The sequence below is a fragment of the Magnolia sinica genome, chromosome 1 (genome assembly GCF_029962835.1).
Source record: "Magnolia sinica isolate HGM2019 chromosome 1, MsV1, whole genome shotgun sequence".
Lineage (NCBI taxonomy): Eukaryota > Viridiplantae > Streptophyta > Magnoliopsida > Magnoliales > Magnoliaceae > Magnolia > Magnolia sinica.
The window spans coordinates 55,412,003-55,700,360 of record NC_080573.1 but is presented as its reverse complement, the minus strand read 5'-3'; the positions used below and the strand labels follow the sequence as shown (position 1 = coordinate 55,700,360).

The window sequence follows — 288,358 nt, the reverse complement described above, 5'->3', positions numbered from 1 at the left end:
GGGCGAAGCCGTAAATTCTGCTTATTATATAATTAACTGTGTTTATACTAGAAAATTAAATAGTAAAATATCTTATAAAATGCGGTTTGATAAGAAGCCTACTATCAAATACTTTCGAGTTTTCGGCAGCAAGTGCTACATCTTGTGTAACCGAGAAAATCTGGGTAAATTTAACACCAAAAGTGATAAAGGGATATTTTTAGGGTATGCTCTGAATAGTCGAGCATATCAAGTTCTTAACAAGAGGACTGGTGTAATTCAAGAGTCCATTAATGTGGTTATAGATGATCACTTGAATACACTTGTCTCAAGTTCAGAAAATGATGAAGTCCTTTCATTTGATAAACCAGACTCTTCATCTAGTCAAAATAACATTGAACTACGGACAGTTAAAGACCATCCATCTAATTAAATCCTTGGAAACCCTCTCACTGGTGTGCACACTCATAAACAACTAGAAGATATGTGCAACTACGTGTGCTTTACATCTTAGATAGAACCGGCTAACATAAAAGAAGCCCTTACTGACGAAAACTGGATTGTAGCAATGTAAGAAGAGCTCAATCAGTTTGTTAGAAATGATGTTTGGTACTTAGTTCCAAGACCAAAAGATAAACATATTATCAAAAAAAATTGATTTTCAAAAATAAGTCTGATGAACTTGGTAATATTGAAAAGGCCTAGCTATATGTCCTAGAGGGGGGGTGAATAGGACAATGCCAAATAAAACTTATAACAGCGGAATTAAAAAGAATATGATAGCTAAAATAAATCACAATGCAAGAAAGTAAAATAACCTCAAAATTCAGATCTTGAGAGGTTGATACAAATGTTGTTCTAAGGACAACCTTACACCAAAAACCAGAGTTTATAGTAGGACAACCTTATTTCTAGAAAGATCTTTGTATCAAATCTCAAACCGAAGAGGAATATAGAAATAAATACAAACTGAATTGAAATAAATTGTAATCACAAATGTATTGTTCTAGGGACAGCCATACACCATAAAAATGGCAGGGCAACCTTGCTAGAACAACCTTTAAAGGAAATTGAATATCAAGCTGATAAAGGAATAGCAGAAAATAAATTCTAAACTATTACAAAATTCTCACAATGCTTGAATTAAATGATTACAACATTCACCACCATACATACATCCCACAAAAGAATAATTAAAGATCAGAAGTATAAATCATTCAACCACAACACAAGGGATTATAGTGGTTCACCTGTGTGTTCACCAACTGTTAAACAACAGCTACACAGAATGCTACTCCACTCCTAATATCCTCACACAGGGGATAGTAGCGTTCACTAACAAAATAGGTTTTCCCAGGTTCACCCAAAACCTTTACAATTATGTCTTTGTCTGTGGGCTTACACAATTAAAAAAACCCCACTTCTGAGTTTTCCTGGCTCTCCTCAGATAACCAATACAACAAGATTTTTCTGGCAATTCTTGAAAGAAACTAAAACAGAAAGGAATTTACAATTAAATGTAAAATACCTGATTATCTCCTTCGTTGTAGCAGCCCGGTAGAACCAAATCAGAGTAGATGATTGAATGTCCAAGTTCAATGTCCAGTACTCAATTACAATGGTTCTAATTCTAATAGATTTTAAATTAAACCAAATAGGGCTTGCCTTAATTAATTTTGATTCCAAAGAAAGGGAATAACAATTCCTCTTATCAAATTAGATTGGAATAGCAGAAACAAAATCAATTAAATAAAGTTAAGGAAAGAGAATATTAAATAAGCACACGTAGCTTAGATAGAGCACAGAATTATCTCTCAGAAGTTCGACGAAGATTGGCTTGAATGGATTAATTAAATCGATGATTTCTTCTAAGATTCGTGCACTATTTATAGGTGAGCAGATCGCGTTTTCGACTGGTCTAGGGAGCTCTTCGACTAGTCAAAGCAATAACAGATATTTGAAAAATCAGGCGCGATAAGCTTTGACCGTTCTACGACTGGTCGAAGGTCTCCTTCGACTGGTCATAGGTCACCTTCGACTGGTTGAAGATCTCCTTCGACTGGTCGAAGAACCTGAAAAACATCGCTAGATTTTGAGTCGAAGATTTACGACTGGTCGAAGATGCAGTCGACACTGTTCCTTCGACTGGTCGAACAGATTCCTGAACTAGTCGAAGCCTAACAGATTTTATCCAAAATTTGTAACAAACTCACGACTGATTGAGAAATTTCTTAGACTGGTCGAAGCAACTCTAGGACTAGTCGAAGAAGGCCTAGGACTAGTCGAAGAACAGACCAAACTTATGTAAAATAACATTCAACTTATGTATCCAAAATGACTTACTTCTAAGGTCAACCTAAGGTCAGTCAAACCTCAACCATGAAGTAAGGACATTGAAACATTAGGAACTAGTGACCTTGAAGTATGAGCCTTGAAGTCTTGATGTAGTTGAAATCTTGATGTAGCTCAATCTTGAAAGTGTCTTGAGTTCTTTACAAACTGCCTTGTACTCTTCTTGAAGTCTTGCAGCTTGAGTCTTGTCTGGTGAGCAGTTCTTGCATTCAAGATTGATCCTTGTACTTGTGAGCTTTGCTTGTTGTGAGCTTAGCTTGTTCATGAATGTTGATCCTTGAGAGAGCTTCACTTATGCAAGTTATATATAACAGTGATTTTGGCACCACAAATTTGACAACAGACAGGGATATAAACTATAACACTTACAAATATTATTAGAAACAAGGATATGCTAGTTATACAAGGGTACACTCAAATTGAATGCATTGATTATGATGAGACCTTTGCCCCAATAGCTCATCTTGAATCAATCAGACTATTTATATCCATTGTGTGCTTTAAAAAATCAAAATACATCAAATAAATGTAAAGAGTGCGTTCTTAAATGACGATTTGCATGAAGAAGTGTACATTGAACAACCAGAGGGTTTTGAAGACCCTACGCATGCTAATCATTTCTATCGCCTGAAAAAGGCACTCTATGGTTTGAAACAGGCTCCCAAGGCATGGTACGAGAAATTGACTAAATTCTTGTTAAGTCATTACTTTGTTATGGGGAGTGTAGATAAAACATCATTTGTTAAGAAACATAATGATCATATACTAATAGTACAAATCTATGTTGATGACATCATCTATGGATCTACCCGTGCTAACACATCTGTTGGGTTTGCAGATCTTATAAAATCTAAATTTGAAATGATCATGGTTGGAGAACTAAACTACTTCCTAGGGTTACAAGTCAAATAGCTCCCTGATAGTTTCTTTATCTCTCAAACCAAATATGCTCTGAACTTAGTTAAAATGTTTGGATTTAAGAGTGGAAAAATTTTGATACTCCAATGAGTACTACTCTAAAATTCTTTAAGGATTCAGCAGGTAAGAGTGTGGATCCTAAGTTGCATCACAGTATGATAGGTAGTTTACTTTATTTAACTGCGAGCTGACCTAATATTGCTTTTAGCGTAAGAACTTGTCCTAGATATCAATCGGACCCTAAAGAGTCACACCTGATTGTTGTTGAGCGCATTTTGCGATATGTCACTAGTTCAGGGAATCTTGATCTTTGGTATCCACATAATACTAGTGTGCAATTAGTTTGTTAGACGGATGTTGATTGGGCTGGTAACATCGATGATCGTAAATCGACCAGCGGTGGTTGTTTTTATGACATAAACTATTTAGTTTCTTGGCTAAGTAAGAAATAAAGTTCCGTATCGGTCTCCACGGCTGAAGCTGAATATATTGTTGTTGGTAATGCATGTACTCAGCTTGTGTCGATGAAGAGTATGCTAAGTGATTATGGAATTGCGCAAGAATCTATGGTTTTATATTGTGACAATTCAAGCGCAATTAATATTTTAAAAAATTCAATTCAACATTCACGAACCAAGCATATTGGCATCAGATATTATTATAATCGTGAATTGGTGGAAGACAAGATAATTTCATTGGAATATATTAAGACCAAAAATCAACTTACAAACATATTCACAAAATCGCTCGACGAAAACAGGTTTACAAAATTGAAATTTAATCTTGGTATGTGCAATATAAACTAATGATTTGTTCCTATTTGTATCATAATCTATATATTTATTATTTTGAATTTCTTTTTCAAATTTAAATAGATGCAAATTTATAAATTTTCAGTGGTGCACGACCAGTTGAGTACACACTCGACCAGTCGTGGCTCGACTAGTCGAGTATGTACACGACCAGTCGTGGATCTCGGGTTTTGCCTTTTATTTTGAGAAAAATACATTTTTCTTCACTTGGTTCTTCTTCTTCAACAAGCCCTACCATGATCGGTCGAACCCATCTTCGATTCCTCTTTGGTTAGTGCTTTATTTTCAATTTTCTTGAAGATTTAAATTCTTTGATCTTCCATTTCCTTGATTTTGTTGTTTATTTCAAGGTTTATGGTGGTTTGTTGGGTTTTCTAGCTAAAAATCTAATTTTTTTTAACCCTTCTTTCCTCTCTTGTATTCCTTGTATTCCTTGTTTTTCTTGCTGCAATGGAGAGTAGAAATAAGAAGAAAGGATCTCGTGGTCCCTCTTTTCTCGTTCCGTTCCTATCATGGTGTACCAATTTTGGTCACCCAAAGAAGATCTCGAGTATGTGCAGGATATTCGCTTACGCAACGTGATAGTTAAATGGATAGTTAACACTAGTTATTCAGCACATTTTATCATTGTTCCTCTCCTTTAATCTGTAGGATGGGATAACATTTTAATTGGGGCGGTCCGGCATACCGTTCCATTGCGCAGGCCATGTATGCTTGTATAACTGACTTCTCTTCTGAAAATCTAACATTTACAATTACAACTAGAGAAGGTCCAATTGATGTGGACTGTCACTTAATTTCTGGATTGATGGATCTTCCAGTTAATGATGACGGTATTCCCATTAATATTTTTGTAGCAAAACTGTCTGAATCTGAGAAAAGATTGCTCACTAGAGTTTTGTGCAACATGAATATGGAATGGAGTTCTGGGAATGTGTTCACGTCCAAGTTTATGTTACCTAAATATAGGGTTCTCCATCATATATTCATTTCTAATGTTTATCCTAGATCTGGTAACAAAACTAAGCTCACTACTTTCATGGTCCGTATTCTTCACTCTATTGTTACTGATGTCTCTGTGTGTCTTCCATCACTTATCTATTATATCATGATTCGGTTCCGTCTCCATTCAGGTCATAGTGATATACCATTTGCCTATCTTATGACTGTATTAGTCACCCATAGTCTTGTGTCTATGCTTGTTGGAGAAGCTCCCATTAATCATCTTCCCTTTAACAACTCGAACATTAATAAGATGAATTTAAGGTTAGCTCCAGGCCAAGTTGATATGGGTGCTAGAGGAGCAGCTGAAGCAAATGAAGAGGATGTTTTGCCTCCAGATGATGTCAATATGGATGACATATTTGATGAGATTGAATCTGACTCTGCAGCTGATCCTGATTTTCTGCCATCTGATTTTGACGAACATTTGCGTTCCCTTGAGGAAAAGGTAGAGGGTATGCATGTGTCCCAAGAAAATCAATTTAAATACATGCACAAATATCCTAGGCGCATTAACAAGGGACTACATCACATAAATCGTTCCATACCTGCTCCTTCCTCTGGTTCAAATTAGTGTTGAATCTCTTATTTGTAATAACTTTTATACTTGGATTTCTCTTAACTCTAAATGCTTGGACATATTTTCTTCTTATTGTGGATATGTTTGAATGGTTATCTTGACAATATTTATGTTATCGTGAACTTACTTCTTACTCTCATTACTCATTGCTCTTATCACTTCCATCATCATTTCTAAGTTCTTTCCTTTGTCATATTATGACAAAAGGGGGAGAATTTGTGTGGGTATGTCACAAATTTAATAATGATATTATATTCTATGGAGTGGATGTTAAGATGTGGAGAAGTGGTTCGCATTTCACATATTTCTTTAATTTCTTCTCTTCTCTTGGATTCTATGGAGTAATGTCTTAAGGGGGAGTATTGGTTTGCTGATTTTTGCTGACCAGTTTTTAACTAGTGCATGATTCTTTATTGTACAAGTATGATGCATGATTCTTTACTACGCATATTATATATAACATTATTTATTTGGTTTTGTCACATAGTTGACAAAGGAGGAGATTGTAAATGCTATCTTATCTAGCTCCTAGATTTGTCAAATTTTGTAGTGCCAAAACCTCTTGCAATCTGTATCTTGTGTAGTTGTTACTGTAAGATCAACTTCATGTCATCCTTGCCTACATTCAAGTACAAGATCAAGAAGTTCAAATAAAAGTTCAAGAAGTTCAAATTCAAGTTCAAGAAGTTCAAGTACAAGATTAAGAGACTCAAGAACAACATCAAGAAGTTCAAGTACTAGATCAAGTCTTCAAGCTTCAACTACATCAAGAGAATGATATGTGATAATTCCATCTCACAAATAAGGTTTGTTTGACCCTAGATTAACCTTAGGATAGGTCATACAATTTGTATTTATATCATAGGTCATTTGATAATTTTATAGGTCATTTTTTGACTAGTCCTAGTCATAGTTCGACTAGTCCAGCCACTGGTTCAACCAGTCTAAGAATTTTCTCAACCAGTCCAAGGTTTGTTGTGAACCTTGGAAAACCTATTTCATAGTGAAAGCCAATATCCAGTGGGTGAGGATATTGGGAGTAGAGTAGTTGTGTGGCTATTTTCTAACAGTTGGTGTACACACAAGCGAACCACTATAATTGCTGGAGTTGTGGCGAATGTTAATTTTTGTGCATTTGTAGTGAATGATTGTAATTTATTTTCTGCACGTGTGGTGAATGTTGTAATAACAGTAGATATTTATTTCTATTTTATTCTTTATTCCTATGTACTGGTTTGGGTTTTTGATATACAGACCATTCTAGAAATCAAGTTGTCCTACCATAAGTCATTGGTTTTTGGTGTAAGGTTGTCCTTAGAACAACATCTGTATCAACCTCTCAATACTTGTGCATTTGAGGTTGCTATTTATTTCTGCTATTTGGGATTGATAAGTGCTATCTTTTTCTAGTTCTTTCTTAATTTGCATTTAAATTTTTATTTGGCATAGTCCTATTCACCCCCCCCTCTAGGACTTTTAGCTCGGCCTTTTCGCATTTAACAGTAATGAGATGAGATTCTTTTGGATCAGACTGATATCTAGCACAGATTCTAATGCTAAAAGTAATATCTAGTCTACTAACAGTTAAGTATAAGAGACTATCAATCATGCTTCAATATAAGCAATAGTCTATACTTTTACCTATTTCATCCTTTGAAAGTTTGAGAGTAGTACTCATAGGAGTATCAAACTTTTTACTGTTCTCGAATCCAAATTTAAAGCATAGTTGGTTTGAGAAATGAAAATACCATCTTCCTATTGTTTTACTTGTAAACTAAGAAAGTATTTCAATTCTCCAATTATACTCATTTCAAACTTAGATTTCATAAGCTCTGCAAACTCAATGGACAAGTTAGTGCTTGTAGATCCATAAATAATATCATCAACGTAGATCTGTACAATCAATATGTGTTCATTATATTTTTTGACAAATAATGTTTTATCAACACTTTCCATAATAAAGTTGTGACTGAGTAAGAACTTAATCAACTTTTCATACCATGCCCTGGGAGCTTGTTTTAGACCATAAAGTGCATTTTTAAGACGATATACATGATTTGAAAATTTAGGGTATTCAAAACCCATAGATTGTTCAACATAAAGTTCTTCATGTAGATCACCATTTAAAAATGCACTTTTGACATTTATTTGATATATTTTAAATTTTTTATAACAAACAATAGAAATAAATAATCTAATGGACTCAAGGCACGTAACTGGTGCGAAGGTTTCATCATAGTCAATTCTTTCTATCTAAGTGTAGCCTTGTACAACCAGTCGTACCTTATTTCTAATGATATTTCCTATTTCATCAGATTTATTCTTAAAAATCAATTTGGTTCCAATTATATGTTTATCAGATGGTCTAGGAACCAAATACCAAACATAATTTCTTACAAATTGATTTAACTCTTCTTATATGGCCATTATCCAATTTTCATCGGCAAATGCTTCTTTTACATTAGCCAATTCAATTTGAGAAGTGAAGCAAACATAGTTACAGATATTCTCTAACTATTTTCTTGTTTGAACACCAGTAAGAGGGTTACCTAATATCTGATCAGTCGGATGGTCTTTGACTGATCTCAGTTCAGCATTATCTGGATTAGATGAAGAGTTAGGTTTCTCGATAAAGTTGACTTCATCATCATCTAAACTTAGTATGGGTGTGATCAGGTGATCATCAATTACAACGTTAATAGATTCCTTGATTACTCATGTTCTTTTATTAAGAATACGATATGCTCGACTATTTAAAGCATAACCCAAGAATATTCCCTCATCACTCTTGGCTTCAAACTTCCCTAAATTTTCCCAGTCACATATATGAAATACTTGCTTCCAAAATTTTAAAAGTATTTGACAGTTGGTTTCTTATTGAACCATAACTCATAAGCTATTTTATCTTTTAATTTTCTAATGTACACACGATTTATAATGTAGCATGTGGTATTAACAACTTCATCCCATAAGTTTATTGGGAAATTCATGTTATTTACATAACATTGGCCATTTCTTGTAACAATGTTCTTTCTTTCAACAACCCCATTCTACTGAGGTGTTTTAGGAGCAGAGAACTCATGTGATATACCATGATTTGTACAATACTTCTCAAAAATGCTATTTTCAAACTCAGTACCATGATTACTTCTGATCTTGATAACATTTACTTCTTTTAAGTCTGAATTTGTCCCAAAATTCTTTTGACTTCATCAAAAGTCTCAGATTTCTCTCTTAAGAAAGTTACCCATGTATATCTGGTAAAATCATCAACGATAACCAAAAAATACTTCTTTCTACCTCTACTCTTCATTCTTGTTGGTCCAACTAAAACCATATGGAGAAGTTCAAGAGGTTTGGTTATCACTAAGGAGTTCAATTTCTTGTGACCACTTCTAGTTTGCTTGCCAATCTGGCATGTGCCACATATCTTTTCTACCTTTTTTAATTTGGGTAGGCCACGAATAAGATCTCTTTTGATCAATCTATAAAGATTTTGGTAGTTAACATGTCCGAGACGTTTATGCCATAGTTCTATTTCATCTGTTTGGACCATGTAACATGAAAAGTTAGAAGAGCATGAGTCATTAATAATATAGCAATTCTCAGAAGTTCTACGACCATTTAATATCATACTCCCCTTCTCATTTGATATCTCACATCCGTGATTTGAAAATTTCACATTATGTTTGTTATCGCAAATTTGAGATATACTTAGAAGGTTATGTTTTCGACCTTCAAAATACAGTACATTCTCAAAGGGAGTGAGATTAGAGAGTTGAACAGTACCTTGTCCTATAATTTTACAGTTGCTTCCATCACCAAAAGTAACTAAACTGTTGTTTATTTCTCTGAAGTTGGCGAATATTTCTTTATCACCTGTCATATATCTTGAACATCCACTGTCTAGGTACCATTTTGAATAGCTAGTGGCTTTGAAGGCTGTGTGGGCAACAAGACATGTAACTTTTGAAACCCATTTCATTATGGTTTTGGGTTTAGGAGTTCCATTAGTTTTTCTCTGTTTTTAGGAGTTGGAATTTCTCTACTGTCTATTAACTCTGATTCATTTGAGTTAAATTCTAAAAGCTCTTTAAGTAAGTCCACTATTTTTTTAGCTAAAGGATGTTTTTTATATCTTTGATTTCTATAGCTGATGGCATTAGAATTAATCTTAGAAGCTTGAAAAGATTTTGAATTTTTTAAATCATTTTGACTATAGTTTCTCAAATTCTTACCTTTTGAATTTGAGGATTCACCTTTTACAAATATAGGAGATGCATTTTTATTTTCAGTGAACTATCTTTGATATAGCCCAGACCCGATTTATCGCTACATTTTCTGAATGCTGTTAATATTTTTTCCAGCTTAGGGTCTCCATGGGCATATCTCCAAGTATCCTTAGAACTCAAAAGAGAAGAAACTTCAAGTTTTAGATTCTCATTTTCAATTTTGAGTTTTTCTAACTCTGAGGTTTTGAAATTTAAATCAAGTTTTGTTTTCTCAAAACAATCAGAAAGATGAGATTTTTTCAAAATATTATTTTCAAGTTCTTCTTTTAGTTTAAGATATTTTTCCTTTTGAATTTTTAGTTTGACAGTAATTTTGCAACTTTCCCTGTATAGGGTATTATAGGCGTCTTGAAGATCATCTTTGTAAGTGCTATAGTTTATATCCCTGTTTGTTGTCAAATTTGTGGTGACAAAATCTCTGTTATGTTTTATATAACCTGCTTAAGTGAAGCTCTCTCAAGGATCAACATTCATGACTTCATGAACAAACTAAGCTCACATCAAGCAAAGCTCTCAAGTACAAGACTCAAGATCTTGAATGAAAGAACTGATCATAAGACAAGACTCTTGAATGCAAGAACTGCTCACAAGACTCAAGCTGAAAAGAAAAAGAAAGTACAAGGTAAGACTCAAGCTGAACTCAAGACTCAAGTTGAAAGTCAAGCTGAACTCAAGACTCAAGCTGAAACTCAAGCCACTTTCATGATTGAGCTACTTCAAGGTTTAGTCTACATCAAGACTTCAAGGCTCATTCTTCATGGTCTCTTGTTTCAATGTCCATACTTCATGATTGAGGTTTGTTTGACCATAGGATGACCTTAGAAGTAGGTCATTTCGGATACATAAGTCGAATGTTATTTTACATGTGATTGGTCTGTTTCGACGAACAGTCTTAGGTCTGCTTCGACTAGTCCTAGACTTGCTTCGACCGGTCTAAGAATCCTCGATCACTCGTAAGTTTGTTACAAATTCGGATAAAATCTGTTAGGCTTCGACAGTCCTGGAGACTTCGACCAGTCGTAGGAACAGTGTTTCTGCATCTTCGACCAGTCGTAGAATCTACGACTCGAAGTCCAGCGAACCTTTGCAGGACCTACGACCAGTCGAAGGAAACCTACGACCAGTCGTAGGAGAGCTTCGACCAATCGTAGAACGGTCAAAGCAAATCCCGCCGGATTTTTCAAATATCTGTTAGAGCTTCGACTAGTCGTAGAGCACTCTAGACCAGTCGAAGACAAGATCTTTTCACCTATAAATAGTGCACGAATCTCAGAAGAAATCATCGATTTAATTATAGTATTCAAGCCAATCTTCGTCGAACTTCTGAGAGATAATTTTGTGCTCCATCTAAGCTAAGTGTGCTTATTTAATATCTTCTTTCCTTAGCTTTATTTTAATTGATTTTGTTTCTGCTATTCCAATCTGATTTGAAAAGAGGAATTGTTATTCCCTTTCTTTGGAATCAAAATCAATTAAGGCAAGCCCTGTTTGGTTTAATTTAAAATCAATTAGATCTAGAACCATTGTAATCGAGTACTGGACATTGAACTTGGACATTCAATCATCTACTTTGATTTGGTTCTACCGGGCTGCTACAACGAAGAAGATATTCAGGTATTTTACATATTGTAAATTCCTTTCTATTATTTTGGTTTCTTTCAAGATTTGCCAGAAAAATCTTGTTATATTGGTTATCTGAGGAAAGCCAGGAAAACTCAGAAGTGGGGGTTTTTTAATTGTGTAAGCCCACATACAAAGACACAATTGTAAGGGTTTTGGGTGAACCTGGGAAAACCTATCTTTAGTGAACGCTAATATCCCCTGTGTGAGGATATTAGGAGTGGAGTAGCTTTTTGTGTGGCTGTTGGATAACAGTTGGTGAACACACAGGCGAACCACTATAATCCCTTGAGTTGTGGTTGATTGATTTATTCTTTTAATCTTTTAATTAATTTTTGTGGGATGTATGTATGGTGGTGAATGTTGTAATTATTTCAAGCTTTGTGAGAATGTTGTAATAGCTTAGAATTTACTTTCTGCTATTCCTTTATAAGCTTGATTTTCAATTTCATTTTGAAAGTTGTTCCAGCAAGGTTGCCCTGCCATTTTTATGGTGTATGGCTGTCCCTAGAACAATACATCTTTAATTACAAGTTATTTCAATTCAGTTCATATTTGTTTTTGTATTCCTCTTTGATTTGAGACTTGATACAAAGACCTTTCTAGAAATAAGGTTGTCCTACCATAAACTCTGTTTTTGGTGTAAGCTTGTCCTTAGAACAACGTTTGTATCAACCTCTCAAGATCTGAATTTTGAGGTTGTTTTTCTTTCCTGCATTATTATTTAATTTGGCTATCATTTTCTTTATTATTCCGCTGTTATAAGTTTTTATTTGGCATTGTCCTATTCACCCCCCCTCTAGGACATATAGCTTGGCCTTTTCAAGTGGTATCAGAGCCTAATAGCTCGTTTTTTTTTGGATTTAATTCCTGAGCTAACGATTTAAGCTATTCAGATGTCAAATTTTGATAGCCTTTCAGTCACTAGGCCTCCACCCTTTGATGGCTCCAACTATGCTTATTGGAAAGCCAGAATGAGGATCTTCCTCAAATCAATGGATGAAAATGTATGGCAAGCCACAGTGACTGAATGGAATCCTCCTATCATGGAAGTTACTGGGGTTGATGGTTCAAAGTCTATGAAAACCACACCATATTACCAATGGACCACCCTTCAGAAAAGTGAGAGTAGTGCAAATGCTAAAGCACTAATTGCATTTTCTTGTGCTTTATCAGCGGATGAGTTCAAAATAATCATCTGTTGTGATTCTGCAAAGTATGCTTGGGATATATTATAAATGACACACGAGGGTACTACAATTGTCAAAAAATCTAAAGTCCAACTCCTCACAACCAGATTTAAAGAAATTCATATGGAGGAAAATGAGATGTTTATGGACTTTTACACTAGATTGAATGACATTGTAAACTCAATGTGGAGTCTTGGCGATAAAATCCCAGAAAGTAAAGTATGTGCAAAAATACTACGCTCACTTGAACGGTTCAATTCTAAAGTAACCGCAATCCAGGAACTTCGTGATACGGATAATATGAGGGTTGAAGAACTAGTTGGTTCTCTACAAACCTACGAGTTAAACTTTAAAGCTCCTAAAGGTAAATCTATCGCTCTAAAATCATCTAAATGTAATTCAGAAGAAAATTCTGATTCAGAAGATGATATGGCTCTTTTAGCTAAAAAATTTTACAAAATTTTCAAAAGTAAGAAAAGAGTTGATTTTCAAAAATCAAATGATAAAAAGAAGTTTAGACCCAAATCTAGAAAATCTTTAAAAGATAGTCAATGTTACAACTGTCAAGAATATGGGCACTTAGCAAATAGATGTCCTAAAAGGGACAAACCCAAGAAGAAGGGTATGTTGGCTACATGGGATGAATCATCTGATTCTGAAGGTTCTTCTGAATCAGAAGATTCTGAAACCAAGTCGGGCAATGAGGTCAAAGCTCTTATGACTCTAGCCAAATTCACATTTTCAGATAATGACTCTACAAGTGAAGAAAATCTGAATAGTGAATGTGAAAATGAAGATGATCTTCAAGACGCTTACAATGCCCTATATAAGGAAAGTTGTAAAATTGTTGTCAAACTTAAACTTCAAAAAGAAAAGTTTTCTAAACTCAAAAATTGTTTTGATTCACTTGTCTTAGAAAAATCACAAATTTCAGATAGTTTTGAAAAATCAAAATGTGATTTGGAATTCAAAAACTCACTAATTGTTGATTTAAAATCTGAAATTGAGAATCTTAAAACTGAAGTATCTTCTCTTCTAAGTTTAAAGGACACATGGAAATATGCCCAAGGTGATCCAAAGTTAGAAAAACTTTCATCCGGATCAAGAAAATGTGGCGATCGATCCGGGTTGGGCTATGATAAAGATCAACCTCCTAAACAAAAGTATACTCCTCCTATGTTTGTTAAAGGAGAGTCCTCAAACTCAAAAGGGAAAAATACTTATCAAGATTTTTCTAAAAATTCAAAAACTTTTCAAAAACCTAGAAATAGCCATGTCAACTTTAATCAGAATCGAAATCCACTAGCTGAAAAGATAGTTGATTTACTCAAGGAGCTATTAAAATCTAACTCTATAGGTCATTCCTACAAATATACACAAAAGAAGACCAACTATGTTCCTAAACCCAAAACAGTTATGAAATGGGTTCCTAAAGTCACCTGCTTGGTTGCTCACACCGCTTTCAAAGCAACAAGTCATTCAAAGTGGTACCTAGACAGTGGATGCTCCAGGCATATGACAGGTGACAAAGCCTTATTTACCGATCTGAAAGATATGACTGATGGTTCAGTCACATTTGGTGATGGTAGCAACTGCAAGATTATAGGCCAAGGTACGGTTCAACTTTTTAATCTTCCGGTGTTTAAAAATATTTTATACGTTGAAGGTCTAAAGCACAACTTGCTTAGTATATCACAAATATGTGATAATAACCATAATGTTCGGTTTTCTAATCAAAGCTGTGAGATATTAAATAATAAGGGTTCTGTAATATTAACTGGACGTAGAACGTCTGAAAATTGCTATATTATTAGTGAATCCAGCTCATCTAATCAAACATGTTACATGGTCCATACAGACGAGACTGATTTATGGCACAAACGTCTTGGACATGTACATTATCGAAATTTATATCGATTGAGCAAACGAGAACTTGTAAGAGGTTTACCCAAACTTAAAAAATTAGATAAAATTGTGGTGAGTGCCCGATAGGCAAACAAACAAAGAACTCACACAAAAAGGTGAATTCAAATACCACATCAAGACCACTCGAACTTCTCCACATGGATCCGATAGGACCTACCAGAACAGAAAGTCATGGTGGGAAAAAGTATATCCTGGTAATAGTTGATGACTTTACCAGATTCACTTGGGTAGTCTTCTTAAGGGATAAATCTGAAACCCTTGAAGAAGTGAGAAAAGTTCTCAAAAGGATTCAAACTGAAAAATCTTCTCAAATCAATAAAATTCGTAGTGATCATGGATCTGAATTTGAGAATAGCAATTTTGAGAAGTTCTGTATCGACCAAGGAATATTACATGAATTCTCTGCTCCCAAAACTCTACAACAAAATGGAATTGTTGAAAGAAAGAATAGGGTGCTTCAAGAAATGGCTAATGTCATGTTGAATAGCATGAAGCTCTCTAAAAATCTTTGGGCTGAAGCATCAACACAGCTTGCTATATTATTAACCGAGTCTACACAAAAAAGATAATAATAAGACGGCTTACGAATTGTGGTTCAATAAAAAGCCTACTGTTAAATACTTTCGATCAGTCGAAGTGCTATATTTTACGTGATCGTGAAAATTTGGAAAAATTCGATACGAAGAGTGATGAAGGTATTTTTCTAGGATATTCCTTCAACAGTCGAGCTTATCAGGTTCTGAACAAAAGGACTGGTGTGATTCAAGAATCCATTAATGTTGTCATTAATGATCACTTAAACACGCCAATTTCTAATTCAGATAATGATGAAGTACTAATCATTGATAAACTCGATATTTCATTGAATCAAACTGATTCTGAGTTGAGGACCGTTAAAGATCATCCAACCACACAAATTCTTGGAAACCCTCTCACCAGTGTTCGCACCCACAGACAACTTGAGGATATATGTAATTATGTATGTTTTACATCCAAAATAGAACCATCTAACGTAAAAGAAGCTCTTGCTAATGAGAACTGGATTGTTGTGATGCAAGAAGAACTCAACCAATTCGTAAGAAATGATGTTTGGTATCTCGTACCAAGACCTAAAGATAAACACATCATTGGAACAAAATGGATTTTTTAAAATAAGTCTGACGAGTGTGGAAATATAATTAGAAACAAGGCTAGACTAGTGGTACAAGGTTATACTTAAATTGAAGGGATTGATTTCGATGAAACCTTTGCACCAGTAGCACGTCTTGAATCTATCAGACTATTTATATCCATTGCATGTTTTAAAAAGATAAAGATCTATCAGATGGATGTGAAAAGTGCTTTTCTAAATGGCGATTTTCATGAAGAAGTCTATGTTGAATAGCCAATGGGATTTGAAGATTCCAAAAATACTGATCATGTATATCGGCTTAAAAAGGCACTTTATGGATTAAAACAAGCACCTAGGGCATGGTATGAGAAACTAACGAAATTTCTTTTAAGTCATAATTTTCAAATGGGATCTATTGATAAAACTCTGTTTGTTAAGAAACATAATGATCATATCTTAATGGTGCAGATTTATGTTGATGATATTATTTATGGATCAACTTGTACTAACTTGACTACTGAGTTTGCAGATTTGATGAAATCACAGTTTGAAATGAGCATGGTTGGGGAATTGACTTATTTCCTTGGATTGCAAGTAAAGCAACAATTTAAAGGAATATTCATTTCTCAATCTAAGTATGCCTTGAATCTAATCAAGAGATTTGGATTTAAGAATGGCAAGAATTTCGATACTCCTATGAGTACTACCCTAAAACTATCAAAAGACTCTAATGGTAAAAATGTTGACTCAAAACTTTATCGGAGTATGATTGGTAGTTTGTTATATCTAAGCTAGTAGACCGATATTTCTCTAAGTGTTGGTATTTGCGCAAGATATCAATCGATCCAAAAGAATCTCACTTGATTCAGCGAATTATTAGATATGTCGCAAATCGTAAATCTCGGTCTCTGGTATCCTCATGAAACCAATGTTCAATTAGTTGGGTACTCGACTGGGCCGGTAATCTAGATGATAGAAAATCAACCGGTGGTGGTTGTTTTTTATTGGAAATTGTCTAGTTTCTGGTTTAGTAAGAAACAAAATTCTATTTCACTTTCAACAACTGAAGCGGGATTGAGCTACACTTGTTTGGATGCAACGAATGCTAAATGATTATGGAATTAAACAGATTCTATGTTATTACATTGTGATAATTCCAGTGCGATAAATATTTCAAAAAATCCTATTCAGCATTCTCGTACTAAGCACATTGACATTAGATTTCATTATATAAGGGAATTAGTAGAAGAAAAAGTTATATCTCTAGAATATATTCCTACTGAAGATCAACGTGCTGATATTTTCACAAAACCTCTTGATAAAAGCAGGTTCAAAAAGATGAAATTTGATCTTGGCATGTGCATTTTAAACTGATAATTTATGCCTTCTTGTATATTATTGTATATATTTGCTAGATTAAATTTCAATTTTTGTGTATATTGCAAGATATTGGATTTTTGGGGTTTGTACGACCAGTCGTGAGTATACACGACCAGTCATGGAGCACGGATTTCACTTCATATTGGGGATTTTTCACTTTCTTCCTCATTTCTTCTTTCTTCTCCTTGGAGCCGAACTTCTACTCGTCGAACCCATCCTTCAAGTTCTTCAAGGTTAGTGTTCCAAATCCATTTTTTTTGCATATTTGTGTCAAGATTGCTTCCTTTTCTCTCTTGAAGCTTTCTATCTTGAAAATCATTGAGATTTGGGGTTGATATTTTGAAAAATCTGTTTTGAGCAAACCCTCTTCTCAATCCTTTGCAACCTCTTTATTCCTTTAATTCCTTGTTGCAAATGGCTTCTAGAGGAAGAAAAACTACTTCACGTGGTCCTTCTTCTTCCTCCAGATCTACCCCTATATCTAAACGTCATCTTCTTGTTCCCAATGATGATCCATCATTTGTTAAGGACATTAGATCTCGTAAGGTTATCATTGAACATCCTGTTGATGTCAATCATATTGCTCCATTTGACATCCTTCCTATGCTTGAAGCTGTAGGTTGGACTAACTTATTGCATTGGGGTGGGCCTGCATACCGGTCCATTGCCCAATCCATGTTTTCATGTATTAGTGCATTTTCACAGGATAATTTAACTTTTCAAATTTCTACTAGAGAAGGGCAATTTGACGTTGATCGTCATTTAATTTCAGCCCTTATGGAAATTCCTGTGAATGATGAGGGTATTCCAATTCATAACTTAACTGATAAACCCTCAATGGCTGAAAAACGCATGCTCACTAGAGACTTGTGTAATATGGATGTTTAATGGACTCAAAAAGGGAATGCGCTCCCAAGGTATTTGTTACCCAAATACGGAATTCTTCAGAATCTTTGTGTCTAATCGTATCCTCGATCGGGTAATAAATCCGATTTAACTTCATTTATGGTTCGTGTTATCCATGCTATCTCAAATGGTACTCGTTTGTTTGCCTTCCTTAATCTGTCATTTCATTCTTCAGTTTCGACTCCATCCTGGTCATAGTGACATTCCATTTGCATACTTTATGACTGTATTGGCTACTCATATGTTAGTCGATATGCCTGTTGATGAAGCATCTATCCATCATCTGATCTTCAACAATACAAATATTAATAAGATGAAGTTGGATCTGCTTCCTGAACAAGGTGGTGGAGGTGGTGGTGGTCCTGAAGAAGCTGGTGTTGATATTAATATGGATGATATTTTTGAGGAACTGGATTCTGACTCAGCTAATGATCCAGATTTTGTACCATCTGATGTTGATGCACGTCTGAGTGCATTAGAAGGTAGAGTTGAGAATATTAATGTTAAGTTGGAGAACATGTCTGTTGCTCATGATTTGCAATTCAAATACATGCGCAAATACCTAAGGCGCTTGAACAAAGGCATGCACCAACTTGATCCTTCTATTCCTGCTCCATCTTCAAGTTCTAATTCTGACTAGTTTCTATGAGACTTTTGGTATGTAATAACTTTATTACTTTGCTCTTGTTTGATTGAGTTTGAGTTGGATTCTATGCTGGATATTTGTTTTTCATGTAAAATTTATGCTGGATATCTGTGATGCTATCTTGAGTATCTCTATGACTCTTTTGCTATACTCTATTTCCTCCTCATGTTTACTCTCATTCCTTTATTTAGTTCTCCTTTGTCATATTGTGACAAAAAGGGGGAGAATGGTTTGTTGTTAATGTGATTGTGAGAGGAGTAGCATTGGTTATGTTACTCAGGGGGAGTGGGGTGTCAAGAAGAATATATGTTTGATCTTGTTTGATCTTGTTTCTTGTTGAATGTTGAAACTGGTTGAATGTTAAATATTGATTATTGATTTGCATGTATTAACCAGTTGTTTTACTTTTGTTTGGTTATGTGTTTTGTCACTAATTTGACAAAGGGGGAGATTGTAAGTGTTATAGTTTATATCCCTGTTTGTTGTCAAATTTGTGGTGACAAAATCTCTGTTATGTTTTATATAACCTGCTTAAGTGAAGCTCTCTCAAGGATCAACATTCATGACTTCATGAACAAACTAAGCTCACATCAAGCAAAGCTCTCAAGTACAAGACTCAAGATCTTGAATGAAAGAACTGATCACAAGACAAGACTCTTGAATGCAAGAACTGCTCACAAGACTCAAGCTGAAAAGAAAAAGAAAGTACAAGGTAAGACTCAAGCTGAACTCAAGACTCAAGTTGAAAGTCAAGCTGAACTCAAGACTCAAGCTGAAACTCAAGCCACTTTCATGATTGAGCTACTTCAAGGTTTAGTCTACATCAAGACTTCAAGGCTCATTCTTCATGGTCTCTTGTTTCAATGTCCATACTTCATGATTGAGGTTTGTTTGACCATAGGATGACCTTAGAAGTAGGTCATTTCGGATACATAAGTCGAATGTTATTTTACATGTGATTGGTCTGTTTCGACTACCAGTCTTAGGTCTGCTTCGACTAGTCCTAGACTTGCTTCGACCATCTAAGCATTTCCTGGATCGATCGTAAGTTTGTTACAAATTAGGATAAAATCATTAGCCTTCGACTAGTCACGGAATGCTTCGACCAGTCGTAGGAACAGTGTTTCTGCATCTTCGACCAGTCGTAGAATCTACGACTCGAAGTCCAGCGAACCTTTGCAGGACCTACGACCAGTCGTAGGTGACCTACGACCAGTCGTAGGAGAGCTTCGACCAATCGTAGAACGGTCAAAGCAAATCCCGCCGGATTTTTCAAATATCTGTTAGAGCTTCGACTAGTCGTAGAGCACTCTAGACCAGTCGAAGACAAGATCTTTTCACCTATAAATAGTGCACGAATCTCAGAAGAAATCATCGATTTAATTATAGTATTCAAGCCAATCTTCGTCGAACTTCTGAGAGATAATTTTGTGCTCCATCTAAGCTAAGTGTGCTTATTTAATATCTTCTTTCCTTAGCTTTATTTTAATTGATTTTGTTTCTGCTATTCCAATCTGATTTGAAAAGAGGAATTGTTATTCCCTTTCTTTGGAATCAAAATCAATTAAGGCAAGCCCTGTTTGGTTTAATTTAAAATCAATTAGATCTAGAACCATTGTAATCGAGTACTGGACATTGAACTTGGACATTCAATCATCTACTTTGATTTGGTTCTACCGGCCGCTACAACGAAGAAGATATTCGGTATTTTATATATTGTAAATTCCTTTCTAATTATTTTGGTTTCTTTCAAGATTTGCCGGAAAAATCTTGTTATATTGGTTATCCGAGGAAAGCCAGGAAAACTCGAAGTGGGGTTTTTAATTGTGTAAGCCCACATACAAAGACACAATTGTAAGGGTTTTGGGTGAACTGGGAAAACCTATTCTTTAGTGAACGCTAATATCCCTGTGTGAGGATATTAGGAGTGGAGTAGCTTTTTGTGTGGTTATTGGATAACAGTTGGTGAACACACAGGCGAACCACTATAATCCCTTGAGTTGTGGTTGATTGATTTATTCTTTTAATCTTTTAATTAATTTTTGTGGGATGTATGTATGGTGGTGAATGTTGTAATTATTTCAAGCTTTGTGAGAATGTTGTAATAGCTTAGAATTTACTTTCTGCTATTCCTTTATAAGCTTGATTTTCAATTTCATTTTGAAAGTTGTTCCAGCAAGGTTGCCCTGCCATTTTTATGGTGTATGGCTGTCCCTAGAACAATACATCTTTAATTACAAGTTATTTCAATTCAGTTCATATTTGTTTTTGTATTCCTCTTTGATTTGAGACTTGATACAAAGACCTTTCTAGAAATAAGGTTGTCCTACCATAAACTCTGTTTTTGGTGTAAGCTTGTCCTTAGAACAACGTTTGTATCAACCTCTCAAGATCTGAATTTTGAGGTTGTTTTTCTTTCCTGCATTATTATTTAATTTGGCTATCATTTTCTTTATTATTCCGCTGTTATAAGTTTTTATTTGGCATTGTCCTATTCACCCCCCCTCTAGGACATATAGCTTGGCCTTTTCAATCTTTATTCTCATTTTCAGGGTCACTCTTGGGATTATCATGATCAGATAAGTTAAAGCTATTTGAGGAGGTGACTCTGGCTATAGTCATCAGGGCTTTTACTTCATTTAAATTTTCTTGTTCTGATTCATCCGACTTGGAAAAACTTTCAAAGCCGGATGATTCATCCCAAGTAGCTATCATGCCCTTTCCTTTTTATCTATCCCTTTTAGGACATTTATTCGCCAAATGCCCATATTCATGGCAGTTGAAACGTTGACTGTCTTTTATAGCTTTTCAAGAGTTAGATTTTCCTTTTCTTTTGTTAGATGGTTTTTGAAAATCAATTCTTTTCTTATTTTTTGAAAATTCTGTAAAATTTCTTAGCAAGTAAAACCATATCATCTTTTGTATCTTCAACATCAGAATTAAGACAGTTATCTTTTGAAACAGATTTAGATTTAAGAGCAATGGACTTACCTTTAGGAGTTTTAAAATTTAACTCATACTTTTGGAGAGAACCAACTAACTCCTCAACCTTCATTAGATTAGTGTCTCTTAATTCTTGAATGGCAATTACTTTGGAATTGAATCTCTAAGGAAGAGATCACGGTATTTTAGCACAAACCTTGTTTTCTGGGATTCCATCTCCTAGACCCCACATGGAATTTACTATATCATTTAATTTTGTATAAAAGTCCATGGATGTTTCATTTTCTTCCATACGAATTTCCTCAAATTTTGTAATGAGGATTTGAACTTTAGATTTCTTAACTATAGTAGTTCCTTCATGTGTCATTTCAAGAATATCTCGGGCTTATTTAGTTGTATCACATGAATTGATTCTTTTGAATTCATCAGGTGATAAAGCACAAGTTATGGCATTTAAGGCCTTAGCATTTACACTGCTTTCGCTTTTCTAAAGTGTAGTCCATAAATAAAATGGAGTTTCTTTCAAAGATTTAATTTTATCACTGCTAAGAACTTCAGACATAGGTGGTTTCCATTTGGTTACAGTGGCTTGTCACACGCTTTCATCTAAGAATTTTAAGAAAATCCTCATTCTGGCTTTCCAGTATGCATAGTTGGAGTCATCAAGAGGTAGTGGCCTAGTAATAGACAAGCTATCGAAATTTGACATAATGAAAGCTCCAGATCTTTAAACTCAAGGAACTTAATCCAAAAATATGAGCAACTTAGCTTTGATACCACTTGAAAAGGGTAAGCTTAACAGTCCTGGAGGGGGTTGAATAGGACTATGCCAAATAAAAATTTAAAGTACTAAAATCATAAATAAATCAAAATAAATCAAAAATCTTAATAGAATTAGTATTGAAAAATTAATTCAAACTTAGTTCGTAGGACAACCTTAACCCAAAAACAAAGTTTTAGGCAGGACAACCTAATTTCACGAATGTTTGTAAGGATCAAGATCTCAAACTAAGCAAGAGACAAGAGAGATATCTATCATAAGGATTCACCACATTTACATAAATAAATTACAATCATTATCACATATATAAAAAACTAAACATCCACCACAAACACCAAGAGTTATAATGGTTCGGCATGTACACCAACTGTAAGACCCAACCCGAGTTCATGTGTGTGCATGTGTGTGTAGGTATGCATTTCGTTTCTCCTGATCCCACGGTCCTACCAGTCGAATCCTAGTGACCCGCGACCCTCAGATAGTGTTTGCGGTCATCCTTAAGTTCGGTCATGTAGACCCGACTCGGATCAAGCCAAAACCTATGCCATCTTTTTCGCATCATCGTTGCGGTTCTGATGACGCTCTTGTGCATCCATCCGATGTATAGATCATAAGTTATGTGCATTTCATTTTATAACCCTTGATCATGATCATGTGGCCCACCTAGGGGTGGTGCACACATTTTTCTAGGAGGTCCCATCCCTTGGCATAATTTCAACACACACTACCCACACACTACCCAAAACCCCATCTCCTACACCACCCATCTCCCAAACACCACCCACCCCCTAGCCTATAGCCTCCATTAGGTTTTCTTTTGCTAGCCCATCATTAGTCCTCTATCCCAAGCACCATTTTTCAAGAGAAAATCTGAAATTTTCTCTTCCCAAGCCATTTTACAATCATTCCTTCTTATAAACATCTCTCTCTCTCTCTCTCTCTCTCTCTCTCTCTCTCTCTCTCTCTCTCTCTCTCTCTCTCTCTCATGTTTCCCTTTTCTTTTTCTTCTTTCTTGTTAGAAGGTGGGACATCCCCACCTCTCCCTCTCCATTTTCCAGCCACATTCTTCTCCTCTCTCTCCTAATCTCTCCATTAAAAGCTCATCTCACCCATCAATCCCCCTTCCTTAAAGCTAGAGGAGCTAGAAGATATAGATTTTGTGGAGAATCCAAGGTGGGTGCTCCCCATTTCATGTACATTCCTTCTTCATTGTGTAGATCCCTTTTTTTCTCTCATTTGGGATGTGTAGGACCCACCAATCAATGGTGGAGATCCTACACAACCTCCTAGATGTGGCAAATGGGCCCATCTTGTGCATGCATGTCCATGCATGGGGATTTCCTTGATGGACCCCTTTCATGGTGGATTTCTTCTAATTCTTTAGGCATGATGGGTCATCTAGACCCTTGCATCATGGTTGGGATGGGATCCCAACCATTGATCTTAAACCTAGACCATACATGATGAAATCCATGTTGTACATTGTATATGTATAGTATATGTGGTTGTGATTGTGTTAGGGAAGGCTCAATAATGGCGGAGCCTTCTCCTTATGGCCGGATGTCCTTCCTCCTCTCTCTCTCTCTTTTCTTGTATTGCTGATGATGATATGTATGGTCCACTTAGTGGGCCTGGATTGTCCAGGGAGCCCAGCTAGGGTGGGACGCCCATGCCCACCTACTCCATGGCTTGGGTGTCTCATTTACCACCCTAAACATTGCATGCAAGTGTAGAAATTTTAGGTATAGATCTGGACATTTGTGGGGACCACTAGGGTGGGCTCTGGCACCTAATTGTTGGGGTAATCATTTGTTTTATAACTCATATATTTAATTTAATCCTAATATATGTTGATGTCCAGAATTTTCTGGTGGTTTTTGGGCCTGAATTTAGGACTATTTGGGGGACTTTTAGTACCTATCAAATATATTTTTCTAAAAGGTGGGTATCCCATCTAGATGTCCCCCAAATTTCGGTCACATCTGACCTTGATTGAGGTCCCAAAGGTGTGCCCAAGTGAGGTGGACAGTCTGGATTTTCTGGACTGTTTCGAGCAACATGTTAGTTTGGAATTTCTTAAATATAAAATAATTTTTCCACTGGTGGGCCACATCTATGGACCCCACCTTGTGGAACACATATGAGGGGACATAAAAAAACTATTTTTCCCACTTTTTTTGAGGCTATTAATCCACACCATTGGAAGCTCAGATCAGCGCTTATCAAAAATCTGCACTAAACAGATTTTCTGGATAGTTAGTTTTCTTTAAATTAAATAAAATACTTCTTCTATTCCAAAAATTCTGAAATTTTACAGAGGGGTGTCTCACCCATGGTAGGACCCACCTGCCAAGTTTTGGGGTCAACAAACCCCTGTGCTGACCGTGGTGTGGGATGGACCAGCCCACCAGACTGGGACACCTAGGCTAGGGCGTCCAGCCATGGCTGGCCATCCACCCTCCTAATGGGCCCACCTTGATGTATTTGTTATCCCCACCATCCATCCAATTATGGTCCATGTGGGACATGACCATCTCCCTCAGTGACATCCATTTTTAGCACCCATTTGGTTGTGTCTCTGGGCTAATTGCCTAGGCCCATAGGACCGTCCACCTTGGGACGCCCAGGCCCATTGGGCTGCTGCTGGACGTCCAGTCCAGCAGCATGGCCCACCTAATTTATGTGTATTATCCATTGCTTTTACCTGGTGGGATCCACAGAGATGTGTGTGGGTCACTAGTGAGAAAATACTTAGTATATATTTATTATTGCTGGACTCCAGCAAGCCTAGAAACAGGTGGGATGGAAATTCAGCAATAGGCCCAAACTGGCTGCCCTTAGTAGCATGTTTCGAGGCAGCAAGGCCTACCAAATTTATGGATGTTTATAGACATAATCTTCCCATTTCCTTATGTGCCTTTGGGCTTAATTAGTGCACATTTAAGGCTAAAAAAGGCCAAGCTATATGTCCTAGAGGAGGGGGGGGGGTGAATAGGACTATGCCAAATTAAAACTTTAACAGCGGAATTTAAATGAATAAAGGAAAGATAGCACATTAAGCATTTCACAATATGGAAATGTAAAGCAACCTCAAAATTCAAGACTTGAGAGGTTGATACAAATGTTGTTCTAAGGACAACCTTACACCCATAAAAACAAGGGTTTATGGCAGGACAACCTTACTAGAACGGTTTAAGTATCAATATCTCAAATTGGAGAGGAATAAAAAGTATAAACTATTACAACATTCCCCACAATGCTTGAAATGTAAATATTACAACATTCACATTCACACATACATCCCACAAACTCGAATAATTAAAGATATAGAAAATAAATCACACATCCATAAAACACAAAGAGTTATAGTGGCTCGCCTGTATGTACACCAACTGTTAAACAACAGCCACACAGCTTGTTACTCCACTCCTAATATCCTCACACAGGGGATATTAGTGTTCACTTTGAAAATAAGTTTTTCTCAGGTTCACCTAAAACTCTCACAATTGTGTCTTTCAAATGAGCTTACACAATTCAAAAACCGCACACTCTGAGTTTTCTAACTCTCCTCAGATAACCAACACTTGGAGATTTTTCTGGCTTAATCTCAAAGAAACCAAAAACAAAGAAGATTTACACAAATGCAAAATACCTGGATTTCTCCTTTTGTAGCAGCCCGGAAGAACTAAATCGGAGTAGAAGTTCAAATAGAGAAGTTCAATGTCCAATACTCACTTTAAAATGGTTCTAAGTTCTAATTGATTTTAAATTAAATCAAGTTGGGCTAGCTCTATTTGATTTTGAATCCAAGAAGTGGAATATCACAATTGCTCTTTCAAATCATATTGGAATGTAGAAACAAAATCAAATATAAAAAGCTAATAAAAGAGAACATTAAATATGCACAATGTAACTTAAAAAGAACACAAACTTTTCTCTCAGAGTGACGCTTTGATTTTACTTGAATTGGATATCAAACTCTAAAAAGCGTGTTATATTTGTAGTTGTAGAAATCACATCTTTGACTTGTCCTGTGGACATTACGACTAGTCATAGGACCAACAACATTTTGAAATTTTGAGCAAGATTGGATAAAACCGTTCCACGACTGGTCGTGACTTGCCCACGACTGGTTGTGAGGAGCTAAGAATAGTTACTGGTGTTTGAGTCATAGCTAATGGACTGGTCTTGAACGAGTCGACACTGTTCTCACGACCAGTCGAGCAGACTCCAGGACTGGTCGTAGCTCAACCAAAAAAGTTCAAAATTTTGTAACAACTTAGGACTAGTCTTGGAATTTCATAGACTGGTTGAGCCAGTTCTAGGACTAATCGAACAGAGTCCAGGACTAGTCTAAGAACAGACCAAACACTTATAAAATGATTTAATTTAAATTATGTATACAAAATGACCTACCCTAAGGTCAATCTAAGGTCATTCATACCTGAATTGTGAAGTATGGACATTGAACCTTCATTTCTTCAGATGATGGATGATCTTTGAAGTTCATGAGACTTGAAATCTCGACACATGATGAAGTTTGAACTTGAGATCTTTGAAACCTTGAACTTGAAGTTCTTAAGTTGTATTTCACCTTGAGTCTTAAACAAGATCTCGTAGCTTTTAAACTCTGAAGCTTTAGAGAAGAGAACAATGTAGTTGACCTTGCATTACTTGAAGTAGATCATTATTCTTGACTTGAAGCATTATCCTTGTACATGTGATGCATTGCCTTGAACAGATATATCAATGTGCTACACAAGACACAGATTGTGGTTTTAGCACAACAAAATTTGACAATCAAGGTAACAAATAACCATTGCACTTACAATCTCCCCCTTTGTCAAATTTATGACAAAACACACTCCATTAAGAATAAGAGTAAGAGTAGCATCACATGTTCAATAAAGAATCATGCTCTTATAAAAGAAAACCAGTTACAGCCTGGTTAAAGAATCATGCACCAGTTATCATCAACTAGCATACATCATCATGAAATAGGCAAAACTCCTCCTTACTTACTCCTCCTGAATAGCACACGTAAATCCATAAAAATTATGCTACTACCCCACATCCATATCCATTCCATATCCATAAAAATTCAATCCAAAGAAATATTCTCCCCCTTTTTGTCACAATATGACAAAGGAAGCAAAGAAGAAATGAAAGAGGAAGACTTAACAAGAGAGTAATAAAGGAGTTAATTAGGCAAGATATGAAAGATATATAAGCAAATTCAAAGTTTATATATCATTAACCAACATATGCCAAAGTCAACCAAATCCAGTCTCACAAACTGAAAGAAAGCAAAGTAGTATAAGAGTTATCACAGACCATAGGATACAAACACCTAATCAGATCCTAAAGGAGTAGCTATGGTAGGATCAAGTTGATGAAGGCCCTTGTTTAAGCACCTAAGATACTTGAGCATATATTTAAATTGTAAATCATGGGTAACATTCATGTTCTCTACCTTCTCCTCAAGTGCATGAAGACAAGCATCAAAATCAAACGGCTCATAATCAAGATCATTTGTATAGTCTGATTCAATTTCATCAAAAATGTCATCCATATTGATATCATCAGGAGGAAGATCACCACCTTCTACTACATTCCCTGCTTCAGCTCCACCACCACCCATATCCACTTGTCTAGGAGTCAATTCCAATTTCATCTTGTTTATATTTGAATTGTTGAAAATAAGATGATGAATAGGAGCCTCACCAACAGGCATAGCAACTAGCATGTGAGTAGCTAACACAGTCATAAGATAGGCAAATGGATATCATTATGTCCAGGATGAGGATGAAATTGAATGATAGAATGACAGATCAAAGATGGAAGACAAACTTGAGTACCAGAGACGATGGAATGCAAAACCCGAACCATAAAGGAAGTCAGTTCTGTTTTGTTATCAGAACGTGGATACAGATTTGAAATAAAGATTTTGTGAAGAACCCTGTATCTGGGTAACAAGTACTTGGAAGTAAGCGCATTCCCCTTATGAGTCCGTTGTACATCTATGTTGCATAATGCTCTAGTGAGCATGCGTTTATCCTATTCCGAAAGGTTTCTCAACTAGAGTGTGAATAGGAATACCCTCGTCATTAATAGGTATGTCCATTAGAGCCGAAATCAGTTGACGATCAATTTCAAATGAACCTTCTCTAGTCGTTATTGTAAACATTAAATTCTCAGTCGAAAAATTACAAATGCAAGCAAACATAACCTGCGCAATAGATTGGTATGCTGGCCCACCCCAATGTAGGATGTTATCCCAACCTACAGATTGGAGAAGTGGAAGGAGACCAAAAGGAGCAACGTGTTCAATATGCACAGGTCGCTCAACAATAACATTGTGTAATCGTAAATCTCACACATGTGAGGGATCATCTTCGGGTGACCGAAGATGGCGCCTTGTTAAAGGAGAAAATCTAGATGAGGAAGCACCACGGGAAGTTTTCATTTTCCCTTTAGCATCCATTTGTAACAAGAAAAATCAAAGAAGCAAGGAGTTGCAAAAGATGTGGAATGAATCTTCTCAAAAATAGATTTGGGTGAAGAAAACCCTAAAATCTTCAAGGAAACTTGAAATCAAGCACTCCAAGGAAGAAAATGAAGTGATATGCATTTAAATCTAGAAGGAAAATGAAAATAATGGACTAACCTTCAAGAATCAAGAAGTTGGGTACGACTAGTCGTGCTACGGCCCCTTGGAGAAGAAAGAGAAAATGAGGAAAAAAGGATTTTTCACCAAATTAAAAGGTCCAGTGCGTTACATGACTAGTCATGGGTCGTCCTTGACCGGTCGTGCCACGACTGGTCGAGTACGTCCTTAACTGGTCGTGCAAAGACAAAAATATACATTTTCACATAATTCTAAAATTTAAAATTATAATTTTAAAAATATATAAACTATAATATAGAAATGTATGAATAATTAATTTAAATTGTACATACCAAGATCAAATTTCAATTTATTAAACTTACTTTTGTCGAGCGGTTTATTGAAAATGTCAACAAGTTGAGTCTCGGTTGGAATGTAATCCAAAGAAATTATTTTTTCTTCCACTAATTCACAAATTTAATGATATCTAATGTCAATGTGCTTAGCTTGTGAATGCTGGATTAATTTTTTTGATATATTTATCGCACTGGAATTATCACAATATAAAACCATTGAATCTTGTACAATTCCGTAATCACTTAACATTTTATCATCCATACAAGCTGAGTACATGCATTTCCAGCTGCGATGTATTCAGCCTCAGTAGTTAAGAGTGATACAGAACTTTACTTCTTGCTAAACCAAGAAACTAAACAATTTCTGATATAGAAACAACCACCACTGGTTGATTTCCTATCATCGATATTTCCAGCCCAATCAGCATCAATGTACCCTGCCAACTAAACACTAGTATCATATGGATACCAGAGACTCAAATTAGCTAAACTTGCGACATATCACATAATCTGCTTAACAGAAGTTAGATGAGACTCTTTAGGATCAGATTGATATCTAGCACAAATATTAACACCAAAAGCAATATCAGGTCTACTTGCAGTTAAATAAAGTAAACTGCTAATCATACTTCGATATAATTTAAGATTCACATTTTTACATGTTGAGTCTTTTGAGAGTTTTAAAGTTGCACTCATAGGAGTATTAAATTTTTTTCCATTCTCAAATTCAAACTTTTTAATTAAGTTCAGAGCATATTTGGTTTGAGAAATAAAAATACCATCAGGTTGTTGTTTTACTTGCAACCCTAGGAAATAATTTAATTCCCCAACCATGCTCATTTCGAACTTAGATTTCATTAAATCTGCAAACTGAACAGTCATGTTAGTACAAGTAGATCTATAAATAATATCACCAACATAGATTTACACTATTAAGATATGATCGTTATGTTTCTTAACAAAAAGAGTCTTATCAACACTTCCCATTAGAAAATTATGACTTAGTAGAAACTTAGTCAATTTTTCGTACCATGCCCTAGAAGCTTGTTTCAAACTGTAGAGAGCCTTTTTTAGGCGATAGACGTGATTAGCATTCTTAGGGTCTTCAAAACCCGTTGGTTATTCAACATAAACTTCTTCATGTAGATCGCCATTTAAGAAGGCACTCTTTACATCCATTTGATAAATTTTGAATTTCTAAAGCAAGCAATGGATATAAATAGTCTGATTGATTCAAGACGAGCTACTGGGGCAAAGGTTTCATCATAATTGATGCCTTCAATTTGAGTGTACCCTTGTACAACCAGTCTAGCCTTGTTTCGAATTATATTACCAAGTTCATCGAACTTATTTTTAAAAATCCACTTAGTTCGGATAATATGTTTATTTTTAGGTCTAGGAACAAGATACCAAACATCATTTCTCACAAATTAGTTAAGCTCTTTTTGCATCGCTACTATCCTATTTTTTTTAGTAAGAGCTTCTTTTACGTTAACCGGTTCTATCTAGGATGTAAAGCACACGTAATTACATATATCTTCTAGTTGTCTACGAGTGCACACACCAGTGAGAGGGTTTCTAAGAATCTAAGTGGTTGGATGATCTTTGACAGTCCTCAGTTCAGAGTTATTTTGACTTGATGAAGTATATGGTTTGTCAATTAAAAGAACTACATCATTATCTGAACTTGTGGCAGGTGTATTCAAGTGATCATCAATGACCACATTAATGGACTCTTGAATAACATCGTTCCTCTTATTCAGTACTCGATATGCTCGACTGTTTAAAGAATATCATAAAAAGATCCCTTCATCACTTTTAGTGTCAAACTTGCCTAGATTTTCACGGTCACATAAAATATAGCACTTACTGTCAAAAACTCAAAAGTATTTGACAGTAGGCTTCTTATCGAACCACATTTCATAAGCCATTTTATTATAAGCTTTAGTTATATAAACTCGGTTGATTATATACCATGCAGTATTTACAGCTTCAGCCCAAAGATTATTAGGGAGCTTCAGACTATTCAACATTACATTTGTCATTTCTTAAAGCACTCTATTTTTTCTTTCAACAATTCTATTTTGTTGTGGAGTTTTGGGTGCAGAGAATTTATGTGATATTCCCTGATCGCAATAGAATTTCTCAAAACTGCTATTCTCAAATTCTGATCCATGATCACTACGGATCTTACAGACTTGAGAACCTTTTTCCATTTGGATTCATTTGAGAACTCTTTTCACTTCATCAAGGGTTTCTGATTTACCCCTTAAGAAGGTTACCCAAGTGAATCTGGTAAGGTCATCCACAATTACCAATATATATTTTTTGCCACCTCAACTCTCCATTCTAGTTGATCCTATAAGATCCATATGGAAAAGCTCGAGCAGTTTTGATGTGGCATTGGAGTTCACTTTTTTGTGAGTACTCCTAGTTTGTTTGCCAATCTGGCATTCGCCACATATTTTGTCTACTTTCTGTAATTTAGGTAGACCTCTTATCAGTTCTCTTTTGCTTAATTTATATAGATTGTGGTGGTGTACATGTCCAAGACGTTTATACCATAACTCAGTCTCATCGGTATGGACAATGTAACACGATTGATTAGATGAGCTAGAATCACTAACAATATAGCAATTTTTAGAAGTTCTACAACTAGTTATTACAGAACCCTTTTTGTTTAAAATTTCATAACCTTGGTTAGTAAATTTTACGCTATGATTTTTATCACATATTTGAGATATGCTTAACAGATTGTGTTTTAACCCTTCAACATATAACACATTCTTAAATAAGGAAAGGTTAAAGAGTTGAACCGTACCTTGGCCAATAATCCTGCAGTTGTTACCATCACCAAATGTGACTAAACCATCAGCCATATCTTTAAGATCGGTGAATAGACCTTTATCACCGGTCATATGCCTTGAGCATCCACTGTCTAAGTACCACTTTGAGTGACTTATAGCTTTAAAAGCCATGTGGGCAACCAAGCAAGTAACCTTATGAACCTATTTCATAACTATTTTGGATTTAGGAGTATAGTTGGTCTTCTTATGTTTGTAGTTGTTGTAAGAATGACCCACTAAATTAGATTTTAAGAGCTCCTTAAGCAAATCAACTATTTTTTTAGCTAAAGGGTTTCGGTTCTGATTATTATAGTTGATATGGTTACTTTTATGTTTGAAAGATTGAAATGTTTTGGTATTTTTAGAAAACTTTTGATTAGAACTTTTCTCTTTTAAGTTTGAGGACTCTCCTTTTACAAACTTAGGAGGAGTATTCTTCTGTTTAAGAGGAATATCTCTATCGTAGCCCAAACCGGATCGGTCGCCACATTTTCTTGATCCAGATAAAAGTTTTTCTAATTTTGGATTACCTTGGGCATACTTCCATGTATCCTTTAAACTCAAAAGTGAAGAAACTTCAAGTTTAAGTTTTTCATTTTCAGATTTCAGATTTTCAATCTGGGAGGTTTTGAATTCTAAATCGCATTTGCATTTTTCAAAACAATCTGAAATATGGGATTTTTCTAAAATAAGAGAATCAAAATTTTCTTTAAGCTTTGAAAACTTTTCTTTTTGAAGTTTTAATTTAACAGCAATTTTAGAACTTTCCTTGTAAAGGGCATTATAAGCATCTTGAAGATCTTCTTCATTTTCATGATCACTATTCAAATTTTCTTCACTAGTTAAATCATCGTTATTTGAAAAAGTGAACTTGGCTAGAGTTATAAGGGCTTTGACTTCATTACCTGACGCGGTTTCAGAATCTTCTGATTCAGAAGAAGCTTCAGTACCAGAAGATTCATCCCAAGTAGCCAACATACTCTTCTTTTTGGGTTTGTCCTTTTTAGGGCACTTGTTTGCTAAATACCCATATTCTTGGCAGGTGTAACATTGACTGTCTTTTAATGATTTCCAAGTTTTAGATCTTTTCTTATCATTAGCTTTTTCAAAATCAACCTTATTTTTACTTTTGAAAATTTTGTAAAACTTTTTCGCTAGAAGGGCCATATTATCTTCTGAGTTTTCTAAATCAGAATTGCTATTGTTTTCTTGAGAAATATTTTTAGAAGATTAAGGCAATAGATTTACCTTTAGGAGCTTTAAAATTTAACATATAGGTTTGTAAAGACCCAACTAATTCTTCTACCCTCATATTATCTGTATCATGAAGTTGCTAGCTCGCAGTTACCTTAGAATTGAACCGTTCAAGAAGTGAGCGCAGTATCTTTGTACATACTTTACTTTTAGGGATTTTGTCACCAAGACCCCACATAGAGTTCACAATGTCATTTAATCTAGAATAGAAGTCCACAAACATTTCATTTTCTTCTATATGTATTTCCTCAAATTTAGTTGTGAGGATTTGGACTTTAGATTTCTTGACAATTGATGTTCCCTCGTGTGTCATTTCTAAAATATCTCAGGCTTGCTTTGCAGAATCACAGGATATAATTCTTTTAAATTCATCTGGTGATAGTGCGCAAGTGATTGCATTTAGTGCTTTTGCATTTGCACTACTCTCACTTTTCTAAAGTGTGGTCCAAAAAAAATAAGGTGTTACTCTCATTGATTTTGATCCATCGATACCAATTACTTTAGTAGTAAGAGGGGTCCATTCAGTCACTGTGGCTTGTCACACACTTTCATCCATCGATTTTAAGAAAATTCTCATCCTGGCTTTCCAATAGGCATAATTGGAGCCATCAAATGGGGGAGGCCTAGTGACTGAAAGGCTATGAAAATTTGACATCTTATAAATAGCTTAGATCGATTAGCTCAGGAAATAAATCCAAAAAATATAACAGTTAAGGTGAGCTATTAGGCTTTGATACCACTTGAAAAGGCCAAGCTATATGTCCTAAAGGGGGGGTGAATAGGACTATGCCAAATTAAAACTTTAACAGCAGAATTAAATGAATAAAGGAAAGACATCACTTTAAGCATTTCACAATACGAAAATATAAAGCAACCTCAAAATTCAAGTCTTGAGAGGTTAATACAAAGGTTGTTCTAAGGACAACCTTACACCATAAAAACCAAGGGTTTATGGTAGGACAATCTTACTAGAACAGTTTAAGTATCAATATCTCAAACTGAAGAGGAATAAAAAGTAAATAGCAAGAATGGAAGTCTAAACTATTACAACATTCCCCACAATGCTTGAAATGTAAATATTACAACATTCACATTCACACATACATCCCACAAACTCGAATAATTAAAGATATAGAAAATAAATCACACATCCACAAAACACAAAGAGTTATAGTGGTTCACCTGTGTGTACACCAACTGTTAAATAATAGCCACACAGCTTGCTACTCCACTCCTAATATCCTCACACAGTGGATATTAGCGTTCACTATGAAAATAGGCTTTTCTCAAGTTCACCTAAAACCCTCACAATTGTGTCTTTTAAATGGGCTTACACAGTTCAAAAACCCCACACTGAGTTTTCTGGTTCTCCTCAGATAACCAACACTTAGAGATTTTTCTGACTTAATCTCAAAGGAACCAAAAACATAGAAGATTTACACAAATGTAAAATACCTGGATTTCTCCTTTTGTAGCAGCCCAGAAGAACTAAATCTGAGTAGAAGTTCGAATAGAGAAGTTCAATGTCTAATACTCACTTTGAAATGGTTCTAAGTTCTAATTAATTTTAAATTAAATCAAGTTGAGTTAGCTGTATTTGATTTTGATTCCAAGAAGTGGAATATCACAATTCCTCTTTCAAATCATATTGGAATGCAGAAACAAAATCAAATATAAAAAGCTAACAAAAGAGAATATTAAATATGCACAATGTAGCTTTAAAAGAACACAAACTTATCTCTCAGAGTGATACTTTGATTTTACTTGAATTAGATATCAAACTCTGAAAATCGTGCTCTATTTATAGTTGTAGAAATCATATCTTCAACTGGTCCTGTGGACACTATGAATGGTCATAGGACCAACAACATTTTAAAATTTTGAGCACGATCGGATAAAATCGTTCCACGACTACTCGTAGGCACTTCACGACTAGTCGTGAGTCCTCCACGACTAGTCATGACTTGCCCACGACTAGTTGTGAGGAGCCAGGAATAGTTGCTAGAGTTTGAGTCGTAGCTGCTAGACTGGTCTTGAACGAGTTGACACTGTTCACACGACCGGTCGAGCAGACTCTAGGACTAGTCGTACCTCAACCAAAAAATTTTAAAAATTTGTAACAACTTAGGACTGATCTTGGAATTTCTTGGATTGGTTGAGCTAATTCTAAGACTAGTCGAATAGAGTCCAAGACTAGTATAAGAACAGACCAAATACTTATAAAATGATTCAATTTAAATTATGTATACAAAATGACCTACCCTAAGGTCAATCTAAGGTCATTCATACCTGAAATGTGAAATATGTACATTGAACCTTCATTTCTTCAGATGATGGATGATCTTTGAAGTTCATGAGAATTGAGATCTCGACACCTGATGAAGCTTGAACTTGAGATCTTTGAAACCTTGAACTTGTAGTTCTTGAGTTGTATTTCACCTTAAGTCTTGAACAAGATCTCGTAGCTTTAAAACTCTGAAGCATTAAAGAAGAGAACAATGTACTTGACCTTGCATTAATTGAAGTAGATCATTGTTCTTGACTTGAAGCATTGTCCTTGTACATGTGATGCATTGCCTTGAACAGATATATCAATGTGCTACACAAGACATAGATTGTGTTTTTGGCACTACAAAATTTGACAATCAAGGTAACAAATAACCATTGCACTTACAGAGGCCCACCTCAGTTGGGTTTTATTGGATCAATGTTCATAGCTATATATTGGATCTTCTAGGCCCAATTGGGCTGGAACTTTTTAGATAGATCCATTGGACCTTTGGGCTTATATTTCACTACATATTATGATGGGTTTATAGGACAAAGTACACAAGTAGTTGGGCCCTTGGTTGCCCACCAAATCAACCTTGTATTTGGGCCAAGATGTAGGGCCCAATTCACTTGATTTAAACATGAGGATTTGCCCATATGCCTTGAGTAATGGGCTGCCCATTAGGCCCACCATAATATGTGGGTTTATGACCTTTATGCCTACACCCAACCTTGCCTATGGGCCCATGATATTGTTTATGAGTTAAGCTTTGTATGATTGCCCACTAGGCCCATGATTGGTTTAGGCCTTGGGCCTTGATTTGTATTTGGTTAGAGGTAGGCTACCTCTTAGGAACCATTTAAGGTTGGATGTCCTCCTAGGTGATCTTAAGGTAGGCCCGTGGGTTCCTCTATGGGTGGTTAAAGGCCCACCATAGATCCTGGGCCATTTATTTGAGGCACTACATGAATGTATGTGTAGCCTACCTTAACGTATGTTTGGTCCAGGCCGTCCAAGCCTTGGATCGCCCGATCATGGAGGCACTCTTTGCCTTGGGTTGCTGCTGGACTCGCAGTCTAGTAGCAGGCCCACTTGATCTTTTATGATATATACACTCTCCATCTGGTGAGGCCCCCTGTCAGTATTGTTGGCCTTCATGAGATTATTTCCACATAGTTTGGCTAATTTCTGGGCCTTGGCAAGCCCAGGAAGTTGAGTGGGCCAAAAGGTTTATCAAGGGGCCTTGAATGTACATTGTTATGGCTGAAACTTTATTGGACGTGGGGCCCACCATATTGAGAAACTTGTGTACATGTTGTATGCTTATATTTTGCCTAGAATCTTTGGGCTTAATTAGTGCATTCTTTTGGGTCACCTTTAGTGATCATATGAGGATCCCATTTTAGATCAAATTTTTAGGACATCCAGTGGGTCCAGAGTGGGCAAGGACGTACCATCTTGGCCCAGCCATACGTTGGGCTGACTTCCACCATTTTAATGGACTTGTGGGCTGAGATATGGATGGTATTGGGCCATTGGGTTGCCCACTTAAATTGCTAGTTATTGGGCTGATGTAGTGGGGCCCATTTTATCCAAACTTAAACTTATTTTTGAGTCATACATTGTGTACGCAAGCTGCCCGCTAAGTCCAACTTAATGTATGAAATTCTATGGCCATGGGAATTGAGCCTTGGGCCTTAATTCCCCTCTTGAGGCCCATGTTGTTAAATGTAGCATTAGACCCTTATTCTTATGACCGATTATGAGGGATATATATGTGTGTGTGTGTGTGTGTGTGTGTGTGACCACCTATTTTTGATCTTGAATATGGGCTTTAGGCCTTCTATCCATATGGTTCATGGTTCTTATGCCTTTTGGGGAATGGTGATTAAATGTCCCCATTATAGACCCCTCTAGGCCTGGTTGTATCTAAGTGTGATTGAGTGCTCATCTTAGACTCTTGCTAGGATCCTTCTGTATTACTTAGACCCGTAGCTTGTATGCTTAGTCTCGTGGGCTACCCTAGGTAAATGGGCCCCCAGTAGAGGTTGGATTCCTTATGAATACTGTCTAAGTACCTAGTCTTGGTTTCCTCTTGGATAGGAGGAGTGTAATACATTATATATCGCCACATAGCGTGTTTAGATTCATCCTTATGACCCATGTACATCATTGCATGCTTGGTTGACACTTTGTGTGTGTGGTCATGGTTGTGTCATTGGGCATTGCATATTACCTTCTCTGAGGGACGTAGTATCCCCTCTTAAGCACGTTGAATGCTTGAAAATTATGCATGTTGATTGTGTGATTCATGTATCTAGCATTGCATAGTATGTGGATTTTTGTCCTTGCTTCATGAGGGCCATATCCTCCACAGATACATCATGGATGGCCATGATTGGACACCAGAAGTGTACCTAAGCATATGGGGTGCATAGGATGCCCTTGGGTGAAAATCCTAAAACTCCATAGTACCAAGGATCTGCCCCATCGCCATGACCGAGTGAAAACTATGAGCGCATGAGGGCCTTATAACGTTAAGCCGTGACTCCCATTGTCGTGTAGTCGGTTAGGATAGGGTGTGGCCTTACCCACCTAAGGGAAAGAGGGCAATAGTTAGGCTGAGTTTGACCAGTTCATGAATGGGTCCGCTACTGTCGAGCCTTGCTGGTGATTGGCTGACCACGGGCGGGTAGTGAGGTCTCTTACGCTCGTTTGACTGTGCAGGTCCTAAGAGCGGTAGTCATACTGCAGTGTACTTGACCCTAGTAAATCCCTTATGATGGAACAGTACTGGTATGTGGTTTAGATATGAGGACTGGCATCACTTTGCATTGCATTTACATCGGCGGTATAAGCCTTATATTGCATCGCCTTGGCATGGCGCCCAGTACTCATCATATTATATAGCCTTGATATGGCTTCTTGGATTATTGTACTACCTTGGTATAGCTTCTTGTGTTCATTGCAGCCTTGTTTCCGCTTATTCTGATGATGTATGATTTATGGGCTTTATTGTATACTTGACACTTACTTTACACACACTTTCACTACCCTCTAAGCTTTCTATAAGCTTATGCACAATTGATGCGTGTAGGAGATCCTAGGTCAGCGTTGTAGTAGCGGAGCTTGGATAGGAGTTGAACCGAGGATCCCAGTGTTGCAGATCTTTCCTTCTTTCTTCTGTTATCATATGTATTTCCTTTACCCATGTATCTAAAGTTCAAATTTATAGTGGATCTTGTAATGTGCCCCTTTGTTATTTCTGAGATTTACTTGTTGTGATCTTGGGTATACACATATTAGAATAGATATATGATTATGAAAATCCTCCTTGTAGGATCCCAGGATCGAAACCTGCCTCATGAGCCTAGAATGGGGTACTATGGAGGCTGTTACGGCCAGAACTAGCTATCGGGTTCCTTGTGAGTCCGGTTACCAAATCAGGGGCATAACACCAACTATTCTCAAACAGCCACACCTATTCCACTCCCAATAATCACAACTCACATGATAATGGCGTTTACTAAAAATAAGGTTTTCACAAGTTCATCTTAAAACCTTATACAGTTGTGATTTTAGAAGAGCTTTCACAAAAAAAAATCCCACGCTAAGATTTTCTGGCAATCTCAGTCAAAACTAACACATGAGATTTTCTGGCTACCTCAAAGAAACCAAAAATACAGAATACAGAAATGTACTTATCTTGTTCTTAAAGATGAATCTCTTGAAGTAGCCTATAAAACCACTTTGCCTGAAGTAGAATGTTCAATGAATAAAACACAAACAAGGGTTCTAGGTTCTATATTTTAAATTAATTCAAACCAAAGACTACTTATTTGAATTCCTCAAGATCTCAAAGAAGAGTGATTACTCTCTTTTAAAAAGTAAGATTCATAAAAAGAGATCAAGAAATCAAAATAAAAGGCTATATAAACAAAATATTAAAATACCGTGCAATAGCTTAAAGATAGTGGGGACTTCTCTCTTTCTTGGTGAAGCTTTTTCTTAGTTTACATGATTAATTTTGGATTGAGAGAAGGCCTATATTTATAGGGTAAAAAGTTGTTGCTTTGGCTCGTTTAAGGTCAGCTTCGACTCGTCTAAGATCTAACCAAATTTTAAATTTTGGTCGCGATCGAAAAAAACTGTTCTTCGACTAGTCAAAGGCCTTGCTCGACTGGTCGAGCATGAGCTTCGACTAGTCGAGGGTGCCATATTTTAGTTGCTGGACTTCGAGTCGAGCAACATTCGACTGGTCGAAGGTCCCTCTTCAACTAGTTGAGCAGTCTGCTCGATTTGTCGAGAAACCACCAGAAATATCGTTTTTGGATTTCAAACTTAGATTGGTCGAAGATTATCTTAGATTGGTCGAGCCACAGCTTAGACTAGTTGAACCAAGGATTAGACTAGTCAAACTAAAGCCTAATCAAGGTATTGATAAAATAAAAAATAAATAAATAAATAAAACCCATATAAGTTTATCTTTTGAAAGCACCTAAGTCTGAGGTCTTTCTTGGGTCAATTATACCTAACAAGACTGGACATTGAAGTTTAATGCTTGTTCTTCTTCTTAAATCTTTAATAGAGCATACTAGATCTTTAATTTGAAGTGTGTTGAAGGTGGAGTTTGATTTTCTACTTGAAGTGTAGTAGAACTTGAACTCATTCTAGCTCGAACTTTTCAACTTCATAACTAGTACTTTCCAACTTCATGACTTATACTTAAGCTTGGTCTCCATAGTAGATGTTGAACTTGAATGACTTGAGACCAGAACTTTCCATCTTGATCCACATTAGACGGACTATAACTCAAGCTATTTTGTCTAAACGAAATTTGACAAACAACGGTGTGCTTTATACAATATAGTACTTACAGGACGACCAAGGATGACAGGGATATGAGTGCTCATATCTACGATGGGTTGAGTATCAACGACGATAAAATCTACTAGATAGTAGAATTTATCAACCTGGACCAATACATCCTTGATTATCCCTCTCGGTACACAGACTAAACAATCAGCGAGTTGTAATGTGGTCTGGTGAGTTTTAATTCACCTAGACCCAATTGTTCGTATACTGAAAAAGGAATCAAATTAACGCTTGCTCCCAAGTTGAGAAGCGTGTGCTCTATCTGGTGATTCCCAATTATACAGGTGATAGTTGGGCTATCAGGATCTTTATATTTTTATGGCACATCTTACTTGAGGATGACACTCACCTTTTTAGTCAGAAAAATTCTCTGTTGAATAGTCTGCCATCTCTTGATTATACATAAATCTTTCAAAAATTTGGCGTAAGAGGGAATTTGTTTCATAGCGTCCAACAGAGGAATGCTGACTTTCACTTGTTTTAACACCTCTAGAATATCATGTGAGTTAGCTAGAGGTTTCGGTGCAATCAATCGTTAAGGGAATGATGTAATCGTCCTACTTTGGGGTTCTGCTTCTAACACATGTGGGGCAATACTAGGTCTATCATTTGTATCTTCTTCTGGATCCTTAGACTTTTACGCCCTTATCGGAATGGATTTATCAATTATCTTTTTGCTCTTAAGAGTGGTGATAGGCTTAGCCTGCTCTATTTAATTTGAAGAGCTTGGGTCATTAATTTCATATTGCGGTTTTGGATTTGGTAAAGGTTAGGCTGGAAGAGTCCCTTTCTCTCCAATCGTTATGTGTGACTCAATCTATTGAATGACCTTGGTAAGGTCTTGAAAGGCTTGTAATGTGCCTTGATTTAAAGCTCTTGGTTTTGAGATGTGTTTTAAAACCGAATCCTCTTGAGGCCTCTTTTGATTTAAGAGTTGAGTCAGGGCCTCTTGAGGGTTAATCGTTTGTCCATTCCTCCAACTGAAATTTGGATGGTTCCTCCAACTAGAATTGTATGTATTTGAAGTAGGTCCACTGAAAGGTCTTTGGTAGTTGTTCACGACATTCGATTGCTCTTTCAATATTTCTTAAAAAGTAGGTATTATTAGACAATTTTCAATTGTATGTATGTTGTAAGCACAAATACCACAAACAACTTCCTTGGCCTTATCCTTCTTAAGTTTCATTGCCTCAATTTTCCTTGTGAGATTGGCCACTTTAGCATTTATATCATCTTCCTCTTTCAAAATATATATTCCTCCCCTCTTCTTTAACTGAGTAAGCTTAGAAGTAGTGTTAGTTCTTAGGGAGATGTCCCATGATTATGTGTTTTCAGCAAGTTTGTCAAAGTAATCCCACACACCATTGACATCTTTATTCATGAATTCCCCATTGCACATCATCTCAATCAATTGGTGCATGGAAGATGTCAGTCCATCATAGAAGAAATTTGTTATGCACCACGTTTCAAAGCCATGTTGTGGGCATGAACTGATAAGATCCTTGAACCGCTCCCAATATTGGAAGAATGTCTCATCTTCCTTTTGGGGGAAGTTCATGATCGACTTCCTGATGGTGTTCATCTTATGGTATAGGAAGAATTTCTTTATGAACTCTCTTATCATGTCGTTCCATCTACCAATTGATCATGGTCGTAGTGAATGCAACCAAGTCTTAGTCTTTTCTTTTAAGGAGAAGGGAAAGAATTTCAACCTAATCATGTCTTCAGACACATTAGGAAAGTGTAAAGTGGTTATTATCTCATCAAACTCTTTCATGTGTAGATATGAACTTTCATATTCAAGTCCATGGAACTTCAGAAGGAGTTCGATCACCCCAGGTTTAATATTTATATTTACTACGGTGTTTAGAAAAATCATGCAGGAAGGTGTGCTCACCCCCACTAGTTGTAAATAATCTCGTAGAGTACGAGGCAGGGTGCATGAAGCACCTCATTCTCATCCTGGGCTTCCTCAACTGGATGTTGAGGTTAATATGCAACCATCACTTAATTGAAAGGACCTTAAGTGGTGTCTAATCCAGTGATGGATAGGCAACCCTTCGACTAATCCTCCTTTACTCAAGAGACAGAAGGTGTTGTCACGAACCCACTTGGGCATGAAACACTCTCAGCCCTCAAGTAACTAAATAATTAAACCTAAAAAGAAAACTAGAAAAACTAAAACAAATAAGATATCTAGAAAAGATAAGAGAGAGTGTTGGAATAAAATTACCGAATAAGAGTTGGTATGTAAGGATCCTACAAAACAGAAAACAATGTTAGTTTCTAAAATAAAATAAAATAAAATAAAAATTTTAACCTAAAAACAAAGAAAAAAATTAACCATGATCTTAACCTAATTCCAATACCAATTAATTCTAAAAAAATGTAACCGTAGTCCCCGATAACAAAGACAAAAACTTGTTCACAACCCCAAGTGTAGGGTCGTGATGTAGTAATAACTCGTTAAAACTGATGTCGAATCCGCAAGGACTAAACTTATACGTATTCTGAAAATAACTAGAACTAGAACTAAAAAAAATCTAAATTGAAATCTGAATAATTGAGAGTAATGGTGGATAATGTTGATTAAAACTTATGAATTTAAAGGTGGGAACTAGGGTGCCAAGGATCCACTTGCATTTATCAAGATGCTACCTTACTTAATTCAAAGAACATAATTGGAATTGAAGTCCTATCCTATCCAATTTGAAGATAAAGCAATTTAAATCAAATTTGAACTTTTCATTGACCTAATTCTCAATAGAGGAGAATTGTGATGATTGGAAGAAATTTCATCACCCTACCATGCCTAGGAGACAATGGTGAACAACAGGATTTACCAATCTCATAATCTCAAAATAGGAAAAGAAGCTATCCAAAGTTATCACAGCATTTATTTTAATTTGAGTCATAATAAATCATAGAAAACTGAAAATATTCCTTTAATATCAAAGTAGAAATCAATGAGGTTAAATAAAAACAAGAATCAAAGAGAGATAATCATCCAAACACGCTACAAGCTTCACCTCTTAGCCCTAGCTAAGAGGTTTAGCCAACCATAGACATGATTGAAACTAAATCCCTTAAACAAAGCATGAAAAATAAACTAGGAAAGAAAAAAAACTCTTTGGCAGCTGCTCCACACTTGTGTATGATCCTTGAGACCTTTCCAAACCTTAGAAGATGCTTTGGAGCATCCTAGGGAATCTTATTTATAGTTGTGGAACTCCAACTTTCGCATTGAGTTGAAAAAATCTAGAAACCACCTCAATTTTATGCACTTTGCCCAGTTTTCCAAAATAGACTTAGAGTTTAAACCGCCACAAATTTATGCACTCTGCACATTTCCCAAAATAGACTTAGAGTTTCAGAATATGCTTTTTCGGGACAATTTCATAAATATGTTTATTTTTAGGACAATTTCAAGATTCCTTTTCTTCACTTCGAATCTTTGATTCTCTTCATTCCTTACTTAGTTTTCTTGGATCTTAAGCATGTGAATTCTTCATTAATAACTTCCAAATCTCCAAATCTTTATTTAGTAATCTTTTGAGTATAAATCTTCCTTTTGGCATCAATTTCACCTTAAGCTCTCGAAATCAACTCTCACATGAAAACATGCATAATTAACTCGATTAAACACTATCATGTTTATAAAACTAAGGTATAAATAAGCGGAAATATGCAATATTTCACACTCAATATGTCTTCGATTCCAGTTGTATGATTGTTGAGGGTCAAATATTGCATATTAGACCCCATTTATTACTTATACTTAAAGCATAATTAGGATTGTTAAATTTCGTAGTCCTGAATGGATCACAAGTACTCATGAAGATGTTCTTCGAAAACTCATGAAGACTTCATAAAGAATGGATCAACAACTCAAAGAAAGACTCAACATCTGAAGCTTTAAATATGCATGGTTCAAACTTTGAAGCATTCTGTATGTGTCAACCATCAAGTGGTATAACCTTAGAATAACCCTAGGTTAGGTGTATTTCACATAGTGACATGATAAACATAATTTGAAGTAAAATACACTGAAGTTAGGCCAGCCCGACTTCTAGTTCATCTAACCTAACTATCTTCGACCAACTCAACATAGTTCGGGCGACTATACAGTAAGACATGATTTTTTCGTGTCAAGTTTAGCCAGCCCAACCTGTTAGTTCGACCAACCCAAATGTATTCGATCAAGTTTCCAGCAACATTAGATTTTTGCATCTCAGAAAAATTTGACTAGCCAAATTTTGGCTTAGGCCAGCTGAATTTTTGAAAACTCTTATCCCATGAAATCCAAGTGTCATTGGAAAGATATCTTCGAAATTTGGCTAGTTAAACCGAAAATCAAGCCAGCTGAATTTCTAAGACCTTTGGCTATAAATAAAAGGCTTCACTCATTCATTTGAAGCACGAAAAATTGTGAACAATATACTCAAGCAAGGAGAGAAAGTCAGGGCCTTCTTAAGTTATTTGTGCGATAAATCTGATGTTTAATTTAGCTTATTCTATTCTCTTTCTTAAGATAGTTTTAATTATTTTTAATAGAGTAATTCATACTCTACTTGAGAATTAGAAAACTGAATTTACATCATTAGAATTTTTGTGTATTACTTGAAAATACATTAGATCCCTACATTCTTTTTGGGTTGAACACATATACGTCTTCATCAATATCCCAAGAAAAAATATTGCTGCAATCAAAGCTATAGTTATCTCTTTGACTCAGCTTCTGAAGATAAGCACTGTATTCATTTTTATTTCATTTGGTTTTCTAAGGTAGTCCGAGAATCTCATAAAGTCATTTTTCGGTGAGTGTGTAACAATCATAAATTGGGTTTTGGTGTGATAGACTGTGAAAATCACAAGAACTATATAAGGTTGTTAAGGTGAAGTTGTGAAAACCTTGAAATAGTGAAAGCCAAAATTACGAGGGTAGTAATTTTGAGAGTGGAGTATGTGTGGGGTTAAGCACCGAACCACTATAACTCCTTAAGTAGTGGTGGTGAATTTTTATTTATTTATTGTTTTCCTTGTGATTGATTGTCTTTTGCTAAGTTTGATATTTTGATCTCAAAGACGTCGTGAAATAAGGTTGTCCTGCCTAAATCTTTTATGTGAAAGTTGTCCTACGAACTATTTGGAATCAAGATTTTAATACTCTAAGGAATTAGGAGTATTCATTTTATTATTCCGCATTATATCAAAAGATTTTTATTATCCTATTCACCCCCTCCCCTCTAAGACATCTATATCTCGTCCTTTCAAAAAGTAAATCAACAAGATAATTTGAAAGATAGATTTAGTTTGTTTAGGTTGGTGTGTGTGCCCTCTTTTTTTTCATATTGTTTTGCTTTGTTATTTATAACTTTGATCCAGCCATTCTGGACTCTTCCCACAACCAGATGGTTGCCGTAATTGTTATCCCTTGTCTAGATGATTCCCATGTCTCACTTCCTTTGCTTCTCCTCTTGTCACCTGTCATATAACCGTTTAAGCATGATCACTTCCTTGTCTGTCGCTTTATTAGTATACCACACTACCTAATACATCTTAACTCCACTTATTAAGAAAGCTCATCCATACATTTCTGTAGATCTCTGAACCTACCATGCATATCCATATAGATCACACATAACGTTTTCTAATTAGTCATGACATGGAATGGCTTTAGTGGGAATGAATATGTGTGATTGAACCTCCACTCGGTGCGACCGAAGAATAACCGTTATAGATCTGTTAGAGTTTTTTTCTTATAAATATATCAACCAAATCTTTATGGAGATGATGTATTTTAGATTTCTAGAGACCCTAGTATAACCTAAACCCTGCCGAACCTCTTAGGCCTTATCCCAATGAGACCAATGCTCTCTTCTTAGTTATTCTTCACTCTGATGAGCATTCCAAGCTCCTTTATAAGATGATCATGATCTCAAGCCCTCTCTAGAGTTTTAACACCATCCTTCTTGGAAAATATAGGTGTCTATCAACCTCTAAAGTGTCCATTAAGTAGAATCACTGAGGCTATACCACTTCCAATTAGTTGTAGTAGATTCTACCCAACCTCCCATCACCTTGGTCATCGCATTAGAGCATCACATATAATGTGTTTGATATTTGAGCTGAAGCCTTGACAAAGCATTAGCATTATGATCAAGGGAGCAAAGGGGAGTTGATTCAAGCACTAGAGAGCATCAAATAAGCAACCCGAGAAGGTGCTACAAAAGGGGCTCAATCCAAAAAGTAAGTTGTCATGTGTGAGAATTTGTATACATTCCTTCCTTATGTAAGATTGAGTGTATGAGTTTGAATTACCAAACTCGACTAGGTTCTTGTGTAGGATGGTGACTCTTATGTAGGGCCTAAAACAAAGTCCTTGTGTAAGCAATCGGACATGGGTTCGTACGTATTAGTCTTCATGGGAGCCTCTAATGGGAGTTAAAGTACATCTTTGAATTAGGATCAAGGTTGTTGGTTAGCCTAAAGAAAACCAATTAAAGTCTCTTGCGGAAGCCTCCAGTGGGAGTGTACGTTAGTAGGTTCTTGTGTGGGACCGAGGTTCATGGCGAACCTATATAAAACCACCTATAGTCTGTTGCGGGAGTTATTCCTTGTGTAGGATTATAAAGGTTAGAGGTGAACCTAATTTAAAACCTCTGATAGTGAAATCCGGCACACTCATGGGTTAAGTGTATCCATCAAGAGTGGAGTAGGAAAACTGAAACACTATACATACTTTGTTTAGGATTGTTATTTGAGCACTTGTTTAGTTATGCTTATATGGTGAATGTTTAAGTATCCATGATTGGATAGATGCTAAGTGTTGATAGTTAGTACATTCCACACACACATGTACACTATCATGTTCATAGACTAGTTGTGTAATTACCACATCCCTTGTATTATATATGATTGGACCCTCTTAAGGCTTTAAAGTTTTAGAATTAATTGCATTACTTAGTTTAAGTAGACAATTATGTTTAAATTGGCTAAAATTTTAATTGGTCTTAATGACCCCCCCTCTAGGACATAGCCATAATTGCTTAGCTCTGCCAAGATTTTGCACATGGCCCATGGGCCCACCATGCGCAATTTCAATTGGTATTAGAGAAGGTTGCTCTTGAAGAGCTTAATGGCCTTTACTTGATCCAAAATGCTTAAGAATGATGTCTATCCAAGAGGGGTGTGCCGTCAAACAACCACCATATTTAACAGGTCTAACTATGCCTATTGGAAGGCTATGATGAGGGTCTTTTTACGATCCGTTGACCTTATGATTTGGGTTATTGTTGAAAAAGGATAGACGACGCCCATGGAACAAGTTATGGCTAATAGCAGAACCATTAGCACTACCAAAGATAAATCCAAATGGAGTACTGATGAGAGAGAGGCATACCTATGATGCCAAAGCTCTCGATGATATTTACTGTGCAGTTTCCTCGATGAATTTAAACATATATACACATGTGACATGAGGAAGGAAGCATGGGACAATTGGAAGTCTCCCACAAGGGAACTAGCATAGTAAAAAAGATTAAAGTTTCAACTCTTAATGACCCAATTCAAAAATATTAGAATGGAAGAGTCTGAAACATTCATGGAATTCTACTCAAAATTGAAAGATATTTGTAATTCCACATGGGGTTTAGGAAAGAAGATTCTAAAAGGGCGTATATATAGAAAAATACTTAGATCCCTATCGGATAGGTTTAGTCTCAAGATAACATCGATAGAAGAGTATAGAAACATACTCGATAAAAGAGTGTAGAAACATAATTGAAGTGAAAGTAGAAGAACTCTTAGGTTCCCTACAAACATATGAACTACACTTTAAGACCCCTTCTAGAGGAAAGAAATTTATCATCCTCAAAATATCTTATAGGAATTCATATAAGTTTAAGACAATTAAATTTGAAAGTGATAGTGATGATGAGGATGAGGATTTTAAAAGAAAATTTAAGAAATTCCTCAAAATGAATAGATTGAAGAATTATGACAAGAGCGACAAAATAGTTGAGAAACGAAAGGGAAAATCTGTTAAACAACATAAGCCAATACAATGTTACAACTGTGAGGGTTATACACATCTTACCCCCAATTGCACTAGCAAAACAAGATATAAAGGCAAGCCTATGGAGGCAACATGGGATGATACGGAGGAGTTTGATCCACTTCAAAAGACTCCTCTAGTGTTGAAGACCTTAATCACTTACGTGTCTTATTGGCCTACACCATAGTATCCCTTCCTGGAGATTTGGGAGACTATAATACCTCAAGAATGTGACCTTAAAAGGTTCATTTGTGCTTTATAGTTAAATCAAATGATTTCAGTCTCATTTATGAGCATAATTTAAAATCAGAAGATTTCAGCCTTATCTTGGTGCTCAATAGCTAAACCTGAGGATTTTAGCCTCATTTGTGAGCCTAATTGAAAATTTAAGGATTTCAACCTCTATAGTAAGCACATAGAAAAATCAGAGGATTTTAGCCTCATATTATGCTTATTGGTAAATATAAGGATTAAGCCTCATTTATCTTGATAATTTAAGCTTCAAAGTTGTTGAACTTTGATATCATAAGTTTTTAGCTTAGACTATCATTGGTCATTCTTATTTTAATTGATATATCTTTTAAATGACCATAATTAGCATGCTCTATGTTTTTAACGATCATTTGCACCCTTTAACTCCTATTATTATATGCCTTATAATTGGTAAATGTATGACTGATAGAGTTATTTCATACTATGGTTTTATTGGCATATTTATTAGAACTAACTCTTTGTCAAATACGGACAAAATGGATGAGAAAGATCAAGTCCTACCAAAATCATAATTTCTATTTTTGGGAGATTTGTTGGTTCTATGTAGGGATTGATGAAGAGAGAGTGAGCAATTATGGCGGAGCATTGCAAGTGTTACATGTATTGTTTATATCGAGTTGTAAATCATTTGTAATTTAACATGTAATATTTTATGTTGTTTCATTATGTCATTGGTATGGACCGTGACATTGACTTAAGTTAGGGTTTTGTCATATAATTGACAAAGGGAGACTTTTTAGTGCACTAATTTATGCATCGTGTTTGTCAATCAAGTGAGTCCTTATGTCATGTAGTCAATTGAGCCCTTGGAAGTTGAAGACCGAAAACACATGTGAAGGTGGAGCATCAAGGAGCAAAGAACAAGTAAAACGTGGTGCCTTGGCGACCCTAACCCTTGACCCAAAACAGCCTAAACCTCTAGATGACATTAAACCCAATAAGAAAATTCTTTATTGATAATCCTTTAAGACATATGAGCCTAAATTGACCATCCTTAGATTGGCTTTAGAGGTCTCATATTGTTAGAAAATTTGCACAATTTCGGCAACCTTTGTTCCCACCGAATCCACATTCAGTCCAACTGAAAATGGCTAAAACAGAACAACAAGTTGAGGCAGAATTTCGAGTAATTCGGTTGTAACCGAGTTTCACCTTTAATCCCACTGAAGACCATGTTCTGTTCAACTAAAGACCACTTCGGTGCCACTAAAAGGGTTGAAATTTGTCTTGTAGCTTTCTTGTCTAATTTGGTTCTACTAAACTTCAAATTCGGTGTGATCGAACATGATCAGGTGCGGTTAGACATCCACTCGATGTGACTGAAGACTAGCCATTATAGATCTGTTAGAGTTTTTTCTTATAAATTTAGCAGCTGGATCTTTGTGGAGATGGTAGATTTTGACATTCTAGAGACCCTAGTGCAACCCATGTCACGCCCCAAACCCGAAAATCGGATTCACAGGAATCCCGATCGCCGAATCTGGTGCGACAGCCTCCATAGTACCCCATTCTCGGCTCCTAGCGTTCATACGCCAGATTCCGATCCTGGGATCCTACAAGGAGGATTTTTTTTTTACATTTAACTCATAATAAGCATAACCACAAGATTACCCAATTCACAAAGGCAACATCATCATCACATATCCACTAATAATCATTTGAGTACAATACTAAAAGGAAAATACATAAATAAAAAAAATCAAGCTCCAGAGGACTGCTACACGCTCCAAGCTCAACACTACTGCAACCTATCATCATCTGCACGCATCTATCGTGCATAAGCTTATAGAAAGCTTAGAGGGTGGTGTAAGTGTGTGCACAAGGTAAGTGCTAAGTATTCAATACAATGCCATTATCATATAAACTGGAAATACCGGTAATCCATAAATCGTACAATATCGGAATAAGCTAAAATACTAGCAAGATTATGAATTATCTGAATAAGCAGAAATACTGACAAGGGCAGGAATTATCAGAGTAAACAGAAATACTCACAAGATCATAGATCATACGATAACAGAGTAAGCGGAAATACGAATAAGTTCATGAGCCAATCAATATCAGAATACGCAATATATAACAACTATGCAAACGAGGAGTCATAAAGAGCCAAATATCAAATGCCGAGAATGCAATGGGGTATATAATTCCTTATGTGTTCACAAATACGTCAGCCATATCTAGACCATATAAATGCAGAACCACAGTAACCCAAGATGTCGTATGCCGCGGATGTAATGCAATATGTGGTGCGAATGGAACGAACATGCTGGAGTGTGAAGTCGGGATGGTAGTACGTAGTATCGCAGGCTATGGGGTCCATCACAAGGGACTTCTATCCAAACCAGTCCCATACCTAAATTTGGATAGTCAGACTCAATGTGGTAAACTCCTGATCTCAGGTTAGTCGCGCGCCCCAACCGAAATCCTGGCCATTGCGAAGGCACACGTAACAACTAGTTGTGTACCACCAACCCGAGTAGATAGTGAATGAATGAATGCATGAATGAGTATGCAACTCCTGCTCACTAAATCCACATATCAGTACAGTTCATCTCTGGGATCGTCACCGGGGTTTAGTACACTCCAAATGGCACTGCCGCTCTCCCAGCCACACAGTCCAAGTGAGTATAAGAAACCTCACTATCCACCTTGCCAATAGTCTGCCAATACCTATCCGGCACGTCGATAGCGGACCCATTCACTAGCTAGTCAAACTCAGCCTAGTATTGCCCCCTACCCTCGGGCGAGTAAGGCCACACCCCCTCCCAACCGACCACGACACAGTAGGAGACGCGGCCTCCTGGTATTCGGCACTCGGGTGCTCATGCATTCACTCGGTCTCGACGTTGGGGCGTCTCTTGGCCACGGAGGTTTAGGGATTTTCACCCAGGGACATCTATGGCGCCCGTATGCTAGAACAAAATATTTTCAGTGTCCCATTTGGCCATCCACAATACGCCTGTGGAGGCTACAGCCCTGGTGTCGCTAGGGTGTACAGTAATCATAATGCGAGATGCATGAGTCATACAATCTAGTCATGCATCAATCTTGTACATACTGCGTGCTCAAGTAAGATAACCTCCGCCTATCAGGGAGTCTCATAACAACATGTTCAATGACATATGCAATGATCAACCACATCTCATAACAAACATGCAGATGATGCGTATGGGCATGTATCATGATGCTATGCTGTCACATACTCATAATCGGTATCAGCAACCGGCATCGACAATCGACCCCGACAATGTGGACATTTAACCGACATTGCCCCCCAAGGAATAACCCTCATGGATCCTAACATATAGTGGACCCATGACCTCACACAAGGACCAAATATAGAACACCATGGGCCTTACTCAAGAGCTTAATACATAACACGATGAGCCTTTCACATGGGCCTAACATACATCACAATGGCTCCATAACCTAGCCCTCAAACACACCACAATGGGCTTCGTACAATCATAATGAGCCGCGTCACATGGGGCTAATACGCATCACATGGGCTACACATACATCACAATGGCCCACGTCCATGGGCCTTTATACATCATAGTGGGCCTCAACCTACGGGCAAAATATACATCACAATCGGAATCCACAATCGGCCACGATGATTGGCCTTGATCGATAATCGGCCAATCGACCACAACAATCATAATCGACAGTCGATAATCAGAATCGGTAAATCAGTCACGTTAATCAGAATCGGTCAATAATCAGCCTCGTTGATTGGTCGAACATGGCCTATGGGAAGGTCACAATATGAACATTCAACCATCATCGCCCATCAAAGTGGACATTTAACCAACATTGCTCCAAAGTAGTGGCCCATGTAAAGTCAAACATAAGGTGGGCCCAAATATCCGATAGGTGGCCTCAAATAGTCATCACAGGTGGGCCTTACACACGCAGCACGTGGGCTTACGCATCACCGTGGGTCGATACACTGGACCGCACCATTAGCCTAATATGCACATCATGGTGGGTCGCATCATTGGGCCACATCAATGAGCCAGAAATACATCTCGATGGGCCTCATCACATGAGTAGGAATATTTCACAATGGCCTCACTAAATGGGTCGGAAACACATCTCAATGGGCCACGACGTATGGGCCGAGTATACACCACAATGGGCCACGACCCATGGGCCGCAACCCGTGGGCCTCAAATATAAGTGGGCCACATTAATGGGGCCTATATATAAACCTCAGGTGGGCCCTACTCATGGGCTTCAAATACATAATATGTGGGCCCTACCCATGGGTCTTATACGCATCAAATGGGTCACGCGTCATGGGCCCAATACATGTCACAATAGGCCTTGCATCAATGGGCCGCACTAATGGGCCTCGTACACATCAAGTGGGTTGTATCAAATAGGCAGCACTAATGGGCCTCGACCCATGAGCCCTGATATATATCATTATGGGGTGCCTACCCTGGATGGCGTGGATAAAAATACATCAAAGTGGGCCTGACAAATGGGCCACAACATACATCAAAGTAGGCCTCATAACATGGTCATACATACATCAAATGGGCCACACCAATGGGCCCCATGTATATCAAATGGGCCACACTCAAATATAAGTGGTGATAATGATTTTCACTACTAAAATTTTCAAGGCCCGCCATTGTATTTTTTTCCCTTTTTGTCGCATTGTACTAAAAAGTTTTTGATCATAGTAGATTTTGTGGTCGTGTTCTTGTGCTTATTGTTTGTGGGTTATGCTTTTGTTATGCTCATTATGAATCAGACTGATGATTTGAAACCCTCCTTGTAGTATCCCAAGATCGAAACCTAGTGAATGGGTGCCGAGATCCGAGAATGGGGTTCTATGGAGGCTGTCGGCGCCGGATTCGGCGATTGAGAATTTTGTGAGCCCGGTTTCCGAGTTCGGGGCGTGACAACCCAAGCCCTACCAAATCTCTTAGGCTATATCCCAATAAGATCAATGATCTCTTATTAATGATTCTTCACTCTAATGAGCATTCCAAACTCCTCTACAAGAAGACAGACCATATTCTCAAGTCCTCTCTAGAGTTTTGACACCATCTTTCTTGGAAAATACAAGTGTCGATCATCCTTTAAAGTGTCCATCAAGTAGAATCTCCAAGGATTTACAACTTTCTTTTAGTTGTACAGATTCTACACAACCTTCCATCACCTCAGTCATCACATCGGAGCATCACATGTAAGGTGTTTGATCTTTATACTGAAACCTTAGCAAAGGATCGGCATCATGATCGAAGGAGCAAATAGGAGCTAATTGAAGCACATGAGAACATCAATCAAGCAACTCGAGAAGGCACTACAAAATGGGCTCAGTCCAACAAGTAAGTTATCATGTGTAAGAGTCCGTATACACTCCTTCCTTATGTAGGATTGAGTATAAGAGTTTGAATTACCAAACTGGATTAGGTTCTTGTGTAGGACATTGGCTCTTATATAGAGCCTAAATCAAAGTCCTTGTGTAGGTTATAGGACACAGGTACGTACATGTTAGTCTCCGTGAGAGCCTCCAATGGGAGTAAATGTACGTCCTTGGATTAGGTTTGAGGTTGTTGGTTAGCCTAAAGAAAACCAATTAAAATATCTTGGGGAGCCTCCAGCGGGACTGTACGTTAGTAGATTCTTATGTAGGGCCTAAGTCAAAGTCCTTGTGTATGCTACAGGATACAAGTACGTACATGTTAGTCTCCGTGGGAGCCTCCAATGAGAGTAAATGTAGGTCCTTGAATTATGATTGCGGTTGTTGGTTAGCTTAAAGAAAACTAATTAAAATATCTTGGGGAGCCTCCAGTGGAACTGTACGTTAGTAGATTCTTATGTAGGACCGAGGTTCGCGGCTAACCTATATAAAACCACCTATAGTCTCTTGCGAGAGTGTAGACACTGCAAAATCGGCGCCCACTCTGATTTGTATGTTATGTATTTGTGATAGTAAGGGTGATTAGGCTGATTTATGAATGTTGGAGTCACCACTAGCCAATTAATTTCAGAATCCCGCAGTCGGCTAGAACCTAAGAAAAACGTAAGGTTGGAGAATTCTGAAGATTTTCCCACCTTAAATTGACTCCTGGTCTGTGATTCGGGATTCCGGGTAAGGGACCTCGGCTACAAAGAGGGAAGTTGTTAGGCACCCGCTCTGCCCATTGTACAGTCTCTACTTAGTGTGGTAAGAAATCTCAAGAGATGAATGATGTGATCGAGATAGGACTAGGCACATATGTGGATTTCTGATGCGGCAAGATCTGAGATTTTGGCAAGCCACAGAGCATATGTCCAACGGTATGTCTAGAAGGTGGATGTGATGATGCTTGTGCAAAGAGGTAAGAAAAATGGACTAGATCACTAGGAATTTCTAATGTGACAGGATCCGGTGTACGGCAAGTCACAGAGCATACGTTCACTAGAGATCTAGAGAAGCAGGGGGGTTGAGAAGGGAATAGATGTCATGACGAATGCTTGTATGTAAAATGAATGGATCTTTGGCTAGAACTTGAATAGACCAAGACATGGGTTGCACTATGACCAAACCGGGCTAGACTTGGGATTGAGAAGCTTAGGAGGAGGCTAAGAGATGGCTAAAAAAATCTGAACTTGGTGGCTTGGAAGCTCTCCCTCACCCTCACTCTCTCCCTTTTTTTTCTCTCCCTCTCACTTAGGCTTGGAAATGAGTAGTTGATGTGAAATGTTAAGAGGAGAAGGCTATTTATAGCCTTCTCCTATGGCAATGTGGTAATTTCTGGGTTTGAAAGGGGTAAATGTTAATGTGGCAAGTGGTGAATGGTTGAGGGAAGAAAGACGCCATGTGGCGCACTCTCATTGGCTATTGGGATTGGTAAAATGGTAAATAAGGTTGGATAGGGGGTAATTTCCAAAGAAAGTTGACTTTTGAACGCTGGGACAGCTGTCCCCAGAAGTTCACACGCAGGCCACGAGCGACAGCACCCTAAGTACCGCCGATGGTAGTTGGACTACCGCCCGGTAAGGGCTCGGGCTGGGCTCAAGCGTGTGGGCTTGTTTGTAAACTAGGCTGTTAGCCGCTGGATCGTGCGACGATCGATTGATGTTGCTCCTTCTGGGCACTTCTGATGCTTGAGGTATTCCTTGATGTCTGTGTATCATGGCCGATCATTCGAGGGAGTTTCAGCTTCATTTATCTGTAAGCAAAATGCGGGTTCCCCTTGAAGCTCGACGGTAAGTTCCCATTCAACAACTCCTTTCGGGACTTCCAGCATTATGGCAAGAGTTGCCAAGGCGTCCACAAATTGATTCTTAGCTCGAGGTATGTAAGAGAATGTGATCTCTTCGAACTCCTTGGTTAGATTCTCCAGATAGACGTAATAAGGGATTAGTTTTTCATCGTTAGTTCTACAGTCGCCATTTGTTTGATTGATAATGAGCTGTGAATCACCGAAGACTCGTAACTTTTTTACGTTGAGGACGATGGCTTCTCTTAAACCAATAATACATGCTTTATATTCAGCTACGTTGTTCGTGCATTAGAACGCCAATCGCGGAGAGTAGAGTATGGCACCTACTCCACTCCCTTTTGAATTTGCGGCTCCATCGAAGAAGAGTGTCCACACTCCTGCCTTCCTTTCTTCTTCTTCCTCAATCAAGAGGATATCCTCGTCAGGGAAGAAGGTCTTCAATGGTTGATAATCAAGTAGAGAGTGTGCTGCTAGGTGATCGGCTAGTGCTTGCCCCTTGATTACCTTCTGAGTGACATATGTGATGTCAAACTCTGAAAGTAGTAGTTGCCATTTTGCAATCGTGCCTGTTAGTACTGGTTTCTCGAACAAGTATTTCAACGGGCCCATGCGAGTGAGCAGAAGGATTGGGTGAGCGATCATATATTGTCACAATCGTTGTGTCGCCCAAACCAGGGCAAGACACATTTTCTCTAAGCTGGAGTACTTAGCTTCATAGCTTGTGAAACATCTGCTTAGGTAGTAGATTGCTTGCTCCTTTCTTCCTGTGTCATTGCGTTGGCCGAGGACGCATCCGATGGCTTCTGTTACAACCGAGATATATAGCATTAATAGTCTACCCAGAGCAGGTGGCATGAGCACTAGAGGATTTAGTAAGTACTTCTTAATCCTGTCGAAGGCTGCTTGGCAATCATCATTCCATTCCTTTGGCAAGTTCTTCCGTAGCAACTTGAATATGGGCTCACAGACTAGAGTGAGTTGTGTTATGAATCGACTGATATACTAGATCTGTCCAAGAAAACCCCAAATTTCCTTTTCAGTCTTGGGTAGTAGCATTTCGATGATTGCCTTAATCTTAGTTTCGTCCACCCAGATACCATCTTCGCTGACGATGAAGCCTAACAGCTTGCCTCCGGTTGCACCGAAGACACATTTTTGCGGGTTGAGGCAGAGCTTAAATTTGTCCAGCCTATCGAAGAGCTTCTTAAGGTCTTCGAAATGTCATTTGATCGTGCGAGATTTGACAATCATATCGTCTACATAGATCTCCATTTCCTTGTTTATCATGTCGTGGAACAAGGCGGTCATGTCTCGCTAATATGTAGCTCGTGTGTTCTTTAATCCGAAGGGCATAACCCGATAGTAGAAAGTTCCCCATGGTGTGATAAAGGAAGTCTTTTCTCAATCTTCAATGGCCATCTTGATCTGATTGTAACCGAAGAAACCATCCATGAAGGAGAAGATCTTGTGTCCCACAATATTATCCACCAGCGTATCGATATGAGGCAGAGGGAAATCGTCTTTAGGACTTGCTTTGTTGAGGTCCATAAATTCAATGCACATTCTGACTTTGCCATCCTTTTTTAGAACTGGTACGATGTTTGCAAGCCATTCTGGGAATCCCGCATTGTATTCCTTAATGACTTCATCATGGACCTTCAGGGCCCATTCTGACTTCATTCTTCGTAGCTTCTACTTAATAGGCTTCATGTCTGGCTTTGTTGGCAAATGGTATACCAACAAGTCTTCATCGAGCCCTAGCATGTCTTCATAAGAGAAGGCAAAGTTGGATAACCTCGGTCTCAGGAATTTCATCATCTTCTACTTGTACTCCGAGGATAGTGATCTACTGATGCGCACTTCTCTAGGGAATTCCGTTGATCCCAAGTTTACAACTTCGAAATCATCTGCCACAACGTTGGCCTTTGTTTCGAACCTTTCGAGAGAGTCCTTGAGTTCAAGAGAGGTATCATCATTTCCCTCATCTAGGGTTTCATCTAAACCCATGAGTTTGAAATCCAACTCTAGATCGAAATCATATGAGTCGACCTTGAACTCTGGCATTATGTGTGAAATGTTTGGCATGGTGATTTTTGAAAGTTTTTCTATTATTTTTTAATTTTGAAGATTTTCTGATGTTTTGTGATTTTGAGGAATATTTGATTTTTTTGTACTTTTTGGAATATGTGATGTTTTTGTGTTTTGAAAATTTTCTAATTTTTTTGTGTCACCAAGGGGTCCCGAACAGGACGGTGTTGTGAACCATGATTGGTCCTGTCCTAATTCAGGGTACCAAATACTATTTACATTAGAGTTTTTTTTAGGTTGGCATCCGTGGATGGTTTACTAGCTGACTCGATCGTTAGGGGGATAGCTGTCCATCCTAGTTCTTTCTCCCTTTTGATCCTGTTGTTCTGCTCCGTATGTTCCTATGGATCATTTGCATTGATGACCATGATATCTGCGGGACTGGGCTCGGGTCGGAATCTGATTCGATTTCTTCGCCCAGAAGTTGGAGCTCTTCTGGTTCCTCAGGTTCATCTTGCGATGGGACCTTAATGTCTGTCCAATCTAGGGAGGGTCACTTCCCTTTGTCTATCCAATGAATAAGCTACTTTGGCCCTTTATGCTGCTGAGCTATTAATGGGAGTGTTATTCCCTGATTGTGGGTGGAAGTGGGTGTCTCCCCACTCTTGCCTGTATCCTTTGAAAGGGACCCCTCCGATCTTAGATCCTCTGTAGGTGGCCCTGCTTCCATGTCTCTAGCCTCATGCGATGGATCTGGGGATTCTGCCCCTAGCATAGATGTGCTCTTGATGTCCTGAGGATCTTGTCTCACCTTATTGGTGGCCAAATGGACTCCTGGCTAGAATGTTCTATGAGTTTAAGCCGCTGGAGGTGGTCCTCAAGAGGGATCATAGTGTCCCTACAAACTGTCCCAGCCCTGACGAACTTAATGGGTGTGCATTTGAATGGTTGCCTCTTTTTCGACCTTTCAGCCTAATCTTTTGGTGACGATTGATATCCCAGCCCTTGCCTTTATACGTTGGCACGTGCTGGCTTTACTACCATACCTCTCTCATGGAATTCGGTTTGGTAGTTCAAAATTAATCGCTCTGTGGGAGGGATGACATATTTAGCAGCGAGAGGGTATGGGTTGGCGATTGAGTTCACAATTTTGAACTCAAAACTATGATATGATATGTCATCCTCTGCGTGCTAAACGTCAATCACTGAGATTTCAGTTTCTAAGATGTTAACTATTACCGGTAGAATGATTTCTGGCTCGGCCAGCACTGAGATGATTCGATTTCCCGAAGGGAATTTAACCATTTGATGGAGAGTGGATGGGATGGCTCCAGCAGCGTGGAGCCATGGCCGCCCCAACAGAAGTTTTGAATAAAGTAGGGATATTAATGACCTGGAATGTGACAAGTGTCATGTCTGGTCCAATCTATCTCTCAATGTTGATTTCTACCTCGACATGTGTTCGGGAGTTATCGAAGGCTCGGACGCTCATAGCACTAGGTCGAAAGGAAGATGGTTTTATCCCTAAACATTCGGTAGTCCTCAAAGGGCAGACATTTAAGCTTGATCTGTTATCTATGAGTATGAGTGGGACCTTGAAATTTTCATAACGGATAGCTATGTTTAATGAGCGCCCATATTTTCACCCTTCAAGGGGCAACTCATCATCAGAGAAAGTGATGGCTCGTAGTGTGAGGAGTTGTCTGATCATACTTGCTACCATTTCGAGAGGTACATTAGGGGAGATATGTGCATCATTCAATGTTTTCGCAAAGATTTCTCGATGTGATCTCGACATACAAAAAAGTTCCCAGATGGAAATTTGTGTGGGAATAGATTTGAGTTGAGCTGTTATGTCATAAGCAGCATCGATTTTGTGGGTGGTTCCCAAAAAATTCCTCGGGTTTCTTTTAGGTTATGGTTATCTCTCCTGAAATACCTTCCATTGTTGCCCACCTCGGCGCATTCCGATTAATGCCATGGGACTGCTTTTGGGTTGTAGGAGGGAACCGTTCTTCCTTCCAAGTATATCATTGGTTCTTAAGGCTGAGAGATTGTAGCTGGAACTATTTGTGATGGACTTGATGATTTCTCTTGAGGTGCTACCAAGTCTTGGCCGATTTTAGCAATGGAGTTTTCTTCCTCCCTTTAATGTGTGGGAGGGATCGTCCGGGCATGTGCCAGTTGGTGAGGCATTAAGAAACTTGGTGTTTGGACTAGGGGTGCCTCTTGCAAGGTTAACAGGGCTAGATCCGGGAGGCCTATTGGAAGAATGAGGGGTTCGGAGTCCGACCTGTTTGGATTTGCTGAGGTTGGGGCTGAATGTGCCCCTTGGGGAGTGCAGTATTGAGGATGTGACCTGATGGGTGCTAGGGATGCCCCTTAAAAGATGGGAGAGTGCTACCTATTGGGTGCTACCTCGAGGCAGATGAGAGGTTATACCGTTGGTGCTGTTTAAAGGATGAGAGGCTGCGTTATTGGTGTTGCTTCAAGGAGAATGAGTGGTTGTGCTGTCGGTGCTGCTTCAAGGAATACCTGTGCCCCATGCGGTGGCGCCTGTTGGTATCCTCATGTCCGAATTGTTGTATCGGGCATGATTGCTTGTATGGAATGATTTGGAGAGGAGTATGCAAGATGCCCTCCCTCAATGTGATTAATGGTAGAGGTGCTAGATGTGCTGGGTCCTGCTTGATGCAATTGCAGGGAATTTTGGAGAATGTTGGCTTGAGTTGTATTGTTAGCATGCGGGGTGATTGCGATTTTCTGTCTTTCGATTAAATCTTGGACCGCATGTTTCAAAGAGAAACAACGATCCGTTAGATGACCAGAAGCCTGGTGATATGCGCAATACTGATTTTCATTGTATCCTAGTGGTAGGGGATTGGGTGAAAGTCGAGGCTGGAGTGAAATTTTAAGTTTCTTTTACTTTAACATCATCAAAACCTGACTATATGTTTGTGCTAAAGGGGCGAACTTCCTACCTAACACCGTCTATTTGTATTGCACATTTCCCCTAGGCTATTGGTGTTGTTGAGGTAGATGTGCCTGATGTCCCTACTGGGCTTGCTGTGGTTGGTATTTTTAGTTCGATGGCTAGTACTGCCTATTTTGTTGTGTCTCCAGTTGCGGAGTGTACTGGTTGGCTTGAGCGTTTGCGACGATATTGTTGACCTCTGTGGTGCATTGTGCAGGAGCAGTACTATTTCCATTTCCATATCTGACAGGTTTTCCCTCAACTTTGTTTCTTTTGATTGAGGGGGCCTAGTGCGGCCATGGAGAAATGGTTCCAGCTCTGATCCCGGCTTCCACCTGTTCTCCGGCTCAGATGAGCTGAGAGAAGTTTACGTATGGATACCAGATTAGATATCCTAAAATGTTGGGATTCGCCGAATATACGATCATAGATATCTGCTCTTCGTTGTTGATGGGGTTTCTCATTCGGACCGCCATAGCCCGCCACCGCCCTACGTATACTGATATGGACTCATCGCTTTTTTGTCTAAGGGTAGCCAGATTAGACCTTCTCCAAGCCATATTCAAGTTATACGAGAACCTGTCAATGAATGCTTGAGAGAGTCTTTCCCAGGTTCTAATTTGATGGCTGTCCAGCGAGGTGTACCAATCCAAAGCATCACCCTTAAGGGATTTCTGGAAGAGCCGTATCAAGGCTCCATCATTCTCTGCTATCGCATTGAGTTCCCCACAAAATACTTTTAGATATGCTGTGGGGCACCCGCTACCGTCATATCTTTTAAATTTGGGTACCTCGAAGTTTAGAGGTATCCGGGCGTCCGGGAAGGGACACAGATCCCTGAACTTAGTGGATGGGCGGTCTACTCCTTGCTTCCTTTGGAGCTAATTTTGCATCATTTGTAATTGTTCTCGCAGTTCTTCGATTTCTGACTTGCCTTGCCACGGATACCTTGCCCCATGCTGTAGGGCTTGTGCTGCTTCCTCTTCATATGGATCAAGAATGAGGGATTATTGGAAAGAAGATGGACTCCGGGTGGCGGGAGGTAGCTGGAATTGAACGGTGCTCCCTTTCGGAGGAGAGTGTGATGTTCGAAAATGGCTCCTGCCTGGGGTATCTGCCAATTTCAGAATGTTACTCCCATTGGGAGGAGTGAGTTGGACTCGAAACTAGCCTCCTTCGTGGGCATCCGCCAATTCTTGTCTGTGGTCCCCGTTAGGGGGAACTTGTGTTGTAACCTGATTATTATGATGTGTTGAGTAAAGATGTGTGGGAGGGTTGCTCCCATTTGCTAGTTGTTGTTGATCCTGTGCTGACTCTTCTGGGAGAGAGAGAACAGGATTTGCTGGAGGAATGAGGGAAAAGGAGAAAGGGGTTTGAGGGATTGAGTTATTCTGTACACTAGGCTGGGCTGCCATGTGTTTAGTACTACGCTCGATACCAGGCGAAGTAGAAACTCTTGTAATGCTTTGAAGTTCTGGGACATTTCATTCAGGGCCGCTGTGACAGGAAAATCCGTTTATACCACTAGCACTAGCGTGGGCATATGGATTGATTTTGACCTCGATGGTTCAGAAGCTAGCGGAGCCACTGGTTCCTATCATGGGTAGCCTGAGAAGTTATGGCTGCCCGAGATCGAGTGGTCATAGCTTGAATAAACAAGTGTAGTCAAAGATGTGTTTTTTTTTATTTTTTTGTATAAATGCAATGATGATGTCCCTTGAGATTAAAGTACCACACACTTTCGAGTCGGATCTCAGCTAGTGCGAGCTAGCAATTCCCCGGTGAAGTCACCATTCTGTAGACACTGGAAATCGGCGCCCACTCTAATTTGTATATTATGTATTTGTGAGAATAGGGGTGATTAAGCTAATTTGTGGATGTTGGAGTCGCCACTAGCCAATTAATTTCAGAATCTCGCAGTCGGCTAGAACCTACGGAAAACATAAGGTTGGAGAATTTCAAAGATTTTCCCACCTTAAATTGACTCCTGGTCTGTGATCCGGGATTCCAGGTAAGAGACCTCAGTTACAAAGAGGTAAGGTGTTAGGCACCCTCTCTGCCCGTACAAATGTACGGTCTCTACTTATTGTGGTAAGAAATCTCAAGGGATGAATGATGTGGTCGGATAAGACTAGGCACATACGTGGATTTCTGATGCAGCAAGATTCGAGATTTCGGCAAGCCACAGAGCATACGTCCAACGGTGTGTCTAGAAGGCAGATGTGACGATGCTTGTGCAAAGAGGTAAGAAAAATAGACTAGATCATTAGGAATTTCTGATGTGACAAGATCCAGTGTACGACAAGTCACAGAGCATACGTTCACTAGAGATCTAGAGAAGCAGGGGAGTTGAGAAGGGAATAGATGTCATGACGAATGCTTGTATGTAAAATGAATGGATCTTTGGCTAGAACTTGAATAGGCTAAGACATGGGCTGCACTATGAGCACATAGGGCTAGACTTGGGATTGAGAAGGTTAGGAGGAGGCTAAAAGATAGATAGAAAATCTAAACTTGGTGGCTTGGAAGCTCTCCCTCACCCTCACTCTCTCCCTTTCTTTTTCTCTCCCTCTCACTTAGGCTTGGAAATGAGTAGTTGATGTGAAATGTGAAGAGGAGGAGGATATTTATAGCCTTCTCCAATGGCAATGTGGCAATTTCTGGGTTTGAAAGGGGTAAATGCTGATGTGGTAAGTGGTGAATGGTTGAGGGAAGAGAGATGCCACATGGCGCACTCTTATTGGCTATTGGGATTGGTAAAATGGTAAATAAGGTCGGATAGGGGGTTAATTTCCGAAGAAAGTTGACTTTCGAATACTGGGACAGCTGTTCCCAGAAGTTCACACGCGAGCCGTGAGCGGCGACACCCCAAATACCACCGACGGTAGTTGGACTACCGCCCGGTAAGGGCTCGGGCCGGGCTCAAGCGTGTAGGCTTGTTTGGTATACTGGTTTGCCCGATGGTCCCCTTTTGGGAGTTTTGAGGTTCAGATAAATGGACTCAGGTTTGGGTAAAGGGTTCTGGGCAGGGTATAGGGCATAGACGAGAGCTGTATGTCGATTGAACGGTTTGGATTAGGGTTTCAGGTTGCGGATTGGAAGTTTGAGATTTGGGTCAAGGTTTTGGGTTAGGTTTAAGTTGGGATTAGGGTTTAGGATTAATCATGATTTCTGGATTATCTTAGCCTTCTCAAGATGTTTGCCTGGGTGAGGTGTCTACAAAGAGCTAGTCCTTGTGTAGGATTATAAAGGTTAGAGGTGAACCTGATTTAAAACCTTCAGTAATGAAATCCGGTACACTCATGGGTTGAGTGCGTCCATCGGGAGTGGAGTAGGGAAATCGAAACACTATATGCTTATGTTTAGGATTGTTATTTGAGCACTTGTTTAGTTATACTTATATGGTGAATGTTTAATTCTATGTATCCATGATTAGATGGATGCTAGGTGTTGATACTTAGCACATCCCACACACACATGTACACTATCATGTTCATATACTAGTTTCTTAATCGTCACATCCCTTGTATTATATATGACTGGACCTTCTAATGGCTTGGAAGCTTTAGAGTTAATTATCTTACTTAGTTTAATATGAATATTAGTTTAAGTAGGTAATTGTGTTTTAATTGGCTAAAATTTTAATTGATCCTAATCACCCTCCCTCCCCCCAATACATAGCCATCATTGCTTAGCTCTGCCAAACTCTACACATAGCCCGTGGGCCCACCATGCACAATTTTAGTATAGGTTATTATAGATTTATTAAGATTTTAGCTAATAGTGGCTCCAAACACATCATCATCCCTCCGCACACCTAGAGTTGGACACGAGTCGAGTTAGCTCGGTCAGCTCGCTTGATTTGACTGGGAAAAGCTTGACTCGCCTTCACTCGAAATTTGATTCGGACCAAGTTGAGCTAGTTTTTGGAGCTTAAAAAAATTTTAAGCTAAGTTCGAGCTTGCCTGAGCTCAACTCAAGTCGGATCGAACCTCAACTCGAACTAACTCGGATCGAATCAGCTCGGTGACTCGGTTATTTTGATATGAATGGTGTTCGACGAGTGTTTGATGAAATGACTCAACAAAGTGTTGGTGAGAAAGGAATGGATACGTCGGCTGTTTGATTTTGATGCTTCTCGCCCAAATGTTTGATTTTAATGTTGCTCTTTAGGTGTTTGATGAAATACCTGTGAAATATTGTTACTGTTTTACATTTTGTGAGAAATTGAAGATGCATTCTACTTGTTTGAGAAAATGCCGAACAAGCTCGAACTCGGCTCGAACTGGCCCAAGGTACTGACCGAACCGAGCCGAGCTAGCAAGACAAGCTCGATGACCTGACCAAGCCGAGTCAAGTTCGAGCTGGGGTTAGCTACTAGCCGAGTTGTGCCAAGCTCGACTCGGTTCAACTCGTGTACAACACTACACACACCCATCCATTCTACGGACACACAATCGCCATACCAACGTTCCCCACTTAGATCTTTGTTCAAAAAATAGTTATTGCAAATACACATTTTCGGTTATTTTTTTCCTAATGGTCATTAACTTTTTGGGCATATTTTGAAAAATGGTGAAACAACCCTTATTCTAAAGTTGAAGCCTCTCTCTCTCTCTCTCTCTCTCTCTCTCTCTCTCTCTCTCTCCACAACTCAAAAACTCCTCATTACAATAATTCTGTGGTATGTTTTATATGGAGGAGAATTAAAGGATTTATATTCTTAAGGATGGGAATTTTATAGTATTTTTCATATGTGCATTTTTGACTATTTTTAATAGTTTCTTATGGAAGGTATTAAAAACTAAAGAATGATGGTATTTGCAATAAGAACGAATTATCAATATGATTATTTTCAAACTATATAATTTAAGAGAAATACTCGGCTGTGCTTGAGCATTATTAGTTACAGCGCTCCTAGTTGCATCTGTTCAATTAGACAATCCAATCAATTGATATGAACTCATCGGTAAGTCTAGGGCGTGTATCTAAGGCTATCATGCAAAAATCATCCTTGTCTGACTATCCAATCCATTTTTCATTTGGCCTTATTTTCATAGTCATCCTTTTTCCAAGCCATCAGATGAGCTACAATTGCCAACAAAAAGGAATTCTTTAGAATGAAACTCTGTCTATGATGGTATCTAACAAATGGATGAATAAAACTGTTGCGTTGATTTTACCTAATGTTGTGCAAATGCTTTTAAGTGCCCAAATAAATGTTACAGACTGAGTGTTTAATATTTGTTAGATTGTTAGCTTTAGACCAGTTGAAACGTCTAATCAATGGATTAGATAGTCCAAGTGTTCCAATGCAACTTAATGTAACCCGGAGCCCACTGAGGTGATGGGTTGAATGCCTGTATGTGGTAGCGTCTGAGTGTGTGTGCGTTGCAGGTCAAAAATAAATAAATGCTATCATTTATCATATTTTTACATAGGTATTTGCAATATGCTCTTACTAACATGGGAATTTACAAAACTTCCAAACTTCATCCATCCATCTGCACCATTAGGGCCTGTTTGGGCGGTGGGATTAGAAGGGATTAGGTGGGATGGGATTCAAAAAAACATAATTATTATCCATGGCAGGAATGTCCCCCCTGTTCCCATGGGATAAGTTTAATTCCATGCTTTGTTGATGATACGGTGGTACATTGAATGGATATACCCACTATCATTTGAAATTATTGAGAATAACACACGTGTTATATCTAAACCGTTTATTTGTTTTGTAACCTCATTTTATAGCATGGGCCTAAAAACGAGGTAAATTGAAAACTTATGTGGCCCCAAAGAAGTTTTCAACGGTAAGTATTCAATCCCTGTTGCTTTCTATGGTGGGTTCCACTTGAGCTTTAGATTTACCTGATTTTTTGGCCCGTGTTCTAAAATAATTTCGATAAATGGGTGGACGGTGTGGATATAGCCCACACATCATGGTGGGACCTACACAACTTGCTAACAATGAGTGAAATTGGCACGTGACCCAATGCAATTCCATTTAACGTAATTCCAGGCTTTTCCATTTCTTCCCAAACATGGAGTGGAATTGGCACGAACCAGATGAATCCCATCCCACCTAATCCCTTCTAATCCCACCCCCCAAACAGGCAAAATGATTAAGTCTTTTTTAATAAATTCAGGTACTTTCAGGATTATTTTTTTTTTACCAAAATCCTTTTTCCCTTTGAAAATTAGAAATTGCATTCACGGCATATGAATTAACCCGTACAAATACTGAGATCAATTTAGATATATTATGAATTGTAACATATGTATATTTGATAATTTGACCATCGAATGAATGGGCATTTACAAGACTGGTTAAAAGTAAAAATATCCAAAGAACTTTCTTTAGAGGAAATGTGTCCTTCTTCTTCTTCCGCTTCTTCTTCTTTTTATTTATTTATTTATGCCTGCCTGCCAAAGCAACATTGGATTCAATGATTCCATCAGTTTAATCTGAATTAATGCATGCAACTTGTCTTGTATAATTTTTAAGTGCTTGAATATCAATCGTCCTGTACTGCTGGAGTATCATATAATTCTTTAGAACAAATCTTAAATGTCGAGGTGGCTGTGTAATAAAATAGAGGACTTAAATTAAAAGGGCCATATGGTCCAAAGTCATTGTGCAGAATCAAATGATTAAAAGCATACAATCAATCGGCCTTTGCTCTATCCAGAATGGACCCGTGATGGGGACATTGGATCACCCCATTTGTATGCGACAAGGGCAGTTTAGCCGAGGAGCAAGCTCAATTAGCCCATGCTGGACCCAGCTTAGCTAGTGACGCTGCCAGTAGCCAGATGGCTATTGGTCGGTGCTCTATGGGGCCACTATTATATATATGTTTTATCCAGTACATTTATTTTTCTTTGCTTTATCTTAAAAATGGGGCAGATCTAAAGTGTACCCTACCAAAACATTAGTTATTGAATGTTCACCATTAAAAACCTCCTAAGGCTTATTTTAGCCCACTATAATGTTTATTTGACATCGAAACTGTTGATTATGTCTAGAGTTGGGCATAATCTAACCGATCCTATTTGACCCGATCCAACCTGATTTGATCCGAACCAAAGGTCAGAATCGGGTCGGATCGAGTAGGCCCACTCAGATCCAACCGCACATCGGATTGAACTCGGATCAGTGGCCAATCCGGACCGAACCAATCCGTGATCCGATCCAATTGGATCTGATCTGGACCGAACCGATTCGATCCGTTCATGTCTTTTAACAGATGATTTTAGGGCTTTTTCCCAAAAATAGTGTATCCAATCCTCAAGTGGAGCACACCACCGAAACGGTGTGAATTAAACATCTACCGTTGAAAATTTATAAGGGGCAAAGAAGTTTTAGATCAAGCTGATATTTGTTTTTTCCTTTCATTTATGTCTTTATGATCTTATGAACACGTTGGATGACAAATAAACATCATTGAGGCCTTACAAAGTTTTCAACGATGGAAATCAATACTTTTACTTTTTTCTGTGGTATGGTCCACTTGAGCTTCTGATATGCATCAATTTTGAGTTCAACCCCTAAATGATCTGGAAAAACGATTAGACGGTGTGGATAAACCATGTACATTCATGGTGGGCCCACACAGAGTTTAGTCCACACGATAAAAGTTCACTAAGGCAATCCGATTTTGTGTGCTACAAGCCTACATGCTAGGCGCCAGCTATACACAGCTAGTGCAAATATGTGTCGCGCAAAGACTCACGCAAACGTGCCTCAAGCAGCGAGTTCTACTAACGAGTTAAATGAGATCAAAGTTACATGGCCCCACCATAACATTTATTTTCCATCTAAACTGTTAATAAGGTAAAAATTTCATGGATGAACAGGAAAAACAAATTTCGTAATGATCCAAAACTTCTTTAATCTCCAAAATGGTTTCAATGGTAAACGTTCAATCCCCTACTTTTTTTTTGCAGTGTGATTCAGCTGATCTTTATATCTGTCTTATTTTTTGGCTCAAGCCTTAATACGAGCTCTCCAAATGGATGGACGGTTTGGATATAACACATATCTCATAATTTGACCCTTAGAGCCTGTTGACGTCAATACATCACAATACAATCCACTTCGCAACCGTGACCTATACTCTGCATCTCCACCCATTTCCACGATAATCCCACCCTTCCCTGCGAAGTAGGTCCCGATCCGAATCATGCCCAAACCCGATTCAACTCGGTTTTCCTGACCAAATCGGACTTGGTCGAATCAACTTAGGTGACCCAAATTCAGTCCCAGATCGGATCGAGTTCGGATCAATTTCTTGAAAAATCGAATCAAGTCGAGTTGGGCTTAATCCGGTCCAACTCGACTCAATGCCTACCTCTAATTAGGTCATATAAATCCGAATGAAAAGGAAAAAAATGAAAATCACCTTGATCCAAAACTTTCATAGCCCTCAAGATTAATTGCAGGCACTCAATCAATATGGTTTTTAGTGATCAAGTCCACTTGAGATTTGAATCTATCTCATTTTTTTGCTCATACCATAAAATGATATGGAAAATGAATGAATGGTGTGGATGAAACGCATACACTACTAGAAAACTAGGCAAAGGCTACGGATAAAAACTGTATCTAAAGGTCTATGGCTACAGTTAAAGTCCGTACACGACCGTAGCCATTGGTGCCGTAGCCATAGGTCTAAAAGCTATGGCTACAGATTAATCCGTAGCTATATAATAATGGATACGGATTAAATCCGTAGTCTTTGCTTTTGTAGCGCTAAAGTATTTACAGCTACGGATTATATCTGTAGCTAAAAGTTGAGTAAGAACCGTAGCAATAGGCTTAAATTAGCAACAGCTATGGTTTTCAGATAAAAGGCTACGGTTAATAGCCGTAGCTATTAAACTATAGGTACAGATTAAATCTGTGGCAATATTTTCTGTAGCTTAAAATTATATACAGCTATAGATTATATCTGTAGCTAAAAGTAGAATGAGAACCGTAGTAAAAAAGCTGACATTAGCAAGAGCTGCGGTTTTTAACAAAGGGCTACGGTTAATAGCCGTAGCTAATGCCTCTTGTTAATAAAAAATTTAAATAGTAATGGCAGCTCTTACCATTGTAGTACACTCTGATAACTCATATAAGCTAATATAGATAAATACTTCATGGCTAAATCATTCATTCATTCAATCAAAGATAATCGTTCATTTCCATTCACAAAAGTACAATGCCAACATAATAGTTATATGTCTATTTAAAGTTCTCATTAACAGCAAGATCCAATGCCTTCTCGTAGCCAAATAGCTTCTCAACAATCACAAGTGAAAACTCAATGGATGTGCATCTACTGGTTATCAATTTGTCATCAACTAACACCCTATTCTCAGCTTCACTTTGATCTGAAAGCTTACTGCACATGGATGATCATATACCTGTTTGATCTGAAGGAGAATCAATGTTATACGCTGCCAGTCGTTCTTTCAGCTCGAGCACCTCATCATCTTCCTCTTCACTATCAACGGCAGTTGGCATTTTCTACTGAAAGACTCAAACCAAAAAGGCAATGAGAAGTCCACAAAAATAGGGAGATACTTGGGAAATAAGAAGTTTTAGGATTTGCAAGCACACCTTTCTAGCAGGAGCTTTCTTCGGAGCTCCCTTGCCTTTGGGTTTTGCCCCCTTGGAAACATGTCCTACAGAGAGTTATAGGAGAGAAAAAGATAACATGCATTGAGAATGAATTCTTCAAGATGGGAAAAAAAATGGTAACTGATAATTCACCCATTTTGGGTTTCAATTTCTGTGCTGCCGATTGGCGTGTACGTCCAAACACGCCAATCGGGTTTCAATTTTTGTGCTGTCGGTTGGTATGTGAAAAAATGGGGGGCCTAGATCAAAGTTTACCTTTCTCTTTACATAGAACTCAAGTATTAAATGAAAGAATTCTTCAAGAACTGTAAGAAAAGAAGGCACGGTGATGAGAAAGCATATATAGATTTAAGAAATTCATAGCAAGTACATAGAATAAGCAAACTTACTTTGTTCAGGACTGTCATATTTCTTGATGACACTTCTCGCGTCAAATGAGCATATCAATGATCTTACTGAGACTGAACATGATGAGCATATCAATGATCTTACCGAGACTGAACATGGCCATCCCAAGACCAGCATTTGACAAGATTGTGACAGAATTTTCCATGATTTGAGGCTTCTTAACACCCCATCTACAGTAAGAAAGATGTTAGAAGAAAATCAGATTCACATGGAAAGAGCAACACATCTAAAATTCAAATCTCTGTCGGAAAAAAAAAAAAAAAAAAAGAAGAAGAAGAAAACTATAATTCCAAATACCCACTTCCAGTTCATGAAGAAAGACTAAAGATCACATCGAAATTAGTATAATGGTGGTAGATGAATGATGAAAACAATGAGACACTGGACCCTCTTAAATTCCCAACTTCAGCCCTAATCTCAACTGAAGGGATCAAATGTTATTTTATTTTTGATCATTTTCATCAATGAATGATAGTGCCATGGATAACACCCCCTCAACTCTAGCTGTTGAACAATCCATCCAAAGAACATAGAGGAAATCAATTAAATTATAGAGCCACCCTATAAAGCCCTTCCCCAATGATTCTAGAATTTCTCTAAAAAAAACCCTCACATTATTCCATGGCCAAATAATTGAGTCTTGGGATTGGAAAGGATGTCATGTCCATCTAGCAATGACATGGAAAATGGACACATTTAAGACCCCAAAACAGCTTACAACCCATGAAGGCAGGCCCAACCCCATTTAAGACATTCCCCATGGATTTGGATTTGGCAAAAAATTCCCCACCACAAACTATGGAGTTTGTTTCTCCAAAGAAGGTATTATTTTGCAAATCAACCAAACCCCTTCTAAACTCTAACTTTTGATCATTGAGGAAATCAATTGAATTACAGATCCAATTTACAAAGTCTTTCCCTCAAGGATTCTAGAATTTCTCTCCATAACCCCCACATTATACCATAAGGAAGAATTTGCCAAATAATTGATACTTCGGATTGGAAAGGACTGCGTGTCCATACAACAAAATGACATGGAAAAAGAACCAATTTAAGATCCACAAACCCTTTACATGCACAACCCCAACCCCATTTAAGAATCTCTCCATGGATTTGGCAAATTCCCAACTCCACAAATCCATGGATTCAAAGCCAAAAATTTTCCTCCAGGAAAAAAAGAAGAAGAAGCTTATTGCACTAATTCTCTATATGCAATTGAATCCCAAGCACTGAATGCCAACACCATGGATAACCCCCTCAACTCTAGCTTTTGAACAACCCACTAAAAGATCATAGATTTTTTTTAAAGGTAAATGCATTTTTATTGAAGAAGTGCCAAAAGGCGAAACATTACCACAAACGCCCAACCATCTCAAAACTAAACACTATAGTTGGATGGACGGCATTAATGTATGCTACATCAATCAAGGGATCCACAGAAGCCGCACCCCTTTTTCTAGCCCTGAAGAGGATTTTACTTTTTAATGGTGGACATTCAGTTACCACTCTTTCCTGTCGTGTGGTCCACACATGATTTGGATCAGATTTCCATTTTGGGTTCATACCCCATATTCATATGAAAAAAAAAAATGGATGAACGTTGTAGATATAACATGAACATAATGGGGAAAGTGAGTATGTGATTGCAAATAGAAATCAGCAAGGAAACACCTCAGTAGGCATTACCCTCAACTTTACATTCCTGCTTCGGGTATTGTACACAAGTCCAAGGAAGATAACTAATCAAAATCAATTTATGGAGAATTACTACTGAGTTAAGAAGAATGTTCTTCTCAATATTACCTATAATTGGGTTCCTTATACACATGAGGATCATTACTCTGCCTCATTAACATCCATGCCATTCAAATCCTTGAGTAGGGAGGTCCGCAGAGATGGGAAGCTGACGTTCTTCACCCTGCCAACAGAGACCAACCTCAAACTGGAAATCCTTCCAGCTACCTGACTCTGATTCGCTTGCTATAACGAAGATCCGAACCAGATGGAAGTCGCAGAGACGGATGCCATTGATGCAAGGACTAACGAGAGAGGGAGGGAGAGGATTTTCACGAAAAATGAAGGGCGAAAAGAGAGCCATTAAAACATCTATATCATTCATAAGAGAAAAAAAAACCTAAAAAAAAATATAAAAAAAAAAACCCAATCCAATTCCATTAAAAAAAAGACAACAATATAAATATTCAAAAGAGAGAAAAAGAAGAAGAAGAAGAAAATCATTCTTGCATACCTAAAATGGACGCAGATTATGGCATCAGAGAGGGAAGTCTTGATGAGTTTCAGAGAGAGAGGATGGTTAGGGAGAGAAGAGGGGTTCGTGAGAGGGAAGATCGAGAGAGAGAGAGAGAGAGAGAGAGAGAGAGAGAGAGAGAGAGATGGATGCAAAATGGGTTTGGAGTGGAGGGAGATGAAGGGTTTCGTGCAAGGGGGGAAAAGAAAAAGGGCAGCGCTGGGTTTCTGCATTTTTACCTGCTACGCCCTGGCTACGGTTTTAATCTGTAGCTAAAATCCATGGTCCGTGGCCATTTACCTCACATCCGCTACAGTTTTGACGGTCATGGACGAACAGCTCTCTTAAGGGCCGCTTTGTGGGATCGATCATGATACATTTCATATATCCACTCCATCCATTAATTTTTTAATTGTTTTAATAAGGATTGACCCCTAAATATAGGAAATTCGAAGGTCAACTTGAACCACACTATTGATCAATGGTAGGTATTTAATCTCCACTGTTTCCTACTATGTGGTCCACTTGAGCCTTCAAACTACTTCCTTTTTTGGGCTCTTGCCCAAAAAGATCCACAAACCCTTTACATGCACAACCCCAACCCCATTTAAGAATCTCTCCATGGATTTGGGGCCATCTAAGGTTGTAGGCATGAGTGGTGGTGTTAGCTTTTAAATACGGTTCGATTATTTTTCGTTACGGATTTAAACCGTAACAATATATCGGCGGTCTATATCCGTAGCAAAAAACTATCATAGTCCGTAGCCTTTGATCATTTTTTTGGTAGTGATATATCATGGTGAGGCCAAGAGAGCACTCACTTAGCGTCACTACTGGCCAATCCGTATCCACCGACTATACTCATTTAAAACGTTGAAAAATGTTTCAGTCTACATTGTTGAAAAAAGGACAAATGATTAAGATTGCTTCGCCCCTCAGTTGCTAGTACTCCATCCTCATTGCTAGATTTCAGCTATACGATTATTGGCCAATGGCTGGTTGGATTAGTGATTCCAACGGTTAATATGTGATTTTTTAAAAAATAATTATTGTTACAACCTTAGTTCAAAGGAAACCAAAGTAGTAATCACATGCAATTTTGTGCGATCCGGTCTTGCATTTCCATTTTTCATTTGTAAAGTAATTTCAATGGATATAATACCATCAATATGTGCTATATCACATCGTACATCTTCTTTGCAAAATAATTTTAGACCATATCCTTTAAATTGAGCTTGATCCGATACCTTTATAATCCCACGGAGGTTTCAATGGTTGGCGTTGAATCCCATGCAAGCCATTTTGTGGCGCATACCTTCTTTGGACTTTCCTATTTTTTATCTCATTTTATTAAATGATCATGCGAGAGGGATATAAGATGTGGAGATACACATCCATCGGTCTGTGTCGTGGGTGATTTTTAAAGATTACTGTGATTTGACATGTCATTAACCTGCCCGGAAGCGGATTGGCTGGTGTACCACACACCCGCTATATGGCTGTACTACACACCCGCCGTACGGCTCGTGTATTGCCGTGAGTAAGTTCTGTGGTCCCATCACGAGGTATGTGTTATATTTAAACCGTCCATCAATTCTGTGAGGTCGTCTTAAGGCTTGAATTGAAAAATAAAATTAATGTAAAGATAGACAATGAAAAAGCAGTAGGGGATTAATCATTTACCATAAAACCTTTCGGGGATGAATATGAAATTTGTCTTTCCAATACATTTATATATTTTTGACTTTGTTAACCGGTTAGATGGAAAATAAACATTACGGTGAGCCCTATGAATTTTTTACCGGTGAAAATCATTATCCTCACTGCTATTTTTGGTGGGGTCCATTTGATCTTTGGATACGATTATTTTTTGTTCACTGCTCTAAAATGATATCGAAAAATAGATAAACGGTGTGGATATAATAAATACATCATTGTGGGGTGGCCATGTAACGTTCGTACGACTTGGAGGTCGAGGAGCGTCGGCGGTCGTCTTCGGACGACACGTATCTACACCAGCTATATACCTGGTGTGTTGTACACCAGCCAATCCGCTTCCAACCTGCCCACCGTAGCCCTGTGAACAATCCATGATCTGTACCGTCCATGTCATGGATTCCATGATAAATGATCGACCTCAATAAAATTACTCTAAAAGGATTAGTCCAACTAGCAGTCCATGTAGAGGATCACCCACAACGTGCGCCACACCGGGCATCGTTACAGAGTCAGCACGCTCAATCACCCCGCGCTACCGACTCTCATTTACATGCTAAGGACATTTTGGCCAGAATGCAGACTAATTTTTCAATCCAAGATGATGAAAAAAAAAAAAAATTAAAATAATAATCGAGAAAGACCGGATGGACCTCACCATGGATAGCAGTTGCCTCAAAAACCGACATTTACATTTTGAAGTGGAAGCCATCGAATCCTAACCTTACTTTTACTAATGATCAATCTTTCCTATTTGACGATCCAACCATCTAATCTTTGGCCCTTATTTTATTATTCACCTTACTTTAATTCCCGGGGATTCTGGAATTCCACATCCATTGCATCAACGGTCTTGCTCACCAACCCAGGGGCCGCTATTGCACGAATTTGAGAACACTGCCTGAACTTACAGTTTCTCCAAATTTTAATTCACACACAAAATTCCAAAGAAAACAAGAATAAAAATTCGGTAATCTATAAATCTCCAATCTATCTCATAAAGTATATGAATTTTTCTCCTTTCCTATCCTATAATTTACAAATCAAAATAAAAAAGAAAAAACGAAGAGAGATGAAAAGACCGAATTCTCTCTTCTTCTTCTTCTTCTTCTTCTTCTTCTTCTTCTTTTTTCACATTGATACGTTCAAATCTATCCGCAGTTTCTTCGGTACCGGTACCGGTACCGGCACGACCGTTCTGCATCTCGGGCATCTCGGGTTCGCCTTCGATATCAGAACGTAAAGAAGGCAACCGGGACACCCAGCCGCGAAAACCAACGGGGAAGATTTCATCTCCTTCTCTCCTTCCGTCTCTCCCTCTTCATCCCCTCCCTTGATAGACATCGACGATTGCGATGATGGAGATGATAACGACGAGTGCACTCTCGACGATGATCTTTCGCTGCTACCGTACGTCGCGACGGAACGTTTCTTGGTGGACTCCCGCTGGGCTCTCTCCAGTGCGGATTTAACCTTGTCGAGGGTACAAACGCTTTGGGATTCGATGGATGGGACCAGCTTCAGATCTAAGCTGGTGTCTTCTAGAAGATTTGGGGGGTAATTCAGATCTTGAAATCCAGCCGTCGATCTTTTATCTGACGGTGAGATCGGAGAATCGCACCGCTGCAAGTAGATCTTTCCTGACTGCAGAGACAGAAATAGAAGGTCAGGGTTTGATGCCAGGGACATGATATGAATTCTGGTAAGAGATAAAAATAAAAATAAAAATAAAAATAAAAATAAAAAAGAACGAAAGAAATAAAGAAGGAGAACGGTGCTCCGTGGGACTATCGAAAATACAGGCACACAGTGGGAGCGAAACTCGTGGATCATGTAAGAAGATCCTAAAAGGTTAGGATCGACAGATTCCAGTACTGAAAAATAGGAGGCCAAGAAGCCCACATCTGCGGAGGCCCTGAGGACTAAAATTTCAGATAGACCGGAGGCTACTGAAACATTCTATTTTTCTTATGACAAAAAACGGCGAAAATGAAAAACCAAAAGAGAACAAACCAAATCCAAGAAAATTGTAAAAGCTTAAACAATTTTTTTATTCTTTTTTTTTTTTTCTAAAGAATAGAAGAAAAAGGTGGTGTTCTTGTTCACAAACCTTAAGATCAAGGCGTTTCTCCCAACCGTTGGGAACCTGCAAATCCAGATCCAATTCCTTAGATCCGATCACGGAGCATCCACCCAGCAAATCTCGAGTAATTAGGACCGTTGATTCTCCTCCTCCTTGCATCTGCTGTTGATGCTGCTCTTCTTTGTATCCGTTTAAGATGCGAACGAGAGAACTTACGTCGGCTGCCATTATGATTCAAACACAAAACAGAAGGAAAAAAACTGCGAACAGAAGCAGAGATATAATGCCGATTTTGAAGATTAATGCTTATTAAATACAAAGAGAGAGAAAGAAAGTCGTTTTTAAGGGGAGGAAGAGCAAAAACTTGGATACTCTGGCAAATGTGAAGTTCCGTACGGATGATGCACTCGATCGCCTGCACACCTGGCATCTACGAACTTCAATCCAAACTGTCAAAATGATGGGACGCGCTTTAATCATTCAAAGCCCAAAATAAAACCCTGCTGACGATCTGATGATTGGTGGACGTCTGAAAGATGGGCACGAAGGATTCACAATCAATGGTCAAAATTCAACTCTATTATCGAGAGTGGAAAGCATCCAGTCAATTTTAGATTTGGGTAGAAACTTCATCTAGACTGGGTACTGCTATTGAACAGTTTGGATTCAACTAGAGGGCGTCTCACGTGTGAGATAGCTGGAGGGCGTGCACATGCATAGTCATGTTCCGGAAGACAAACTTCGGTGAGGGAAAGATTGCGAGTGAGGGGGTGGGGTTGTCAGTAATGGCGGCATTAAATGCGAAGAAAAGTACCAGCTACGAGGGGGGTTGGCCGTAGCTTCTCCCAGTAAAAGATAAATGCGAAAAGGAAATCCGAGTAAATAAATTAGTTGGTTTGTTTGGTGTCAGCGGCACTATCCATTGGTTGTGGACACTTTGGGCCCACTTGTTGGTCTGCCTGGCTATAAATTCACGAGTTCGTGCACCATTAAATACTGGGTCGAAGCAATTGTAGGGCCCTGATTCGTCACAACGTTGTTAGGTTTGTATTGATACATCGGTCTGTGTGAATGGGCCCCGTCGTTGCCGTTTCTCTCGAGTGGGTATTCCTCCAGGAGAAAAGACCTTAGACTGGAATCCTCTCCAACACCTGTTGCTTTATTTTATATTTGTTGGGCTTAAAATATTTTATATTCGTAGGGCATCGCGCTAAATTGTTGTACCATATTTTCAACCCCGAGGGCCTCTTTGGGCGGTGGGATTAGTAAGGATTGGGTGGGATGGGATTAAAAAAACATAATTATTACCCATGGAAGGCATTGTCCCATATTGCCATGTCATGCTTTGTTGGTAATACCGTGGTACATTGAATGGATATACCCACCATCGTTTGAAATTACCAAGAATAACACACGTGTTATATCTAAACTGTTCATTTGTTTTGTAACCTCATTTTATGGCATAGGCCTAAAAATGAGGTAGATCCAAAACTTGTGCGGGCCCAGAAAAGTTTTCAACTGTAAGTATTCAATCCTCGTTGCTTTCTATGGTGGGGTCCACTTGAGCTTTAGATTTACATGATTTTTTGGCCCATGCTATAAAATAATCTCCAAAATATGGGTGGACGGTGTGGATATAGCCCACACATCATGGTGGGACCTACACAACTTGCTAACATTGAGTGAAATTGGCAAGGACCTAATGCAATTCCATCTAATCTAATTCCAAGCTTTTCCATTCTTCCCAAACATGGTGTGGAATTGGCACCGGACTAGATGAATCTCATCCCACCTAATCCCTTCTAATCCCACTGCCCAAACACGCCCTTACATAGAAAGTCGATACAAAGGATACAAGTGGTACATGAGAGATATGAGATTGATGAAAAAGAAAAATTGAAATATTTGGAGCAAATATATATTTAATGCTGCACCTGGTGACTCTGAGAGTTGTGCAGCCAAGACATTTAGAGGTGGAACAAGCTCTAAGAGTAAACTATAACATAAGTAAAGAGGAACATTCAAGATCAAAAACATAATAAGAAAATGATACAAATGGCAACAATTGCATTGCTTTAACTATCTAATAAAGAGAAAAAACATTTGAAGAATAGCTAAGAAGGAATCTATAAATAGTAAGAAAAATAGTAGATGAACAGCAACAATCAAATCAAACGAACAAATCAAATCTATCAATTTATCTTAGCTCAACCTACCTTAAGAATAATGATAATTTCTTAGTTGTAATCTAAGTTTATGCTCATATGATAGACTTGATCCTTATCCATATCAGCAGTTCTTTCAAGAAACGCATTCTTACATTCACTCCTAATGATCGATTGTGAGTTTTTTATTTTTTGATTACATTGGTTTACTGAAAAAGTCATTTCTAATGAAAGGCAAAATGCAACCCATCTTCGGAAGAAGAACCCCATCCTCCAATTATCATCATATCATTACAAATATTTTGCAATGGCTCAGTAGGCAACCGATCTCCTCATATTTGGTTATAAACTATCAAGTTTGACGTATCTGTCTATTTTGCCGATTAGGGTCAAAGTTGATTGGTTTGAATCAAACTACAATATCGATTTTAGCACGCTATCACTCATTGTGTGTGATAAAAAATCAACCAAGTGCAAATAATTTTTATCATGGCCGGTGAGACTCAAACAACTACTTGGTTGTTAAATATTCATTTTGCATTGGCATATAAAAAAAGAACAATCTTTTGCACCGCACACCCAGTGGGACACTAATTATACTTACCAGTGCAAAAGTTCTATAGAATTATGAGCCAAAGATGTGATTGAAATGCTTCTGTAGCTACTAATGCTATAGCTAATGAACCTCATTCTCTAGAAGAAGAGTTGCAGGTTCAGCAGGTACTTGAGCAAGTGAATCCACCACCTGAAGTGCTCTTCCAAATCCAGATAGAGCATCAACATCTTAGGTGAAACCCCTTAAGATTATGTCAGTCGGAATGGTTTATATATAAAGGGGAATTCAGCACATTGTAGAATTGTCACATATTCGAGTTAAATAGTCGCGGGTTCAGACTGAAGCCTTTAATAGATGGATGGCTAGCTACACTGAGAGGATGAATTGGTTGATGGCTATGTTTATTGAAAGGACACCTTAGCAACAGGTTGATGTTAGTTCTGTTGTATAAGGCACATATCCTAAACCGTACCATTCCTTAGACTTTCACGATCCTCCCTATCGAATTTCGGCAACCCGCGACCTGTAATTGACGTTTGTGCACGATCCTAAGTCGTATCTCGTAGATCTGAGTCGACTCGACCCGAGACTTATACTATTGCGATCGCACCATCGCCGCGTTTCTAACGCCACGTCTTGCGCACCAATGCGATACCCAGACCAGGAGTTGTGGGCACGCGTTTAATTAGAGGAAACGTCGCGTGTTGTAAATCCCGAGAGAATCTATATAACCCATCCCATCAATCAAGTCAACTCAAGTACGCATCCCATCTCTAGCCCTTGCTTTCTTCCTCCCCAAGACAAGCAACCCACCTAAGTCAACTCTCATGTCACTCACACTCATCACTCTCACCTATCACTCCACCCATCACACATCACCTCTCTCTTACAACCACCCTCTCTTTCTCATTCTCTACCCATTTCCAAAGCAACCCCAAGAGTGTGGTCGTCCAAGGATATTCCAAGGAGAGAAAATAGGCAATGTGTGTGGCCTACTTCCTACCCCCTCATCTCACCATCCAACCCTTCAAACTTCATCATCCACCCTTAAAGAGTTAACGTAGGAGCCATGGAGTCCAAGAAGCTAGAGAAGAAGACCATCGGTGGGTGTTTTATAGGCTTAGATTTGTGTTTTGATGATGGACCAAGTGGGGCCTACCGATTAATGGTATGGATCTCACTTTGGACCCTAAGTGTGGCTGATGGCTCACCATGATTCATATGTTCATCCCATGAGAGGGCCATTCTCCATGGATCCCATCATGATGTTTGTTTTTCTAGTGTAAAAAGGCCAACTAGACCTTGCATTTTGGTAGAGAAGGGATCTCCACCGTTGATTTTGATTGAAGGGCCCACATGTAATGGGACCCACTTGATGTATACTTTATAATGCATGGTAGGGAGGGCTCATAGTGGCGGAGCCCTACATTGCACGTTTCTCTCTCTCTCTCTCTCTCTCTCTCTCTCTCTCTCTCTCTCTCTCTCTCTCTCTCTCCCATATTTCATAGCCCACCTTAATGTATGATCCACGCCGTCCATTCGTGAGGGCCACCTTGCTGCCTGTCTAACGAGTAGGTTTGCTGCCCATCCGTTGGGACAGGCCTAACTGAAAGAAAATACAACATTAGCTTGATTCATAGCAGTGGGCCATGTGTACGTGGGACCCACATGCTGTATGTATTAGATTCACACCGTCCGTCCATTGGACGTGACCCACTTGAGGTATGGATTTCATCCGTGTCGTCCGTCCATCTGTGTTAAATCCAGACCGTCCATCTGTGGACGAGCATCACATTGGCTGTTGTATTGACGTTAGCAAGTTCTGTGGCATGATATATGTGTTATATCTAAACCGTCCATCTGTGGACGAGTAGCACGTTAGCTGTTGTGTTAACATCAGCAGGTTGTGGGTCTGATCATGAGGCTGAGTTATATCTCAACCGTCCACCAGTAGCCGCAGTATATAGCTGTTGTTTGAAGCAGCAAGTTCTGTAGCCCTGATGATGAGGTTTATGTTATATCCAAACCGTCCATCTGATGGACGGTGGGCCAGCAGCCTACTGGGTTAACGTCAATAAGTTGGTTTGATCATGAGTTATGTGTTAGATCCAAACCATCCATCCACTGTGTGAGCACGTCTTAAGGGCTGAGAAGAAAAATAAGACAGATCTGTCTATCAGGTGGACCACACTGCAAAAATCAGTAGAGGATTAAACATCTACCATTAAAACTGTTTAAGGGTCACATAAGTTCTGGATCAATATGAGATTTGTTTTTCCTTTTAATTCAGGTCTTTGTGACCTTATGAACAGATTGGATGGAAAATAAATGTTAAGGTGGCCCCTGTGAATTGTTGATGGTGAAAATCATTATCTCCACTGCTATTTGTGGAATGGTCCAAATGATCTTTCGATATGATTCATTTTTAGGTAACGCTCTAAAATGATCTCTAAAAATAGATGAATGGTGTAGATAGCCAGTTAGGACAGTGGGTCCCACTCGATGTATATGAGCCCATTGTTGTGGCCCATGTGATGTAGCCCACTTGATGTATATGAGGCCCATTGTTGAGGCCCATGTGATGCGGCCCCCTTAATGTATATAAGGCCCATGTGATGCGGCCCACTTGATGTATATGAGGCCCATGTGATGTAGCCCACTTGATGTATATGAGGCCCATGTGATACAGCCAATTTAATGTATATGAAGCCCATTGTTGTGGCCCATTGTGATGTATATGAGGCCTATGAGATATGGCGCACTGTGATGTATATTAGGCCCGTGTGAGAGGCCCATTGTGATGTATATTAGGCCCATGTGAGAGGCCCATTGTGATGTATATTAGGCCCATTTGAGAGGCCCATTGTGATGTATATTAGACCCATGTGACGAGGCCCTTTGTGATTGTTTACGAGGCCCATTAGGAATGTGTTAGGCCCTCCATGATGTATGCACACCGTCTATCCATTTCCTTTAAGCCATGGGCCCCGCCGCCTTATGCAGGCCCACCATGTATGAGTAATGGGCACGTGCTATCCATCCATTTCCTAGATAGTCGGAGGGCTGAGGGCCTCATTATGATTCCGATTTCGATTTCCAAACGGACCGCACCTTAGCACAATAATGGTTAAATGTCCACCATTGTAAGCTTCCTAGGGCCCATTGTTAAGCCCGTGTCCACCCTTAACCTAGTGGGCTAACCCAAACTATTGGATCCCCACTTATATCAGTAATACCAATTGGGATAACCCAAACTGTTGGGCCCCCATTGATGATGATACTTTCCACCATCCTTGTAGGGGACCCTACTTTAGGATATACGATATGCTAGTACCTTGAATAGGTTATGATAGTCTAACATGGACCATTCCATATAGACTTCTATATGTCTAGCGGGGCGTATCGTTCAACCCTTTTGTAAGTAGCACACCGGTTAAGGTCGATCATCGCCTGCTATATCTGATAATCATGCTAGTATACTTAGCGTAATAGAATACACTAAGAATATGCTTAGTATAGCATCATGATACATGCTCATACGCATCATTTATATGCCTTTTATGAGGATTGTTATATCATAGCATACGTCGTTGGGCTGAGACCTTCATAGGACTCCTTATGAGACGGAATGCCTCACATGATCGCGCGGTACGCGTAGGACTGATGTATGACTGGATGGTATGACTCATGCTTCTCGCATTTATGTGACATGATCACTGTATGCCTTACCAACATCAGGGCCGTAGCCTCCAGAGGCACATTGTGGATGGCTAGATTAGATATCAAAAATATTGGCTCTAGCATTATGGGCACATAGGATGTCCTTGAGTGAAAGTCCTAGAACCTTTTAGTACTAGGGGATGCTCCAACGTCTAGATCAAGTGGAAACATGAGTGCAAGAGTGCCGAATATCAGTAGGCCACATCTCCCACTGTGTCGTGGTCGGTTGGAAGGGGGTGTGGCCTTATCCGTCCAAGTGAGGGGGTTGTAAACTAGGCTGAGTTTGACCAGCTCGCAAATGGGTCCGTTATCGATGAGTCAGGTAGGTATTGGCAAACTACTGGTCAGGCGGATAGTGTGGTCTCTTCCATTCGCTGGGCTATACGACTAGGGAGGTGGCAGCCGGTGTGGAGTATACTAGACCCCGGTGATATCTCATAGAAAAACTGTACTATTATATGTACTTGATGAGGACTGGCATGCTTGCGTTGCATCTCGCATATAACATTTGGCTACATAAGCCTTGCATCTCATGGCCTTGGTATGGCTGATAGCATTCATGCCTTGCATTGCATAGCCTTGGTTCGACTGATAGTATTCATGGACTTACCAGCATATTTCCGTATTACTCTGATATTGCATACTTTTCACTTGCTTTGCGCACAGACTTACATCACCCTCTAAGCTTTTCGTAAGCTTATGCACGACTGTTGCGTGTAGGTGGCGTCGGATCACAGTAGCGCTAAGGCGGGAGCGTGTGGCAGATTATTTTGGAGCTTTTTAATCATCTTGTATTTCCCTTTCCACATTGTACTCAAATGTTTCATTATAGTGGATATGTGGTGATGTTATTTTGTGACTTGGTTATGCTTGTGGTTATGCTCCATTAAAAAAATTCATATTGAAAATCCTCCTTGTAGGATCACAGGATCAGAATTTGGCATATGGGTACCGGGAGCCAAGAATGGGGCACTACGAAAGCTGTCGACGCCGGATTCGGCGATCGGGAATTCTTTAAGGCTGGTTTATGAGTTTGGGGTGTGACAGAAGTTAGTATCAGAGCATAACTTGGGAATACTTGAGAATCACATCACATATCTGCTATGAACTTAGAATGAATGTGTTGTATTCCAGCATCGTCCACTGAATGGGGCCCAGCACGTGTGATGCATCCACACCGTCCAAACCTAAGATGGTGGACCCACATGACGTCAGCACATGGGTCTAACCATGTGGTATGTTATATCAACCGTCCATCTAAGTTGTGTGGCCTGCCGTGATGTATGTGTTTCATACACACCATCCGTTGTGGGACGCACCCCACACATGTTGCACGTGTGGAGGTGGGGCACACAGATGTATGCATTGTATTTTATCACACCGTCCATTTCTGGATGGTGATTGGTGGGAGCGCACCGTGATGTATTGTTCATCCAGGTCGTTTGTCCAGCTCACATGGACGCTAGATCAAATATATATATATATATATAATAAATATATTATATATATGATATATATATATATGTATAATATATGTAGATGTGGTGGGCCCCACGTGGGACCCACCTACTGTATAACGGATTGGCTGGTGAGTCTCACACCAACTATATTAATAATATAATATTATATTATACATATACATCTTATGTATATATGGTGGGCCCCACGTGGGACCGACCTTCTTGGAAACGGATTGGCTGGTGAGTCTCACACCAACTATATAGCTGCTGTATTGACTTCCCAAGTTTCGTGGGATTCATCCACACTGTCCAGTTTGCTGGACGGTGGGACCCACCTGATGTATAGACTCTAAATCCACACCATCCATCTAGACAGGTGGTGTGAGGCCACACTAGTGTATGTGTTATGTCCAAACCGTCCATCCAAACAGTGAACTCGTTGTAAGGCTTGAGACAAAAATAAAAATAAAAAAATAAAAAAATGAGGCAGATCTACCGGTGGACCACACTGTAGAAAACAGTGGAGAATTAAACGCCTACCATTGAAATTCTTTAGGGATCACAAAAGTTCTAGATCAATATTGTAAGACCCGTATCATAGTCCGTACCATTCCATAGATTCCCGCGATCCTCCCTGTCGAATTTCGGCAACCGTCGACCTATATCCGACATTTGCACGCGACCCTAAGATGCACACCGTCAACCAGAGTCGGCTCAACTCAAGACTTGTACCCTAGGGACCGCACCATCGCCATGGTTCTAATGCCACGTCTCGTACGCCGATGCGATACTCAGACCAAAAGATGTGGGCCCATGTTCAGTTCGAGGAAAATATTGTGTGTTGCAAAACCCATGGGAACCTCTATAACATGTCGCCTCAATCAATCAATCAATCCCATCAAGGGTCAAGTATATGTCAAGTACACCATCACCTCACACCCATCCCCAAGTAACCCCATAAGTCAAAAAGTTCTTACACACCCCATACCCTTCTTACACCATCTACCCCTAAAGTCAACAAAGTTCTTACACATCCATCACTCACCACATCCATCACTCCATCACCCATCTCTCTCTCTCTCTCTCTCTCTCTCTCTCTCTCTCTCTCTCTTTTTACAACCCTCTCTCTCTCATTTCTCAAACTCATTTCCAAGCTACCAAAGAGCCACACGTCCAAGCTCTCCCAAAGCTCTCATGGAGGAGCTTTAGTGTGGCCCACTTCCTACCCTCTCATCTCCCATCTCAACCATCAAAACTCCATCTCTTCCATTAGGATCGAAGCTAAGGAGCAAAGGAAGCTAAGGGAGCAAGAAGAAGTGGACGGTGGGTGATCTTAGACCCACATTTTTATTCTTTTGTAATAGTCTTTTGAGATCTAAGGGCCCACATATGGTGGGACCCACTTTGATGTATGCTTGTATCCAAGAGAGGCCCATAGTGGTGGGGCCCCTCTGTTATCTCTGATCTCTCTTCCTCTCTCTCTCTATCTCTCTCTCTCTCTCTCCCTTTCTATAATCATGGCCCACCTATGATGTGTGTATTTTACCCATGCCATCCAACTAGTGGGCCATCTTGATCCCTATTTGGGGCCTCATTGACCGGATGGTCACACAGGCCCGGATGAAGGGAAACACAAATATTAGGTTGATCCAAATCAGATAGGTCACGTCCATGTGGGACCCACCATGATGCCTGTGTTGTATCCCACTGTCCAGTGTCCAGGGACGCTGGACGTGGTAGCAGTGAAGTGTGGACTGAAGTGTGGATGACATGGGGTGTGGTAGCAATGAAGTGTGGACTGACAGTGGGTGTGCTAACCATGAAGTGTGTGCTGATGGTGGGGTCCATGGGACCCATCCACGTCGTCCATCCTTTTTGATGGGCCACACCATAGTGTATGTGTTTTATCCAAACCGTCCACCGTCCTTGGATAGTGGGACACACCCCACGTGTGGGGCCCTCCTTGATGTATGTGACCGTCCAGGCCATCCAAGGGGTTGGACGTTACATGGATATAATATATATATATATATATATATATATATATATATATATATATATATATATATATTATATGATATGTGAGGGTGGGCCCTATGTGGGACCCATCCAAAATAGGTGGGCCGTCTACAAATGGGTTGCACGTTAGTGAGCTCAGCAGGCTCCCATTGGGATGTATGTGCTTTATCTACACGGTCTGTTGTTTGGGTGGTGGGACCCACCATGATGCATGTGTTGTATCCATGTCGTTCAACCATTTGTAAGATCACTTTACAGCATGGGAAAAAGAATGAATCAAATCTAAAGTTCAAGTGGACCCACCATTTAAATAGTGGATAGTGATATCCACCGTTCAAACTCCTAAGGGCCACAAGTAGTTTCCAATTAAGTTGATATTTGTTTTCACTTCATCTATCTCCATGTTAACTTATGAATAGATCGGATCTCAAATACATAAGGGTGGGCCCAATTTGATATACATTTGGTCCATTAGTGCGGCCCGATTTGATATACATTTGGCCCATTTGACTTGGCCCATTTGACTCGGCCCATTTGACTCGGCCAATTGATTTGGCCCATTTGATTCGGTCCATTTGACTCAGCCAATTGATTTGGCCAATTCGATTTGACCCACTTGAATCGGCCCATTCGATTCAGTCATTTGATTCGGCCCATTTGAATCGGCCTATTTGAATTGGCCCATTCGATTCGGCCCATTTGAATCAGCCCATTTAATTGGCCCATTCGATCGGCCCATTTGATGTATAAGAGGCCCAATGACACGTATGTGAAGTCTTTATGTCAGCCGAATGTGATGTATATGAGGCCCATTGCGATGTGAGATTCTACCATGATGTTTTTGGCGGTCATGCCTGGGAGCAATGATTGTTTGACGTCCACATTGTAGAGCAATGATGGTTAAATGTCCGCATTGAAACTCTCCCGAGGGCCTATTGTTAGGCCCATACTTGTAGTGTGTAAGCTATCTAGGCCCATCTTAGTTACGAACAAGGATTCGTCGCCATATAACATTTTTAGTACAATTCCATGATTCATGATCATATGCATCATTTGTATGCTTGATGTGACAAGTGACTGATCATAGCATATATCTTTGGGCAGATTGTTTATAGGCTCCTAGATAGGCGGTGTTGCCCTACATGAGCACACGATACGCATAGGATTACTGCATGACTGGATAGTGTGAATCATGAATTTCACATTGTGTGACATAGTTACTGTACGCCCTAGCGACATCAGGGCCGTAGCCTCCACAGGCGTATCATGGTTGGTACGATTGGATACCGAAAATCTTGTTCTACATGGGGTGCTACAGATATCCCTGGGTGAAAGTCTCTAAACTCTTATAGTACCAAGAGGTTGCTCCAACGTCTAGACCGAGTGGGTGCATGAGCACCGAGTGCCGATTACTAGAAGGTCGCACTTTCCACTGTGTCGTGGTCGATTGGAAGGGGGCGCGGCCTTAGCCGCCCGAGAGGAGGGGGCAAAGCTAGGCTGAGTATGACCAGCTTGAGAAATAGGTCCGCTATCGATGAGCCGAGTCTAATATTGGTAGGCGGATAGTGAGGTCTTTTCCAGTCACCTTATTGCCCGCAATGGGGTAGCAATCTGGTTGGAGTGTACTAGACCCCGGTGATATTCCAGAGTTGAGTTGTTTTGATATGTGGACTTAGATGAGGATTTGTATGATTGAGTTGCATCTTGCATCGTATGGCCTTGGTACGGCCAATAGTATTCATGGATTCATCAGCATATTCCACATTACTCTGATACTGCATAATTACTACATTGCGCACACACTTTCACCACCCTCTAAGCTTTTCATATGCTTATGCATGACCGTTGGGTGTAGGTCACATTGGATCGCAACAGCACTGAGGCAGGAGTGCGTAGAAGATCATTTTGGAGCTTTTGTCTATCATCATTGTATTTCCCTTTATGTGCACTGTACTTATAAATTTTTTATTATAGTGGAAATGTGAATGTGATGGAGTTTTTTGTTGTTTTTTATGGGTTATTATGCTTATTATGAATCAAACTGACATTGAAAATCCTCCTCGTAGCATCCTAAGATCGAAACCTGGCTAATGGGTGCTGAGAGCCGAGAATGGGATACTACAAAAGCTGTCGGCGCCAGATTCGGCAATCGGGAATTTTGTGAGCCCGGTTTCTGAGTTTAAGGCATGACAAAAGTTGGTATCAGAGCATAACTTGGGAAAAACTAAGAACAACATTACATGTCTGCTATGAATGATTAAGTCTTAAGTTCGGATAGCCTAACAATCTTTTATTACAGACCCTTAACGTGCGTGCCTTCGAAAGTTTTCAAACTTGATAGGCGCCTTTGCTCTTTCCTGTAGGACATGACCAGGAGAGTGACCCAATCGACTCCCGTTCCACCACCTGAAACTCTCACTCCACCACCTGCAACTCCCGCCCTACTACCTGCAACTCCTGCCCTACCACCTACGATCCCCACTCCACCACTAGAGATTCCTACTACCCAACCTGAAGATGTCGCTCCCCTACCAGAGACCGGTATGGATCCGACAGGACCCGTGAGTGCCTCCCAGTTACAGCAGATGTTGCAGGCTGTGACAGTCGACCTTTAGGGATAGGGCAGGCACCCCGTTGTTTCTCCAGCCCAGGCAGAGTAGGAACGCACAAGCGCCCTTCTTCGAGAGTTTCAGCAGCTCGATCCTCCATGTTTTCAGGGTGAGCCAGACCCAACAGTAGTTGAGAGATGGTGCTCTGATGTGGAGAAGATATTTGATATGATAGGATGTACGACCTAGCGACGAGTCCGATTAGCAGGGTGAGGCTGAGCAATGGTGGACATCAGTCTCCTGAGTAGCAGGCACAAATTTTGAGTGAACTTAGGAGGACTTTGTTGATCGATTTGACCGACAGTATTTTCCTGATCACATCCGATGACAGCGAGCATTGGAGTTTAAGGCCCTAGTGCAGGGCGATATGACGGTAGCTCAGTATGCGGCTCATTTTGTAGCACTGTCTAGATTTGCACCATATCTGGTAGATTATGAGGAGTAGAGATCTCGCCGATTCAAGGACGGCTTATGTTACGGTCTTCGAGGTCCTGTTATTGGGCATGAGGTCCTGACTTTTGAGGGGGTGGTACAGAAGGCCCAGATTTTTGAGGCTAAGTGGGCTGGTTCTCAGAGTGATTGCCATCAAAAGAGAGACCGGAAGAGATAGGCTCCTTCCAGTGACTCCCAGCAGCGTCGACCACAGTAAAGGCGCACAGGTCACCCAGCCTTCCAAGCGCCAGCAGCACCTCCAGCACCACCTCCGCGGTAATTCACCAACAACTGTTTTGGGTGCGGTGTGATGGGGCACCGTATGTGGGAGTGTCCCCTCCCCCAGCAGCAGTAGTAGTTGAGAGGTTCACAACAGCCTCCACCACAGCAATAGTAGAGACCCCCACAATAGTAGCGACAGCAGCCCCCACCACCGAGGCCACCTCAGCAGCAGCATCAGCACCATTCTCCGAGGCTGTAGTAGTAGAGGCATCAGTTTCGACCGCCTCAGTGACCCTAGCATCAGTAGCACGCTCAGAGGGGATAGACACCTCCCCAACCAGCTCAGGTTAGGTTCTACGTGGCTCAGCAGGATCCACGGTCATCTGGAGGGATCATCGAGGGTATACTTTTAGTCTCTGCATGCATTGCATGTGTAATGTTTGATTCTGGTGCATCGCATTCCTTTGTGGCCGAGAGTTTCTACCGATCGACTGGGTTGCAATTGGAGTCTACTCGTGACGGCCTGTCAGTATCGACTCCTTTAGGGAAGACTACAGTATTGGGCCGATTTTACTCATCTTACCCCGTTCTAGTTGGGGATACCTTTTTGCCTGCCGTTCTATTTGCATTGTCGATGCCCGAGTTCGATGTCATCCTGGATATGGATTGGCTTGCCGAGTACTTTGCCAAATTGGACTGCTCCATGAGGACAGTCACATTTTGTATACCCGGCTTGCCGCAATTCCAGTTAATTGTTGAGCCCAGAGAGAGCCGTTATCTTATATGATGTCATGTGCCTTAGAAGAGCCCATAGTGGTGAGCATCGACCAGTTGTCTGTGGTTTGCAATTTTCCCAATGTATTCTAAGAGATTCTGGGATTATCGCCTCGCCGACACACTGAGTTTTAGATTGATCTCGTGCCTGATACTGCGCCTATTTCAAAGGGCCCGTATCGTATGGCACCGTTGGAGTTGCAGGAACAGCAGAAGCAATTGGACGAGTTACGCAAGTTAGGTTTTATCTATCCGAGCAATTCGCCATGGGGAGCGCCGGTACTCTTCGTGAAGAAGAAGGATGACTCGTCGAGGCTCTGCGTGGATTACTGCAAGCTTAATAAAGTCATGATCAAGAATAAGTACCCGCTCCCAAGGATCGATAATTTATTTGATCAGCTGCAGGGTACACAGTTCTTTTCGAAGATTGACCTGCGTTCCAGTTATCATTAGATTCTGGTCCGAGTGGAGGACATCCCAAAGACGACTTTCAGGACGCGTTACGGTCATTTTGGGTTTCAAGTCATGTCCTTCGGATTGACCAATGCGCTTGCAGTATTCATGCAGTTGATGAATTAGGTCTTCTGCCCGTATCTCGATCAGTTTGTTGTAGCCTTCATCGATGACATTCTGATCTATTCGAAGACCCGTGAGGAGTACGAGTAGCACCCGGAGATTGCTTTATAGACCCTTCGTGCAAACTAGCTGTATGCGAAGCTGGAGAAGTGCGAATTTTGGAAGGATGAGGTGAAGTTCCTCAGTCACGTGGTGACGAGGAAGGGTGTCGCAGTGGACCCCTCGAAGGTTAAGGCAGTGCGTCAATGGGGTCAGCTCACGAACACGTCCGAGATCTGTAATTTCCTTAATTTGTTGGGCTACTACCGGCGTTTCATTGAGGGCTTCTCTCGTATTGCAGCCCCGCTGACCAGGTTGACTCGAAAGGGAGCGGAGTTTATTTGGAGCGATGCCTATGAGCGAGCATTTATGGAGTTGAAGGACCGCCTCACATCCTCTCCTATCCCTACTCTTTCCGAGTGATGGATTTATTATATTTACCAATGCCTCACATATTGGTTTGGGTGCTGTCCTGATGCAATACGGGAGACCAGTGGCCTTCGCGTCTCGTCAACTCAAGGTCTATGAGCTGAACTACCCCACGCATGATTTGAAGCTGGCTGCAGTTGTCTTCGTACTAAAGGTGTAGAGACACTATCTCTATGGGGTTAAGTTCGAGCTCTTTTCTGACCACAAGAGCTTGAAATACCTCTTCTCGCCGTCTGAGTTGAACATGAGATAGAGGCGTTGGATGGAGCTCTTGAAGGACTATGATTTTAATCTTCAGTACCACCCAGGCAAGGCGAACGTAGTGGTAGACGCCCTCAGCCGTCAGCCACGAGGCCTAGTGGTGCATATGATGGTCCAGAGTGGAAGATGCTCGAGGATATAGGAGAGAATGATTTTGAGCTCGGTCTGCAGTCTTCTATTGTGCAGTTATCGAGCCTGTCGATTCAACCCTCTCTTGTTGCAAGGGTGATCGAGGCTCAGCAGGCTGATGAGTTATTACAGAGTTATTGAGATGAGGCTGCATCTGAGAGTTAGGCAGATTGGCAGATTAGTACAGATGGTGGACTTTGCTTTAGAGGTCGATTATGTGTCCCGGATATTCCTGAATTACGCAGAGATCTTATGACCGAGGCACATCGATCGCGGTTTTCTATTCATCCTGGCTCGATCAAGATGTACCATGATATGAGGCGACAGTATTTTTGGGTAGGGATGAAGCGCCAGATAGCCAGTTTTATAGCCGAATGTGACACATGCCAGCGTGTCAAGGCCGACCATCGGAGACCCTCTGGTCTATTACAGCCGTTGAGTGTCCTGATGTGGAAGTGGGAGCACATGTCGACATATTTTATTATGGGCTTGCCGATAAATCAGCGCTGTCATGACACCATCTAGGTTGTTATGGATCGTTTGACGAAGTCGGTACATTTTTTTGTGATGCATGCGATTTGGTCTATGGACCGGCTTGCGAGGTTATTTATCGAGGAGATTGTGAGACTGCATGGCGTTCCAATCTCGATCATTTCTGACTGAGACTCGAGGTTCACGTCTCAGATTTAAGGGAGCTTTCAGAGAGCGATGGGGACTGATTTACAGCTCAGCACCGCGTACCATCCGCAGACCGATGGCCAGACCAAGAGAGTCAATTAGATCCTTGAGGATATTCTTTGGGCCTGTGCGATTAATTTCGGGCGTAGCTGGGATGAGCATCTGCGATTGGCTGACTTCGCATATAACAACACCTATCAGGCAACCATCGATATGGCTCCTTTTGAGGCATTATATGGCAGACCATGCAGATCACCGACTTGTTAGACAGAGGTTAGAGAGCTCCATCTCCTAGGTCCTGAGCTTGTGCAGCAGACGTCAGAGGCTATCGATATCATCAAGCAGAGGATGCACACAGCTCAGAGCCGGCAAAGAGTTTTACTGATCGTCGATGTTTCCCTTGGAGTTTTCGGTAGGGAACCATGTATATCTCAAGGTCTCGCCCATGAAGAGCGTAGTTCGATTTGGAGCGAAGGGCAAGCTTGCCCTGAGATTCATAGGACCTTTTGAGATCACTGGGCGCGTTGGTGCCGTGGCCTATCGGCTTGTCTTGCCATCTCAGTTGTCTGATATCCACAATATTTTTCATATCTCCATGTTGATGAAGTGTGGGTCAGACATAGTTCCCATTATTGATTGGCAGCCATTAGATGTTCGTGAGGACGCCTCCTACTTTGAGCAACCAGTTCGCATCCTTGATCTGAAGGAGCAGGTCCTCCAGACTAAGGTCATTCCGTTGGTGAAGCTTCAGTGGGGTCACCATTCTGTTGAGATGGCTTCTTGGGAGAGCGAGACCCAGATTCGATAGCGTTATCCCCATATCTTTGATGATTGATTATGTGTTGTACTTTGTATGTTGTCTCCGATTTTATATGATGATGTTATATTTCTCATTCCTCATGAGTTATATCTAGTTGTGATGATTGTGTAAATTTTGAGGATGAAATTTTTATTAGGTGGGAAGAGTTGTAAGACCCGTATCATAGTCTGTACCATTCTATAGATTCCCGCGATCCTCCCTTTCAAATTCCGACAACCCTCGACCTATATCCGACGTTTGCATGTGACCCTGAGACGCACGCCATCAACCAGAGTCGACTCAACCCGAGACTTGTACCCTAGCGTGTCACGCCCCAAACCTAAAAATTGGATTCACAGGAATCCCGATCGTCGAATTTGGTGCCGACAGCCTCCGTAGTACCCCGTTCTTGGCTCCTAGCGTTCATACGCCAGATTCCGATCATGGGATCCTACAAGGAGGTTTTTTTTTTGCCAATGTACATTTAACTTGTAATAAGCATAATCACAAGTATACCCAAATTACAAAGACAACATTATCATAACATATCCACTAATATAAACATTTGAATACAATGCTGAAAGGAAAATACGTATATCGAAAATAAGCTCCAGAAGACCGCTGCACGCTCCAAGCTCAACACTGCTGCAACCTATCATCATCTGCACGCATCTATCATGCATAAGCTTATAGAAAGCTTAGAGGGTGGTGTAAGTGTGTGCACAAGGTAAGTGCCAAGTATTCAATACAATGCTATCATCATACAATACCGAAAATACTAGTAATCCATAAATCGTACATTATCGGAATAAGTAGAAAGACTGACAGGATCATGAATTATCAGAGTAAGCAGAAATACTGACAAGATCATAAATCATAAGATAACAAAGTAAGCAATATAAAACAACTATGCAAATAAGGAATCAAAAAGCCAAATATCAAATGTCGAGGATGCGAAGTAATATACAATTCCTGATGAGTTCATGAATAACATCAGCCGTATCTAGACCATATAAATATAGAAACACAGTAACTTAAAATGTCGTACACTGCGAATGTCATGCAATATGCAGTGCGAATAGAATAACCATACTGGAGTGTGAAGTTAGGATGAGGTATCGCAGTATCGCAGGCTATGGGGTCCATCACAATGGACTTCTATCCAAACCAGTCCTATACCTAAATTTAGATAGTCAGATGCAATGTGGTAAACTCCTGATCTCAGGTTAGTCACGCGCCCCAACCAAAATCCTGGCCATTGCGAAGGTACACTTAACAAATAGTTGCGCACCACCAACCTGAGTGGATAGTGAATGAATGAATGCATGAATGAGTATGCAACTCCTGCTCACTAAATCTATATATCAGTACAGTTCATCTCTGGGATCATCACCAGGGTTTAGTACACTCCAAATGGCATGCCACTCTCCCAGCCGCAAGTCCAAGTGAGCATAAGAAACCTCACTATCTGCCTGGCCAATAGTCTACCAATACTTATCCGGCACGTCGATAGCGGACCCATTCACGAGCTGGTCAAACTCAGCCTAGTATTGCCTCCTACCCTCGGGCGGGTAAGGCCATACCCCCTCCCAACCAACCACGACACAGTAGGAGACGCGACCTCCTGGTATTCGGCACTCGGGTGCTCATGTATCCACTCGGTCTCGACGTCAGGGTGTCTCCTGGCCACGGAGGTTTAGGAATTTTCACCCAAGGACATCTATGACGCCCGTATACTAAAACCAAACATTTTCGGTGTCCCATTTGGCCATCCACGATATGCCTATGGAGGCTATGGCCCTGATGTCGCTAGGACGTACAGTAATCATAATGCGAGATGCATGAGTCATACAATCCAGTCATGCATCAATCCTGCGCATACCGCGTGCTCATGTGAGATAACCTCAGCTCATCAGGGAGTCTCATAACAACATGCTTAATGACATATGCAATGATCAACCACATCTCATAACCAACATGCAGATGATGCGTATGGGCATGTATCATGATACTATGTTGTCACATACTCATAACCGGTATCAACAACAGACATCGACAATCGACCTCAACAATGTAGATATTTAACCAACATTGCCCTCAAGGAATGGCCCTGATAGGGCCAAACATATAATGGGCCTACGACCTCACATAAAGGCCGATATACAACATAGTGGGCCTTACTCAAGGGACACATATACACAACAGGCAGGCCCTGCTCATGGGCCTAACATACATCACAATGGGCTCCTTCGCCTAGCCCCCAAATGCATCACAATGGGCCTCATCACCTAGGCCTCAATATACATCACATTGGGCCTTAAATACGGTTCGCATATACATCGCATTGGGCCTCAACAATCAGGATTGGAATCGACAATCAATCTCTAAATCGAAAATCGGCAATCGGTCATGATAGTCGACCTTGATGGTTAATCGGCCTCAATACTCGGAATTGACACTCAAGATTGGCCTCGATAATCAGTACCGATAATCAACATATATAAACAAGGCGGGGGTCCATAAATGGATAACCAATCAACAATAATGTAAAGATCGGCTCTCGATCGTGGTTATATCAATCCGATAGCACGGAGCCATCTGTCTATGGAAAATGGGGTCCACTTATTTGGGTTAACCCATAAAGAGAATGGGCCTAACAAGGCCTAAGGGAAGGTTACAATGAGGACATCTAACCGTCATTGCCTATCAATATGGATATTCAACTAACATTGCTCCCAAGTAGTGGCCCATGTAGAGTTAAACATAAGGCGGGCCCAAATATCCAACAGGTGGCCTCAAATAGTCATCACAGGTGGGCCTTACACATGCAGCACGTGGACCTACGCATCATGGTGGGTCGATACATTGGGCCGCACCATTAGCCTAATATGCACATCACAGTGGGTTGCATCATTGGGCCGCATCATTAGCCTAATATGCACATCACAATGGGTCGCATCATTGGGCCGCATCAATGGGCATCAATCCAACAAGTGGGCTGCATCAATGAGCCGCACTAATGGGCCTTATACACATCAAGTCGGGCCTCGATAACTGGGCTGGAAACATGTCATAATGGGACATGACATAAGGGCCAAAAATATGTCGCAATGGGCCTCGACCCATGGGCCGAAAATACATCTCTATGGGCCTTACCAAATGGGCCATAAACACATCCTAATGGGCCTCAACTATGGGCCTCTAACATATCATAACGGGCCTTACATCAATGAGCTGCACTGATGGGGCTCATGCACATTAAGTGGGTTGCATCAATGGACTGCACAAATGCACAATAGGTAGGCCCTGCACATGCAGCAGATGGGCCCCACCAGATGGTTAGTGTGGATATAGAATGCATACATCTAGTGGGTCACACATCCCACGGACGGTGTGAGTAAAACATACATCAAGGCTGGCCCTATATGACCTGGATGGTTAGGGTGGAACATATGAGGTGGGCTTTGCTCATGGGTTCCAAATACATTACAATGGGCCTTACCAAATGGGCTTTGAATACAGGCCCTGATATAGATCATAATGGGGTGCCTGCCCTAGATGGAGTGGATAAAAATACATCATGGTGCATCCCATCCAAATAGTTGGACAGTATAGATATAAAAACATACATATCATGTGGGATCCATGTGTACAACGGATGCATCAAGGTGGGCCTCACACAGATGGACTGCATGGAACAAAATACATATGTCACACGAGTTCCACATCCCACGGCCAAAGATTGGGCGGTGAGGATAAATAAATATATCATGCTGGCCCACACTGCATATGGACGGTATGCTTATTCAACACATATAATAACATATAGTAAGGAGGGCCCCACCATCCAGTAGCTGCTGGACGATGTGAATAAGGAGTGCATGCATCAAGATGGGCACCTCAAATGGACCACAAAATACATCAAAGTGGACCCGACAAATGGGCCACAAAATACATCAAAGTGGGCCTCATAACATGGGCCTCCTATACATTAAGGTGGGCCCCACTAGATGGGCCACAATACATTAAGATGGGCATCCTCACATGGTCATACGTACATGAAATGGGCCACACCCAAATAAAAGTGGTGATAATGATTTCTACCATTTAAGTTCCTAAAACCCACCATAATATATGTTTCTCATCCAACATGTTCATAAATTAACGTAATGATAGATGAAGTGGAACAAATATCAGCTTAATAGGAAACTCCCATGGCCCTTAGAAATTTTGAACAGTGGACGTCATTGTCCACTACCTTAAATGGTAGGGTCCACTTGAACTTTAGATCTGACTTATTTTTAGTCTCAAGCCTGTTAAGACAAGCTTGCCAAATGGTTGGATGGTTTGGATGCAACACATGCATCAAGGGCGGGGTCCACATGAGCTATGGATCTGACTCATTCTTTAGCTCACGCCACGAAATGAGCTTTCAAAATGGATGGACAGGTTGGATGCAACACATGCATTATGGTGGGTCCCATGAAGGCCCACCATCATGTATATATTATATAATATAATATAAAAATCTATATATAATATAATACACACACACACACACACGTACACACATCAGCCCCACACGTGGGGTGGTCCCACCATCTAGCTCATCTGGATGGGGTGTATGCCACATGCATCATGGCGTGGCCCATCTAATGGATGGACGACGTGAATGGTCCCACAGACCCTACCGACAGTAATAGAGACTGCACGCTACAGCCTGTAGAAAACAACAGAGGTGGGTCCCACGTGATGGGCTACCCCCCCCCCCTTTATAGTAATATAATATATTTTATTTATATTTGATGTAGCAAGTGAGTACACCCCACTGTCAGCCCCCTCCACCGTCAGTTCATACTTCACTGATAGCCACACCCTGGACGGATGGTGTGGATATACACCTCATCAAGGTGGGTCCCACATGGCCCACCTACTTTGGATTCAAAACTTCTCTGACATTCTAAAAGGATTTCAATGGCAGACGTTTAATCCCAACTGTTCCCTGTGATGTGGGCCACCTGTGAACCACATATTGTTGATTTTGGGATGGCCCACGGTCCCAAAAGGGACCTATCAAATGGACAGTGTCGATGTACGACACACATCATGGTGGGGCCCACGGCTGGGACCGTGGTCCCTGGCCCGTCCGCCTATGCAACAGGACGCCCGCTGGCATCCTCTGTGGTAAGCAGCAACAACAGCTGCTGCTACCATATTTTTAAAAAAAATGATTTTTTCTATAGTTTTTTGCATGTAGGGCCCACATCAGGCAGATCCACACCACCCATTGTATTCCATGGCCTGAGATGGACCAAACAAGTCCAATATTCACTATATTTTTGGTGCATCAAAACAACGGGGTGGATTTCAATGGTAAACACACTGTTTGCTATGCTAGGGCCCGTCTGAGAGTCAGATTAACCTCATTTTTTGACTCAACGCTTAAAATAATCTAGGGAATGGAATGGACGGATTGGATTAAATTAATGTATCAAGGTGGGGCCTGTATGAATGACCCACCCAAAGGTCTGAAATCCCACTGACGTTATGTATATATTATATTTATATATTTTTGGTTAGCTTGTTAGTATACACCCATGTTAGTACACGCACTCCATGCTAGCCAGCTTCACGTCCAGCGTCCAGGGACACTGGACGGCATGGATAAACATAGCATCATGGTGGGTCCCACATGTATGTGGCCCATGCTTTATCAAGGTGGGTCCCACATGAACATGGCCCACCTAATGGGTCTGATATTGTTTTCTCATCATCCATAAGGTAGGATTCACATGACTTGGATGGTTTGGATAAGACATATATCAAGGTGGGGTCCATTCCAAGTGGGCCACACATCACACAAAAATGAAAAAAGAGAGAGAGAAGCACCCACCTTAGATCTTAAACTTCTTCTTCCACCAATGTGATCTAGAGCTCCAAGGAAACAAGATTCAATGGTTGGGATTGATTTTGGAGGGTTGGATTTAGGGGTGGAGAGCTTACAAAAGGGTTGGAAATGGAGAGCTCTAATGGACGTTGGGAGCTCTCTCTTGCTAGGAAATAAGAAAGAAAGAGGGAGGGAGAGAGATAAGAGAGAGAGAGAGAGAGAAAGAGTAATAAATGCATGTCATAATGAATGTAAGGGAGGGGTTAGGGGTCTAGACTAGCTATAGGTGGCTAGGGGTCTAAACTAGCTATAAGTGGCTAGGGGTCTAGACTAGTCATAGGTGGCTAGGAAATTATGAGGATGATGATGTCATGCACACATAGGGTGGCGTGTCATACCATAGGTGGGTCCCACAAATGCGATCAAGGTTCAAATAAAGCGCGGCCTACATCTTTTGATGTACATCTCAGATTGTCATACGAGACGCGGTGTTGGAACCGTAGCAACGATGCGGTTGCAATGACATAGGTCTTAGGTTAAGCCGACTCGAAATTATAGGATGACACTCAAGGTCACGTGCAAATGCTATCTACGTGTCGCAGGTCACCAAAATTTGACCGGGAGGACCGCAGGAGCCTATGGAACGGTACAGGATAGGATACGAGTCTCACATAGTGACCGTGCCGTCATCGTGGTTCCGATGCCGCATCTCGCGTGTCGATGCGATACTCAAGCCAGGAGATGTGGGCCCACGTTCAGTTTGAGGAAAACACCACGTGTTGCAAAACCCAAGGAAATCTCTACAACATGTCACCTCAATCAATCAATTAATCCCATTAAGGGTCAAGTACATGTCAAGTACATAATCACCTCACACCCATCCCCAAGCAACCCCATAAGTCAAAAAGTTCTTACACACCTCATACCCTTCTTAAACCATCTACCCCTAAAGTCAACAAAGTTCTTACACACCCATCACTCATCACATCCATCACTCTATCACCTATCTATCTCTCTCTCTTTACAACCCTCTCTCTCTCATTTCTCAAACTCATTTCCAAGCAACTAAAGAGCTACACGTCCAAGCTCTCCCAAAGCTCTCATGGAGGAGCTTTAGCGTGGCCCACTTCCTACCCTCTCATCTCCCATCTCAACTATCAAAACTTCATCTCTTCTGTTAGGATCAAAGCGAAGGAACAAAGGAAGCCAAGGGAGCAAGAAGAAGTGGACAGTGGGTGATCTTGGACCCACATTTTTATTCATTTGTAATAGTCTTTTGAGGTCTAAAGGCCCACATATTATGGGACCCACTTTGATGTATGCTTGTATCCAAGAGGGGCCCATAGTGGCGGGGCCCCTCCATTATCTACGATCTCTCTTCCTCTCTCTCTCTCTATCTCTCTCTCTCTCTCTCTCTCCCTTTCTATGATCATGGCCCACCTATGATGTGTGCATTTTACCCATGCCATCCAACTAGTGGGCCATCTTGATCCTTATTTGGGGCCTGCATGACCGGACGGTCACACAGGCCCAGATGAGGGAAACACAAATATTAGGTTGATCCAAATCTGATGGGTCACGTCCATGTGGGACCCACCATGATGCCTGTGTTGTATCCCACTGTCTAGCATCCAGGGACACTGGACATGGTAGCAGTGAAGTGTGGACTGAAGTGTGGATTGACGTGGGGTGTGGTAGCAGTGAAGTGTGGACTAACAGTGGGTGTGGTAACCGTGAAGTGTGTGCTGACGGTGGGGTCCATAGGACCCATCCACGTCGTCCATCCTTTTTAATGGGCCAAACCATAGTGTATGTTTTTTGTCCAAACCATCCACCATCCTTAAACGGTGGGACACACCCCACATGTGGGGCCCTCCTTGATGTATGTAATCGTCCAGGCTGGCCAAGGGCCTGGTCGTTACATGGCTATAATATATATTATTATATTATATATTATATATTATATATATATGGTATGTGAGGGTGGGCCCTACGTGGGACCCACCTCTGCCCTCTCTTTCATGCATAAAAGCTGCAGTGCAGCAGTATATTATATATATATATATATTATATGATATGTGAGGGTGGGCCCTACGTGGGACCCACCTCTGTCTTTTAATGCAGCAGGGCTGCACATGTACTATCCACCTCTGCCTACGTGGGACCCATCCAAAATAGGTGGGCCGTCCACAAATGGGCAGCACGTCAGTGAGCTCGGCAGGCCCCCACAGGGATGTATGTGTTTTATCTACACAGTCTACTGTTTGGGTGGTGGAACCACCATGATGCATGTGTTGTATCCATGTCGTTCAACCATTTGTAAGATCACTTTATGGTATGGGAAAAAGAATGAGTCAGATCTAAAGTTCAAGTGGACCCCACCATTTAAATAGTGGATAGTGATATCCACCGTTCAAACTCCTAAGGGCCACAAGTAGTTTCCAATTAAGTTGATATTTGTTTTCACTTCATCTATCTCCATGTTAACTTATGAATAGGTCGGATCTCAAATACAAAAGGGTGGGCCCGATTTGATATACATTTGGTCCATTGGTGAGGCCCAATTTGATATACATTTGGCCCATTTGACTCAGCCCATTCGATTCGGCCCATTCGATTCGTCTGATTGATTCGGCCCATTGGACTCAACCAATTGAATCGGCCCATTCGATTCGACCCATTTGAATCGGCCCATTCGATTTGGCCATTTGATTCGGCCCATTTGAATCAGCCCATTTGAATCGACCCATTCAATTCGGCCCATTTGAATCGGCCCATTTAATCGGCCCATTCGATCGGCCCATTTGATGTATATGAGGCCCAATGAGACGTATGTGAGGTCTTTATGTGGGCTGAATGCGATGTATATGAGGCCCATTGTGATGTGAGATTCTACCATGATGTTTTTGGCGGTCATGCCTTGGGAGCAATGATGGTTTGACGTCCACACTGTAGAGCAATGATGGTTAAATGTTCGCATTGTAACTCTCCCGAGGGCCCATTGTTAGGCCCATACTTGTAGTTTGTAGGCCGTCTATGCCCATCTTAGTTACGAACAAGGATCATCACCATATAACATGTTTAGTATAGTTCCATGATTCATGAGCATACGCATCATATATATGCTTGATATGAGAAGTGACTGATCATAACATGTCTTCGAGTAAATATTTATGGGTTCCCGGATAGGCGATGTTGCCCTACATAAGCGCACGATACGCGCAAGATTACTGCATGCCTGGATAGTGGGAATCATACATTTCGCATTGTGTGACATAGTTACTATACGCCCTAGCAACATCAAGGCCGTAGCCTCCACAGGCGTATCGTGGTTGGTAGGATTGGATACTGAAAATCTTGTTCTACATGGGGTACTATAGATATCCCTAGGTGAAAGTCCCTAAACCCTTATGGTACCAAGAGGTTGCTCCAACGTCTAGACCGAGTGGGTGCATGAGCGCCGAGTGCCGATTACCAGAAGGTCGCGCTTTTCACTGTGTCGTGGTCTGTTGGAAGGGGGTGCGGCCTTACCCACCTGAGAGCATGGAGCAAAGCTAGGCTGATATAACCAGTTCAAGGAATGGGTCCACTATCGACGAGCCGAGTCTGATATTGGCAGGCGGATAGTGAGGTCTTTTTCACTCACCTTGTTACGCGCGTTGCGGCGATAATTTGGTTGGAGTGTACTAGACCCCGGTGATATTCTAAAGTTGAGATGTATTTATATGTAGACTTAGATGAGGATTTGTATGCTTAAGTTGCATCTTGCATAGCATTGCCTTGGTACGGCCAATAGTATTCATGGATTCATCAGCATATTCTACATTACTCTGATACTACATATTTACTACATTACGCACATACTTTTAACACCCTCTAAGCTTTCCATAAGCTTATGCACGACTATTGTGTGCAGGTGACGTTGGATCGCAACAACACTGAGGCAGGAGTGTGTAGCAGATCATTTTAGAGCTTTTGTCTATCATTATTGTATTTCCCTTTATGCGCACTGTACTTATAATTTTTTATCATAGTGGAAATGTGATGGAGTTTTTGGTTGTTGTTTGTGGGTTATGCCTTTGGTTATGCTTATTATGAATCAAACTGACATTGAAAATCCTCCTCATAGCATCATAGAATTGGAACCTGGCGAATGGGTGCTGGGATTCGAGAATGGGGTACTACGGAGGCTGTCAGTGCGAGATTCGGAGATAGAAAATTTTGTGAGCCCAGTTTTTGAGTTTGGGGCGTGACAAATATGATATTTATTTTTCCTTTTAATTTAGGTCTTTGTGATCGTATAAACAAATTAGATGGCAAAATAAACGCTATGGTGGGCCTTGGTAATTTTAAGAGTGGAAATTATTATCTCCACTTTTATTTGTGGTATGGTCCAAATGATCTTCCGATGTGATTCATTTTTTGGGTAATGCCCTAAATAGATCTCTAAAATAAATGAATGGTGTAGATGGTGTGCCCCATTATTGCGGCCCACTTGATGTACTGAGGCCCACCTTGATGTGTTTGTGGCCCATCCATGAGGCCCAATGGTGCGACCCATGTAATGAGGCCCACCTTGATGTGTTTGTGGCCCATCCATGATGCCCACCTTGATGTATTCTTGGCCCATTCGAGAGGCCCAATGTGATGTATATGCGGCTCGTATTTGAGGCCCATTGTGATGTATATGTGGCCTGTATTTGAGGCCCAACGTGATGTATTCGAGGCCCATGAGATGTGGCCTAATGGAACATATATGAGGCCCAATGTGATCTATATGAGGCCCATGAGTGTGGTCCAATGCGATGTATATGAGGTCCTTGTATAAGGCCCATTATGATGTGTATTAGGCCCTTATGTGAGGCCATGGACCCATTATATGTTAGACTCCATATGGGTCACTCTTTGGGAGCAATGTTGGTTAAATGTCCACATTGATGGGCAATGATGGTTAAATGTCCACATTGTGACCTTCCCTTATGCCTTTATTAGGCCTATTCTCATTATTCTCTAAGTGGGTTGACCCTAATCATTGGGCCCCATTGATGTTTGTACGACCCACCTATTCATATTAGGTTAACCCATAACGTTAGGCCCCTATTGGTTACTCGTAGGATTATTTCCTTTTAATCTTGGAGTCCATCTAGGATTAATTTGGGCCCCCTAGGGCATCTAGCAGGCCATATGTAGTATGGAGAAAGAAGCCCGCTCTGGATCCTTAGGAATATAGGTAGGCCACCTAGGCCCAACCTTGATATGAGGAGAGTACAACATCACCATAGACAGAGGGATGCGTGTTATCTGATTTAGTATATTCACTGTCGAGGACCGATCCTCATATTATGGATTAGATCTGATGTCCTTCTATGGACCCCGCCATATATATAGGTCGTTCATCGATTACGACTATGATGGTATACACACTGAGTATGTGTTAGCATAACATTGTGATTATATGAGGCCCATCGTGACCATGAGGCCCATTGTGATTACCCGAGGCTCATTATAACCGTGTGGGGCCCATTATGATTACCTGAGGCCCATTGTAACCGTGTGAGGCCCATTATGATTACCTGAGGCCCATCGTAACCGTATGAGGCCCATTGTGATTGTATGAAGCCCATCGTGACCATGTAAGGCTCATTGTGATGGTATGAGGCCTATTGTGTATGTATAAGGCCCATTATGATGTGCGAGGACTATTGTGTTGAGATGGGATGAAGCCTATTGTGAATGTATAAGGCCCATTGTGATGTGTGAGGACCATTTTGTTGTGATGGTATAAGGCCCATTGCAATATGAGAGGCCCATTGTAATTGTGTAAGATCAATCATTATTATGTTCGATAATAATGCATAACATCATGTTACATGCCCATACACATCATCTACATGTTTGATATGAGATGCGGTTGACCATTGCATTGTCATTGGGCAGGTTGTTTATAAGACTCCCTGATAGGCCAAGTTGGCCCACACGAGCGCGCGGTACGCATAGGTTTAATGCATAACTAGATGGTATGATTCATACACCTCGCATTTTATGATATGACCACCGTACGCCCTAGCGACATCAGGGTCGTAGCCTCCACAGGCATATCTTGGATGGCCAGATGGGATACCAAAAATCTTTTTTACATGGGGTACCATAGATGTCCCTGGGTGAAAGTCCCTAAACCCTCTTAGTACCAGAGCACGCCCCAACGTCTAGACCGAGTGGACATATATGAGCGCATGAGGGCCGTATACCAGTAGGCTGCGTCTCTCACTGTGTCGTGGTCAGTTGGGAGGGGGTGTGGCCTTACCCGCCTGAGGGAGTAGGCAATATTAGGTTGAGTCTGACCAGCTCATAAATGGGTCCGCTATCAACTAGCTGGGCCTAATATTGGCAAGCGGATAGTGAGGTCTCTTCCACTTACCCAATTGTGCGCTTGATGGGGCGGCAAGTGGCGTAGAGTGTACTAGACCCCGGTGATGATCCCAAAGATGTATGGTACTAATACGTGGACTTACAGAGTAGGATTGTGTACTCAGCATCTCATTCATTTATTCATTCACTATTCACTCAGGATGGTTGTGCGTAACTAAATCATTATGTGTACCTTTATAATGGCCAGGATTTCGGTTGGGCGTATGACCAACCTGAGATCAGGAGTTTACCACATTGCATCTAGCTATCCAAATTTAGGTATGGGACTGGTTTAGATGGAAGTCCTTTGTGATGGACCCATAGCTTGCGATACTACATACTATCATCCCGACTCCACACTTCAGCTTGGTCATTTCATTCGTACTACATATTTCATTACATCCTCAGCACATGGCATTTGGTTTACCACGACCCTGCATTACATAACCGATCTGCATTGCATACTCTGACATTGTACGACTCATGGACTTGTCGGTATTTCTGCTTACCCTAGTATCTTATCACTCATGAACTTGCCAGTACTTCCGACATTGTATGATTTATGGACTTGTATCTCATATTTGGCTTACTATGTTTCCGCATTGCTCTAATATTGCGTACTTGGCACTTATCTTGTGCACACACTTACACCAGCCTCTAAGCTTTCTATAAGCTTATGTATGATAGATACGTGTAGGTGGCATTAGGTTGCAGCAGCATTGAGCCTGCAGCGTGCAGCTGTCTTCTGGAACTTTGATTTTCGATATTTGTATTTCCCTTTCAGCACACTGTATTTTAATGTTTATATTAGTGGATATGTGATGATGATGTTGCCTCTGTGATTTGGGTAAACTTGTGGTTATGCTTCTTACGAGATAAATGTACGTTGTAAAAATTCTCCTTATAGGATTCCAGGATCCAAATCTAGTGTATAGGCGCTGGGAGCCGAGAATGGGGTACTACAGAGGTTATCAGCACTGGATTTGGTGATAGAAAATTCTGTGAGCCCGGTTTCCTAGTTTGGGGCATGACAATATAGGTAAATTTAAACCTATCGGAAGAATGATGCAGAATATGAAGAGTCCTCCTAGAAAAGTTCAGAATGAAAGGAAAATTTCCTACTTCTCAAAAATTGACAAAAAGGATGGAGGAACTGTTAAAGAAAGTCACTTAACTGAATCAAAAAACCAAAGAATTGATTAATCAGGCAAATTTGAAAAAAGATCGGTTAACCCTAAAATCCAAATCACCTAGGAACAACCAAGCCCCTGAGGGAGAACCTAAAAAGAATCCTACATCTCCTAAGAAGGTTGTTTCCAACTGGGTTGTGAAATCTAAAGCAAACTACCTTGTGATTCATACAGCTCTTAAAATAGGTAACATCTCTAAATGGTATCTTGATAGCAGATGCTCCAGGCATATGACAGATGACAGGACCCACCTTTGTAGTTACACCAAATTTGATGGTGGGTCAGTCACATTTGGAGATGGGAGCATTGCCAGAATCATCGGATGTGGGACTATTGTTGGGCCAGGCATGCCCAAGATTGAGAATGTTCTTTGTATTGAAGGACTAAACATAATCTGTTGAACATTTCGTAGATATGCGATAAAGAACACTCAAGTCAAATTCTCCAAAGAAGTGTGTGAGATCTCAAACCATATAGGACAATTAGACATATATCCAAGCTTTAGTTGTAATGGTTAGCCGCAATTTCAATTGGTATCTTGAGAGGTCTCCCCATTAGTGACAACTGCTATGTAATCAAAAGCAATGGAGAAAACATCCCGTCCACTAAATGTCATATGGCTAGGGACAATGAGATAGAATTGTGGCACCAAAGACTCGACCATGTCCACTACCGAAATTTGTCTCGACTTAGCTCAAAAAACTTGGTGAGAGGACTTCCCAAGATTGCAAAAAAGGAAAAGGTTGTGTGTGGTGATTGTCTAAAAGGAAAATAGATTAAAGTTGCACACAAAAATACGACCACCATAGCAACCTCAAAACCACTTGAATTACTACATATGGACCTTGTTGGTCCCACGAGGGTTGAGAGTCATGGTGGTAAAAGAGATTTTTTGGTGGTGGTTGATGATTACTCCAGATTTAACTGGGTTGCCTTTCTTAGGGAAAAATATGACGCATTTGACGAGTTTAAAAAACTTGCTAAGCGACTCTAGATAGAAAAAGGATATGTAATTGATTGAATTTGGAGTGATCATGGGGGGGAGTTTGAGAATGACCATTTTCAGAAATATTGTGATGGAACTGGAATATGACATGAATTCTCAGCACCAAAAACTCCTCAAGAAAATGGAGTTGTTGAAAGGAAAAAATCAGGTGTTGCAAGAGATGGGTTCGGTTATGCTAAACAGTAAAAATCTACCAAAAAAATTCTAAGTCGAAGCCGTTAACACCGCTACTACATAATTAACCTTAGAGTAGGTCTAAACAAAACTCCATATGAATTGTGTCATGGGAAGCCACCCAACATTAAGTATTTCTTGGCTTTTGGAAGTAAATGCTATATTCGTAGAGACCGGGAACACTTAGAAAAGTTTGACTCTAAAAGTAATGAAGGTATTTTCTTAGGATACTCCTTAAATAGTCGCACATATAGAGTCTACAATCTAAGGACACTCACTATTTAAGAAACTGTCAATGTAGTTGTTAATGACCAGCCATAAGAAAAAAATGATCATACCATTGATGTGGATGAAGTTATGGAACCATGCATAATAGGTAAATCTGATAACAAATCTACTTCACCATGAGAAGTATCAACCGTTGGGAGACATTTTGGTAATCAAGGATCATCCTCTCAATCAGATAATCGGAGATCCGAGAGAGTGTAAAAACTCAGCGGCAACTTGAGACTATAAACAGTTATCTTTTCTTCACCTCAAAGATTGAACCTAAAAATGTTGTAGAGGCTCTTCAAGTTGAATTTTGGATTAAAACTATGCAAGAAGAACTGCAGCAATTTAAAAGGAATGAGGTGTGGGAACTAGTCCTTAGGCCAAGACAAACAAATATCATCAGAACAAAATGGATCTTCAAACACAAATCTAATGAATCTAGGAATGTGGTGAGGAACAAGGCTAGACTTATCGCGTAGGGATACTCACAAATTGAAGGCATAGATTTGATGAAACTTTTGCCCCAATTGTGTGATTAGTGTCCATTAGAATTCTCATGTCCATTGCATGTGCCTTAAAATTTAAACTTTTTCAGATGAATGTGAAGAGTGTCTTCCTCAATGGTGTACATGAGGAAGAAGTGTATGTTGAGCAACCAAAGGGATTTGTTGATCCCAAATATCCTCAACAAGTATACAAGTTGAGAAAAATGCTCTACGGTCTGAAACAAGCACCCTACGTGTGGTATGAGAAATTGACGCAATTTTTACTAGACCACCAGTTTTGTAAGGGAAGTGTTGCGAAGACCTTGTTCACTAAAAAGACCAAAAATGCCTTGCTCATAGCCCAGATTAATGTTGATGACATTGTTTTTGGGTCCACTTGTGAAGATATGGCTCATGAATTCGCTGAACTTATGCAATCTAAATTTGAAATCAGCATGGTTGGTGAGCTCAATTTCTTTTTGGGATTACAAGCAAAACGGTTGTAAAATGGGACATTTATTAGCCAGACAATATGCTAAGGAATTGTTAAAACGTTTTGGACTTGTGTCTGGCCATACACATCATACTCCCATAAGTACCACACTTAAGCTATCCAAAGATCTAACAGGCAAGAGTGTGGACAAGCACTTGTATCGTAGTATGATTAGGAGTTTACTATACCTTACAGCAAGTTAGCTTGACATTTCATTTAGCGTAGGGGTATGCGCTAGATTCTAGGCTGAACCTAAGGAATCACACTTAACTACTGTCAAAATAATTAGTAGATATGTGGCTAGGTCTACTGATTTTGGGCTTTGGTACCTATTTGACATATCTACCATCATTTTCAGGTATTTAGATGTTGATTGGGCCAGTAATATTGATGATCGCAAGTCAAACAGAGGTGGTTGCTTCTACATTGGCAATTGTCTTGTGTCTTGGCACAGCAAGAAACAAAAGTCTATATCTTTGTCTACCGCCAAGGCAGAGTACATAGTAGCCGTTAGTTGTTGTGCCCAGCTTCTTTGAATGAAGATAAATGTTGTTGGATTAAGGGATTAAACAAAACATAACGACACTATTTTGTGACAATACTAGTGCAATTAACATTTCAAAAAATCTAGTTCAACTTTCTCAAACCAAGCACATAGATATCCGACATCACTTTATCTGTGAACTCGTTGAACAAAACATCACTGTGTTGGGCTATGTTCTTACTGAGAGACAACTTAATGATATACTAACAAAATCGCTGGACACCAATAGATTTAGAGACCTCCAAAAATCTATTGGAGTGTGTGCAATCTAGGTACATTATCGGCTTTACTGATATAATTGTCATATTTGAGGATTCTTGGCCTCATTAATAAATTTTGTGTACAAAATGTGTTTGTTTACTTTTGTATTTTCCTTTTATTGTTTATGAATTTTGTGTCCCAATTGAGTGTACAAGTGCTACTTTATAAGTAAATTTTTTTGTACATCTCCATGCATATGTCGAAGCATGTTAAATCTACAAATCTAGGCTAACTAGTTTGCCTTCGATGGGATGTTCAATGACATAGAAGAGTTCTTCAATGACATCGAAGGTTGTTTGCCAATTTCTGCCATTTTGAAGACCTTCAATGACATCAAAGATACTTCGATGGCATCGAAATTCAATCTTCGATGTCATTGTCGGTGATAGGTTTAAAAAGAGGGCACATAGTTTCCATTCTTCATTTCCTATTCATCTTCCTCGAAGCTCCGTCCATTCCACTTCTTCCCAGTCAGTTTTTGAAGCAACCTCAGGTGATTTTCTCCATTCTCATCTTCCAAATCGAAGGGACTCAATCATATCTTGGTAAGACAGTCCATTGTTCCCTTTCATTCCAATTTTTTTTTTAAAGTTCTATCAATCCAAGGTCTTTTTTCTCATATTCTTGGTACATTGTTTTGTTTCCTTCGATTTAAAATGCCTAAGGACAACGGAAAAAAGACGATTCAGGGGGAGACATCACGTGCAACGCGTATAAAGAAATTTGCTTCCCGTCGCACTAACCAGGCTAAAGCTTCGATGGATACCTTGTCGCTGGCGTCTCTGGCCCTATGGGAGGAAGCGCCACGATAGTGATAGTACCCTGGTTTGTCAATTAGCGTGAGTGTTGAGTCAGCTAGACTGTAGAGCCTCATAGGAAGATCAATTTATAGTGTCTGCCTCAATCGGATGTGTGCAAGCTCGCCACAAGTAAATCTAAGCCTCACATCCCATGTCCCAAAACACCTAGTATTTAAAACCCTTACAACAAGTTAGAACATCATAGGGATTTTATGTCAAGAAAGCTTTTTCAAAAATCAGAAAATCTCTAAGTTTTCTTACTCTGTCGATTTTATCGATACACAGCTCGATATGATCGACATGCACTGTTGATGTCCTCGATGACAAACCGATTCCATCAGAATGAGGACAAAAGTGTCCAGCAACCACATATATCTCTGGACGGATTTATTGATGTATTGATATTCCTATCGATATCATCGATATTTGAATCTCGAGTCCATCGAAGGTGACTCGATAATATCGACAGAAAGATCTTCGGTGCCCCTATTTTCTCTTAAGAATATCATATGTGCATCGATATATCAAAGCCCCTCGATACCATCGAAGTTCAAATCTTGATGATATCGATAAGCTCTCGATGATATCGGTCATGGGCATGAAGTTTTCGAGCAAAATATTTCAGGATAATTTATTTATGATCGAGGTTCACTCGATAGAATCGATATTCAAATATCGATGATATCGGTACAATTTTGATGGCATCGAACATGGACAGAAATTGTCCAGCAAGCTTAAACGAAAATCCCTTAGATTTATCGATGCCTCGACATAACTATCGATATCATCAACATTTAAATTTTGATGATCTCGAAGGTCCCTTGATCATTCTTAAAAACCTGAAATATTTCATAGCAAGTCCCTTTCATTTTCAAATGTCGAGGAATCGAACCTCGCATCGATGGAATCGGAGTTCGAAATCCGATGACATTGATACATGTTTCGATTCCCTCAACCAGCTGGCAATATGTTTCAAAAGTGCATGACATTTGAGTTTGTATCATCGAGCAAACCGTAGATGCTATCGAGAGTATACGCTCGATGATATCGAACTCTGTTATAAATGTGACCATTTTATATCCATTGGAACCTTTTGCCTATATAAAGGGGACTTGTCTATTATTGCTGGTAGAGAAAGAAGAGAGTGCTTTTGAGTGTTTAACCTTAGATCATATACCCAAAGCCCTTTCTCTCATGGGAGTTCATCCTCCCATCCACCCTCATCATTGATATTCAATAGAGTGGATTGGGGAATGAACTTCCACATTCAATGATCCTCCAACTACCATCTTAATGGCAAATCATTAAGCTGGGATGCCTTGAATGCATAGATAATTGGAATCACTTTATCTCCTTTATAGAAAAATATCTTGAGAGTAGGATTCCATCATTACCTTGACCCAACCCATCGCCGTGTATTGGTATATATCTTCTGTGTTGCGGATCAAGGAAGCGGACGACTCTTCATCAACAAAGGAGGAGATCTTCTACAACGAGCAAAAAGGGACTCATCTGCTTATCTGTAAGTTATCAGAGTCCAAAGGACACTTGTTATCATTCCTTTTTAGGATTGGGTCTAAGGTGCTTCTCACACCTTCAAGCCCTTGTAGGAGGTCTCCGACGGGAGTGTACGTGGTGGGTGCATTGTGTTGACCCTTGCTCTGTGGAGAGCATAAATAGTTAGGGTCTTGAGGAAGATCCTTGGCTAGTGTGCCTAAAAGTGGGTGCGTTGTGTTGACCCTTGCTCGTGAGAGCATAAATAGTGTTCCTTGTATGGATCCTTGGCCAGTGTGCGTAAAACTGGGTGCTATGTGTTGACCCTTGCTCAGGGAGCATAAACATTCAGCCTAGGTGTAGGTTGTAAAGGTTGAAGGTGAACCTGATTTAAAACCTTAGGTTTGAGGTGAACCACTATGAAACCTCCTTAGTGAAATCCGGTACACTCAAGAGTTGAGTGAGGTTACCGGGAGTGGAGTAGACAAGTAGTCGAACCACTATAAAAATGACTGTGTTTGAGATTAATGTTTATTTGTTTGTGTGATTTCCTTCTATATCTTCATATCTGATTGTCTAAGATCACACCTCATACACACACACACATAGTCATATCTATCATAAACTAGTTTGTATATTATTCATCTCTAAAATAGTTTGTGATTGGATCCTCTACCAGGCTTGGAAGCCAGTAGAGTTACTTTTGAATAATCCTAATCTATGTGTGTTATTAGGATTAGTGTGATAGGATTTTAAATTGACATAAAATTATTAAAAAGTCCTATTCACCCCCCTCTAAGACATATTGGCATATTCCCACTTCAACTAAAGCAGTCTTCACCGCCATTTCAGACAGGAAACGCCATAGAACCAAGTACTGCAACCCGCCGCACCCACCCCTAATGATTCCCTTCTTGAAAAATATTGGGGTCAGAAACTCATTCTTGAATGACAAATCAATCGTGATTGTATACGTCCCTATGGGATCGATACCATTCTTGACGCGGTCAGGTGGAGCGACGTCCTGAACTTCGGTGGTTTGACTCAAGCAGAACAAGTTTATCAATTTCTAGCCTGTTGTCACTCTCCGATACTGGACCCCCCATCGATTGATGGTACTGTGGACGACTCTACCACCCATGTCACCACAGGCCTCATCGCCCACTTGTTAGGGATTCCTTCGTCTCCCGTCGGTCTTTCGAGTCATGACAAGGACTCTCTTGATGTCCATGCATTCACAAAATTTCCATGCAATGGTGTCAATGTACCCTGGTGTGATGGGAATCCCTTAGGTTCACCGATATGATGAGTCAGTATTGAGTTCTCCATGCAATCTTTATCATGACTGTGTACCCTCATGGTACCAATCGTGTTGACCTGACTCCATTCATGATCGACATTCTTTACAGTACAATGACTAGTATCCGTATTTGTCTTCCCACTGTCATTTTTCACCAGATCGCTTTTACAGTCCAGGCCACTCGCCTAATCTATCTTCCATTCTTACAGCTTCTTTGTCTTTTATCGCTCGAGTGCGGGCTACTGCCCACCATCGATCGTTTGCGGCCAACACCGAAGTTTGTCCAAGATAATACTGAAGAATGAACCATAAGGCACTCCCTACGACCAGCTCCGTATATACCCCTCCGGATGCAATGGACAATCAAGACGCTAAGAGACTGGCATGCAGACTGAGGACGACACCTCGCGCCCTACTTCTACCATTCCTCGTACCCCTGATTCGATGCACAAACAACGACATATGCACCACCAGGATCATATTGGCACCATATTACGAGCACGGGCATGCATTGAGGAGCGTCTTGGACATTATGAGGCGCACATGTCGACCATGGAGCAGATGATCGAGTCTATCAAGTAGACGACACAGAACTTAGTCAACCTTATTACTTGTCATCCCGATGACACCGTTTCACTCGAGGATGGCCCCATGGCGTAGACGTTGGTTTTCATTCATGCTGAGTCGTGTCTGTCTTGGGCATGAGTATCTTTTTGATTGCCCAAGACTGTTATGCCCTATGTTTATACACGTTCAAAGGATGTGTTTATGATGTGTTTATTTTGGATGATATTGCTTTTCTTGGACTCTCTTTTTGGATATTCTCTCCTTAGCCATGTTTGGGCTGGTTATTTATGATAGTATGGTGGATATTTTTGTGTTGCCACTCTTATGTTTATACTCCATATGCTTATGATAGTTATCTCCCTTTACATGTTTTATTGATATTTGTCTAACTTCATTGATTCCATATATGCTTATGTTAATCCCTTTGTCAATCACTAACAAAAGGGGGAAGAAACATAACTCCCACCACCATTACACGAATATCTTTTTGTTGTTAATGGTGATGCATAAAGATAGGGGGAGCAACTCAAGTTAAGATTAATTGAGTACTGCTTAATGTAATTGTTCTGTTTGTAAAGAAATGTAATTTCAATTTTTAGGTCATGTAATCTTGAGTTGTATAATATATTTAGCGTTTGTTAGGTATTTTGTCACGTAATTGACAAAGGGGGAGATTGAAAATGCCCTTGTTTGTCAATTAACGCGATGGTTGAGTCTTAGAGTTAAGTGAGCCCCAAATGAAGAGTACAAGACTGAAGACTCATCAAGAGTGGAAGGTTCAAGTGCAATACAAAGGTAGACTAAGCCTCATGAACCTACCCAAACCCCTCTGTTTATAAAACCTCTTAAAATATGGTCCATACTTGCCTAGAATCATCTAGGAATAACCCTTGGTAGGTAAGTTAAAAGCCTAACCTTATAGCCTTTGGAGTTAAAAGTTCAACTAAAAATTATGCTTTTGTCGATGCCATCGAAGTGGCATCCAACTGTCTTCTATGTCATCGAAGACAACTCGATGAGATCGAATGAGAGCCTCATCCGTCTAGCGAAAAAACTGAAATTTTCTAAAAAAAATTCTATGACATCAAAACTTAGTGTTCAATGACGTCGAACTCACTTCGATGACATCATAAATGACTTAAAACACTCCAGCAAGCTTTTAAGGAAAATCGTAATTCTCGATGACATCGAACCAAGTTCGATGACATCGAAGGTAAATTATCGATGACATCGTAAATGGGACAAGTTTGTCTTGAGAGTTTACAAGGAAAATCATGAAACTCTTGATAACATCGAAGGCTCTTTGATGACATCGAAACTTGGATTCGATGACATCGAACTTGACTTTGATGACAACAAAAAAGTTCACTATCAGTTGAGCAAGAAAATGAAAATTTATCCTAACTAATTCGATGGCATGTTCGATGACGTCGAAACAGCTTTGATGACATTATAAATGAACCTATTCTGTCCAGTAACCTCAGAGTATTTTTCAGTAAAATCTCGATGGCATCGAGTCATCCTTCAATGACACGAAGGTCTCCTTCGATGGAATCGAAAGACACTCGATGACATCAGACAGAAACTGTCTAGCTCCTAATTAAAAATCTTGGTGCAAGGTTCAATGGCATCGAAGAAGGTTTAATGACATCGAAGGAAACTTCGATGAAATCGAACTTGACATTTTTCTGCCCCCTTTTTTTACCGTTGAGATTTCACTCTATGTAAGTTTTAGGGTTGCTTCCAAGGTTTTTAAGTGAGCATTGAAGAGAGCTTTGAGAGAGTTATTTGAGCATAAATACCCTTCTTCTCAAGCCCTCTTTCCTCATCATCATTCAATCTATGGCTTAAAGGCAATCATTGTGACATTCATTGCCTGAATTGAACTATGAACTCCGGCCTTCATTGATGATCCAATAACCTTCTTTAATGGCAGATCTTCAATCTGGATACATTGAATGCTTAGCTTGAGGAATCCGTTCTAGCTCATAAAGACCCATCATTAACTACATAAGATTTATTGAAAAACCCTTTACCTAACAACCTCGGCATCAACATCAGAGCATCTGCAATCGGTTGCGGTTCAAGGGAGTTGAAGACTCTTCATCAACTTGAAGAACTTCATCATTTGTGTTGAATGGGGTTTACTCACTTTTAGGTAAGTACTCGAGTCCATCTTGTGTCTAAAAATATTTCCTTATGTGGGATTGAGATTCAGAGTTTAGTTACCTCAAACTCGCCAAGCCCTTTCGTAGGCCTCCAATGGGAGAGTACGTATAGTGCTCTTATGTAGGACTATTTAGTATTTCTTGTGCAGAACTTATTGTCCTTGTATAGGACTAGTCAAGTGCCTTGTGTAGGCAATTTTGGTAACCTTGTGTAGGTTGTGAAGGTTTATAGTTTACCTGATTTAAAACCATTGGATAGTAAAATCCGGCACACTCTAAGAGAGATTGGGTCAGTCGTGAGTGGAGTAGGCATGTAGCCGAACCAATATATATCATTGTGCAATGTGTTGAATGATTTACTTCATGTTTTGTGATTAATTACTATGCTTTACTCATTTCTTGTACAACACATGTTTGATATTATGCCACAACGATGTATGTCACTATTTTGAGTATGTATTACACACTTATTCATGTTTAAATCTTTTTACTTAAATAATTAAAAGTAAGTTCCTGCAAAAGAATAGTTAAATTTTGAAAAAGTCCTATACACCCCCCTCTAGAATATTTAGACATATATCCAAGCTTTTCTTGTAGCGGTTTGCTGCAATTTCATTATGTGAGTTTTAAAGTTATTGTGGGACCACACAATAAGGCAGTGCTGCGCAACCGCACAATATGACAATATTGCACGATCGCATAACAAGGCAGCGTTATGCGGCTACATAAAGGAAAGTTGCACAACCGTATTTTAATTCAAGGATGTTTTGTGTGACCGCGTAGTAAGATTGAGTTGTGTAAAAATAGAATTTCACACATGCGGATGCCTATAAATACCCTATCCTCCCTCTCATTTGCATACCAGGAAGGTTTAAGAGCTCTTGAAGTAGAAGAATTGTGGAATTTAGGTATCAAAAAGTTCACGGAGTCGATGAAGAAAGAGAAAGGAGAAATGCAGGAATTGAGCCTGTTGCGCAATTGCACAATAGGGCTGCCTTACACGATCGTTTAATAGGGCTAACTTACACAAATGCATAATAGAGCTACCTTGCATGACCACATAACACTGGTCCCACGCAAATCATTCAATAAAGTCATTGTTGGCTGTGTAATTAAGGTTATGTATTATCAATTAAGTCTTTTAGTTCGAGTATCAATATGAAGCCAGGGTTTCAAACTTGTACAACTCTTCTGTCATTTCGATGGATACTTTATAGGGCCAAAATGCTATCGAAATCACTATTCTTAATTGTCACTTAAGAATAGTGAGAACTCAAATTAATGAAATCTTGAAATGTGATAAGAACTCAAATTAATGTTATAAGAACTCTTTTGTATCATGTTTTAGAATCAAAGGCAATGTAAAGAATGTAATAAGAACTCTGATTAATGAAATCTTGGATGATGAACATTACTTCTTTTAATCTTTCTTGGTTATGTTAGAATACAAATATTCCAACCCCTAAACCAAAACAACACAACATTTGTCTTAACACCATTATCTCTTCAAGAGAAGCGGTCTGAGAGGTTAATGTCTCTTCCTAGTTGGCGGGTCTGAGTATCGGATTAATGTTTAAACTCAATAATTTATGGGTCATTTCATCCGATAAGTAAACTAAAACGAGAGTCCCACTGGGCGTGCTAAGAAAAATGTTGTTGTTATTTCAATCTCGGTCACGTGATTAGTGTGGGAGTGTCGTAATTAAATGTGTGACTCAATTCAAACCAAACAGTTATGACCCCATGAACCAAGATAGGTGGATATGTCAAAAAATGACCGAATATGACTGAGATCTATTAAGATCAGTCGCCTATTCAGACACTTGCACAATGTTCCTTAAGATGATTAGGTGATTATTAGAGGGTGGGGTTCGTCCTCTGAAAATAGGTTACACCTCTGCCTTCTGTGCAAAAGATTTTTTTTTCTCTTATATATAGATAAAAATAAAGTAAAATAAAAATTCTTATGGTCGATTGTGGAGAACAATTGCAAAACACCTCTTTAGATAGAGAACTTTTTTTAGTACTCGAACTGAATCCAGCATGTGAGTGTAAACTTAAATTACAGTTAAAGTTAACAACTATTTGATTACTATTGCAGATTACACTAAGAATGTAAATGATATATAGGGCTACTGATAACACTTAAGAATGTAAATGACAGATAAAGAAAAAAATAATTGAAAGATAGATTTGGTTTGATTTTGTTGATATGAGATGACTTCTTCAGCTGAATTCTTTTGCTATTTACAGCCTTAACTTAATACTTCTCATTTTCCAATACTTGCTATAACCGCTTTACCACTATTGACCTCTTCGAGGCTTTTCTTCTTAGATTTTCATTATAGATAATATTTCCAAGCTTCCTTACCAGCACAACCACATTTTCACATACATGAATTCGATACATGCATGTATATACATCTACATGCCAAAACAGAGGCTTAACTGATGTAGTTGTTAAACGATTAGATGTCAATTTTACCTTGGTTGACTGCAGATATTCAGATATTTCTATGTGACCATTACCTTTGCCAAATGATGGTATTGCCCCCCACTCTTTGCCGCACATTTCAGCCGGCTCATTTATTACATGAACGTCACCGCATGCAGACCCATGGATAGGTGGGGTCGACCGTGATGTTGTGTCTTATCCATGTCATCCATCTGTTTTACCGGATCATTTTAAGTCATGAGCCCAAAATAGTAGCATATCCAAAGATCAAGTGAGCCCGCACCACACCAAATGGTGGGATAATGACACCACCATTGAAACCTTCCTAGGACTCACATGGATGTTTATTAGTCATTCGACCTAAGAATGAGGGAACTAGATTTAGGTGCTTGGTAGAGTGTAATGGTTTATACACATGTACTTATCAAACTATATATGTTTCATGGTTATTAAGTAATCCAACCTGTCCAAATCCTTGATTTAACTATGGATGCATCATAAGAGAAAATTTCGCTCACCCGCTGATTCTACGATTCCAAGATTGGGAGCTGAGAACCCAACTAATTTGGACATGTACAGGTCCATCATGCCGGCCGTCATTACAAGTAGGACCCCATTTTGTTCAATTCTTGGTACCACTGATCTAATGGGTGCTACCACCATGCACTATTAATGCCGAAAAACAAGGGAGAACCAAAGCTCAAGTGGGCCACATGACAGGAAACAGTGTGGATTGAACCCCACCATTGAAACATTCATGGGCTATACGATGTTTATGAGAATTCCTTCCCATTCATCTATTTTTCCAGCTCATTTGATGGCGTGGGGCTAGAAAATGAGGCCAGGCCGCTGTTGGCACTCAAATTTTTATTTATTTTTTTGTTTTTGTTTTTTTCATGTGTAGTGTGTGCGGGCGTTCCAGAATCAATAAAGTTGCTTGATCCAAACCAATCAACTTTGACCTCAAGTGCTAAAATAAGCAAATACATTTTATATGAACGTATATAACTAGATTTTGAGAAGATCGGTCACTTAGCTACTTGCAAAAAATTGTAATGATCCAGGGATAATCATAGCGTGGGATTCTTCATCCGAATATGGGTTGCGCTTTACCTTTCAAAAGGAATGAGTTTTTATAGAACTAGTGCAATTAAACAAAAGGAAAAAAATCTCAATTGGTCGCTAGGAGCGACTGTAAGAATGTGTCTCTTAAAAGAATTGTTCGTAATATTGGAAGGGGGGGGGGGGGGTGCGATGGGTTTACCACGGCTATTTATAGAGTTTTCTTACAGCTTATTCTTCTCAATGCTTTTTTCATTACTCCTGCAGTTATAATAGTTGAAGGGCCCCCTTCTAGATCATTCTCTGGATGCATTTTCCTTTTGTGAATGTTCCTCTTCTATTGGTCAGGTTCTGTGTTTCTCGGTCGTCTACCATATCTTGAACTGTTCAACCGTGTTTTTCTCTTCACTCATTAAATTTTAGATAATTCGGCCGCATTACTTCGTCAATCATCCAATGACGTGTAGCACTGGATTTATGCCAGTTATAATATCGTAAAAGGTACTCAAGATCTTTTCATCCATCTCCCTGCCACATGTCGCCTTCTTATTGACCTTTTACAGAATGGCCAGGAATAGGTTATAATAGCCATACAAAAGGAAACAATGGGATTGAACACTCATCATTGAAATATCTTGGGCCATTGTGGGCCTTGCTTTAAGCTTTGGAATTCCCTCATTTCTACTCTCATAGCCTGAAATGAGTTGAGAAAAAAGATGAATTTGGTGGATTGGGTTGCCCGACCGTAGGAGAGCCCACCATAATGTTTGTGAAAAATCCACTCCATCTATTAGATTTGAAATTTAATTTTAGGGTATGGTTCCAAAAATAAGGTCAATAAGAAGGTCAAATCAGTCAAATGAACGGAAAAAAAGTGAGGATTGAACGCTCACCATTGAAACACTCGTGGTGCCACATTGTTTATGACAAATCCACCCGTCTATCTATTTTTCAACTCACTTTAGGGCACATACACAAAAACGAGGCACATCTGAGGCTCAGGAAATAGTAGAATTGAACATCCACCATTGAAGTATCTTGGGCCATCGCGGGCCCACTTTGAGCTTTGGATCTGCCTGGTTTTAGCCATGACCTAAAATGATGTAGAAAAACAAGTGGATGGGGTGAACACATTAACGATTTAGGTTGGCAGGGCAATCAAGGTCAATCAATGTGTCAGAGGCATTTAAAGTCCGACAGGGTTACTCAACCCAGCTAAGACCAATCATGACGTCCATCAAAATTTCATTCTGTCCATAGACTTTTCATCTCATTCTAAGGATTTGATCCAAAAATGAGGCCAATCCAATGCCCAGGTATCCCAAGCAAATGTGAAACAATGGGGGATTGAATGCCCACCATTGGAACATTTGTATGGCGATATGATTTATTTGACAAATCCACCCCATCCATCTATTTTTTAAAGCTAATTTTATATCAGGGTTCCAAAATTGAGGCCGATATGAACCTCCATTGGCCCACACGATAAGAAATAGTAGGATTGAACGCTCACCATTGAAACATCTTGGGGCCATTGTGGGGTAACTTTGAACTATGAATCTATCACATTTTTAGGCCATGCACTAAAATGAACCGGAAAAACAGATGGAGAGAGTAGATTTCACATAGTCATCAATGTGGGCCCCACGTACAGTCAGAGTTAGGTTGGCACGCAAATGAATCAATAGTGGAGACTCCGAAGTGCCCTAAAGCTAGGGTAACTGCGTCCGCACGAAAATACAAAAATTCATTCGTATAGGTAACTAACATCAGGCGATTCAATATCTAATGCGAAAACTAGTGGGTCTTGAGAAATAGTTTTAAAATGGAAAGTTTTTGGTCCATAGATAAAACAGAAGGTGGTTATATATAGGAAAAACTCATTTTTTTAGGAGTTGTTTCGCACCATGAATTTTTTATTTATTTATTTATTATTATTATTATTTTTTTTTTGGACACATGGCCTAGGGGCACATGGCCTAGGGGACACATGGCCTAATGATGATATCCAAAAGCAATCATATTATCAATTGCATCACTATAATTACTTTAATACGATGATCTGCGCTGTCCAAACATTGTCCATGTAAGTCAACGATTAAAATCTTTGGTTAGTCACTCGGATGAGATCTTGTGCCCATGTCCCATTCAATACTTGGAATTTCATCATTATTGGAGAAAGTATATATATCAACGGGCTAATTACAACCATTATATCAAACATTGCATACTTACACTAATTAGAGATATTAAAGTTGATTCAGTAATTAAATTCAAACTCTTGTAAATACACTATACATAACTACTTTGGTATTATAGGGGATTCTGAATCCAGGGTGTCAAATGCAACAAGAGGATTTCAAATCTAGGGGGTTTCAAATCCGGGGATCCAAATCCAGGCTCCCAAACATGCTCTCTTTTCAACTTTTTAACTATTCTACCTCTCTCTCTCTCCACATCAAAAGAGACTCCACGTGGACTGTCCACATGGGGCCTACATGATGGATGATACATAAAAAGTGGGCCTCATATGATGGATCACCCATATTCACATGGGCCCATGTGATGGATGGTTCACATCAAAGGTGAGCTCATAATGATAAATAACTCACATGAAAAATGAGCAAGCATGATTGATGACCCACTTCAAAGGTGGGGCCCACAGAATGGACAGTTCACATTAAAGGTGAGCTCTATATGATGGGAGATGGACATTGAAGTTCGGCCCCACATGATGGATGGTCCACATTAAAGGTCGACCCTAATGATGAACGACCCACATCCAAGTGAGCCCCATATGATGGGCAACCAACATTGAAAGAGACGCCCATCAAAGGTGAGATCCACATGATGGGCAAGTAATAATGGTGGGCAATGATCCACATCAAGGTGGCCCCCACATGATGGATGGTCCACATCAAAGGTCAGCCTTAATGATGAGTAGCTCATATCCAAGGCAAGCCCCGCATGATGGATGAGCCACATTGGGGGTAGGGGCTACTTGATAAAAGGTCCACATCAAAGATGGTCTCCATATGATGGGTGATGGATATTGAAGGTGGGCCCACATGATAGACAATGACATTGATGGTGAGCCCTACATGATGGATGATCAACATCAAAGGTGGGCGCTAAATAATGGATGGTGCAAGTTAAAGGTTGGCCCCTAGTGATGAATGACCTGCATCTAAGGTAGGGCTAGCATGATGGATGGCCCATATCAAAGGTGGGGCTTATAATAAACGGTCCACATTAAAGGTTAGCCCCACATGATAGACAGCATATGTGAGGGGTACAAAATAGAGACCCGAGGGATATATATACTTATGCTATTGGAAACCAAACATGCTTTTTAACTTTTTGGCGGATAAGTATACTATTTAGAAAGTAGAAACCAAGATAAGGTAGTTGTGGCATCCGTAGCTTATCTAAAGTAACAACACCTCCTTATTTGCACAATCTTGAACACACGCCATCTCGTATCCATTGTTTAAATTATCCCCAATATTATCAAAATACCTTCGATATTATCTCTATCTCCAGCTCGGCGATGCCAATAACACTGGTAGCGATATCGATAACAATGTAGTATAAGAAAAATTCCAGCTATCCAATATGGCCAACATTTTCGACTGTGTAAATTTCAAGTGTCGCTTGTATTGCTAATGTATCGATATCTCCAAATGTATCATTAATATTTTCAACTATGTAAATTTCTCAAGTGTCACTTGTATCGCTAGCGTATTGATGATATTTCGATATCATCACAAAAAATCAATTTATTAAAAAATTTTAATTTCAATTTTTTTTGCAGACACATGGTCGATTGCAATGTTCAATTTGTTGATAACAATATCAATAATACCCCGATATTTATTATGATCATAACATTGGCTATATCAAGACCACAATATTTCATTTTCTTTTTCGTTGTTGATAATTTCTTGACGAAATATCATGTATTGTCGATATTCCAAAATATTGATGAATGTTTGGATGGAATGTTAGATGGTTGAATGGATAGATGGGATGGATGAGATGGTTGGATTGATTTCTTACAACAGTACATGATTTTAAGCCCTGAAAACTAATTATGCATGCATTTTCTTTTTAACTTTTTAATTTCCAAATATGCAAATATATATATTTTAATGGCTCCATAAGGTTTCATTGAAAGGTTCCACCATTATTCCTATGTTTTCTCAATATTTCTCACGTCTCCTGTTATCAACAATATCATGGGTAATATTGATATTGTTTCCTTATACCCATCAGCGAAACTTGTACCAATATTGATACTTCTAACACTACTCATAACATTGTAATCATTCATTTGGAACCACAGTAACAATGAAGCAAATGTACAAGTGGTTACCTTCTCACCTGGTGTGAGTGTTGGCTCGAGGGATCCATATTGCACAACCACGCTCTTCAATGTGGGGATTCCATATAACTATGATTGCCAAATGTACGTCAAATGTACGTCGTAATATATATATATATATATATATATTGTATTGATACCTGTAATGTCTATTTGTAGATTACGTTTTCACTGAGACATTGTTTTAGATTGCAGCTTATTGATTCTCCTGCCGTAAGAGAATCAGAGGCTCCACCAGCTAACGTATGGTTCGCTTTCAGTGAAGAGATTTAAAATAATTCTAATTATGCAATGAATATGAAATTTGTATGATGATCGTGTTGAATGAATAAAGCAGTTGAAGCAGCCAATACCCTTCTCCAAATACTCATGACAAGTGGTGACCCAGTATGGATGATCCATGCACCAAAATCTCCCAAATGGGAAAACCCCAACCCTTCTTGATCTGTGACAGCACATAGACAGTTATGAAATGACACATCCACCGTCCATATAAATGGCAAAAGATTCAACGGCTAGAATCTTCTAATCATGGGATTTTGTTGCATGGGCCATCCGGTGGAGTCTGCCATAGATAAAAAATTAATCATTGAACTAAAATTCCACGTACTGTATAAACTCTTGGGCCTATTTCGGGATAAATGACCTTGGCATCTTGCTGACATGAAACGGTGAAGGAGAAAATGATGTAAATCCATGACGAATGTGAGGACGACATCAACCTTTCATCAAGTAGGCTATGCAATAGAGGATCCACGGCCCAAAAACGCAACCATGGCAATCTTAACCTTCTGATTGCCAGCTTACACATGTACAGTAAGGCACGAATATGGTCCACACCGTCGGAATTCTTCTGAGTGAGCAGTTGAGAAGGATCAGTGTGATTTTTAATCCATGATCTCTCCACAGAAAGCGAACCCAATGAAAAGATTAATATAGTGTCCACGTTCCAATCTTGCAGAAACATACTTTTACACTTCCCTCTACCAAAAAGTAGCAGGAGCAACGTAAGATCGGGGAAATTTCTGTTAATACCTCTTTCAACTGTACATACTATATTAGTTATAACTCAGACTGCAGCTTTTGGAACACTATTTCCACAGAAGAAGCATCAACATCAAAACCAAAATTATCTCCACCATACTGCATGTACAAGTACTCCTTTGAGGACAATGGCGGTGGCAGAAGCCAGGCCACATCTGAAAAATCCACAGTAGGCGGCGAAGGAATGTCCTTCTTCAAGGAATAATATATGTCAGCCAAGAGCAGCCAAATGAGGTCAGGGTCAACACTGGCAAGCCCTAACAATGCATTCATAGAAGCCTCACGTAAACCAGCAATACTGCTACAGGCAATGCCCACAGCGAGACCACTGACCTTCTTGAGGACTGCTTCAAATGCCGAAGCGCTCCTTTTATTCCTAGATATGTCAGCTATCATGTTGAGTGCTGCTTCTTGGACCTTCATACTAGAAACCTCCGCCATTGACTCCGTGGATGTGGAACCAGTGCTTCTGTAAGGGAGTAATATCAGTCTCTCCTCTTTAGACATGGGCTTCCTCCGAAATGGCGATGTGCTAAGCAGTTTCCAAAAGTGTGCCCCATCAGTATGAAATCGACGAGTGAAGAAATCCCCTCCACATATCTGCACTACACTGCTAACCACACTCAAGCATCTCCTTGTAGCCTGAAGACAAAATTAATAAGTCACCAGTGACAGAAATATTGAAATAAATCAGTTCAATAGCTCAAGGAGCACAAAACACAAATTATTACTATTAATTATTATTATTTGAATCGCTGCAAGAGATAAACTGACATAAAAAATTCACACATAAGAGGACAACTCATTCAAATCTTTGAGGGCTTGTTTGGAGAAAGGAATCTCCAATTAAAGTGGTTTGGACGGCCTCTCCATTTCTGTTCAGGTGGTACCATTGTCCCACCTCCAGCTTGTGACGTTTTAGATCAACCAAATGGTCAGTATTTATGGATTAAAATCTCTGGGTGAAAAAACCGAAAATGTCAGGACTCTTACTTTATAAACAGGTCCTGATTGCCAAGCTAAATAATCCCTTCTCCTAATATAGAAACTATTGTTATTATCAAAAGAGGTATGTTAGCATTCGAACTTTGTTACCTCACACTTCCTCAGATCTTCTACCTCACTGTATGCTGAACCAGACTGTTCTAGTAGGGCCCACCTTGGATAGAGCACATACTAAAATCACACTGATTGGCAATCTTCATTGTCCACACACAGAAATGATTACAAACAACCATCCATATTTCAACACCTTCACAACGATGGTGAGGATCTCAGACCCATGGGATCCTTCCACATGGAAAATTGATGGTATGTCCAACTAGATAAATGGTCTAATTCACCCCAAGGTATTCCGTATTGGTATCGGTGGGCGTAACGGTGCCCACCGATACCGATACAGATACGGGGGCCTAACGGCCCATAACGGTGCAATTTTTTACTTTTTATTTTTGCCAAAGAAAAAAAAAATGAAAAAATATGGATTAAATCCAGAATATTCTAAGCATTCCAAATATGCATTCATTTATAAATTAGAACATGTTAACGGTGGTGTAACGGTCCACTCTTTGGTGAGAAGTTGTATCGGACTGTCTGATGAATTTATGAACCAGATAACCTGGAATTAATTGCAAACCTTTTATATTTAGTTTTCTGACTATATAATATCTATATAAATTTACTATAACGAATGTAATACCAAAACATCTTATATTTTCAAGTTTTCCTTTTATTTATAGTACTAGTGCATTGCATACTTCGCAACTCACATGCATTTTATTTCGATATATCAAGTTTAGGGACTTTTATATCCTATTATGTAATTCATATACCTAACAATTTGATATAATTTTTCCCCATAAATCTTTTTTAAAAAAAATTAAAATTAAATTGAGGTAAATAGTGTTGTCGATTCGGACTAGCTTCAAATTAATGCAATCTATTGGCACTTATCCCACTAATGGATTGGCGGACATTTATTCGACAGTGAAAAATGAAAAATATCAAATGTTCTTATTTCAAAAAACAATTGGAAAAAAAATAAGGTAAATCCATATCTCAGGTGGACTACTAGTGAGTCAGGCGGGCCACCTCGATGTATTTGTATATCAATGCCATCAATCTGTTTTGCCAACTCATTTTAAGGCATGGTCCAAAAATTCAGGTAGATCTAAATCTTCGGTGGACCACTAGTGAGTATCCCTTTAAAAGTGGGGCGCACCTCAATGCATTTGTTGTATATCCATGTGGGCCATCATTTTTGCCAACTTATTTTAGGGCCTGGTCCAAAAAATGAGGCTGATCCAAATCCTAGGTGAACCACAAAATAAGGATTTAATTCCCACCATTAAAATTTTCTTAAGACAATTTATTTTTTATTATTATTTTACTTTTTAAAAAAAATCAAGCTACTATTTGTGTTCTGCCTTCATCAAGGTCAAAGTTTATGTGACCTTATCAACAGGTTTGATGGACAATAAACATTATAGTGAACGACATGGATATACTACACATAAATCAAGGCGGGGCCCATGTAACAAAACAATGCAAGTGCACTGTTCAATGTGCACCGCAGAACACGTTAAAAAATAAATTTGAAGTGCATGGCTGTCAGTCCATTCCGTTTTCCGATACCAAAATGAGAGAGAGAGAGAGAAAGAGAGAGAGAGAGAGAGAGAGAAGAAGAAGAAGAAGAAGAAGGGCCGCAGCAGGGCCGCAACCGTAGCAGCCCGAGAAGAAGAAGGAAAAGAAGAAGAAGAAGAAAAGAAAGGAAAAAAAAAAAAAGGTATGTTTTTTTTTCCTAGTTTCTTCAGGCCCGTAACAGTTGTCACGGTACCGTAATGGCCGTTATGGAATGTAATGGCCGTTACGGGCACAAAAAGAGGGGGGTGGCCGTTACGACCCCGTAACATGTAACGGTATCAGTTGATACCATTATGTATCGGCCGTTACGGCCAAAACGTAACCAATTTTGAATACCTTGATTCACCACTGAGGCACAAGAGACAAGCAACAGTGGGAGAGCAAGAAATTGTGAGCAATGTAACTTAGACAATGACATGTGGATCACTCTCGAAAACAATTACTTCTAAAAGTTAGATTTTCTACTCTTGAAAACAATCACTTAAAAAGTTAGATTTTCTACCAAGAAAATATCATATTTTAATAGTATTATTTAAATTAGGGAGCTGATCTAGTGCCTCCATGTCATTCCTGCAGATGTGCCATACATGGATGAGATTGGAATCCTTCATTCAGTAGGTCTAGCAACAAGTCATAGACCAAAAATCACACCATTGGAAATCTTTACCCTTTAAATTAGAGGCTGTGGACTGTAAAAGATAAAAATCGGCAACTCACAATTAGTGAGAATTTTTTATTTATAAGATGGTCAGGTAGTCCAATGAAGGCCATTTTATCTCAGTGACCAATAAATGGAGTCCCCAAGATACCTGGCTCAGATCATCATACACAAGTACAGTGCATGAAAAGCCCTAACATCTTGCCGCAATACGCCTCCACACCCTCGACTGGTGAGACATGTAGGGCATCGGATACGGTGGTGTGGACAGATGGTGAGAGAAGAACAGTCATCCAGTCAAAAGTTTGGAAGGGGTAGAGAGGCTCCAAGATCTTTTAGTGGAGGAATCATGAAGCACACGTGGCAACTGCGGGGAGGGACTCGCTACTCTGCATGTGACACGTGTGGTATGTATGGACTTGTTATTGGTCGAGGGAGGCGAGATTATTCATAATCCCGTTGGCACATGTGAGGACAATTTCCAAGTAACTGAAAGCACAACCAAAGAAATGCCGAAAATCTTAAGGGTAGGCGAGAGGGCTGGAGCAGGACTTAAGTCGGATCTAGGTGCACTTTCCCAGAAAAATCAGATCCACTCGATTTTCCCTTGAGAATGGTTAGCAACTGTTCTTTGTTACATTGGGTGGAGATTCTAGATTTGTCGAGGGAAGTAGAAGCAGGGGAGTAGAATATGGTGATGGTGTTACATGAAGAACAGATCCCCGGCTTCAATGCAGCAAGTGGGCCTGCAGGGTCAATCCAAAGCGTAGCTGAACCGTTCTACGAGGCATTGGACGACAACACCATTCAGGAAGAGGAGAAATTGTGAAGTTGCGTGGAAGAGGGGTGCTGAATACAGAGGCGGTCACTCTGATTGTCCACAACAAGGCTCTGAATATTGGTATCGGCGGCCTGGCCAAAAAATGATACAATATATCAGGCCCATATTGGACATAAAATTTTTAAAGCCCAAAAAAAAAATGAAAAATAGGAAAAAAAATGAGATAATCCAAGAATCTCTCTTCTTCTTCTTTTTTTAAACCCATGTATTTAGTCAGGTATTAAACCTGCCTATTGTAAACTATGACAATAAATCAACTACCATTCAATAAATAAATAAAACAACAAAAAGAAATACAATGGTAATATTAAGCCTTAATAAAAATTAAAAAACAACAAAAGTTTATAAAAATAATTGGTAAATCTATGTTCAAACAAAAAGATTTACCTAGATCAGATCTATCACTCATATCATTTCGCTGAAATTATTTTCTAAAAAAAAATGCCAAAAATATAAGTCAAAAATAGAAAATAAAAATGTCGAAAATAAAATTTTAATCAATCCATGCCCAAAATCTATATATTTATAGATTTAAAATATTGATGATGCATATCAATTAACCTTCCATTTGAAAATGTAAATATATATAGAGTGAAATGCTCAGTTGCGCACCAGTTCTCATGCGAACTCGTGAGCACTTTTTGATACGTGATGTGAACACAAAATCTGAACCGTCCACATGATGCAACACTCTATAAAACTTTCAGGGCCCAACTTTCAACCTAATCCAAAACTCTAGTGGGCCATGGCAAAAGGAAACAATTACCTCCCTTGATTTGCCTCTCTTTTATATGGCCCACCAAAGTTTTTGATCAGGCTGAAACTTAGGCCCTAAAGGTTTCATGGGGTCCCACATCACATGGACCGTTACGCGTGCAAAGGTGCGCAAGTGAGCATGACTCTCTCTCTCTCTCTCTCTCTCTCTCTCTCTATATATATATATATATATATATGAAAAGTACAAAAAATTCTAGCATAAATAGGAAAAAAAGTATAAAACACCAAATCAAGAAGAAATCATAAATAGAAAGAAGGTTTTTTCCCCTTATTTTCAGAAAATGCCCAAAATTACATCATAAATAGAAAAAAGAAATGTAAAAGAAAAAAGAAAAAAAGAAAAGACACCAAATTGAGAAGAAATCAAGCAAGATTTGATCGACTTGGTGTTATAGTAGAAAATCGATCAAATTCCAGTAAAAATAAGCAAATAAATAGTTATTTCCAGAAATGCCCAAATAATTTTACAGCATAAATAGGGGGGGGGGGGGGACACCAAATCGAAAAGAAATCACAAAAGATTAATTCGATTTGGTGTTAATTCCAGTAAAAAACCAAATAATAATAATAATTAGTTATTTCCAGAAAATGCCCAAAAACTACAGCATAAATATAGGAAAAAAAAAAAAAGGAAAAGCAACAAAATCGGAAAGAAATCGTGCAAGATTTTATCAATTTTATCAAAATCGTGCACGATTTCTTGCAAGATTCTATCCATCCATCGGATCTCTCATGCAACCATTTATCAAATTATCTAACCATGATATAGATCATCGGACCATTCATTCATCTAGATGATTGTATACAAACTCATCTGTCCATGCATCATTTATTCCACGTACATCATGTGCGTACATCACTCGTACGCATCACAAATGCATGACCACCCATATACAAAAGTCACACGCGTGCACCCACCATCACACATGAACTCTACCACACCTCTTACTCATACAACATACATACTATCGCGGGGGAGGACGTGATGAGATCAATCACTGTCTTCATCAATCAATAAATACCTTGAATCTACAAGAGAGAATCTCGAATCCATGAGAAAGAAATGGATTTTTTAAGAAGTTTTAATTGATAGATCAATTAAAACAAATTTTAACACCTTTAAATAACCCTAAACAAACCTTAAAACTGTAATCAAAGAAGGAAACAATTTTAAAAAAACACACAAATTTCCGCCGCCTGTCGACCTATCGAGTCGACGGGTCGAAACAACCAAAATGTGTCTAGAGATATAAACTAGAAATTCTGTGATTTTTGAGCCATCGACCCGATCTATCAACCTGTTGAACTAGATTTTGACATGTCGACAAGATCTGTCAACCTGTCTAAATTGGCAGAAATTAGCCGGCAAGTAATCCGGAACATTATTTCAACCTATCTAAACTGACAAAACTCAGCCAACAAGCAATCTGGAATTTCTAGCAGAATTTCGACATGTTGACCACAAAGGTCGACCGGTTGAACTATGCTGATTTTTTGTTGATTTCTCCTTGGGCTTCTTCCGTTCCATGTGCGTTAGGAATGTGCTTGATCCCCATCCTATATCAGACCCCTCGACGTGAAAAAAAAAAAAACTCGTCCTTGAGTTTGGTTCACAATACATGTTCAACTTCCTCAAGTTTCGATATTTATTAGCATCTTCTTTGTACTCTGCAGTAGACTTCTCTGATCTCTATTAGACATCAGCATGAATAGTTGTTACCCGAACTGTCATATTCTTTGCCACAACACTCATTCCAAGTAGTTAAGACAATGAAAACAAGTCGAGTGCAAGTTTATGAACTTGGGCGTACACAACCTCAAATTGGACATTGTTGAAGACAAACTCAACCTGAGAAAGACCAACCTCCTGCATAGGGGACAATTTGTCAGAAAGTTCACTGAGCTCAACCGCCTTGAACTCCTGCAACATTAGTTTTGCATTTTCTGGAATGTTCATGGACTCCTCATCCGCTTACTTTTCTACTAATGCCACCATCACTCTCGTCTCCTCAGAGTGTTAGATGAAATCTCATTCATTCACGAGAGGTCGTTCATCCACTTTAGCGGCTTTGGATTGGTTCTCTGTTTCCATAGGGGCCACATGTATGCCACTGACGAATCCGACGGCTTGTCGCGACTCTTCAACCAAGTCACCTCTCGCCGACAAACAATATAACTTCTTTAAATAATCTCTCATTGATCGGTTATCCCGCCGACAATTTTGGAATTGGAGCAATACTTTATCGTAGTCGCGAGGGATGAATCATGCGCGCAACAATTGCTTCATCCGCGGCCACGTACGGATTGGTGTTTTCATCTGCCTCATCCGCTCGAGTTGAAGTTGTTCTTACAAAGCCGAAGCTTCGCCCTTCAACTTGTATGCTACTAATTTAACCTTCTTCTCCTCAAAAATTTCTATGTAGTTGAAGAAGCGCTGGACTTCTAGCAGCCAATCGAGGAAGTCCTCTATGTGGAGTTGGTCCTAGAAAATAGGAAGATCGACTTTCATCCTAAATTCTCGATCCGTCCAATCTGTCTGATCAATGCCTCGTCTGTGATGTGGGGGAATCATGTCGCTGGATCCCACCTTCTCGAGTACGATTCTGTGATTCACTTTCGGCATCGCCCTACAATCAATGTGAATATGCATTTCAACGCCTAACTGGGGCGGATCACCGCCACAAATACGGAGCTGCCCTAGAGCCTCTATCATGCGATCAATGGCAGCTTGCAGCCCTTGCATGACTTATCGATTCTCTTGCCGCGCCACCACGAAAGTTGTCGTCGTTAAAGAATGGTTCCTTAGAGCATCATCCATGGGATTGTGCCCAACCCATTGTTAGAAAACATTGATCCGAGGAAAAGCCACGTTCTGATACCATCTAACGTAGGGGAAGACATGATGAGGTCAATCACCGTCTTCATCGATCGATAAATACCTTGAATCCACAAGAGAAAATCTTGAATCCACGAGAAGAAATACAATTTCTTAGTAGTTTTTATTTATAAATCAATAAAAATGAGTTTTAATACCTTTAAATAACCCTAAACAAACCCTAAAATCGTAATCAAAGAGTTCTAAGCAAACAAGGAAACAATTTCAGAAAAGTACGTAAATTTTCACTACCTGTCAACTTATTGAGTTGACAAGTCAAAACAACCAAAAAGTGTCCAGAGATTTAAACCAAAAATTCTGTGAATTTCGACCTGTCGACTTCGATTTTGACCTGTCGACAGACCTGTCTAAACTGGCAAACAGAAGCCAGCAAGCAATTTGGAACAGTATTTCGACCTATCTAAATTGACAAAAATGAGCCAACAAGCAATCTGGAATTTCTGGTGGAATTTCGACATGACGATCACCAGTGTTTGAAATATCGGTTATCGCGTTACATATCGTACCCTTGGGATACGGATACGTATCGGTTATCGCATGGGATATATCGGTTGTATCGCGTAATGTATCGCTGCTGTTGGAAACATGGGGAAACATTGGAAATTGGTCGATCTTTACAATGAAATTTCAGTGATTGTTAAAAAATACATCAATACACTTACAAATCAAAACATTATAAAAAACGAGTGCACATAATAGGTTTTCTTTGTATGGGGTCCTAATCTATGCGTTGTTTAACTGAATTGATGCTAGTATATTCAAAGTCTATTTATATAATTTATAAATGTAAGAAGACATGTGAAAACACAAACAATACATTCAAAAGCAATAGAAAAATCACTAGATCAGGTTACATACATGTTTGATTTTGATTTTATTCAATTTTCCGCAACTCGGTCCTTCTCCTCCAAATCTCGAAATCGAATCTCCCATTCCATGATTTTTCATGCAACACATGAAAAACCATGGATTTGTAACAATTTGACACTAATTTAACACGATTTACAGGGGGGGGAAAAAAAGGATCAAAAGAAAAGCTCACCGGATCGAACATGTGGGATATATCTCACTACTTGTGCGTTACGTATCGCACAGGTGGGATACAAGATATATCGTGGGATATATCGGCCGATATCGTCGATATTTAAAACACTGACGACCACAAAGGTCGACCAGTCGAAATATGTTGAATTTTTGGCAATTTCTCCTTGGGCTTCTTCCGATCCATGTGCATTAGGAACATGCTTCATCCTCATCCTACATCACATACCCTACATATACCTCACACATGCAGACAACACGTGCAAACTCACATGCATCACGCAAACCACATACATGTGCCCTTCCACATCCACACCACACGTGCACCACCACCCTTGCCATTAGCCCCCACCACACCAAAACATTAAAGCCTCCCCTATTAACTTTCCTTAAAACCCTCCTCTCTCACATGTTACACTCATTAACCTCTCTCTCTCTCTCTCTCTCTCTCACACACACACACCAGTGTTTTAAATAGCGGTAGTGTGATGCATAGCGCTCAGCCCTCTATAGCGCGTAGTGTAAATACTTAGTGTGTAGCGTAAGCTACGCGATACTTCTATTTTTTTAATTTAAAAGTAGGATAAATATAATAAATAGTGAAAAAAAAAAAAAGGAAAAAAAATTATAAAAATGCCTAAAAGATGATTCATTTTATCAATTCTAAGCATGTTCAAAAAAGTTATTAGTTATCATTTATCAAAAGCCAATCCACAAATATAAGTCAAATCAAATAATTATTACATCAACAACTTTCTAAGCAAACCACTTTAATTAATAATGTCTAATTGAAACCACAAGTCACAATTATGAAAAGAAATAAAAATCTCATAGGTTAAAAGTATCAAGTATAATATAAGTGTCACATTCCTCAACATTAAAAACAAAGAAAATTTGAAAAAAATAATTAAAAAAAAAAATACATTGTAGCTTACGCTACGTGCTACGTAGCTGTAGCGTATGCTACGACCCCTGTAGCGTACGCTACAGGGGATTTACGCTATTTGGGACGCTACGTAGCGCTACGGCCACGCTACGCTACGTAGCGTATGCTACCGCTACACTATGGGAGCTATTTGAAACACACACACACACACACACACACACACACACACACACACACACACACACGTTACCTAAAGAGATTCTTAAAACCCTTCCGTTTAACTCCTTCCCTCTCACCTCTATTTAAGAAGAGACCTAAGGCCCCCTCTCACATTTCATTCCACGTGAGGGGAGAGAGAGAGAGAGAGAGAGAGAGAGATGGGTGGGACGTGTGGGCCACATCAACATGTGAGTAGACCTCTACACATGCTTTTAAAAAAATAAAAATAAAAATTTACGTACTTTTTTGCTGTTAGAATCAGATCAAAGTGGGTTGTCTTTTTGTGCCCAAAGGATGGAAAACTTTGGCCGTTTACATACTCAAAAGTCTGGACAGTTTGCACCATCTTATGAGTGTAAAATTTGGACAGACTTGAACAACCTGGTTCGTGTGAAATCTGGAGAGTTTGAAACCTTTGGATTTGTGTAAAATCTGGAGAAATTACAACCATCGAATGTGAGCAAATTTTGGACAAAATTGATGTGATCTGATTGGTGTGGATCGTGAATGGCATTGTGAGTGAATATTGAACAGGATTGGGTGACCAAAATCAGCCCAAATCAAAGCCCTGATTGGGCATTCAATTCTGCCCAAATATGGCAATTATTGGGCGTACGAGCCTGCCCAATCTGCCCAAAATCTAACCATGAAGGACGTTCAAATCTGATCGAATCTGTCCAATAATCATTTGAAAAACCCTAAATGAATGTCCATATATCACACATACAAATCGGAGTGTATCTGTCCATTGATTACATGTACAAGACAGAGCAAATATGGCCTCCAATCTGATGCGTTAAACCATGTAAATCTGTCCACTGGATTACCATCTCAGATCAGGCCATTGATTGTATACAAATTATGTCCAAAATCTGGCTATGGAATGGATGTGCAAATATGTGCATTGTTTACAATTTAGTATGATTTTTGCACATATGATTTTGTACGCTCTTTTTTAGACTTTGACATACAATTTTGTATAAATTGCACATTGTTTAGAATACAATCTTGTACATATTTTTTGCTTATGGTTTAGTATGCATAATGGATATAAATTCAAGCCATTGGATCGTGTACAAGATGGGTACAAATCAGCTCACTAATTGTCCCACAAATTGTACAAATTCAACTATCGATTGGGGGTGTGAAACATGTTCAAAATTACCATTTGTGGTGCACACACACACACACACACACACACACACACACACACAAAAAAGATCCCAAAATTGACAGTATAAATGTGCCTAAAATTTTGGGTAAATCTGAATTACAGGATCGAATGCAAGATCAAGGTAAAATTGACCGTACTGATAAACGGGGGAATTGGACCATAAATTGTACACGGAAAATGGCTCGAGGATTTGGACACCTAGTTATTTTATTTTCCTTCTCATGACCATTGTTTAAAATTCTTGCACAAGAATGATTTCATTTGTAGCATAAAATTTGTACCGACTGAATGATTTTGAAGATCATGGTTTGGGGTTTCAATTTTGCATATATATATATATCTATATATATATATATATATATATATATATATATATATATATAACAAAGAGTTGAATTGTAAAATGTTTGGAAAATTGGAAAATGATTAGTTAATGGAATCATGCATTTATTCATGTGTGAACTGGATTGGAACTCCAGAAAATAGGTGGGGCAATCGAGTCCCCAGGGTTGAAAGTCCCAAAAGCGTATAAATAGTTGGGGCGATTGAGACCCTTGGGTTGCAAGTTCCTAAAGCTCATTTGGTACCATTCGGAACCTCCATTGTCCAGGCTAGGTGGGCGAGTACATTGAGAATCCAATAGGTTCCCATTGATAGGTAATGGATGGAGTAGAGGTTTGACCAATCTACAGCAAATAAATGGGTCAGGTTTAACCAGCCTACAACATACAAATTGGTTCCTATTGTCTAGATCGGGTGGGCAAGCATGATTGAATTTGTGGCCAACTGGTGAAAAGAGGGCCCTGGTGTTCACGGAAAACCAACCATGTCGAAAATTATGGATACCATCCTTGCATTTCAGCATTCACTTCGCATATGGTTTTCTTAAAAATTTTAGTTTTATATGAAATTCCTCAAGTTACATATGTTTTACAAAACTTGCGTAGGGTAACTCACCGGGCCTCACAATTCACCCTGTTAGGATTTTAAATTTCAGGTCAAGGGACACATCCCCACCGTGATGTGTGTCGAACATCTACCCCATCAGCCAGATGCACCATTCCATGTTGGGCTATGGGCTTAAAAATCAAGTCAATCCATGACTTGGGTGGGCCACACCACATACAGCAGTTGCCGGGGATTACCCTCCCATTGAAACATTCATAATTATTTATTGGGTGCACGGAGATGTGCTTCATAAATCCAGCCCATCCATTGTGTGTCCCACTTAGATGTGGGGTCAGACCACGTTTCAGCCGCATCCGAAACTCATATGGGCCCCACTAAGTGCTTTTATATGTTTTAGGCATGTCTTCACATGGTATTAGATGGTATGGCCCACCTGAGTTCCGTGTTGGGCTGATTTTTGGGATATCCAATAAACTGAAGGGGACCCATCAAATGCACGATGTTGATGTTCGACACACATCACAGTGGGGCCCACACAACTCGACCTCATGGGAATTCCCATGAGGTCGACCTCATAATCTATATATATATATATATATATATATATATATATATATATATATATATATATATATATATATATATATATTGTTGATGCAAAAATCTAGTCAACCCTCCCTGGACCTCCGAACACTAGCACACAAGGAAGATAAAGGAAACCCTGGCTATGGCAGGAGACCCTCCAATGCCTAAGTCAGACAGGGAATCTGGGTCTATGAGTGTTAGGGTTTTTGTGTGTACCTTTTACAGTAGAAGAGGCCTTTATTTATTATAGCCTTTGGTCTCAGAGACGTATATGGCAATGCCTTTTGGATGGTGATTGTGTATTACGGAAGAAATCTTCCTCCGGACGTGTCGTGATTGATTTCCCGAGATCCTCGGTGAATATCTCGAAGGATAATCCTATCTTCATATATTGTAAGGATATTTCTATTCCGAGGTTGAGGTTGGTACCCGAGGCCGAGGTCTATGCTCGAAGCTGATCCTCGAAGCTAATGGCTGAGGCCCAAGACCAACCTCCGAGGCCGAGGTCGGTACCGGGGGCCAACCTCTGAGGCTAAGGTCTATGGTCGAAGCTAGTCCTCGAAGCTGACGGCCAAGGTCGGTACCAGGGGCTAACCTCCGAGGTCAAGGTCGATACCAAAGGTCAGGGTGATTTTTCGGTCCTCAGGTAATATAGTCATCAAGTCTGGCTGCTCGGCTCATCTATCTCATACATTTGTTTAGCCTCATTTTACCCATAACAGTAGCCCCCCTGCTTCCGAGCTTTATACTCTTATGAGCTTGAGAAGTAACTTTTGAACTAATGTATGAGAAGGTCAGCTCGTTCCGTTTATGTTCCTTGATTTTGTTGCCTTTATGTGTGGTGATCATGTATGGTAGAATCAATAGTAGTAGGCCGAGCACTAAGGACTTTCTTCCCTTACATTAAGGAAAGTCTTTTTGGTCGATCGTACAGCTCGGATAGTCGAAATTTGAATGAAAATTTCCTCTCTTGACCTGGGGAAGTTCTTTCATTGTAGATTTCACGATAGAGGACTTTCTTCCCCTTGCACTAAGGAAATCCCTCGTAGTCGATCGTAGAGCTAGAATCGATGAAAAAGAGATTTTCTTCCTGATTTGGGGAAGCTCTTCTATAGTAGAATTCATGGTAGAGGACTTTCTTCCCTTACACTAAGGGAAGTCCTCGTAGTCGGTCCCATAATTCAGATAATCGAGAAATCATCTAAAAGAAATTCTCTTCCCCTCACCTAGGCAAGTTCTTTTATTGTAGAACGCATAAATGTAAACATAAACAGTAGTTTTCCGAGCACCTTTCTCCCTTTGAAAAGGGAGGTCGCCCTTGTCGAGTAGGTCGGTCAGTCGACGCGCTCCTCAGTATCTGATGTTGAATTCGGCGTTGGCCGATGAGCATTATTACCGAGCTTGGTTGATAGGTTTAGCTCGGTCGTCAAGTTTCCTTGCTCAGCCCAAATTCCTTAAGTATCTAATTTGGCTTGTTGTTCAAGTGAGTGTACCGATGGAAGCGGCTTTCCGGATGTCGGTTGGAACGCTGGCCTCAGTCTTAGTCGTCCCCTTTCTGTCTTTTGGTGTTAACGGTAGAGGGCTCCCCTTGTTTCCCTTGTTTCCTATCCTTAGTCGAGTTGTTTCCTTCGCTTCATGTCTTTAGCCGCGTTGTTTCCTCTTCGAGTAGTTCTTCGTGAACTAAAGAGCTCATTGGCATTGGAATATTTTTTAGCTCGGTTAAGTTGGCGAGGGTAATCGGTGGGTTTTTACCAATAAAGAAGAGGAACTTTCCTTATTTAAGGCTGACTACCATGGCAACCAGAGCTATCTGGTCGGAATAATCGTCGACCTGGACCGCTTCGGCGTTGAAATGGATGATATAGTCTTTTAACAGCTCGTCCTCCCTCTGAGTGATTGTGAGAAGATGAGTTGAATGTATAACATTTGAGACATGGAATGTAATTAGATATTATTTCAAACTTGTAATGGAATGAATGTATGACATTGAAGTGTGATCTAATAGTGGGTGTACTAACAAGCTAACAAAAAAAAATGTATGACATTTCTCTTATTATGGATGTTTGTGATGACTTTACTATGAGAATGGTTGAAACATCGAGTTGCGCTCTCGCGTGCGGCATCAAGGTCGAGTATACCCAAGTGTCGGATTTGGGGCATGACAAGGAGTCTCATTTGGAGACTACGATGAGGATTATGTCGATGTTTTCAAATTTATTAAGAATGAGGGATCTGAAAGGCTAGGGAGAAGAGCCAGGGGAGAGGTCACAAGACTTGACTATGCTATAAATTATGATGTAAGTGTTTCATCCAAAATTGGGAAAAAGGGGAAAGGGGTATGAACAATGTCTAGATGAAGATGCTTAGCTAGAAGCTTGGAACGTTAGGGAGTTGGGCTGCAATGAGAAGAGGGTGCAGATTAAGGACTTCTAGTAATGTGCAAAGGTAGGGCTGGTGATTTTCTAGGAAACTAAAATGGAGAAGGTGGATGAGAAGTTTCTTAATTATGTTTGGAGTCTGCAGATGTGCCAAGATACAGTTGGTAACTTTCTAGGAAACTAAAATGGAGAAGGTGAATAAGTTCCTTGATTATGTTTGAAGTCTTAAAAGAAAAGGACATCAAATGCTAAAGGTGCAACAAGAGGAATAGTTGTAATTTGGAATTCGAAAATATGGAACAAGGAGGATTCTATCTATGGCTAAGCTCAGTTTCAATACAATTAAAAGGAAGGCATTAGAGGCAAGTTGGATATTCACTTCTATCTATGGCTAAGCTCAACAATACTTAAGATTGGATTCTAAGAGGAGCTAGATGCAATTGGAAACATATGGCAGTTATCGTGGATGGTGGTAGGTGACTTCAATGTAACCAGATTCCCCTATGAAGAGTCGAGGGGAGGAAGTCTGACAAGTATTTGGGATTTTGTGAGCTGCGCGAACAAAAACGAGATGGTAGACATTCCAATAGGGGGACATCAAGTTCACTTGGAGCAATGGTGAGGAAAATCTCTTAATGTCTCGACTCAACAGATTTTTGGCTTCTAATGAATAGGCGAATATGTTCCCACTCGTAAAGCAAAATGGTTTGCCAAATCTAGAGTTGTACACGAACCGAGTTAGCTCAGTTAGCTCGCTCGAATCAACTCAAAAAAGCTCGATTCAATTCAGTCCGAAACTGAGTTCAAGCCGAGTCGAGCTGATTTTTTTAGTTCGACAAAATTTTGAATCGACTTCAAGCTTGCCCAAGCTCGACTCGGCTCAGATCGAACTCCAACTCGAATCGAACTCGGATCGAACTAGTTCGGTGACTCGTTTATTTTGATATTGATGTTGCACACCAAGTGTTTGATGAAATGACTCAACAAAGTGTCAATTGGTGGCAATAAAGGTATGGATATGAAACAAATACCCTCGTATCTTGATTTTGATGTTGCTTGCTGACTGTTTGATGAAATACCTGGAAACTGTTGCTTCTGTTTTACATATCGTGAGAAATTGAAGGGGCACTCCATGTGTTTGTGACAATGCCGCACAGGCGAACTCGACTCGATCTTGGCTCGAACTCGACTCGAACTGGCCCGAGCTACTGACCGAACTAGGCCGAGCTGGCCAGTCAGGCTCAAGGACCAAGCCGAGTTCAAGCTGGGGTAAGATAGTGGCCGAGCTGAGTCGAGTTGTGCCCAGCTCGACTCGGTTCGACTCGTGTACACCTCTAGCCAAACCCCGTATCCGATCTGCCCAATTATGCTGGAAGTGGATGAGGATAATTGGGAACCAAAACCTTTTCAATTTGGGCTGATGTGGCTCATGATAGAGGGAATTGCAGACTGGATGCAAGAATGGTGGAATTCATTCCAAGTGGAACGTTATGCGGGCTTCAAGCTATTCAAAGAGTTGCAACTATTCAAAAGGAAGCTAGTTGAGTGGAAAAAGGAAGTATTGAGTGAAAGGGAAGTGGAAACTGAAGCCATATTGTAGCAAATTCAAGCATTAGATGTGAAGGGGGTGAATTAATGGCAAAATAATGGGTAGCAAGGTAAAGCTCTCTCAGCTACATGAGTTGGTTGTTGGAAGATGAGCTAAAATGGAGACAACATTCATGCGCCTAATAGTTGAAGGGGACAAAAACACCAAATTTTTCCACGAAACTGCAAGTGCCCATGCTAGAAACAAAGCAATCCATAGTGTTTTGGTGGGAGAGTTAGAGAGAGCCGCTTTGATGATTGTGATTCGTGCTTCTATAGAAAGATGAGGACTCTTCTATCTGAATAGTTTCCTCTTAAATCTTTCCACCACCTTATTCCACAAGTGAGTTGATGCTTTCCCAAAAACAAAAGTAAGCCCAAATAAGAGGAAGGAAAAGCCCCTACCCCACAACCAAAAACATTTGCATATTCCTGAACTTCCTCCATAGACATAACAATGACCAACATTTCACTTTTACTTGGTTTATTTTTAAACCAAAGACCTCAAAGCACCCCAAATTCCTCCTCCCCCAATTTTGCTCTACGTTGCAAGATAAAAGTGTCATCCATATATTGTAAATGAGATATCATCACTCCCTCTTAAGACGTTTTGAAGCCCGAGATTAAGCCCGTCTCTTGACCTTTTATAATCATCATGCTTAACACTTCCACAACCACAATAGACAGAAAGGGTAAGACCGGGTCCCCTTGTTTGAAACCTCTAGAAGCTTTAAAGAAGCCTTTAGGCGATTCGTTCGCCAAAACTGAGAAACATACCAAAGAAACGCATTCACGAATCCATTGTATCGACTTGTTTATGCAACCAACTCTGCCCAACATTTACTCAAGAAACCCCAAATCAATGTGGTCACGAGCCTTCTCAATATCAAGCTTACACACTACCCCTTTCTTGCCTTCTCGATTTCGAGAGTCTATGCATTCATGAGCCATAGGTGCACTATCTAAAGTTTGCTTGGTACGAAGGCTCCTTGATTTTTCAGATATGACTTCTACTAAAACTATCTGGAACTGGATGCAGAATTTTGCGACGATCTTACAAGGACTTCCAATTAAGCTGGCCGAAAATCTTTCAACAGTTCCACACCTTTTTTCAGAATAATGGCAATGAAAGAAGGCCCCATTCTTGTCACTAACCTGCCATTATGAAAGAATTGGGAGTCCCGAAAGAACCTCAAAAATCTTTTGTAGGTTCCCCCCCCCCCCCCAAAAAAAAAAAAGAAAAAGAATCTTTTCTTTTAATTTGGGTGGGCCTTACATATGTTTTAAAACAAAAGCCCTAAAAAAGGGCAAAACTGAAAAAAGAAATTCACTGTATTAGGTGGCAATGCTTCACTGTATTAGGTGGCAACTGGGGGAGGACTCCATGGTTTGGTGAAGGGAAAGATTAGGGCAATTCCCGGTCCATTCCTTTTATGAGTTGCTATGTAACTTAGCCCCTAGCAGAGATAGCGGGAGGTTATCTTTCGTGTGGTCTTACAGCACCCCTCCTAAAGTGGCAATGTTTATATGGTTGGTGGGTAGGAATAGGATCCTTACTATCGATATCCTTAAAAAAAGATCGGTAATTATTCATAACAGCTGCATGATGGGCTCAAGGGGGAAGGAAATGGTAGATCATCATTTACTCAGTCCTTTCGCTTGGAAGGTGTGGAACAGATTTATGGATTTGTTTGGTATGGCATGGGTGATGCCAGGATCCGTAGTTGAGCTTTTACTAGCATGGACTGGTGGCAGCAACAAGAAAAAGGAGGTTGACTGACAAGGTTAGTAATGATGGTAGTTGTATGGGCTATATATGGAGGGATAGAAACAATCATTGCTTCCAAAACAAAAGCGAATCTGAGGCTAGTGTATATAAAATGGCCAAAATTAATGTAATAGAGTGGATTTCTTGTACAAAAGACTTTGATCCAAATGAAGGATTGTCGTTAGCGGGAATCTTGTACATGGACCCTTTGTGTTTGTTTTCATCAATAAATTTACTGTTCCTTAAAAAAAAAAAAAAAAAAAAGAGTACAGTGCATGATATTAATGCACATGCCATACAGAGGCACAAAAAATTGCATGTGTTTGGAGGCAATAGATATCTTCCTAAGAAATTATTTGCATGAAATAAAAAAGTCCAGCAGTAAATATAAAAATATGAAACCTAAAACCAATTATTATATGGGAAAAGTCTCGGAGATTTAAAAAAATGATAATGAGTCAATTCTTTATATAGCCTGCATCCAAGAGGGGACATGGTTCCAAGCAACAGGTGAAACAGAAGAAGAAGAAGAAGACGTGATAACCTTATGTATGGGCTTTATTTTTATTCTTTTTGGAAACTGCATCTACTAAGTTTGGAAGAAAAGTTCGAAAGAACAGAAAAATCATTTGTACAGAGATGCATACCACAAAATTTGAAATAAAAAAGGGGGGGAAAAAAAAAGAAGAAGAATGAAAGAAACTGTTAACTCAATTACATGGAAATGGATAACAATCAGAAGATTGGAACTACGCACCAATAAATTCTTATCTTTAAGGCAATGAACCAGGTAGGGCCAAATTTTATTCATTGCTGGGAGCAGTCTGTTCTCATCAGCTCCTCCATCGGCAGCTTCCATGCTGTCTTGAATATCATGAAATGAGAGAAACTGAATTGCTCGTCCAATAGCTTCTTCAATTTCCTTCTCTAGCCTATAAGCTTCCTCAACTTTTGCGAGAGTGGCAAGGCCATCCTAATTACAAAAAATAAAAATAAAAATAAAAATAAAAAATAAAAAATTGTTACTTAACAGTTTCAGATAAAAAAAACTCTAGTACATATTTTGTAAAAGGTCTCATATTCTCAATAAAGAATCAGAAATTGAATTCATCAGGAAAAAAATAGCAAAGTTAAAATATATCAGACCCACTGCAATCACATCTGGAGTTCCAATTTCATCATACGAACATATAAAGGTATCTTACTAATATAATATCTTCGAGAAGAAAGGGAAAAAAATTGTTTCTCCCTCAATTTAAGGCTTCCGAAACACTACAATATCATCAAAAGATTTTGATGTAGTCCAATCTTATCAAAAGGATCCATATATCAAAAGTATTTGAACTATGAGATTAGGACAAAACATTTGCAGTTCATTTGGTCTGAATATTCTAAATTAACTTGGTCACAAGTTTCATACATTTAAGGACATCCATCATTAGCTTTTATGGACCTTTTGCTTTATAAATTTATGAGCTTCCCAGAAATAATACGAGGAAAATACATGAAATCCAGCAGAACATAAAAGCAAATCACCACCACCAACAGCATCATCAAAGCCAAATCCCAACTAAATGGGGTCAGCCACATGAATCTTGTTCTGTCATTCCACTGTATCAAGGGCCATATGCTCAGTTTAACGATAGGTCATCACATCTTTTCCTACTACCTCCACCCAGATATGGACCTTCCCCTTGACCTTTTAGACATTAAAAAATGTCTCAGCATATTTGGGGTATTACTTGCTTCTATGTTCACTTTTATGCTTTTAAGAACATAAAAGAAAATGGTAACCACAAATATGTAGAGGCTAGAGATATACATGAACCGAGTTAGCTCGATTAACTCGCTCGACTCGAAAAAGCTCGATTTGACTCAGTTCAAAACTGAGTTTGAGTCGAGTCGAGCTGATTTTTTCTGCTTGAAAAAAGTTCAAGCCGAGTTCGAGCTTGCCCGAGCTCGACTCGGTATTGGCTCGAACCTGACTCGGTTTGGCTCAGATTGGCTCGGATTGAAAACCGGGTATATAATATAAATATTCGGTCGTTTTAAAAAACCCTAAATCATTTTCCAATTTCCAGCCTCCAGCGTCCGACCCTCTCTCTCTCTCTCTCTCTCTCTCTCTCTCTAGTGTCCAGCGTCCATCGAACCCCACCCGATTGACCACTGCCTTCTCAGCCTCTCTCTTCGTTCTCTAGAGTTTGATCGGCCCCACCCAACCAGGTGACCACTGCCCTCTGTCTTCTCTTTCCAGTCTACAACGTCTGACCGTGCGGCCGACCACTGATCAGGTACTTTCCTCCTCATCTCTCTCTTCTATTTATCCCTTCATTTCCCTCCCCTTGCCTTGCCGGATGACCGGCCACTATGGCGAGCAGCAGTGTTCGTTCGAGTCTGTGGTTGCCTGGGGTCGATCGTCTAGTGGTTGTGGCCAGTGGCCCACTAGGCCACTATATATATATATATATATATATATATTATGAACAAATAATTATGCTTAATTGCTTATTTAATTATCTAAATATCAGAATGGTAGACGTTTATTGAACAGTTTAAAATGAAAAATATCCAACTATCCTATTTCAACAAACAAGTGTGATTTTGGCATGTTATTTAGCAAAAGTGGGCTCCGCAATTTTGTCACTTTAGTTCGAGTTAATATACCCCACATGTACTCTGTACAACTTTTGAATGCTTGCGTATCAAGTGATATACTCTACCATATTATCAAATAACTTGACATTATACTAAATATATTGATGGATGGATGTATGGGATGGTTGGGTGAAGTGGATGAATGGATGGATGTATCATATACGGATGATTTGTTTGGGTGGTTGGATGATTGAATAGATGTAACAGTTAATTTGTTAAACTGATTTCATTTGTTAGATTGTTTTTAATTTGTTAGATTGTTAATTTTTCAATTAATTAGATTGTTAATTTATTTTAAATTTGTTAATGTGTTAAATTGTTAAGTTGTTTTTTTATCTATTACTATTAAATTATTATTTGTGATATTGGTTTTGTTGTATTTTTTTAAATAGATTGTAAGAAATAAGGATAGATAATCAGTTACCCATTTGAGGATTACTATGTTGCCAAACGTAGATATAATGTGTTCTTGGAGACAGAAATTCTCAAATTGTCCCATTTTTAGACAGTTTAGGGTTGGGTAGATTGTAATGTCTTCATTTATTCCAATTTGAATACATATGTTGATTCCGGTTTCGTCTCTCCTTTCTCTCTGGATATATTTCCTACATTTATTTCTGTCGTCAAATGTCCACACTTTGTGTTGATGCTTGATATGAGAATCAAATACAGAATAAATATATTTTGGAGAGATAAAGGGAGATGCTGCTGAAATTTTGGCGTGGCATTTAAATTGAAAATTAAAGGCATTACAATCTATCCAACCTTGAATGTGTGACTGATTTAGACAGTTACGCAAGTATGCCTGTCTAGGTATAGGTAAGCATTACATCCTGCAATTCTATAAAGTGTTGCGGTGAAGATTATAACATATTAATAACTTTGTTTTATAGATGACTAGTGAAGAGGAAGCCCCAAATACCCCCGGTGTAGGTGTAAGGCCCGTATTTTAGACCGTACCGTTCCATAGGCTTCCGCGGTCATCTCGGTCGAATTCCGCCAACCCGCAACCTGTAATCGGCATTTGCGCACGACCCTAAGTCGCATCCTGTATATCTATGTCGACTCGACTCGAAACTTGTATCCTAGCGACGGTGCCGTCGCCGCGGATCCAATGCCACATCTCGCGCGCCAATGCGATACCCAAGTTAGGAGTTGTGGGCCCGCGTATATTTCGAGGAAAACGCCGCGCGTTGCGAATTCCGAGAGAATCTCTACAACCCATCACATTAATTAGTCAATTACTAGTCAAGTACACATCCCATCACTCCACCCATCCCTCTCTTACACAAGCCATCCCCAAAGTCAACCCTTTCTTACAACACCCATCCCTCTCATCCCATCTTTCTTACAACACCATCCCTCTCTCCCATACATCACTCCATCCCATCCCATTCTCCACCAAATCTCAAGCAACCATGAGAGAAAATTTCTAAGGAGAGAAAACTCAAGAGAAGGCCCACCTCCTTACCACCCAATCTCATCATCCAACCCTCTAAAATCAATCTCAACCATTAAATCTCATCCCTTGGATCTCTAGAACTCATTGGCGGAAGAAGAAGTCCAAGATCTAAGGTGGGTGTTTATAGGATTAGATTGTGATTTTTGTGATGGATCAAGTGGGGCCGACCGATTGACGGTATGGATCCCATTTGGGACCCATCTTGATGTATGTCATAGTGGCGGGGCCCCTCCATCACTCTCTCTCTCTCTCTCTCTCTCTCTCTCTCTCTCTCTTCTTCTTCTTCTTCTTCTTCTTCTTCTTCTTCCCACCTTGCCAGTGTCCAGCAGCCCTGGATGAAAGGAAAATACAAATATCAGCTTAATCAAAGCTGAGGTGGGCCACACATGTGGACCCACCTTGGTGTTAGCTGAATTGGTTGGTGTACGTTACACAGCCAATAGCTGTGGTATTGATGTCGGCAAGTTATGTGGGTCCCGCTCTATGTATATGCTTCAAATCTAGGCCGTTCGTCCAAGGTCGGGACCAGGGTATCCCAAATCGGTTACGTATCGGCCGTAACGGCCGATATGTAACGGTAACGGTGGGACCCGTTACGCGATACGGGGTCGAAACGGCCGTTACGGAATTCTGTGACCGTAACGGCCGTTACGGGGCCGTTACGGGCCATAACGGCCGTTACGGACCCGTAACGGCTGTTACGGGCCCTGAAAAAAAAAAAAAAAAAAAAACCTTACCTTTTTTTCCTTTCTTTTCTTCTTCTTCTTCTCTTTCTTCTTCTTCTTCTTCTTCTTCTTCTTCTTCTCGAGCAGCTGCGGCTGCGGCTGCTTCCTGTTCTTCTTCTTCTTCTTCTTCCTCTCTCTCTCACTCTCTCTGTCTCTCTCTCAATCTCTTCTTTCCCATTTCCCTCTTTTTTTCTTTTCTTTCTTTCCCTCTTTTTTTCTTTTCGTTTCCCTCTCTCTCCGTTTTTTTTTTTTAGTTGCTGTAGGTATGCGTCATGCTAAGATGAGCGCTGACACTTCTCGAGCTCCGAGTTGTACGAACGGTTCAAAGGAGATCAAAGTTATATGGGCTCCACGGTGATGTATTTATTACATCTACACCGTTCACCTATTTTCAGAGATCATTTTAGAGCACCAGCCAAAAAATGAATTATATCCAGAGATCATCTGGACCACACCAAAAATAGCAGCAGGGATAATGATTTTCACGGTTAAATAATTTTTAGGGCGCACGTAACGTTTATTTTCCATCCAATCATATCAGACCCGAGTGGGCCTCACCATAATGTATATATTTTATCCATATCATCCATCCATTTTGCAACGTCATTTTAAGTCGGGATTCAAAAAATTAATAATATCCAAATCTCAGGTGGACCACACCATAGGAAATAGTGGTTATAGAATGCTCACCATTAAAAATTTCCTAAAGTCCACTGTAATGTTTATTTTCAATCTAACCTGTTAATTGGGTCACATTGACGTTGATGAAGGGAAAAAATATCCAACTATCCTATTTCAACAAACAAGTGTGATTTTGGCATGTTATTTAGCAAAAGTGGGCTCCGCAATTTTGTCACTTTAGTTCGAGTTAATATACCCCACATGTACTCTGTACAACATTAAAATGCTTGCATATCAAGTGACATACTCTACCATATTGATATTATCAAATAACTTGACATTATACTAAATATATCGATGGATGGATGGATGGGATGGTTGGGTGAAGTAGATGAATGGATGGATCATATATGTATCATATATGGATGATTTGTTTGGGTGGTTGGATGATTGAATAGATGTAACTATTTGTTAAACTGATTTCATTTGTTAGATTGTTTTTAATTTGTTAGATTGTTAATTTTTCAATTAATTAGATTGTTAATTTATTTTAAATTTGTTAATGTGTTAAATTGTTAAGTTGTTTTTTTATCTATTACTATTAAATTATTATTTGTGATATTGGTTTTGTTGTATTTTTTTAAATAGATTGTAAGAAATAAGGATAGATAATCAGTTACCCATTTGAGGATTACTATGTTGCCAAACGTAGATATAATGTGTTCTTGGAGACAGAAATTCTCAAATTGTCCCATTTTTAGACAGTTTAGGGTTGGGTAGATTGTAATGTCTTCATTTATTCCAATTTGAATACATATGTTGATTCCGGTTTCGTCTCTCCTTTCTCTCTGGATATATTTCCTACATTTATTTCTGTCGTCAAATGTCCACACTTTGTGTTGATGCTTGATATGAGAATCAAATACAGAATAAATATATTTTGGAGAGATAAAGGGAGATGCTGCTGAAATTTTGGCGTGGCATTTAAATTGAAAATTAAAGGCATTACAATCTATCCAACCTTGAATGTGTGACTGATTTAGACAGTTACGCAAGTATGCCTGTCTAGGTATAGGTAAGCATTACATCCTGCAATTCTATAAAGTGTTGCGGTGAAGATTATAACATATTAATAACTTTGTTTTATAGATGACTAGTGAAGAGGAAGCCCCAAATACCCCCGGTGTAGGTGTAAGGCCCGTATTTTAGACCGTACCGTTCCATAGGCTTCCGCGGTCATCTCGGTCGAATTCCGCCAACCCGCAACCTGTAATCGGCATTTGCGCACGACCCTAAGTCGCATCCTGTATATCTATGTCGACTCGACTCGAAACTTGTATCCTAGCGACGGTGCCGTCGCCGCGGATCCAATGCCACATCTCGCGCGCCAATGCGATACCCAAGTTAGGAGTTGTGGGCCCGCGTATATTTCGAGGAAAACGCCGCGCGTTGCGAATTCCGAGAGAATCTCTACAACCCATCACATTAATTAGTCAATTACTAGTCAAGTACACATCCCATCACTCCACCCATCCCTCTCTTACACAAGCCATCCCCAAAGTCAACCCTTTCTTACAACACCCATCCCTCTCATCCCATCTTTCTTACAACACCATCCCTCTCTCCCATACATCACTCCATCCCATCCCATTCTCCACCAAATCTCAAGCAACCATGAGAGAAAATTTCTAAGGAGAGAAAACTCAAGAGAAGGCCCACCTCCTTACCACCCAATCTCATCATCCAACCCTCTAAAATCAATCTCAACCATTAAATCTCATCCCTTGGATCTCTAGAACTCATTGGCGGAAGAAGAAGTCCAAGATCTAAGGTGGGTGTTTATAGGATTAGATTGTGATTTTTGTGATGGATCAAGTGGGGCCGACCGATTGACGGTATGGATCCCATTTGGGACCCATCTTGATGTATGTCATAGTGGCGGGGCCCCTCCATCTCTCTCTCTCTCTCTCTCTTCTTCTTCTTCTTCTTCTTCTTCTTATGATTGATGATGATATGTGTGTGGCCCACCCTAATGCACCCCACCATAAAGTATGTATTCTATATCCATGTCGGCCACCCGTGGGGCCCACCTTGCCGATGTCCAGTAGGTGGTTGGACAGTCCAGATATCAGCTTAATCAAAGCTGAGGTGGGCCACACATGTGGACCCACCTTGGTGTTAGCTGAATTGGTTGGTGTACGTTACACAGCCAATAGCTGTGGTATTGATGTCGGCAAGTTATGTGGGTCCCGCTCTATGTATATGCTTCAAATCTAGGCCGTTCGTCCAAGGTCGGGACGTGTGGCCACCTTGATGATGTGTCGTAGATCCACACCGTCCAGACCTCTGGATGATGGGTCCTTCATGCCGCACATGTTATATCCAGACCATTTAAACCATGGATCCCATGTGAGGTATACGTTATACCCAAACCGTCCATCCGTGGACTCCCCTTGATGACGCCTCGTGTCCAGGCCGTCCAGCATTCTGGACGCTGGATACCTGCAGCTAAAACAAAATAGTAATAAAATATAAATATAATATAAATATAATATATGTGGTGGGCCCCATGTGGGACCTACCTAACTGGAAACTGAATGGCTGGTGTACTTTAATCAGCTATATATAGTTGTTGTATCAACGTCAACAAAGCTCCGTGGGCCTGACCATGATGTATATGCGTACATCCACACCGTCCGTCCATCAGGTGGGACCCACCTTGGTTTATGTATTGTATATCCACACCATCCATCTGGACAGGTGGCGTGAGGCCACCTTGATGTATATGTTACATCCAAACCGTCCGTCCCTAGGACGGTGGGACCCACACTGCACGTGTGGGATCTCCACTTTCCAGGTGGACGTGGACCCCGTATTGATGTATGTATCTTATATCCAGCACCGTCCAACAGCTGCTGGACGGTGGGACCCGCCCCTGATGTATCTATTCATCTAGCCGTCCATCTGCTATACCGTCAGCAAATTCTGAGGTCTGATCAAGGTGCATGTGATATATCTAGACCGTTCATCTTGTAAGTGTTAATCCAAGCCGTCTATCAAGTGGACCACACGGCAAAACCAGTGAAGGATTGAACGTCCACTGTTGCAACATTTTGGGGTCTCAGAAGCTTTGGATCAATATGAAATTTGTTTTTTTTTCTCTTAATTCAGGTCTTTGTGACCGTATGAACAGATTGGATGGAAAAATAAACGTGATGGTGGGCCCTGTGATTTGTTGACAGTGGAGATCATTATCTCCACTGTTATTTGTGGTATGGTACAGATGATCTTCCGATGTGATTCATTTTTAGGTAATGATCTAAAATGATCTGTTAAATAGATGAATGGTATAGATGGTGTGGCCCATGTGATGCGGCCCACCTTGATGTATTTATGCCCCATCCATGGGGCCCACCTTGATGTATTTGTGGCCCATCCATTAAGGCCCACCTTGATGTGGTGCATATTGGACCCGTATGAGAGGCCCATTGTAATATATTTGGGGCCCATGTATTGCGGCCCATTTAATGTATATATAAGGCCCATGTATTGTGGCCCATATGATGTATATGAGGCCCATATGATGAGGCCCAATGTAATGCATATGTGGCCCATGAGTGAGGCCCATCGTGATGTGTATTAGGCCCATGAGTGAGGCCCATGGCGATGTATATTAGGCCATTGTGTGAGGCCATGGGCCCACTATACGTGTGGCTCTATGTGGGCCACTCCTTGGGAGCAATGTTGGTTAAATGTCCACATTGATGGGCAATGATGGTTAAATGTCTACATTGTGACCATCTTTTAGGCCTTGATAGGCCCATTCTCATCACTCTTAGTGGGTTAACCCAAATTATTGGGCCCATTGATGTTGCATGGTTCATCCTCGCCGTAGACCCCATGCTACCGAAATTGATATATCCATGGCCGAGGGTCGATCTTCATATTATGGTTTAGATCGGTTGTTCATCTATAGACCCCGCCTTGCATGTGGGCCGATTATCGAGGCCAATTGTCGATGCCGGTTATCGACACCGATTACGAGCATGCTTAGCATATCATCATGATACATGCCCATACGCATCATCTTTATGCATGATATGAGATGTGGTTGACCATTGCATATGCCATTGGGCAGGTTGTTATGCGACTCCCTGATAGGCGAAGATTATCTCACATGAGCGCACGGTATGCGCAAGATTGACGTATGACTGGATTGTATGACTCATGCATCTATGTTGTGATTACTGTATGCCCTAGCGACATCAGGGCCGTAGCCTCCACAAGCATATCGTGGATGGCAGGATTGGACACCGAAAATATTGTTATTAGCATTGGGACGCCATAGATGTCCTGGGTGAAAATCCATATACCTGACAGTACTGGAAGACGCTCCAACGTCGAGACTAAGTGGATACATGAGCGCACGAGGGCCGAATAACAGGAGGCTGCATCTCCCACTGTGTCGTGGTCCGTTGGAAGGGGGTGTGGCCTTACCTGCCCGAGGGTAGGGGGCCTTGTTAGGCTGAGTATGACCAGCTTATAAATGGATCCGCTATCGACGTGCTGGATAGGTATTGGCAGGCTATTGGTCAGGCGGATAGTGAGGTTTCTTACGCTCACTTGGACTGCGCGCCTGGAAAAGGGGCAGTGTCATTTGGAGTGTACTAAACCCCGGTGATTGTCCAGCATGAGAACTATACCGATATTTGATGCTCTAGTGATGAGTTGCATTGACATGTGGATTCGGATGAGGATTGGTATGCTTGAGTTGCATCTCGCATCGCGTGGCCTTGGTATGGCCGACATCATTCACTCCTTACATCGTATGGCCTTGATATGGCCGATAGTATTCATGTCGTGCATCGCATAGCCTTAGTACGGCTGATAGTATTCATGGATTCGCCAGCATATTCCGCATTACTCTGATATTGCATTCTGAGCACGCTTATATTACGCACACACTCTCACCATCCTCTAAGCTTTCTATAAGCCTATGCACGATTAATGCGTGCAAGTGCCGTCAGGACACAACAGTAGCTTAGGAGCAGGAGCGTGCAGTCGAGCTTCAGGAGTTTCCGTTACTATTATCATTGTATTTCCCTTACGCACTATACTCAAAGTTTTGATCATAGTGGATTTTGTGATGGTGTCTTGGTTATTGTTCGTGGGTTATGCTTATGGTTATGCTTATTGCGAATCAAATTCATATTGAAAATCTTCCTTGTAGGATTCTAGGATTGGAACCTAGTACATGGGTGCCGGGAGCCGAGAATGGGGTACTATGGAGGCTGTCGGCGCCGGATTCGGCAATCGGGAATTTATGAGTCCAGTTTCCGAGTTTGGGGCGTGACAGTGGGTGCGTCAACCACATCTCCTCTTTTTTAAAAGGGAGACACGTCTTCAATTGTAGGCAGAGGAAAAAAAAAGATCGGCAGTGTTAGATGACTTTAAAGAAGTCATGGTTAATGGTGTGTTGAAAATCAAGTGTATTCAGTGCAAGTCAATATACAGTAAGAATCTAAGGGGTTCAACAACACATTTAAATAGACATAAGCAAAACTGTTATAAGAGACCAAAACTCCCACCTCCAAGCCAACAGTTTTTGTCATTTACTAAGTCAAAAGGGGACAACTCACAAGGCGTAGTTTCTACCGATAAGTTTAAGAAAGAAAAGCTGAAAGAGTGGTATGCTAGATTAGTGATCCTTGAAGAAAAACCTATCAGAATGATAGAAAGTAAAACGTTTAGGTCTTTCTGTCAATTCCTTAACCCTCGAGCTGAGAATGTCTCCTGCGTCACTATGCAGAGAGAGTGCATGAAGATGTACACAAGCGAGAAGATGAAACCGAAAGAAAGTTTTGACTTTAATATCCATAATAAGTTTAACGTCTGATTTATGAGCGGCGTGCAATAAAAGAAAATGATACATTTCATTAACCACACACTACGTAGATAAAGATTAGAAACTCTATAAGAGAATTTTGAACTTCCACCCTCTTCCTCATCCTCGTACTGGTTTACTTATTTCATATTGCATCTAAAGTTGTTTACTAGACTAGGGCGTTGAGAAGAAAATTTCGACAATGCTTCAGCAAATGACAGTGTAATTTTATGTTTTCGTAACCAATTCAGGGCAACTGGAAATTTATTTTTTGATAGAAAAATATTCCAGGTCAAATGTTGTGCCCATGTTCTAAACTTGATTGTACAAGAATGGCTGAAAACAATTGACCACACTGTAGAGAACATAAGAGTGTGAAATACATAAGGGAGTCGCCACTGAGACCGAGTGTATGGACTGACATCATCCAACATTTGAATGTGCCATCTAAACAATGTTAAGGTTAGATGTATGTACACCTTGGAACTCGACTTATGAAATGTTTAGAGCTCGCATTTTCTAAATATGTGGTGCGTGACAGAATGTATTCTTGGTTGCTGAGTGTAGATGATTGGACCAAAGCAAAACAAGTTCACAACTTTATCAAAGTTTTTTACAACTACACGAAGATTTTTTTCTGGAAATAAGTATTCAACTGTGAATCTGTTTCTTCCATCTCTTTGGAAGATTAAGGATGCTCTACAAAAAAATGCCAGTGTGGGTCCAAATTTCATACGACAGATGCCAATTGGTATGCAGATGAAGTTTGACAAATACTGGGACAAATGTCATTTGTTGATGACCTTAGCAATTGTTCTTGATCCTTGTTGTAATATGGGCTTAGTCAAGTTTATTTTTATGAAGATTTATTCTGTTGAAAGAGCGGTAATAGAAACCCCCAAGGTTCTTCAAGCACTCAAAGATTTGTACACTTCGTGTGCTACTACTTTACCTACAACAAGTGTTAAAGAATGTAGAGATACGGATGTTTATATAACTGATGATGACGATGTGCTAAATGAATACATGTCTTACTTATCACAAGAACAAATAGGAGTTCAGACTAAGGAAACGGAGCTAGAATTGTACCTGAAAGAACCAATCGTAAAGCGATCCAACTTTGATGTTTTGAAATGGTGGAAGCTAAGGGTCAGTGAATCAAAATACCCTACATTATCTGTGATGGTATACCCTACATTATCTGTAGTGGTACGGGACATTATCAATACAAATTTCAACAGTGGCATCGAAATCCGCTTTTAGCACAAGGAGTAGGGTTGTGAGCAGTGTTCAAAGTATCAGTATCGTTACAAGTTTCGCTGGCTAGAGATACAGAAACAATATTAATATCACCGATAATATCGCTGATAATCGGAAATGCGGGGAAACATGGGGAAAACGGTGGAATTTTCAGCAAAACTTCAGGAGATATTAAAATGTACATATTTTCATATTTATAAATTTTAAAAAATTGCAAAAAGAATGCATACATAACAAGTTTCCATTTAATGGGCCATTAAAAGCATATGTTGTTGCAAGAAATTAGTCCAACCATCCCATCCGGCGTATTTAACCATCCAACATTCCATCCAAACATCCATCGATATTGCGAAATATCAACAACACATGATATTTCACCAAGAAATCATCAACAATTGGAAAGGAAAGGGAAGATTGTGGACTTAATATCACGCATGTTGCGAAATTAATATTGAGATATTGTCAATGACAAATTGAACACTACATACAACCATGTGCACATGAAAAAAAATATTGAAATAAAAAAATTTCTAATAAAGAAAATTTTGATGATATTAATTCGTTGACGATATTATTGAAATATCGTTGATACACTTATGATACAAGCATTACCTAGAATTTATATAGTCCAAAATATTGGCGATACATTGGCGATATTGATGCATTGGTAATACAAGCAACACCTAGAATTTACATAGTTAAAAATATTGGCAATTACATTAGCGATATTGATGCATTGGTAATACAAGCAACACCTAGAATTTACATAGTTAAAAATATTGGCAATTACATTAGCGATATTGATGCATTGGTAATACAAGCAACACCTAGCATTTACATAGTTAAAAATATTGGCAATACCTGGCAATACATTGCTAATACCTGGAATTTCTGATACTACCGGCATTATCGGTATCGCTACCAGTGTTATCAGTATCGCTAAGTTGGAAATAAAGATAATATCGAAGATATTTCAATATTATCAGAGATAATTTGAACACTAGTTGTGAGCAAGCATCGAAGTTCACTTTCATCAAAAACAGTCTAAGCATTAATTTGTACAGAAGATTGGTTGCATTCGATATGGGGAGGAGATGATATTAACGATGAGGAAGATGAAGAGATCAAGATTCATGACGAGACTCTACCTGCAACAACAACTACATGAAGGCAGTTATCAATTATTTTCTTTTTTATTGAAACTAGAATGCTATGTAATATTACTGAACTTGAAACTTGAAAGTAGTGCAATGTGAGTTTGTGACATTTATTTACTCATTATTGTTTATTTTCTTTTGTTTTTTATATATTTATATTGCTTTTACTTTGTTCTTATATCAAGTTCAAATTAATCATTTATAGTTTCTATTTATTTTTATAAATCCTCAACATTCTAATTTTCGTGTGCAGCCCTAATAAAGCATCAACATTCTGATTTTTTTTTTAATAAAAAATTGAGTGTAAATATGCTGTCATCTAACCCATCGACCAACATTTGAGACTATGCTTCCCCTAGTCGAATCGCCACCTAGGTCAGGAAGAACAAAGATTGTGTGGGGCTTATGTGGGGCAAAGTTTGTGAACAAGATTAATCAGCTTCGGTTAAACATGTCATGTCGAGGTGGGGATGCAAAACCATCCCTAATGCCCCAAAGGATGTCCAAATTCTTTTTCAGACCCTTCTAGATTCGAATAGGAAACCTTCCACTCCATCCAAACCTTCTGGATCTGGTACACGGATAACTTCTATGAAAGAGGTAGAGGAGAAAACCAAATTAAAAGCTTTAGAGAAAGAACAACTCCAACGCGACTTAAAACGTAATATGGAAGAGGTTTCTAGGCATCAGCGATATCCTTCAAGACAGCATGATGTTAAAGCAAGATCGAGCGTGAGCAACAAAAAGAAGAAGAGTAACAAATTCAAGTTTCTCACCCGTCTCGGTGAATTTTATAGGGCGTTGGGTACTACCTACAAATCTTCTCATAAACAAAGTTTGAAAAATCTAGTTCAAACTATAAAAGAGCACGAAGGAAACATCTCTTCACCTTCTGACTCAAAAGAGGTGAACCAATATGTATATGAAAAATTAGATTGTAGTTCGGATGGATTGGATGACGATGTAGGAGCTTATAATTATGTGCCAGGAACAGGAAGGCACTCCTCCTATGGAGGTTATTAATTGTAATTTGTGAACAATGTAATTATGATGGATTATAATTGTAATTTATGCATTTTATATATTTTATTGTTTTGTTCAACTTCAAACTCGAATTTGAAATTGAATTCAAGCTCGAATCAAACTCAATATATCAAACTCGAACTCGTCTCGAAAACTCAAACTCAAACTCAAACTCGGCTTGAACTAGCCCGAGTTGCTGACCGAGCTGAGCTGCCAATCCAAGCTCAAGGACCGAGCCGAACCGAGTTCGAGCTAGGGTATCTTGTTGGCCGAGTCGAACCAAGTTGGGCCAAGCTCGACTCGGATCGACTCATTTACACCTTTATGTATCATGTAGCAGTGTCATCAAGCGAAATACCCGTTAATCTCCTCTTCTTCTCTCTTTCTTTTCCCTTCTTTTCCCCTCTCTAACTAATATTCGCCTAATAATTTGCATCTCTCCACTTCAGGTTGGTATCAAAGGTTTGCACAACGTGTACTGATCGAAGACACATTTGATGGAGGCCACATCATCGAGCCATACAAATGACATAAGCATTGTAAGCCCAATGATCAGCATGCAGGAAAAACGACAAGTTCTAAAAGATCTTGACCGACTTCTGATGATTTTCTTAAGACTTTTCAGAGAATTTTTATGGTGTTTCTCTAAATCTAGGGAAAAAGCTAGAACATATTTGATGTTCATGTTGTACCTAAATGGTCCACATCATAAATTGAAGACTCCATGAGATGAATCATGAATACTCGAGTATTGAAGATTTGGTGAATGTTATTTTGTTAGGCAGGTTTGCTGCCAAGAACTCCTTTTTTTGGGTGGGGGTGTACATTATTTTGTTAAAGGGAGGGGGGGGTGAGGGGTTTGAACCATGTTGGTACTTGTGTGTCGGGCTGTCTTGGGAGATATGCAAGACCATGTCGCAAATGTTTTGAGTGGACGACTAGTGCGAACTAGATCTGAAGTCCATCAGTTTACACCTGGTTTTTGGTGATTCACGCAGATAGAAAAGAATAGTTGATTGAATGGAGGCATATTTTCCACTGTGCCTGGTTCCTCAAGTGTTTTATGAAACTGTAAGGGACTCGTAGTTTCCAGGATTCTAGAGGATCTGGGATTGGAAATTATGACAGTAAAGTTTGATGGAGGAAACCACTTACAATGGTCATTAGTCTACAGGGATGTACATAGGGAGTAGGCAAAAGCTAGGAAAGTAAATGGTAATATAGCAGAAGTGTGGAACCATCATTGAATGACCAATCAAATACATATTGGGAGATAAACATATAATGATAAAGTTGTGATTCCGACATCTTTTGACACCAGAGATTAACAAAACATTTATGTACTGTGAGAAAAAAAAAATAAGGGGTTTCATTGCTTCATCCTATTCCCAAAAAAGAAATGCAGCTAGTGTGTTTCAGTAAAGAAGGGACATTGCTCATGCCTGGCAGAGTGATAAGTCTGAGGGAGTTTATATGATGCCTCTTTACGAAATATTCTTGGAATTCCAATCCTAAGGGTGGTGGTCTTTAAACCTTAGGGCCCTGTTTGGCAGACGCTTAAAAATGAGTTCATCTCATTTTAGTTAACAGTGGGGCCCATCATCTTGTTTGTGAGTCATCCAACCTGTGGATAAAAATTGCATCCCACGATGATGATTAGATTTCCAAAAGATCAGCTGATCAGGCATATCCAATCGTCAGGTGAACCATACCATATAAAATAATGGAAACCACCAAAAGTTCCAAATTCAGGTAATGGCCCACATGAAGGTTGGATCGACGTCACTTTTGGGACGCCCCACTTTCATGGTGGGGTGACACTTTGTAAGGGTTGGATACCATACAAAGAACATGGTGGCCCCAACTACAAACAGCTGCAGAAAAATGTTATTCTACACTGTAAAGGAACTGCCCTTTTGTTAAATACAGTGCCACGAGCAATGGCCCCTCCCTCCCTACAGGTAGTTACATTCACTCTTTTCTTTTCGCAACTTTGCCGCATATACATGCACACCAGTCGATATTAGTGTCCCACCATGGTGTTTCTATGGCATCCAATAATCAAGCCTATCCAAACATTATGTGGGCCACACGTGACTGTGGACTCTTTTGGGAAGTGGTGCTATGATTTCCATGGTGTGGCCCCCTTGATGATCGGATTGGGCATTGCTTTGGTGCATTATATCACCATGGTGGGCACACTTTATCCACGAGTTCAATAACATATAAACAACGCAATATTCACATGCGCCTGAAAAAGCATTCATACGAATAACAGTGTTAAATTAAGCCAATTTCATACCATTGGAGTGTAACCGGCCTCTTGGCTACTGTGTGCTAGTTTGTCATTATTCTAAAATTGGTAGTGCCCATCTTTGTCACTGTGGCACTCACGTACGGCTATCCATATCATACATATCTCTAACCCAATTGTTGATGGAGAAAAATCCAAAAATTTTAGTGAGAAGATGATAGTAACCTTGTTTCCACCTTGAATTTGAAACCCACATAAATCCATTTGATAGCAATCAATTGGATAATGAGGATGGTCTGGATTGTGATTTTACAGATATGCTCTGTAATTCGGTAGAGGTATAAAGGATATGTTAACCCATAAAAGCACTACGAGAGCAAAGAATAATCACAAGCAGTCAGCCTCCGACCTGACAAATCTACAAGCAGCAGTTTTCATAGACAAGCAAATCATAATAATCTTTAAACCACTTGGCAAGAAAAATACCTCAATTATGTCAAGGGCCACTAGGCATGGCGCTTCATTCACTGAAGCAAGGAGTGGGGTCACAGCTGTTAAGCATGAACCAGCAATGGATCCAACTGTACGTCTATACCTTCTTGACTCATTCAACTTGGATAGCATCTCCTCCAAATGTTCTGGTTGCATATCAAAATTATCGGAGCCAATGTTTGCCTTTCTAATGGTTCATCACAAACCACTACAGAACTCAAAAACTTACAAGTGTAAAAGCAACTATTAGATAACATGGAAAGTATGAAAACATTGCACTCTTCATTGAGCTCTTAGTAAAGAAATTATAAATTCGAGGTCATAGTTTCAAGTATGGGGAGAAAGTATGTCAACCATTCAATGACATTTATCTGTCTTACTGAGCAACAATAAAATTCAAATGTAAGGAGATCCTAGAGCAAAAAGGGTTCACTCGTAACTGTAAGTTTTGTAGCAAGGTCATGTAGCACAAATGAAATCAATCTATGGTTTACTTACAAAGATGTTGCAATGTTGTACCTCCAGTACTAAGACTAATAATAGGGGTAATCCAAATGAGATTTTGACTTCTAAAATAGAAAACTCAAATAACTCAGAATAGCCAAGTGATGCCTCTTGCTTTACTTCAAATACCAAGAATGGCTGGAGAAATGAACCAAGTGTCAAGAGTACGCACCCTCAGTGGGTGGTTAACTCTAGAAATCCGGAAATGGAGATAGTTCTTATTTATTTATTTATTTATTGAATGATGAGAATTTTATTGAGAAAAAAGGCCGAAGCTAAAAGAATACAGAAAACTAACAAGAAAAAAGAAACAAACAAAAGCACAAAAACCAGATTACAACTCAGCCCAAATATTAGAGAATTGGTCAACCCCAATAATCTCTGCATTGATCGCCCATTCTTTAACAAGCTCTACCAATTTGCAAATCTCCCTGTAGGACTTTTTCCGATTCTGAAAACACCGACTATTTCTTTCAAGCCACAACACCCATAATCCAATAGGGAGACAGATACCCCATATTATCCTTCCTACCTCCCCTTTTTCTCCTTCATTTAAAGATTCGAATAATGCTTCCATGGAACCCGGCATTACCCAGTAAAAACCAAGTTTTCTAACGAAATCCTCCCAAATCTTTGACGCAAACTCACAATGGATAAATAAATGATTTATTGATTCTTCAGCTTTATAGCACAACATACATACATTAGGAAGGATGATGCAAGACAACTAACCACTTGCTCTAAAAGCTCGAATTGATAGAGCGTAGCGAATCAATCCCTTTTTCTCATAGCCTAGACCCCACATCCCATGGGTTAGGTCCTCGACCGAACCCCCCTCGTGGGCCCCACAGGCCACATCACATGGGTTCCGTCTCATACGAGCCACCCCCCTCACACAGGTGGGGCCCACCCACACAGGCTACCCACCCTGAGTGTGCCCTTGTATCCAATAGGCCACCCCACTCGAGCCCGATGTGAAAATGCCCTTGAATTAAAGGATCATCCCTCTTTTGCGTAAGTTGTCCACAGCAAGCACCTTATTGCTTCCCACTAACCATGCAAAAGCGGCTACCTTTAGCAGAGCTCCGTATTTCCAAACGCAAGCAGTATGGCTAGCCTCGGAACCAAAAGACCCTCCAACAAATCTTAGATAGACAAATTTTACTGAAAACCTACCGGACTTTTCATCTAGACATCTCATCGAATCGCTTTGTGATATCACCAAGCGCACCTTACTTAGCAATTCCAATAAACTCAACAACTCTTCCACCTCTACCTTGGATAAGTTCCTCCTATAAGGAGGAGCCTATACCATTGAATCACCATGGATCGAAAAACATCTAGCCACTACTACATTTGGCTTTTGAGCAATACCCGCTAATCATGGAAACATGACCCTCAATATTTGATCTCCTATCCAAATATCAACCCAAAATCTTATCCCCTCCCCATTACCCAAAGAAAAACCCACTCCTTCCCAAATTTTAACTTTTAATGAGGCCACCGCTTTCCCAAGAGAGGAGGCTTTATACAATGAGGATGCCTTTGTCTGCCTAGCATTTTCTTTAATACCATACTTTCTACAAACTTCTCGCCATAAACTACCCTGCTTGACCCCAAATCCCCACGCCCATTTCCTCAAAATAGTTGAGTTCATAACCTCCAAAACATGAAGCCCCATCCCCCCTTGATTTGTAGGTTTGCACACATTCTCCCATTTCATAAGATGATACTTATGTTTATCTTCCACCCCCCTCCAAAGAAAATCTCTCCTTATTCTTTCAAGCTTATCTACCATCACCTTCGAACATTTGAGCAATGACATGCAATAAACCAGTAAGTTTGACATTGCCGCTTTAATTAACGTTAATCGCCTCCCCAATGACACATGCCTATTCTTCCAAATAGATAATCTACTAACAAATCTTTCGATAACTTTATTCCATAGATGCTTATGTGGCTTTCCTATGCAAAAAGGAAGCCCAAGATATGTTGTTGGAAAAGAAACTTCTCTACAGCTGAAAGTCTTGGCAAACAAACCCACCTCTTCCTCGATCAAGCCAACTCCTAGGATTTCACTTTTACCTGAATTCACATTCAAACTGGATACCACTTCAAAGCACATAATGATCATAAGAAGATTATACACCTCTGATAACTCCACTTCACACATGAGCAATGAATCATCCGCGTATTGTAAGTGTGATACCTGAAAATGAGACTTATCGACTTTGAAGCCTTGAATTAAGCCGAACTCCACGCCTTTGTCGATCATCCTGCCTAAAGCTTCCATCACCACCACAAATAAGGGGACAAAGGGTCCCCTTGCTGCAAACCTTTTGAAGCTTGAAAGAAACCATTTAGGGAACCATTTATAAGAATAGAAAATTTTGCTGATCCCACACACCTACAGATCCACAATCTCCACTTTGCTCCACAAACTAGCTAACCAAACATGTAATCTAAGAAGGCCCAATCCACATGATCATATGGTTTTTCAATGACTAGTTTGCAAACTAACCCTTTCCTGTTGTGAGAATCAATTACTTCGTGAGCTATTAACACACTATCCACAATCTATCACCCCTCAACAAAAGCCCCTTGAGATTTGGAGATCACCTCACCTAAAACCGAGAAAAACCTTGAAGCCAAAATATTTGCCAATATCTTCCTAAGGACCTCCCAAGAGGCTAATTGGTCTATAGGACTTAAGGCTCTCTACCCCTTCTTCTTTTTTTTTTGGAATTAGTACTACAAATGTTACCCCAAGTTCTGCCGCTATGTATCCAATTTTCGAGAATTCATTCACAAACTGAACTACGTCCGAACTAGGAGCTCTCTCTCCCCAAATCCAAAACCGCTGCATCTATTTCCTGAATAGAAAAGGATACTTCAAGTGACTCAGCTGCCTCCGTTGATATGGAGTCAAAAGGGAGGTTGTTGAGTAGTGGTCTATCCCACTCTTCCCTTGATTAAATATCCTTATAGAACTCCACATCGATGTACAATCTTTTGTTTTTCCTTCCATCCTGGATCTGTTTACCAGCACACTTTTGACCTTGTTCATTCGTGATTGTGCACTAGCCATTGTATGAAAGAATTTGATATTCTTATCACCTACCTTAAGCCAAAGCGCCCTTGAGAATTGACGCCATTTTATTTCATCCTCTCTCAGCCTTGTGTTAAACTTCGCCTTATGAATTTCCCTTCATGCCCTTTCATCATTCAACATTTCCTCTTCCTCTTCTTTTACATCTAGCCTCTGAATCTCTTGTAAGATCACAGAGTATTCCTCTTCTTGTTTCCCCAACACTTCTTTTTTCCAATTGTTTATCTTTCCCTGTAGTAATTTTAACTTTTGAAAGAGGGAGAATCTTGCCCAGCTTTGAATTGAAAAGGAGGAACACCATTCTTTGACCTTGTCTGCGAAACCTTCCACTTGTAACCAATCCAACTCGAACCTGAAAGGGAGAGGCCCCCAATCTTCCTCTTCTGCTTCAAGAATGATCGGGCAATGATTGGATACTGGCTTAGGCAAGCCTCTTTGGAACACCAACGAATATTTATCTACCCATTTTGCTGACAACAAGAATCAGTCCAACTTGGATTGGGCAGCCCTAGCTTGACCATTTGACCATGTGAACTTCACACCACCCATAGGAAGATCTACCAAATCATTCTTGTCTATCCAATCAAATTAGTTAGGCATGCTTCTCGAAGTGCAGCCTGAACCAGATTTTTCAAACGGGATTCTAACGACATTAAAATCACCTCCCACCACCCACAGTAATTGCCATTTATTTTTGCATGCATCCAAATAAGCCCACAATGACTGACGAAGAGATGACCTATTCGGCCCATACACTGAAGTAAACACCCATCCGAATTCTGGATTGACTTCTTTCAACAGCAACAAAAAAGAAAACCGCCCCTCAAAAGTATCCTCTTTTGACCACACCTTACAATTCCAGATTATTAATATGCCATCTGCTGAACCAACTGCATTGTTTGTTGCCTAGTCTTTTCTTTTACCTTTCCAAAGTGAATCAACCACCCTCTACTAACATGACTCCAATTTTGACTCCGGAAAAGATACCATCTGAGCCTTGTACCTATTGCACAATTCACTAACCTGAACCCTTTTTTAGGGCCTCCCAGACCACGAACATTCCAGCTTATTATCTCCATAACATAACTGAATTGCCCACTATTCCCTCATCTGAATTCTCATTATTTTGTCTTACTTCAGAGGATTGGGCTGAAAAGGTCACTCGCAATTCCTAGCCCTCATCTGGGCGTAGATCTTCTGAAAGTAATCCGCATCTTGCTTCTCATTCCTAAACAGGTGCCTGAACCTCTTGCACCAGCCTTCACCATAAAGGAGTCACAACCAACCCTGATTCACAAGAAGTCTGGTATCAATCGGAGCTTCTTATTCCTAATACAGATTCTGGAAAACAAAGATTTTGGCAGTTTGTCGTCGCTTGATCTACCTCCGAAACTTCTTCGAAGCAGGATCCAATTTCGTTGAAGGCATTGTCTATCCATATTTCAAGCAGAAACTCCTAGATTTGTATCCATATTTCTTCCCAACCGAACATAGACCAAGACTCCTAGCACCTTATTTCCCTAACCTTTTCTCCTCGGAATAGATTACTTGACATTAAAATAAATAAATAAATAACTAAAAATATCCGCTGCATATTAGGAGTCGATTGATACCCACCACACATCATCCCTTAAACTTTTTAAGATGAATTCCTCTTCTAGGTTGAAGCTTTGCTTCATCCGCTGTACAATATGTTCCATTGAAGTTCTAGCTTGAACTACTACCGCAAAACTAAACTGAAGCTTCTACATAAAAAAATCTAGCACCTTCTGAGAGATTCATATCTCCAGCCCTTCCTCTGTTTCAATCATCAAAAACCCCTTCTCCTCCATTAGCTGGGGCGAGCCGAATGAGTTTTTGTTGTACGTGTCTTCTTATCGCCACAAGGAGATCCCACCAGCACATCTCTAAACGATCGGGCATTATTATCCGAGTTAGGATTAGGTTTTGAACAAAAATATTCATTCTCTATCGGAAGCGCCACTTTGTTATGAAGTCTCAGGTACACGATCTATGATTCTACCTTCTTCCCCATTTTTCATTTTCGAACCAAATCGGGCTTTCCGCACTCGCAATTTCTTTCCACCGAAACTTTCTCCATTCAATATCTATATCGACCTCTCAATCTCATCCTCCCAGCTCATTCAGATAAACGCACAACCACGATATTCGGAAGAGAATCAATCTCGAAGGATGATGGCTTCCACATAACTCTCCCAACTCAACCAAAAACTCTTTCGAAGTTTACTAGTTCCAACCGGGAAACCGGTCACATACAAGGTCGACATTTCTGTGAGATCAGAGGAAAATGCCTACCTCTTCTACCCTGCCTCCGACTTCTTCAGACGAACCACAGTCCATCCTTCTGCATTATCTTCCTCTAATACACCTTTTCCTTTATCCGCATAACGCATCTGATCTTTCGCAACATCATGAGTTGCTACTGTATAGTTACGATGTCTTGCTCCCTAAAGATTCTTGTCTTCTTTCATCGCCAAAACTTCATCGCTCAAACTTATGTGGGTTTTGACGTTAAGATAGTTCTTATATGAATAAATAATATAAAAAGAGAAAAATCAAAAGGAGATTGACAAAAAATAATAAAGTTCCAATCAAAATCAATTAAGAAATGGATAAGTAACCAGTTTATACATATATATATATATATAGAGAGAGAGAGAGAAAGAGAGAGAGAGAGAGAGAGAGAGAGAATGAGAGAGTTTTTGATATATACACCCCTCCCTTTTGGGCCATTTTCATAGAAGCTCCTCCCTTATGACTAGTCTTAAATAAACCTCTCTCTCTCTCTCTCTCTCTCTCTCTCTCTCTCTCTCTCGAGCCATTTTCGTAGAAGTTCCTCCCTTATGACCAGTCCCAAATAAACCCCTACCTTTTCTGCCTTATGTCAAAAATAAATAAATAATAAAATAGAGATTATTGTCACTAATCTATGGACCCATACAACTATTGCAGTCCATGGCAACACATGCAACAGATAGACAGTTTAAAGCACTAAAAATGGCCGCCACAGAGCGTGAAATCATATGGACACGTTGGATTAGTTGACGACCAGGGATTAAAGTATTGGCTTCAACGTGTGACTCATCTAGGAATCATAACGACTATTCATTTTTTAGTATTTATAAGCTCTTATATGAAAAAGCTAATTTCTCGACGGCGCAACAAGAAAGTTACAAGTCCAGGAGAAGATCTATTTCTAGCCATGAAATCTGGAGCTTCTTGGTACTGTTTTAGGAGGTGATGCGAGACTCGAGGAGGTGAGAAGGTTGGAACAGACAAAAAAAGGAAAAGGAAGGATCGGCCATGACGATGAGTCTAGTTGCTCAGGGGACCAGTACAAGGAGGGATCAACTGTTGTTGCAAAGAAAAAGGTCAGGTTTCAGCATCAAGGTCATTCATGGAAGGATATTCTGACACTATGTCAAGAACTTTCTGGCAACCTGGAGGAATGCTCAGCTTCTCAGTGATTTCGGGCAGTGCGGGAAAGTCATGGAGGTTGTGATTCCTCGGAACAGGAAGACGAAGTCATTCCATAGGTATGCCTTCATATGTATGCAAATAGAGGAGCTGTGATGCAAGACATGAAAATTAGATATGATGTGCAAGATTTCAGGCTTTAGATCATAATAATTTAGAAACAATCACAATAATTCCACATCCCACATAAAGTCAATCATTCAACAAGGAGAATCTACGAGGGTCCAAGCCTACACATATTAGGACTGGATCAATAAAAAATTATATACCAAACAATGCTCAAAGGATAGTAAATTCATTCACACATGCAAAGGATTATTTCTTAATTCAAGGGATTCTCACGTTTCAATTCGGGAAAACCTAGGGATTCAAAAGTGAAATAGAATTTGTGGATTTGAGATGATCGAGGGTTAGAGTTATGGAAACAAGAAGAAATAGGAGTGAAATAGAGACCAGAGGTAACCTGTGATCAGCCCACACGTGTGGGCAGCAAACCGGCCTGACACACGTGCGTAGATGGCGGCCCGCACGTGTGTGGGGCCCACAAATCTGGAATTAGCCAGCTAGGGCCTGGTCGGCCAGGGATGGGCCACCTTCCCTCCAAATTTCAGGTCAACCCAATGATCGGTTTGAACACGGTGCTCCGCCAAAGTTTCAGCCCTCCTGCAGGGCCAGATTCTGGAAATCTGTTGTAGGAGAAAGATTAGCTACAAACGTGGGTGAATTTGATGAGAGGATGGCTGTAGGAGATGAGGAATATAGATGGTAGGAGATGGGAGCGATTTGGGATGGGTGTGGCTTCGCACCACGGTAGTTATCCCTTCGAAAAATGGACGGTTTCGCACCCAATTAGGTTTCCACAACTCAGAGAATTAGAAAAGTAGGAAAATACAGAATTTTATTAATCATCTTCAATGAAAAAAACCCTATAAGGGGTTGCCATTTATAAGAAAAACTTATACCCCAAAAGTCGCGCCATGTCCACATACTATTACTTAAAGACGAATTAATCAAAAATAACAACTAATCAATGTAATCTAAACCGTTTATGATGTTCCTAATAACGGTAATAAGCAAAACTCAAAGTCCTAGGTCACCTAGGGTACTGGGCCACGATCATGAGATCCAATGAGGGGATCCACATGATGATCGGGTCCACCCCAAGGAACCAAAACACAATCCTCTAACTAGGAGGCCCCCCATGGATGTCGTCATCGATCCAGATCGAAGGTGGGGCCCTCCTTCTTGCGTACGTGCGTAAGGGGGGCGTGCGTGTGCGCGAGATGTCCCCATCAACTCCCCGGCTGCAAAGATTTCGCTACTTTTGTAACGAAACTCCTGAACCGCTCCAAGATATCAGGATCAAGTCTCTGAAGCTCCTCCTCAATGAGCCATGTACTGTCTGAAGCTGGGCGTGACTTCCACTTGACCAGGAACTTTTGAAATCCGCCGTCTGACGTCGATATTATCCGATGGTCCAGAATATCCTCTATCTCCTCGCTGAGTGTGGGAAAGGTAGGTATGAGAGGTAGAGGCTGGGAAGATGGGTCGGGAGGGGGCCATGGATCAAGGGAAAGGTCTGGGAAATCAGGATGGTTAGGTAACAAGTTGGACAATGTATCAGTGGTCCCCTGAAATGCAACTAGATCCTCCACATTGAATGTGGAACTAATTCTCATAGAAGGTGGAAGATCTACCAGATACACATTGAGATCGTTTCGTTTTATAATTTTGAATGGTCCAGCGCTACGCGCGTGTAATTTACGAACAACTCCCTGAGGGTACCGCTCTGGCCTGATGTGGACCATCACAAAATCCCCTACATTGAATTCCTTGAATTGTTTATGTTGATCAGCAGAAATTTTGTAATGTTCATTACTAGTATTGATCTTTCGCCTGATTTCTTGATACAATGAATGAATGTGATGTGCAAAGGACTCTGCAGACTCTAATGGCCTATGGGATAGGGACATAATGACAAGATCAATAGGCTTCCTACGTTTATAACCAGTAACGACTTCAAAAGGACTTAAACCTGTGGATCTATTGACAAAACTATTAAATGCGAACTCGGCGATAGGTAGTGTAGTGTCCCACGTCCTGGTGTACTCCCCCAATAAACACCTGAACAAATTTCCCAAACTCCTATTGACCACTTCAGACAGGTTTGGTAGAGTTGCCCCAGGGACTAAATCAATGGCGTGTTGTACATCCCTCATATGAGGAAGCTCATCCGGTAGATCATCAGAAAAGACATCACGAAACTCATCCACTACCGGAATGGCCTCAGTGAGTAACTCTGCACTAGCCTCTAGTGCACTTTCCCTAGCCACAAGGGCGTACACCATTGACTCTGACTCAGTTTCTCGCTCAAAGTCTTTGGTATTTAGAACATGGAGAGGCTTAGACTTGGAATTCGATTCCTCAACCAACCCCAAGTGATGAGAGAAAGGGAGGTATTTTTCCTTAAGAGTTTTTTTTTACCCCAATGGATTATTGGGGGTTCCCTCAACCTCTCTTTCTTTCACTCCACAATAGCCCAAAACCTCTTTGCTTCGCTCACAAGCTTCATCTTGGTAAATCAGACTTGACGAGCATCCGACATGTCGTACCACTCAAAATATTGGTCCATATCAGCCAACCAATCTAGAAAAGCTTTAGGGCCCAAGTAGCCATTAAACGTAGGGGCCTCTACTCTTAACTCCCTTGAAGAGTTGCGCATCTAGGTCAGAATGATCATGATGCCCCTCGCGGGGTGGGTGCACGGGTGCGCGCCCATGCCCGTTTCTTTGGCCACCCCCATTCCCTTGTCTATCCTCCCGACCACCTGCCTGAGATTGAGCATCTTCCCCAATGATGGGGTTTGCCTAGGCAGAGGTCTCTAATTGGGGAACGCGCACATTAAGCTGACCCCAGCATTGGTCAATACATTGTTCCAAGAGCCTACCTAAAGACTCAAATTGTCAGGTTATATTGTCCATTGACTCTTGTAATTGCACCGTGTTTAGTGCAAGGTGCAACGTAAAATTGCAACCAGTACATGTGGGCATACAACTACCCACCCAACTCAAAGGTCCTCTAATGCAACTATATGCGTCTAAATGGGATTAAATGCTCCTATAGGACTCTGTCTAAGGGAAACTACGCGACGCTCCTAAAATTCCAGCAACATAACTGTCCAAACAGTTTGTTAACAGAAAATTCAGCAATGAAAATTGGAGAATTTCTGACAATAGAAAATTCAGCAGTCTATGTTGTGAATGATGGGTCCTAAACAGCCCTATATGATAAAATTTAAAGCAAAATAAACGCGAATAGACTAAACCCTAAACATGCAATGCAATCCCCTATGAAGAACCTAAGCTCTGATACCAATTTTGATGCAAGACATGAAAATTAGATATAATGTGCAAGATTTCAGGCTTTAGATCATAATAATTTAAAAACAATCATGATAATTCCACTTCCCACATAAAGTCCAGCATTCAACAAGGGGAATCTATAAGGGTCCAAGCCTACACATGTTAGGGTTGGATCAATTAAAAATTATAGACCAAACAATACTCAAAGGATAGAAGATTCATCCACACATGCAAAGGATTATTTCCCAATCCAAGGGATTCTCACATTTCAATTCGGGAAAACCTAGGGTTTGAAAAGTGGAATAGAACTTGGGGATTTGAGATGATCTAGGGTTAGAGTTATGGAAACAAGGCGAAAGAGGAGTGAAATGGAGACGAGAGGGAACCTGTGATCAGTCCGCACGTGTGGACAGCAAACCGGCCCGACACACATGCGTAGATGGCGGCCTACACGTGTCTAGGGCCCACGAATCTGGAATCGGTCAGCTAGGGCCTGGTCGGCCAAGGATGGGCCACATTCCCTCAAAATTTCAGGCCAAATGGATGATCGGTTTGAACACGGTGCTCCACCGAAGTTTTAACCCTCCTGCAGGGCCAGATTCTGGAAATCTGTTGTAGGGGAAAGATTAGCTGCAAACGTGGGTGGATTTGATGAGAGGATGGCTGTATGAGATGAGGCATATGGAGGGTAGGAAATGAGGGTGATTTGGGATGGGTGTGGCTTCGCACCACGATAGTTAGTCCTTCGAAGAATGGAGGGTTTCGCACACAATTAGGTTTTCACAACTAACAGACTTAGAGAAGTAGGAAAACGCAGAATTTTATTAATCATCTTCAATGGAAAAAACCCTACAAGGGGTTGCCTATTTATAAGAAAAACATATACCCCAAAAACCGCACCATGTGCGCATACTATTACTTAAAGACGAAGTAATCAAAAATAACAATTAATCAATGCAATATAAACCTTTCATGATGTTCCTAATAACAGTAATAAGCAATACTAAAAGTCCTAGGTCACCTAGGGTAGTGGGCCACAATCATGAGATCCAATGATGGGATCCACATGATGATTGGGTCCACCCCAAGGAACCAAAACATAGTCCTCTAACTAAGAGGCCCACCATGGATGTCGTCATTGATCCAGATCGAAAGTGGGGCCCTCCTCGCGAACTTACATAACGGGGACGTGCGTGTGCGCGAGATGTCCCCATCAAGCTGATGCAAGCAATTGACAAGATCCATTGCCAAGTCTTCAAAGGGACGAAGATGCTAGTGCAAAAAGCTCACTATGACCCGAACATGGCGGTCAAAACTAGACTTCGAATGGGAAGATTTGAGTAAGCAAAGAGGCGAAGCTACTAACCAGGAAGGTAGATGTGCAGGGTTAAAGAAGGCTAGGGTTGAGGGAGGTAGTAGGAGGGACATTGGATAAAAGGAAGGGGGCAAGGAGGTGATGGACAAGGGAAAAGGAAAGGGGTCTGGGTAGCAAAGTCTTTTGTTGAAGCTGTAGTTGGAGAGAAGAAAGGGAAGGAAGCAGTCTCCAAGGCCTTTAACGGCACCTCAAGGCCTCAGGAAGATGCTGAAAATAAGACCTGGAAGGAAGATGTTGAGGGGGTTCCGGTGGTGAGAGTTAACCCAACAATGTTGGAGAAGACCTCAGAGCAATTGCTAGTTAAAGCATACTCTCTTCATCATCATGAGAACCAGCCCCACCCTAACGAAAGTTCGGACCTAGTTCAAATGTTGAGGCTCGAGGAAGACAATTGTATAATCAAACCACTAGGAGAGGTGGAGTTGTGGCTATTCAATCAGATGCTAACATCGATCGAATCGTCTTTATAGGGACCCTATTGAAAGATGGGCCAGTTATGGAGGTCCATAGGTGGGAGGAGAAGTTTCCATTTAGAGAGGTGGATGCATGGTACCTATTATGAGGCAAAATGTTGGAAATAAGGCTTAATGAAGTCTTCAAGGTCGTAGGCTCGTAATTAGGAGAGCTTACGGATATCGACTCAACCGCGAACGAAGACGAAATCAGTGCAGCTAGGGTCTGTGTAAGGACTCGAACAAAAGTGGTGGATCCCAAGTTAGTGGTGGTATGGGTAGGAGGAGAGAAAATAGAGTAGGGGTGATGAGAGAGTTGAGCTAGGGGATCCATCTCCGGTGGCTTGAAGATAGGTTTTCGTCCTCAGCTAGCAGTGGCAGTGCAATCGGGTACAGCATGTAGGAGGGTTAGACAACGTTGTAGGCTCAACAGATTGCTCGAATTACTAGTGTAGTGGGAAAAGAAAGGATGGGTGTCTGCCTCAGAGCCAACCATCAAATTCAGACAGCCAAATGTCAAGGTGCGATAACTTCTCTCCCATCAAGTAATGTTACGGCCATTTACGAAGTAGGTTGTCTCATCGATGAGAGCATGCGAGCATTACCTTTAGAAGAAGTATGGCCTTATCTTAGGGGAACACCTGGCCGAGGTGATATTATAGACGATCAAGTCCTAAAAAGGAGGCTAGGGGAGAGAGAGGCCACGTGGGTTTCAAAGAGCAGTGAGGAGGCACGTGGTGCACACCTAGCAACTGTTTCACTCGAGCCACAGGAGAGTCATGGATGTGGATCGACCTGTGCCTCTCTCACTAATAGAGAGCACGGGCGAAGAGGGGGGGGGGAGCCTCAGACCTCATCTATGGTCTTGCTCCATGCAACACGAAGTTGGTCGAGCTCTGGTAGACAACACAGACAATAGCACCCTTGACACTGTTGGCGATGAATATCTAATAAACAAGCTACCAGACTTCACTGACGAATGGTTGTCAGAGACTCAAGAGAGAGGTTCTATGACGTTGGCGAATTTATTCTCCCTTCCGATGAGGTAGCAAGTCTTAATCAGTTTGACGATGCCCTTGACGTCACGCCATTGCAAGCAACAAGGGAGATTCCGATAGCAAGTTCTAAAACATCCATTCCCCCCTCTTATTGAAACTTGAAAGCCACATCAAGGTGTTTGTGTGATGTCAGAGGAAAACTTACGTTGGTACCGCGATATGTTGTAACGCGTTGGGATGTCAGTCGAATTAACCATTAAAGCAGGGGAGAATGATATTCACGCATTTATAAAAAATTTCGAGGACAAAGGTAACCAGGTGAGAGATGCAAATGTAGTTGCGGAAGACCAAGCCAAAGTATCCTAGAGGTTAGAGAGATTTACTCAATCTAGAAAGCTAGGTTAATTACGAATCTAACACTAGTTGCACTCGATCTGGTTTCAAATGAAGGTACTGAGTTGGAAGGTAAGGGGGTTGGGAAGTCGAGCAAAGAGAAATCATGTCAGAAAGGTATGTAAAAAAATAAAAGATTCAAATCTCTCTCCAAGATGCTAAATTGAAGGATTTTTATGATAAAACGCTCAACCCTATTTGAGGAATCAAAAACAAGGGGGGGTATGCTTTAAATGCTGAAGGTACAGCAAGGAGAATATCGAATCATTGATGGCTCGAGGCAAAGACATGTGGTGTTTGAAAGGAAGTATCGTTGGATCCTCAGTTTCGATAGTCTTCAGGTAGATATCTTCATAGTTTAGATGGCATTTTACAGCAGTGCACGGACCATGCTTTCTAAGTCACGGATAATTATTTTGGACAAAATTAGATCAGGTTAGAGCTACATTTAATATTCCATGGCGCATTAGGGGGGCTTCAACATTATTAGATTAGTTTTGCACATGAAAAATCAACTGGAGGTCAAGTCACTAGAAGCATGAGAGATTTCGAGGAATGGGGGAGTTGAAATGAACTAATAGATGTGTCGATGGGTAGAGCTAAGTACACATGGTCAAATGGTAGGGAAGCTCTGGTTGTGGGGAAGTTAGACAAAATTATGTTATCCATCAATTGGTAGATAAATTTCCATTTGTGACAATGTGCAGTCTTCCAATACCTACATCAAACCATAGACCTATTCTAATGGAAGTTGATAAGAATAGTTGGAGGCCCAAACCCTTTAGATTTCAACTTGCATGGTTGGAAATAAAAGGATTTTCTAATATTGTAAAAAGCTTGTGGCAGTCTTTTCAAGTAATAGGTGTAGCTTATATGCATTTGGCTCAGAAGCTTAAATTTCATAACGCATAGTTAAATTATTGGAAGGAGGTCCTAAAGACAGAAAGCAATCTTCAAGAGTTAAATGAGCTAGATTTGAAGGAAGAGGAGGTTGCCCTTTCTGTAGATGATCGAAATAGACGATTGGTCTTGTCAGCAAAATATTTCAAATATCTCAAAGAAGAAGAGATTATGTGGAGACAAAGGTCGATGGCTTTATGGTTAAAAGAAGTAGATAACAACACTAGTTTCTTTCATGGTATCGCTAGTGCAAGGGCAAGGAACAATCGGATAAGTAGTCCAGTGGTTGATGGTTGGAGGATAGAAGATAAGAAACAAGTATGTTCAACTATAGTAGAATTTTACTCCAAGCAATTAACTAGCGAAGGGTGGAGGACACCCTTGTCGGAAAACTTGCCTTTCCAACAACTTCCAATTGCGAGAAGCGATTCTCTCAAGAAGACAGAATCGGAATAAGAAATCAAACTTGCCATAGACTCCTTGGGTAGAGATAAGGCCCCAGATCTAGACAGTTTCCCTATGGTGTTTTATCAAGTTTTTTGGGAGGTAATAAAGAAGGATGCAGTGGAATTTGTTAGAGAATATTTTGTGATAAAAATTGGCTTACAAAAGGATTGGGGACCTCCTTTATTGCTCTTATTCCCAACAAACGAGAAGAGACGATTACAGACTTTCATCCTGTAAGTTTGATAGGCGGCCCTTATAAGATACTAGCGAAGATTTTTGCATCCAGGCTCAGATTGGTGTTATCTTTTGTTATATATCCAAGCATCAATGTGCTTTTGTGGCAAAATACTCAACAATGCTTTGATATCACATGAAAGTATAGATTTGAGACACAAAGAAGGGAGAAAATGAGTGGTATGCAAAATGGATATTGAGAAGGCTTACAATCACATCGACCGGGGTTTCCTCGAGTATATGATGAAGAGGATGGGATGTGGAAGCAAATGGATCAGGTGGATGCAAGAATGTGTCGTCAGCATGCTTTTCAACGTTGGTAAATGGCTCTACAAAAGGGTTTTTTAAAGCTTCTTGAAGATTGATGCAGGACTTGAAATTCAAGTATGATGTGCAAGGCTTTTAGGCTTTCGATCACACTAGTTCAGAAACAATTACACAAAATTTCACATCCCACACAAAAGTTCAAACACTCAATCAAGGGAAATCTTATGCGGATCCAGGCCTACACATGCTAGGGCCGCATCAATCAAAATTATAGACCAAACAAGAATCAAAGGAGGGTAAATTCATCCACACATGCACAAAAATAATTCCCCTAATCCAAGGGATACAAAAATTTCAATTCGGCGAAACCCAAAGGTTGAAGAAAGGGCATAAATTTGGGGATTTGAATAAATTAGGGTTAGGTTTAGGGATTTTGGTTGAAAGATGAGTGAAAGAGAGGAAAGAGACGAACTAGAGAAGTACCGCACGTGTGGACAGCAGCAATGGCCCAGACGCACATGCATGTGATCCCGGCCGCACGTGTGTAGGGCCCACTATTCAGAAAAAGGCCAGCTTATCCTTGGTCGACCAGGGGTAACTCCAAAATCCCAAATTTAAGCTCGATCCGATGCACGGTTTGTGCGTGGTGCTCCGCCGAAGTTTAAGCCCTCCTACAAGGCCAGATTCTAGAAATCTGTTGTAGAGGGAAAAACAGCTGCAATAGAGGATGAATTTGAAGTGTAGATGATTGTAGGAGGAGAAATATGGATGGAAGGTGGGGGCGAATTGGGATAGATGTGGCTTCACACCACGGTAGTCAGCCCTTCGAGGAAGGGAGGGTTTCACACCCAATTGAATCTCCACAACTCAGAAATTTAGAGGAGCAGAAAAACGCATAAATTTTATTATCTTCAATGAATAAAAAAGACTACAAGGGGTGCCTATTTATAATAAAACCCTATACCGTAAAACTCGCACCATGTGCGCAACCTATTACTTGGCGACGAATTAATCAAAAATAACAACTAATCAAAGCAATATAAACCATCCATGATACTCCTAATAACAATAATAAGCAAAACCCAAAGTATTAGATTAATTATAGTTGGCCACGATCATGAGAATCCATGGTGGGATTCACATGACTACGGGTCCACTCCAACGAACCAAAACGCAGTCCTCTAACTAGGAGGCCCTCCCTGTACGTCATCATCGATCCAGATCGATGGTGGAGCCTTCCTCCTTGCGTACCTGCGTAGGGGGGCATGCGTATGCGCGTGATGTCCCCATTAACTCTCCCTGGCTACAAAGATTTCGCCACTAGCGAAATAAAACTCCTGAACCACTCCAAGATACTCCACATTGAATGTCGAACTAATTCTCATGGAAGGTGGAAATCTACCATATACACATTGAGACTGTTTCATTTTATAATTTTAAATGGTCCAGCGCTACGCGGGTGTAATTTACGAACAACTCCCTGAGGGTACCGCTCTGACCTGACCAACACAATCCCCTACATTGAATTCCTTGAATTGTTTATATTGATCAGCAGAAATTTTGTAATGTTCATTACTAGTATTAATCTTTCGCCTGATTTCTTAATGCAATGAATGAATGCGATGTGCAAATGACTCTGCAGACTCTGATGGCCTATGGGACAGTGACATAGGGACAAGATCAATAGGCTTCTTAGGCTTATAACTAGTAACGACTTCAAAAGGACTTAGACCTGTGGACCTATTTACAGAACTATTGAATGAAACTCGGCTATAGGTAATACAGTGTCCCACGTCCTGGTGTGCTCCCCCACTAAACATCTAAGCAAACTCCGTAGGCTCCTATTGACCACCTCAGTCTGACCATCGGTTTGAGGGTGGTAGGCAGAAGAAAATTGGAGCCTAGTATTTATCATGTGTCATAGTGTCTTCCAAAAGTAGCTCATGAATCGCACGTCACGATCAGATACTATGGTTTTTGGTAACCCATACAGTTTGACGACTTCACTAAAGAACAGCTTGGCAACATAAGATAAGTCGGAGGTCTTAGAACAAGGAATGAAGTGGACCATTTTAGAAAAACAGTCCACAACAACAAATATGGAATCGTGTTTCCGAATAGTTTTGGGGAGTCCAAGCACGAAGTTCATACTGATGTCCTGCCAAGGGATGAATGGAACTGGCAAAGGTGTGTATAATCTTGTATTTTGCTTTTTCTGCTTTGCCAGTTGACAAGTATGACTTTGCCCTACAATTTTGGTCACGTCTCGCTTGAGGCTTGGCCAATGAAACCTATCCTCCACTAGGGCAATAGTCTTGTCTCGACCGAAATGACCCGCGACCCCTCCTAAATGTAACTCCCAGATAAGAAAATCGCGGAAGAAGGTGCGAGGTATGCACAAGCGGTCACTCCTAAACAAATATCCGTCTAAAATCAAATACTCACTGCTAACTCCTAACAGACTCTCAAACAACGATATGTACACAACTCCAAAATCTGGTCACTCAGAATAATCTTCTTTGATGCGCTCGACGCCCGTGACTTTGACGCTCATGGAATTGAGTAACACAACTTGACAACTCAACGCATCGGCAGGCTTATTCACTACACCGGCCTTGTGCTTAAGCACAAAAGTGTACTCTTGAAGGAATTGAACCCACTTGGCGTGCCTAGGGTTTAATTTCTTCTGAAAGTTCAAATATCTCAACGCCTCGTGATCTGAGAATAAGACGAATTCTTGTGGCAATAGGTAATGACGCCAATGGCGCAATGATTGCACTACCGCATAGAACTCTTTGTCATAGGTGGAATACTTTTGTTTCGCCTCATTCAGTTTCTCACTAAAAGAAATAGGGTGCCCTTCCTAACTAAGTACTCCTATGCCGACTCCTGACGCGTCACATGCAACTTCAAAAGCCTTCGAAAAATCCGGAAGTCGTATGACTGGAGCTTTGGTCATCTTAACCTTTATCTCCTTGAAGGCCTTCGAGGCTGCCTTTGTCCATTGAAACTCTCCATTTTTTATGCAATTCGTGATGGGAGCCATAATGGAACTAAAGCCTTGAATGAACCGCCTATAGAAGGTGGCTAAACCGTGAAAGTTGCGCACCTCATAATATTGTAGGGTTCATGCCAATTGACGATGGCCTTGACCTTCTCGAGATCTGTCAATACGCCCTCAGCTGACACAACAGAACCTAAGCAGATAACATTACTAGACAAAAATGCACACTTCTTTAGGTTGGCGTACAATTTCTCGACTCCAAGGATCCCACAAACCTGCCTCAAATGGTTAAGGTGTTGTTCCTTAGTCATGCTATAAATCAAGATATCATCAAAGTACACAACCATGAACTTCCCCATGAAGGGCCTCAACACTTGGGTCATCACACGCATGAAGGTGCTTGGGGCGTTAGTCAACCCAAAAGGCATAACTAGCTACTCGTATAGCCCATCATTCATCTTGAAGGCCGTCTTCCACTCATCATCAGGGCGTACACGGATTTGGTGATACCTACTTTTAAGGTCAATTTTCGAAAAGATAGTAGCATTGGCCATCATATCATACATGTCATCAAGACGAGGTATGGGAAACCGATACTTGACGGTGATTTTGTTGATGACCTTACCATCAACACACATCCTCCATGTGTCATCCTTCTTTAGGTGTAAGAAGGGTGGGCATGACACACGAGCTCATGCTCTCTCAAATAAAACCCTTTTCTAGGAGCTCATCAATCTGTCTCTTCAACTCTGCATGCTCCTTTGAGTTCATTCTGTAATGAGGGAGGTTTGGTAAAGTCACCCCAGGGACTAAATCAATGGCATGTTGTATATCCCTCATAAGGGGAAGCTCATTCTGTAGATCATCAGGAAAAACATCATGAAACTCATGCACTACCTGAATGGCCTCAGTGGGTAACTCTATGCTAGTCGCTGGTACACTTTCCCTAGCCACAAGTGTATATACCATCGAGTCCACCTCAGTCTCTCGCTCAAAGTCTTTAGCATTTAGAATATAGAGAGACTTGGACTTCGACTCCAATTCTTTTGAGCCGCTCACGCCACTCTGTATAGTGGACTCCTTTCCAGTGGTGTTCTTAGGTGGAAGTGGATTTAGCTTGACTTTCTTGCCCTCAAACCAGAATGTACACACAGTCGAACAGCCAAATATGGTGACATCCCTGTCATAGAGCCACGGTCTACCTAGAATGATATGGCCCACATCCATGGGAACAACATTACACCAAAAGTGTGTCTTTATAAGATCCAAACTAAATAAGAACAAGACAATGGTGCGAGACTAGAATGGAAGTTTCATTAACCCAAGACACTCTATAAGGTTGAGGATGGGCTTCAAGCTTCAAGCCCGAACGGCTCACAGTGCTAGTTAATGCCACGTTGGCACAACTACCACTATCCACAATCATCTTACAACTCTTTTCCCCACATTTTGCATAAATATAGAAGATCGTGTTGCGGCGCCAATCATTAGTGTTCTTGGCTTGAGCAAGGGCGCATCGCACAACTGAGAGGGTCGCAGACTCTTGCGCTCCATCTTCCTTATCACTAGGGGTTTCTACTGGCTCATATTCTTCCTCTTCGTCGTCACTCTCTGGGGGCACTACTTCTATTTTCTCATCAATAAGGAGCACCTTGGTGCCCTCTCTCGTGCAACACTGGTGGGCAAAGTGACCAAACCCTTGACACCTAAAACACCTAGTTGGTCCACTCTTACGTGAGCTAGACCCGATAACTTCTTTACCCTTATCATCCTTGAGCCTGGGCTGAAAATTACTGGAAGGTTTGCTTTGGTATCCAGCGTTAGGTTTAGCCCCAAAAGGGTTGGCCTTAGCACCAGAATCGCGAAACTCAAATAATCTTCCCACAGATGCTTTGAGGTATTGCTCAACCTCCAACACTACTTGATACAACTGTTCAATAGTGTCTATCTTTGGCAAGCAATTATCTCCTAATGTCAGTACGGATTCCTGTTTTAAATCGAGCAAGGGTGAGTACAGGATCCTAATCAACTTCACACCTGGTCAAGTACTCTTCGAACTTCTCAATGTATTCCGCCACACTCATGGCACCTTGTCGAAGAGACTGTCATTCCTCAATCAACCGTGAGCGATAAGAGAAATGGAGGTACTTCTCCTTAAGTGTTTCTTTCATTTCTCTCTAATGGACTATTGGGAGCTCCCTCGCTCTTTCTTTCTTTCGCTCTACAATAGCCAAAAACCTCTTGGCTTGGCCCACAAGCTTCATCTTGGCGAATCGGACTCGACGAGCATCTGACATGTCATACCACTTAAAATAGTGGTCCATATCCGCCAGCCAGTCTAAAAGGGCTTTAGGGTCCAAGTGGCCATCAAACGTGGGGGCATCTACTCTAATTCCTTTGAGGAGTTGCGCATCTGGGTCATATTGATCATGATGTCCCTCATGGGGTGGGTGCACGTGTGCGCGCCCATGACCAATTACTTGGCCACCTCCATTCTTTGCTCAACCTCCTAACCACCTGCCTAAGATTGGGCATCTTCCCCAATGGTGGGGTTTGCCCCGGCAGAGGTCTCTAGTTGGGCAACGCGCACATTAAACTGCCCAAAGCGTTAGTCCATACATAGTTCCAAACGCTTACCCAAATACTCAAACTGATGGGTCAACTTATTCATTGACTCTTGCAACTGCTCCATGTTTTGTGCAGGGTACAAGCCAAAACCACGACCCGTACGTGTGGGCATACAACTACTAACTCAATCTAAGGACCTTCTACTACAACTATATGCGCCTAGATAGGACTAAATGCTCCTATAGGACTCTATATGGAGAAAACGACACAATACTACTCAATTTCCAGCAACCTATCTGTCCAAAAAATCTGTCAACAGAAAATCCAGCAAAGAGATGCGGATTTTCTGATAGCAGAAAATTCAGCAGCTATATCAGAAATTATGGACCTCTAAACAACTCTATATGATGATACTTAATGCATAATGGACACAAATAAACTAAACTCTAAACGTATAATGCTTTCCCCAATAAAAACCTTAGGCTTTAATACCAAATTTGATGCAAGACATGAAATTCAAGCATGATGTGCAAGATTTTCAAGCTTTAGATCACACTAGTTCAGAAACAATTAGACAAAATTCCACATCCCACACAAAATTCCAAACACTCAATCGAGGAGAATCTTATGCGGATCCAGGAATACACATGCTAGACCCGGATCAATCAAAATTATAGACCAAACAAGAATCAAATGCGAGTAAATTCATCCACACATGCACAGAAATAACTCCCCCAATCCAAGGGATTCTGAAATTTCAATTTGAGGGAACTCTAGGGTTGAAGAAAGGGCATAAAATTGGGGATTTGAATAATTTAGGGTTAGGTTTAGGGATTTTGGGTGAAAGAGGAGTGAAAGAAATGAGAGAAACGAACTAGAGAAGTACCACACGTGTGGACAGCAACAATGACCCAAACGTACGTGTGTGTAATCCCGGCCGCACGTGTGTGGGGCCCACTATTCAGAAAAAGGCCAGCTTGGCCCTGGTCGGCAAGGGGTAGACTCCAAAACCTCCAAATTTCAGCTCGATCCGATGCACGGTTTGTGCGTGGTGCTCCGCCGAAGTTTCAGCCCTCCTGCAGGGCCGGATTCTAAAAATCTGTTGTAGAGGGAAAAACGGCTGCAATAGAGAATGGATTTAAAGGGTAGATGATTATAGCAGAAGAGAAATATGGATGGAAAAAGGTGGGGACGAATCAGAATAGATGTGGCTTCAAACCACGGTAGTCAGCCCTTCGAGGGAGGGTTTCACACCCAATTGAATCTCCACAACTCAGAAATTTAGAGGAGCAGAAAAATACACAAATTTTATTAATCTTCAATGAATAAAAAATACTACAAGGGGTGCCTATTTATAATAAAACCCTATACCCCAAAACTCGCACCATGTGCGTAACCTATTACTTGGCGACGAAGTAATAAAAATTAACAACTAATCAAAGCAATCTAAACCGTCAATGATACTCCTAATAACAATAATAAGCAAAACCCAAAGTACTAGATTAATTAGAGTAGTGGGTCACGACCATGAGAACCCATGGTGGGATTCACATAACTATCAGGTCCACTCCAACAAACCAAAACGCAGTCCTCTAACTAGGAGACCCTCCCTGGACGTTGTCATCGATCCAGATCGATGGTGGGGGCCTCCTCCTTACGTACGTGCGTAGGGGGGGCGTGCGTGTGCACATGATGTCCCCATCAAGGATTAAGGCAAGGGGGGTCTATTACCACCTTTCCTATTTGTGGTGGTAGTGGAAGCTTCAAGTAAAATGCTTACCAAAGGTCAAGAAGTGAGTCTCATTTATGGTTTCCGAGGCATACAAGACAGAACCTGACTAGCTCACTTACAATTCGCAAATGATACATTGTTATTTTGTGAGGCAGATGCTTCTATGGTGGATAACCTAAGGAATAATTTGGGGTGCTATAAAGAGGTGCCAGGGCTAAAGATAACCATTAGGAAAAGTGAGATGTTGGGCATTGGGTTATCCAAAGAAGAAGTTTCTAGCTTTACAGGTATATTTGGATGCAGTGTTGGATCCTTCCCCTTCGCTTGGAACTTCCACTTCGTTTAGGGAAACCAACGAAACATCTATGGAGTAGGATGATTGAGAGGTTCAAGAGAAAGTTATCAAAATGGAAGAGTCAACATTTATCGTTAGCCAGATGTATAACTCTTTTCAAAGCAGCCTTTTCCAATCTTCCTCGCTATCTTATGTCCTTGAACAAATGCCCCAAGTCAATTTCTAGATATATTAGAAATTTTGTGTCGGGATTTTTTGTGGCAAGGGGCAGAAAGAAGCATAAATTCCATCTGCCTAAGTGGGAGGATGTTTGCAAGCCATTAGCCGATAGGGGCGCAGGTATTAAAATATTGGAATCTATGAATAAGGCTCTCTTATGAAAGTGACAATGGAGATTCAGGGTTAAAGAAGGGAAGCAATGGAGGGAATTTATTGTAACTAAGTATGGCGTCCAAGAGGGGGGTTGGCAGGTTAAGACATCCCCCTATTATCGAGCTTTGGGTATCTGGAAAGCCATCAATTCAGTAGCTACTATGTTCAAACTAGGCTTGTTATTCTCACTCAGAGATGGGGATAGAATCCCATTTTGAGAGGATCCATGGTGTGGAGATAGAATGTTGGAATTGGAATTTCCATTGTTGGCAAGAAAGCCTAGGAAGAACATGTCAACAAGATGTTTCTCCTTCACTGGGAGTGGTGGCGTGTGGTGTCCTCGTTGTCATAGAGAACTAAGCAGCAGAGGAAGCAAAGGACTATGCTTAGCTATTGGAGAGGCTCCGCAACATTCATCTCGATGCGACTTTGAAGGACTCAGTGGTGTGTAGCGCGTCATCGTCCAGTAAATTTTCACTCAAGTATTTCTACATGATGCTATGTAATTCATCAAATATAAGTAGACATGACTTCTTCCATGTTTTTTGGTTCTATGGGGCTCCACCCAAGGTGGCATCCTTTGCTCGGTTGGGCGGAAACGCATTTCAACCATAGATAATCTTCAAAAAAAGATCAATGATTCTCCCCAACATGTGCCTCCTATGCAAGGGCAAAGCTAAGTCAATGGATCATCTAGTCATTCATTGCTCATTTGTGAGGTGAGCGTGGTGCACCTTCTTACAGGCTTTCAGCATGGAATGGATGATGTCATTGTCAATGGCTGATTTTCTATGGATGTGGCACGGAGTTACATTCGCTAAGGAGAAGGTAGTGCCTTCTTATGCTTGTCATGCTTTGAAATATATGGAGGGGAACGTAATAGACATGCATTCTCAACAAACAGGGCCTGTGGGAGGAGGTAGTGTAGAAAGTAATGATGAATGTCATAGAATGGGCTTCTGGGATACAAAATGTAAATGTTCAGGATGTTTCTTCTTTGTTTGGGATGTAATGACAAACTTATCTGGGATGTAACACTTTCTGTATTTTTTGTTGCTCTGATATTTTCAAGCAACCTTTCAATAAATCAGATCTTAGATCTATTATCCTATATATATATATTGCTCTAATGCATTTCTAGTTATATATGTATGCTATTTATATTGTACTAATGTACTTTTAGTTATATAGATAAAGCTTCCGAGGGAAAAGATCACAGGTGCATGGTGTGTACTGAGACCTGGTGAACATGTACACCCACTTTTTTAATGGTGAGAGACAATGTGCACACCAACTCTTTGATTTCTTAACATCCTTATATATCCATAAGCACCTCTGATGTGTTGGTTTTTCTAGGGTTCCCATATCGGAAAACTCATGTCCATGTCTACCCCCACTTGAGACCGCTTGGAAAGCAGTTTTAAAAAGAAAATAGTTTGTCTAAAGCATCATTCAAAAAACTAAGTTGCGTCTGAAAATGCTTTCTTCTTTGCAAACATAACTTCAATTGCTACCATTAAGAAAATCATCAAGAATACACAGAAAGAAGAAAAAAAAAAACCACTCAATGAAAAGGAACTCAGGATGCTCACCATCATGAGGTACACTTTTTCCATGATTCTTTCCTTCCTTTTCCATCTCAACAATTTTAGATTTGACATGTGCAGAAAACGACTCAATTTCACTTGGCATTGCACAAGCCTCACGCCCTGATGCCTCGGCAATTTCACGTACAGCCTAAAGAAAGGAAAATCAGTTAAAGTTTTTTTTCCCTTTTTTTTTGGAAGATCCAAATTAAAAGATATTGAAGCAAGATTGAATGTAACTACCAACTTAAGAAATCTAATGGTCACAATTGAAAAAGAAAAGCATGGTCAAGCATTTAAAATTGTTTGTTTGCAGACGAGGTGCACATATCATCATGCAAAGTGACAGTTTCACATGTATGCAAATGAGTGCATTTGAAATATGGAGTGAAGCTATTATAAAACACTTGGCATGTTGGGTATGAGAACATAACAGAACCAAGGACCAAGAGCAGGCCTGAAAAGATTAGAAGGTATATACCTTATGTAGTGAAGACGTGGAAGTCAAGGTTTCATGATATCTCAACAAATTTTGGCATGGGTACACTTAATATATAACACAAGTATAACACTAACAAGTACCATTACTACTACCATTATAAATTACTAAAATGAATTTTACACAACTAATAAACTTTTTAATTTTCCTTTCAGGATATATTTTACTCATAAGTAATTGCAATATAAACACCATCAAATTCATCTGTACAGACATATTGGCAAACCAGGCTCCTACACATTTTTGTGCCAACAAAGTTTCCAAGTCAGAAAATGGCATGTTTTGATGTCCAAGTTACATAGCATAAAACATATTATTGCTGAGCATGGTGAGGTCCATAGTCCATAGTGGAAGTCCCTTGCTCAAAAGACTCTACTTCTATGACGGGTGGGATAAAAAGATGAATAAATGATACAATATATCCTCTGACAGAATATTTATATAGAGATCTCCATGATCCGAATGTGTTTCCAAAGATTAATTTCAGAAATGCACAAAAAGAGATGAGTTATATTCCAATGGTATTCTCAGCATATGTGGCTTGCGGATGACATACTTTTTGACTGACAAGATGGGAGGGCATAAACACAAAGCTAGATTTATGGAGGAGTGCTTTAGAATCTAAAGGATTTAAAATCGGTTGGACTAAAACAGAGTATATGGAGTGCAATTTTAGAAACAATAAGAGGGGAAATGAGGAATTAATTAAGATTTTTGGCCAAGAAGTTTCCCAAAATGACCACTTCCATATTTTGGGTCAATAATTCAATAGAGGGGACAGATTGAGAAGGATGCTGCCTACAATTCAAGCAGGGTGGAAGAAAATGGAGATGCCTCTGGATTTTTATGCAATCATCACATACCACTGAACTAAAAGGGAAAATTTAAAAGGTAGCTATAAAGATCAAACATGCTTTATTGGACAAAATATTGAGCAGTTAAGGAGCGACACGTTCATAGGATGAGTGTAGTTGAAATGTGGATGCTGAGATGGATGAGTGGCAAGGCAAGGATAGAATTAAAAATGAAAGTGTTCAAGGAAAGTTAGGAGTAGCACCAATAGGTAATAAGATGAGGGAAAGTAGATTTAGATGGTTTAGCATGTGCAATGGAGACCAAGAACTGTGCTGGTTAGGAGTGAGTTGGTACAAGTTGAAGGGTCTAAAAGGTTAAGGGAAAGGCCCAAAAGGACATGGATGGAGATAGCAAGAAAAGACTTGGTGACCTATGATCTAACTGAAGTTATGGCCCTTAATAGAGTGGAATGGCAGAACAGGATTCATGTAGCTGACCCCAATTAGTTGGGATAAGGCGATGATGATGATGATGATGATTTTCAATGGTGGACGCTGCAACAGGTTCTGGAGCACTCATCTTCCCGTTAGTCTCCTCTTCTGCATTCATTCAACGATAAACTATATGTCAAATTATACCCTCTACTGGTTGCAACACTTAGGAACTACACTAATTTATTCCTAGTAACTGCAGAAACTCCAGGCATGACCAGCACCCAACAAAATCCCGAAGAGAATAATCAGATGCAAAGCATCAGTTTGTCCAAGCCGATGGATATATGCACAAATACTGATGAACATTTACTCCTGAGGAAGTTTGAAACTTGAAACCTGCACCAAGAATGCTGGCAATCTTTCCAGCTAATGCAAGGCATGTAGTTATAAATCCCAGAGAATTTGGCTTCCTTCGAGTTTATGTTGAGTTTTGAGCAAGGTAACCATGCATATCAGAATAACTGAAGAATAATGTAAATACATGTATGGCTAATTCTTCATAACAATTTTAAACTTCATAGGCATTCCTACATTCTGACTTTGTGAGAACTACCACTTCTCCACTCATACATCAGATCCGCTTCCACTTAATGCAACTAAGAAGGGATGTTGCATATCCACAAGCCTCATTCACACTGATGTTCCACACAGGAAAAAAAAAAAAAAAAAAAAGGTGAACCAAATTTTATGATGGAAGTACTTGTAGATTAAAAAAAGAAAAAGAAAAACAGAAACCTTCAGAGTGTTTGCAGAATATACAACCAGTGTTCGAAATATCGATATCGCGCAATGTATCGCACCCTTGGGATACAGATATGTATCGGTTGTCGCACGGGATATATCGCTTGTATCGCGTAATTTATCGCACTTCTTGAAAAACATGGGGAAACATTGGGAAAATGGTTGAATTTTTCAATGAAACTTCAGGGATTATTAAAAAAGACCTTAATACACACTTGTAAATCATAGAATCTCAAGAAAGAAGTGCACATAATAGGTTTCCTTTGTATAGGGTCATAAACTATGCGTTGTCCGATTGAACTAAGACCACTATATTCAAATATGATGTAAAACATTTATAAATGTATTAAGACATGTATGAAAATACAACCAATTGATAAGGTCATACAGATTTGGATGAAAGACAAACAAATATCACCTTCATGTAAAACTTTTGTGGCCCACAAAAGGCTTTCAATGGTCATTAACTACTCTTTCATGTAGTGCGGTCCAGCTGACACTTTTATCTTATTCATTTCTGGACCATGGTCTAAAATAAGTTGAAAAAGCGCATATGAATGACATGAATATACAATTCATACATCAAGGTGGCCCACTCAGTCAGGGGTCCCACCCACATTGCCAGTTCAAAGGTCTCACCCAAGTTGGGCTTTACTGCGCAAGAGATAGACAAACCTAACCTATCAGGGACTGTATGGGGCCCACTATATTGTATATGTTTTATCCACGTCGTCCATACATTTTGACAAGTCATTTTAGGGCATGATCCTAAAATAGAGGTAGATTTAAGGCTCAAGTGGACCACACCACATTAAATAGTGGTGATTGAGTTGTTTGCTGTCCAATCTGTTTGAAACGTTGTAGGGCACATCTTGATGTTTATTTGGTTATCCAACCTGTTCATAAGGTCATATAGACCTAAATGAAGGTAAAAAATAAACATCGGGTTGATCCAAAACTTGTCCCTACCGAAAAGTTATCAATTGTAAGCGTTCAATCTCCACTGCTTCATGTGGTGTGGTCCACTTGAGCCTTAAAAAGGTCCCATTTTTTATGATTGATGCCTTAAAATGATCTTCTAGATTGAATGGACAGATTGGATAAAACATATACATCAAGTGGACCCCACAGCCCGCAGGGGAGTTCGTCTCTAGCTAACGGGGAAGCAGATTGACAGGTGTACCAGACACCATCGACCTGCTTGGTGTGTTAACGTCACCAAGTTCTGTAGGTCCCATCATGAGGTATGTGTTATATCCAAACCATCCGTCCATTAGGCAAGCTTGTCATAAGGCTCGAATGATCAAGTGGACCATACTGTAAAAAGCAGTGGGGGATTGAACGTCTACCATTGATACCCTTTTAGGGGTCACAAAAGGTTTGGATCAATATGATATTTGTTTTTCCTCTTCATCCAGGTCTGTGTGACCTTATTAACAGATTGGATGGAAAATAAACGTTATGGTGGGCCCTACAAAAGTTTTAACAATGAGAATAATTGTCCCCACTTCTGTTTGTGGTGTGGTCCACTTGAGCTTTGAGTATGACTCATTTTTGGGCTGATGCTCTAAAATAATCTTGGAAAATGGATGAACGGTGTGGATATAATAAATACATCATCTTGGGGGGCATGTTACATTGATCTCTTTTAGAACGAACAACTTGGGGATGAGGAGCATTAGTGCGCAGGACACATACCATGCCAGTTGAGTAGCCATTGGCTACTAAAGTGATGTCACCAGGTTCTGTGGGCCCACCATAATGTCTGTGTTATATCCACATCATCCATCATTTTGGAGAGAGCATTTTAGGGCATTAGCCAAAGAATGAGGCAAATCCAAAGCTTGAGTGGACCCACCACAGAAAACAATGGGGATTAAAAGCCCACCATTAAAAAACTTCATGGGGGCCATAAAAGTTTCCGATCAAGCTGATATTTATATTTTCCCTTCGTTCATGTCCGTGTTAACTTATTAACAGCTTGGATCACAAAAAAAAATCTCATGATGGCCCTAGGAAGGTTTCAATGGTGGACATCACTGTCTCTACTGTTTTATGTGGTGGGGTCCACTCGAGATTTGTGATTGCCTCATTCTTTGTCTCATTCCCTAAAATGACCTCTCCAAAATGATGGACGGTGTGGATAGAACACATACATCATGGTGGGGCCCACAAAACTTGACGACGTCACTTTATTTGCACCACTCTACCTGTCAATAGCTAATCCGCTCCAATTTTTGAAACAGAAAGGGTTCCGGAAGGGCCGGAACCCTAAAATCTCTCAAAAATCCCCAAATTCCCTCATTCAAACCCGAATCTATAGGATTTTTTGACAGATTTCTTGCCGAAACCTCGTACGCAATTTGAATCTTGCTTCTATTCGAAGCAAAAAAGGTAAGAAATCGAGATTTTTTTTGACTTTTTTTGGTAATTATGCAAGCCAAAGGAATAAATCTACATATAGTATCTTCGATATCGCAAAAAATGGTGCGATACGTGCAATATATCGCACGATACATAGAAATCTTTTTTTTAAATTTCTGAGGGATTTCCGGCTGATATCGTGTCGCTGGCCAGCGATAACAATAATATCGGCCGATAGTATCGATATTGTGAACACTGTATACAACAATACACACAACACTCATGAGTGTGTATAATATAGGTCGGCCTTACAAGAAACTATGACAACAAGCAAATGATGTGAACATGTTTCTCATTAAAATCCAATACTGCACTCGCATTCAATTCACAACTATGAAGGACTAAGCGAGTGATTCTAGAGTGGTCCTTAAATCCCGATTGAACCATGAAATAAATGCCGAAGGAAAAGAAATATAAAAAGAAAAAAGTACAAGCAATGAAAGAGAAGTTGAGATATGAGTACAACCTTCAAGAATGGAATAGTTAAATCTGGGTGCTGATGCCGCCCAAGAACTTCAAGCTCCAGAGAAACTGCCCGCATCTAGGAAAATATATGCCATCAATAGGATACATCTCTGAAGCCAACAGAAAAAAAGAAAGTGGCATATAGAAACTATCGCAAAGGCATAATGCATAAAACACACAAAAATTCTTAATATGAAATGCAGAAAGCTATAAACTGATGCAGGCACGTAGCTCCAAGATTACAATAACTAGAAGGACTATTGGCATCATAGAACACCACGGAATTACAGCAAAACATTTACAATTATTGAGGATGACACAGTTTTAGAAAAACAAAACTCAAAATTATATAATGACTGCTACTTTAGAAAACTCAAAGAACAGGTGAATATCCTATGGTGAATAATGATTATATGTAGTGTTAAATTCCACGCCACACAATAAATGATCTATGAGCACTGCTTGGCACTACATATAAATAAAATAAAATAAATAACAACCAAATCCACCTAACAAGCTGAATAAACCAACGAAAATATGTCTACATTTGCTGCTATCTGAAGTTGGTTCTGGGTGTAACAGACTACAGTAACTAGGTAGCTCTGATTAGATCACTGCTAAAAAACTGGCCTGATGGATTCAGAGCTGGGATTAGTCAGTTTTTATCTAAGCCAGCTGATTCAGTGACAAACTAGGTTGATTCCAGTGTTCGAAGTATCGGTATCACATTACATATCGCAGCCTTGGGATATGGATATGTATCAGTTATCACATGGGATACATCGGTTGTCTTGTATCGCGTAATGTATCGTTGTTGTTGGAAACATGGGGAAACAGTGGGAAATTGGTCAAATTTTTCAACAAAACTTCAGTGATTGTTAAAAAAGACATCAATACACACTCATAAATCAAAACATTATAAAAAACAAGTGCTAATAGGTTTTCTTTATATGGGGTCCTAATTTATGCACTATCTAGCTGAATTGATGCAAGTATATTCAAAGTCTATTCATTTAGTTTATAAATGTAAGAAGACATGTGGAAACATAAGCAATACATTCAAAAGGAAAAGAAGAATCACTAATCAAGTTATATACATGTTTGATTTTATGTTTGGAGATGGATTGCAACAAATTTGCGAGAAATTGGAAAAATTTTAGTTTTTTCAATTCCCCACAACTCGGCCCATCTCCTCCAAATCTCGAAATCGAAGCTCCCAATCCATGATTTTGCATGCGGATTTGTAACAATTGGACACGGATTCAACATGATTTATAAAAGAAAAAAAAAAAGATCAAAAATCGAAAATGCTCACTGGATCGAACATGTGGGATATATTCCACTCCTTGTGCGTTTTGTATCGCACTGGTAGCATACAAGATATATCGTGGGATATATTGGCCGATCTTGCCGATACTTAAAACACAAGTTGAATCTACATATCAAGGTTTCTCGGTGAGTTTTGAGCCAATCTTGTCTCTTATAATTATGAAAGATTCATAAAGCATATAAGGAAATTACCTAAAACATTTGCAACAGATTTCACAAAATAGAATTGTCAAGTACATTCCAATGCAAAGTAATTATTTTATTTGTTGCAAGCTCATGTTTATATACATCATCATCATAGCCTTGTTCCAATTCAAATACTAATTTATTTTCCTATATAAAATGATTTTGCATTTTGGATATGACAAATCATTTTATTCATAACATTATGGTTCATTTATGCAAGTCAGCATTGATGCACCCGTCCCTATTGCTCTTCCAAAATGCCCAAGAAGGTTAGCAGAAGGCCTAAGAAAATGTGGGTTGACCATCATCATTGAAGAATCACATCGCTTTCACCTAATGACACATCAGAGAATTGAAATCTTTCTTGGAACAATAGGTTGTGGATCGATTGGCACAAGGTTGTGGGTTCATACATATGAGAGAACAATGACATTGTGTTGATTGTTATTGGAATAAATGTCATTGTCAAGAAAGAGCATTTGATGTAGACGAGTAATTATTATCAAGCTTATCAATAGGGATTATTTCCAATGAAGTTGACTGATTGCTAGTAGCAATTGTGTGTTGATTGTCATCTTGGACAATGAAGAAGTAAAGCTTGGTGATTGTTTTTAGTTTGTTTGTTTTATTAGGTGGCAAACTATAAGTAGGACCCCTGCTGTTAGTTAACATGGGGAGAAGACCTTGTGCTAGTGACAATACAAAACTAGGTTGTAGTTGGGAAACTTCCCTGTATCGTAGATATATCGTGATATGTCGCAATGTATCGACGATAAATTGATACATTGATTGGGATATTCTGAAAATATCGTGATTATAACTTCTCAAATATTGTCAATATGAATCATACGTATCGACCATATTGCACTGGCATCAATCCCCTAGCGAAAATTTTGGAAATTTTGACAAAATCCACACACAAAAAAAAATTGTCTCTAAACTTTTTGTTGAGATTATGTTGCTTAGGGGATTTCAACTAATCCTTTTCATTTTTATGGAAAAAAGGAATTGGAGTGAGGAAATCAAGATCAGAAAGCGTGCGGCAATAGGAACCCAATCGGTGAGTTTTTGCTAATTTAAATTGTTTTCTCTTTGTTTAAATTGCTTGGAATATGTGGAATGTAGTAATCCATGATTTTACATGTTTTGCATGGTCGATCATTGATTTTGACCTCTGGTTTTTCGAATTTGGGGATAATGAGGAAATTTGGGGAAAATCCAAATTTTCTCTAATTCCACCCATTTAACTTGCACTTAAGAGTGTGGAAAAATCATCTGAGAGTGCTTGGAAGCTGATATAGAAAATGATATAAGTTTTTGAAATTTTTGAAAAGGAATTATTTTTAATTAAAAATATTGATAAATAAATAAAAAGAATAGTTTTTAAAAATTACATTAACTAGGTGTTATTAATGCCTTATATTTATGTATTTATGAGTGTATGTTGATCTTAACATCAATCATACTCATTTATTTATTTTCAAAAAGAAAGTTAAATTTTTAAAAATTTCTAAAAATAATTAAAAATATCTTTTTGTCTAAATAAAGTACATTGTACATTGTAGGATAGTTTTGGCTTTTAAATGTATTGATTGTATTTTCATACGTGTCTTCTATGATTTAAATTATATGAACTAATTTTGAATATAGCTCTATCAAATAACGCATAGCTTGGGACCCTATACAAAGAAAACTTATCATGTATACTTATTTTTTGTGATCTTTTGAGTTTTAAGTGTGTATTAATGTCTTTTTTCACATCCCCTGAAGTTTCATTGAAAAATTCGACCAATTTCCCAATGTTTCCAAATAATTCCCAAAAACAACATTGATTACACAATACATGTGATATTTCCCATGTGATACCCTATATGTTTCCGTATCCCAAGGGTGCAATACATGCATCAATACTGATACTGAAAACATTGCTCATGCCCTTGAATAGAGAAGATCTCATGCAATTCCATCTTCAAATAGAGAAGACTTCATGTATTGCATGTCCATGTGCACTTCCATCTTCGAATAAAGAAGACCTCATGCAAGACATTATATTGCATTTGCATGCCTCATTTTGGTCCAAATCACTGCAAGCAACACAGCACAAAGGGTATACTCGTGGGGCTGTCAATGGGTCTAGTTCGGGTGGGTCCAACTATTTCCATAACCAGACATTTGGTCTCCAGGTCCTATCAGGTCAAATCCTACCTAGTCCATGACCTTTTTCAAATCCCAAACCTGAATCCTATTGGACTCGGGTTCTCATTTGATCTTATGACCCAAGTTTGGTATTTGTGGTCTTTTAATGGATCAAATGTCAAACATGCATGGCAATCGGCATGTTAACACGTGTGACCCAGTGAAAAGGTGTGATGACTCGTGTGGTGCTAGTGGATGTGCATGCAAACAATTCCCTTTCCTTATCTGCTATGAGCAATGAATCCTTCTTTTTTTGGTAAACAATAATGAATCATTTATTAGTCTTTGTTATACTCTCACAATCTAACTGGTTTTCATCACTCAAGGATGTTTGATAATTGCACCCACAAGTGTAAATTTGCCCATTTACCCATTGTTCGAAGTCTCCCGGTTATTATCAAAATATCCCTGATATCATCCGTATCTCCAACTTGGCAATGCCAATAACACCAGTAGCAATACCGATAATACTAGTACTATCAGAAATTCCAAGTATTGGATACATATTGAGGAGTACATCCAATATTTTGGACTGTGTAAATTCCAGGTGTCGCTTGTATCGCCAATATTTTCGACCGTGTAAATTCCACCTGTCACGTGTATTGCCAGTGTATCGACAATATTTCAACAATATCGCCAATGTATCGATATTACCAAAAAATATGTTTATTAAAAAAATTCCATTTCAATTTTTGTTATGTGTGCATGGTTGTATGTAGTATTCAAATTATCGACAATAATATCGTGATATTATAGTTATCACAACATGGGCAATATCGAGACCACAGTCTTTCATTTCGTTTCCAATTGTTGACAATTTCTCAAAGAAATATAATCTGTTATCGATATTCTTAAATATCGATGGATGTTTGGATGGAAAGTTGGATGTTTGGATGGATGGGACCAAGGTGTCCCGTATCGGTTGGCGTAACGGTGACCTCCAAAACCGATACGGATACGAGGGCGTAACGGTGATATGGGGGCGTAACGGCCTGTAACGGCGCAAAATTTTTTTTTTGCCAAAAAAATATGAAAAAATCCGGAATATTCTAAGCATTCCAAATATGCATTCATTTATAAATTGGAACATGTTTATGATGGTGTAACGGTCCACTCTTTGGTGAGAAGTTGTATCGGACTGTCGGATGAATTTATGAACCAGATAACCTGAATTTGAATACAAAATTCATATATTTAATTTTCTAACTATCTACTATCAATGATAGATATATTAGAATGAATGTAATATGAAAATATCTTACATTTAGGTGTTTGCAATTATTTTTGAGGGCCAAAATTCATGCGTAAATAGAAAAAAATATTAAAAAAAATATAAAATGGCACCCCAAATATATAAAATGCACATTAACATGTTCTACTATGATTAACACATCATATGGCATCATTAAAACAACAAAAGAATCATTAAAAAATGATTTTTCGAATTTTCAAAAAAAGGGCCGAAATAAATGCGTAAATAGAAAAAAATATATAAAATATATAAAATGGCACCACAAATATGTAAAATGCACATTAACATGTTCTACTATGATTAACACATCATATGGCATCATTAAAACAGCAAAAGAATCATTAAAAAATGATTTTCCGAATTTTCAAAAAAGGGCCGAAATAAATGCGTAAATAGAAAAAAATATAAAAAAAAATATAAAATGGCACCCCAAATCTGTAAAACGCATATTAACATGTTCTACCATGATTAACACATCATATGGCATCATTAAAACAGCAAAAGAATCATTAAAAAATAATTTTTCGAATTTTCAAAAAAAGGGCCAAAATAAATGCGTAAATAGAAAAACATATAAAAAATATATAAAATGGCACCCCAAATCTGTAAAATGCACATTAACATGTTCTACTATGATTAACACATCATATGACATCATTAAAACAGCAAAAGAATCATTAAAAAATGATTTTTCGAATTTTCAAAAAAATGGCCAAAATAAATGCGTAAATAGAAAAAAATATTAAAAATATATAAAATGGCACTGTAAAATGCACATTAACATGTTCTACTATGATTAACACATCAAATGGCATGATTAAAACAGCAAAACAACCATTAAAAATTGATTTTTCGAATTTTAAAAAAAGGGGCCAAAATTCATGCGTAAATAGAAAAATAATATTAAAAAAATTATTAAATGACACCCCAAATCTATAAACTGCACATTAACATGTTCTACTATGATTAACACATCATATGACATGATTAAAATAGCAAAACATATTAAAAAAAAGTATAAATACCTATTTTTGACGAATTTCTAAAAAATGGCCCACCGAGCTTTGATTCAAAAAAATCTGTAATATAAGGTATTTTTATCTCAAATACCTAGCCAAGGTTGGTCAAAATTAGTAGTAGGAGTGAGAAACAGTTTGGAAGCAAGAGGTTTCCAAAAAAAGCAAAAACAGAGCTTAAAATGAAAAAAAAAAAAAAAAAAGAGGTTACCGTTACGGGCCCGTAACGGCCCGTTACACCCCGTAACGGCCCGTTACACCCCGTAACGGGCCCGTATCGGCCGGTACGGGTACAAAATCGGGTATCGGCTGATACGACCCCGAAACGCGTAACGGTTCCCACCGTTACCGTTACGTATCGGCCGTTACCCGTTTTGGCACACCTTGGATGGGACTAATAGGATGGTTGAACTAATTTCTCACGACGACATATGCTTTTGGGCCCCCATTAAATGGGAACTTATTATGTTCCCATTATTTTTACATTTTTTTATTCCTAAGTATGCAAATACATGTATTTTAGCATCTCATGAAGTTTCACTAAAAATTCCATTGTTTTCCCCATGTTTCCTCGATGTTTCCCTACATTCCCAGTTATTGGCGACACTGATATTGTTTTTATATCCCTAGCCAGCAAAACTTGTAGCAATGTCAATACTTCAAACACTAACCACAAGTACCAATATCTCAAACGCGTGTCAGATCCTATAGCATTCTAACAAGTGGGCCACATTGTTTAAAACCTCTTGATCAAAATTCAGGTTGTTTTCACTCCTATGTTTGACATAATATACAAATCAAATGGATGGCTAGAATTTTTTGCTGAAGCTTTTGTCTACCATGGTCTACCTATGTGAAATGGCTTGATTTTTTTGGCAGAAAATTTAATAAGGTGTCCCACTAGATGGAAAGCGTGGATGTTAAACATGTGTTCTATACGTGTATTTGCATGTCAACGGGTTTCACATATGTGAGGGCTTAGCAAAATCCTCTTGGAACTATCTCCCAACACCACATGATTTAAATTACTAACTCATCATCATCTAAGCCTTATCCCAACTAATTGGGGTCGGCTACATGAATACTCTTCCACCTCTCCACTATATTAAGTGACATTCACATTGGACAATCGCAACCAACCTGACGCAACCCTGATTTACCCAGGCTTGGGACCAGCAATGAGAGCACAAAACTCCCATACGAACAACGGGAGTTTTGGCTTAACTGTCTTAACTCTATTTTATTTTTATTTATTTTTTTAAGATGATGCAATATTATTAAGGTTGAAAGCCGAAAAAGAAAACCAAAAACAAACAGAAATAAAATTTAAATTAAAAAAAAAAAAAAAAAAACAAACAAACAAACAAACATAAAAGGGACCAACCCAACCCAAACCAAAAAACCATCCTCAAGGAGCCCACTCCCTGATAAATAGAGCCACCTAATTACGAACCCCTACAGCGGAACCCCTGACGTTGTCAAAGCGGCGATCATTTCTTTCAAATCAAATAGACCAAAAAATGGCAAGCAACCAGGGTGTCCCATATCAATTACGTATCGGCCGTAACGGCCAATACGTAACGGTAACGGTGGGGTCCGTTACGCGATACGGGGGCGTAACGGGCGATGCCCCAATTTTGCTACCGTAATGGCCGTTACTGACCCGTAACGGCTAGCCCATAATGGTCGAGTAACAGTCATATTTTTTTTTTTTGCCTTTTTAAGCTCCGTTTTTTCTTTTTTTTTTTTAACCATTTGCTTCCAAACTCTCACTCAATCCTTCTACTACTATTTTCGACCAACCTTGGCTTGATATTTGAGATAAAAACATATTATATTACGAATTTTCTTGAATCGAAGCTTAGTGAGCCATTTTTCAGAAATTCGTCAAAAATAGGTATTTACATTTTTTAATGTATGTTTTGCTGTTTTAATCATACAATATGATGTGTTAATCATAGTAGAACATGTTAATGTGCATTTTACAGATTTGTGGTGTCATTTTATATTTTTTTCTATTTTTTTCTATTTATGCAATAATTATGGCCCTTTTTTTTAATTCGAAAAATCATTTTTTTATGTATGTTTTGCCGTTTTAATCATACAATATGATGTGTTAATTATAGTAGAACATATTAATGTCCATTTTACAGATTTTTGGTGTCATTTTATATTTTTTTCTATTTTTTTCTATTTACGCAATAATTATAGCCCTTTTTTTAAATTCGAAAAATCATTTTTTAATATATGTTTTGCTGTTTTAATCATACAATATGATGTGTTAATCATAGTAGAAAATGTTAATGTGTATTTTACAGATTTGTGATGTTATTTTATATTTTTTTTCTATTTACGCAATAATTATGGCCCTTTTTTAAAAAAAATCGAAAAATCATTTTTTAATGTATGTTTTGTTGTTTTAATCATACAATATGATGTGTTAATCATAGTAGAACATGTTAATGTGCATTTTACAGATTTGTGGTGTCATTTTATATTTTTTTCTATTTTTTTCTATTTACACAATAATTATGGCCCTTTTTTTAAAATTCGAAAAATCATTTTTTAATGTATGTTTTACTGTTTTAATCATATAATATGATGTGTTAATCATAGTAGAGCATGTTAATGTGCATTTTACAGATTTGTAGTGTCATTTTATATTTTTTTTATTTTTTTCTATTTACACAATAATTATGGCCCTTTTTTTTTAAAATTCGAAAAATAATTTTTTAATGAATGTTTTATTGTTTTAATCATACAATATGATGTGTTAATCATAGTAGAACATGTTAATGTGCATTTTACAGATTTGTGGTGTCATTTTATATTTTTTTCTATTTTCGAATTAGTGACTTTATGTTTTTATTTGCTTATTTTGGACAGGTTTTGGAGCTTCTTAGGGTTTAGTTAGAACATAAAGTCATCTTCATTGACATAGGTCATACACTCATAGTCATACTTATATCTAATCTATATCTAATTATCTAGTATCTACCTAAACCTAAAGAAATGTTCGGGTCTGGCCAACAACAAGTGAGTGAGGATATTGGATGGCAACATTATGAGAGGGCTGGTGGTACTAGGCACCAAATGAGGTACAACTATTGTGATAGAATAGTGACTGGTGGAATTACCCGTCTCAAACAACATTTAGCACATCGAAAGGGTCAAGTTGCGGCATGTACTAGAGTACCAAAAGAGATAATGCTTTTAATGCAAGCTAGTCTGGATGAGTTGAAGGGTAAACGTGCTGCTGTACAAAAGAAGAAAGATGATGTTTTGGACGCAACTCGACAGGAGGTGTTTAGTCCTAAATATATGGGCGTTCGTGATGAAGATATTATTGATTCTGACGAAGATTCAGATCGGGAATTAACTATAGTTAGGAGAGAGAGCTTGCGTCTAGCTCGTGAAGAGGAAGAACGTCGCCGCATGTTTGGCACGCATGAGTCAGTGCGTGATACAGGGGGCGTAGTGGGAGTGGGAGTGGGAGTGCAACTGGAAACGCAACTGCTTCTGCAGGTGGGGTGGGGGGGTAAGTTTGGTGGGTTACGACGTGTATTTGGGAGCCGACGACAGGCATCTTCACGTGATGCCCCTATACGTTTGGATGAAGAAGTAAATGAGCCTAGGAGACCCTCTATTGATCCAATCCTGTTTAGGAAAGAATCAACTAAACAAAAGAAGATAAAACAAATGTGGAGTAGAACTTCCGTTGAGAAATTAGGTAAAACAGCAGCAAAGTTATTTATACATGCCAACATACCTCCTAATGCGGCCAATTCTCCATATTGGCAGGTGGTAATTGATGCAGCAGCAAAAGCAGGTGAAGGAATAAAAGCTCCCACGGCCAAGGAGATTAGGGGGAAATGGACAGATGCAGAGTATGTGGATGTGAAAGCATACGTGGCTACCTTTAAACCTGTATGGCAAGCCAGAGGATGCACGGTCATGTATGATGGTTGGACTGGCCCAACCAGACACAGCATGATCAACTTCATGGTGCACTGCCACTTAGGAACTATATACCACAAGTCAATTGATGCCTCAGAGATAACAAAAGATTCTAATTATATTACTGGACTAATGGATAAAGTTGTGGAAGAGATTGGAGAGGAGAATGTAATGCAGATTGTGATAGATAATGTAGTAGCATATAAGCTTGCAGGACATATATTGATGGATAAGAGAAAACATCTTTTTTGGTCACCATGTGCTGCCCATTGTATTGATCTTATATTGGAAGATATTGGGAAGAAGAAGAATGTTAAAGAAATGGTCGAAAGGGCAAGAGAAGTGATGACGTTTATTTACAACCATAATCAAGTAGTCGCAATAATGAGAAAGTTCACGAAAGGACGAGAGTTGTTGAGGCCTGCGGCGACTAAATTTGCAACAAACTTTATAGCATTAGAGAGTTTATTCCAGCATAGGAGAGAGTTGAGTGAGATGTTCGCTTCCCGAGAATGGCTCAACACAAAACATGGGAAGAAGACATCAGGGACACCGACTGAATTTGTGAACACTATACAAAACAACAAATATTGGAAGAGAGTCAAGTCGATCCTAAAGGTGATGGAGCCACTAATGAGGGTACTCCGTCTTGTTGAAACCGATGAAGCACCTACCATGGGCTACCTATACGATGTCATGGATAAGACAAAGTTGGCAATGCAACGTGATTGTAGAAGCTGGGAGTCTTATTGGAGGATGATCGACAAGAGATGGACAAGACAACTCCATCACGATCTTCATGCAGCAGGTTACTACCTAAATCCTAGGTATAGATATGCCCAATCATTTGTTGCGGATGATGAAGTTTGTGTCGAACTAAAAAATGTGATAAAGAGATTAGAGCCTGACTTAGATCTGCAAATAAAGGCGTTGAATGAATTAGACACATTTGGAAATCGCCTTGGTAGCTTTAGAGATGCTCTTGCACAGCATGCAGTATCTAGGTTGCAACCGGCCGAATGGTGGATTAATTTCGGAAAGAGTACGACGGCTCTCTAAAAAATTGCAGTAAAAGTTTTGAGCCAGACAACATCTTCCTCTAGCTGCGAAAGGAATTGGAGTTGTTTTGCACTTATTCATTCAAAGAATAGGAATAGATTGCAGACTAGAACATTAGATAGACTTATCTTCATGCACTACAATATAAAACTAAGAACGCGACGACATCATAGGAGCATTACAGTTGCCGATGACGGAGACTACTGTCCGATAAACTTGGACAATATTTATGAAGAGGATGACCCACTTCTACCTTAGTTGGAAACAAGGGAAAAGCAAATTGAAGAGGATAGTGAAAATTGAAAATTGATGACCCAGAAATACACAGAGTGCAGAAAGAGAGTTGTGCAGATGTGTTGGACCCAGTAAGAGGGGCAGCATTTATGCCAAGTACGGGTCAAGATCAACAAAAGAGTACGAGCAGTGGAAGCGTGACAGTGTCGGATGATGGTGACGATGACCCCCCTGCCCCTGGTGCTGGCACTTCTGGTGTTGCTCAGCGCCCTATACAACTATTTATAGATCGCGATGCCGATGAATATCGACGAGCTAGTACACGAGGTCGGACCTATGAGTGTACTGAGTCACGATACAGCCAGCTGGAGGAGGGTACATCTAGTGGTGCACCGAGTCTGTGAGGTCCGGAACATCAGCAAGCTCATGGTCCTGGTTATTATGATGGATATTCTTATGGTTAATTGGATTATGATTATGCTGGTTATACTGAGCCTGTTCCATCACATTCATGTTGGAGTAGTCCTCCCGATCAATATCCATATGATTATAGATATCCAGATCCAAATCCAAGTTACTCATCACAGCAGACGCACTCTCAATCTCAAGATTCACAGCAGCCTGAGTATGGGCACCAGTATAAGTATGGCTATTCGACGAGCACTGGTGGATATCCTTACTCGGGGTCAGAGTCGTTGCCTAGTCAGGATCAGTCATCCTCTGGTTTCGTTGATCTAGTATTTCCTTCTGGCACTAGATATTATGGATATGCGGATGTAGCACCTACACCTATTGGACAGCCTCAGCCTAATGATGACGATGACGATGATGTGGAGGTCGACAACCACAAAAAAGCAGATTTTCATTTTGGTGGTGACTTGTGATTGTGAGTATATATTTATATTAAGGTAAGCATTTGCAGCAGACAACTCACAGCAGTATTATTGCAAGAAGCCAAGCACACGCTTAACACTGCCGAACTTGTATTTAAAATAGCTCCCCTGACAACCAATCAAGTAATCCTTAATCAAGTTGCAGGGGAGTATATCAGACACTACTAATTTATTTATTTTTAATATTCTTGACTTGAGGTTGACAGGTCATAGACAGGAATCACAGTCACGTCCACAGGTATGTTCGAGAAATTCCTCAAAAATAATTGCAAACACCTTATGTAAGATATTTTCATATTACATTCATTCTAATATATCTATTATTGATAATAGATAGTTAAAAATTTAAATATATGAATTTTGTAGTCAAATTCAGGTTATCTGGTTCATAAATTTATCAGACAGTCCGATACAACTTCTCACCAAAGAGTGGACCGTTACACCACCATAAACATGTTCCAATTTATAAATGAATGCATATTTGGAATGCTTAGAATATTCCGGATTTAATCCATATTTTTTCATATTTTTTTGGCAAAAAAAAAATTTTGCGCTGTTACGCCCCCGTATCGCCGTTACGCCCCCATATCCGTATCGGTTTTTTCAAATAATTGCAAACACCTAATGTAAATTCTAGGTGTCGCTTGTATCGCCAATATTTTCGACCGTGTAAATTCCACCTGTCACGTGTATTGCCAGTGTATCGACAATATTTCAACAATATCACCAATGTATCGATATTACCAAAAAATATGTTTATTAAAAAATTTCCATTTCAATTTTTTTATGTGTGCATGGTTGTATGTAGTATTCAAATTATCGACAATAATATCGTGATATTATTTTATCACAACATGGGCAACATCGAGACCAGTCTTTCATTTCGTTTCCAATTGCTGACAATTTCTCAGAGAAATATAATTTGTTATCGACATTCTTAAATATCGATGGATGTTTGGATGGAAAGTTGGATGTTTGAATGGATGGGACTAATAGGATGGTTGAACTAATTTCTTACGACGGCATATGCTTTTGGGCCCCCATTAAATGGGAACTTATTATGTTCCCATTATTTTTACATTTTTTTATTCCTAAGTATGCAAATACATGTATTTTAGCATCTCATGAAGTTTCACTAAAAATTCCATTGTTTTCCCCATGTTTCCTCGATGTTTCCCTACATTCCCAGTTATTGGCGACACTGATATTGTTTTTATATCCCTAGCCAGCAAAACTTGTAGCAATGTCAATACTTCAAACACCACCCACAAGTACCAATATCTCAAACGCGTGTCAGATCCTATAGCATTCTAACAAGTGGGCCACATTGTTTAAATCCTCTTGATCAAAATTCAGGTTGCTTTCACTCCTATGTTTGACATAATATACAAATCAAATGGATGGCTAGAATTTTTTGTTGAAGCTTTTGTCTACTATGGTCCACCTAAGTGAAATGGCTTGATTTTTTTGGCAGAAAATTTAATAAGGTGTCCCACTAGATGGAAAGCGTGGATGTTAAACATGTGTTCTATACGTGTATTTGCATGTCAACGGGTTTCACATATGTGAGGGCTTAGCAAAATCCTCTTGGAACTCTCTCCCAACACCACATGATTTAAATTACTAACTCATCATCATCTAAGCCTTATCCCAACTAATAGGGGTTGGCTACATGAATGCTCTTCCACCTCTCCACTATATCAAGTGACATTCACATTGGACAATCGCTAACCTGACGCAACCCTAATTTACCCAGGCTTGGGACCAGCAATGAGAGCACAAAACTCCCATAGGAACAATGGGAGTTTTGGCTTAACTGTCTTAACTCTATATTTTTATTTTTATTTTAAAGATGATACAATATTATTAAGGTTGAAAGCCGAAAAAGAAAACCAAAAACAAACAGAAAAAAAAAATTTAAAAAATTAAAAATTAAAAAAAAAAAAAAAAAAAAACAAACAAATAAACAAAAAAGGGACCAACCCAAACCAAACCAAAAAACCATCCTCAAGGAGCCCACTCCCTGATAAATAGAGCCGCCTAATTACGAACCCCTGACATTGTTAAAGGGGCGATCGTTTCTTTCAAATCAAATAGACCAAAAAATGGCAAGCAACACAATCATCCACCGCGCACCTCCAAGAGAGACGCCAAGAACAAAACAATCCCTCGACTGAAGTACGCATCTCCCAACTCACATTTGCAGATGGCAAAATACCGGACCACACTAAAGAAAAGGAGAAATGGATGAACAGATGGTCCATAGACTCCTTGGCACTCAAATAGAGAGGACAAGCATTAGGCAAGACGAAGGCTCTTTTACACAGGTTATCGATGGTTACAATCCTATTCCTCCTTGCCAGCCACACAAAGGCAGACACTTTCATAGGATCTTCATAAGACCAAATGTAGGTCGTATGACTTTTGACACCACCAGGATTAGGCCAAGACAGCACCAAGTAGAAAGACGCCCCAAGAAAGCACCAAGCTTGCTAAAGCATCACACGAGCAAGGCCTTCATTACCAGAACAGGCAAAATCCCCTGTAACCAAGACAAGAGATCCACCAGCTCACCACATTCCAAATCATTCAAATCCCCGCAGCAGGGGAGAAGCCGCACTCCCCCAAAGCCTTGGGCAGCGTAGCAACTAGCAACATAGACATTAGCCACCCGACAAAGATTGACCAGAGAAGGGAAGGACAACTGGAGAAGGGCATGCCCGACTAAACATCATCCCCACCACCCCACCCCCCAATCAACAAGCCTACATACCACATTCTAATTACATAAATGGAATTTTGTATTTGACATGCCACCTTGCCATCGAAAATCCCTTCTAAGCCTATCAATCCAAACCAACACATACTCAAGACACTTAAACAGAGACAAAATATAGATGTTATCTTTACTCCTTTATAGCACTAGTGGTCGTAGTTAATTTCTAATTTCAAATTATAGCATTAAATATCCTAAACAACATGACAAATATACTAAACAAGGTTTCTAAAACAAACCTAGTTTCTAAGTGGGTACAGGGTGCTCGGCCAAACCTGACCAGGTTTCCAAAACAAGTCTGAAAATCAAACCCGAAATGTTTAGTTCAGGTCGAGCTCCTCGGGTACCCGAGGGTACAACTACCCACTAATAGACCTTCTTACTTGAGGACCACCCATTTGGTAGTTCTTCAACAAGGCTCTATATCCATTAGCAACCTCACAAAAAAAAATGTGCGCTTTTCATGCCCTATATAATGTTGAGGTAACACGTTTGCATTAGATTTTCTCCAAATAAGATGTTGTGATAGAGAATGGAGGATCTCTAGGGTATGAAATGGGTCTAAGACTCCAAGGACTATAAAGTATCAATAGGGAAGGATGGCAAGAATGTTTTGAGGAAGGCTCTGAAGAAATATTTAGTGTTATATAATTTAAATAACAGTATAACACCAGTTAATTTTTAGAACACCAATTTCAACGACCTTGTTGCGCTGTTATATATGCCTTTTTTAAGTTTACAACACTAGTTTGACAGAACCAAAAAACATATTGGGTAGTTGCATCTTCGATACGTAAAGTTGTAGCATTACTGCTATGTTATGTTGTGTGCAAAACATACACATTATAATTTTTTTTAAGTGATAATAACGAATTTTATTGGAAAAAAAAAAAAAACCAAAGGCTAAAGAATACAAAAGAAAATTAAAAGGAAAACAAATGCAAAAAACTTTATGACTCTAACCAACTAAATGGAAACTGATCAGCAACCAGTAGTTACATGCTCCCATTCTATTACATTTTGTTTTGCCCTATGGAAAGCTTCCAACAGGCAACCCCTATGATTCTTAAAACAGTGGCTATTTCTCTCCAACTGGATACTCCAAAGAACTAATAATAAACATAGGTGCCAAATTCATTTTCCGACTTTACTTTTGCCCCCTCCATACCAAGCCCAAAAATTAATAAATAAATAAATAAATAAAACTGATCTACCAAACTTGGATTAACCATAAGACTCCAAAAAGAATGAGAAAGCCAATCCAAATCTTGGATACTAAAGAACAATGGATAAATAAACGATTGACCGACTCCTCGTTGTTAGAGCACAATAAACATACGCTTGGGATTATCATGCCTCCTTCATAAACTGTCAACTGTAAGAACCTTCTTTGTGCCCACCAACCAAGCAAATGCCGCCACCTTGGATGGAGCTCCATAATGCCAAACGTTAGTTGTATGACATTCGACCTGCTCAACATGCCCCCCAACCAGTTCTTGCAAAAAGACTTTACCGAAAACTTTCCCGATTTTTCGATGAACCATATGAAAGTCATCCAAAGATAATTGATGCCAACTTGACAAGAGTTTTAGAAGCCTCAACAACTCCTCCATCTCTTCATCATTAAGATCTATTCAGCAAGGTGGAGCCCAAATTACTGCCTCACCTAGAACAGAAAAACACCCCTCTACCAAAATATTTACCTCTATGCCAATACCTGCTAATTGAGGAAATAAGATACTCAATTTTGTATTCCCAATCCACAAATATTCCCAAAAGTGGATCTTCTTACCATTCCCAAGTGAGAATCCCCCATTTTCCAAAACCTTCACTTTCATTAAATTCACCGACTTCCAAAATGAGGAGGCCTTGTACAAAGAAGACGCTTTTATCCACCTGCCCCCTTCTTCAACACCATATTTTCTACCCAATACCTCTCTCCACAAGTTATCTTCCTCTAACCCGCACCTCCAAACCCACTTTCCCAATAGTGCACTATTCATTACCTCCAGATCCCGCAATCTTGCACCACCCTGAGCCATTGGTTTACACACTTCTTCCCATTTTGGCAAAAGGAATTTATGATTTTCTATCGAATCTTGCCAAACAAAGTCCTACCTGATCTTTTTTAGCTTGGTCACAACTGATTTTACATTTTAATGTAAACATGAAATGGATTGGAAGATTTAACATTGTCGACTTTATCAAAGTCAACCTCCGTCCTAAAAAAGATGTTTGCCCCTCCAAGATGAAAGTTTTCTTTCAAATCTTTCAATCACTTTATCCCATAAATGCTTAGCCAGCTTCCCAATGCACAAGGGAAGCCCCGGGTATGAGGATGGGAAGGAGCCTGCCCTACATACGAATCGAGCCGCAAAATATTCGATCCCCTCCTTAGAGAGCCCCACCCCTAAGATTTCACTTTTACCTATATTGATTTTTAATCATGAAATGACCTCAAAACAAGTAATTATTGTCCAAAGATTATCGACTTTCCTTTCATCTACTACACAAAAGAGCAAAAAATTGAAAATATGAGTTATCCACCCGAAAGCCTTCCGCTATGCCTGCTAACACACTTGATCTATCATGCTCCCAAAATCCTCCATCACCACCACAAATAAATAAGAAGATAGTGGGTCACTTTGTCACAATCCTCTAGAGGAGGAGAAATATCCTTTTAGAGCTCCATTTACCAGGACCAAATATTTTGCCAATCGAATACACGCACCCAACTCCTCCATTTCTCCCTAATACACTTCAACATATAATCAAGGAAGTTTCAGTCCATGTGATCATACACATTATAATATATTTGAAAAGGAGACAAGAAATAAAGAATTTGAATGTCTCAATATAATGTCATACCGGCTCCTCCAACAATGGCAATATTTCATGAGCCACGCCAATGTATGAAAGCATGGCAGCAAGCACATCAGGCACATGAGGATTGAGATCCAAATGGCGTAATTGTCGGCATAGAGAATCAATTATATAGTCTGCATTTGCCACAACTAAGTCCCCAACCTGAATAAAAGGCATATCAAATCATCAAGCATAAATATAAGCAGTAAATCCTCCACAAACTTGAGATATCAAATACTCACAGTAGGATGGCCAGAAGAAGCAGATAGTACATGTAATACAACATCCGAAGCACTTCTTTTCTGATAGCTTGAGCAGATCAGAGTCTCAAGTAACAGGTAAAGAGAAGCATGTAGAAACCCACTACCTAAAAAATCTTTCCCCAGAGAAATATTAAAGATCCCAATTCCATCAATTATTACCTGTATGGAAGAAACTAAACCACATTCAGTAGCAAGTAAACTTGAAATAAATAAAATAAAATAGAAAAGCCATTTCTAAACTATCCATAATTCAAAAGCTCATGGAATCAATTCAAAGGACAGTTGAGCAAGTTGACCCAATCAGATGTCGGCTCAAACTCGATTATAGGAGTTTCGTTAAAACATCCACATAGAGTTTACTCAAAAACTCAGCTAGCCAAGTCCAATCACAAGAGTAATTAGAGTCTAGTAAAAAAGTCAATTGGCCAAGCCAAAGCACAAGAGTAATTGAATCTTGTTATTTTGTATGCTTTAGTGCAAGGAATGAAAAATATCCTCGTAATGTTCTTTGACACACAAAGGGCATTTCTGTCATTAGGATAGTGTTTGCTTATGCCTCCGATATGTAGGACTGAATTTACGCCTCCTCTCTCATAACTTTTGTGTTTTCTGTTAGTTTTCATTACTCACAGTTGGTGTATCTTTGAGCAATTATTCACACGCTAAAGCCCTGTTTGGTAGACACCTAAAAATGAGTTCATCTCATTTTACTTAACAGTAATTGTGTAGTAGAGATCTTAATCTCTAATATTTGAAACAAACTCATTATGTATTACTGATCAATATCTATAATACATGAATACTGTAAACTAAAATGAGATGAATTCATTTGTCGGTGTCCACCAAACATGGCTTAAGTTTTCATTTACAAGATGAAGACTAGTTGGTCTTCAATTAGACTAAAACTGGTGGACCATTCTGACCTTTATTTACAAGACTCAACAAGGACTGGGTTGTATCTGCAAGCAGACTCAACTGGTGGACTCTGTGTCTAGTCCAGTTTTTAACAATAGCAAAATCAGATTTCTTAAAATATACAGATCAAAAAATGAAGACAATAGCTAAAGATGGAAATGGTAAATTTCCTGGTGTAGCATTGTAGCATCGCGGAAAAAATGCAAAGGAAGTTCCTCATTTTCTGGGTCTTGTGCTCGAAGATGAAGCTTTTGATCTGTTGGAAGATCCCACACTTCTTGAGACAGATATTCATGTAAAATGCTGCCAACAAATTCGATCACATGATTCCTTACACCCTTCCTCTGACAAAACTTCCAAACAGATTCATTGCAAATAGTATTTACAAGCTCATCAGGCTGATCATTTCTTGTTACCACTTTCACCTTCTTTCTGGACTTCTGGAACATTTTTGTATATACATCGACTGATTCATCTGACATACCATATATGATCTCATTTAGAACGCAAACTGCAGTACTTGCTTGACGCAGCAACTGTCCTGATCCACTTCTAGCATACCAAGAGTGCCAGCTTTCTTTACTGTGTTCCCTCATCCGGAGCTCCGAAATTAGATTGCGAAAATAGTCAAGTGGAATGTCAATGAGAACAGATAAGGATACTTCACTCCTGTGGTCTGACCATAACACAGAAAGAATGTAAGTCACAAGCAAAGAATGGCCACAATAAGCGCATGGTTGGATGTCAGCAGTTCCTAACACCAACAAGAGGCCAGAGCTTGGTTAAGATAAGAATGGAAGCATCCTTCTCTTATCTCAACTACGCTTTGCATCAGGAAAAAAAAAAAAAAAAGCATGAAAATTCCCCCCTTAGTAAGGGTTCTATTTTCTATACCACCCAAAACATCAAGCTGGCTTGGGAAACCCCACCAACCACAATCTGAAGATACAACAAAACTTGTCCTAAATTAAGGAGGAGATGACTTTACAGACCTGCAACTATGGATAAACCAACAAATCTGAGTATCCCAGCAAGAGCCTGGTATAGTTTCTGACCACCTGCATGAACAAACCATGGAGGCATACGTGGAAGCTCATAATATCCACTGACTAAATCCGTACGATTTTGTAAATCTCGGCCCGGAAAACCAGTTCTAGAAGCTAGAGGTGGAGTGGCGTCATAAACGGTTTGATTATCATGCGAATGAAGTCCTGCTTTCAATTCCCTAACAGAGTGCAAGTACCCAACTGAGTGTGGCATTGCCAGAAGAAGCTTGTCAGCAGAACCAGCAAATACTGAATTGTGACTGAAGGATAGCATTAAAACATCCAAGAAGCGAGCAGCTGTTATCTGCCAATTCCAATTACAAAGCATCATCAAATATTCATTTTCAAAATGTATAAGTTCAGTGAATAAAAACCATGAAGCCAAACTGCAAAAGCACTCATGAGATATCACATGACACACGTATTAAACAATGAATGCATAATTGGGAACATTATTACTTCCCATAAATGAATTCTTGTATGAGATATAAATGTAAGGTGCACTAGATGAAAGCATCCAGATTATATTATATAATAACCTGCAAGGCAAGATGGATAGAATCAGATACCCAATATTTACAACTCCAGCCTATCATGATCATGATCCCATCTCAACAGAACATCTTCTTATCTATGAAGCTATTGAAGTTGCTAACTTCACCTGAATATGCTTTTTAATGCAATATACAGATGTATGAAGAGTTCAAGATTAAAAATTGAAGAGTGATTCCATCACAAATTGTTAAAGAATAGACCAAACATTCGGCCATGATTCTTTCAATATTCAATACCAATGCATGATTCTACATATTATGGGTGAATCTCAAGACCAACTCATAGATGATATCAACTTGCAGATCTGTTGAGAAACAAGTACGAAGTTTTGAGTTGAAAAGCTCCGCCCATCAACACGAGAGCTGATCCATTGATGTAGAAGTGCACATTCACTTGGATGAGAGCATAGATCCACCGATAAAAGGGGACGAACCAGCTACACTTTACCTTCGAATACATAGTGAAAGTAAGGGAAGAGAAAGGCCTGGGTGGAAGGAACTGGCATATAAATATTGGCTCCGAGTCATCCAATTGTTCCTAACATTCAATTCATCCTTTTATGTTCAAGCCAAATACAGCATATACATGCATAATAAGTAATCATAGGAAGGCCATCAGAGTGACTGCAAGTACTCCCCCAGTGTCTCAAAAATTGAACAGTATATTGGAAGTTGCATTACCATTGACCTTTAAACTAGTGAAGAGAAATGTGAAGGCTATTCCTGCAAGTAGGATTAGAATCCTACTCGCGGTCAAACATAGCAGTGAAACATCCAGGCAATTCAACATGCAGGCCACATATGCTGTGTCCCATAAATCAAGCTAGTCCTCTCATCAGGTGGAACATACTGTGGGTGGAATGTGGACCGCTGGTCAATATTTTAACCACCAAAGTTCTTTTGAAGAGATGCCCACAATATAAGCACACAGGCCAATTTTAGGGACAGAGCATCCAGTGGAGCCTATCAAATGAACATCTCAGATGTTGCACGTCCCATGTTGACATGTCTGAGCAACAGAACGAATCTGTTCTGTTCACATGAGTATCCTTAGTAGAGAGCTTCACTGATAAAGTGATGAAAGCAATGCAAAGGAAAGTCTAGGTGATGGAAAAACAGAACGTTCTTCTCTTTTTGAACAAGCTAAAACCATAGAAGCATTTGTAATGATATGGATGACAATTAGGTGAAAATTTTCATCAGCGGGTCTTTTGTATGGTCTTAATCCTCTCCTGTATCTTATGCAGAACTAGCAAACGGGAGGAAGACTGGTTCACTCACAGGAGAACAAAGAAGGTGGTCTACAACCAGTTGAGGGCCTGCATAATACATCACTGCAAGTAGTCTCTGGGCGTGTGACACTGCAATTGCTTCCTCACTACCAAGAACCACTCTTGGAAGTTTTTCAACAAGCCTGTTTTCAAAACATGAATCAGCCCTGCATCTTCCACAAACAAATTATACATGGATAATGTGTGAGTAAGAACCTGTTAAAAATTTCATCCACCTCATGTTTTGTCAGATGTTTCTCACCAAACACGAAAAAAGATTCAAGGAACTTCTGTGCAGCAACAGACACAGCATCCGAATCATCACAAACCAAAATGCATAAGCACTCCTGCAATCGTAACGGAAGTGTAAATATTAATCCTGAATTTAAATACCTATGAAATGAAAACTTATTGATCTGACTTTAATACACTATGGTTGGATCGACCTGATTTTTGGGGTGACTGCACTTTCATGGTGGTGCGACCATGGTGGACCAACACTTCTCTATGGACCCCACACCAACTAGTTGCATGATTTTCACCCAACACACACACACACACAATAAATATATATATACACACATACAGATAGAGACATGCAGAAATATCATCATCATCATCTCATCCTTTCTCTAAGCAATATGGAGCGGGCTTTTATATGGTAGAGTGAGAGAAGTTTTACAATTGGCTGTCAAAAGATATCAACCTTCCTTTTTACCCAGGCTCTTGGAACCAGCTATAGAAGAGACTCACAAGAACACTTCAATATGTATACAAGTTGAAACCTCTAAAGATAAAGGACACAAGCTTCATGTGTTTAGACTATCAGTCCGCCCAAGTCAACTGTTAAGTTTACAGTTGCTCACAATTGGTTTTTGCTTTTTCAGCAAATATTTTTCTGTAACTTTTTTTTTTGTATTATCATTCTCCTACCTAGTTGCCACTGCAACAACCAATCTCAAGTCCAGATAAAGCAGGGTCGATGTCAGGTAAGCAGCCAACAGTGTTGTCCGAATCGTCGAATCATACATCCAAATCATGTTTCCTCTATATTGTATGATTATTTTAAGTCGAATGATTCAAATCATGAACCGCATTATTCTTGTATGACTGATGGTCTAACTGAAGGTGTGGCCCTCGATAGTGGAATGGTGCAACAGGATTCATGCAGCCAACCCTAATAATTGGGATAAGGCTTAGAATGATGATGGTGATTATGATGATCAAACTATTCTAGTATGAATCGACAGCCCCGCATAAATACATGGAAAAAATAAAAATATACATATATAATTAAAAAAATTCACTTTTTCCTTTTTTTTCTTTCCTTTTTTTTTTTTACCCTTTTGATTTTATGAGTTATGTAAGGCCCTCCCCTGTCAAAATAAACCCCATTGTGTGTGTGTGTGTGTGTGTGTGTGTGTGTGTGTGTGTGTTTTAGAGAGGAGATTTGGAGTTTTCAAGACTAAAAACCTATAACAAAAAATTTAAGATATCATTTTCGTCAGTCAACTGACTCAAACGCCGCTTTCTTCGTCGTGATTCTACATTCGAATAGGTAGAAAAACACATAAAACAGTTAAAGAATCTTGTCTTTTTCCTTTTGTTGAAATAAAATCTATTTCGTCTTTTTTCCTTTACTTTAAGCTTCCTTTGATTCTTGGAGATTCCTTTGGTTATTTTAGGGTAGATATTTATCTTTTCATAATATTTTTCTTTTTCCTCGACTTTTGCCTTCACCCTAGGGGCTAGCCAATTTGGATTGTTCTGATTGTTCAAGACAGTGAAGAAGCCTAAGGCTAAAGATACTGTTGCCACTTGCCATTAATACTCCAAAGTAGCCAAAAACAATAACTCTCACCTCAAATGCAAGTTACTTGGGAAGAGCAAATGGAAAAGTGTGTTTCAAATGAAAGATCACCCCTTCCAAACAAAGAAGAATGTAGCAGCACGTTCACAAGTCACCGATGAAATAGTAGAGAAGTTAAAGAACTTGTCGAACACCAGTTACTAGCGAGAAGTGACAACAATAGGATGCCACGAATGATGTTGGAAGGGTTCCAATCGTACATGTTGTAGAAGAAATGGGTGATAGAGGAAAAAGGAAGAGGGCTATGGATGACTTTTTGGAAGAGAGGAAGAAGAAAGCAAAAAAAAAAAAAAGCAAAAAAAAAAAAAAAAAAAAACCAAACAGAATTTGGAAAAAGGAAACTGGGATAATGCATCTTTACACTTTTTGATTCCTCTATACCATCCAATCTTGCGAAGAGATCCTTTTTTTTGCACCAATGATGGAAGCAGGTGCGACTTTTGGACTGGATTTAAAGCTTTTCCCAAACATCATAAGGTGAGAAACAAGTTTTTTAAGATGGAGGTTGATAACATCAATGTTGTCAAAAGCGATCGCATAATCGCATAATGCCATCCAGATGGATAGCATATGCAATGGATATGGATTGTATACGATCGCATATCGCATATGCGATTATGTGATCGCATACCCTCCAACGGTCAGAAACCTGACCATTGGAGCACTTTTTTTCCCAGAAGCTTTGCCTATAAAAAGGCACTTCCCCCTCCTCCATTTGCAACATATACATTCTAAAACACTCTCTTGCTCTCTCATACAATTACAAAGCTCTCATTCTATCTCTTAGTCTTAATCTCTTTCATACTATTCACTCTATCAAGAAGCAAGAATCAAGAATCTAGTCAAGAAGCATGAAGAATAATCAAGGATTCAATCACTCTCCATACTTCTCTATCTCTTCTATAATTCTATAATTTTATTCTCTTATTATTCTAATTTTTAATCTCCATTCCAATCTCTTATTCTAAGTTTCGAACTTTTTTTCTAATTTCTATTCTAAGTTTCTAACTAGTGTTTATCTAATGATCTATTCTTGATTTCTTTTAGGAATTATCATTTATCAAGACTCAAGAGTCAAGAGTAAGACTCAACTCAAGAGACTCGAGAGTCAAGAATCAAGTCTCAACTCTCAAGTGGCAATCACACACTCAACTCCCAACAAAGTCTTCTATTTTGTCTCATACTTTCATTGTAATTTGTAGACTTGTAGTTTCTAGTTTCTACTTTGTACTCTATAGTTTCTAGTTTCTAGATTCTAGTTTATTTCAACTTTCAAGTTTGTAGTTTATTTCAAGTATGAAGTTTCTAGTTTATTTTTAGTTTCTTGTTTATTAGTTTGCGGTTTCTAGGATTCAAGATTCTAAAATCTAGATTAAAGACTTCAATCAAGACTTTCAGGTTTCAGGTTCAAGACTTCCAAGTTCAAGAGATGAGAGGTTTTCAACTTTGAAGAATCAAAGACTCACTTTTAAGACTTTCAAGTTTCAACAACAACTTTCAACTTCCAAGGATTCAAGAGTCAAGACTCTCTCTCTCTCTCACACACACACACAATTGTATTTGTATCTCCACAACCATGCTAGTCTCTCTCTCTCTCTCTCTCTCTCTCTCTCTCTCTCTCTCTCTCTCTCTCGGCAGGCCGAATTGGGCAGCGGACAGGGACGCCGTTCTAAGCAGGCAGGGCTAGTGTCATGGCGGGCAAGGCATCGTCGGGGCGAATTAGGCGGCAGACAGGAACGCCGTGCTAAGCAGGCAGGGCTAGCGCCACGGCGGGCAAGGCATCATCGAGGAAAATCCCCTACATTACTTACTACCCAAGTACGCGAACTGCGCTGGTTGCCAGCGCCTGCGCCGCCCGCCCGCCCACCGACGCTCTCTCTCTCTCTCTCTCTCTCTCTCTCTCTCTCTCTCTCTCTCTCTCTCTCTCTCTCTCTCTCTCTGCACTAGTCAAAAGTGTGACTGTTGCAATGGGTCCTAAAAATATATCTATTGGGAGGCCCAACCGCTAATCACAATAGATTAAACTCAGGTGGGCTTCGAGAAAGTGGGCCTGACGTGATTGGTGGGCCAAAGATCTCGTTGGGCCCCCATGGGCCACCACCTGTGAGAGCTTCACTGTTTGGGCCTTCATCCACCACCAAGGCCACTTTACCCCACTCATCCAACTTGAGATCTTCTAGTGGACCCTCAACTTCTAGCAGGCCCATCCTCACACACACCTCGCCTTCAGGTACATTGTGCAATGCTGTGCAAACTCACCCAGTGGCCTATCTCCAAGCCCTTTTGATGAGCCTGTTATTGCTAGGTCGTTTATTGTAACTAGGATTGGGCCCACTAGATGACTTTGACCAGTGGATGGGCAAGCAGATGGAGCCTCATCGGTGGGGTTGTGCGTCGAATCGTTGACGCTGTAAAACTGGTCGAACTAGGTTTGGTTGGCCTATATGGGCCTTTTTCTTTTGCTTGTTGGGCCATTACCTAAGCCATATCTTCCTATAGCTAGGGGAAGCGAAGCGGTCCCTAGTGCTTGGGCCAATCACTTTAAGATTCTTGAGTCTCGTATTCGCAAACCTAACTTATGTATAATTCCATTATCCCTAGCTCTTGGCAAAACATCTCTAATGTGGGCCATTGTTCCTATTGCAGAATCATTATTGCTTGAAACTCAAAAATATTCCTTAATACTAACAAACTTATTGATCAGCTTATTCACTACTCTCTCAAATCAACTTCTTTTTCGGGTCACTGGTTGAATGATTCTTTACTTAGAAGGCAACTATGGGATGACATCTCTTTTCTAATGCGAGTCTTTCTTTCTCTTTGTTGATTGCTGGAGACTTAGATTGCATCAAGTTCATTGGTGAAAAGCAAGGTGGAGCTCCCCCCAAAATGGCGCATATTAAAGAATCGAATGACTACCCAAATTTGGCAGCTATTGATGATCTCACCATTTCAAGTAATCTTTTTTTCCTGGTCAAATTCTAGTGCTGGGAAAGATAGGATCTCTTATAGATTGGACAAGGCCATGGCAAATTTGCCATTTCTCGGCTCTTTTACAGTTATAAAGCCTCCTATTTAATCTTGGCGTTTTGGATAACTTGCCAATTTTCGTTGACTTAACGAATAACGAGTTGTTCCCCTTGCTCTCGCTCTCTCTTCAGATTCTTCAATCACTGGTGCAAAATGGAAAATTTTTTTCAGTTGTTGCAGAAGCTTGGGTAGGCATGTCAAGGGAACTCCCATGTATGTTGTTGCCTCTAAGCTTAGATATGTAAAAACGCTCTCAAGGCTTGACCTAGGGCAAGGCCTCTGTTAATGTACAGATTCAGAATGCTAAAACTTTTCTTGACAATATCCAATATGGTTTTCGCTTAAGCCCTCCCCTTTCTAATTTGGATCTTGAGAAGGATGCAAAAGCTGATATTTGCCCATCTCCAAACTCTTGAGCTATCCATGCTCAAGCACAAAGCGAGCCCTTCTAGCCATAATCTTAGCGATCAGAACTCCAAGTTTTTCTATACTTTGATTAAGGTTAAGCAATCATTTTCTCAAATTTGGGAAATCAAAGATGCAAAAGGTCAGCTTTGCACCGATCACGTGGAAATTAAAGATGCACTAGCTGATCATTTTCGTAATTTCCTTGCTCCTAATTATCCTTCATCCAAGGTCGATCTAAGCCTTATTGATAATATTTCTAAAATCTCAAATGCCCAAGAAGCTTCTCTTTGCAGGCCAGTTTCAAAGTTGGAAATAGACGAGCTTCAAAGTTGGAAATTGAAAATGCTATTAAGTTGGCCAATCCAAATAAGGCTCCTAGACCTAATGGCTTCAATGCCCATTTTTTTATAAGTTTTGTCGACCAATTATCTGATACAGAAACATGTATCGATATCACCAGTATTATTGTCATTCTCGGAAAAATATCACTTGGGGAAACATTGGGACAATATTGGGAAAATGTGGAATTTTTTAGTGAAACTTCAGGAGATGTTAAAAGACGTCTACATATTTAGGAATCAAAATATTGCGAAACACAACTATAGATGAAAATTATCCATTATATAGGAGCCTAAACCATGTGCTATCAATTGGGACCCAACTGATGGATGTTTAAATATTACAAGAAGTATCAGCATGAAGATGTGCCAGTACATATATTGGGCTAGCCTATACATGCGTTGGAACTAGCATGACTCTATAAAAGCATGGAGAAGCATTTCAAACTCACCAAAAGCATCAACTTGCTATTCTTCAAGGTGTAGGTGCACTTCGACAGCAGTCCATGTATACCATCAACAAGTCCTTCCCTCACTTTTTGCGAAGGATGAACACAAAGCTGACAGATAACATTCAATATGTTCAGCACCTCAAAACTGGAACAAAAATAGTAAATAAAGAAATCCCGAATGGCATATGGAAGTCCAGGAAAACTACAGCAACTTTATTACAACCTATGTTTGAAAACTAAGAAATTAAAAAAATAAGAATAATTAAAAAAAATTAAAAAGCTCTTCTTGACTTGGTTAAGTCAAATCTACTGGCTCAATTTCATCCAGACACGAAAAAACTCAGGGTTGGTCACAACTAGGACAAGATTCAGTAAAGACAACTTGGAGAAACTCAAAAAAACTCAATAAACCTCCATAAAACATGGCTCAACCCACCAGGAAACTACAGTACTTGTAAGTATCAAATATTAAATATCACTGGGTTTGAGGAAAAAGAAAAAAAAAAACTCAACCGAGTTGCTCAACTCAAATCAAATCCACAGACTTCCATGTCAAGTGTTTTAGTTCTAAAACTATAATTACACTGCTGCAGAGGTAGAACATACATGTGGAAATGTCGCACATAACAGTTTATCGACACGTGAAGAAGTTTCCTCAATCCAATCCTTCGTTCGGTTAGCATATAGAGATCTGGTGTCATGATGAGGAGCAGTTCCTTTTGCTTCAAGGTTTGATTTGGGAGAAACAAGAGTGATTGGCTGATTCCCTGCTAACCTTTCTACCTGGACTTGCGCATTAACAGGCAAGTGACGTAGAGCCTCCAAAACAGCTTGGGTAGATTTATCTTTGTTTAGATGAAATCCAGTCATATCATCTGTGGACATATCAAGACCATAGAGATTTGCCTCATCCTCGAGGACTATCATAAGGAACTCGGCAAAACCTCTTATTGCACTATCTATGCTTTCCGCACTACCGGCCGCACCAGTTATCATAGTTTTTGTAACATGCAAAACTTTTGCGAAGTGACTGACAACGCCTGGTAAGAAAAAAGCCAATGCTTCCGCAGTACCAACCTACGAAAAGAAATCCACAGGCACAGACATTGAGAAACAGGAGGTGGATAAATTGGCATCCATGCATCGACGTTCCACACACAAGCACATATATACGCATGACATACACAGGCATGCATGCATGTACGCAGAAAAAAAAAAAAAGACTTCCTTATATGAAGTGTAAAGCATGTTGGTTAGATGCATGTCTCCCAAAAATTATTTTTACAAAACAGATGCTGGGAGGGATTTAAGAGAAGGGTCAATGTTGATATCCAAAAGAAAATATAATGGAGCACAAAAGAGCCAAGGCTGACTTTTACATGAGGCATATAGGAGTTACTCTCGTCCATGACTTAGGCTGCATTTGGCTCATGGCCACTTCTACAGCAGAGAAAATTAATTTGTGATTTTGCAAAATTCTTAGTAGAATTTGCAATATCACAAAATGGAGATCTGGTATTGTATTGGAAAGAAAGACCCCTTTCAGATATATATGTATCATTCCATGATGTTTAGAGTTCAACTAAGGGTACAAATCCCAAACATCATGAATTGTTTTTCTTGAGCCAAACACAGCCTTAGCATTTAGAAGTTTCTAGAAATCAGATAGTTTTAGCATTTGTATGTTTAAGATAAACCTGTGGAAACCAAATATTCCTATCATTTAGAGTCACTTTCCAAAATACTTTGTCATGCACCGAGTATGGTACAATTGATAATTTCAACACTCTAGTTTACAGCAAGGATGAACATAATTTCCACACTAAATATGGCCGAAATTGGACTTCATTTAAGTCTACTTAATATCTTCCCATTTAATTTGAATTTGGCAGAAGATTATTCATAAAGCAACTTTAAAGTGTTTTGCAAAGAATGTACAAATCTCATAAACCATGAATAGCTTGAGGTCTCATGAATCATGAGTTTGATTGGTTTCCAAGTTATGTCAGTATTCTTGGTTCCAATATAGAAAGGTGGGACAACTACTAATAATCATGTTTTGGGGCTGAAAAAGAAGAAAACAGAAGCCTAATGATCCGTGTTCCGTCTTCTGCGGCCACCCCAAGCAGCAAGTGTATATAAGCCCAGCTGAAGTATGCTTCAAAGGCCCCACCAATCACGATTTGGCAGTGCATCTAAGTGCACTTTAGTCTTATAACATGAAGAAAGAAGAAATTGAAATGCAAAGGAATCTAAAAATGGACAATTTCAACATGTCTAACTGGTATGGATGCCATCTGTAGTTCGTGGCTGCAAATAAACGCCATGAAATGTTGGACCGAGAGAGAGGTTCACAATTAGTTAAAAATTACTTATTATTATTTTATTTTATTTTTTTAAAAAAGGAAGAATATGATCTAGATCTAACCTTCTGATTAAATGCGGTGTGGCCCCATCCAATTTTATGATCTAAATCAATTTTCAGAACTTTGGAATAAACATATTTACACCCACCAGATACTTCAGAACTTTCAGTAACAATTCAGAACTTTCTGAACTTTTAGTAACAATAGGAGTAGAAACGAGGAATTAGCTACAAGAAGTTTCCCAAAATGACCACTTCCGATATCTTGGGTCAATAATTAATGAGTGGAGAGATTGAGAAGGATGTTGCCCATAGAATTCAAGCTGGATGGAAGAAATGGAGATGTGCCTCTAGAGTTGTATGTGATCATTGTGTACCACTCAAACTGAAAGGTAAAGGTATAAGACCATCCATGCTTTATGGGACAGAATGTTGGCAGCCCTATAGCTATAATGGCCGACAATAACACATTCATACTTGGCAACACTAGCACTCCCACTATCATGACATTACCTTAGCAACAAGGACACGGAGTGTTAAAAAAGCTTCTATACGGAGCTTTGCACTGCCACGATGTCCTCTTGTAGCCTCAGCTTCTGCAATCTTTACATGCACACCAAAATATATTCCTTAGAAGATCTGGTGCCAACAAAAGGAAGAGCAATAAGAAATGTACAGGTGGTAAAATCACCAATAACAGTGGCATTAAACAAGAGGACTCATATGATGATCCTCGACCCAAGGATCCGCATAGTATCGTAGGATCCAGAGTTGGTACAAGTAGGACTCATGGATTGATGATCAGACTATTGATCTGATGGATCCCACCATGTGTGGACCATGCCCAAAGTTCTCCAAAATTGGCTAACCTTTCAATCAGTAAATAGATGGTAAAGAAAAAATATATATAGAAATAGTCCATGCTATCCAGAAAAAATTTGCCAAAGATTGGGTTCCTAGTATCTTACAATATGGGAGACTTTTGGGGCCTGCTCCATCAACGGACCCATTAGATCAGCAAACATCTGGATCACTGATCCATGTTGCCACACTAGCACAAACTCAAGACTGGAACATACATGTGTTATCCAAGCAAAGGTAGAAGTATTGAGTATGGCAAAGATTGGGTTTGGAGGATCCTTCAAATTTAAATACACAGGATACTTGTACAGAGAGGATTGGTCACTCCTCGTTAATATGGTCAAGTTAAATACTTCCTTAATAATATCACAAGTTGAATTTGTTCCCCTTGGCATGGACCACTACAAAGTCCAACTGATAACTCCACAGATTAAAATCCTAATAAATCCGGACTTCAACTCACTGGGAAAGGAGGATCACTTATCATTACCCTTTATCCAAACACCCAAGGATATTCCTTTTCCTTTTCTTTTTTCTCTTTTTTTTAGGAACAAGTATTTGGAAGATAATATGCACATCCTTTGTCAATGACCAAACAATTCCCAGAAACAATTAAGAGAATGCTAGGGCATTTTGTGCAAGGAGACACTAAAGAGGCAATTCATCTGATGAGAGATCGAAGAGACAATTTGCAGCACGAGTGTGTAAGCTCTGGGCCATTCATGAGGTGGGCCACCATGAACATGCCCAAATGCCAGCCAGTCCACTTAACCAACAGGCCACACATGTATGATAAAGATATGCAGTTAGGGGGGAAAAAAAGATGATGAGTGGTCCAAAATCAACGTACAAAGGCACATAAATGGTGGCCCCACCAGATGAGTGGCTCAAATAACGCAAAAGTGTGACAGATTGGCACGTATATTGTGAATCATCTCTTAGGGAATGTTTTTACTGAAACCATTTCATTAAGTATGGGAAAGGGTTGTGGAATCCACAATAAATGGAAACCATGTAAGGAAATCTGTGTTTGGTTTACAGTGCAGTTTTCCATGGATTCAGGTGGAAGTGTGAAATGTCCATAATCCAATGGTCACTTTATTTCTTTAAGCAGTTGGAAATTGATCTATCAACTTTTTTTGGAGACATCTCCATATTTTCTTTTCTTTTCTTTTGTGGAGAAGTTTGGAAAACAAAAGTGGATTGCATGTCTTTCTTTTCCACAAATGTTGGAAGTAAGATTCCATGGAATCTTTTTCCGATTCTAAGGAGATGCATAAAAACAAACACCCCAAAGATCTCTCCTCACACAAATCTCTTCATCATTTCTCAACAATGAATCAGCAATCAAAAACTAGAATTTTCCCTACTTGGAGAAGAAGCGACAGCCAGTGTCCAACAGCAGGTGAAGCATTTTGTGATTGGAGAAATGCAAGTAAACATTCATCTGATTCTGAATAACTTTTCAGAGGAGCAATAAGCTGAGTTTCCAAAGTGCTGCTTGATAGAAGTGTAGGCAAGCCAGGAATCTGTTTGCATATGCAAGAATCAACAGAGCAGGGATTTAGCCCAAGAAGCAATGCTCTTAAGCACCTGATTATTCCTTCACGAAATTCTTCTGCCGCCTCAGATGGACAAAGCAAAGCTCCAGATGTTAATTTCTTCAACACCACAATCATCTGCAATAGCATATTTGATTAAATAGATCAATAATTTCCATTTGTGTCATGCATTTAAGATTCAAAAACAGCCAATGTAGATGATTTTCCAGGCCTATATCAAAGTGACAAAGTTGAATAAGTACCTTACTATACTTGACTTTAGAGAAAGAACCACCTTAAAAGCAATATAAATAGACATTTTGATCTTTCTCGGACATTGTGAAAGCTATCTTGCTGGTTAGGTATCATTCGATGAGACACATGCAATACAAAACACACAGGCAGTTTGAGTCCAAACACAAAATCAAACATGCATGTAACCTAATCTAGTGGTTCTTGGTAATTTGAGGATTTTTCAGGAAAAAAAAAATTATTTGTTTATTTATAAATTAATTATAAATGTTAAAAAAATATTTTTCTTTCGAAATTCCACTTTGATCAACGATCAACTGGCCCTCATTTCAAAGTGTTCAGGAGTGTTTGATGAAATCATCACCACATACACTCTAATTTTGAAATGTTGGAGAAGATGGGCCGATTTGCGAAAAATTGAAAAAAAAAAAATCAAAATTTTCCCAAATTTACTTAAATCGAAGAGGATGAGTATCAGTGTTATGTTAGAGAGTATCTTCACTAGTATCATTCTACTATGACCTGGGCATAGTATTGTTAGTTCGTAGAGAGCAGCAGTACTATGCCCAGCTCCATGAAGATGGAGATAATGATTTTGAGCCACCACGCAACTCTATGTGGGTCTAAGCCATATCCACACACATTATTCACAACTTATCTCTAGTTTTCTACTTCTTTTGCTTTTGAATGTATTGCTTGTGTTTCCATTTCTTACATTTATAAATTATTCATCAGTTCAGTCAGATAGTGCATAGATTAGGACCCTATATAAAGGGAACCTATTATGTGCACTTGTCTTTTGTGATTTATGATTTCTAAGTGTGTACCGATGTCTTCGTTAACAATCCATGAAGTTTCATTAAAAAATTTAACCGATTTCCCAATGTTTCCCAACAACAATGATACATTATGTGATACAGTCGATATATCCCATGCGATAACTGATACATTACACAATAACAATACGGAAAACATTGACGAACACTGGTGTTAATTTAGAATAAAAAGTAAATGGACAATCAGCACATCAATGTGGAATCACTCCGGGACTTGTTTGCTAGGTGGTGTCACTATTGTCCTAGAAGAATCTCTCTCATGATATTCCAACTACAAGAATAGAAATAAAGCTTTATTTTAATCATAAATTAGTGTCTTGGTCCATGCATTTAATGCACACGCATATATATTCTACTCTACTAGACCAATACTAGATAATCCCTCTTTATAATGGGAAACAACTAAGTTTTTGGACGCATTCTATATACAAGTGTTCCATGTTGGACCCACCCATCAATCATATAGAATCATTTGGTCCTACTAACAATCGAACTAATCCATTATGTGATCCATCAAATGAACACAAATGTCCACCTTTTGAGTATGGTCCAACTTCGGCTACATCAATCCCTCCTAGATTGAAAGAGTTAACGCTTAAGTTCGGCTCTTGCACACATCCATGTACCTTTGTAGGCATCACTTTCAACTTCAATGGAAGGCTAACCCGTCAGATTGTTATGACAATCATAAACTCCATTGTAGTGCACAATGACACTTTTTGTTTCCTCACAGGCAGAGATGCTGCCACGCCCTTCATCTCATCGTTATTTGCACTTGTCCCATTCATTGTGAGATGATGGATGGGTCCATGTTAGCTTCCACATCCACATGCACCATATTAAACTCTTTTGATTTAACCATCATCCTCCTACTAGTTAATCAAGCAATTCATTGGTAGATCCATCCATTGTTCTCTTCTAACTCTTCTTCAAACACTCCATCTAATGGACATTCTCAAATTGTTCCTCCTTTTCAAGAATCCCATAGTGGCATATACGTCTTAATTCATCCCCATGGCATTAGACCTCACCATGTGTCTCCAAATTGAGAATCCCATCATAAGTACAGTAGTTATTGTGGATCTGAATAGTTTAGAATGAATTTGAAGTATATTCATCCCTATTTCCGCCAATTCCTACAAGAGCCAATCAAGAATGGTTGTGTGTAATCAGGAGGGAGTTGCTTAGTGTATTTGAAGATCTTCAGAGATATATGGAGAGGATTTTGCAATAATACATGATGAGGACATCGTGCACACGCACGCCCGCACACTACCACCCCTACGCACGTATGTACGCAGAAGGAGGACCCCACCATCGATCTAGCTCGATGACGACGTCCAGGGAGGGCCTCCTAGCTAGAGGACAAGTTTTGGCTAAAAAAAGTAGGCCTGATAATCAAGAAAAGCCCATCACGGGATCTCATGATCGTGGCCCACTCGTCAAATTGATTTCATTTTTTAGGTTTTGCTTATTGTTATTATTTAGAACATCGGGAACGCTTTAGATTTCTTTGTTTGGTTTTTATTTTAGTTTACTTCATCGCCAAGTAATAGGTTGCGCACATGATGCGAGTTTTTGGGGTATAGGGTTTTTCCTATAAATAGGCACCCCTTGTAGTTCTTTTCATTTATTCAAGTTTAATAAAAATTCCTTCTTTATTTTTCTGCTCTCTTCGTGAGTTGTGGAAGAATTCAAAAGTGAGTGCGAAGCCATCCCTTTTCGAAGGGCTAACTACGTAGTGTGAAGCCACATCTATCTCCACCCGTCCCTATCCTATCCCATCCATATATCTCATCTTCTATCATCATTATTGCTTTGAATTTTCTAGCTTTTGCAGCTATTCATCCCCCTACAGCCAATTTCCAGAATCTGGACCTGTAGGAGGGCTGAAACTTCGGCAGAGCACTACACCTCGGCCGTACGTCGGATCGTCGTCAAACTTGGAGGGATTGGAGGTCTCCCCTGGCCGACCAAGGCCTAGGTATCACTTTGGGGAGACGGGCTTCCATCACACGTGCAGCCAGCCCACCCGCGCATGTGCGTCAGCCCCGGGCCACCATCTACACGCGGGAGCTTTCTCCGGGTCAGGTTTTCATCTGGTTTTCATCTTTTCATTCTTATTTCTTAAACCCTAGCCTTAGTTTGCATTAGCCCTAATTTATTTGCCCTTTTTTTTTACCCTAGGGTTCCTTGAATTGAAATTGGGGAATCCCTTGGATTAGGGACTGATTTTTATGCATGTGTGGTTGATTTCTATTTCCCTTTGACATCGTTTAATTTATAATTTTTTATTAGTCCAGTCCTAGCCTATGTCGGCCTGGACCTGCATAGATTCCCCTTTTAATTGAATGATTTGGACTGTCATCTGGGATATGGAATTTGTGTAACTGTTTCTGAATTGGTATTTTCTAAGCCTGAATTCTTGCATCTCATACTTAAATTTCATGTCCTGCATCAATATAGCTGATGTTTATCGAGCAGCGCCACATCATCTATTAAGAGAAAGTGATCGAGCGAAGAGTGGTCCTGCTAAAGCGATTATTAGGACAGATGGTAGGTTTAGAAGCAAGGAAAGCAAGTAGTGTTGAAACGATTATAGCGATCGTCAGAACGTGGGAAGCATCTAGACGATTGATCTAATGCTATAAATAAAAGTCAGTAGAAAAAATTGTCTCATACCAACCAAACCAAACCAAACCAAATCTATCTTTCAATTACCGGTTAATTACATTCCTTAGTGTAATCCTGATCTTTATCGGTCAATTACATTCCTTAGTGTAATCTGTAGCAGTAATCAAGTAATTGTTAACTTTAGCTGCAATTCGAGTCTACACTCATATGTTGGATTCAGTTCTAGGATCAAGCAAAGTTCTCCATCCACAGAGGTGCTCTGCAATTGTTCTCTGCGGCCGACTGCAATAATTTCCTTTTTTGTTTTGTTTGTATTGAAGAGAAAAAGTCCTTTCATACAGAAGGCAAAGATGTGACCCATTTTCAGAGTTCGAACCCCACCCTTCAACGATTGCCTGATCATATTAAGCAATGTTGTGCAAGTGGCTTAATAGGCGACCGATCTTATTAGAACTCGGTCATATACGGTTGATTTCTGACGTATCTACCTATCTTGGCGCTTGGGGTCGTAGTTGTTAGGTTTGAATTGAGTTGCACATTCAATTTTGGCATGCCCTCACTAATCACGTGACCAAATTTGAAATCAAACCACAACATAAGTGTGGCAGGCCCTGTGGGACCTTCGTCCTAGTTTACTTATCGGTGCAACATTGTCAATTGACCAATCAGAAATATGAATAGAAGAAGTAATCAAATTGCTAGGGCTGAACCCTCGACACCAACCGCACCACCTCCGATCAAGGATGTGCCAGTTCAAGCGGCCCCCGAATCATTAAATATGAACAATAGACCAACACTCAATCCTGTGAACCAAGAAGAGGGGGCATCGACCTCTCGGACCGCATCTCTTAAAGAGATAATGGTCGGACTCCAGGATGTGCAAATGAGTATTTAGCACGTTCAAGAATGTAGGAGAGCTCAGGCAGAGTTGGTACATGCTTAAGCCGAGTAATTCCGTGTTTAAACTGAGACTGAACAGATGGATAGCTAACCAGACCGAGGCCATGCACCGATTGACGGCCATCGTCACCAAAAGAGCACCTACGGGAACACGATATAATGCCGAAGGAAGTTATGTCAGTAAAATGGTTCAACCGCCACCGATGCCTCCCTTATAGCAGAGCTCGCCTCCCGTCCCAATCCAGGAGGGGCGGAATACTCCATTGCACGCCAAGTTCAAGGGACCAGAGCGGGAGGTCAGGAATTTTGTCCCTGAAGTGCGAGATCAGGGTATGCCGAGAGGACAACCCTTCCAGCATTTTCCCATAAAATCGTTGTTTCATGAAGGACGTAACCAGGTAGGTCCTGATCCGCTACCCATGGTTGAACCACAACGGATAGATCGTGACCAAATCATGCAAATGGTCCAAGAGGTTGCAGGCCAAGTCATCAGCCGCAATACCATCCCAGTCTAGCATAAGCCTTATCCCCAATGGATTGACCAACAGCGCCCATCGCCAAGGAACTTTCGACCGGATTTTGCCCTATTCTCGAGCGATCCTAGTCAATCGACCATCGAGCACGTAAGTCAATTTACTATGCAGTGTGGTGAACTAGCTAACAATGAATATCACAAGTTGCAACTATTCAATCATTCATTGACGGCAACGGCCATTACTTGATACTCCAACTTATTGCCAAATTCAATCCATACCTAGCAGGAGATGGAGGAGAAGTTCCATTCCAAGTTCTTTTCCAAGGACGGGGAGATGACCATGGCCGATCTCGCACGTTTCCGACAGTTGCCTAAGGAATCTTGTGAGAGTTACATCACTCGGCTTAAAAGAGTGAAAATCCAGTGTAAGGTCGTCACGACTAAGGCTGAATTTATGCAACTTGCGCAAGACGGCCTGGAATACAAACTCCGAAAGAAATTCATTAGAATGGAGTTTGCGGATTTGTATGATTTAACTAGGAAAGTTTCCATATATAAAGAGTTTCTCCAGGAATGAGCTAAGCAAAAGAATTCGTTAATCGGAATATATTATCATGACCCCAACTATGAGGTTGTGATTGCCGAGGTAGTGGCAAAAAAGCCACTCATTTGCTCAGTGCTAGTCAACGCGGAAACAACTGCGCCAACCACGCAACAGGCTCAGAAGACATATACCTTTGATATCACCCGGGTCGATGAGATATTCGAAATACTGTTAGCAAGGAAGTTTATTAAAGTTTTGATGCAGAACAACTAACCACTTGCTCTAAAAGCTCAAACTAATAGATCATGGTGAACCAATCCCTTTATCTCATAGCCCAGTGATGGGGACATCATGTGCACACGCGCACACACACCACCCCCCCTATGCACGTACGTACGCTGGAGGGCCCCAACATCTATCTGGCTCGATGACGACGTCCAGGGAGGGCCTCCTAGCTAGAAGATGAAGTTTTGGTTCAAAAGGGTGGGCCCGATAGTCAAGAAAAACTCATCATGGGATCTCATGATCGTGGCCCACTTGTCGAATTGATTTCATATTTTAAGTTTTGCTTATTGTTATTATTTAGAACATCGTGAATGCTTTAGATTTCTTTGTTTGATTTTTATTTTAGTTTACTTCATCGCCAAGTAATAGGTTGCGCACATGGTGCAAGTTTTTGGCGTATAGGGTTTTCTCTATAAATAGGCACCCCTTGTAGTTCTTTTGATTCATTCAAGTTTAATATATTAAAAAAAAAATCCTGCTTTATTTTTCTGCTCTCTTCGTGAGTTGTGGAAAAATTCAAAAGTGAGTATGAAGCCCTCCCTTTTCGAAGGGCTAATTACCGTGTTGCGAAGCCACATCGATCCCGATTCACCCCATCATCCATCATCTCTTTTTTCCATCTTCTACCACCATCCGTGCTTCGAATTTGTCTTTTGTTGCATCAGTTTTCTTTATTACAGTAGGTCTCCAAATTTTGGCCCGCAGGAGCGCTGAAACTTCGGCAGAGCACCACGCACAAGCCGTAGCTCGGATCAACCCGAAACTTCGGGGTTTTGGAACATACCCCTGGCCGACCATGGTCCAGGAGAAATTTTCCGCCATCGACGCCCCCTCACACGTGCGGCCAGGTACTAGCGCACGTGCAAGCGCCCCAGGCCCGCTGTCCACACGCAGGATCATCTTTTGGCTCAGGTTTTTATCCTCTTATAGCCGTTTTTCATGAATCCTATCCCTAGATTACGTTTTTCCTAAGTTATTTGCTTATTTTCTCACCCTAGGGTTCCTTGAATTGAGATTGGGGAATCCCTTAGATTAGGGACTGATTCTTATGCATGTGTGGTTGATTTTTATTTCTCTTTGAGCATCGTTTGACTTATAAATTTTATTGGCCCAGTCCTAGCATGTGTAGGCCTGGACCTGCATAGATTCCCCTTTAATTGAATGTTTGGATTTTCATGTGGGATGTGGAATTTGTATGGTTGTTTCTGAATTGCTATGATCTAAGCCTGAAATCTTGCATGTCATATTTAAATTCATGTCCTGCATCAAATTTGGTATCAGAGCTTAGGGTTCTTATAGGGGAATACATTTAGGGTTAGTTTGTTTAAGTCCATCATGCATTCAGTTCATCATATGTAGCTTTTAGGAGTCCATAGTCCCATATAGTCATTGTAGAAAGTCCTTAAATGGAGTTTCAAGTTGTACGCCACGTACGGGTCATGGTTTTGGCTAACACCCTACACTAAACATGGAACAACTGCTAGCGTCACTAAACAAGCTGTCCCAGCAGATCGAGTCTTGGGGTAAGCGCTTGGAACAAGACATAGATCAACGCCTTGACCAAATAGAGGCCTCCCTCAGGACAAACCCTACCATTAGAGAAGATGGCCAATCTCAGGCAGGTGGCCAGGAGGATAGACCAATGAATGGAAGTGGCCAAGGAATCAGTCATGGGCGTGCACCCGTACCCCCACCCTATGAGGGACATCAAGACCATTATTTTGAGAGGTACAACATGTGCGGCCTCGTGGCTAGAGAGAGTGTACCAAAAGCTAGTGTAGAGTTACCTACTGAGGTCATTCCGGTAGTGGATGAGTTTCATGATGTCTTTTCTAATGATCTACCGGATGAGTTTCCCTCTAGGAGGAATATAGAGCACACCAAAACATGAGACACTGTAATACCTACAGCCGAGTGTGCGTTTAATAGTTCTGTCGATAGGTCCACAGGTACTAGTCCTTATGAAGTCATTACTGGTTATAAACCTAAGAAACCTATTGATCTTGTCCCTATATCACAATCCCATAGGCCATCAGAGCCTGCAGGGTCTTTTGTGCATCACATTCATTCATGGCATCAAGAAATCAGGCAGAAGATCACTACTAGCAATGAACATTACAAATTTTCTGCAGACCAGCATAAATGTTTCAAGGAATTCAATGTAAGGGACTCGGTGATGGTCCGCATCAGGCCCAAGCGGTATCCTCCAAGGTCCGTTCGTAAGTTACGCACGCGTAGTGTTGGACCCGACAAAATTATAAAATGAAACGGTCTCAATGCGTATGTGGCAAATCTTCCACCCTCCATGGGAATTAGTTCAACATTCAATGTGGAGGATCTAGTTGCATTTCAAGAGGTCATTGATGTATTGTCCAGCCTTTCACCTAACCATCCTGATTCATCAGACCTTTCCCTGGATCCATGGTCCCCTCCCGACCCATTTTCCGAATCTCTACCTCCCATACCTATCCGTCCCGACCCATCTTCCCAGCTACTACGTCCCATACCTACCCCTCCCGACCCATTTTTCCAACATCTACCTCCAATACCTACCCATCCCGACCCATTTTCCCAACCTCTACCTCCCATACCTACCTGTCCTGACCCATCTTCCCAACTACTATGTCCCGACCCATCTTCCCAACTACTGTCCCATACCTACCCTTCCCGACCCATTTTCTCAGCCTCTACCCCACATACCTACCTTTCCCACACCTAGAAAGGAAATAGAGGATATTTTGGACCATCAGATAATATCCACGTCAGACGGCAGGTTTCAGAAATAACTGGTTAAATGGAAGTCATGCCCAGCTTCAGACAGCACGTGGCTCACTGAGGAGCTTTAGAGACTTGATCCTGACATTCTAGATCAGTTCAGGTGTTTTATTTCGCCAGTGGCGAAATCTTAGCAGCCGGAGAGAATTGATGGGGACATCATGCGCACACGCGCACGCACACCACCCCCCTATGCACGTACGTACACAGGAGAGACACACCATCGATCTAGCTCGATGACGACGTCTAAGGAGGGCTTCCTAGCTAGAAGACGAAGTTTTTATTCAAAAGGGTGGGCCCGATAGTCAAGAAAAATCCATCATGGGATCTCATGATCGTCGAATTGATTTCATATTTTAAGTTTTGCTTATTGTTATTATTTAGAACATCGTAAATGCTTTAGATTTCTTTATTTGGTTTTTATTTTAGTTTACTTCATCGCCAGGTAATAGGTTGCGCACATGGTACGAGTTTTTGAGGTATAGGGTTTCCCCTATAAATAGGCACCCCTTGTAGTTCTTTTGATTTATTCAAGTTTAATAATAAAAAAATCTGCTTTAATTTTCTGCTCTCTTCATGAGTTGTGGAAGAATTCAAAAGTGGGTGCGAAGCCACATCGATCCTGATTCACCCAATCGTCCATCATCTCTTTTTTCCATCTTCTACTACCATCCGTGCTTCGAATTCGTCCTTTATTGCATCAGTTTTCTTCATTACAGCAGGTTTCCAGATTTCGGCCCGCAGGAGGGCTGAAACTTCGGCGGAGCACCACGCACAAGCCGTAGCTCGGATCGACCCGAAACTTCGGGGTTTTCAAGCATACCCCTGGCCGACCAGGGTCTAGGAGAGTTTTTCTGAATAGTGGGTCCCACACACGTGCTGCCGAGATCACAAGCACGTCCGTCTGGGCCATTGTTGCTGTCCACACGCAGGATCATCTTTTGGCTCAGGTTTTTATCCTCTTTTATCCTCTCATAGCCGTTTTTCATGAATCCTAGCCTTAGATTACGTTTTCCCTAAGTTATTTGCCTATTTTCTCACGCTAGGGTTCCTTGAATTGAGATTGGGGAATCCCTTAGATTAGGGACTGATTCTTATGCATGTGTGGTTGATTTCTATTGCTCTTTGAGCATCGTTTGACTTATAAATTTTATTGGCCCAGTCCTAGCCAGTGTAGGCCTGGACCCGCATAGATTCCCCTTTAATTGAATGTTTGGATTTTCATGTGAGATGTGGAATTTGTGTGGTTGTTTCTGAATTGGTATGATTTAAAGCCTGAAATCTTGCATGTCTTATTCAAATTCATGTCGTGCATCACTCAGGCCCCACTTCTCATGGGTTAGGTCCTCGGCCGAATCACTCGTGGGCCCCACATCACATGGGTTCCACCTCACACGAGTCACTAGCCTCACACGGGCCGCCTACCCCGAGCGTGCCCCTGCATCCCACAGGCCACCTCACTCGAGCCCGGTGTGAAAATACCCCTGCATTAATCACCCCCGGTGAGGAGTCTCGAATACAAGATATCCCGCTCTAATACCACTTTGATGCAGGACAAATAACCACTTGCTCTAAAAGCTCGAACTGATTAAGCATGGCAAATCAATCACTTTATCTCATAGCCCATGCCCCACATCTCATGGGTTAGGTCCTCGGCCGAACCCCCCTCATGAGCGCCACATCACATGAGTTCCGCCTCACACGGGCCGCCCACCCCGAGTGTGCCCCTGCATCCCACTAGCCACCCCACCTGAGCCCGTTGTGAAAATGCCCCTACATTGAGTTTACATTAATCAAAAAATACCCACGACCGATGAATTAAAAAAGGTTGAATATTGTAAATGGCATGGGACGCGTTCTCATTCTACAAGAAATGTGTTGTGTTCAAGAACGCCGTCCAGGGATAACATCGATCGCGGACTGTTGAAATTCCCGAAAAAAACAAGGAAGCAATGCTGACAAATACTGACCCATTCATGCATAATTGAACGTCAACATGGCTACGGTGAACCTACGGAGATTGGATCGACTAAGGCAAAGGGTTGATCTTGGTCCTAATCATCACCACAGTGTGTCGCGATGGTCGAGGTCGAGACGATACTAGTCCTATACAGCAACCGCAAGTTTCGCATAACAATTAAGAGCAACGCAACGCGGCGGTCAAGTCTCACCACTTTGCAACCAATGTGCCCGAATGGCCCAAGACGTGGAAGCTCTACCTCGGCCAACAAGGTAGGTCGAACATGCAACTCCAAAAAGGACTAACATGAGAGAGACCTATCGACCACAGAAAGCATTCCCACCCCTTGACTGCTGACCTCAGCAGAGAGCTCTAAGTCAAAGGATGGTCAAGCCTCCACCAATTCATAAAGGAGTTTGGAAAAGGATCATGCATCCCAAATTCCCAACCGCCCCTGAAGCAATGACTCGAACGCAGAAACGTCGTTGCCAGCAGCGTCAAGTGGCCATGAGAAGAGAATTGGCAAAAAACGAGAATGCATTTCGATCAAGAACTGGACAGTCATGACCATTCTAGAGAGTTCCTAAATCAGAGGAACAGCTACCGTAAACACAGTCAAAGCAATTCTAAAACCTGCCATGCACGATCAGGTCACAGAAGACGGTACTCAGTCTAATAGTACCCACAGAATTCAGTAATATTGGCAATCGTGATGACTTATCTGTAGAGCTTCACACAAGTCGAACCGACTCGGTGGACTCAACTCGTCCGACTCAGTCAGACCCAACTCGACACAAATCGAATGGTAAAGTCGGATTCAGATTGAGTAGCCTTAGCCCGATCCGAAACCCGACAGAGTCGAGTTCGAGTTACGCAATAACTCGACCCGACTCGAACCGAAACTCGATCTAATCGGACTAGACCCGATCCGAAACCCGACTCGATCCAGTTGTTGAGTACTATATAAACAGACCAAAAAAAAAAAAAAAACCTGGCCAATTTGAGACCTAAAACCCCTAATCTAACACAACAGCACCCGTCCGGCCAAACCCATTCGAGCTCCTCCTCCTCCCTCTCTCCTCTCTACTTCCTCCTGGCTCCGGTAGCAATCCGGCTCGCTTAAGGTTTTTTTCATTTTTTTTTATTTTTTAATTTAATAATTCATCATAATATCTTAAAGGGATGGCTCGGGTAAGCTTGGGCTAGCTCTGGAGTGGCATGGGCATGTTGTGCTGCGTCCAGGCTAACTCGGGAGTGACCTAGGCTCACTGTGGTGCCTCTGGGCTTGCTCGGGTGCGGTTGGGCTTGCTATGGACTTGTAGCACGTCCCGCTGGCCTGGCTCGGGTGCAGCGAGGTCAAGCTCATTGTAGACCTGTGATGCGTCCCACCTAGCCTGGCTCGGGCGTGGTGCAACCAAACTCGCTGTGCTGCGGCCGGCTTGGTTCGGGTGCGGCCAGGCTAAAACCTAACCCCAAACCCTAATCCTTAATCCTTAGGCATAAACCCTAAATCTAAAACCTAACCCTAACCCTAAACCTTAAACCCTAAATCCAAAATCCAAACCCTAAACCTAAACCCTAACCCTAATCCCTAAACCCTAAGACCTAAATGGCTAAACCTAATCCCTAAACCCTAAATCCTAAATTGCTAATGTGTTTTATTTATTTGAATAAAACAATTAGTGGTTAATTTTTTAGAATTATGATTTACATTGCTTATCGCTTAGTTTATTATTGTGCATTAGATAATTAGTCTAATATGTATGGATTACATTACTTTTTTGCTTAGCTTATTATTGAGGATTTCTATGTGGTCAAACATAGACATAATGTGTTTTTGGTGGTATAGAAATCACTCAAATTGTCCCATTTTAAACAGTTCAAGGTTAGATAGTATGCTATCATATAACCTATTTAAATGTTCTTGCCTGATTTGCTCTCTATCTCTCCCTTTCTCTCTAGATATGTTTCTTCCTTTTTATTTCTCATGTCAAATATCTTCACATTGCTAGATATTTGGCATCGGAACGTAATCGAAGATCAACTTATCTGGAGAGACATGGGGAGATGCTGTCGGATTTTCGGCGTAGGCGTTTAAATGGGAATATGAAAGTATTCCAATCTATCCAACCTTGGAGAGGCGACTAATTTAGGATTTAGTATAATCCTTTAAGGCATTAGAATGCTAATGCTAATCTGATTTAGTATTTTTCAATTAGTAGATGATTAGTGAGGAAATTTCCAATACCCCGGTTTGTCAGTCGCATCGCTGATGATCTTGGATGATGAAGGATTAGGTCTAGAAGATGAAGAGGTGTCCATTGATATTAGTACCTCATAGTTACAAATTTCAAAAAAAAAAAAAAAAATCGGTAGTGTGGGAAGATTTTGAAGAAGTTAACCTGAAAAACAGCACGATGAAGATACAATGCAAGTACTGCAAGGCTCAATATGCTAAACAAGTAAATGAGTCAACCACAACTTTAAAGAAACACATTTCGAAGTGTCATAAAAAAGTGAGAAGTCAAACCTCAGGGCAACAGACACTTCCATTTACCCAATCTTTAGTGGGTCGGTCGCAAGGTATATTGTTCATCTATAAGTATAACAGAGACCATGTGAATGAGTTGACGGCCAAATTTATTATTGCCAATGAAAGACCATTTCAGATGATAAAGTCCTTCATTTGTCGAATTAGTCAAAGGCCTTAACCCTAGATACGAGAAGGTCTCCCGTACCACAATAAAGAAAGTGTGCATGAAGATGTATGCAAGCGAGAAGCTCAAGTTGAAAGGACAATTGGAATCAGTTTCCCGAATCAGCCTGACATCAGATTTGTGAACGACATCCAATCAACGAAAGGGGTATATGTCACTAACTGCCCACTACATTGATGCCGAATGGAGGCTCAACAAAAGAATCCTAAACTTTCGTTATCTTGCACCTCCTCACACTGGATTGATGATTTCATATTGCATCTACAGATGTCTTGTGGAGTGGGCATTGGGAAGAAAATCTCCTCAATAACTTTAGACAATGTCTCTGCAAATGATAGCGGGATAACAAATTTGCAAAATCAGTTTAGGGCCACCGGTGACTTGTTTTTTGGTGGAAAGATATTTCATATTAGGCGTTATGCCCACATCCTAAACTTTACGTTACAAGATGGCCTTAAAACAATTAAGCCAAAGATCGAGAACATAAGAGAGAGTATGAAGTACATACAAGGGTCACCTTCACGATTATATACATGGAATGCAATCGTGAAACGATTGAATTTGTCGTCTCATAGAACAATGAATTGGATGTCATGACACGTTGGAATTCAACTTTTAAAATGTTGGATTCAGCAATATTTCAGAGATACATTATCTCACTCTACGGAGCATGATAGTACATATATTTGGTTGCATTCTGATGATGATTGGACAAGAGCTGAAGTAGTTTGCAAGTTCCTTTCAGTTTTTTACGACATAACGAATAAATTTTCAAGAAGCAAGTATCCAACAACAAATATATTTCTGCCAGAACTTCATAGGGTAAAAGACGTTTTGTACATAAGTTATAGTGAACTGGACTTTTTACAATTAATGACTATGGGTATGTAGTTAAAAGTTAAAAAGTATTGGTCTGAGTGCAGTCTAGTAATGGTTGTTACAGTCATTCTTGATCCTCGATATAAGATGTTTATGGTATATTCATCTTTAATTAGTTGTATGGTGAGAAGAGTGCCACTGAGGTCAATAAGATTCGTGATACAGTTGATAATTTGTACAATTTCTATGTACAAACTTTGGGCACCGCAAAAGACAATAGTACTGCAGCTGCGGTCCTGACTCCTGAAGTGGGTTCTAGTTCTACTGTTGATGAACAATGAAACATGCTCGATGATTTCATGCCTTTCATGGCACAGGTTGAGGCTCAAACGCAGACAACCCAAACAGAACTTGACCGCTATCTCAAGGAGCCACTTGTAAAGAACAAAGGCGAAATTTTTGATATTTTAGACTGGTGGAAGTCGAAAGCTCGTGATTCACAGTACCATGTGCTCTCGTTAATGGCACGAGACATATTATCAATTGAAATTTCAACCATGGCTTCAGGATCTGCTATTAGTACGGGAAGTAGAGTCGTGAACAAATATCGAAGCTCACTTACACCGGAATCAATTGAAGCGCTCATTTGTACAAAAGATTGACTGCGTCTAATCTGGGAGAAAAGAAACTCTGTTGATGAGGAATTCAAGGAAGAAGGGAGTGAGAAGCAAGATGAGACAGTACCTGCAACAATTGTACGAAGCAAGATAAGACATTGTCTTCTATTTCTCTTGCATTTGCTTACAACAAGATTTTGACAATTATTTTTTTAAGACTTAAATTGTAATATTTGATGGGTGGATGGATATTTTCCTCTTTTCATTAATGCTTTTAAATTAGTTAATGTTGCTTAAATTTCATATATTTAGCGGATTGCATTTATTTATCTTCATTCATTAATTAATTATGTTACCTTAACATAGCCAAATATTTTTTCTTTCAAAATAAACACCTATAGATATGCCATCAGAAGATGATCCATCGGCAGATATTTGGGATTATGCAGACCAAGTTTACTCCCAGGACGGAAAGATAAAGTTACAATGCAAGTTATGTAGAAAACAATTTGTAAACAAAACGAATCGGTTGAAATTACATTTGGCTTATCAGGTAGGAGACGATGCCCCATGTACCAAAGCTCCTCAGGAAGTCTGGAATTTATTTCGAGTCATTCGCGACTCAAATACAAAGACTTTCTCCACCCCTTCCCCTACAACTACTACCAGCCATAGAAAATATAAAAGTAAGCCTATTATAATTGAAGAAGGGATAAGTAGAGGAACTACCTCCACAATTAGTAGAGAAGAACAAGAGAGACTATTAAGGGAACAAGAAGAACAAGATTATAAAGAGGCCGTAAAAGAAAGCTTGAAAATGGCATCCAGGACCAAAAAACAACATCAACCCCCTCCGAAACAACATAATGTCGAAGCAAGCACGAGTAAATCATCAAAGTTTCTTAAAAGTCTCGCAACATTCTATAAGTGGTTGGGAATCCCGTACAAATCGGATCATAAAAAGTGACTGAAAAAACTTGTTAAATCTATGAATGAGGACGATGGAAAGGCATCTCCACCATCTGATTCAGCAAAGGTAAACAACTATATTTTAGACACCTCCAGCTCAAAGTCAGCCCAAAGTTTTCCCAGAGTTGAAGCCGTAAAAAGAGAACCAAATGATGATTCTGGCAACGAAGGTAGAGGAGGGGGTTACTATTATGGTGAAGGTTACTCAGGTTACACGCCACAAAGGCATTCATCGTATAGAAGATATTGAATGAATGAAATGTTTATTGGTTTGTATGTGGACGTGGTTTATTTACTTTTGAATTTTGACAATGTTTATTTACTTTGTTCGTTTTATGGACATGGTTTATTTAATTTCAAAGAAGACACCCTCTTAGTACTTTTAAGCAGTGTTCGAAATATCAGTATTGCGCAATGTATCGCAACCTTGGGATACAGATACGTATCGGTTATCGCACGGGATATATCCTTTGTATCGCGTAATTTATCGCACTTTTTGGGAAACATGGGAAACATCGGCAAAATGGTTGAATTTTTTTATGAAACTTCAGGGATTATTTAAAAAGACCTTAATACACACTTTAAATCATAAAATCTCAAAAAAGAAGTGCACATAATAAATTTCCTTTGTATAGGGTCCTACGTTATACGTTATCTGATTAAACTAAGGTAACTGTATTCAAATATGATGCATAACATTTATAAATGTATAAAGATATGTATGAAAACATAACCAATGTATTCAAAGCAAAAGATATGGTAGAAATTAGAAAACATACCTATCAATGATGTGTGTATTCAACATCTACCCCGTCCATCCATTTTTCCATATCATTTTAGGACATTATCCAAAAAAATGAAGTAGATCCAATAATCAGGGGGACCATACCATAAGAAACAATGGTGATTGACCATTAGTGGGCCACAAAAGTTTTGGATCAAGCTGATAATTGTTTTTCCCTTCATTCAAACTTATGTGGACTACACAAGTGAAAATAGTTGGAATTGATGCTACCGTCGAAAACTTCTTAGAGCCGCAAAAAAGCTCTGATCAATTAATGCAACCGTCGAAAACAATAGGGCCCACCTCGATGCATGCACAGCATATCCGTATCGTCCATTTGTTTTGCAACCTGATTTTAGGGATTGGCCTAAAAAATGAGACATAAATTTTAGGTAAATGTGGACCACTCCACACAAAATAGTGGTTATTGAACACTAAAAATTGTGGGCCACAAATTTTTTTCTGGATCAAGCTGATATTTGTTTTTTCCTTTCATCCAAGTCCGTGTGAACTTATCAACAAGTTGGATGGTAACAGTGAACCTTAGAAAGTTTTCAATGGTGGGGGATCAATGACCACTATTTCTTATAGTGTGATTCACTTGAAACTTGTATCTGTTTCATTTTTGGGACCATGCCATAAAATAAGCAGTCCAAACAGATGGACGACATTGATATGCAATACATACATCGAGGTGGGCCCTAAAAGTCTACTCACATACGCAATTTGTTTGGTCAAAGCCAAGCAACCAACAACTTGAACGGGACCGTGACCATGGGGCTACCTCCACATAAGATGGTGTATCAACACTATCAATTCATTTTAACATATCATTTTAGGGCATGGGCCAAAAAATAAGGCGGATCCAAGTCTAAGGTGGACCACACCACACAAAATAGTGGCCATTGAATTACCACCACTAAACTTTTTTGGAGCTACAAAATTTTTAGATCAAGCTAATATTTATGCTTTCCCATCCAAGCTTGTCAAACCTTATGAATGGATTGGATGACAAATAAACATCAAGGTGGGCCCTAAGAAGCTTTAATGATGGACATCATTGCCACCACGGTTTCTGTGGTGTGGTGCACTTGAGCTTTACATGTCTCCTTTTTGGGCTCATGCCCTAAAATGACCTATGAAAATGAATGGACCGTATGGATGGGCTGGTGTACCACACACCAGTGACCTGGCTGGTGTGGGTACATGTGGTGCGAAGATGAGTGACGATAGTCGAGCTAGAGTTGTACAAATAGTTCAAAGGATATCAAAGTTACATAGGCTCCAAAATAATGTATTTATTATATCCACACCATTCATCCATTTGGAGATATCATTTTAGATCATGAGCCCAAAAATGAGTCATATCCAAAGCTCAAGTGGACCACACCACAAATAGCAGTGGGATAATGATTCTCACCGTAAAACCATTCGTAGGACCCACCATAATGTTTATTTTACATCCAATCTGTTCATGAGGTCACACAGACCTGGATGAAGAGGAAAAACAAATACCGAATTGATCAAAATCTTCTGTGACCCTCGAAAGGGTTTCAATGGTAGACGTTCAATCTCCCACTGCCTATTTCAATGTGGTCCACTAGATCTTTGGATTTGCCTTATGTTTTGGCTCAAGCTATACAACGAGCTCGCCAAATGGACGAACGGTTTGGATATAACATATACCTCATGATGGGACCCACAGAACTCGGTGACGTCAATACACCGTCCAGGTCAGTGGTGTGCGGTACACCAACCCATCTGCTTCCCGTAATAAGGGCTCGGGGCCCTTTTTTTCGAAGGAGAGAGGGTTCCGACGTTCCAAAACCCTGAAATCTCTCCCAAATCTATCATTTGCCAGAGGATTTCTTCCGATTTCTCTGGATTTCGCGATTTCTCTGAATTTCAACGGATTTCGCCCAAGTCTCTCCCAAATAAGAGATTTTGTTGCTTCGATTCAAATGGCCCTTCAAATACAGCTTCCGATCAGGGCGATCTCCTCTACAGGTACCGAAATCTACCTGTTGAAAGCTTTTCCTTTTTCTTTTCTTTTTTTTTCATTTTTTTCGGATAATGATGCTGTCCCAATGTCCCCGAGTTGTAGTATCGTTGATATCGCACGATATCGAACGATATTTAGTGATATTACGCTATATTTATCAATATATCGATCGATATAAAATATTCTGTAAATTTTTTCAATTTTTTAGTATCTTCCTTAGGGTTTCGTATCACTGGACTGCGATACCGATAATATCGGCCGATAGTATCGATATTTCGAACATTGCTTTTAAGCGACGTCTGTATTTTGAACATAGTCCGAAGTGGACACCCCAAGGCTAGATTTTTAAACTTAGGCTCAGGCGCTCAGCCCTCGGGTCAAATGTTTGATCCCAAGCCCTTGCGGCCTTGTTATACTAACCCAGCAAAGCGACTCGATTCAACTCGGTGCCAACGCAATCCCCAAGGCTAGATTTTTAAGTTTAGGCTCAACCATCGGGTCAAGTGTTTAAGCCCAAGCCCTTACGGCATTGCCCCAGTAACCCAGCCCAGCGACCCGATCCGACTCGGTGCCAACTTGATTCGACTCGGTATTTCTGACCAGGTAGCACTCAATTAGAATCAGTCCGGCCCAGACCCGAACTCAAATTGAGTTAGGCAGGCTGGACTTGGTACCAAGTCGAATCGAGTTCGGGTTAGGCCTTTTCCAAAACCGGATCGAGTCGAGTCAGCCCTAACTCGGTCCAACTCGACTCGATGCCCAACTCTATTTATTTGATTATCCCAGCGATGAGTGATTTTTAGGGGACAATTTGCTGATTGAGGAACTAATGGCAAAAACCGAAGCATTGGAAGTATCGTCGCCTGTTTTCAAACAGGTAGAGGCAACTTCAAGAGTCGATGAGAGTGTTGAACATTCTGGTGTAGGTTCTGATGAGCATCACGGCTTGGAAACACTTTAGGGGGGCAATGTCTTAGGTTCATAAATTGTTTTCGGATCATTGTCACCCATGGTGTTTGATTACAACATGGTACTCATTCTTCCACCCAATTTTCAAGCCAGACCATCCCAGCCCAGTAAATTATAGGTGATGTGGAAGAACCCAGTCCTCCTGTAGCAATACAAAATGTTTCTTTTTCCCTAGAAGATGCGATTGAGAGAGCACCGAGAGCGAACAAGACACCACAAGTAAATATTGTTACTGTGGAGTCAGGAGCATCGTCTGAAAGGGTAGGCCAATGTTTTAAATAGCAGTGGCGTGATACGTAGCGCTCAGTCCTCTATAGCATGTAGCATAAATACATGGCATGTAGCGTAAGCTGCACAATACTTCTATTTTTTTTAATTAAAAATAGGACAACTATAATAAATAGTGGAAAAAAGGAAAAAAATAAATATATAAAAATTCCTAAAAGATGATTCATTTTATCAATTATAAGCATGTTCAAACGATTTATTAGTAATCATTTACCAAAATCCAATCCACACATATAAGCCAAATCTAATAATTATCACGTCAACAACTTTCTAAGCAAACCACTTTAATTAATAATGTCTAATTGAAACCACAAATCACAATTATGAAAAGAAATAAAAATCCAATAGGTTAAAAGTATCAAGTACAATACAAGTGTCACATTCCTCAACATTAGATACAAGGAAAACATGAAAAAAGTAATAAAAAAATAAAATGGTAAAAAAATACACTGTAGCTTACACTACGTGCTACATAGTTGTAGCGTACGCTACGACCCCTGTAACGTACGCTACAGGGGATTTACATTATTTAGGACGCTACGTAGCGCTACAACCACGCTGTGCTACATAGCATAGGCTACGGGTGCAATTTGAAACACTGGGGTAGGCATAAAAAGGCCCACTCACGATATGACTTAGCATCTTAAACTGTTGTACATATTCACCCACCTCGAGTGTTGCTTGGTCACCGTGATCCTGGTCAATAACGGGGCTGCCGTCAATCTGCTCCCAGCAAGAATGATGCCAAAATTGGGAAAAACTATGGTTGATTTGATCCCGTATGAGGTAACAGTCAGTAACTTCACTGGACATGTCACCAACACATATGGTATGTTACCGGTCGACTTGACCATAGGCACTAAAAGAGTATTGGCCCCTTTCTTCGTGGTCGATACTTAGTCCAGTTACAACACGTTACTCGGGAGCAACTGGATCCATTCCTTTGCGTACATCCCATCATCCATATATCAATTCATAATATTTTGGAATCAAGATAAAGTCGAGTTGGTGTTGGCCGATAACAAGCCATTCTTGGCTACCTCAAATGCGAATGAGGCTTATTACTACGGAGATGAAGCAGGACTGATTCACGTTACTGGAAGGAAGAAGCATAGATGACCAACTGGTATATCTGTTAGAAAGAACCCAGAAAGCGTCATGCGAGATATTATTGCCATAATTCGTCCAGTCAATAACCTATCGAGGGACATTGTACCTTCTCGGTCGGTTCCACATCACACCATCGAAGAGGTCCCATGACTAGTACATTGATAGATGGGAAGCAAATGGTTGATTTTACGTCTGGAATAAAAAGTCTCGAGAATCCTTTTGGGAGCAAATGAAGATGGCCGAGGCAGAGATTTTTGGAGAACATGTCCTCTCACCATAACTTTTTGGCATTTTGGTTTCGGAGTTGTCTCGATCGCAATAGTTGTTGCAATTGTGGCATCGACCAGCGTATCCTTCGATTTATTTGTTTTCTGCTGGAAGTTGTGGTCGATTGGGACGTCGCTATCTTCTTTCCTCGCAACTCCATTAACGAATAGAATTGAGCAGTGATGAGCTTGGGAGATTTATTAACCAGTCGCTTGTAATGGCTCTCCCACTAGTCAAAGAAAGTATCCATTATTTGGGGCTGGTGTGGGAAGTCGGGAAACTCAAAAGTCATACTAGTAGACCGAAAAGCAGAATGAATGGAATGATAGATATTGATTTGATCGACAATCGACCAAGAGAAATGAGGTTGATTATAAGTTTTCTGAATGAATGAGCAAGGAATGCATTGGATGAGACTGAATTGTCGAGCAAGCAAATTCAGATAATGCTACTCGATTCCGACCTTGGCATTTTTGCCAGTATCTATAGTACTGTTATAGGGAAGGTCCCTGCAAATGAGGTAACTTTCTTAGGCGAGAAGCATCTGAGATGTTGATTGTTCATCATTATCTTCATAACGGCCTGTGAACCAAGCTGGGCCGAATTTTTTGAGGTAGAAATGGGTGAAAGTTCAATTACGTTTACCTTTATTGAAAGGAAAGAATAAGGAGTCCATATAACCAAAGAATGTGCAGATCTACCAAGGAAAATGAATAGCACAGTAACCATAAGAAGTATAAACAATATAGGAGGGGATGGGAGAATGTATAAGAGTAGAGCAGAAGTATTCATACTTCCACATTTGGAGAAGCCATAGTGGTCCACCGAAAAATAGACCTTTGGTGGTTACTTCATAAATGTCTCTATATAGGTGGCCGAACACAAAAGGCGCAAGTGCAAGTTTTTGACCCTGTGCAAGCGCCTCGGACAGTTAGACATACTCGGTGGTGATCTAGAGGGCATTCACACAAAGTAAATGACAGCATATCCGGAGCAACAAGAAGGCTGTGTTCTTCATACTCTACTCGGCCTTCATGTTTGCGATACACTTGCATGAAGTGTGAATAAGCTTTGTTAGCCTTATTGGTGAAATGTCTTTGTTCCTTCTGAGCGAAGCCTAAGAAGACTGCCTCACTGAAGGGAAGAAGTTGGGTGAGAGCAGAGATGTCCAAAATCGTTGAACTCATAAGACCGCATCCGAAGAAGAATGTGTTGATGGATGGGCTCTAAAACTTTGACGTTGCGGTAAGAAAAGAAGGATCCGATGGATAGTCATACAGTGACAGTTTGATGCATTCATAGATGTCAAACTCTCTCCAAGAAGTTTCATGTTGGGCAGCGACACAGTTGAACCAATATTCCCATCCTAGTAGGGGTTTCGGCCAGGATCATCGATTCTTTAGAGCGTTGGAGGGTTTTGGGACTTATTCAGATTGAATTAATATTGTTTTGCCAAGGCAATTCGGGAAGAAAGGATCCAGTGAGCAAAATTTCATCAAGCTCAACTCCAAGAAGGAAAGTCGGTCCCAAGCAGTAGTAATCTCCAATTGGTTATTTGAAGATAATTTCGTTGGAAAACTTCTCGGATAGGCCATTCAAGACATCTATCATATCGTCTTATTGGAAGGTTGGAGGAGCAAAAGACAAGGAAGCCACCATTGCTAGAACGAGAAGGTTAGCTTGAGTTTTAAAGATGAAGAAGGAAGAAAGCATGACCAGTAGAAGAAAGTTTTAAAACGAGGTATATATCGGCCAAAAATCTAGTGCATTAATTAGGACATTATTAATTTCTCGTTTGATACGATGTTTGTACACGCACCACCATAGGAATAGCTTTTTATTCGAAAAAGGGAAATAAGACTCAGCATTCGGAATTATCTCTATCAAAGACAGTAGATGAAGCGTTGCCAGGTGGTTCAAAGGATGACTACATTTATGAGGGGTCATACATAGCTTTCACCTTTTACCCAAAGGCGAAGCGATGTGGGGGGTAATGTTCATCCCTATTTCTGTCAATTTGACAAGAGCCAAACAGGAAAGGTTGCGTGTAATCAAGAGGGAGTTGTGCGGTTTATTTGAAGATCTTCAGAGATATACGGAGACGATTTTGCAACAATACAGTTGGTGTTTATCGAGCAGCGCCATATCATCCATTAAGAGAAAGTGGTCAAGCGAAGAGTTATCGTACTAAAGCGGTTTTCATGACAGATAGTAAGTTTAGAAGCAAGGAAAGCAAGTAGTGCTAAAACGGTTATAGCAACCGTCAGAACGTGGGAAGCGTCTAGATGATCGATTTAATGTTATAAATAATGAAGTCAGTAGAAAAATTGTCTCATACCAACTAAACCAAACCAAACCAAATCTATCTTTCAATTATCAGTCAATTACATTAATAGTGTAATCTTTATCTTTATCGGTCAATTACATTCCTTAGTGTAATCCGAAACAATAATCAAGTAGCTGTTAACTTTAGCTCATACATTGGATTCAATTCGAGTATTAAGTTAAGTTCTCCATTGATAGAGGCATTCTGCAATTGTTCTCTGCAGCCGACTATAAGAATTTCCTTTTTGTTTTGTATGCATTGAAGAGAAAAAGTCATTTCATATGGAAGGCAGAGAGGTGTGACCCATTTTCAGAGGACGAACCCCACACTCTGACGATCGTCTGATCATCTCAAGCAACGCTGTGCAAGTGGCTGAATGGGTGACTGATCTTATTAAAACTCGGTCATATACGGTCTACTTCTGACATATCTGCCTATCTTGGTACTTGGGATCGTACTTCTGACCTAGCCGCACATTTGATTATGGCACGCCCGCATTTATCACGTAACCAAATTTGAAATTGAACCACAACAAAGTCAACACATGATTTCCGTTGAAAGATAGGCCCTTTGGCCGTCCATTAATATCAGTGCATACCAGTCTCCACTATATGCTAGTTTCCAAAATCTCTAAAATCCAGTAAACTAATCCTCTAATACAAAAAATAAAATAAATAAACAAATAAGATCATCATCACTCATATAAAAAAGATCACCATCATCATTTACAATAATAACTTATTTTAAAATAAACCGCCACAGGCAGGGGGCCAGCCTTGAAAAGGAAACCCATGAATAGTACCATTGGAATGTCCTTAATGACGATTCAACCAAGGAGCGCTTGAATCTTTAGTTAATTGCAATTAGGAACAAAAACCCTTGCCAGCAAAGGTGATTAATTGTCATTTCCACTTTAGCTCACCAATAATCATAATTCAATTCGGTAGTGCATACCAAAGCATCCTCTGCATATCAAACAAATATACCTGATTAACAGATCCTAAGTGGCATTTCATCAGAACTTCTTCCAGGCACTGCAACGCCCCTTCAGCAACCCTATCACTAATCATGTGCGGCATATGTATGTCATTATCAATCCCAATTCCTTCTGAGACAGCCTTTTGCTTTGATCTACAAAGAACGGCTGCATCCAGGAGAAGCAACAACGGGAACAAGGTATAACTGCAAAAATAAAAGCCAAATAAAATGGAAGTTTGTAATTTGGTTCGATTGTAACCCAGACGCAGACCAAACGAGCAAAAAAAAAAAGGGTAATACTCAGATAGAGAGGGGGAGAGAAGATGATCAGATAGTGGGACGTACTCAAGACATGGCTGTAGGCCGGTGGCAGGAGCACGGCGGAGAAACTCTGCCATTTCAGAGAGGGTTCTGGGGTTTTTCTTGTTAGGGTTTTGGAGGAAATCGAGAAGATCTAAGCAGTAGGGCTTAAGTTGGCGAAATACGCTACTGGTTTGGGTCTCGTCCGTCAAGATGGAGAAATCTCCTGCGTTCGTCTCTCTGCTTTCTTCCATTTCGTCTTACTTAGGGCCGTTTGGATGCCTGTAACTTCTGTAAAATGAAAGAAAGTTACGGGTTACTTTCTTATAGTTTGTGTTTGGGGCAGAAATGTTACAGGTAACAAAGTCTCAACCTATAACTTTGTATCAGGTAAGAATGCAAGAAATGTAACAGGGGAATTAGGTGTTTTTCCACCTGTGGCTATCTATTTCGAAATTACGAGAAGGAAGTGAAAACGCAGCTGCATTAAAGGTGCACCTACATGCTCTGACGCGGCGTCTCCCTCCTTCAGAGTCTCCTTCTCTCTCTCAGTTCCAGCAGGGTAAGCCCCAACCCTCTTTGTTTTGTTTTTTTTGTTTTTCTTTCTTTATCGTTTTTTTCTACTTGTGCGTCAGGGGGAACGGACGCGGTTTTTCCAGGGAATGGGAATCCCTGACTGCGGGGCCCACCACGATGCACCTGTCTTTCATCAATGCCGTCTATCCGTATTTAAAGCTTATTTTAAGGTAACGCAATCCGCGTACCCCCCCCCCCCCCCCGGCGCCTGTCCTTAGCTCCGAACGGGCAGTTCTGTGGGCGGGTCCACCGTGATGTATCTGTACATCCAAACCGTCTATCCCTTTTCTTATGTTATTTTAAGACATCAAAACAAAAATGAGGCAGATCTAACGATCAAATGGACCATACCACATATGACTCTTGCATTTAATGCAACTGACATTTAATACTTTGGACATTTTAATGCAACCAAGATTATTATTTGGTGTGGTCCACTTGAGCGTTGGATATGCCTCATTTTTGGGCTCATGCCTTAAAATAATCTTAGAAAAGGGATTGACAGCTTGGATGTACAGATACATCACGGTGGGCCCGCCCATAGAACCGTCCGTTCGAAGCTAGGGACAGGTGGGGGTAGTACGCAATCTGCGTCCATTTTAGGGTATGATCCAAAAAATGAGGCATGTTAATTGAGGAAGCGGATTAGTTGGTGTATTGACGTCAGCAAGTTATGTAAGTCTTATCATGAGGTATGTGTTATATTCATGACTGTCTATCCATTTTGCAAGCTCGTAGTATTTCTTAATACGAAAATGAAGACGGATATAACGATCAAGTGGACCACATTGAAAAAAGCAGTGGGGGATTGAACGTCTGCCATCCAAACCCTTTTGGAGTTCACAAAAGTTTTGGATCAATATAAAATTTGTTTTTCCTCTTCATCCAAGTCTATCTGACCTTATGGATAGATTGAATGGAAAATAAACGTTATGGTGGGCCCTATGAAATTTTAACGGTGAAAATCATTATCTTCGCCGCTATTTGTGGTGTGGTCCAACCAATGTTCGAAGTATCGGTATCGCTACAAGTTTCGCTGGATAGGGATACAGAAACAATATCTATATAGCCGATAATATTGCTGATAACCAGAAATGTGAGGAAACATAGGAAAAACAGTGGAATTTACAACGAAACTTCAGGAGATGTTAAATTGAATACATTTGTATATATATAAATAAAACAATTGTAAAAAGAATGCATACATAACAAGTTTCTATTTAATAGGGCCTTAAAAGCATGTGTTGTTGTAAGAAATCAGTCAAACCATCCCATCCAACCTATTTAACCATCCAACCTTCCATCCAAACATCCATTGATATTGCAAAATATCAACAACACATGATATTTCACCAAGAAATCATCAACAATTGGAAAGGAAACGAAAGCTTGTGGTCTCAATATCATGCATGTTGCAATATCGATAATATCGAGATATTATCAATATTATCAATGACGAATTAAAAACTCAACCATGTGCCCATGAAAAAAAAATTTGAAATAAAAATTTACTATTGAAATATCGTCGATACACTTATGATACAAGCATTACCTAGAATTTTCATAGTTGAAAATATTGGCGATACATTGACGATATTGATGCATTGGCAATACAAGCGACACCTAGAATTTACATAGTTGAAAATATTAGTGATTACATTAGCGATATGGATATATTAGTATACTTAGCAATACATTGTTAATACCTGGAATTTCTGATACTACTAGCATTGTCGGTATCGCTACCAGTGTTATCAGTATCGTTGAGCTAGAGATAAAGATAATATCGGAGATAATTCGAACAATGGGTCTAGCTGATCTTTTGATATGATTCATTTTTTAGATAGTACTCTAAAATGGTCTCGAAAAATAGATGAATGGTATGGATATAATAAATACATAATTGTGGGGCCATGTAACTTTGATCTCCTTTGAACAGTTCATACAACTCGGAGCTCAAGGAGCATCAACGCTTGTCCTTGCACGACACATAGCTATACCAGATGTATAGATGGTGTGTGGTACACCAGCCAATTCACTTTCATTAACTGAATTTCCATGGTTAAAGATTTCATAGGGTGTGTTGATGCTGAAATATAATTAATCCTCGCAAGACCTTCAGGTACCTGCACACAAAGAAGACAAAGGAGACCCTAGTTGTAGTTGGGGATACTCTGATGCCTAAGTAAGAATCAAGCGATCTGAGTCCAATGGAGTTGAGGGTTTACTGGTGCGTACCTTTCACGGCATATGAGTCATCTATTTATAGGTCAAGAGTCGATTATGTGGATAGAAATACTCCCTAAATTATAGTCGTGCATTTAGCAACTGTTTTGCAACCATTTCATGAGATCCTCAGTGTTGATAAGATCAAATGGTCGAGCTTTGAAAACATAAGAAGTTAATGGCCAAGATTGACCATCCGAGCCGACTTGATGGTCGAAGTCGACCATCTTAGCTGACTTTAGGAATTAAACCTGTGGCCACCCTGATAACGATCTTCCCAGGCTAGGTACTTTGTATGATATGGTTGGTTCTTCTTTCAATAGATTTTCGACCTCCTATCGAATTATTGGGTTGTGGCCACATATCCAAGCAGTAGAGCCAAACTGCTTCTTCTGAGACCTTAATGGTGTCTTGAAGGCACCATAGATGACCATCCTCTTCATCTTATCATACAATGCAGAAACTCCCTTGTAAATCCCAAGTCGTATAGCCCTGTGTACGAGATCATGGCTCAAATGACCCTCGGTGGATCATAGACAAATATCCTTACAGGATCTCGAAAATGGATGGGACCGTGACAGGGTTCGATCCTCACCCTCTTTCGAAGGAAGTGGAGATACTTCATCTCCTGGCGAATGAGGCCATCGAGCAGGTAGCTTAATGGTGGATCACTGCTACTATCTGGCCATTAAGGAGCTCATTGGTTAGGATTGACACTGGCCGAGGACACGACATGTACAGATATTAGAGTCGACCTCAACTCTTCTGACCAACTCATTTTTACCCATAACAGTACCCCCTACTTCTGAGCTCACTTCGTAAGCTCGGGAAGTAAGTCGATGTAATGAGGGCGAATTCATGATATCTTTCGTATGGGAGGCCGAGCTGACTCATCATTATTACGAAGAAGGGCGGTAGGTGTGGAGATTGAGGAGGATCTGCAATGATGGTATGACGCGCTCGAGGCAGCATGCGCTGGCAAGGCGGCTTTTCGGTTTCCAACCTATGGGACGTGGACACGTGGCCCTGCCGGGGAAGTTGGGTCATCCATCGAATGAGAGGCCTCCATGTGGCTGTGCGCATGCATCGAGGAGCATCTTTGGCTTTTGCATTTATTGCGGGCAATTAACGCTTGTGGCCAAGGTCCCTATAAAAAGGGGAAGCCCTAGTGTTTCCGGTTATTTGCCTTTGCCGCTCTCCTAGAGTTCCCGGACTTGGCGACTTCTGTTAAGTCAGAAATCTCTTATCCGGTGAGTTTTACCTTCCCATTTTCCATCTTCTTCATTTTGCTTTCTCACTTCTACCTCCCAGCCACCTTCTGATCAGAAAATGTTGGATATGTCAGACCAATGGGATGAACCCATGGCTTTTCAGGGCGATTCAGAGCCAGAGGATTGGGATTTGCCGTCGGAGGCTTCCCATGATGCACCGTCCCTGATCTCGCTGTGTAATGACCCTGAAATTTTTGTGCCAAGAGCCAAGTATTACCTCTATTTTCCTTAGAAGCTTTTTGGGATAATGGGGTAATTAGCGCTTAACTCGATTGCTTGTGAAATTTGCATCAATCACTTTAAATTTGATCTGCATGACTTAAAATCTGTAGAATGGTTAGCGCTAGGTTACTCTGAAATCTGGGATCCATCGCTAAATCCAGTTGTTCTGGGGAATTTTTGGAAGTTCTGGATCGGACCTGGACCGCGCGTCAAAAGTCCGATAGTGATGATCTTAGGCTGTTGCGGTCACCATGTTGGACTTAACCATCACCTTAAAAATCAAGTCCAGAAGATGTTCTGGGTCGATTTGATTGAGTTCGGAGTGAAGAGTGTGAGAACGGTTGGAAATTTAAGAAGATTTTATGAAATCTGAGTTGTGTCACTTGTGTGACGATTTTAAGCAATCTGACCGTTGGATTCTGACCCAATTTCACCCTCTGATCAGGGAAGATGGCCCAGGTATGTCCTTGTGCTTGTGGACCTGATCGAGATTCGGTGGCCGTTGATTTGAGAGTGGTCCGCCACGGCTGATCTGAAGATCCGGTAGGTACGAAAACTCAGCTTAACCTAGATCCATGGTCAGTGAGCTTAAGTTCGACCTTTCGTGGTAATAGGCCCACCAGAAGTGCTTCGTTGGATCGTGAGAGGCCGGTTTTGGTTATACCCTAAGTATACCTTAGCCCTGGGGTTATTTTCATCAATATTAGGCCTATTTATAGACCTTAAAACCCTAGCTCTCTTTTCCATACGAATTTCCTAACCCTAGCTAAGAAAGAGAGAGGAAAAGAGAGAGTAAGTGAGAGAGAAGTTGGTGAATCATCTTAGATTCTTTCCTGTTCTTCTTCTTCCTTGAACCTCCACTTTAGAATCGTTATTCCGGCGATTCTGAGTTCATCTTTGGGTAAGTTAACCCAACCTTAATCTGTGTTAGAGCTTAGAATAGTCTTTTGTGTTGTTGTAGCTCATTTCTATTCTTGCCTTAGGTTATCCTGTCGCCGCTGACGAAGACATATCGTCTGAAATCAGTTCGGTGTTCTTTTCTAGATTAAGGTGCGGACTTTAATCGTATAGGTTATGGTTTTTAAGGCTTTCAATGCCAGTGAATGGTTTATTCTTGCTATGGATGAGATTTCACATGCCAAATGTTATGTTTATGTTGCGTTTCTAATATGCATGTGTTACATTGAGATTTGTGTATTCTATGTGTATGTATAAAGTACCATATGCGTATAAAATATGAACCTGTGTTTGCCATGATTATTTGTCGTGTATGTATTCTAGATGTATGTGTGACAACTCCTTGGCAAAAGGAATTGTCCAAATGCGTGTATTTCAACATATGTCATGTATGTTGTATTATGTATTCTAAGTGTTTGTAGAAATGTCTGAATGATCTAAAGTGTGATATATCAACCTAGTATGGGCGTTGAGAAGCGATTCTCAACTCTCCCACTAGTGTGTATGATTTCCTTCATGCAAGTTACATTCCTTGTTGTTTAATTTCAAGTCTTACTTATGCTTAAATCCATGTTAAGTTGATATTCTTTAAATGCTTACATACCACATGTTTTGAGTTATTGTTCCATTACTATTCTAAATTGTTGTTACGCATATCTGTTGTAGTGGAATGTGTTTGGGACTATGAATAGTCCAGAAAATCGGTAATCGGCCTTAAGTTCGTGGCTGAGGTTGCTTTCGCCACGTAGGACATGATTAGACGAACCCGAGTCGTATTAGAGTTGTCGGCAGTGGTTTGGCCACACGGAGTGTTTGCGCACTCTATGTCGTTCAACCCAATGTGTGCTCGTGCTAGCGAGTTCGTCAAGTAACCCGATTGTCCGATGTATGTTCACCATGTATGGACGCTACTGTTTGAATCTAGGGTACCGAACTTACCAATGAAATCCTAATAACCATGGTACCTTGATCCGCTAAGACTCATGAGCCGAACATGGTGGTATGAGACACCGTCGTCGAGCTGTCGGCCTACGCTGGGGTGACGAGCCTCCCCGTAGTGACCAGTGAGCAACCAAACTCGTGAGCCGATTATGGTGGTATGGGACACTATATTCATGCTGTCTGCCTACATTGATTGGTGACGAGCCCTTTGTAGTGACCTCGAGCATACCTGGATACCGCATTGAAGTGACGAGCCTTAGTGTAGTAACGAAGGTATGATGGGCGTGGATTGATTGGTGACGAGCCCTTTACAACGACCTAAAACCATATGATCGTCTGAGATTGTCTAGGACTGACGACCCTAGAATGGATCACTGTTTGGACGTTGATATGAGAAAGGTACCTTAGCTTCCCAATCCTACTGTATGAAAAGGACTAATAAAAACTTGGTAATCATGTTTATGCACTGCATTTGCATGTGCTTTATAGACGTGGCGCACTTTGAGGCGATGTCATGCGTAACGTAAGATAAAGACGCTGAGGGTGTACGCGTGAGGGCACGCATCATTCTTCATACATCCTTGCATTAACAAGAGTACTTAGGACATGTTTGTTTATTCTGCTTTATCATTACTGCTTGATTGAATTGATAACATGTTAACCTTTGCTTTATTATTCCACTGTGTTGATCACTCACTCCCACGTTCTGGGGCGGTGTTAAACACCCACCAGACTCTATCTTAGTTGCTGATGTTGCAGATGTTGATGCGACTTATGAGGCAGAGCGGGAGATTGATGATGATGAGGCTGCATTCTCTTTTATGCAGTTTTCAGACGGGTTCTAGTGAGCCTTGTTCTGATGCGCGGGATGCTGGGATTTCTTTTTGAGAATTAAATGATGTAATTTGATACTTATAATTTTGATAGCAACACTTACATTACGACCTGGTATGTGTATGTATTTCAGGGATTCGCACATGTACACATATATATTTCTTTAAGTCTTCCGTTTGCTTTCTTCACTTATCCCTGAATTATATCTGCACTTTGGCTTAATCTATTTCATGTTTTATGCACTAATACATACAACATACATTCATCATTAAATATGTTGCATAAGTGATGTTTTGGAACTCGGGAGCTGAGTTATGCTTGACCCCCGAATTTCAGGGCGTTACACGCTGTTGAGTGATCGTGAGACTACGCCCCGCCACCAAAAGATCTCGTGCCCCTTTTGAGGCCGAATTGGCCCAGAAGAAACCGTCTTCGAAGAGAAGAGCAGTCGTACCCCTGGCCAAGCAATGGGCGAGCTCTTCCACGGTTATGGAAGGGAGGTCGACGTCGGGCGCTGGTCAGCCCATAATGGAGCAGTCGAGCTCGGTTGTCATTGAAGGGAGTGCTCAGGGCACCCCTACCAACATAAATCCTCTAGTAGCTCCGAAGGTGGTGGATTTAAAGCCATCCCCGACACGGGAGGTCGTTCCTACCACCGAGTCTCTACCCCCCGATACCACCGAGGTTCAACCCCTCACAACCCAGGTTTTAGAGGGCAGTTCATCTAGTTAATGGGTGGGCGAAGCTCAGGAAGGCCCCTTCTGGGATACTACACTCAGGATCTCCTCCCCTGGGTGGCTCAGCACGTTCCTGAGGCCGAGATCACGACTATGATGAGTACTCATCCGGTCACCTTCCTAGGGAGAGGTGGTTGCGACTTTTTATAAGGTTAAGCTCTTTCCTTATACTATTTGCTTTTAATATGACGTTATCTGACGTATGTCTTCATTTGTCACTTCAGCTCGCCCTTATTATCTTATCCGCTCGCCAAGCAATGATACGCGTTAGGAGGGAATGAGAGGAAGCAATGGCGATGCTTCAAACCAAGACTATCGAGGCCGATTAGTTTTCGACTTACCTTATAGAAATCTGGGGAGGAGCTGACACTCTGAAGATCCATATGGAGGAGGCTCAGAAGGGGGAAGCTCAGGCAAAGGCTGAGCTGGAGGTGTTATGGTCACACCTTGATATGGAGAAGGTTAAGGCCGTGAAGATGGAGGCCGAATTAGCCGAGCTTAAGGTCAACTCAGCTGAAAAGTTGGCTAACTCGGAGGCAAAGTTGGCTAGCTCATAGGCAAAAGTAGCCGAGGTTGAGGCATTCATCTCGTCGGCTTGGGCAGCAATGGTGGAAGAATTTAAGGCCTCGAAGGAGCGAGCAAATGAGAGGGGATTGGTCTATAACTACAGCTATGACAAATGCCTCAAGGACGTCAACGAGAAATACCATGAGCTCAAATTGAGCGGCCTTGAAGATAATGTTGCCGAGGACCTGACTCCGCAAGAAGTCGAGGGCCCGACCCTGTCGGCAGCCGAGTAGCCTCTTAAAGGGGATTAGCCTCTCATAATCCTTTCTTCCTATACTCCTCTTGATGTAATCCTTTTTTATCAATGAAAAGAGATTTTTTGGTGTGTGTATTCTTCGTGCATCATATTTTTAAGTTTCAATAAATTGGGCATTGCATGTTGATTATATTAATAGGTCAGTCGTGCCATCTAGGTGGTCGAAGTGTTTGGGAGTAGTTCGTCCCTTTTCTTTAGGGAAGCCCTACCCTTGTAAAACATGAGAAGAATCAAATGTACTGACTTGTTCACAGTAGGTTGAGCAGTTTGATAAGAGGTTTACTTTCCCTTGCACTAAGAGAAGTCCTTATAGTAGACTGTGTATTTCGAGTAGCTAAAATAACAAGTAGAAATTCGAATTTTTTTGATTTCAGGAACTTTTATTATAGATTCCACAAAATAAGTAGACAAGTCGTTCTGACATTATAGGTCATTTTTTCTGATTTGAGACCTAATAGGTCTTCACGGATAGTAGATCTTCAAATGTTTAGCATTCCATGGGTGCAATAGAGGTCGTCCATTCATATCTTCAAGTTGATATGTCCCTAGTTAGGTCATACCCGTTATCCTGTAGGGCCCTTCCCAGTTTGGCCCTAGGGCCCCTGAACCAGGCTCCTTGGTATTTTGGAAGGTTTTGTAGAGGACTTGGTCTCCTACTCGGAACCTTCGCATATTTATCGGGGAGTTGTAGAACCAGGCGACCTGTTACTGACGGGTCGGAGTCTTCAACTGTGCTTGCTCCCTCTCCTCTTCGAGCAAATCGAGGCTCAAGGCCATTTGTTTGGCATTTTGGGCTTCGTCGTATGATCGGACACATGCCGTAGGGAGCCCCATTTCGACTGGAACAATGGCCTCTGCACTGAAGGCTAGAGAGAAGGGAGTTTCTCCTGTAGATGTCCAAGCAGTAATCCGATGTACCCAAAGGACGTAAGGAAGCTCTCGACCCAGGCCCCTTTGGTTTTTTCAAGCTTAGCTTTGAGGTGGTTTTTGATGATTTTGTTGACTGCCTCTACTTGACCATTGGCTTGAGGGCGCTGAGGTGACAAATAAGGTTACGAATTTCGAGCCTTCTCACATGGCTCGGAACCGATCATTATCGAATTGTTTACTATTGTCTGAGACGATCGTATGCGGAATCCCATACCAATAGATTATATGTTTATAGACGAAGTTAGTGATCTTTTGCTCTATAATATTGGCTAGCGGTTCAACCTCAACCCATTTGGTAAAGTAGTCAACAACGATGATAATGAACTTAGTCTGACCTTTGCCCATCGGCAATGGGCTAATGATGTCTATTCCCCATTAGGCGAATGACCATGGTCCAGTCATGAGGATCAGCTGCTCAGGTGGTTGACGAGGTATTGCTGTGAATCTTTGACACTTGTCGCACTTTCGGGTATATTGTTTGGCATCTTCCCGAATGATCGGTCAAAAGTATCCTTGTTGATCGACCTTATGGGCAAGGGCGTGACTGTCGGAGTGATTACCGCAAATTCCTTTATGTATTTCTCTTAAAACATACTTGGCCTTCTCAGGTCGGAGGCACCTCAAGTAAGGTAAAGAAAAGTTTTTTTTTTGGTATAGGGTATCTCCTACCATGGTGTATCATCCTGACCTGGCCCGGATCCTGCGCACTCTCAGATAACATAAAGGAGCCCTTGGATGGACGATTGCGGACCTCAAGAGAATAGACTCCCCAAATTTGTACTCACCTGTAATAACCCAAGTAAATTCTGACCGTCTAATTTTAACCATTGATCGACGTACCCAATTAGTCCGATATGACCATTGATCTACAAGATCAACTGGTCCAATCCCAACCATTGATATGGACATATCTAAATCCGATCATCTATTGAAAAAAATAAATCTAACCATGCATCTAACCATCCATCCAAAGAAACACCCATCTAACCGTCGATATGCTGAAAATCATCAGCACACTTGTCATCCATCTAAACTGACCATCCATCTTGATGGTCATGTGCCCACCCACAAATTTAGTTGTCTATCTGACCACATAACTAATGTGGGGTCCATACTAAAGGTGTACACATCACTTCTTCCAAAAACCACTGTTCATCATCATTTCATTTAACCCATCCTCATATTGTACATGTCCATCCCACCTTTTTATGTACAACTTTGAGTCCAACCACCAATCACACACCAACTCATCTAACCATATATCTATCCTTCCATCTATGTATACATTGATCCGTCCATCCATCTACATCATCCATTTATGCACCATTGAATACATCATAACCATATGTTAATTCATGCATCAAATACTAGATACTTTGTACACCTATTTCATGCACGCACACCTCTCACACATGTTACATGCACACACACTTATCACATGTGTGACATGCACACACCTGTGGCACATGCATGTGTTGAGTGTCAAATATTATATATTTCCTCCTATTTATATCTTGGTTTTATGAACATGATAATGCTTAATTGGTATATTTATGCATATTTGTCTTGCAAGGTGAATCTGAGAGCTTGGAATAAAAAGAATGTTAAAAGTATGGATTTAATGCTTAAGAATCACCAAGGCAAAGGATGGATCTTAGGAGACGGAGATTGAAGATTTTAAGACCTTAAGATTCAAGGAAACTAAGTGGAGAAGGAAGGAAGTTGAAAGTGCAAAGTGTAGAAATTTAGAGAACTAAACTTCACTGTCTATGGTCGATGACATCGAAGCCAATGTTCGATGATATCGAACACAGGTCGATGACATTGAAGAATTACATGAAAATTGAGTTTGATTGCTGGATAAATTGGAAGCATTTCTCGATGACATCGCACATCAGTCGATAACATCGAAGTAAGTACTCAATGACATCGAAGGTAGTTCGATGACAACGAGAATTATAAAAATTTCTGAAGCAACTTGCTGGAACATTCTAGACACTTTCTCGATCACTCGAACACCCTTTGATGACATTGAAGATCTGTTCGATGACATTGAAAGTATGTTCGACGACATGAGGAGTTACACAGTGCGAAAAGACGCGACTTCCGAATCCGATTCAACTTAAGACATTATGTTCGATGACATCGAAGGCGTGATGCAGAATTTATCTAGAGTGCGTAAATTTGAGGCGGTTTGCGGATTTTTCCGGGGTGGTGCGAAAGTTTGAGTTGTAAAACTATTTAAAGGAGTCCCCATGCTACTCCAAATCATCTTCTAGGATTGGAAAGGGATAGGAGGCTTAGGTGGAGCGCCGACAATGTTCTTCCACTTTGATTTCTTCACGGGTTCCAGTTGATCTTTTTGTTTTTCCTTAAGGATGTTAGTCTTCTTAGGCTAATCTCTTAGTTAAGGCTAAGGGATGAAACCTATAATTTATTTTGATGTTTATCTTACTTTGATTCAAGTTTATATTGAACTTCATTGATTTCTAGTTTGATTTGAGAAATATTTTCAGTTTTCTATGATTTATTGTGAGTTCAATTAGTAGATTCTGTGAAGGCTTTTGATATCTTCTTAATCTATCTGGAGTTGTGGAGATTAGTAAATCCTGTTGTTCACCATTGTCTCCTGGGCATGGTAGGATGATGGAATCCTTTCCAATCAATGCAATGGATCTTCATGTATGAACTAATCCAATGAAAGTTCAGATTCTGTTTTAACCGCTCCATCATTCGATTGGATAGGATAGGACTCTGATCCCAATTGTGTTATCATTGAATTAAGTGGATTAATGTTGAATTGCTATAGGTGGATTCCTGAATCCTTAGTCTTTTTATCTTTATTATTTCAAAATCTTTTCTAAATCACTGGATTAAAAACCTAAACAATGAAGTTAGAATTAGATTAGTTCTAGACTGTGTTTCCCATGCCCCGTGGATTCGACCTCGTTCTCATTGAGTTATTACTACATCGCGACCCTGCACTTGGGGTTGTGAATAGCATGCAGCACACATAAGATGAATGGTGCATGTGTGCACTAGATAACCCACGTTTAAAAAAAAAAAAAAAAGAGAGAGAAAAACGTGAGTAAAAGAAATGAAAAACAGAAGCAAGGACGTTGGTTCTTACATCTACATCACATGTGAATAATACTGTCACGCCCCAGACTCGGTGACCAAACTCACAAGGAACCCGATAGCCAGTTCCAGCTGGAACAGCCTCCGTAGTACCCCATTCTCAGCTCCTGGCACAAGTTCCGATCCTGGGATCCTACAAGGAGGATTTCCATAACATAAATCTAATCCAATAAAGCATACCCAAGATCATAACATAGTAACTACAGAAAGTAACCATAGGAACGCATTACATAATCCACTAGGAATTAAAACTTTATACAGGTACATAGGTTCAAAGGGAAATACATAAGATGTAAAGAAGGAAAACTGCAACAAGTCCTCAGCACGCTCCAACAAGCTCCTCAGCTACTGCGACGACCTAGGATCTCCTGTACGCATCAATCGTGCATAAGCTTATAGAAAGCTTAGAGGGCAGTGTAAGTGTGTGTAATAATAGTACCGGGAAAGCAATATCAGAGAATGCAGAATGCGGCATGAACAATGAATACCATCAATGACAACATCCATACCAAGGCTATGCTATACCAAATCTAAATGCAATGAGCCATGTCAAGGCTATGCTATACCAAGCCTGAATGCGATGAGCCATATCAAGGCTATGTTATACCAGCATGAATGCTATGAGCCATATCAAGGCTATGCAATGGAACATATGAGTACTGGATGCCATACCGAGGAGATGCAACAAGGGGCCTACATAACCAAATGCCAATGCAAGGTGCAATGCAATCATACCAATCCTCATATCAAGTCCACATATTATTATAGTTCCTCTCTAGAAAAATCACCAGGGTTTAATACACTACCTGCTAACTATCGCTCTGCTAGCCACACAACCTATCGAGCGTAAGAGACTTCACTACCCGCCTGTGGATAGCTAATCACCAACGAGGCTTAACAGTAGCGGACCCATTGACGAGCTGGTCAAACTCAGCCCAGCTATTGCCCTCTCACTCAGGCGGGTAAGGCCACATCCCCTCCTAACCGACCACATTATAATGGGAGACGCAGCCTCAAGGTATAAAGGCACACGAGCGCTCATGTTTTCCACTGATTCCAGTCGTTAGGGCGTCTCTTGGTACCATGAAGGTTAAGGGGCTTTCACCCAAGGACATCTTATATGCCCTAAATGCTCAAGTAACATTTTCAGTGTCCAAATCCAACCATCTACGATATACTTGTGGAGGTTACGACCCTGATGAAGCAAGGGCGAATATCTACGTGCTATATAATACTAGATGCATGAATCACACAATTAACCATGCATCAATCCCAAGCATCCAATGTGCTCAAGAGGGGATACTCCATCCCTCAGGGAAATACCAAAATATCCTACCCAATGACCAATCACATCTCAACCAAGCATGCATATGATGCGTATAGGAGTGGCTCATGAAGATGAACAAGATGTACTCTCTACCTACCCAAGTAGGGTCTAGGTACTTAGACAATCCCCATAAGGAATACAGCTCAAGTGGGGGCCCAATAACCTGGGGTAACCCACAAGACTTAAGCATACAAAGCTATGGGCCTAAATGATATAGATGGGCCTAACAAGAGTCTAAGGTGGGCATTCAACTACACTTAGAAGGAAATGGGCTTAGAGGGGTCCATAATGAGGACATTCAACTACCATTTTCGCAAAAGGCATAACCAACAACAAGCCATATAGATACAAAGCCCAAGGCCCACATCCAAGCCACATACATGAATCCCACATAAATGCATAAGAAAAATGGCCCAATCCACCTATAACAATATGGGCCAAAAGATGGGAATTCAAGGCCCAAGTCTCAATGGAATCATGCATTAAGTTGGACTTGGTGGGCAACTCATGAGCACAAGTACATGGCCCAAAATCAAGTCTAAGTTGGATAAAATGGGCCTCACAATATCAGCTCAATAACTGGTAATTTATGTGGGCAATCAAGGGCCCAATTCACCCTTACTACAGTCCACAAGTCCAGCAAAATGGTGGAAAACAGCCCATACACATGGTTGGGCCAAGCTGGGACGTCCCAGTCCAATCTGGGCCCGCTGAAGTCCCAAAAATCTGATCTATGTTTGGGTCCACAAATGATCACTAAAGGTGGCCCATAATGCATTTTTAAAATATAAGGGAGCAACAAATACCCAAAATTCTCAATATGGTGTGCCCTACATCCAATAAAATTTCAGCCATAACAATGTTCATTTGGGGCCCTTGCTGGACTTTCAGCCCACCCAACTTCCTGGGCCTGCTGAGGTCGAAAACTCGTCAAAATATGTGGAAATTTATCTCATGAAGGCCATCAATACTCAAGGGGGGCCCCCACCAGATGGAGAGTGGGTCAAGACCATAGAAATCAAATGGGACTAACAGTTGGGCGTCCCATGGGTTGGGCGGTCCAAGGCCTGGACCAATACATAAATCAAGGTGGGCTCCACATGTCCTAAGGTGGTCCCCACAGGGGACGTCCACCAAGGGTGGACCGTCCCACATGGGCCACCCAAATGGGGGAACGGCATGGATGAAACACGCCATCATGGTGGGCCTGCACGCTGGGGACAGCCAGCCCATACTGGACGTCAACCCAGCTGGACGTCCAGCAGGGTTGTTGTCCCAGCCCTATGACCCTTAAAAATCATGGCCCTGTGGGCCCTAGAAACATCAGAGGTGGGCCCCGAAAAAATCATCCACAAGGTGCAATGGGTTTGGACCCAAAAACTTCTATAATAACAAAGAGGACAATAAGGTTTGAAGAAAAAATTTGCTACTACATGTTGTTGTCCTCAACTCGAGTACTCCATTAGAGCGGTCCGGGGCCTCTAAAAATTTGAAAAATAGGAGGCCAAGATCCCCTAACATGTATACATCAAGATGGAGTTCAAAAAAGTGGCTCACCTTTACTAGAAAAATTTATGAATTTCAGTTTCCATCAGACTGTATTGCTGGACTATCAGACAGAAATCTGGTTGTCCAACCATCTTGGCCCACTCTTTTGGATGCCCAAATGAGGTCAGATGAAGGTGAAAATTGGCATGCATATAGGTGGGTCCACACCTTCAAGAACAACATATCAAATGGGGCCAAACACCCCAAAATCTGAGCTCAAGTCAGTCCAAAAATCTGTCCAGAAAGTTTCTAGACAGCAACATATTGCTGAAATAAAATAATTATAACCACCACTAAAAGAGGAAATCATCCCATAAAAATTATGGTATGGACCACCTCAGTGGGCCCCATAAACATCCAGACCATTTCCACCATTAAAATCCCTTTCCATGTGCCCCTTTTTGGTGCATTTGGGCCCACAACGTCCATGGAATGGATTGTTAAGGACGTCCACTCCCTTGAGACGGTCTGGATATTTCTGAGCCACAAGGTGGAGCACACACATCATGATCAGAGGTATATACAAGGGAAAAATAAAAGATCCGGCCATAAGGGAAGGGACTCCACCACATTGAGACCCTTCCCCTCATCACATAATCACACACATCCACTATTACATGATTTATAAGGATCTACAAGAGCATAATGCTTCCTACTCAAGATCTACAGTGGAGATGCAATCTCCACCAAGGATCTAGGGTCTAGATGACCCAAGAAACCTTGAACATAAGAAAGAAAGTCATGTAGGGGTCCATGGAGGATGGCCCCTTGCACGGATCATGCATGCACAAAGGATGGGCTATGAGCCACATCCATGAAGACATGGGGGCCACCACCATCATTTGATGGGCCTCACATGCTCCAAGATGAAAGAAAAGAGAGAACAACTATGAAATAAAAGAAATAAAAAATCTCTATCAAAAGAACACCCACCTCAAGATCTATCTTCAATTTTTTCACCACTATGATCTTCTAACTCCAAGGAAGGGATTTCTATAGTGGAGATGGGTTCGGAATGGTTAGATTGAAGGGAATTAGAGAGAAAGGGGGCTGAAGAAATGGAGAAGGTGGGGACGTTAGAGGGGTTCTAGCAAGAGGGAATAGAGAAGAAATGAGAAGGGAAAGAGAGGCTTGGGAGATGTAGCTAAAAGGTAATGATTTGTCTCTCTAAAAGAGGCTAGTCATAATGGCCTAAATAAGAGAAATGCAATGATGGGCATGGGACAAGCAACCCATGCTTGCTAGGGCTAGGCTATAGGGTAGGCTTTCTAGAAAGCTATGAATAGGGATGACATCATCATGCATGGAGAAACGCACAATGCTAGGGTGGGTCCCACCAAATCACACATCAATGGTCCAAATAGAATGCGGCCCATAATTTATGATGTACATGTCGGATTCTCACATGAGACGCGACGTTGGAACCACGGCGCCGATGCGGTCGTAATGGGATAGGTTTCAAGTCGATCCGAGTCGGGTCTACTTGACCAGACTTAAGGATGACCGAAAACACTATCCGTAGATCGTGGGTCATCGGGATTCGATCGGTAGGATCGCGAGACCTAAAGGAACGACATGCACACTTGGGGTAGGGTCTTACAAATACCACCATAAATAGCTGAGAAATGTGAAACGTGAAGGGGGTGAGAAAGTGAGGAGAGAGTGAGAGAGAGAGAGAGAGAGAGTTCCCTTTATGTTAACGCGAGGGATATTGAGAGAGAGAGAGAGAGAGTTCCCTTTATGTTAATGCGAGGGATATTGAGAGAGAGAGAGAGAGAGAGAGAGAGAGAGAGAGAGAGAGAGAATAGAGAATAGAGAAAAGAAAAAAAATCCTTTTGTTGCTCATGTGAGAAAGCGAGGAAAAGAAAAAGTGAAAGATAAAGTAAGAGAGAAAAAGAAAGAAAACAAAGGAAGAGTGAAGAAGGAAAAAAGAAAAGAAAAGAAAAGAAAGGGGAAAGAGAAAAAGGAAGAGAGGAAAAAAAAAGGGAGTTTTTATTTTATAAAAAGTGAGTTTTTTCTCACTTGAGTTTATTTATTTATTCATTGTTTAATCCTAGAATTAAATTCATTTGATTGCCTTTAAAATTCCTTTTATTTTATATGAATAATTCATCTTATTTATTATTTATCTATTTGCTTTTTTTATTTGTGGTTATTTACCAAATTTTTAATTATGTCATTTGGATTTTTATTATTTATTTATTTGTCTTTATTTTAAGTAGCATGCTTTAATTCAACATTAAATTTGGATTATTGTTAACCATGCATTGATAATTATTTTATTATTTTTTATAAGATTAAAAAAAAAATATTTAGATTTTTATTTTTATTTTTTACAAAAAAATTGAATTCATGTAAAAAAAATTTCATACTCTTCAATCTAATGGATTGTGTTACTTTTTATTTTTCTACATGGGATTCTAATGATGTACGAATAGTTTACAGTGATTAATATTTTTTTTTTAAAAAATTATGTACACCATGTATCATAGATTCAATCGAGGAATAACAGTCATGAAAGATTATTTATTTATTTATTATTATTTTTATTTGGTCCATGAAATTATTAAAATCATGCACCATCAGAATAGTTTTTGGAACATTAGAAAATAGGTGGGGCGATTAAGTCCTCTTGGTTGAAAATTCTTAAAGCATAAATAGACAAGGCAATCAAGACCCTTGGGTTGAAAGTCCCAGAAACCCAACTGGTATCTCTTAGAACCTCTACCGCATCCTTGGGTGGGTGAGCATGTCAGGATTGTAAAAGGTTCCTACTGTCAAGTTCAGTAGGGTAGTAGTCTGACCAGTTAACGTACAAATGCATCCCTCATCAAGTGCCCTTTGGATGGGTGAGCATGTCATGCAAGAGGTTCACATTGCCAAGTTAGGTGTTGTATTGGCACGGGTGTTGGCCAATCGATGTAAACTAGCCTTGGTGTTAAAAAGAATAAATTGCACTTGTTATAATGGATTATAGCATATGATAATTTCATTCATTCATTTTTTAGAATTTACATTGAAAAATCTTATTTATTAATATTCTCATCCGTTGCTTTACCTAAATAGGTATTGTATCTTTTAGTACATTCTATTCAGATTATATGAGGTTATTTTTGAAACCTGTGTTGAGATTACTCACTGGGCTTCGCAACTTACCCGTTGAGATTTTAAATTTTCAAAATCAGAATCTCGTGGAGGCGCTTAAAGAGATTTGCTTTTATATTTATATTTATTTTTCAGTTCTTTAACATTTTCCAAATAAGTTGTAATGAATGTTTAGTATGATAGTATAGTGATGACATGTGTTGAGTCATGAGTTTGGTGATAATCTTCAATAGTCGAGACATGAATATTTTATTTTTAAATAAATATTTATTTATTAAATTTTTAGATAGTTATATTTTATGAATGAGAATCATTTTGTCAATATATGTGTGGCTTATGAAATGTAAACATACAAAATATAAGTCATGCCTTCGGATACAAAATCAGGGTCGGATATACCCAGGTGCCGGATTTCAGGGCGTTACATCACCAAATTCACCTCGAAGATAATATAAAAATGTCTAGACAACCACAACACCATCTAAATCTAAATACTAAGGAAGTGGTTAAGGTTGAGGTGTTAAAGTTATTGGACGTGGGTATCATATACCCTATATCCAATAGATAATGGGTGAGTCCAACTTAGATGGTACCCAAGAAGTCCGGGATTACCATCATAGCTAATGCGGATAATGAACCCGTGCCAACTAGAGTTACTACTGGTTAGAGAATGTGCATTGATTACTTAAAATTAAATATCGTCACAAGGAAAGATCACTTCCCTTTGCCCTTTATTAATCAGATCTTAGAAAGGTTAGCTGGTCATTCCTACCACTACTTCCTTGACGGGTATTCGGGCTTCAACCAGATAGAGATAGCCTTTGAGGATCAAGAAAAGACCACATTCATATGTCCTTTTGGTACTTTTGCTACCGAAGGATACCATTCGGATTGTTTAATGCCCCCGCCACATTTCAGCAATGCATATTGAGCATTTTTCTGACATGGTGGGGCAATTTTTAGAGGTCTTCATAAATGACTTATTTTTCTTCAGTTCATCCTTCAACGAGTGTCTTGAGTACTTGAAATTGGTGCTGAAGAGATGTGAATAAAAGAACCTTATGCTGAATTGGGAAAATGTAATTTCATGGTTCAGAAATGGAAGTCATTGGACACATTATATCGTCTAATGGAATTGAGGTGGACAAAGCTAAAATCGACTTAATCTTTAACCTACTACCACTGAAAAGCATACGCGACGTGTGATCATTCTTAAGACACGCCAGATTTTATTGAAGGTTCATAAAGGAATTTAGTCTCATCTCTTGTCCTTTATGCAACCTTTTTCAAAAGGAAACTCTCTTTGAGTGGAGCGATGAATACTAAAAAGCTTTCACGAAGCTTTAAGGGTCGTTGACTGACGCTCCCATTATGCAACCACCCGATTAGAGTTTACCTTTTGAAATCATGTACGAGGCAATGACTATACAATTGAGGTGGTGCTAGGCTAAAGAAAAGAGAAGAAACCCTATGTTATATACAATGCAAATAGAAATCTAAACTTTGCCCAAGTGAACTACTCTACTACATAAAAGGAACTCCTAGTTGTAGTGTTCGCTTTGGACAAGTTTAGGTCTTACTTTATAGGATCTAAGATCATCATATTTACTAATCATGCGATGCTGAAGTACCTTCTTTCTAATAAGGATGCTAAGCTTCGTTTACTGAAATGGATTCTTTTACTCCAAGAGTTTAACCTTGAAATTAAAAATAAGGGAGGAGTAGAAAATGTAGTGGTTGACCATTTCTCTCGGCTTGTCCTATCTGATTCTATAGAGACGACAACAATCAATGACATGTTCTTTGATGAACAACTATTTAAAGCCTCCCAATTACCTTAGTATGCTGATATTGTTAATTATCTTTCTATAGGTACGATTCTTATTCATTGGATTGCACAAAATAAGAAGAAATTCTTTATCGAGGTACGCAAGTTCTTTTAGGATGACCTATATCTTTTCAAATATTGATATATCAAATCATTAGGAGATGTGTGCCTGACCACAAACAAAATAATGTCATCTCCTTTTGCTAGTCTTATGCATGTGGTGGCCACTTTTCATTTAAGAATACCATAAACAAAATTCTACAGTGCAGCTTTTATTGGCCTACTATGTTCAAAGATACAAATAAACTCTGTAAAGCATGTGAGGGATTTCAAAATTTGAGAGGATTATCCCATCGAAATATGATGCCACTGAACCACATTCTAATCATTAAAGTATTTAATTATTGGGGCATCAATTTCATGGAACTATTCTCCTAATCTTTTGAAAATTTCTATATTCTACTCAATGTAGATTATGTCTCCAAGTGGGTCAAGGCAATTCCGTGTTGGAATAATGACCATTGCATGGTCATTAAGTTTCTGAAAGAAAATATTTTATCCAAATTCAGAACACCTCGAGCAATCATAAGTGATGGAAGATCTCACTTTTGCAATAGACCATTCAAATCATTGATGAAGAAATATAGTATTTCGCATAAAGTGAGCACCTCCTATCACCCTTAGATGAGCAGCTACGATGAAATATCAAATAGGGAGATTAAACAAATTCTAGATAAAATGGTTAACCCGGATTACAAGGATTGGTCACTTCGACTGATCGATGCGTTGCGGGCTTACCGTACAACATACAAAACTCATATTGGTATGTCAACCTATAAACTTGTCTATGGGATGGCTTGCCACTTGCCTGTAGAGTTGGAAAGTAAAGTGTATTAGGTTATAAAGAATTTCAACTTTAATTTTAATAAAGATGGTTCATTACACAAGTTACATCTTAATGACTTTGAAGAAATCCTAAATGAGGCTTTCGAGAACTCTCGGATATACAAGGACAGGATGAATGTGTTTTATGATAGGAACATTCTTCAGAAAACTTTTGAAACAAACCAGAAAGTCTTTTTGTATAACTCGAGAATTCATCTTTTTTCTAGTAAACTAAGATCTCATTGGACCAGTCCCATTAAAGTCAAACTGGTTTATCCTCTTAGGGCTGTCGAGATAGAGAATCTAATGAATGGTAATATTTTCAAAATGAACGGACATCGACTTAAACCACTTGTTGAGATATTTGATTCGGTGGACATGTCTATTCCTCCAAACGATCCTATCTATCAGGACTAACCTTATAGTCTGATGGCAGTCCATTCATCCATTTACTGCTTTCTTAGAATTAGGATAAAATAGATTAGGTTTGTTTTAGTTTTTTTTTATTTAGTACTAACCCATTTAAATGGTGAACAATTCATGCCATTACATTGATCTTCTTCAAGTACTTTCTCTTTTACTTATTCCTCTTTTATTTTTGTTGTCTCATATTATGATGCATTACCTATCTTTTTACATTGAGGACAATGTAGTTTTTAGGTTAGGATGAGATTAGATGGAACAAATCAATATTTTCTTAGTTTTTGAGCAAAAATTTTCAATTTCTTAAGAAAAAAAAATATATTTCAAAACTCTCTTTAAAGATTGATATTCTGTGTATCTGAATATAGTATCTGATGATAAGATATAAAGTTAAAATTTGAAAGTTTAGAGTCTAGTTGATTAATAGATTTTTGAACAAGTTCTTTTTAATGAATTGATTAATAAAAAACTTAAACATCAATTGAGCCTAGTTCACAATTCACATCTGATATTGTTTTAAAAGTTAAATTGAACACGTAGTGTTTTAACTTGATAATTACTTAAAATGTTAGGAACAAGTCTAGAGATCCTTACCTACCTTGCTCGAAAAAGAAGAAAAGTACCAGGGTGGTAGAGATTTCTTATTTGGTCCAACCGAATTCTACTCCCCCGAAGTGCACCAAGTCTAAAAATAGTTAGAATCGAAAATGACTACCTACCGCATGTGCCTAAATGAGAAAACAATAAAGAAATAAAAAGAAGAAGAAAAGATGATAGTGTGAAAGCCATCGAAAAAAAATAAAAAAGCTGAAAAAATAAATGAAAAATGAGATGGGTTCAGAATTAGTAGATTGTGCTGATCTGACCACTTTGAGGTAATTACCATGGTTAACGTTATGGAGAGAAGCCCAACTCCTATGGATTATAAGATGAAATTCACTAAGCACACCAGGAACTTGATGTTTAATTGCATTCTATTAATTAATTGATGAAAGAGAATTTAGTTTAATTGTTTATTGGTGATATTAGGTTCTAGACTAAGAATATTTCATCCTTATATCTTTGAATTTTACCTACATATGTATAGGATTGTACATAATGTTGGTTTTCTGAGAAATGTTTGAAATTTGGATTTTGAATATTAGTTGTTCACATGTTTTGTCAGAACTAGTAAAATGCAGTTGGGGGTGTGTAGTATGAAATAGCGTATATTTCACCCTTATTATACATTGGTTTTATAAGCATGGGGGTGTTCAATTGATATATTTACGTATGTTTTACTATGCGAGGTGATTTGGAGAGTGAAAATGAAAAGAACAATAAAAAAGAAGATTTAATGCTCAAAGAATGACCAAGTAAATATTTAGAGATTTGAAGATCATTAATGAAGAATTCAAATGTCAAAAATTCAAGAAAATTAAGTGCAAAAGAAAGATAAAAGACTGAAAAAATCAGAAAGTCCATCAACAGAAATAACAAACTATTTGGTCCCAGTTGAGGTTGGTTCAGTCTGACCGAATGTGCACAGAACAATACAGCGAGAAATTGTGATAGTTAGAGATAATTCAGCTCGATGCCTAGGTGCAACCAAAATCATGTTCGATGCTATTGAAGAGAAGTTTGGTGTGACTTGAGGTGACAAAGACTTCAGATGGATATTAAAGAAATTTGGCTTCAATCAAGAGACTAATTCAGTATGACTGAAGTGATATCCGGTGCGAACGAAAGCTATAATTGGTGCAACTGAAGTGTAACAAAAGTGCATAAATTTGAAGTCGGTTCGAAGTCGGTGCGAGTTTTTCTAATATAAATGGGTGATATTAGCTTTCCTAGATACAAATTAAGGTAGAAGAGAAACAGTAGGGAGTTGTGGAGCTTCGATGGAGTCCTCCAATCCTTCAATTCTTCTTCATTTTTTAAAATTTTATTTTTCTTTTGAGTTTTATTTCAATCATGTCTTTAATTGGCTAAACCTCTTAGATAAGGCTAAGAGGCGAAGCTTGTAGTGGTTTTTAATGCCTTAGTTTACTTTGATTCAAGTAATTGGTTGGATCGATAAATAATTCATTAATAGTTAGTTTGAATAAATATTTATTTTTAGTTTACTTTGATCGATTGTTAACTCTAGGCACATTGGATACTTAGAAAAGCTAAAAGCAGTTGCTTACCTATTTTGTGAGGGATTGATTTGTAAAATTCATTAATCTATTGTATACTAAGGACATGATAGATGCTATGAATTCCCTACAATTAATGCTTTGATTTTTAATGTTGGAACCGATTCAATTGAAGTTTAATTCTATGTTTATATATGAATGTTGCTTTAATCACTTTAATATCCAGCTGGATATGATAGGACTTCAATTTTAGTTGATTTATATGATTGAATCAAGTGAATTAAACATTAAAAATGACTATAAATGGATCCTTGACACTCTAATACTTTATTTCTATTAATTCCATTCTTAATTACATTGTTACTTATTCAAAATCCATAGGTTAGTTCTAACTCTAGTTCACAATTATAAGTTCCTGTCAGTACGACCTCAGTCTCACCGAGTTATTACTATATTGCAGCCCTGCACTTGGGTCAATCAGTAAACCCAAGCAGGCTCAAGGATAGCTGGATATAATATACAAAAACAGGCATTCATCTATATGGGTTGGATATAATATGTTGGGAAGCGCGGAAGGTGAGCCCTCAAGATCTGACGGTCTACACGATGTTTGGAACCTTTATAAAGCAGAAGATTGACGCTCCAACGGCCCGCCTATCTACTACTGGAGCAGATAGAACTATTCACAACTCTGATCCTACGGTATATAGTGGCCCCGGATTGCGATTTATGGATCAGATCGTCCCAAGGACAAGCTAAGATGGATAGACTACCGTGCACACTATATCTCTCTGTATACTTTCGGTATTTCGTATGATTGTGTTATTGCGAGAGAGAGAACGCATCCCTTTTATAGGAAAGGAGGGAGAAATCGGATGAGATAGGATGAAACCATATTATCCGGTCAAATCCCTATCTCTTATCATATTTCAAATTCAAAGTTGAATTTGAAATCTCAACCGAATGGAAAAGAAGGCCGGAGAAAGCCTAAACATGTGGGACCCACCCCACTAGTGATTGCTCACCAGTGGGCCCCACTGGCCTATGTCCAACATCTCCCACTCAATCACATTGTGGGATAGGCATAAAAGATTTGTCCATCTAACTTACCTAATAACAATAAAAAACCAAACATCGCGATCAAAAGAATCAGAGGCGTGGGACTAGCTGGATCACCATAATCTTCTCACAGGTGCTTAAGTACTAAGTGACCACCTGACTAGTACTCAATAACCCAAGCTTTGCAATGCCTGTCCTAGTCCGCATGACCACATCGGATGGAGTTAACTCCCGACCTGGAGTACTCGGCCAACATACGCACTTATCCAACTTATCGAGTTATTATGAAAACTTGATTTTTCACAAACTTCGAATAAAACCAATTTAAAACAATACTTATATATGTATATGCTTTTTAAGAAAAATACTGTTTGCAAAAGTCTAATAAAAACAACTCGATACTGCCGGCGGATAAGTCTTCAAGTGCGTATTTATAGTTCTAGAAACTTGGTGTAGCTGTCACGGGATCTTCCCCACGCAGATGTGTAATTTGGAATTAATCAAGCTGCTTTCCTAGCGTAACTGAGTCTGGCCAATCAAGGACCTTTCGTCATAGTACACTAAAGTAGCAACACTTAATCTCATCCTCATATACACAAGAGGAGGGTAGCTAAGGACACAAAGAGTCACCTACGGGACTGGCTACTCGCACGTTGCAATGATTAGATCGAATCAAAGCAATCTGTAGGTAACTGGTCCCAGCACGTGGCTACAATCCACGTCGTAAAGTAGACAATACTAGGTGAATGTCGGGTCTACAATACGCAGGTCATTCTACATGAGGTACGACTCATCTCATAACCTCATAACCTGGCTATAAATTCAAGCCATAACATTGATCGCATGTAACGGAATGGTGCGATTATGTTATTCGACTTTATCAGTCTCATCTTCAATCTTTATAAGATTGTAGGCGGATACGACTCACTCATATCCTCATCCTTTATTATTCATAATAAAGGGAAGTTCATACCTCAATGTATAAACATAGCCCCAAATGTACCTCTCTTGTACATTCAAGATTGGTCAACCCGTGCGAGTGGGTGACCGGCCTGCCGACAAAAAATAGAAATCCTACATGATTTCAAGGTAAATGCTGCTGATCTTCATACCTAGTTATATTAGTGTTCAATACTGAATAAAAATGAATATAATATTCATTAATGAAAGATCAAAGGTACTACAAAATAAGTACATCAGTCAAGCTTTCCTCAATCCCATCTGCCTGACGTGAACCTGAAATAGATCTCTAGCTATATGTTTCGTCATGGGATCAGCCATCATCTCCTTAGTAGGAATGTAGCTGAGGGCGACCTTCTTATCTCTCACTTGATCACGGATGTAATGGTACTTGATCTCAATGTGCTTAGATTTTTGGTGGTGTTTAGGGTCCTTTGCCAAGTCAATGGCAGAAGTATTGTCTATCTTCAGCGATATAGGCTGACGAACACTCGGTACAACACCCAGACTCAATAGAAATCTGCGAACCCATACACACTCTTTAAACTGCAGCACAACATGCAATGTACTTGGCCTCCATAGATGAAAGAGCTGTGGATGTCTGTTTCTCACTCGACCATGAGATAGCTCCTCCTCTGAGTAAGAATACATACCCCGAAGTAGACTTTCCCTCATCGGTGTCATTACCCAGCATCAGAATATCCTTTGAGCTCGAGGCTTGTTCCTTCATAACACAACATTAGGTCATTTGTTGCTCTGAGATAGTGAAATATACGTTTGACGGCTTGCCAATGAGACTGTCCCGGGTTACTCTGATAACGGCTGACTATGCCAACTGCATAGCTAATATCCGGTCTGGTGCAAAGCATAGCATATATTAAGCTCCCTACTGCACTTGCATAAGGTACTGAGGATATAGCCAATTTCTCAGCTTCAGTCTAGGGACACGATTTCCTGTCTAGCTTGGTAGCTTTATCCATAGGGGTTTCAATAGCTTTTGAATTTTTCATCCTGAACTGCTCTAAGATCTTTTGTATATAGGTTGCTTGAGACAAGCCTAAAAATTTCTTAGGGCGATCCCTGATGATTTTTACCCCAAGAATAAAGTTGGCTTCACCGAGGTCTTTCATCTCAAAGTTCGAGAATAGCCAATCTTTAGTCAATATCAACAATTGCATGTCATTATCAGCTAACTGATATCGTTTACATATAGAGATAGTATCAGAAAAGATCTTCCAGACCGTTTCATGTATACACAATGATCTTCTTCACTCATCGTGAATCCAAAAGTGGTGATGGCCAAGTGGAACCTCATGTACCACTTTTTTGAAGATTGCTTCAGCCCATATATAGATTTCAACAACTTGCAGACTTTCTTTGGATGCTTTTTGTCCACATAACCCATGGGTTGTTGCATGTATATCTCTTCATCCAAGTCACCATTTAAGAATGCGGTCTTTACATCCATCTGATATAACTCTAAGTTTAAACTTGCGACAATGGACAAGATCATGCGGATTGAGGAGAACTTTGCAACAGGTGAACAGGTCTCCTCGTAATCAATGCCTTCTTGTTGTGTAAAATCTTTAGCAACTAATCGTGCTTTATACTTGTCCACTGTACCATCTGCCTTTCTTTTGATCTTAAGTACCCATTTATTACCTATCGCTTTGCGATTGGAAGGCAGATCAACAAGTTCCCAGACTTTATTCTTCTCCATGGAGGCGATCTCTTCGTCCATAGCATTTACCCAATCGGCCGAGTTAGAAGATAATAATGCATCCTGATATGAATCAGGTTCATCATCATCAACTGCAAAGCAAGAGAATGTTTGCCCCTCAATATCGAAGTATCTTCGGGGAATCAATCCTCTTTTGCTTCGACGTAACTCAGGAGCCTGCTGAGATGTCCTCCTACTGTCCTGGTGAACTATAGGAGCATCTTGGTCTTGAAGAGCAGAACTCCCACTCTCCTGAGATACATTGGGTATTTCAAAAAGTTCTATTGGAACATTTTGCTTCATTCGGCTTAGGTATCTATCTTCAACGAAGGTCACGTCTCGGGATTCTATCTCAATCCATCGTCGATGGTCTTCATAAACTAGAACGTATCCCTTTGAATGTATAGGGTACCTAATGAACACGCATTCAATGGTTTACTATCAAGTTTACCTCTATGTTGAGTAGGTAGCAAAACATATCCCAAAGATCCCCAAGGGCGTAGGTTGGCTAAAGAAGGAGGCCTCCCAGACCACATCTCATATGGAGTCTTAGGAATGGATTTGGATGGGACTCTATTAAGAACGTAGACGGCTGTTAACAGTGCGTCTCCCCAGAATATGGTAGAGAGATTGGCTTGTGCCATCATCGATCTAACCATGTCCAATAGTGTCCTATTCCTTCTCTCTGTCACACCGTTTTGTTGTGGAGTGTAAGCCATTGTGTACTGTCGAACAATTCCAACGTTTTTACAATATGATTTAAATGTTTCAGATGTATACTCGCCACCTCTATCAGATCGAAGGGTTTTAATCTTTTTCTCAAGCTGATTTTCCACCTCAGCTTTATATTTAAGAAAACAATCAAAAGCCTTAGATTTGTGTGAGATGAGATACACATATCCATAGCATTAGTAATCGTCAATGAAAGTGACAAAGTATTGACATCCGTTTCTGGCATGTACATTAAAGGGTTCACAGATATCTGAATGGATTATCTCTAGTGTGCCCTTAGACCTAGCCGCTTTGGGAAATGATTTCTTTGATGTCTTCCCGGACACACAATGTTCACAAAATGACAAATCAACTTTAGATAAGGAGTCTAATAGACCAAAACGTACTGGTCTTGTCATACGATCCTTTCCGATGTGACTTAACCTCGCGTGCCATTTTTGAGATTCAGATACTACATTTTTATTCGACATAACAGATAAAGCAAGAGGGGAATTATCACAATCTACGTCTAGAATAAATAAATCTGAAATTAAATTTTTCCATGCAAAGATGAGGTTATTCTGTCTCAAAGAAATTCTAATCCCGGAAAACCGAATATCAAAACCATCAAATAATAACCTAGAAACAGAAATTAAATTCCGATGCATCCCCGGTGCAAAAAGAGTATCACGAAGGATAATTGTTTGCCCTATGCGCGTACGGAGATGGAGAACGCCAATCCCTAGTACGTCTTCAACAGCGTTATTGCCCATGTACAGCTTGTAACTTCCTTTGGCTACAGGATGGAATTCCTTGAGTCCTCGACGACTCTGTGTCACGTGCTTTGTTGCGCCTGAATCTAGAATCCACTCGTTAGATATAGTATCAACGGAAAGGATTTCAGAACAAACACCTACATACAAAGTCTCTTGTGACTGAGAAATTACCGTCTTTTTGTGGGCACATTGCCGAGCATAATGGCCGGAATTTTCACAGACAAAACAGATTATTTTTGTCTTTTTCTGCTTCTTCTTTCCATTCCCCTTCTTGAGATTTGGAGGAGGTGCTGTGGTCTTCTGTTCTTGATTATTATTCTTCGCCTTCTTGCGAGCTTTGAACTGTTTATTGTTAGCTTTTCGCTTATGGGTCTCTGCTATAAAGGCCTTGGCCGAACCTGCCTGAATTGCTTTCATTTCAACCTCACATACCAAGTGGCCATAAAAGTCTTTGAACATAGTGATAGAATCAGTATGGTTCAGAATTCTTTTGATTTGGGCCCAAGATTCAGGCAAGGAACGGTGCATGGCTATAATCTTTTGATTTTCAGTCAATTTGCACCCAACATTCCTAAGGGCACCTATCATTTGCTCCATGTTACGAATATGATCTTTGATGGGGCAGCCAACAAGCATCCTGTACTCCTGGAATTCCAATTCCATTGCCCTAACTCTCGCATCTGACTTCTGCGCATAGGCATCTGTTAGTGCTTCCCAGATTCCCTTAGCGGTTTCATGCACTTCATACGTAGGCATGAGTTCTTTATGCATAGTGCTAAGAAGGACATTACGGGCTGAACGATTTTATTTTCGCCACTTATTATAGCGAGTCATCGCAACCCTATGTTCTTGTAAATTTCTGTTTTCAGCCAGGATGGGTTCCTCTTGAACTACATCGAGTGTGTGAGAAATGTCGTCCTCGTCTAGAAGGCATCGCACTGCGCAGGACTAGTCTTCATAGTTGTTGCCGTCGAAATGTTGTCCTTTTAGCTGTTCAGCGATTAACGCTTTGGTGGCCATCTCTACATTGCATGAGTATCACTACTTAATTATGATCTAAGGTATTAACACTAATCATCACATTTCTACGTGTTATATAAAATTTCAAAGTATAAATGCAGTTAACATATCTTAATGAGATCTGAAAGTCCACATACCCGAATGGGCGGTGTAGAACAATCAAGTTCTCTAATTAAGATGAGATTTAATGCTTTTATAAGAATAAATTTATATAACGTGCAACCTTCCATTACATGGTTGCATGCATCATTTGGTGTAGGAGAATAAACTCCCACCAGGTTATGCACAACCTTTATTTGTGTATAGGGAGTATCTAAGTACTAAGTTTTTCTATATTTTCCAATGAAAAATAAGGGGGCTTAGATCTAAAAACATCAAGCCGAATATTTCCATGCATATTAACATCATCATCAGAAAGGAAAAATTAAGTGCTTAGATATAAAGAGAGTACAATCTTCACCTGTGATCATGACTATTAGTGATGGATCCGATCATTACCGACAATGATCATTGTTGATGATGGATCCTTTCATCAACATTGATCATCATGGTTGATGATCATTTTGTTCACTAATGAGCAATAGATCAACAGTGAAGAATATATTATAAAGGAAACTAAATTTTTGATATGAGTCCATTATCCTTCAATAGATCTACTCATGAAGAATTAGAAAAACTAAAAAAAATTGTTGCGGATTGGCTGATATGTGTATACGTGCTAACATGTGTACAAAAGCCATATGTATAGAAGCCAAACATGAGTTCAAAACAACATGTGTACTAAAGTCATGTGTACAGAAGCCATGGTAACTTCTGCTAAACACGTGTGATATACATCAACCCATTTGTTTCACACAGCAACTTTGTATTTGAATTTGAGAGGCACTACTAACATATGTGATATATACGTGTACATCAGTCGACATGTGAACACACGCTTACACTTGCACATTGACCAAGTGCTTATGTTTCTTCTCCAGCATAAATCCAAGCTCATCAGATGGATGGACGATTCGGATTCAACACATATCTTGTGATGAGATCTGTGTTATACACGTATCAGATCCACATGTGCAGCTGATGTACATACTCACATGTGTTATATTACAATACGTCAGCTATGCCCACATGTGCGGCTGATGTTTTGCAGAAAACAACATGTGTATAGCCAACGATATCGAAGCTTGTATGGTTTAGATGGTGGATCTCTCATGTATAGTTTGTTCGGCCCACCAAAAACTTGTATGTTGCATATCAGCCAATACGTGCACTGTACGTGTACATCAGCCAACATGTGTACAACACGTGTACATCAGTCAACATGTGTACAACACATGTACACATGTGTATAGCAGAAGCTATGACACATGTATGCCCACATTAGCTGGTGTATAGTACGTGTACAGTAGATAACACATGTACAGTAGCTAACACATGTATGCCCACATTAGTTAACACATGTACAGTAGCTAACACATGTATGCCCACATTAGTTAACACATATATGCCCACATTAGCTAACACATGTACAGTAGCTAACACATGTATGCCCACATTAGCTAACACATGTACAGTAGTTAACAGATGTATGCCCACATTAGCTAACACATGTATGCCCACATTAGCTAACACATGCATTGTACGTGTACAGTAGCTAAGCCAACACGTGTACATGTATGTATAACACGTACTTGCAGATTAGCTATTGCAGATCTGCTTCACACAGTACTTGCAGATTAGCTATTGCAAATCTGCTTCACACATGTCAACACGTGTACACATGTGTATAACACGTACTTGCAGATTAGCTATTGCAGATTAGCTATTACAATAGATAGCACGTGTACACATGTGTATAACACGTACTTGCAGATTAGCTATTGCAGATTAGCCAACATGTGTACTACATGCGAACCTTTTTTTTTTTTTTTTGAGAACTCATCACATCTGATGAGTCTTATAAATTTGAACGGTCCACATGAAGCAGAACCTCATGAAATCCCCTGGTACCAATTTTTACTTCGAACCAAAACTTTGGTGGGCCATTACAAATTCAAACATTTTCTTCCCTCGATTTGAATTTCTCTTTGCCATGGCCCACTAGAATCTTAGATCAATGTGAAAATTCACCTCCAGAGGTTTCTTGGGATTCCGCATCTTATTGACCATTCGGATTCGACACCAATGTCACGTGTGTAAAGGTGCGTAGGTGAGCATGCCTTTAAGTGGTGTAGTTCAATACAACAACTATTAGTGAATGTATTTCTATTAAACAACTATTGGTGGATATGATGTACACGCATGGGGTACAATATGTGGACCATTCTATAAACCAATAACATGGTGTACATTAAGATGTATGGAATCATAAAGATCTACATGATCATCTTGGTCCATCATAATTGGGCTTACATGCACATGGCATACGTGTATACAAAAACTAATCCACCGTACACATGCTGATTTGATACCATTCGTAAAACATGGATTCCAATCCAAAAAAAAAGGATGGGTTACTTACCTTTTTAGATGAATATAATCGGAGATCCGCCGTTAAATATGCTCCGATACCACTATTGGGAAGCGCGGAAGGTGAGCCCTCAAGATCTGACGGTCTACACGATGTTTGGAACCTTTACAAAGCAGAAGATTGACACTCTAACGGCCCGCCTATCTACTACTGGAGCAGATGAAACTATTCACACCTCTGATCCTACGGTATATAGTGGCCCCGGATTGCGATCTATGGATCAGATCGTCCCAAGGACAAGCTAAGATGGACAGACTACCGTGCACACTATATCTCTCTGTATACTCTCGGTATTTCGTATGATTGTGTTATTACGAGAGAGAGAACGCATCCCTTTTATAGGAAAGGAGGGAGAAATCGGATGAGATAGGATGAAACCATATTATCCGGTCAAATCCCTATCTCTTAGCATATTTCAAATTCAAAGTTGAATTTGAAATCTCAACCGAATGGAAAAGAAAGCCGGAGAAAGCCTAAACATGTGGGACCCACCCACTAGTGATTGCTCACCAGTGGGCCCCACTGGCCTACGTCCAACATAATATACAAAAACAGGCATTCGTCTATATGGTCTCTCTCTCACGGATCAGACAATTTATTTACTTGGAGCAATAGCTCGTTCGTTACGTGCCGACAGATGATTTATTAGTGTGGATCAATACCTGTCTCTCTACGTCTATAAACTGGTCCAACGATTTGTTTCCGGACCAATAACTGCACCGGTACTTGGTGCTCGACAGATTTGTTTCCTTCTACAAATAGTTGCACCGGTATGTGCCACTTGTTTGCATGAAACAATCAGCGGTCAACCAGGTCAGCTGAATATTCGGGGGAACATCAGAACATTTGTGCGTATTGCATTGTCCATTTTCGACACAAAATGTCATGATGACTGATTTCCCAATTCACATGCGAATTCAACACACAGGAAACTGAACTGGGTAAATACCCAGTGTAAATGCGAAACAAACATGCCCTTTATGCATATCTAGGGTCCATGTGGTATGAATGCGTGTAATAAATCAAGTATGGATGGATGGATGGATATATAGATAAATGAATGGATGAATGGTACGATGGATAGATGGTTTGATACTAGACGCATGGTTGGATTTCATACATGCACATATATAATAATAATAATAAAATCGACCCCTAAAATTTCCAGAGTGGCTGCATTATCAGCTTAGGCCATGTGACATAGAGCAAGCTATTCAACGTCATGACATCTCATAACGGACATATCATGCCACCACAACCATTTCTGCATTACCATTTCAAAAAGAATGCATGCATGACAAAATGGGCTCGCGTCATGGTAGTTACAAGCGGTCCTTACAAATAGCATTTGTAAACACGTGTGTCAATATTTGTGTGTGTGAGCAAAAAGAGGAGAGAGGGAATTGCACAAGACTCCTCAATACCTTAACCGTATTTGTTTTCCAATTTACCAAGGTAAATCCCCGTAAATGGTTAATAATTCCTTATTAAGGTAATTCCCACACACTTTTAGATGCTTATAGGTTACTTTTTTTTAACACACAGGAATATGTGAATTTCGTGTGGGGCTGACTGTGATGTATGTGGCTTATCCACGTGTCCATCCATTTTGAGGGGTGATTTTATGGCATAAGCCCAATATCGAGGCAGATCCAAAGGTCAAGTGGACCACGCCACACGAAACAGTGGATTGAATGCCTACTGTTAAAAACCTTTTATGATCACAATTTCCTATGGTGTGGGCGACTTGAGCTTCGTATCTGCCTCATTTTTGAGTTCTTTTACTAAAATGTTCCGGTAAAATAGATGCATGGCATGGATATGCTATAGACATCATAGTGGGGCCCCACGAATGGACATTGATCCTTTTCAAATGGCTTTTGCAAGGAGGAAGGTAGCATGTAGTTACGGCCATAATCAAACAGCTAACATTTGCAATAATTATTCATTTACATCCTTTTACATGCATTTACATACATTTAGAGCAAAACAAACACCCTCTTCCTCCAACTAGGCAGCCTCTGCCTCTCCCGTGCTACGTCCTCAGAACGGTCAGGGATATATGCCAAATGCACTCGTAATTTTGAAACCTACCGCTCCTTTTCAGCTAGCTGCGCTCTCAAAGTGGGTAGAGGTGTACACAAGTCTAACTGAGTCGAGTTGGGCATAGCTCGACTCAGCTCGGCCACTTGCTGACCCCAGCTTGAACTCGGCTCGGTCAGCAGCTCGAGCCACTTCGAGCCGAGTTCGAGTCCAGTTTGCTTATGCAGCATTTTCACAAACACATGGATTGCACCATCAAAATCTCACTGTATGTAAAACAACAGCAGTGATTTTATAGGTATTTCATCAAACACCTTCTAAGCAACATAAAAATCAAGAAAAAAAAGGGATATTTGTTTCATATACTTACCAGCCACACTTCGGTGAGCCATTTCATCAAACACTTGGTGAGCAACATCAATATCAAAGTAACCAAGTCACCGAACTGGTTCAATCCGAGTTTAATCTGAGTCGAGTCGAGCTCGGGCAAAAGCTCGAACTTGGTTTGAAAATTTTTCGAGCTAAAAAAATCAGCTCGACTCGGCTCGAGCTCAGTTTCGAGCTAACCGAGCTAACTCGGTTCATTTACATCCCTAAAAGTGGGCAATGGACCAAGTAGTCTTCACAAGCTCTTTATTAGCTTCCTCAAAAGCGGCCTCCACTCTCTCTAGCTCCCTGTTGGCCGCAACAAGCATGATTTCAAATGTCTTGCGAAGCCGTAAGAATTTGCAGCCACCTGTCAACCTCTCTCCTGGCTGCTTCAGCATAATAGCTGACTGATTCACCAAAGACTTTTAAGCGGTGCAACTTCAGCCTCCCAAGGCCAGCAAGCGATCTCTTTCGGCCAAGGCAATGGATTCTATCCTGAATCCCTCTAGCCAATGTGCTATTTAAGAAAGATTGGCCAAAAGATGGGCAATCGAGCTAACATCTGTCCCAATCCACATAGCCATGGACTCGCCTTCTGCTCTTCATCAAGATTTAACCAAATGGCGGGATCGGCTAACCTTGCAGAAATCTGATCCACCGCCTGGTGGGTAAAGCTCATCATTAGCTACTGTTGGCTGCTAGAGCAGGAGCCGGCATTCTCACAGAAACAATTTCGGGAATCCCCTTCGCAGGAGCATACACAACAACCTCCTCTTCTAAGGTTCTATAGCAGGAGTCACAGATTGCTCGGCTTCCATTGGAACCGCCTCAGCATTTCCAGCTCCCATACCCATCGTATCTGTCCATCTCTTCACGCTCTATCTCTACAAGGGCATCCCTGCACTAGGTCAACCAAATCAATCGAAGCCATGGCAACCTATTTAGCACCCTTCTCCAGATAAAGAAGCAACCATAACACTACTTCAGCTTCCCCAGTCAACATCGACTATGTATCTTGGAATGCTGCGATCGTAGAATGCTGTGATCGTAGAAGGAACTGACTACGCTTTAGCTCTCAGGTCGTGCTCAGGCACCATGCCAAGTTCAGGCCCCAAAGCCTCATGAAACAGAGAAAGTCTCCTCGAAGTCAGAGTCTAATAAACTAGAACCGCTCCTTCCCTTTAAGGCAAGAAGACAAACTCATCTACTGGCAACCATCCCTATACAAACACAGGCAAAGATCCATTTGCAGTAATAGATGATGCAAAAACAATATCCTCCTCTGCTGCATCTTCATCATCATCATTGACGTCCATATCAGTCACGCAACCCATCTTGACGGCCCACACCACCCAGATCAATCACATGGCACATCTCTTGCCTGGGAGCCTCCCACAAAACTCATAAAGAGCATCCGATAGCCCTGCTTCCAGTGCCACAGCCACTTGGCTCTCAAGAGTCGCATTTATAGTCTCAGTCTCTCGGCTTGCAGGAGATTGGACCCCCACCGAAGATTGTTGCTCATGTGAGCCTTTGGTCGCACTTCTCACATTCTTGGACCTATCTTCAAAAACTACCCATATCCTTCCAAGATTGTGCTTCTTGGTACGCTCTGGTAAGCTGGAAGATATTTCCAGGCAACAGAGGCCAGGAGTCTCACGAACCATGACCTCCATGAAATAGCCAAAGTTGTTATCTGTAGGAAGAGCTTGCACCTCAATAGGAGGATGTACCCAAGCTGGATGTCCCACAGGCAAGTTCTTCCGGACCAAGTAAACTTGATGCTCCCACCATCGCATCCACTGATCTGGAGTAATACCTGTCCACATACATCATGGATCAAGGAATGATGATCCCATCTCCAAAGCAAGCAACTGCCTCCAGATACATCCCTAATGTATCAGTCCAATGTTATAATCTCAAACAACTCTGCTAACCAGACTCAGAATAGCGGGAACACCATGATTAAGTCCAAACTGTCGAGCGAACTTGCTAGGATAATAGGGTTCTCTTCAAACCTGAAGCCTTTCTATCGACAAACTGCATCAACGAATGGATAAGAGATAGTTGCGCAACTGATGTGGCAGCCCCACTAAATCTTCAACCAGCTGGTCTTCTGTCTTTCCAAACATGGAAAATAAGTACCATGACTTCGGTCCCAAGCCCATTATTTGTTTGCAAATCACATCATAATTTATCTTCACCATTAGCTTCTACGAAAATACCTTCAGCATAACTCAAACCTCTTGCACCGGTGCTTCCCAGAGATGGCCATACGTCGAAGTAGGCTCCGAGTCATCCACAGAAATAGCGGGCAGGACATAACATTGTCACCCAGTTCAGACAAAAATAATGTTTGCCCATCACACACACACACACACACACACACACACACCCAACCATCCATCCATATAAATATATCCATCCATGATCAATTCTTCCATCCATGCATAAATATATCCATCCATGATCCATTCATCCATCCATGCATGTGTACATATACACACATATAAACATGCATTTCCTCATACAACCATGCACTCATTTAAAAAAAAAAAAAAAACTGAAATGAAAATATTTTTAATAAACAGAATTTTGGCGCTATCGATACATTGGCGATATTATTGAAATATCATTGACACATTGGCAATATTATCAAAATATCGCAAACGTATTAGAGATACAAGTGATGCCTAAAATTTACACAATTGAAAATATTGGCGATATTATTGGTAATACAAGCGACACTTGGAATTTACATAGTCAAAAATATTGACAACACATTAGCAATATACAAGCGACACTTGAAATTTACATAATCGAAAATATTGGTAATACAATTGACACCTAAAATTTACAGTTGAAAATATTGGTGATACATTGGCAATACAATCAACACTTGGAACTTACATAGTCAACAATATTGGTTGGTGACATCGATATATTGGCAATACTTACCTATATATCACTAATACCTGAAATTTTTTATACTACTAGTGTTATTGGTATTGCCGAACTAGAGATACAAACAATGTTTTAAATATCGATGATATCAACCGATATATCCCACGATATATCTTGTATCCCACCTGTGTGATACGAAACGCATAGGTAGTGCCGATATATCCCACATATTCGATCCAGTGAGCATTTTTTATTTTTGATTCATGTTTTTGTTGTAAATCACGTTAAACCAGTGTCAAATGGTTACAAATCTATAATTCTTCATGT

At 39.9% G+C, this 288,358-nt stretch overlaps 2 protein-coding genes, 1 long non-coding RNA gene and 1 other non-coding gene across 11 annotated transcripts; 1 reads left to right on the top strand and 3 right to left on the bottom strand.

Moving 5' to 3' along the window:
* Positions 1–42,117: 42,117 nt before the first annotated feature.
* On the top strand, positions 42,118–42,224 carry LOC131222265 (small nucleolar RNA R71). The gene has a single exon (XR_009159966.1). It is a non-coding gene; the product is annotated as a small nucleolar RNA R71 (small nucleolar RNA).
* Positions 42,225–76,160: 33,936 nt separating this feature from the next.
* Positions 76,161–78,052, bottom strand: LOC131250295 (protein CURLY FLAG LEAF 2). The gene is made up of 2 exons (XM_058250800.1): positions 77,322–78,052; positions 76,161–76,855 (listed from the first exon to the last, which is right to left on the bottom strand). The coding sequence occupies exons 1-2, from the start codon at positions 77,520–77,522 to the stop codon at positions 76,343–76,345; spliced, it is 714 nt and encodes a 237-aa protein (XP_058106783.1). The 5' UTR covers positions 77,523–78,052; the 3' UTR covers positions 76,161–76,342.
* Positions 76,161–86,310, bottom strand: LOC131250311 (uncharacterized). Its single transcript, XR_009173239.1, has 2 exons — positions 86,261–86,310; positions 76,161–76,301 (listed from the first exon to the last, which is right to left on the bottom strand). It is a non-coding gene; the product is annotated as an uncharacterized LOC131250311 (long non-coding RNA).
* A 39,392-nt stretch (positions 86,311–125,702) lies between these two features.
* Positions 125,703–250,683, bottom strand: LOC131250207 (uncharacterized). Of its 8 annotated transcripts, none has more exons than XM_058250795.1 (18): positions 250,553–250,683; positions 250,096–250,341; positions 249,759–249,954; positions 225,073–225,381; positions 223,355–223,444; positions 221,083–221,553; positions 220,477–220,584; positions 214,595–214,725; positions 214,389–214,521; positions 212,500–212,857; positions 211,681–212,183; positions 210,572–210,754; positions 210,333–210,491; positions 192,568–192,642; positions 187,155–187,299; positions 162,047–162,198; positions 145,277–145,492; positions 125,703–126,799 (listed from the first exon to the last, which is right to left on the bottom strand). In XM_058250795.1, exons 2-18 carry the CDS (start codon positions 250,302–250,304, stop codon positions 126,176–126,178), a joined length of 4,062 nt encoding a protein of 1,353 aa, XP_058106778.1. In that variant the 5' UTR covers positions 250,305–250,341; positions 250,553–250,683; the 3' UTR covers positions 125,703–126,175. The 8 variants fall into 8 exon arrangements, with proteins under 8 accessions (XP_058106778.1, XP_058106777.1, XP_058106776.1 ...); XM_058250794.1 differs by having other exon boundaries at positions 250,549–250,658; XM_058250793.1 differs by having other exon boundaries at positions 250,486–250,640.
* Positions 250,684–288,358: the final 37,675 nt, after the last annotated feature.

What these genes read in the sequence shown, in the direction of transcription:
- LOC131250295 (XM_058250800.1), bottom strand. Translation starts at nt 77,522, where the DNA reads ATGGCAGCCGACGTAAGTTCTCTCGTTCGCATCTTAAACGGATACAAA. An exon ending in AGAAACGCCTTGATCTTAAG is followed by an intron (nt 76,856 to 77,321) that starts GTTTGTGAACAA and finishes CTGTCTCTGCAG; the next exon opens with TCAGGAAAGATCTACTTGCA.
- LOC131250207 (XM_058250795.1), bottom strand. Translation starts at nt 250,304, where the DNA reads ATGGAAGAAAGCAGAGAGACGAACGCAGGAGATTTCTCCATCTTGACG. An exon ending in ACTTAGGATCTGTTAATCAG is followed by an intron (nt 225,382 to 249,758) that starts GTATATTTGTTT and finishes ATGCTATTGCAG; the next exon opens with ATGATTGTGGTGTTGAAGAA. An exon ending in TTAAAGATAAGAATTTATTG is followed by an intron (nt 126,800 to 145,276) that starts GTGCGTAGTTCC and finishes TTTTGTCTTCAG; the next exon opens with GCTACAAGGAGATGCTTGAG.